Consider the following 254,563-nt stretch of genomic DNA (forward strand, 5'->3'; position numbering starts at 1 on the left):
GGTCGTAGTACATACTCCCATACTTATGGAGTTATGGCCGTATAGTACGTACTCCCAATGTTTCTGGTTGTAGTACATACCCCCATGCATCTGGTCATAGTACATACTCCCATGCATCTAGTCATAGTACATACTCACATGCATCTGGTCGTAGTACATACTCTCATGCATTTTGTTGTAATACATACTCTCATGCATCTAGTCGTAGTACACACTCCCAATGCATCTGGTCATCGTACATACTTCCATGCTTATGGAGTTATGGTTGTAGTACATACTCCCCATGCTTCTGGTCGTAGTACATACTCCCAATGCATCTGGTCGTATTACATACTCCCAATGTATTTGGTCGGTACATACTCCCATGCATCTGGTCATAGTACATACTCTCATGTATCTGGTCGTAGTACATACTCCCATGCATCTGGTCGCAGTATACACTCCCATGCATCTAGTCGTAGTACATACTCACATGCTTCAGGTCGTAGCACCTACTCTGCCATGCATAGATCATGAGAAATACAAACGAGCTGCTTGGAGTGGTGTCAAAAATAATGGGAAGACAATGTATAATAAGTCACCTTTGTGTAAACCAAAAAAAAACTAATTTAGGGGACAATTGTTATACCCATTTTTATACTATTTAATGAAAAAGTCTAATTGAATGCCACATGGCATAAATAATAAATTTTCACAATAAATACATTGTGGGACAGATCAAAAAAAACTCAAGACTCAACCAGTGAGGTGATCTCATCTAAATAAAGATTACAAGGTTCATGAAGTGAGGTATTTCAGTATTTTTGGGATGTTATTTCAATAAACATTTAACATCTCACAACAAAGATCTTGTAGCTGCTCGTAATACTGAGTTAGTGATAAATCACCTCGTACTATATAGCAATGATGAATCACCTCGTAATACATAACCAGTGATGAATCACCTCGTAATACACATGTAGCAATGTATTGCCTCGTATTACACAGCAACAGTGCACCTGCTCTCAAATAATATGATGTGACCAAGTCAAATACCACTTCAAAGACTACTTTTTTGTATTTTAAATATAAAGCAGTTATTTATACTTATCTACATATCATGTTAATTATATGTGAAACGTGAGCAGTAACCACCCATCAATTGTATAATTTTTCACTAAGATAAGATTGAGTAGCCACTATCTTATTCCTATAAATAGGGGTTCACTCAAAGAGTAAGGGTGGAAAAAATTCTGATTGAGAGAAATTTTGCCAAATTGTAAACACATCCAAAACTCAAAAATAATATAAATTCGTGGAGTAGGTAGAATTTATCGACAAAACTACGTAAAAATATATGGTGCTCATTTATTATTTTTGTCTCTTCTTTTCTTGATTTTATTCTTGAATTAATAATCTTCTTAGATTAAGTTGACGAAAAATCGTGTCAACAGTAATAATAAAAAATTAATAATTATTATTTATGTTGTAGTTTTGAATAATTAATATGAATTATTGGATTAAATTTCAGGCTATAAATTATTATCTTTATTAATAGGTAAAATATCCAATTTCTACTGTAATAGCACTCATAAATATATAATTTAAAAATACACATAACAAAACTAAAAGTTAAAAATATAACTAATTATACGTGGAAGCACGTAATAATAATTTAATATCTATTCTATATAAAGTGTGTCTATATAACTAAAATTCTTGGTTTATGAGAAATTTATGGGTGACTTTTTATTTTTATTTAATAAAATAATAAAATATTATTTATATATAATAAAATAATAATAAAACCAATCTCATTAATATTTGAAGGGATAATTGCGGCAAAAGTCCCCAAAAACTTGAGGTTAATGCCGATTAGTCCTCAACCTCAAAAATTGGCGGTGAAAATACCTAAGGTCCCAATTTTTGTTTGTCCGTTGGTCCCTTTTTCTAACAGATCCGTTAAATCAAAATAAATACCACGTGTCAATTTTTTATTAGTCCAAATAATAATTTTAATTAAAAATTTAAAAAACTAAAAAAAATTATTTTAAAATCATAAAATAACTTTTTTTTTCCTTTTCTCTTTTATTTTCTTTTTTCTCTTCGTCTTCTTCACACAATTCATACCCATGCCGATCCCCAGCCACCACCCCCATTCCCAGCCACGGTCACCAACTACCACCGTCGACATCAAAGACAATCAGAAAACAAAACAAACCCCTGTTTGCTACACTCACGAACCAAATCTCCAACAAAAACTTAAATCTATTTTTTTTTACTCAGACCACCACCATTGTTTTGATAAAATAATAAAGAAATATCAAATATATATATATATATATATATATATACACAGATGAGAATAAATGAGAGAGAACCAGTTGGATCTAATTAGAGCACCACCACCAGAGTTCTCCATTAAACTTGAACAGGTCGATCTTTGAAGCACAATGAGATTGAGGGCTTTGGTGCAATGTTGGTCGAGATTAGACATTAATTTCCAACTTTTTTTTTTTTGCTAAAATTGAAATTATATTTACATATATTCAGTTCAGATTCATGCAAGAAAAGAAATTAACTAATTCTTTTCTTTCTTTTATAAACAAAATTAGCTTACCTCACGAATGGTAGCCAAACGCTTAGTCTCTTCTTCAACTCGACCCAACTGAGCTTGTACTTTCTCTCTGACTGAGATATTTTTTTACTTTACAATAAATAAATTAGAAACCCTAATTTTTGAAAATGAATTTTCTTGGTGAATTTTGGTGGTGAGGGTCGTGGCTGAGATGGGCATGGGGTGAGGGTCATGGCTGGGATTGGGAATTGTGTGAAGAAAGAAGATGACGAAGAAAAAGAAAAGAGAAAAAAAAGTAATTTTATGATTTAAAATAATTTTTTTTTATTTTTTATATTATTTTAAAATTTTTTAATTAAAATTATTATTTGGACTAATAAAAAATTGACACGTGGCATTTATTTTGATTTAACGGATCTGTTAGAAAGAGGGACCAACGGACAAACAAAAATTGGGACCTTAGGTATTTTCACCGCCAATTTTTGAGGTTGAGGACTAATCGGCATCAACCTCAAGTTTTTGGGGACTTTTGCCGCAATTATCCCATATTTGAACTAATATTTAAGATTTTGATGTTTGTTTTCTTTAATCTTATATTTTTAACTGAATTTAAATGTCTCAAGTATATATATTATATAATGACATATATTTTACTCTCACTGATTAATCTTTTATTGTTCCCCATAAATATAATAGTGTGCATTCTTTTTTATTATTATTATAAATTGTTGTCGTTACATATTGAATTTGTATTTGACTTGACTAATCTCAGTGATAGTGTGGTAGTGGCTTTCTTGCAACAATGTACTTGAGGTCGATAGACGATCAATGTGTGAGTAAAGAGCGAGTACAAATAGTATAGGTATTCTTTCTTTTCTCTTTATCTCTTCATCTCCTATCTCTTTGAATTATATTTGTATTTATAATTTTTCTTAATTTATTGCAAATTTCAGTGATGATAACATTGGGTTCGAGATGATTGAGGTTGTATTTTGTTGAAAATACAATAAAGAATAAGAAAAATTGTTACAAATGTTATAAAGAAGACATTTATTTAGTGAATCAATTATAATTTGTGTGGAAATCTCAAATTTTAAGTTATATATATACTTTCTTTCCATGTATAGTTATTCTTCATTAATCTAATCTTTATATTTATAATGATTATATTTAGTACTATTCATGAAATCTCCATTCTCCCTAAGCAATACATAGTTGGTTTCTATAATTTTGTGCTAATTTTATTTTATATTTTTTATGTGCCAATTATAAAGTGGTAATATATTTATATATATATCTCATATTTTCTTAAGGTAGAGTTTATATTCAATTTCATATATTGGCTAATTGTTGGTACTATCTGGTTCTATTTTTTTGATAATTTTTTGTCTTATTAAACTAATTATTATACTTTAAGTTACTCATTGAGTAAGGTAAAATAATTACCTTAACCTCTGAAATTTATACTTAGTTATGAAGATTTTGAATACAAAGCTCAATACAATTTAAGTAAAATCTTATTTTCAAGTTTAGCAACAAAATTCAAAATGAAGAAAAAAAAGTTTTGAGCATGAATTTAGTGAAGCTATGAAAATTCAAAACATATACTGCTAAGATATTTTTTGAAACAATAATAATCAATTCTTATTTTTCAAATTAAAACAATAATTCAATTAAAAAATTATGATAATAAAAAATTAAATTAAATTTAAATGTAAACTATACTTAAGATATTTTTCAAAAAATATATAAATTTTATTTTTTCTCAAATTATCTTAAGAATTATTTTAGAATATGTATATATTTTCACATTATATATGTATGACTAAGTTTTTAAATTAATTAATATAGCATATTATTATTAATAAATTAACTACGTTAAATAATAGGTATGGTTATATATGTAGAATATTATTAAAACAATTATTCTATAGATTTTAAAATAAATATCAATAATAATTATTATAATCTATAAAATTGATTGTTATATCTATTTTCTACATAAAGTGTGCCTATATAACAGAATTCTTGGTTTATGAGAAATTCATGGATGACTTTTTATTTATATTAAAAATAAAATGGTTTATTAATAAAAATAATATAGTTTATGAGAAATTCATGGGTTACTTTATATAATGAAATAAATAAAATAAATCTCATTAAATCTAAAAAAATACAATTGGGTTTTTGTTTTATATATTATATACATATATTGCTAAATAATTTTTCTATTTGTTTTTTTGGCTCGATCAAGTTATAATTGTTTGCCTCCACATCTAGCGGTGCTTTTACTTTCTAATCATCTCTTGGTTTCGGGCAGAAAGTCATATTCATGTGTTATGTGTACGTTAAATTTTTGTTAATAGGCCATGGAAGAGAGTATAGTCTTACAAAACTTGAAATGTGAACCTGATTTGTCAGCATATACATAACCTCAGTTTTGGCTTCTTTAACCAGCTGCCACACACAAGTTACTTACTCTAAATTTATAACCATTTACAATTTTTTAACACTCAAAAAGTTACCAAGTTTGTTTTCTATAGCTCTACTTATTAGGTAGAAAAATATTTTCAGATTGACTCCTCTATTCCGTTTATTAAATGAATTGTTTTCAAGTTGACACATTAACTTAAAAATGACACAATAATGACCTACTACAAAGTATACACTTATATTCATTCTATTTATTGAGAATCAAAACTTCAATCTTCTCCACTAGATTAGCCAGACACACACAATATTTTTTGGACATAAACACAGGACACAATATTATAACTCAAACTCATAAACACTTAGTCGAAACTTGAATGAATAATGCCACTCTTTTAAGTTTTAAGACTGTATATGACTAGGCAATTTTGGTTATTGTATTATCATTGCTGCTACATAGTTGATCATTTTTAGATTTTTGATGTGAAATTTTGTATTGTGAGCTTTTTACAGTTTCTAATAGACTTCAATGAGTAATAGATTTATATAATTATACTTGGAATAAATTTTGATAATGTTGTTTGGTAGATTCCTATTTTGTTATTAGGTAACATAATATTATTATTCGTTAGGTCTGTCACAATTATTAGAATGAATCAATTTAAAATCCTTTCACTATATTGAAAAGTGAGATTGATTTTAATATGAGCTTAATTATATATTTTATTTTGTATATCTATTGTTTTATTTGAAAACAGGTGAATAAATGACTACACTATATACAACAATTAAGGACATCACTCCAACTACAGAAAGTTGGAAGAAGAAAATGAGAGTGTTAGAAAAATTTGAAAAGCGGACAAATAAGAGTTCACCACTCAAATATCAAATACTTAATGTTAGCAGACAAAAAAGTATACAATCAGTTAATTTACTGTTGAAATTGTCAATACTCTACTAATAAATGCTATATTTTCCGAATTTTTCCTGTACACCCGTTGCAACAAATTATTATTTCATAAATATATATTTTTTTCTTAAAAATGAACACAGGGTAATGATGTTGAACCTAATAACTAATAATACATATATATATTTTATTTTTAATTGTATCACTTTTTAATAATGTAGAAAAAAACTAACATAAAATTTAGTATACGTGCCTCGCACGTAACTTTTTGCTAGTATATATATATATATATATATATATAAACTCTAAGTAATGTTTATGTGTAGCTAAATCTAACTTGTTGTTTGTACAGTTTTGAGTTTGAAATATGAACTTAAAAAAAATGTCATGAATTGCCACTTAAAATAGTGTAATAATTGATTATACAATTAATTGTTTGTCTCGATCTCAAGCTAGGGTAATAATTGATGGTTTGGTGTAACATTAAACTGAATTGATTCGATTCTAAAGAAAAAAAAAAAAAAAAAAACCTAATTATACACATGGGATATTAATTAGGTTTGGTTTTGTGTAATGTAAAAACTAATTAAAATAAGAGAATTAATTGCTAAAAGGCATTAGTGGTGCCTAGCACTATTCTCAGTATCATACCGCTATTGATGTAATTAAGTATATATCGGGTCTCATATAATTTAAGAAAATAGTTCTTAAGAAATATCGCTAACCAATCGTGGAACGTCACCTATTAAAAATTGCCGTAAACTACTGGTTCTCAATCGCAATGCGCTCTTAAAATAATTTTTAATTTGGTGAGGAAAGAAAACATTTTTTTATTTTATTTTTTCATTTCATTACATTTTCACTTTCTTAAATTTTCTGATGAAACTTTGAGAGAAAGTAATCTACAGTGTTAAACTTTATTAGTAATAATTAGCTATCATTATAGGTATCTACATAAATAATCTTTATATAAAAATAAATTTCGGACTAAATTAATTGTATATTTTAATTTATATAACTAAATAGTGGGATTGAAAAAAGAAAAAGAAAATCTCAACACCCAAAAGTATCAATTTTAAAAGAAATGATATAGTAAGAATAAGAACTCCCTAATAACTTTTTCAAAAAATATTTATGTAAAGTTGTTTAAGACATTGATTTACTATCTCGAGATCTAAAAAGAAAAAAAAAATATTAATTTTTAAAAATTATCTTGTAAATAAGTAATCTCATGATACATAGTAGGTAAGGATGATGAAGGATATTATTATTATTATTATTATTATTATATAAAAGTATATTTTCTTAATATGGCTCAAACATAATTAAAAAGTGTATAACTAATTATAATTGTTTATCAAGTTTTTTGGCAACTAATAAAATAAGTAAAGTTTTGGAGCTAAAAAAATAAAACAAAAATATATATAGGTTATGATTTTTATGTAGTTGGTGTGTTAACAAGTCTTAATCCACGAATCACTTGACAAAGTTTATAAAGTTTTCTCTCTAAAATTTGGCAATGTATAAACTTAATACCCATGATCTTATTTATTGGTAGCCATGAAGAGTTTAGTTAGTCTAATTACTAATGGAAGAAAATACAATGAGAGATGACTATAGGCATTAAATGTTGTCATATGGTCTATTTGAGAGGGTAATGGTTGTTCGGGAGTTTAGTTGTTGTCTGGGAGGATGTTGTCGGGGAGGATAGTTGCTGCTCAGGAGGATAGTTGTTGTCCGGGAGGATAGTTGTTGTCCGGGAGGATAGTTGTTGTTTGGGAGCAAAGGGTGTCGAGTCGGGTCCTTGTTACACTTGGACCCTTATCAAAGCTTCGACCTAGGCTGACCCTAATTATGGCCCTCTTTTAGGGTGGCATGTGTGCTTGTTTGATAAAAATAGAGACAACAATAATTTAGAACACACTACTACAAAACAAGCTTTTAGATGCGCTTTTTTTAGCGTAATAATAATTAACCGACGCCATAGGATTGGAAATTTTTAGAAGAAAATTTTACGCCACTTATGGCGTCGGTTATTTCCAAATAACTGACGCCAAAAAGGGTTTATAACCCTAGTCCAGCCCTTCGTCTTCCTCATTCGATTAGCCAACCCAAAAACCCCCCTAAACCAGAGAAACCTCAAACTCTCTCCACCAACCACCACAGAAAACCACCCCCATTTCACCATTTTTTTACCATTTTAGCTCATTTTGTTTCTAAATCTTCTATTTTTCATACCTAAAACTATATACCTGAAAAGATCATATTTTTCCTCATTTTTTAGGGTAAACCGAAGGTAGAGGTAGTGGTTGTGGTGGTTATACTTCCGGCCACCGTTTTTAGTGGAGAAAACATTGTATCTCAACATTTATTAAGGTATAAATCTAATTTCTATATTATTAAATATGAGAGTATTTCTACAAATTTTAGTAATGTACATTGCTTTATTTTTTATTTTATAATTTTTTTAGAGTTTTTCTATATTATTAAATATGTATTGTGTTGTATTGAATATATATTGTGTCTATATATATTGTGAATGAGAAATGTGATATAGGAGAGTATTTTATATATTGTATATGTATATATTGAGTATTTTAAACTAATAGTTTTGTTAAATATTGTGAATGAGAATGAGATAGGAGAGTATTAAAATAAAAGTTTAGAACTCATGACCCAAACCACATTACAGCAACCTTCCTTGATTTTTATAAAAGGCTGCTTGGCTCAAAAGTGGACAATAGAAGGAAGGTTCATCCTGGGGTGCTTGCAAAAGGTTCCAAATTATCTGACGAGCAGAAAAACATGTTGCTTCAGGAATTCTCTAAAGAGGAAGTGAAGGCGGTCGTCTTTAGTATTCCTGGAAATAAATCTCCTGGACCGGATGGTTTCTCGAGCTTTTTTTATCAAGATAATTGGACTACATTGGAGAGGAGGTTTCTAATGCTGTTCTATCCTTCTTGAAGTCAGGTAATATTTTAAAAGAGATAAATTCTACAATTATTACCTTGATTCCCAAGATAAAATGCCCAAATACAGTTAAAGATTTTAGACCAATAGCTTGTTGTAATGTTATTTATAAAATTGCAACTAAGCTCTTGAGTACTAGAATTCGGAATATCTTACCTCAAATAATCTCTCCTTCTCAAGGGGGTTTTATTAAAGGAAGATATATTGGGCATAATATCATGATTTGTCAGGACTTTGTTAGACATTATGGAAGGAAGGAAAATAAACCAAGTTGTATGATAAAATTAGACCTCCAAAAGGCTTATGATACTGTTGAATGGGATTTTCTTGAAGAGATGCTTGTTGGACTTGATTTTCCCATGTCATTTGTTCAGCTCATTATGAATTGTGTTAGAACTCCTAAATTCTCTGTTATGTTCAATGGATCTTTGCATGGATTCTTTGAATCTAAGAGAGGACTTAGACAAGGGGATCCTATGTCACCTCTTTTGTTTGTTCTAGGTATGAAATATTTGTCTAGATTGATGAAGAAAATTGGGGAGAAGGCTGATTTTAAATTTCATAATGGCTGCTCAAATATCAAGCTTAATCACCTTGCTTTTGCGGACGATGTGCTCTTATTCTGTAATGGAGATATGAGGAGTATCACCTATATGCTACAGACCCTGAAGCTGTTTTCAAGAACTTCTGGTTTATGCCTGAATGCCTCCAAAACTGCTTGCTATTGTAGTAATATGTCTCAAAGAGAGGTCCAACAGCTGCTGGCTCTCTCTGGATTCCAACAATAGGTATTGCCTTTCACTTATTTGGGGATCCCAATCTCTTCTAAAAAGATATTTGGAAAGGACTGTGAATTCCTTGCTGAAAAGATGACAGCTAGAATTAAGAGTTGGAGTTCGAGAAATTTGTCTTTTGCAGGGAGAATATATAACTCTAATCAACTCGGTGCTCATTGCCATTCAAGCGTATTGGAGTCAAATGATGATTCTACCTAAGAAGATCCTGAAAAACATTGAGGCTATCTGTAGAGCATTTCTTTGGAAAGGTCAAGCTACTTTGTAAGGAGGTGGTGCAGTAGCTTGGGAAAATGTTTGTCTCTCAAAAAAGGATGGGGGCTTAGGTATTAAAAGACTTGAAGAGTGGAATAGGGCTGCTATGTGTAAGTATATTTGGGCTATTGCAAATCAGCAAGAAAGTTTGTGGTTGAGATGGGTGCATAGTGTATATATCAAAAGAGATTCTTGGTGGAGTTACAAAGCTTCTATCCATTCGAGCTGGTATTGGAGGAAGCTTGCAGCTGTTAAGGAACCTCTGAAAATCATCCAGAATCCGATTGAATTCCAAGAGAAAAAATATGTGATTGCTGAAGGTTATGACTTACTCAAGCCAAATCATGATAAAGTAGCTTGGAGCCGAGAGGTTTGGGCAAGACTAAACATCCCCAAACATAGTGTGATACTTTGGTTGGCCATGTTGAATAGATTAAAGACAAAGGAAAGGCTTGTCAAGTTTGGAATTCAAATTGAAAGTAGGTGTCGATTATGCAATGCTCATTCAGAGAACACACAACACCTATTTTTCAACTGCTCCTTTGCTGAAAAGTGCTTACAAGCAGCCAAAAATTGGCTGGTGTGGGGCACGGCTGCTAATGAGCTTCCCTTGATCTTGAGATGGATTAGGAAAGCTAAAATAAGTAAGTTTAGAAAGAATGTATTGGCAGCTGTAATTGTAGGTCTGGTGTACAGAATTTGGGAGGCTAGAAACAAGCTTGAATGGCAAAATGAGCAGCCGAAGAGTGATGGAGGTTGTTCGGTGGAGAATCAAAACTCGGGTGACTATGTTTTTGCCTAAAAAATTGAGTTGTAAAGATAGGGATTGGTTTTATGGATTGTAATAATGTAAATACAATATTTGCATAGATTAAAAATCATTGAGGCTCTTTTTTTGGAGTGCTCTTAGGTTGTAAAGTGGTTTGTGCAATATAACTTTCTGATTCATCAAAAAAAAAAGTTTAGAAATTAATTTCTAAAAAATTAATTTAGAAACAAAAGTTTAGAAACTAACTCTATTTTGTATCAATTTTTTTTCTATTTTCAATTTTATTCATGTGTTTTTATTTTTTTTTTTAGTAGCTAGTAAATAGTTAGTTACAACTACTTAACAAGTTGAGCATGGAGATGGGAGCCACTGGTCTGGTTGTGCTTGCCGGTGAGCTTGGTTTCAGGCTCCATTTGCACCATCAACGCCGGTGAGCTCGGGTCATTGGGCGATAGAGAGAGAGAGAGAGAGAGAGAGAGAGAGAGAGAGAGAGAGAGAGAGAGATGCAGCAGTAGATGGATAATAAAATACTAACTCTAAATTTGATGTACATCTAGTTATCCATCGACCGATAATAAAATATTATAACTTATTATTGAATTTGAATTTGATGAGGCAAAGAGATAAAGCAAAGAGATTGAGAGAGATGCGGTAGTAGAGAGATATTGAGAGAGAGAGAGAGAGAGAGAGAGAGAGAGAGAGAGAGAGAGGCATAAAATTAGGGTTAGAATGGAATTTGATTTAAAAAAAATATATATATATAACTAAATTTTAAATAATTCTCCAATAATATTTTAGGACCTCAAATAATTGTCCAATAGTCTCTATTAATTTTTCTCTTTTACAATAATTTTTTTAATTTCTAAAATTATTCTCTAATTTAAAATATATAAATTCCTAATTTCTCAATTTTATAAATTATCAAATTATAAATTTGTTAAGCAAAAAAAAAATTATTTTTAAATTTGAAATATTTTTTGGTATTTCATTTTATTAAATATAAATTTCTTCTTATGAAGAAAAAGAAAAGTACAATGGTTTTTCTTTTTTATTTTTTTTTAAATTTGAAACTTTTTTTAAGTATTTTCTTTTATTAAATTCAAATTTTTTTTATTAAGCAAAAAAAAAATTACAATTTTTTTTAATTACTTAAAGTAATTTTAGAATAATATTGATGTAATATAGATATTGTTGAGTGCTAAGGATAGATATAGTTAGCTAAAAAAAGAAATACAAAAAATGATTTATTTGAACTTGTGACTAAAAGCATAGATTGATAAGTCTTTACCAATATACTAAAACATAATCTGTATATAAATTAGCTATTATAATTTTATTTAAATATTAGAAAAAATATAAAAAGAAATTAGTATTGCACATTTTATTGTAGTAGAATTAACACTAAAGCAGAAAGTAAGCAAAATTAAATGTTTTTATTTTTTTATTAGCACTCAATTGTGAAAAAAAAAAAAAACCCCTCAAAGATAAAGAACAAAATTACTTAACCAAATTTTATCCTATTCAACCCACACTTTTATTTATGTAATTTACAATTTTTAAATATAAGGTAACAATGAACATGAAAATACAGAATCCCCAAATATATTTTTTCAACAAAATAGAGAGCATGATGAGTATATTCCCTATAAAACTTTCTCTTTTAAACACATGTATATTATTGCATATATTGTATTTTATTATTGCTTTTATAATTGCAAATATATATCCCAAAAATTTAAAAAGACATTAAGAAAGAATTTTCATTTTTTATTAAATATTTTTGGTGTGGAATTTTGACATTATATGTACAATATTGAAAATTCTTTTATATACATTATTCCTTGAATTAAGGGGAAAGAACAAAAAAAGAACAATAAAGATACATTTTTTTTATACGATTTCATTTTTGCTTATTCCCCCAATTATTTTCACAAATACAAATTTTTTGTGATCATCATCAAATTCTGAATTCAACCACATCACCATCTTTTAGCTTGGTATTAGGCAACACTAATTGGCCATTAACTAAAGCCAATTTTCCCTCGAGTCCGACTCGTCTAGCAGCATCGGCCGCGGTGCTACCGGTACTCAGTCTCATTATCTCGCCGTGGGGCCAACAAACAATCACCACCTCCCCAAGAACAACCGAGTCGTAAGACTTTCCTCTTGGCTTATCTTGTCCGAAACTTGCTTCGGTGTGTAGTTGCTCTTCCCACCGCAACATTGTCCTTAACAGACGTACCTATAAGAATTTAAGGCTAACATTGATGATTTCGAACACTAATCATGTAAAATTATCATGAACAAATTTTAATGCCAGTAATGATCAACAACTTGGTCTAGATTGGTAAATCTCATCGATTCTATTCCTGATTCATAACTAGAAAGTTTTTCTGGTTCTTTTCTAATAGACGCTCACACTTGATATTATAAGAAATGCCCAGAAAAAAATCATATTCGTTGTTAGACAAACCTTGTTATTTATGCTAGTCTCCATGGAGCTCCATGTCACAGCATTTAAACTCGGCCTCGATGTATAATAATCGAGCTGTTTACCATCGAAGACATCGGACACAACGGCCCGATGGTCAGACTCTTCATCATCCGTCAAATCAATGACCTGTAGAAAGGTCGGCAGCAAGCGCCCAAATTGATCTTGCTGCATGGGAAAGACAATATTTTGATCACTTTTCACCGACAAAAATTAATAGCTGTTTAGTTTTTTGAGAATATGACATGATAGAACATACCTTGTGGTACATACCGTCTCGAGAGAGTGTGTATTTTTCTAGGCAAGTACACCAATCACCGTGTCCTGGTTCACTCTAGGCAAGTACATTCAAATTTTCATATCTTGCTCAAATCAACCCCAAATTGATTCAAACTTTCCAGACCTGTTCTATACCTTCCCTAGAACATATCCAAGGCATCAAAACAACCCAGAAACCTCAAACACGAAAAATGCCATTGGAGCTCAAGCTTTGAGTTCCAAACTCAAACTTGAGCAAAACCACCTAATCATGCATTCCACTAGCTTAAATCCACACAAACAAGCATATCTAACCCTCTGAAAACAACTAAGAACATCCAACAACTTCACAGCAACAAATTAAACCATTTCTTTCAAAAATCATAACTTTTTGCATAAAAAACTCAAAGCTTCACACAAGCTAACTAACATGCTTCAAAACAGCTCAATTAACTTCAATTAAACATGCTTTAAACCTTAGAAATCAACAACAAAACACAGCAATAACAACAGCCACAAAAAGCATGCATTTACTCAACTTTTCACCATTTAAATCAAAAAAATAAAGGAAGAAAATTAAGAAACACCTACCACAATCAAGAGTTCACAAAACTATGATGAATCTAGCCTGAAAATTGAAGAAAATCCAGCCCTTGAATTACATGCACCCAACCGAAAAGAGAGGAGGAAAAGAGAGGGGTTTTGAAAGCTTTTCTCAAATTTTCTAAGTGTTGATTTTTTTTTGTGAAAATAAAATATAAATCACATAACATATATTAAATCCATTTCAGCCAAATAACAATTAAATAAATATTTATTTTCAAATAAACAAGTCACTAAAGGACAAAACACTAATGGGGCAAAAAGACCAATTTGTCCCTCCACCATAAAACCACATAAATCATACTAAAGGGGTATTTTTGGGAAATTCTAAATTCCCGGCCATTCCCGACATTCTCAATGTCTAATAAACCGTCCCAAACTAATAACATGCTAAGTTGTGATTTCTACTGAGCCAAACGCCGAGTTCCAAAATACCGGGCACCGGAAATGCAAAATATGAAAACTACTGAATAACATAACCATGCATTTCTGAATTCCATAAATAACAGTATAATAAATTATTTAAATAGCTATAAATAATTTCATAAATAATCATAATCAACTGCATATTATAGTTATTTAATACATTTTATAAAATTTTAAGAAATTCAAGAAATTTTAATGTATCGATCGAAAACAAGCTCAAACAGTAAATATATATTACATATTTCATAGTTTAATCTATATTATATTTTAATATATTATAAAATAATAAATAATATAACAATTTCATGTTTTACAATAAAAAAAAAATATTACATTGAACATGTACACAACGAAACCTAGTGACATGACAATAAGAAAGTTATTTATGACATATTATATCATGTTATCTTATTATCTCATAAATATTATGATATATTCTTATCTTAAATATTATTTAGGAATATTAATTGGAGTAATAATCAAGGTTGAAATACGTTCTTTTGATAAACTATTCTGAGAACCATGTCCATCTCCATTCTCATATATGAATAGTGCTGTTCTAGCCATATTTTTGCAAACTTCAACAAAATTTTCTGATAAACAACTCTCATCTTCATCTTTCTTATTCATATCCTTCCATGTTTCACTTATCAAGAACTTGATGTGTTCACGAGCTTCGTCTTCTGTAGCATTATTATCGTACATGTAACATTGAATCGATTTAGGAACGTCGCCTCTATTCAATTCATCCTGGTCAATTTAATTAAATCAAATTAATTGTTGAGGATAAATATTTTTTTAACTAAAGGTAAATAATTGTGATTAATTAAAAACATATCTTCAACTATATAGATATTTGTTACTAAAACTAAAAGTTTATGCTATCAAGAGTGCGACTAAAAGGTTATATCACTTACATCAAATGAAGTACATAAGTGTTTTTCTTTTATTTTACTTATATATATAGTAAATAAAAATATAAAAGCAAGTAAAAATAAAATGTTAGGAGTACTTTATGAAGATGTTCCTAAATCATCTTCAAGCCTTGTACTCACAAAAATGTTGTGAGTACGAATAAAACTACAACTGAAAAATTATGCTATCGCGAGTACGAATAAAATGTTAGAATACTTAATTACATCAGATGAGAATAGGTGCTTTTCCTTATTTTACATTAGAAAAAAAGCTCAGCTTACATTAGTTACTTTTCTACATGTAGAGAAGCATTATATTTATTTTCAATGCTTCTCTATAAAGTAAATATTAAATGAAAATTTGGATCGTCCCTTATCCAAAATGGTATAAAAAAACCCTAAGTTCAATTTTCATCAATTTCTTTTTCTTTTTAACATAATAACAAATCTGAAGTCAGTGTCTAGCACAATCAGATGAAAAACTTATAACTAGTCTGGTCATAACACCTAAGTTTATTTTTGATAAAAATTGAGTTGATCGAAGCTATTTAATAAAACAGAAGGTCTAATACGTAAAATTAATGTGATAATTAAGAGTACTTACCGAAGATGTTCCTAAATCATCTGCAAGCCTTGTAATCAAGCATGCTTGTTTAATTATGTTGGGATAATGATGTTGCAATTGCAAACTTTTCAAGTCTTGTTTTGTTATAGGATTTGTGAAACAAAAATAAGCATGCATAAGAATTACTGATGCTCCTATTGAAAGCCAACCCAACTCAGTGTATTCTTCCAATGTTGGTTGGTATCCACTATAATACCATTTTGCTTCTTGTAAATAACATTTACATAAATCTACCCACTACAAAATAAAATAAAAATTACATACAATTAAGTTAACAGTACATGTTATATAAATATATATTAATTAATTAACTGCGAAAAACACAACAAAAAAATATAACATTTTAGTCACAACATAAAAATTTTGTGACTAAATGTATCTTTTAAGCAACAAAAAGTTACTTGTAGCTAAACAATATAGTATTTAAATATAAGCTGCCACTAATTTAGTTAACACATGTAATATACATATATATAAATATATATATTAATTTAACTTGGAAAAAAATTATATGTGTATTAATTAAAGTATTGGGGAGCTTAATTTGCACCCGAAAAACTTATATAACACCCTATTTAATCATTTTTATTATATAGGAAAATATATATCTTTAATCATACTAATTTTTTTTTTCATATTCTTAAAAATTATTCCTATACAAAAAATAAATTATATTAATTTAAATATTATAACAAAAAATGAAATAAAAATGATATGAAATTTTATTAGAAAAAAATTATACATGATTTTTTTTTTAAAAAAAAACATGAAAATAAAATTAAAATAAGTATTGAGGTTAGCACAAAATAATGTGAGAACTTTTTTTTTAAAAAAAAAAATATTAAGAGTGATTTTTAAAAATTATTTTAAGCTTTTTTTTAATATTAAGGTTGTACTTATTATTTTGTGAGGTGCAAGTACTTTAAAACCTCTTTTTAACTTTTTGAAATATTTATATAAATTTCACAGAAATTGTTGTTCTTTTTTTAAACATTACCATTCAAATTTAAACATACTACACATTTTTTTTAATCTTTTATCTTACATTAAATACAACTATAATAACATAAAATATTTTCTTAACAATACGACTAAAATTTAAACTCATTTCACAAATTTAAAAAATATCTTTCTATTATCATTTATCACACAAAACATATTTTCTACTATATTTCTAAAAATATATTTTTTTTTATTTTTGATAAAATCATACCAAACATAACATTTATCCAGTTATCAAAATTCTATCATAGGGTTAAAAATATATTTCTATTATTGTTTTATTTTTAAATAATAAAATAAAAAAATGTTTATAGTTCTTAAATTAAAAAATTATAAAATTACATTTTGTGCTGTTAAACTAAAATTATAAATAATAATAAATTTTGAATATTATTATGTTTTCTTTCTATAATTAACACTTAAATTAAATATTTTTCAATAAAAAAATAAGTTTTGTTTATTGAATAATTTTAAAAAAATTAATTATACAACTAAAATAAAAATTAAAAAATATAACTAAATATAAATTCATTCACGTAATATTAACTTAGTATATATGGTACATACCGATTTCTTAAGGTATTCAATGTTGACAAAGTTTTGTTGTACTAATACATCAAACCCCATCTCATTTATGGTATTGTGTAAAACAAAGAAAGGCATCTTCATGTAATCTGGTAACTCATTGATTAATTTCACATCCCATCTACAAAATCAAATATAATTATTATAATTACATACAAAAATTAAATTAGTGTATGTCATTTGAGATGCTAGGAATTTGTATTTATGAACAAAAAGTTTATTATATATAGTATCCAACAATAACTTATAATCTAAATAGCCAGGATATAAGTATCCAATATAAATATATATATATATATATATATTAATTATTGCATATATTTAAAATAATTAGGGTCATAAATGAATAATATTTTTCAGTTTGTAGTTATATACTTATTTTTTTTGGGCATATTAATACAAGACTCATTTAGTAGGTCGTATAATGAAATAACAAATATCACTATGTTTGGATAAAATATTATATTGTATTAATTATTATGACTATAAATTTTATTACAATATGAATCGTAGTATTTAATTTACACATAGCAAACGATTCGTATTAGCCTAGATTATAATATTTATAAAAAGTCCGGGGTTGGGGATCCCAACCCCAGACGTGGCTCCGGTCCCAAATCTTTGACCCCAGACTCAAGACTCGGACCTGGCCCTAACCTCAAACCCTAGAGCCAAACCCAAATCCCAGAGTCGATCTGGACTAGAACCCTGGACGCGGAACCCGACTCTATCCCGGGGACCGGCCCCGGACCCGGACTCGGACCTTGACCACGGACCCGGACCCCGACTCAAACTCAAACTTAGACGGCCCCGGACCGGATTCGGCCCCAATCTTGGACTCCAGACTTGAACCCCCGACCTGAACCCTTAATCCCAGACCCTGGCCCCGAACAGGGTTAGGAGTTGGAGTCGAGTTTATGGCAAATATAATATAATTTACACAAGCTATTAATACAAGTTAAAGTTTGTATTAAATAATACAATATAATCCAACACAATACAAATACAACACGACGTACCAAACGAGTCCATAATATTTGATATAAACATAATATTTAAAAATATATATAATTATACTAACCTTTCAACAAAGACTAGTGAAAAGCTCTAATTCCTCCAAAGTTCCATATACATCATAAATATCATCAATTATTGTTATAAGCACAAATAATCTTGCATTTATTCTTCTAAAATAGCTGAATTCTCCCTCGAATTTTAGTCCAACATCCCATAAGAAAGCTTCCATCAATCTATCTCTAGCAAAATTCAATTTCCCACCAAGTTTACAATCCCTCCACCACCTAAAAATATACAAATATATTATTAGAAAAATAGAGCATATATAATTATTCAATAAATATACATAATCTATCTCTAGCAAACATTCATTGCATGTTACTAATACCTAATATATACAGTTATAATTATTACCTCGATAAATGTTGTAAATCTTCTTGGTGTGTTGATTGCACTATATTAAAATCTAATTTCGCAAACTCGAACAAAGTCGAATTCATGTCTTGTTTTTTCTCATATATTTCGTCAATGAACCACCTAGCTTTCGATCTTGTTATTCTCCAATGAAGCGGAAGCTCGAAAGCGTGATTAATTAATAGCAAATTACTATTAATATTATTATCATCTAATAATAATATTTTTTTCTCTTCCTCATTCTCCATTTTCTCCATGTATTTTTTAAGACATTTAGTTGAAAAAATTCTTGCTTCCTCCAAAATATTTTCATGTTTCATAGCATAGAATGAAGCTTCATATAAACACAATACTCCCATAATATCATCACTCAAGCATGTTTTAAATTTCCCTCTCTTATCCTTGAAAGCATTAAAAATTTCTGCAATAAAATTCATAAGATATATCAATCACTATTTATTGTACATCTACTAAAGAAACCATGCATAATGATTTATTTTTTTTTTTAAAAAAAGAAATAGTCAATAAAAAAGAAGAAGAGAGAAGAAAAATACTCGTCGTCGATTTTTATTTTAAGCACGTGCAAAATTTTAGCAGATATCTCGCCAGTTATTAAAAATGCTTGATAATAAGTTAGTACATGATTCAAATAATCACATTCATTTGTTTCTATCTTTTTTATATATGTAAAACCGACTGTTTGAACTATAATTTATTTCCACCTTGTTTATTTTTGAAAATTTTAGAATATATATAGGTGGCGTTTGGTAACACTTTTTTAATCAGTTTTCTGTTTTTAAAAGTAGAAAAGTGAAAATATTTTTCAAAAACATGTTCTATAAAACTGTTTTTACTTTTCAATTTTATAATTAGAAATTAAAATTTTAAAAACAAAAAGAATCACTTTCAATATTTTTTTAAACAGTTTTTTTTCTTAATCAATCTTTTAGATTAGGACCAGACCCGGACCCAAATCCCCTCCCTACGGCTCTGGCGCTAAACCCGACTTTTGACTTGAACCCGAATCCGACCCCGGACCTAGACCCGACTTAAATAAAATCAAAAAATAAAAATAAAAATAAACTTTACAGAACACACTTTTGTTTTCTGTTTTTAAAATTGAAAAACAATAGTGGTTACAGAACGCATTTTTGTTTTTCAAAAACAAATTTTTTAAAAACAAAAATTTTACTTTCATTTTGTGATTAAAAAATTAAAAAACAAAAGTGTTACCAAACGGCACCATAATGATGATATGCATACTACAAGTACAATTCATATCATCATATAAATAGATATTTTAATTAAAGATAAAAATGATATTTCTACTTAAAAGATTATTCTCATCATTAAATTATGCATGCGTACCTTGAGGTACTGTATAGCCATGTTGGCGTAGAAGCCTAAATTCGAGAGCAATGGCATATAAATTATTATAATTAGGGTTAGTAATAATAATATTATTGTTAATATAATTATCAGTGTATTTTTTCTTCAAAATAGTGTTTATTTCATTCTTAAAATGGTAAGATATTCCAAGCCTTTGCAATGTATCAATTAGCTCAAGTAGGGCTAAAGAGTTAATTTCCAGTCCAAGGACCATTCTTGTCACTTCTTTCTTCAACTTATTTAATTGCCTTGTATAGGATTCTCCCTGCATGCATAAAAATATGTGATTAATTCAAAAATACTCAAAAATAACAAAAAATTTACGTTTTTATGAAATTCTGATTTTTTTTTTTTTTTACATTTTATGGAATTTTTTTATAGACTGTTGTTTTTAGGTTGCTTTAAAAAAAATTGTTGTTTACACGTTATTTTCATAGGCAGTCACATGAAAACAACATTATTTTTCCTTTAAAAAATCACTAATCTGTAAAAATATAAAGAAAAAAAAAATCGTAATTTTTTTTTTTAAAAAAAATGTACAATTTTAAGGTAATTTGTGTAATTTTTCCTAAAAATATATATAAGTATTAATTAATAGTTCTATATGCAAAGAAAACTAGCCTAGCTTAATTTAATATAATGCATGGTATAAGAAAACTATTAGTATTCTATTTTAAAATTAGACCAAATAATAACATGTATAATCAAACCATCCATACAATTTTAATTAATGATCATATATATATATATATATATATCTTATAAGACTCAGATTAAATTTTAGGTGAGATATTTCTTATTTTTTATTTGTATATAGAGAAATTGTAATTTTTTTATATAACAATATACATTATAATTATATAAATAGTAAATATGTTGTTTGTTTTCGAGAAATACTCATGTTGGATTCACTCTAATAGGATTTCATGTTAGAAATTACTCTTTAAAGTGTAATATATTTTGTCGGCACATTTAATTACAAACATTGTATAAATATTTTGTTTTTATTATAAATTTTGTGTTTTTTTTTTTTTGTGGGATATATAATAATATTTTTTTTTTCAAATAAATTAAAATAAAAATATGTAAATTTTACTATTAGAGACGAAATATTTTTTACCAAAACATAAAATATAAAATAATATCTCGTTGCAAAAAAGATTGGATTTTACAAAAAAATAAATAAATAAAAAGTCATATGGTCATTTATTGGTCATGGAAAGTATTTTTGCGCGATGCTTTTAAACATGCATCATCAATGGCTATTCAAAGCATTTAGCAATCAAATTTCAGCGATCGCGCGAAAATACTTTAGACTCATTTCTGCAGTGTTCAAGTATTTAGCTGCAGATTCAGCCTCTTTCACATTGGCTCTGCAAAAAAGAATGTAGTAAGCACAAATCGGGTATTCTGTTTTCAGGAAGTTGTACTAATGATTCTCGACGTCAGATCATGGAGAAATTGGGAGTGGGGTTGGTGAAAGGTAATGAGAAACACCTGGGTAATCCTTTCCTCTTTTCCCGTAGTAAGAGAAAGGACTTTCAATTCCTCAAAACCAATCTCTATAATAGATTGGAGGGTTGGCGTATGAAAACTCTTTCCACCATTGGGAGAATGGTAACCATTAAATCGGTGGCTATGGCTATGCCGTTGTATACCATGAGCTCTTGTAAAATCCCTATTACTTCCTGTCAGGAATTGGATGCCATTGTTAGAAAATTTTGGTGGAAAGGTAATTTGGATAGCTCTCGGTTTCTTGCTACTAAAACCTGGGATGCGCTTTGTCAGCCTAAAGGATGTGGTGGCTTGGGTTTCAGAAGATTTAGTGACATGAATGTTGCTCTTTTGGCCAAATTGGCTTGGTTTTTCGCAAACAACTACAACAGACCTTGGGCTGTTTCTTTAAAAGCTAAATATTTTCCCTTGGACTCTTTTTGGAGCATTCAGGAACGCCCTTCAGACATCCCTGTTTGGAAAGGGATCTTGGAAGCTCGGAAGTTGATTTGTGAAGGAACTTGTACTATGCTTGCTAATGGTGAAGACACTAATATCTGGTGGCAACCTTGGATTCCGTGGCTAGATTACTCGGAATTCAGGGAAACCATGGAGATGGCTCGGGCCAAAGCTCCATCTTTATGTAGGGTGGCAGACCTTATGTTCAGAAGGAGCAGGACCTGGGACCGTGGCTTCCTGAACTTTGTTTTTGGAAGTGAGATGGGGGATCAGATTAGTTCTATTCAGATTAATGCCTATGCTGAGAAAGATTTGATCATTTGGAAGGACTCGGAAGTGGGTGCCTTTTCGGTTAAAGGGGCTTATTTAAGTAGCCAGAAGTCGAGACTTGCTGAGAAGCAGGATTTGTGGAATTGGATATGGAATTGTAAAATCCATCCGAGATAGAGTATGATGTTGTGGAGGGCTGTGGCCGGAGCTCTTCCCACATCTGATAAATATGGTAGGACTCATACTAATGATTGTCTTTTCTGTAGCTCTGATAATGAGAGTCCTTTGCATATATTTGTAAGGTGCCCGATGGCCAAAGCTTTATGGTTTGGGGAACCCTTCCCTCTCAGATCAGAATTGACCCCTGGTGCCACTCTTTCTGAAGTGATTTGTTCCTTATTGCACTTGTTAGAAGGGTCTTTGAAGCTGCCTTTTCTTATCTGGATGGCCTCCATCTTTGAATATATTTTGTTGTGGAGGAATAGAATTCGATATGGGCGGATAGTGACGATTTCAGTTGATGAGATGCTCAACAATGCCTTAAACCGTTTTGTGGAAATGAGTGATATTCACAAGCCATCTTCTGAACACATGCTTACTATCTCTAACAGCCTCCCAGTTCCGGGAGTTGTATCGAAGGTGATTTTGGCAGATGGTTCGTTTAAGGATGGGAACTTTGCAGCAACTATTGTGGCTATTGATGATGTCAACAAGCAGTGGCTTATTCGAACCATTGCTGGAAGATTGGATTGCCCGATAGCAGCAGAACTTAAAGCTGTTCATTTAGCTCTACTTTGGGCTAAGGAAAAACAATGGGAAGATATGTGCATCTTCTCTGATTCTCAGGTGGTGGTGAAGTCTTTACTGAAAGGAATTTCTCCAAGCTGGAAATGTTGGACTCTTTTCTCTAGTGTTCTAGAACTGAAAAATAGTTTAGTTAATTGCTCTTGTGCTTTTGTTTCCTGTGATGTTATTTCCTTTGTTGATTTGTTAGCTAAAGATGCTGAACCTTTGAATTGTCAAGGGGAGGGATTTCCCCTGTGGATCCCATGAACCTTTTTTCAGTTTAATGAAGGACTTTGGTTCTCTTTCAAAAAAAAAAAAAAAAAAAAAGTAGTTAGTTGCATGCGTGTTGTTCTATTTTATGCGAGTGTAAGTGACTATATTTTTGAATTTAATATATTTTTGATGTCTTTAGTTGTTTAAAATTTATTGAAAACATACCATAGAGCTATATAACCATCATGTACACTATCATATAAAAAAATTAAAATATAATTTCTCTAAATTGATCAAAACGCTCCTATATTTTAAAAAAAATATAGCTATATATATAACCATCATGTACACATAACCAAGATATAAACTAAAAAAATATATAACTAAATATAAGTGAAATACATGATATAGGGAGCACGTGTTATTAAGCAAACTAATATGTCATATATATGTACATGAAAGTATTACATAGATCATTACTATTAGGTATCAGTAATGCTAAGTACTTTAATTCTAGACGTGTTACCTTGCGATTGGCTAGCGATACTCACCTAAACGTTATTACATTAAACTATATGGGACTCGATACTTAGTTGAACCAATAGTAATATATTGACACGTAAGAGGGTGCTAGGTACCACTGATACCCTTTAGTCTTTCTCATATTACATGTGAATATAATGCGAAAACTTTCAAAATTCGTATTTTTTTAGGAAAAACCTTCTTTCTTATGTTTTTTTAATCGAGTTATTCGATCAAAACCCTAAACATGAATTTTTCACTAAACTTTTTCCCGATACTCTTTGCTCTAGGAAAAGTTGTTTTAATTCTGTACTATGTATAATAATAGTTAAAGATTATCATCATATGGGAAAAATTGTAGCATATATCTATTCTATATAAAGTGTGCCTATATAACTGAATTCTTGGTTTATGAGAAATTCATGGAATGACTTTTTATTTTTATTTAATAAAATAATAAAATATTATTTATATATAATAAAATAATAATAAAATAAATCTCATTAATATTTGAATTGATATTTTCTTTTTATAAAACACGAGGTAATCGATTCTTCTCTCCCATGCACTAAAATTCCTCTCTTAGTCCTCTGCTTTAGTAGCTCGTTCTTGGTATGTTTCAACTCAATTTTAAGATTTGAAGTGGTATTAGTAGCTTGACTATATTTTTATTTTTATTTAAAAGAAGTTGCATAACACAAGTTGCACATATTATATATTCGAGATGATATTGATCTTAAAACTGAATCATTGGTTATCTAATTTTCTTTTTTAGTAAACAATATAATTTCAAAATGAAAAATTATGAGTATTTATTGTTTATTATAGGAAAGGCTAAACGAAGTATTTAATGAGAAAAGTTATCATACATAAATATTTATATTAAATGAGAAAAGGAAGCATTTAAGTCTAGCATGGAGATTATGAAATTGCTTCAGATATATAGAATATTTCAGTACTTGTTTTACGACTTAATTTCATATCACAAGATCTACAATTATGCTCTTGGTTTGCAACTGCGGTTCCGTGAATTAATAATTGAAGATAAGAAGGTATTATGCCGATTTTTTAATCACTTTATATTCAACTTATAAAGAAATTGTGAAGTTTTTATTGAACGTTTTTGTAAAACTATCTGGTATTTCAAAAGTAGATTTAGAAGGAGTATCTTGAATCTCTGAGAGAGATTACCAATATTGTGGGTTCAAAATAAAAAATTGTCACTGCTAAAGGAAAGAAGCCTTACGAGGAGAAGTACTAAGCTAAGATAGCTATGGAGTTGCTTGAACGGTGCCTTTAGTTCAAACCGAAAGTTGAAAAGGTTGAGAAGGAAAACAAAAAGACTAAGAAAATCCCCTCTCTATCTCTCTATATAAATCTCTCTATATATATATGTGTATGATCATGGAACTTTAGTGTTTTAGTTTAATTGACATTTTACAGAAACAAAAGGATCTATTGAAGTCGAATAATGATTCTTCAATATTTTTAAAATTCTTATGCTTACCTCTTTGTGTTTCAATTATTTGCAATCTTTTATTTCTTTTAATCTCAATAAATACTTAATATTGAGATTAATATTTTGATTGTTTAGAAACTCTAAAAATTGGTGGATTATGATAAATGATTCAGTTTAATGTTTCAAGATTTGAGTCTTTTGAGAGAAATATTTATGTAGGTAATCTATGTGTGTTTTATAGGAATGGTTCTGGAACATTGACATTCCAATATGGCTATTGGGTTTTAATGAATAAAAAAACAATTGTGATCATTATTGTAGTCATTGACTCATTGTAAAAGAATACAACAGTTGTATTTATGTTTTATATATCTGTATAAATTCAATTTGATGATTTTTGTTGCTAAATGTAGAACAACTTTGTGAAAGTGTTTATTCTGTTGGTTAAAGATCAAGTAGCTTCGTATCTTCATTTTATTTTCTTGAAAAATCCTATATTTTGTGAAGTATTGATTATTGATTTCTTCACTTTGTGGCACCAATATCAATTAGAAGCAATGGTACCTACGAGTGAGATGTGTTAGTGGTCTCAATCAACAACGAAAAGTTTATTAGCTTGTTGTGATTAGATTTTAATTATAAGCTTAAGATTAAAAGGTTGTTTTATTATATCGTATTTATATATATAATATTTTTATTGTTTTTTTAATTACAATTATTTAATTCATGTTGTGTGAAAATGTTTTAAATTTCTTAAAAGTACGATATTTTTTAATTAATATTTTGAATATTAATTTTAAGTTTATTTTTGGATTAATTTGAGAACAATCTGCAATTAGATAATCAAGATTTCTTAAAACTAATATATTGCATTCAGTATACTTTTAATTTGTAATACCATTATTTACATTAATTAATGTGAAATGTATTATTTATTTATGGTATACATTAAAAATAATTTCAAACAATAACTAATAATATTTTTTCTTCAATTATTTATTATATTATTTGTAAATAAAGTAGGAAACACCTAACATAAAACGAAGTATACGTGCCTCGCACGTACCTTTCTTCTAGTATATATATATATATATATCACCGCTACAAAAAATTAAAAAATAAAAAATAAAAAACAATAAAAAACTGTGACTAATTTTTAGTTATAACAAAAATTATTTCTTATTAAAAAAATAATATTTAGTGTAATACTTTTAACTACAAATTTTTAGTGATAAGATAAAGAAATAATAAATTATATACAAAAAGAAATAAAATTCACCTTATATTGGATTGGAAGAGATTGAATAAAATCAAAAGACCAAATCGGAGGTCCATAGTTGGCTGATCTTCGATCACTATTATTAGTAATCGTAGAACTAGGGTTATCGACCACAGTACATTGTATGGGGTAGCAAGTACTTGATCTCGATCTCGATTTCAAGTTTGATTTTGGTTTTAGTTTTGGTTTTGGTTTTGAAATAGAAGTAATAGAAGTTTTTGGTGTAAAACGATTATTAATACTACTCCAAATAGGGAGGGATGATGATGGAGCAAATTGGTGAAAAGCCATGCACTGCATTTTTGATAATTAATTATATAATTAATTAATTCTAAACAAATAATTATATGTTGATGATGATGGTAAGTTAGGCAAAAACATTAATGAAAATATTAGTGTAAGTATGATAATATAATTAAGTTTATTAACATGTGTTTAGATTATTTAATATGGTTGTACGTACCTAAATAATTTTTTTTTGAGGAAGAGTACGTACCTAAATAATTAGGCATGAGTATTATTGAAAATATTATTATTATTATTATTATTATTATTATTATTATTATTATTATTATTATTATTACAGATTTCGATCTTATTTTACTTGTTTTGGTATTCATCATATTTAAAAGAATAATTCAATAAAAAAATTTCCGAACTTTGACAACCCAAACTATTCCGTTGTAATAAAATTTCTTTTGAAGTATAAAAATAATTACAAATTTACCTTTCGGTTGCATTTTGTTTATTTTTTGCTAACGATTTACTAATGTAAGACTCCTCAATAATTTATCTATTTTAATTCGAGAGTACACACAAAATTAATTGCATAGTTGAAAAATAATTTGCTAGCTTTAGGTTATAACTTTTTTTTTTTTATTTTTTAGTTAGTAAGAAAAGTTTCATTGATATCAAAACTATACAAAGCAAAGGAAATACATCCCACTTATTCTTTTTCTTCACCCAAATTTTAACGACGATGACGTGTCAAAAGTAGAAACACGTGGCACAAAAATATTGAGACTAAATTAATGAAGAATATGTAAATTAAGTCATGACTGTTGGGATGACTGTCGACCATGAAAGGTGTCATGACCGCTAGAGTGGAAGTCAGACGGCCACCCTTACCCCTAGGTTGAGTAAGGAGGGCTTCTCCAAGAAGGAAAAATGATGGACTAATACCTTCGTAAGCGGAATGAACGATCACCACACACCTACAGGAGTCAAGCGAGTCTAGGGAATATATACTACTACCCCTACCTCAACTGCAATGATCTATATGGGGTTTAGTCTAGGGGTACACCCCTTAACCCCTAAAGGATTAGTCTAGGGGTATACCCCTACCCCTACACACGCATGGTACAAGTCATGCATTTTACCATAGACATAATGATATTCTCAAAGGTATACGGGGACATCACACCATATATAACTACTATCAACGGACAAGGGGTCTTGGGAGATCACCCCAAGATGACGATTATCACCCCCTCAAGTTGGGTCTCGGAGGGTCACCAAACGATGACGACGGTCACCCCCTCGAGTTGGGTCTCAGGAGGTCACCCAACGATGACGACGGTCACCCCCTCAAGTTGGGTCTCGAGGGGTCACCCAACGATGACGACGGTCACCCCCCTCAAGTTAGGTCTCAAGGGGTCACCCAACGATGACGATTGTCACCCCCCTCAAGTTAGGTCTCGGGAGTATTGCCCCCAAGTATGGGCTTCATCCCTAAAGGTGGTTGACGACCATGTCACACCCATAAGAGACCCCGTCATCAGTAACTCTTTCAAATGTTCAAATCCCATGAAAGGCTCAAAGACAGTTGTCAACCCACAAAAATAGTGGGATATTATCACATAAAAATCAGACTTCAACTGCCTCCAAAAATCAAGGGGATCACAATTGAGGTGGCTGCGCGTTTGTCGCGTCTCTTGAAGCGAGAAGCACCGACCCCCTCCCCTATATAAAGGGTCATCCATAACTTGGGAGGAGGATCCGCAATTTTAAAGACTTAGAAAAATAAACACTTATCATTCTTTCCAATCAAGAGCCTGTTCTTGACTTTTGCAACTCAGATCAATAAAATACAAGGAGAGTAGGCTATTACCGAAATCCGGGTCAAACCTCTTTAAATTTTGGTGTCTTTTATTTCATTTATTGCAAGTTACGGCTTCATTAACTGCACTTATTACTGTGATTTTATTTTAAGTCTCATTTATTATGACTCCGCGTCAGTTGGCTAAAAATCCAGTCAACATTTTGGTACTTTCATTGAGAGCTTTAACTAAAATCTTGAAGTTTTTCACGAGAAAAAATAGTGTTAACCCGAAGATCTCAAGAACGACCTAATGAGGAGATGGATAATGTCCATTAAGTTCTGTCAACAAGCAATCTTGCCGGAAATAATGGAGAGCCACCCCGTTGATAATGGTAGGGCAACCACCATTCACGCCAATGCCCAGACTACTGTTGGCCATGGAACAACTGGCCAAATTGTTGCCACTGGGCATACCACTAACGCCACCGCCGCCGAAGGCGGCGCTACCAACGGTGCCACTGGAAGGGGTAGTGCTGGAAACTTTATCCCACCTAATAACGGCATAGGCCAAACTCAAACTAGTTGGGGCCCTAGCGTCTTTAGACCACAGAATGAACCCCATGTGGAGATCGAGGGGATTTACCCCGAGATGGATCAGTTACGAGATGCAATAAGCTTAATGCAAGGCCAGTTCCAGACTGTGCACCAAGAGCGAATTGAAGCTCGGGCGGCCTTGACCGAGAGCCTTGCTAACCAAAGGAGAGAATTCTAATCTTGGTTGGAAGATCATGCTCATGAGATGAGGAGACACCAAGACGACCAAGATCGTTGCACCCAAGAGGCTGCCGACTTAATACGAAGCTACTTTAACCAATATACTCAAGGGTTGAGTACTAACACCCACAATCAACATATACCTCACACTTGTCCACAGGAAGTACCCTGAGAAACCAGCGGGAGAGGGTGATCTATGGTCCTGAAGAGCGCCCAAGGAACCAAGAGAGGGCTAGGAGTCACCCCTCTAACAGGGTTCCTCGCAAAAATAATCGACCGCTCTCTGCCGATGAACAAGCTCTACCCAGTCATTATATGGGACGTGATGACTCCCACAATGTCCGTCTAAGGCAGAGTAGTGGAGGAAACTCTAGAAACAACAATGGTGATTGTGGCAGAAACGGTGGAAGAATACCCCAACGTAGGGAGTGGCAACCCCGTGACCAACGCGGCCAACCACGAGAGGGCGATGATCGCCCGAGAAACAGTAGGTCCAGGGGGAGAAGGGAAGACCCCGAAGTCAATAGTGACTACCGTCCAAACTACCCTAACGGTCACGGTGATGATGAAGTTGAAAGTCGGGCCAACAACCAACCAAATCCTGAGCTAAGGGTTATCAAGTCGGAGGGTCGTATGCCCCTAATAGGCAGTATTAACTTGAGAATCCGCCCCAAAGGGGTAGAGATGATGATCAAGTACCTATTGGAATTATTTTACCAGGATCTTAGATCTACTCACAAGTATGTTGTTTAACATCCTAAATATGAACTTCTAAAACGATTATAAATAAACACATATAAAGTATGAGAAACCTTACAGTGGTTGCAGCGGAATAATATGTCTCCTTCCACTCAGATCTCTAACCCTTGTATCCATTCTGTCGCAGAGTATCACCAAGATTTGAGCCCGAATGTCCTTCTGTTGAATCTGAATTCTTCACGATCTTCCACACTATGATTGAGGTACCACTTGATGTGTATGGGCACTACTCTTTCACTCAAGGGATTCAGTTCAATAATGAAGAGGAGAGAAAGATAGGTGGCGGCTGGGTTAGGTAGAAGGCACTCAGGTTTTTCTCTGAAGGAATTAGATGCATCATCTTTTCCTGAAGCCATCACTACCTATTTATAGTATGCCACCTAGAGTTAGGTTTGAATAATTTGGCATTAAAATAATGAAAATATTAAATGATAAATCCTACATAAGTGGTCGGCCAAGGCTATGGATATTGGGCCCCACTTTTGCAATTTGATGTTTTATCATTTCTACATCTCATTTTCTCAAAAACGTCAATTTTCAAATTCAACCATTTAAATGCCAATTTCAACTATTTAATAACTAAAATTAATTATTAAATAATATTGTCATTTAATATATTTATTAGTTAGACTAGCCAAAGTCTTTTAATTAACAAATATACCCTAGAAACTCTTTCTTTACAATTTTGCCCTTGCTTAGTGAAAAATTCACAAACTAGACATAGTCTAATTTTAGAATTATAATTGATTAATCAAAATCAATTAAGTGAGTCTTACAAATAGTATTGTCTCAACTAGTGTGGGGACCATGGGCCTATATATCCGAGCTTCCAATAAGCAGATCAAGAACTTACCAAGTAAATTCACTGACTTATTAATTCTTTATTGCATCCACGCATAGAACTCAGAATTGCACTCTCAGCTATATAGAACGCTCTATATGTTCCACCATATAGACACGCTATTAATTATCTATTGTTATAATCCTAATTTGATCAATGATCCTCTATATAGATGATCTACATTGTATAGGGATTAAATTACTGTAACACCCTTCAATGTATTTTATCCTTAAAACACTTAGCCCCGTATAAATGATATTTCAGCGAAGTGAAATGAATATTCAACCATTTATCTCTGTTTAGCCAAGCTCGAAGGAAATCATCATTTACTTTCTATTTGCCAGATAGAAGCTATAGATTCCATATCTATGTTTAGCGCTCCCACTCAATTGCACTACCATGTTCCCAAAATGTACGTATCACCCTGACCCAAAAGTAGGCTTAACTAACAAATTAAAGAACATGTGCAATACTCCTGAGATTGAACCTAATCATATCAGGATTAAGATCATTTGATCTAGGATCAACTAGGTAATATTGAATTGAATAGATATTACGGTAAGTTTAATATATCTAAATCAAAGTTCAATATCGGTCCCTTCCGATGCATACTCCATGCATCCAACCCAAGCTTTACTTTAACCAATGCTCTGGAAAGAACATAGCATTTATCCAAGATGCAAGTAAACTATGTTGTAGATTGTCATATCAGTAAAATCCTTATGTTCTGATAAATCTAGGAATATCTTTAATCACATAGTCTTGATTACTTTCCACTGTCCTGACGACACAATAAACAAGAATATAAATGTGAAAAGGGTTTGGATGAATTTATAAGTCAAATAAACAAGTAATTGATAACATGAACCAAATAACACACAAATGAATGAAAAATACTTATGTCTCTTTATTGATTTTGAATAATAGAGATTACATTGAAATTGAGTTTTATTTAGGGCATAAAACCCAACAATACCACCCCCGGTCGATGGAAGGGCTGAAGTGAAAATGTAGGAGGTAGGCAAGAACCGGGTCAGTTTTTAAACATGTAGGCCCCCAAGGGGGTAGAGACCTTCGGGATGCCCTCAAAAGAAATTTAGAAGAAGGATGATCAAGCAGATAACAGTGGTGATGGAGTGTTCATTGCAAAAGGAAAATTTCAGAAGAAAGATTACAAGGGGCACAAGAATTCTTACAACAATAGCAGAGACAAAAATGACAGGTTCAAACCTAAGTCTGCAGTAGGTAAACAATGCTATTATTGTAAGAAAGAAGGTCATTTTCGTGATGATTGTTTGGCACTTAAGGCTAAACTGAAAAGAGAAAAGAATCTTGGAAAGAATGGAGAAGCTAACATAGAAAATGGCTATGAATCAGCTGAGGTTCTAGTTGTGTCTAATAACACAACAGATGGGGCTTGGATCTTGGATTCAGGATGCTCTTTCCACATGACACCCAACAAAGAACTATTCAGTTCCTTTTCAGAAGATCATGGAGGTTCCGTTTTACTTGGTAATAACAGAGCTTGTGAAGTTAAGGGAATTGGCTCAGTAGAAATGCATATGCATGACGGTGTTTCCAGGGTTGTGCAACATGTGAGATATGTGCCAGATTTAAAGAGAAATCTGTTATCCATTGGAATGTTTGACAAGAATGGATATGCAGTCAAGATTGAAGATGGAATACTCAGAATTTTCAGAGGTTCAAAGGTTGTGATCAAAGGGCTTTTGAACAATGGACTCGATTACCTTGATGGTAAAACAGTTGTTGGAAATGCATCACCAGCTGTGAGTCACAATTCTGAGGTAGTTGTGGCACTTAAATTAGGACATGTTAGTCAAAGGGGTATGGATGAACTCAACAGACAAGGTATATTCTGTTGGAATTATTTTACCAGGATCTAGATTTACTACTAAGTATGTTTTATTAACATCCTAATATGAATTCTAAAACAATGAAAATAAACACATAAGAGTTTAAGAAAACTTTACATTGGGTGCAGCGGAATATAATGACTCCTTCTATTCAGATCTCTAGCCCCTGATTCCTTTACGTGTGCGAGCATTATCAAGATCCGAATGCGGATCTCTTTCTCTCCTTCTTTGATGTTGATTTTCCATAGTCTTACATACTATGATTGAGGTACCACTTGATGTGTGTGGGCACTACTCTATCACACAAGGGTTTCAAAATTTAGAGAGAAGAAAAGAGAGAGAGGCGCGTGTGGCTTTTCTGAAAGAAACCAATGTTCAAAGTTGTGTGTTTCCTGAAGTCAACACTTTCTATTTATAGAATACCCTCTAGGTTTATGTTAGAATTGAATGGCATTAAAATAATGGAAACTATAAATGGTAATTTCTAGTGCATGTGGCCGGCCATACAAAGGGAATTGGGCCTCACTTTGCAACTTTCCCATTTTGTTATTTTCCATTCCCATTTTCTCAAAAATGCCAATTTTTCAATTTAACCTTTTAAATGCCAATTTTAATTATTTAATAACTTGAAAAAAATTATTAAATAATATTGCCATTTAATATATTTATTAATTTAGACATGTAAAGTCTCTTAATTAATAAATAAACCTAGAATCTCTTTTTTTTTACCATTTCGCCATTGCTTAGTGAAAATTCATAAAGTAGACATAGTCTAACTTTAGAATTATAATTGATTAATTAAAATCAATTAACTGAGTCTTACAAGCAGTATGGTCTCAACTAGTATGGGGACCATGGATCTATATAACCGAGCTTCCAATAAGTCGAACTAAATTTACCAAGTAAATTCCCTAACTTATTAATTCCTTGTTGAATCCACACTTAGAACTTGGAATTGCACTCTCAGTCATATAGAACGCTCTATATGTTCCATGATATAGACACTTCATTAGTTATCCATTGTTATAACCCTAATGTGATCAATGACCCTCTAATAGATGATCTACATTGAAAAGGAACTAAGTTACCGTTACACCTTCAATGTGTTTTATCCTTAGCTCCGTATAAATGATATTTCAGCAAAGTGAAATGAGATCTCCACCATTTATCTCTGTTTAGCCAAGCTTGAAGGATATCATCGTTTCACTTCTAAATACCTATAGAAGTTATAGATTCCATATTTATGGTAGCGCTCCCACTCAATTATACTATCATGTTCCCAAAATGTACGTATCACCCTCACCCAAAAGTAGGCTTAACTAACAAATCAAAGAACATGTATAGTATTCTTGAGATCGAACCTAACCATATCAGGATTAAGGTCATTTGATCTAGGATCAACAGGTGATATTGAATTGAATAGATATTACGGTAAGTTTTAATATATCTAATCAAAGTTCAATATCGGTCCCTTCCGATGTATACTCCATACATCCGATACTGGTAAACTTTGCCAATGTCCTGGAAAGCACATAACACTTTTCCAAGGTGTAAGAATACCTATCGCTGATTATACCATGTCAGTCTAAATCCAGTGTTCTGACAAATCAGGGAATAAACTTTCGAACATATAATTAAGATTATATTCCACTGTGCTGACAACACTATAATCTTTAACAAATTCATATGTTCTGGACTTAAAAAGAATTCATATATTATATACATATAATCATGAAATAAATCATGTGAACCATGCAACATAAAATGTTATTTCTGATCTTTATTAATAAGTAAATCTGATTATATTGAAATGAGTTTTATTTATAGCACAAAACCCAACATATTCAAGGGTGGCTTGAAGTGCAAACTTGAATTTTGTGAAGAATGTGTTCTTTTGGTAAGAGTTGCAGGGTTAAGTTTGGAAAGGGGGAACATCACACAAGTAAGATTCTGGCCTATGTTCACTCAGATTTATGGGGTCCTTCTAAGGTGGAAACAATTGGTGGGGCTAGTTACTTCATAAGCATCATAGATGACTATAGTAGAAAAGTGTGGGTCTATCTACTCAAAAGCAAAGATCAAGCATTTGCAACCTTTGTCAATTGGATGACATTGCTTGAGAATCAAACTGGGAAGAAATTGAAGATGCTAAGAACAGATAATGGCCTGGAGTATTGCTCAAATCTGTTCAAAAATTTCTGTGCCAGAGTAGGTATAATGAGACACAAGTCAGTGATCAAAACACCACAACAAAATGGTTTGGCTGAGAGAATGAATAGGACACTACTTGAAAGAGTGAGATGTCTACTACTTGGTGCTGGTTTAGAGAGAAAATTTTGGGGTGAAGCCCTCAAAACTGTTTGTTATCTTGTTAACAGATGTCCATCTATTGCAAACAAGTTTAAAACTCCACAAGAAATGTGGCCAAGGCATGTTCCCAAACTTGATCATCTCGGAAGTGTTTGGGTGCACTTTGCCTATGCACACATAAAACAAGATAAGTTACGGCCAAGAGCACCTTTGAAGTGCATGTTTCTTGGTTACCCTGATGGAGTTAAAGGCTATAAACTTTGGTGTATGGAACCTGGTTTCAAGAAGTGCATCATAAGTAGATATGTTGTCTTCAAAGAGGATGAAATGGCAATGAAAACCAAAATTCCCAATGATATACAGCCTGCTATGCCAGTTCAAGGTCTACAACTTGAGGTCGACCAACCTGATACTCAAATTGCAGAAGAGAATTCTGAAATCAGTGCAGAAATTGACATAAATGAAGGTGCTACTGATTTAAGCACCTATCAACTTCCTAGAGACAGGGTGAGAAGAGAAACCAGACCACCAAGCAAGTTTGGATATGCTGATTTCATAGCATATGCATTGCTCACTGCAGAAGAGTTAGAATCTTCAGAACCTACTACCTATCTTGAAGCTACTACAGGCAGAAACAGGTTGAAATGGTTGAAAGCCATTGATGAAGAGATGACTTCACTTAAGAAGAATAAGACATGGATAGTGGTTAAGCAACCTAAAGGAAAGAAATTGGTAGGGTGCAAATGGATTTTTAAGGAGAAAGAAGGTATTCCTGGTGTTGAACCAGTCAAGTTCAAAGCAAGACTAGTTGCAAAAGGGTTCACTCAGCAAGAAGGAGTGGATTTCAATGAAATTTTTTCTCCTGTTGTTAAGCAAACCTCAATAAGGGTCATGATGGCAAAGGCTACTAGAGAAGAACTGCACATTGAGCAAATGGATGTAAGAACTGCCTTCTTACATGGGAGTCTTGATGAAGAAATATACATGCAGCTCCAAAATAGTTTCAACTCCTCTAGCTCAGCATTTTAAGCTGTCTAACACACAGTCACCAGTTACAGATGCAGAGAAAGAAAGAATGATTAAAATTCCATATGCTAGTTGTGTATGGAGTTTGATGTACTCAATGGTGTGTACAAGGCCTGATTTAGCTCATGCAATGAGCATGACAAGCAGGTTTGTTGCTAATCCAGGAAATGCTCATTGGACTGCTTTGAAGTGGGTAATGAGGTATATAAAAGGAACACTGAACACAGGGTTAACCTATGATGGCACTAGCAAATTCAAGGAATTGGTAACTGGCTGTGTTGACTCGGATTATGCAGGGTGTTTAGACACTAGAAAGTCATTAACAGGGTTTGTTTTCACTGTCCATGGGGGCTGTGTCATTTGGAAATCCAACCTACAAAAGGTTGTTGCACTATCTTCTACAGAAGCAGAATATATGGCTGCAACAGAGGCTATTAAAGAGGCAATTTGGCTCAAGGGATTGACAAGTGAACTTAACATTAATTCAGAGGATGTAACAGTGCACTGTGATAATCAAAATGCATTGCATCTCATGAAAAATCCCATGTTTCATGAGAGAACTAAACACACTGACATCAAGATGCATTTTATTAGAGATGTGATTCAATCAAAAATAGTCTTTGTAAGGAAGATTGACACTCATGAGAACCCTGCTGATGCTTTCACAAAGAGCTTGACTAGAGACAAGTTTAGACTTTGTCTTGACTTGCTCAACATCAACTCAAACTAGCGTCTCTCATTGAGATTCACATTCATTGGATATTAGATTCAGTTCTATTGGTTACTTTTATGGCTTGGATTACTATGTTGTTAAAGTGTCCTAAACCAGGCGGAAATTGTGAGGTTTAGAACACTTAAACAACCAATTTAACTGCCTTGACAGTTGGTAGTTATTTCGGTTAAGTAGTTACTAACCTACTGCTATATATAGATAGACATTCAACAACAGAAAAGAGAGAGAAATCAAGTTGGAGTGAGGATAATACAAAAAGATAAAAGAGAGCTATTGTGAGATGAATTCTCTTCAGTTTTGAGGGTGTTATTAGGCTGTTCTGGTTCAAGTTTTTCAACAGCTTTTGAGCTCTTTTCTTGTAACTGGTGTGCATCACCATTAGAGTACTTTGTGTCCTTGATTCTCTATTTGTGTAAGTTTTAATCTTTGCCATTTATCAATAAAGATATCACAACTAATAGAGTTGTTTCTACCCGGGGATTAGGTCCAAGTTTTATCCAAAACTTGTGACTGAACCTCGTTATTTTCTTGCTGTCTTTTTATTATTTTTTTTTTTGTTTGATGATTTTCTGGTTTAATGTTCTAAGCCTATTTCTTCTTGCATTGTGTTCTTGTTGGTGCTTGAGTGCACAACAATATCATATTCGTTGTTAGACAAACCTTGTTATTTATGCTAGTCTCCATGGAGCTCCATGTCACAGCATTTAAACTCGGCCTTGATGTATAATAATCGAGCTGTTTACCATCGAAAACATCGGACACAACAACCCAGTAGTCAGACTCTTCATCGTCTGTCAAATCAATGACCTGTAGAAAGGTCGGCAACAAGCGCCCAAATTGATCTTGTTGCATGGGAAAGACAATATTTTGATCACTTTTCACCGACAAAAATTAATAGTTGTTTTGTTTTTTGAGGAATATGACATGATAGAATATACCTTGTGGTACATACCGTCTCGAGAGAATGTGTATTTTTCTAGGCAAGTACACCAATCACCATGTCCTGGTTCACACCACCACTCATCAGTCACTGGAAGCGAAAAACATGCAAAGCTGCAATTAACGACGACTTTCAAATCGGGTAATAATTTAAAGTTATATCGAAATCAACCTTTTTATATAGCCTTGCATAAGCTTCCCACCGCCTCATTTGGGATGAAGATCTTCTATTAGCTACTGCTTCAAAAGCTGCTAGTCCAAAGCTCACGGCAACAAGCAATTCCTTACCTGTGTTTGTATTTGAACTTCCAAAGGTGACCTTTCATGACCTTGTACTGCAGTGTGCAGAGACTATAAACAGAAATTTATGTAATTATAAACCCAAAGCCATATAGTAAGAATAACAGGAGAAACCTTCTAATTTGTAGTGACTACTGATAATCGTTCCTAAGGAGAAATGCTAAAAGGCACCTATAGTATAAGGTGTCATATAATTTAATGCAATAACTTTTATGGAATATTATTACTAAACTAATCACAAGGCGCCGCACCTCAAGGTGGTACCAAGCGTACCTGCAATACTGTTACTAAATAGCAATGATAATCATTATCTTTATAATGTATAATTTACCTAGAGAGTAATTTGAGCTCCTCTTGATATGTTGATTGCACCATATTGAAATCCAATTTGGCAAACTCAAGTAAAGTTGGATTCATGTCTTGTTTTCTTTCATATATTTCTTCAATTAATAGACCATTTAGCTTCTTATCAAGGATTCTCCATTGAAGCTGTGGCATCTCCAAAGCATGATTCACTAATAATGATATTAATGTCATGTTATTATTATTACTATTACTACTTGACACATTAATCTGTATTTTTTGAGACATTTTGTTGTGAAAATTCTTGCTTCTTCCAAAATACTTTCACCCTTTTTTCCATGGAATGAAGCTTCATATAAGCCCAATGCTCCCATAATATCATTACTTATATTTGCCTCGATCTCTCCACTCTCATCATCCTTAAAATTATTGAAAATTTCTGCAATAATAACATAATAAAAATTATATATTTAATATATATGTATATTTTAAACAAATTTAACTATAAATATTAATTTTAAAAATATGAAACTATTAGATTTGGATCCAATCCAATTACGAATAATGAAAGAGAAATTTGAATTTTTATGCTTAATTTATCTATTTAATTAAACAAAATATCAAAAAATATCTCATTTTACACTACTTCAAAAATATATTTATATAAAAAAATATCTAAGTTAAACTAATTTTTTTTTTATCTTTCTTTTTTATCGAATAATTTTTTTCTAATTTTTTTTCAGCCGATGGAACAATCCCAGTTTATATAGTGAAAAAATGAGAAATTTTCTGGATAAACTAAGCATAAAAATTCAAATTTTCTTAATAATACTCATTCATGTGGGTAATACTCGTTAAAAGTGCACCTATATATAGATAAATATATATCAAAAGAGTAATTTGCGGTATAAATACATAAGTTTAGCGGTAATAATACTTAAGTTATATTTCTGGAACTCCGTAGGTACCTAACCGTTAAATATTAAGCTATTAAATCCACGTGTCATTTTCTTATTGGTATATTTGAACTAATTTTTTTAAATAATAAAAATTTAATGACTTGGACCAATCAGGGATTGCCACGTGGTAATTTACTTAACCAGATACCTACAGAAGTTTCAAAATTATAACTTAGGTATTATTACCGCCAAAAATTAAACTTAGATATTTATTTGCAACTGGATGTTAAACTTAAGTATTTATGCCACAAATTAGTCTATATCAAAATTACTAATTAATTAATTGTTTATATATATAAATTTAATATACATACTTGAGGTACTTCAAACCCATATTGGCGAAGAAACCTAAATTTGAGAGCAGTAGCATATAAATCATAATTAAGGTTAGGGTTGTTAGAATCTCCAAAAAAAAAAAAAAGATTAGGGTTGTTATTATTATTGGTGAATTTTTCTTTCAAAATAGAAATAATTTCATTCTCAAAACGATAAGATATTTCAAGTCTTTGTATTGTATCAATTAGCTCAAATTGAGCTAAAGAGTTTTCCTCTCCAATTAGCATCTTTTCCATGTCTTTCTCCAACTTATTTAATCGACTTGTATGAGGCTCTCTCTGCATAACCTCAATTTTTCAACAGTGATTTTCAATATTATCAAAATAAGAACTTTGGATTATTTAATCATATTGAAATTATTTAGAATTGAACACTCAATGTATCAATTCAATCTATTTAATAAATACAGAGTCTAAATTGTTATTTAACGAAATACGAATACTACCGGTCAAATGGCTCGTTTCTTTTTTTTTTAATGATATAATAATATAGTAAATAATTTTATTATTTATAGAATATTAAAAAATGATTGGTTGAAAATATACATAGTAAAATATATACATAAAAGAAAATTAATCACCTTACATTGTATGGGGTAACAAGTACTTGATTTTGATTTTGGTTTTGAATTATAAGATGTTTTTGGTGTAAAACGATTATTAATAATAGAGAGGGATGGTGGAGCAAATTGGTGAAAAACCATATACTACAATAAATGCCATTTTTACCAAAGCACATTTTTGTCTTTGGCAAAAGTTGGTATTGCGCTGGTAAAATAGAATTTACTTGAGATGTGTTGACTAAAGGGGTTGGAAAATCAATGTTGGTATTGGAACTTTTTCCAACATAAAATGAAAAGCGCTGACAAAAATGACTTTTCCTAGCGCGTAAATGCGCTGGTAAAAGTTAGATTTTAGCCACTGTAAATGTATGCTGGTAAAACTTTGACCTCTTTCTTCTTATTTGGTAAAAGTTACTTTTACCAGTGCAGTAGCGAACTATGCTGGTAAAAGTGATATTTCTTGTGCATGCACTGCATTTTTGCTATATATGAAAAAAAAAATATTAATATTTATTTTTTGTGATGAAAACTTCTGTACTTTACCTTGTATTTATATATGTACGATGATGGTGAGTTAGGCAAAAACATTAATGAAAATATAATTAGTGTAATTAAGATGAGTTTAGTAAGTCTTCCACTCATATAACTAACTTATTTTTGAATATATATTCATATATACTTACCATGTCTCATATTTTATAGATAGTAATAATATTCAGTTAGATACATTAATCAAATTTTCAAAACTTAATTAAACTAATTAAGGCGGCGTTTGGTAATAATTTTATTTTTTTAATTAGGATATTGACGGCAAAACCACCTGAATTTTATATTTTTAACACTTAACCACGAAATTGAAATTTTGACGGTAAAACATACTGAACCCAAGTTCCGTTTTGCTCTTCACACTTTCATCCAAAAATCTATGTTAAATACCACATTTAATTGCCCACGTGTACACAAATGTACATGTGGCGAATTTTTAGTGATACACGTAATATTAATTATTTAAATATTATAAAAAAAATAATTTAAAAATTATAAAAATAAAACAATAATAAAAAAAATATATATTTTATTTTATTTTATTTTTCTTCTTCTTCTTCTCACAATTATTTGGAATCCTAATCAGCATTTCCTCTCTCTCTCTACCCATCACTCCCTTCCTCTCTCTGCTCTCTTGCTCGACGACGTGGTAAGACCGAAAACTGGCAATTGCGAGCGGCGATGGTCCCAGGGGACCCTAAAACCCATCTCTTTGATTCCAAAATCCCAAGAACCCGACCCCCTCTCTCCTCCTTGCCATCTTTCCCTTTCTCCCTCTCTTCCATTTTCTAGGTGGAATGACAGCCAGACAGTCGTCCACAGTCATAGGTGGTCCAACAAGACCATGGGATCGTGTTCCCTAAGTCTCAAAACTAAAAAACCCTGATTCTTTTGTGCTTTGGTTGGTCATGAATCGAAGATGTGCGATTAGGTCACTGACGGATCTGTAGTTAGTTTTAGAGGATCTGCACCATTGGGTTCGTCATCAGGGGGTACGATTAGGTCACCAAGGGCGATCTTTAGGTTGGGTATTTGATTTTGATTTTGGATTTTCAAAGCATGTGGTATTTGATTTTGTTTTGACATCTTCTTTGTTTTCGTTCAATGGTGAGTGTAGTGGCGGTGGTAGCGGTAGTGATGGTTGTGGTGGTGTGGTGGTGGTTTTGGAGAAGATGAAGAAGGACAAGGAAGATAGGTTAGGGTTTCAAATAAAAAAAGAAAAAAAAAGAAAAAAAAAGAAAAAAAAGAAAAAATATATATTTTTATTATTATTTTATTTTTATAATTTTTAAATTATTTTTTATAATATTTAAATAATTAATATTACGTGGACCACTAAAAATTTATTGATAACTGTATGAAAATAGAGTTATTTAGCTTTTTTTGTCCATTAAATTAGTTTTGTTCTCAAGCATTTTTAGTTTATTTTAGTGACTTTTTAATTATTTTACTTAGTTTTGCATAAATATTAGTTATAGTATTTTTAGATTAATTATAGTTAATTTTTATAATATTTTTATCAATTTTATTTAGTATCCCATGTTAAAAGTATTATTCTTAATATTGCGTATTTTTATAGGAGCTTAAATATATAATTTGGACTTTATTATGTGCATATTGTCTCAAAAGTCATAGAGTAAAAAAAGTCCATGAACTATCAAAGTCCAAAAATCTTCTACACAATATTCATAAAGTGTGATTAATATTCTAATGGACTTGCATGAAAAAATAAAGAAAAAAAAATAGGCAGCTCATGATTGGAAGGACTATCATATATGTGCAAATATGTACCACGTGTGCATGCTATAGCATATATACATGTGCTTTTTTATAGGGAAATTTGATTTTATATACTTAAAAAACTAAAAAAATTTATTCTTAAACCAAAATCTTTTAAACTAGAAAAACTATGACTTTTTTTTCAAAACCCCAAAAATACCCCCCTCATAATTCAAACCCTTTCTCTCTCCTTCCCTCAAACTCTCTCTGCATCATCTCTCTCTCTCTCTCTATCTCGCATCCCACAACCGCCCACCCTCACCACCACCTCCGACCACCCGCACCAACACCCTCGACCCAGCCCCCCTCTCTCGGACCACCCAAACGTCGCACCCCCTCAGCCCCACTCTCTCTTCCTCTCTCTGAAAAAAAAAATCCACAGAGTTCGATGGTCGGACCCCACTCTCTCTTCCTCTCTCTGAAATCGAAAAGAAAAAAAATCCCCCAGGTCCGATGGTCGAACCATGGGGTCCGATGGGTACGATTGGTCGGACCCCATGGTCCGACCATCGAACTCTAGGGATTTTTTTTTCGATTTCACAGAGAGGAAGAGAGAGTGGGGCTGAGGGGGTGCGACGTTTGGGTGGTCCGAGAGAGGGGGGCTGGGTCGAGGGTGTTGGTGCGGGTGGTCGGAGGTGGTGGTGAGGGTCGGAGGTTGGAGGTGGTGGTGAGGGTGGGCGGTTGTGGGATACAAGAGAGAGAGAGAGAGAGAGAGAGAGAGAGAGAGAGAGAGAGAGAGAGAGAGAGAGAGAGAGAGAGATGATGATGCAGAGAGAGTTTGAGGGAAGGAGAGACAATGGGTTTGAATTATGAGGGGGGTATTTTTGGGGTTTTGAAAAAAATGTCATAGTTTTTTTAGTTTAAAAGGTTTTGGTTTAAGAATAAATTTTTTTAATTTTTTAAGTATATAAAATCAAATTTCCCTTTCTAAATTTAGGCGTGAAAAGAGAGAGCTTTATTTAAGTGTTATTTAGAGTTTTAGTTTTGTATTTTTATTTTGAGATTGGCAAAAATTAAGATGATCAAGAAGAAGAGGATTTTGGCAAAGAAAGTTTGGAGTATTGTGACAACTCCAATATGGGTTTTTCTTTTCATCCTTCTTTTATTTGAAATTTTGTAATTTTTGCACAATTAAGCATGAGCTAATTTTTCTTTTTGCTAGAATTATTTTGTTGGCTAAAAATTGTGATTTAATATTTTGTTGTTATGTTTAGTGAATTGATTTTGTTCATTCAAGAGTGTTTATTGTGTAATAGCTTCCTTTTGCTTGATCACCATTAGTAAGTTGCAAGCTAATCTTGATTTTGGAAAAAATAGGGTTAGTGGAATTGCTTGAATGATGTATGAATATCCTCTTGGAAAAGTGTAATTTGTAAATGGCATAGGAATATGTTATTTACCTTGTATGACTTGAAAGAATTGTGCTTAAATTGGTATTCTTAAAATTAATTGGGAATAGAAATATTTTAATTGATTAAAGAATCAAAAAATAAATACTTTGGAGAAAGGATTATGACATTTTAAATTCCTAGTTGACATCATCAATTTGTAACAATACTCATTTGCACCATTATATCAATATTGCATTTTTTAGGTCAATTTAATAGTTCTAGCTTGTTTTCTTCATAGTTTATGTTTGTTAATTTTTTTTTACATATTCTCATCACTTTATTTTATTTTATTTTATTTTTGTTGAAACCAATTTGTGAGTAATTAGTTTTATAAATCAATTTCCAATTTTCAATCCCTGTGGAAACGATACTCGATTTATCAATTTATTACTTGTTACGATTGCGTACACTTGCGTATACAAATTTTCACAACATTTGTTATGTGTACATTTGGGTACACGTGGGTAATCCAATGTGGCACTTAACAGGGATTTTTGATGGAAGTGTGAAGAGCAAAACATGACCCAGGTTCAGCAAGTTTTATCGTCAAAATTTTAATTTTTGTGGTTAAGTATTAAAAAATGTAAGTTCATGTGGTTTTTTTTGCCAATATCCCTTTTTAATTTTTAAATTACAAAAGTGAAAGTAGAATTTTTGTTTTATTTTTATTTTTGAAAACAAAAATATGTTCTGTAACTACTTTTGGTTTTTAATTTTAAAAATAAAAATGTGTTCTAGAAATTTTATCTTTCATATTTGCTTTTTGCTTTTATATAAGTCGGACTCGACCCCAACCAAGACCTAAACCTTGGACCGAGACCCAAAATCGGACCCCGAAGCCCAGACCACAGAACCTGGACCCCAGACCCTAGAGTAACCCTGAACCCCAACCTGGACCCCAGACTTGGACCCAAACTCGGACCCCGACATCGGATCTGGGGATGGGTTTAGGGTCCAGGTCTAAGGTCGGGGTTTAGGTCCACATTCTGAGGGGAACTGGGTTCGCATTCTGAGTCAGAGTCCAAGTCTAGGTCTAGCTTCGAGATCTGAGATCCGGGCCACGGTCTGGGGCCGATGACCAAGTCCGAGGTCTGAGTCTAGGGTCGGCATATGGGTCCATGTCCAGGTGCGGGTGGGGGTCTTGGTCCAAGGTCGGTGTCTGGGTTTGCATTCAAGGTCTATGTCTAGGTGCATGTGCGAGTCTGAGTTTGGGTATAGGTCAAGGTCTGGGTCTAGAGTCTCGGGCTGAGGTCGGGCCCACGGTCGGGGTCGAGGTCGGGCCCACGGCCGGGGCCGGGGCTGGGGAGGATCTGGATCAGGTCTGGGGTCGTGGTCTGGGGCCAACTCTGGGTCTAGGGTTCCAATCTTGGTTGGGGTTCGTCATCTGGCGTCCGGGTCTTAGTCAGGGTCCGGATCCAAAATATTAATGAAAGAAAATACATATAGACTATAAGTAAGAAAAAAAATCTATTTAAAAAATTTTGAAAGTGATTTTTTTTGTTTCGAAATTTCTATTGGTAAAGTATAAGAATAATATATGGAACAATTCTTATACTATACAAATTTAAAGATTGTAATTATCATAGTGGGAAATCTTAAATTTTTCATTATTAATATATTATTGATGGTTGTATTATATAAAGTATAATAGTGAACAATAAAACAACACATGCATTATTAGATAATATTCAAATGAATAGTTATGACTCTTTGTCAAAGAAAAATATATGGATAATAAATAGATGAAAATTTTGCAGTAAAAAAAAGACCTGAATGATGTCAATATCGTTGATCTCATCAAAATTTGACATTCCATGGCAACTTAATTTGGATAATTATTAGGTATTTCAGATGTACTAAATGATCAAATTGCTACTCTTATATTTTAAGATCAACAATTTTTTTTGATGAATCAGAAGTTCCATTACTCCAAAACAAACAAGTACATCCTAAGAGCACCAAAGACGCATCCATGTATACTACTGCACAGTATATATAACTGTGTATGTCTAAAATTGATTCACAACTTTCTCTTTACAAGTTTTCAATCCAACTTTTATCCTTTGCTGTAGCTTTTTTTGGACAGACCCGACTCACTCTATTCTTTACCAATAATTTGATCTGTTTCATCAAGATAGAAATAGTTTACTGGTTTCCATTCCACGTTCTTTCTTTTCGAGCAATCCATAAGATATAGACCAAAGCTGCTATTGTTGTACACAGCACTTGTTTTCCAGTTTTTGAGTGTCTCCCCTTCTCAATTTTCTTTGATATCTCCACCAAGGTTGTTGCTTTTATGTTCCAGCTGAGCCACTTCTTTATCTGTTCGAGCAGATCTTGTAAAAAAAACACGAAAAGAAAAGATGCTCGGCTGTTTCATCATCTTGCAAACAGAGAAGACAAGCTGCATTGTCAATAATATTGTGCCTGTACAACCTATCTTTGGTTTTTAATCTGTCCTAGATTACTAACCAAAGAATGAAGTTGTGTTTAGGAACATTTGTTCTGCACCAAACTAGGTTTCTCCAATTCTTCTTCTTTGAAACCGGTTGCAGCAGGTTGTATCCACCTGAAATTGAATATTTCTCGGCTGTGAAATTGTTTAGGCTCATGATACTTTTCACTTTACCCCTTGCTTCTACAATCTTTTTCCAATATCAGCTGCTAGTTGGGGGAGCTTTGTACTCCCACCAATCTCCTTGCTTGATATAAACATTGCGCACCATTTAATCCATAGATTATCTTTTTTAGTAGCAATTGACCATACATGCTTGAAAAGGGCTGCTTCATTCCATATGGCTGTGTTTTTGAATCCTAGTCCACCAACAGATTTGGACTTGCATAATGAATCCCAAGCTACATTTCCAGCTCTATCAGCCACTCCTTGGCTCCATAGGAAGTTCCTGCAGATTTTTTTCAATTTCAGCAATGATTCTTTAGGGAAGAATGAGAAGTTGACACCAATATGTGTGAATTGTGAGCAACACATGATTGATGAGAACCACTCTACCCGCAAAAGAAATATTCCTGGAACTCCACACTTTGATCTTTACTATCATTTTCTGCACTAAGCCATTACATTCTTCAGTTGAGATTCTCTTGGCACATATGGGTACCCCAAGGTATCTGAAAGGTACATTTTGCCTACTGAACCCAGACATATTCAACACCCTGTGAATTTCTTCTTCCTGCATGCCACAGCAATACACAACAGTTTTTTGAATGTTCAGGAAAAGCCCTAAAGTAAGTGAGAATGTCTTCAATCCTTGCAACATGAGGTATATACTTTTAAAGTCTCCATTGCACAACATTAGAACATCATCTGCAAAGCTGAGATGGTTTAGTTTGATGTCTTTGCACCTATCATGATAGCCAAATTCCTCTTTTCCTCCCACGCCTTTAGCATAATCCTGCTAAAATACTCCATTCCCAAGACAAATAAGAGGGGGGACATTGGATCCCCTTGCTTAAGCCCTCTTTTGGGTTCAAAGAATCCATGAAGAGAGCCACTAAAGAGCAAGGAGAACCTAAGATCAACAATTGCACTGTATAATTGTTGTTGAAATTGGTTAAATGCTTAAGGTTAATACAATAAGATAAGTAGAGAATAATCTATGAGATATGTATTGTTAGAATACTGTAAACTCTGAATATAGCCCTAATTAATTCAAGAGAATCAAACAATAAGATTAAGGAATAGCGGAAGCGTACCGGAGTCCATAGAATCGATCTTTGATTGGTATGATCTTCCAATTTTGCATCAAAACCTTTGAAACCTTATTTTCCTGATGATGGGGATTCAGGAACTCTGTAAAAATATGATACGATGCAAAATGGGGACCCATACCTGTTATATTACCAACAGACAAACCTGTTGGTAATATTTTTTGACTATTTCTATTTGGCCCCTCATCAATATAGAAATTGTCTAATTGGTATCCACATATTAAAATCATGATAATCATGCCCTTAAGTCATAAACTTTATTCCAAAATAGACCACATAAATTTGACTTATTTATTTGATGACCCAACACACATTTTATATATACAATTGTGACCCCAATAAATTCTTACATGTATAACCTAACGATACAAGTTAAAGACCAAAATACACTAAGAGAATGTGTACTTTAAGGAGCGGTCTCCTACCTGTTTTTGACCAAAATAATAGAAGAATGCTTGGAGCATAATTTGTGTTTAAGGAGCAGAATCATGTGAATCAAGTTCCACGTTAACTTGGGCGTAAGGCCTAGTTCCAATGTCAACCTGGGCGTTGGGTCGCTAGCTATTTCAACCCCCAGATTATCTTGTTTGCTCCTCGATATTACTTGATTGAAGAATAATCATACTATAAATATATATTATTTACTAGTTCTTGCATTATTAATATAATAATATAATCAAAGTAAATAATTAATTTATATCTAATATTTTTAAATACATTTAATATTATATTTTTGAAAAATAAAATTAATTAATTTAATATGATAGAATCATGAAATTTTTAAATTAATTAAAATCTTAAAATTTTTTTTTTTTTTGGAAATCAAAAATTTGTATTGCATCAAAACTTTTACAACTTGTTCAGCACTTAATAAAAGCCTGAAATTGTTCCTATGTAATATTTACAAATGTGCAAACCAATCTTTATCTGAATCTTTCATCTTCCTTGGTCGTATTGCTTCAATCCTCATCTTTACTTCCCTTTGGATTCGCATTGTTACTACTGATATTCTGCTTATTTTTTTGCACCACAGAACTTCATTTCTGCTTCTCCAAATATGGTAAATCACAGCAGCTATACCAGTAGCAAATACCTGCTGTTGCCTTTAGCAGCTGGGGAAAAGTGGTTGCTGCAGTCTTCCAACCAAGCCACCTTGTTGTTACTTCAAGGCATTTCTTGCTGAAGTAACAGCCAAAAAAAAGATGGCAATGATTCTCACTCTCATGTTCACATATCATACATTTGTTATCCATTACAATATTAAAGCGGATCAATCTATCCTTAGTTTGTAACCTGTTAAGGATAGCTAACCGAGCAAAGAAGCGATGCTTAGGGATGATGAATCTCCCCCAAACTTCTCCATGCCAACTCTGCTTCTCGAAACTAGGAGTTAAATATTGATAACCTTGCTGGATGGAATAGTCTCTCATACCAAACTATTGCAACCCGATTCTTCTTTTAAAAACTTGCACAATTTGCCTCCAATACCAACTGTTTTGATTGGAATTTGTATAGTCCCACCAATTGTTTCCTTTTATATAGACGCTATGTACCCATTTGACCCACAGATTATCTTGTTTTGATGCAACTGCCCAAACATATTTGCCTAGTGCCGCCTTGTTCCATAACATCACATTTCGAAATCCTAATCCTCCTTCTTTTCGAGTCTTACAGAGATCTTCCCAAGCTATATAACTCAGTCCATGATACTCAGATGTACCCTTCCATAAGAAGCCTCTGCAAACAGCAACAATTTCTTTCAATACTCCTTTCGGAAGTAGCATAATTTGCCTCCAATAAAATCTTAAATTAAATTTAAATAAAGAAAAAAAATAAAAGAAAAAAAATATTTTAAAAAAAAATGAAATCATGACATTTTAATTGTTTTAACATATTAATTATTGTAAAAACTATTATAAGTTGAATATGTTTGTAACTTTCTATAAGTATAATTATTGTTTTAAAAATAAAGTTAATTAAAATATGATTTTATGTAAATTCAAAATTAAAAAATATATAATTAAAATCTTAAATGGACATAAAATAAAAGTAATTGTTATACCTATTGTTTAAACTATTTAATGAAAAAATCGAATTGACACGTGGCATAAATAATAAATTTTCACAATAAATACATTGTGGGACAGGTCAAAAAAAACTCAGGACTCAACCTGTGAAGTGATCTCATCTAAATAAAGATCACAAGGTTCATGAAGTGGGGTATTTCAGCAGATGTTATTTCGATAAACATTCAACATCTTGCAACAAAGATCTTGTAGCTAGCTAGCTTCTTGTAATACTCAATCAGTGATGAATGTTAGGTTATTTTTAGTATTATTTTTAAGTTAATTTTTAGTGTGTTTTTAATTTAGTTCTACGCTTGTTTGGAGCAATTTTACGTTTTTTATCTTTTATTTTGCAGATTTAAAATAGAAGATTAGAAAATATCAAAGGAATAAGATGGAAAAAAATAAAAAGATCTCAGAAAAAGATAATCTATAAAATAGAGAAAATTGTGCAAAAAATAAAGTTAAAACTTCAAGCCTGATTATATTCTTATTATAATCTTGAATCATCTAATTATAAGCAATATCGAGAGAGTTATGACTAAAATACGATCAGTTGACGTAGCATAAAACTCACTGCCCAAATAAAGGGGGCGCTTTAGATTTTGGAAAAAAGTCAAAACATAAAAGTGCTAGATCTCTCTTTCATGTTTTCGGAACATCTTGAATCGTCCAATTCTAAGCAATATCGAGATATTTATGGCCAAAATACGATCAGTCGACGTAGCAAAAAACTCACTGCCCAAATAAACCAATGGAAATCATGGGCCGCGGCCCGCCCCTTCTAATCCTAAGAAAAATAGGTTTTTTTTAGCGTTTTTTATCTTTTTTTTACCATTTTTTGGCTATATAAGAAGTGGACTTCAATAGTTTTTAACAAGCAATCAAGGAGGACGAAAATTAGAGATAAAAATCAATCACAAAGGCTTTTTCAACGGTGTTTTCAGCATTCTTTTCTTCTCTATTCTCTTCTTTTTTAAAAAATTAATATGTGTGAATTTGCTACAATGAACATGAGTAGATAAACACTTAATTAGGGTTTAGATGGAGCTTGTTTGATATTATTTTATGGTTTTAATATGATTTATTTTCCCTCAGTTTCAATGTATTCTATTTCATCCGTACTTAATTACTTTTAATTGCCTGATCACCAATTAACTGTCTATGATTTTGATGTGAGATCTGAGAAGTGAGTGTCAATTATGCTATACTGAGGTAGAACTGAATTTCTATATAGGACGAGAGTACTTGTATGGTATAGATAGCTTATAGGATTTCTGTGTTTAATGCCTTTTGCATGTTTAATTTATCACGGGAGTAGAAAATTTGCATGTAATTGAGATTTATAAATCTGAGAAAACTATAAATTACCTTAGTAAACTTGTTATTGCATAAAAATTGGTAACAGGAAGATAATCATATTAGGCCATAATCAATAGATACAATTGAAATCGAAGCCCTAACTTTAATCATTATTAATTTCTCTTTTGAATTATTTGCTTTTTAATTTTACTGTCTCTTTAGTGCTCTTAAATTTAATTTTCTCTTAATTTTAAATTCACCAAATAGAAGTAAAGATTTAATTTTAAAGTACTTAACTACAATCCTTGTGGGATCGACCTCACTCCTGGTGAGTTTATTACTTGTTATGATACGTACACTTGCATGTGCAAATTACCACAATAATGAATCATCTCGTAATACACAGCAGTGATGAATCACCTCGTAATACATAGTCAGTGATGAATCACCTTGTAATAGACTCGTATTACACAGCAGCAGTGCACCTGCTCTCAAATAACATGATGTGACCAAGTCAAATACCACTTCAAAGACTACTTTTTTGTATTTTAAATATAAAGCAGTTATTTATACTTATCTAAATATCCTGTTAATTATATGTGAAACGTGAGCAGTAACCACCCATCAATTGTATAACTTTTCACTAAGATAAGATTGAGTAACCACCACCCTATTCCTATAAATGGGGATTCACTCAAAGGGAAAAGGAAGAGGCGATTCTGATTGGCAGAAACTTTGCCGAATTGTAAACACGTCCAAAACTCAAAAATAATATAGACTCGTGGAGTATGTATATTTTAACTACAAAACTATGTAAAATTATCTGGTGTTCATTTATTATTTTTGTCTCTTCTTTTCTTGAATTTATTCTTGAATCAATAATCTTCTTAGATTAAGTTGACGAAAAATTGTGTATTGAGAGAAGGAAATTTCAAGAGATTCAAGAGGAAGAGATTCAAATTCATCATCTTCACAATCTCAACTATTAAATTGGTTAAAATTGAGAGTCTAGTAGAATCTTCTTCTACTAATCATCGTCAAAGCATGTAGGAAGTAATTTTAAAATTCTTGCCTATTTTACAAAATATTATAATTATATATGTGAAGTATATATAAGTCTTTAGCCACCAAAAGGACATATACAGAATATATACATATATTCATATATATATACATATTCATATATATATACAGAATGAATACATATATTAATGTTTATGAGAGAAATGTTGAATGGTGACAACGTTCAAGATATTTAATTTGCATAAATAATAAAAAGTGCTTGGGTTGTTCACTTATTGACTACTCAAATGGTTGTCAAAGGATTTATATATATAATTCCCAAAGCCAAATTGGGACAAAGTGATGAGAGAAAATCTTGTTCGCTCATAGCTCTAAAATACAATATGCTCGTAGATAATTATGATCACAGATAAATCTGGTCGTAGATAATTGTCCTCATAGATAACTATGATCACAGAAAAATTTACTCATAGATAAGTCTGCTCGTAGATAACTGTGCTCGTAGATAACTATGATCACAGATAAATTTGCTCATAGATAAGTCTGCTCGTAGATAATTGTGCTCGTAGATAACTATGCTTGTAGATAACTATGATCACAGATAAGTTTACTCGTAGATAAATGTGCTCGTAGATAACTATGATCATAGATAAATTTTCTTGTAGATAACTGTACTCGTAGATAACTATGCTCGTAGATAACTATGATCACAGATAAATCTACTCATAGATCGTAGATAACTATGATCACAGATAAATCTGCTCGTAGATAATTGTGATCAGAAATAAATCTGCTCGTAGATAAATCTGCTCATAGATAAAGATGACTCAATCTGCTTAAAGATGACCTAATCTGTTTACCCATAGAAAAGATGGAGACACTTTATAGTGAACAACTCGCAATACTTAGCAAGTTGAACCTCAGCAGGTAGAATTTTTCTTTGCAAGGGAGCATGCCCAAATATCACTAATTAAAGTGGTTACAATTGAAGAAAAAAACCTTCTAATCTAGTCACAACCAGAAAAAGAAAATAACTTCGAATTTTATTGTATACATGGATTGAATTGAAAACTTCTAATCTGGTCGCAACTAGAAAAAGAAGATAACTTCGAATTTTATTAGACATGGATTGAAGAAAAAAACTTCTAAAATGGTCGCAACTAGAAAAAGAAGATAGCTTTGAATTTTATTATAGATATGGAAAAACTATATCATGATGAAATTTTTCACATAAAACTTTGAAAATATGTATAAACTAGTATCTAATCAACCTGATCCATAATAGGAAAGGTTAAACTAGTTACATATAAAAGAAAAAGTTACAAAATGTGAAAGTTAAACGAGCATATGTATTACAATTACTTATTAATTAAGTTTCAGTAATATTTTGAGCTCATTATGCTTAAAAGTTTAAAGAAGCAGATCTGGTCGTAGTACATACTCCCATACTTATGGAGTTATGGCCGTATAGTACGTACTCCCAATGTTTCTGGTTGTAGTACATACCCCCATGTATCTGGTCGTAGTACATACTCCCATGCATCTAGTCATAGTACATACTCACATGCATCTGGTCGTAGTACATACTCTCATGCATCTTGTTGTAGTACATACTCTCATGCATCTAGTCGTAGTACACACTCCCAATGCATCAGGTCATCGTACATACTTCCATGCTTATGGAGTTATGGTTGTAGTACATACTCCCCATGCTTCTGGTCGTAGTACATACTCCCAATGCATCTGGTCGTATTACATACTCCCAATGTATTTGGTCGGTACATACTCCCATGCATCTGGTCATAGTACATACTCTCATGTATCTGGTCGTAGTACATACTCCCATGCATCTTGTCGCAGTATACACTCCCATGCATCTAGTCGTAGTACATACTCACATGCTTCAGGTCGTAGCACTTACTCTGCCATGCATAGATCATGAGAAATACAAACGAGCTGCTTGGAGTGGTGTCAAAAATAATGGGAAGACAATGTATAATAAGTCAACTTTGTGTAAACCAAAAAAAAAAACTAACTTAGGGGACAATTGTTATACCCATTTTTTATACTATTTAATGAAAAAGTCTAATTGAATGCCACATGGCATAAATAATAAATTTTCACAATAAATACATTGTGGGACAGATCAAAAAAAACTCAAGACTCAACCAGTGAGGTGATCTCATCTAAATAAAGATTACAAGGTTCATGAAGTGAGGTATTTCAGTATTTTTGGGATGTTATTTCGATAAACATTTAACATCTCACAACAAAGATCTTGTAGCTGCTCGTAATACTGAGTTAGTGATAAATCACCTCGTACTATATAGCAATGATGAATCACCTCGTAATACATAACCAGTGATGAATCACCTCGTAATACACATGTAGCAATGTATTGCCTCGTATTATACACAGCAACAGTGCACCTGCTCTCAAATAATATGATGTGACCAAGTCAAATACCACTTCAAAGACTACTTTTTTGTATTTTAAATATAAAGCAGTTATTTATACTTATCTAAATATCATGTTAATTATATGTGAAACGTGAGCAGTAACCACCCATCAATTGTATAATTTTTCACTAAGATAAGATTGAGTAACCACTATCTTATTCCTATAAATAGGGGTTCACTCAAAGAGTAAAGGTGGAGAAAATTCTGATTGAGAGAAATTTTGCCAAATTGTAAACACATCCAAAACTCAAAAATAATATAAATTCGTGGAGTATGTAGAATTTATCTACAAAACTACGTAAAAATATATGGTGCTCATTTATTATTTTTGTCTCTTCTTTTCTTGATTTTATTCTTGAATTATAATCTTCTTAGATTAAGTTGACGAAAAATCGTGTCAACAGTAGTAATAAAAAATTAATAATTATTATTTATGTTGTAGTTTTGAATAATTAATATGAATTATTGGATTAAATTTCAGGCTATAAATTATTATCTTTATTAATAGGTAAAATATCCAATTTCTACTGTAATAGCACTCATAAATATATAATTTAAAAATACACATAACAAAACTAAAAGTTAAAAATATAACTAATTATACGGACAATAACTTAATATATATATATATATAAATATATAAACTCTAAGTAATGTTTATGTGTAGCTAAATCTAACTTGTTGTTTGTACAGTTTTGAGTTTGAAATATGAACTTAAAAAAAATGTCATGAATTGCCACTTAAAATAGTGTAATAATTGATTATACAATTAATTGTTTGTCTCGATCTCAAGCTAGGGTAATAATTAATGGTTTGGTGTAACATTAAACTGAATTGATTTGATTCTAAAGAAAAAAGAAAAATAATAGAAAACCTAATTATACACATGGGGATATTAATTAGGTTTGGTTTTGTGTAATGTAAAAACTAATTAAAATAAGAGAATTAATTGCTAAAAGGCATTAGTAGTGCCTAGCACTATTCTCGGTGCCATACCATTATTGATGTAATTAAGTATATATCGAGTCTCATATAATTTAAGAAAATAGTTCTTAAGAAATATCGCTAACCAATCGTGGAACGTCACCTATTAAAAATTGCCGTAAACTACTGGTTCTCAATCGCAATGCGCTCTTAAAATAATTTTTAATTTGGTGACTTAATTAATTAAGGGAAAGAAAACATTTTTTTATTTTATTTTTTCATTTCATTACATTTTCACTTTCTTAAATTTTCTGATGAAACTTTGAGAGAAAGTAATCTACAGTGTTAAACTTTATTAGTAATAATTAGCTATCATTATAGGTATCTACATAAATAATCTTTATATAAAAATAAATGTCGGACTAAATTAATTGTATATTTTAATTTATATAACTAAATAGTGGGATTGAAAAAAGAAAAAGAAAATCTCAACACCCAAAAGTATCAATTTTAAAAGAAATGATATAGTAAGAATAAGAACTCCCTAATAACTTTTTCAAAAAATATTTATGTAAAGTTGTTTAAGACATTGATTTACTATCTCGAGATCTAAAAAGAAAAAAGAAATATTAATTTTTAAAAATATTTTATCTTGTAAATAAGTAATCTCATGATACATAGTAGGTAAGGATGATGAAGGATATTATTATTATTATTATTATTATATAAAAGTATATTTTCTTAATATGGCTCAAACATAATTAAAAAGTGTATAACTAATTATAATTGTTTATCAAGTTTTTTGGCAACTAATAAAATAAGTAAAGTTTTGGAGCTAAAAAAATAAAACAAAAATATATATAGATTATGATTTTTATGTAGTTGGTGTGTTAACAAGTCTTAGTCCACGAATCACTTGTATTGACAAAGAAGATAAAGTTCTCTCTCTAAAATTTTGCAATGTATAGGCTTAATACCCATGATCTTATTTATTGGTAGCCATGAAGAGTTTAGTTAGTCTAATTACTAATGGAAAAAAATACAATGAGAGATGACTATAGGCATTAAATGTTGTCATATGGTCTATTTGAGAGGATAATGGTTGTTCGGGAGGATAGTTGTTGTGTGGGAGGATGTTGTCGGGGAGGATAGTTGCTGCTCAGGAAGATAATGGTCGTTCGGGAGGATAGTTGCTGTCCAAGAGGATAGTTGTTGTCCAAGAGGATAGTTGTTGTCCAAGAGGATAGTTGTTGTCCGGGAGGATAGTTGTTGTCTGGGAGCAAAGGGTGTCGAGTCGGGTCCTTGTTACACTTGGACCCTTGTCAAAGCTTCGACCTAGGCTGACCCTAATTATGGCCCTCTTTTAGGGTGGCATGTGTGCTTGTTTGATAAAAATAGAGACAACAATAATTTAGAACACACTACTACAAAACAAGATTTTAGAGGCGCTTTTTTTAGCGTAATAATAATTAACCGACGCCATAGGATTGGAAATTTTTAGAAGAAAATTTTACGCCACTTATGGCATCGGTTATTTCCAAATAACTGACGCCAAAAAGGGTTTATAACCCTAGCCCAGCCATTCGTCTTCCTCATTCGATCAGCCAACCCAAAAACCCCCCTAAACCAGAGAAACCTCAAACCCTCTCCACCAACCACCACAGAAAACCACCCCTATTTCACCATTTTTTTACCATTTTAGCTCATTTTGTTTCTAAATCTTCTATTTTTCATACCTAAAACTATATACCTGAAAAGATCATATTTTTCCTCATTTTTTAGGGTAAACCGAAGGTAGAGGTAGTGGTTGTGGTGGTTATACTTCCGGCCACCGTTTTTAGTGGAGAAAACATTGTATCTCAACATTTATTAAGGTATAAATCTAATTTCTACAAATTTTAGTAATGTACATTGCTTTATTTTTTATTTTATAAATTTTTTTAGAGTTTTTCTATATTATTAAATATGTATTGTGTTGTATTGAATATATATTGTGTCTATATATATTGTGAATGAGAAATGTGATATAGGAGAGTATTTTATATATTGTATATGTATATATTGAGTATTTTAAACTAATAGTTTTGTTAAATATTGTGAATGAGAATGAGATAGAAGAGTATTAAAATAAAAGTTTAGAACTCATGACCCAAACCACATTACAGCAACCTTCCTTGATTTTTATAAAAGGCTGCTTGGCTCAAAAGTGGACAATAGAAGGAAGGTTCATCCTGGGGTGCTTGCAAAAGGTTCCAAATTATCTGAGGAGCAGAAAAACATGTTGCTTCAGGAATTCTCTAAAGAGGAAGTGAAGGCGGTCGTCTTTAGTATTCCTGGAAATAAATCTCCTGGACCGGATGGTTTCTCGAGCTTTTTTTATCAAGATAATTGGGACTACATTGGAGAGGAGGTTTCTAATGCTGTTCTATCCTTCTTGAAGTCAGGTAATATTTTAAAAGAGATAAATTCTACAATTATTACCTTGATTCCCAAGATAAAATGCCCAAATACAGTTAAAGATTTTAGACCAATAGCTTGTTGTAATGTTATTTATAAAATTGCAACTAAGCTCTTGAGTACTAGAATTCGGAATATCTTACCTCAAATAATCTCTCCTTCTCAAGGGGGTTTTATTAAAGGAAGATATATTGGGCATAATATCATGATTTGTCAGGACTTGGTTAGACATTATGGAAGGAAGGCAAATAAACCAAGTTGTATGATAAAATTAGACCTCCAAAAGGCTTATGATACTGTTGAATGGGATTTTCTTGAAGAGATGCTTGTTGGACTTGATTTTCCCATGTCATTTGTTCAGCTCATTATGAATTGTGTTAGAACTCCTAAATTCTCTGTTATGTTCAATGGATCTTTGCATGGATTCTTTGAATCTAAGAGAGGACTTAGACAAGGGGATCCTATGTCACCTCTTTTGTTTGTTCTAGGTATGAAATATTTGTCTAGATTGATGAAGAAAATTGGGGAGAAGGCTGATTTTAAATTTCATAATGGCTGCTCAAATATCAAGCTTAATCACCTTGCTTTTGTGGACGATGTGCTCTTATTCTGTAATGGAGATATGAGGAGTATCACCTATATGCTACAGGCCCTGAAGCTGTTTTCAAGAACTTCTGGTTTATGCCTGAATGCCTCCAAAACTGCTTGTTATTGTAGTAATATGTCTCAAAGAGAGGTCCAACAGCTGCTGGCTCTCTCTGGATTCCAACAATAGGTATTGCCTTTCACTTATTTGGGGATCCCAATCTCTTCTAAAAAGATATTTGGAAAGGACTGTGAATTCCTTGCTGAAAAGATGACAGCTAGAATTAAGAGTTGGAGTTCGAGAAATTTGTCTTTTGCAGGGAGAATATATAACTCTAATCAACTCGGTGCTCATTGCCATTCAAGCGTATTGGAGTCAAATGATGATTCTACCTAAGAAGATCCTGAAAAACATTGAGGCTATCTGTAGAACATTTCTTTGGAAAGGCCAAGCTACTTTGTAAGGAGGTGGTGCAGTAGCTTGGGAAAATGTTTGTCTCTCAAAAAAGGATGGGGGCTTAGGTATTAAAAGACTTGAAGAGTGGAATAGGGCTGCTATGTGTAAGTATATTTGGGCTATTGCAAATCAGCAAGAAATTTTGTGGTTGAGATGGGTGCATAGTGTATATATCAAAAGAGATTCTTGGTGGATTTACAAAGCTTCTATCCATTCGAGCTGGTATTGGAGGAAGCTTGCAGCTGTTAAGGAACCTCTGAAAACCATCCAGAATCCGATTGAATTCCAAGAGAAAAAATATGTGATTGCTGAAGGTTATGACTTACTCAAGCCAAATCATGATAAAGTAGCTTGGAGCCGAGAGGTTTGGGCAAGACTAAACATCCCCAAACATAGTGTGATACTTTGGTTGGCCATGTTGAATAGATTAAAGACAAAGGAAAGGCTTGTCAAGTTTGGAATTCAAATTGAAAGTAGGTGCCGATTATGCAATGCTCATTCAGAGAACACACAACACCTATTTTTCAACTGCTCCTTTGCTGAAAAGTGCTTACAAGCAGCCAAAAATTGGCTGGTGTGGGGCACGGCTGCTAATGAGCTTCCCTTGATCTTGAGATGGATTAGGAAAGCTAAAATAAGTAAGTTTAGAAAGAATGTATTGGCAGCTGTAATTGTAGGTCAGGTGTACAGCATTTGGGAGGCTAGAAACAAGCTTGAATGGCAAAATGAGCAGCCGAAGAGTGATGGAGGTTGTTCGGTGGAGAATCAAAACTCGGGTGACTATGTTTTTGCCTAAGAAATTGAGTTGTAAAGATAGGGATTGGTTTTATGGATTGTAATAATGTAAATACAATATTTGCATAGATTAAAAATCATTGAGGCTCTTTTTTTGGAGTGCTCTTAGGTTGTAAAGTGGTTTGTGCAATATAACTTTCTGATTCATCAAAAAAAAAAAGTTTAGAAACAAAAGTTTAGAAACTAACTCTATTTTGTATCAATTTTTTTTTTATTTTCAATTTTATTCATGTGTTTTTATTTTATTTTTTTAGTAGCTAGTAAATAGTTAGTTACAACTACTTAACAAGTTGAGCATGGAGATGGGAGCCACTGGTCTGGTTGTGCTTGCCGGTGAGCTTGGTTTCAGGCTCCATTTGCACCATCAACGCCGGTGAGCTCGGGTCATTGGGCGATAGAGAGAGAGAGAGAGAGAGAGAGAGAGAGAGAGAGAGAGAGAGAGAGAGAGAGAGAGATGCAGCAGTAGATGGATAATAAAATACTAACTCTAAATTTGATGTACATCTAGTTATCCATCGACCGATAATAAAATATTATAACTTATTATTGAATTTGAATTTGATGAGACAAAGAGATAAAGCAAAGAGATTGAGAGAGATGCGGTAGTAGAGAGATATTGAGAGAGAGAGAGAGAGGCATAAAATTAGGGTTAGAATGGAATTTGATTTAAAAAAAAATATATATATAACTAAATTTTAAATAATTCTCCAATAATATTTTAGGACCTCAAATAATTGTCCAATAGTCTCTATTAATTTTTCTCTTTTACAATAATTTTTTTAATTTCTAAAATTATTCTCTAATTTAAAATATATAAATTCCTAATTTCTCAATTTTATAAATTATCAAATTATAAATTTGTTAAGCAAAAAAAATTTTTTTTTATTTTTAAATTTGAAATATTTTTTGGTATTTCATTTTATTAAATATAAATTTCTTCTTATGAAGAAAAAGAAAAGTACAATGGTTTTTCTTTTTTATTTTTTTTTAAATTTGAAACTTTTTTTAAGTATTTTCTTTTATTAAATTCAAATTTTTTTTATTAAGCAAAAAAAAATTACAATTTTTTTTAATTACTTAAAGTAATTTTAGAATAATATTGATGCAATATAGATATTGTTGAGTGCTAAGAATAGATATAGTTATCTAAAAAAAGAAATACAAAAAATGATTTATTTGAACTTGTGACTAAAAGCATAGATTGATAAGTCTTTACCAATATACTAAAACATAATCTGTATATAAATTAGCTATTATAATTTTATTTAAATATTAGAAGAAATATAAAAGAAAATTAGTATTGCACATTTTATTGTAGTAGAATTAACACTAAAGCAGAAAGTAAGCAAAATTAAATGTTTTTATTTTTTTATTAGCACTCAATTGTGAAAAAAAAAAAAAACCCCTCAAAGATAAAGAACAAAATTACTTAACCAAATTTTATCCTATTCAACCCACACTTTTATTTATGTAATTTACAATTTTTAAATATAAGGTAACAATGAACATGAAAATACAGAATCCCCAAATATATTTTTTCGAGAAAATAGAGAGCATGATGAGTATATTCCCTATAAAACTTTCTCTTTTAACACATGTATATTATTGCATATATTGTATTTTATTATTGCTTTTATAATTGCAAATATATATCCCAAAATTTAAAAAGACATTCACAAAGAATTTTCATTTTTCATTAAATATTTTTGGTGTGGAATTTTGACATTATATGTACAATATTGAAAATTCTTTTATATACATTATTCCTTGAATTAAGGGGAAAGAACAAAAAAAGAACAATAAAGATACATTTTTTTTATACAATTTCATTTTTGCTTATTCCCCCAATTATTTTCACAAATACAAATTTTTTGTGATCATCATCAAATTCTGAATTCAACCACATCACCATCTTTTAGCTTGGTATTAGGCAACACTAATTGGCCATTAACTAAAGCCAATTTTCCCTCGAGTCCGACTCGTCTAGCAGCATCGGCCGCTGTGCTACCGGTACTCAGTCTCATTATCTCGCCGTGGGGCCAACAAACAATCACCACCTCCCCAAGAACAACCGAGCCGTAAGACTTTCCTCTTGGCTTATCTTGTCCGAAACTTGCTTCGGTGTGTAGTTGCTCTTCCCACCGCAACATTGTCCTTAACAGACGTACCTATAAGAATTTAAGGCTAACATTGATGATTTCGAACACTAATCATGTAAAATTATCATGAACAAATTTTAATGCCAGTAATGATCAACAACTTGGTCTAGATTGGTAAATCTCATCGACTCTATTCCTGATTCATAACTAGAAAGTTTTTCTGGTTCTTTTCTAATAGACGCTCACACTTGATATTATAAGAAATGCCCAGAAAAAAATCATATTCGTTGTTAGACAAACCTTGTTATTTATGCTAGTCTCCATGGAGCTCCATGTCACAGCATTTAAACTCGGCCTCGATGTATAATAATCGAGCTGTTTACCATCGAAGACATCGGACACAACAGCCCAGTAGTCAGACTCTTCATCATCCGTCAAATCAATGACCTGTAGAAAGGTCGGCAGCAAGCGCCCAAATTGATCTTGCTGCATGGGAAAGACAATATTTTGATCACTTTTCACCGACAAAAATTAATAGCTGTTTAGTTTTTTGAGAATATGACATGATAGAACATACCTTGTGGTACATACCGTCTCGAGAGAGTGTGTATTTTTCTAGGCAAGTACACCAATCACCGTGTCCTGGTTCACTCTAGGCAAGTACATTCAAATTTTCATATCTTGCTCAAATCAACCCCAAATTGATTCAAACTTTCCAGACCTGTTCTATACCTTCCCTAGAACATATCCAAGGCATCAAAACAACCCAGAAACCTCAAACACGAAAAATGCCATTGGAGCTCAAGCTTTGAGTTCCAAACTCAAACTTGAGCAAAACCACCTAATCATGCATTCCACTAGCTTAAATCCACACAAACAAGCATATCTAACCCTCTGAAAACAACTAAGAACATCCAGCAACTTCACAGCAACAAATTAAACCATTTCTTTCAAAAATCATAACTTTTTGCATAGAAAACTCAAAGCTTCACACAAGCTAACTAACATGCTTCAAAACAGCTCAATTAACTTCAATTAAACATGCTTTAAACCTCAGAAATCAACAACAAAACACAGCAATAACAACAGCCACAAAAAGCATGCATTTACTCAACTTTTCACCATTTAAATCAAAAAAATAAAGGAAGAAAATTAAGAAACACCTACCACAATCAAGAGTTCACAAAACTATGATGAATCTAGCCTGAAAATTGAAGAAAATCCAGCCCTTGAATTACATGCACCCAGCCGAAAAGAGAGGAGGAAAAGAGAGGGGTTTTGAAAGCTTTTCTCAAATTTTCTAAGTGTTGATTTTTTTTTGTGAAAATAAAATATAAATCACATAACATATATTAAATCCATTTCAGCCAAATAACAATTAAATAAATATTTATTTTCAAATAAACAAGTCACTAAAGGACAAAACACTAATGGGGCAAAAAGACCAATTTGTCCCTCCACCATAAAACCACATAAATCATACTAAAGGGGTATTTTTGGGAAATTCTAAATTCCCGGCCATTCCCGACATTCTCAATGTCTAATAAACCGTCCCAAACTAATAACATGCTAAGTTGTGATTTCTACTGAGCCAAACGCCGAGTTCCAAAATACCGGGCACCGGAAATGCAAAATATGAAAACTACTGAATAACATAACCATGCATTTCTGAATTCCATAAATAACAGTATAATAAATTATTTAAATAGCTATAAATAATTTCATAAATAATCATAATCAACTGCTAATTTCCAAATTAACTAAGCGGGCTTTACATGTTACTTTTGTCATATTACATTATATAATATGTAATTTAATCACCATATATATAATATAAGATATTTCTACAATATATTCTTTTAAAAACTTTTTATCTATATAAGCGGGCATTTGAGAGAATTTTTTAGTCCAATTCTTTTTATGATTGTTTACATTATAGTTATTTAATACATTTTATAAAATTTTAAGAAATTCAAAAAATTTTAATGTATCGATCGAAAACAAGCTCAAACAGTAAATATATATTACATATTTCATAGTTTAATCTATATTATATTTTAATATATTATAAAATAATAAATAATATAACAATTTCATGTTTTACAATAAAAAAAAAATATTACATTGAACATGTACACAACGAAACCTAGTGACATGACAATAAGAAAGTTATTTATGACATATTATATCATGTTATCTTATTATCTCATAAATATTATGATATATTCTTATCTTAAATATTATTTAGGAATATTAATTGGAGTAATAATCAAGGTTGAAATACGTTCTTTTGATAAACTATTCTGAGAACCATGTCCATCTCCATTCTCATATATGAATAGTGCTGTTCTAGCCATATTTTTGCAAACTTCAACAAAATTTTCTGATAAACAACTCTCATCTTCATCTTTCTTATTCATATCCTTCCATGTTTCACTTATCAAGAACTTGATGTGTTCACGAGCTTCGTCTTCGGTAGCATTATTATCGTACATGTAACATTGAATCGATTTAGGAACGTCGCCTCTATTCAATTCATCCTGGTCAATTTAATTAAATCAAATTAATTGTTGAGGATAAATATTTTTTTAACTAAAGGTAAAAAATTGTGATTAATTAAAAACATATCTTCAACTAGATATTTGTTATTAAAACTAAAAGTTTATGCTATCAAGAGTGCGACTAAAAGGTTATATCACTTACATCAAATGAAGTACATAAGTGTTTTTCTTTTATTTTACTTATATATATAGTAAATAAAAATATAAAAGCAAGTAAAAATAAAATGTTAGGAGTACTTTATGAAGATGTTCCTAAATCATCTTCAAGCCTTGTACTCACAAAAATGTTGTGAGTACGAATAAAACTACAACTGAAAAATTATGCTATCGCGAGTACGAATAAAATGTTAGAATACTTAATTACATCAGATGAGAATAGGTGCTTTTCCTTATTTTACATTAGAAAAAAAGCTCAGCTTACATTAGTTACTTTTCTACATGTAGAGAAGCATTATATTTATTTTCAATGCTTCTCTATAAAGTAAATATTAAATGAAAATTTGGATCGTCCCTTATCCAAAATGGTATAAAAAAACCCTAAGTTCAATTTTCATCAATTTCTTTTTCTTTTTAACATAATAACAAATCTGAAGTCAGTGTCTAGCACAATCAGATGAAAAACTTATAACTAGTCTGGTCATAACACCTAAGTTTATTTTTGATAAAAATTGAGTTGATCGAAGCTATTTAATAAAACAGAAGGTCTAATACGTAAAATTAATGTGATAATTAAGAGTACTTACCGAAGATGTTCCTAAATCATCTGCAAGCCTTGTAATCAAGCATGCTTGTTTAATTATGTTGGGATAATGATGTTGCAATTGCAAACTTTTCAAGTCTTGTTTTGTTATAGGATTTGTGAAACAAAAATAAGCATGCATAAGAATTACTGATGCTCCTATTGAAAGCCAACCCAACTCAGTGTATTCTTCCAATGTTGGTTGGTATCCACTATAATACCATTTTGCTTCTTGTAAATAACATTTACATAAATCTACCCACTACAAAATAAAATAAAAATTACATACAATTAAGTTAACAGTACATGTTATATAAATATATATTAATTAATTAACTGCGAAAAACACAACAAAAAAATATAACATTTTAGTCACAACATAAAAATTTTGTGACTAAATGTATCTTTTAAGCAACAAAAAGTTACTTGTAGCTAAACAATATAGTATTTAAATATAAGTTGCCACTAATTTAGTTAACACATGTAATATACATATATATAAATATATATATTAATTTAACTTGGAAAAAAATTATATGTGTATTAATTAAAGTATTGGGGAGCTTAATTTGCACCCGAAAAACTTATATAACACCCTATTTAATCATTTTTATTATATAGGAAAATATATATCTTTAATCATACTAATTTTTTTTTTCATATTCTTAAAAATTATTCCTATACAAAAAATAAATTATATTAATTTAAATATTATAACAAAAAATGAAATAAAAATGATATGAAATTTTATTAGAAAAAAATTATACATGATTTTTTTTTAAAAAAAAAACATGAAAATAAAATTAAAATAAGTATTGAGGTTAGCACAAAATAATGTGAGAACTTTTTTTTTTAAAAAAAAAATATTAAGAGTGATTTTTAAAAATTATTTTAAGCTTTTTTTTAATATTAAGGTTGTACTTATTATTTTGTGGGGTGCAAGTACTTTAAAACATCTTTTTAACTTTTTGAAATATTTATATAAATTTCACAGAAATTGTTGTTCTTTTTTTAAACATTACCATTCAAATTTAAACATACTACACATTTTTTTTAATCTTTTATCTTACATTAAATACAACTATAATAACATAAAATATTTTCTTAACAATACGACTAAAATTTAAACTCATTTCACAAATTTAAAAAATATCTTTCTATTATCATTTATCACACAAAACATATTTTCTACTATATTTCTAAAAATATATATTTTTTTTTTTTATTTTTGATAAAATCATACCAAACATAACATTTATCCAGTTATCAAAATTCTATCATAGGGTTAAAAATATATTTCTATTATTGTTTTATTTTTAAATAATAAAATAAAAAAATGTTTATAGTTCTTAAATTAAAAAATTATAAAATTACATTTTGTGCTGTTAAACTAAAATTATAAATAATAATAAATTTTGAATATTATTATGTTTTCTTTCTATAATTAACACTTAAATTAAATATTTTTCAATAAAAAATAAGTTTTGTTTATTGAATAATTTTAAAAAAATTAATTATACAACTAAAATAAAAATTAAAAAATATAACTAAATATAAATTCATTCACGTAATATTAACTTAGTATATATGGTACATACCGATTTCTTAAGGTATTCAATGTTGACAAAGTTTTGTTCTACTAATACATCAAACCCCATCTCATTTATGGTATTGTGTAAAACAAAGAAAGGCATCTTCATGTAATCTGGTAACTCATTGATTAATTTCACATCCCATCTACAAAATCAAATATAATTATTATAATTACATACAAAAATTAAATTAGTGTATGTCATTTGAGATGCTAGGAATTTGTATTTATGAACAAAAAGTTTATTATATATAGTATCCAACAATAACTTATAATCTAAATAGCCAGGATATAAGTATCCAATATAAATATATATATATATATATATATTAATTATTGCATATATTTAAAATAATTAGGGTCATAAATGAATAATATTTTTCAGTTTGTAGTTATATACTTATTTTTTTTGGGCATATTAATACAAGACTCATTTAGTAGGTCGTATAATGAAATAACAAATATCACTATGTTTGGATAAAATATTATATTGTATTAATTATTATGACTATAAATTTTATTACAATATGAATCGTAGTATTTAATTTACACATAGCAAACGATTCGTATTAGCCTAGATTATAATATTTATAAAAAGTCCGGGGTTGGGGATCCCAACCCCAGACGTGGCTCCGGTCCCAAATCTTTGACCCCAGACTCAAGACTCGGACCTGGCCCTAACCTCAAACCCTAGAGCCAAACCCAAATCCCAGAGTCGATCTGGACTAGAACCCTGGACGCGGAACCCGACTCTATCCCAGGACTGGCCCTGGACCCGGACTCGGACCTTGACCACGGACCCAGACCCCGACTCAAACTCAAACTTAGACGGCCCAGACCCGGATTCGGCCCCAATCTTGGACTCCAGACTTGAACCCCCGACCTGAACCCTTAATCCCAGACCCTGGCCCCGAACAGGGTTAGGAGTTGGAGTCGAGTTTATGGCAAATATAATATAATTTACACAAGCTATTAATACAAGTTAAAGTTTGTATTAAATAATACAATATAATCCAACACAATACAAATACAACACGACGTACCAAACGAGTCCATAATATTTGATATAAACATAATATTTAAAAATATATATAATTATACTAACCTTTCAACAGCACTAGTGAAAAGCTCTAATTCCTCCAAAGTTCCATATACATCATAAATATCATCAATTATTGTTATAAGCACAAATAATCTTGCATTTATTCTTCTAAAATAGCTGAATTCTCCCTCGAATTTTAGTCCAACATCCCATAAGAAAGCTTCCATCAATCTATCTCTAGCAAAATTCAATTTCCCACCAAGTTTACAATCCCTCCACCACCTAAAAATATACAAATATATTATTAGAAAAATAGAGCATATATAATTATTCAATAAATATACATAATCTATCTCTAGCAAACATTCATTGCATGTTACTAATACCTAATATATACAGTTATAATTATTACCTCGATAAATGTTGTAAATCTTCTTGGTGTGTTGATTGCACTATATTAAAATCTAATTTCGCAAACTCGAACAAAGTCGAATTCATGTCTTGTTTTTTCTCATATATTTCGTCAATGAACCACCTAGCTTCCGATCTTGTTATTCTCCAATGAAGCGGAAGCTCGAAAGCGTGATTAATTAATAGCAAATTACTATTAATATTATTATCATCTAATAATAATATTTTTTTCTCTTCCTCATTCTCCATTTTCTCCATGTATTTTTTAAGACATTTAGTTGAAAAAATTCTTGCTTCCTCCAAAATATTTTCATGTTTCATAGCATAGAATGAAGCTTCATATAAACACAATACTCCCATAATATCATCACTCAAGCATGTTTTAAATTTCCCTCTCTTATCCTTGAAAGCATTAAAAATTTCTGCAATAAAATTCATAAGATATATCGATCACTATTTATCATACATCTACTAAAGAAACCATGCATAATGATTTATTATTTTTTTTAAAAAAAATAGTTAATAAAAAAGAAGAAGAGAGAAGAAAAATACTCGTCGTCGATTTTTATTTTAAGCACGTGCAAAATTTTAGCAGATATCTCGCCAGTTATTAAAAATGCTTGATAATAAGTTAGTACATGATTCAAATAATCACATTCATTTGTTTCTATCTTTTTTATATATGTAAAACCGACTGTTTGAACTATAATTTATTTCCACCTTGTTTATTTTTGAAAATTTTAGAATATATATAGGTGGCGTTTCAGTTTTCTGTTTTTAAAAGTAGAAAAGTGAAAATATTTTTCAAAAACATGTTCTATAAAACTGTTTTTACTTTTCAATTTTATAATTAGAAATTAAAATTTTAAAAACAAAAAGAATCACTTTCAATATTTTTTTAAACAGTTTTTTTTCTTAATCAATCTTTTAGATTAGGACCAGACCCGGACCCAAATCCCCTCCCTACGGCTCTGGCGCTAAACCCGACTTTTGACTTGAACCCGAATCCGACCCCGGACCTAGACCCGACTTAAATAAAATCAAAAAATAAAAATAAAAATAAACTTTACAGAACACACTTTTGTTTTCTGTTTTTAAAATTGAAAAACAATAGTGGTTACAGAACGCATTTTTGTTTTTCAAAAACAAATTTTTTAAAAACAAAAATTTTACTTTCATTTTGTGATTAAAAAATTAAAAAACAAAAGTGTTACCAAACGGCACCATAATGATGATATGCATACTACAAGTACAATTCATATCATCATATAAATAGATATTTTAATTAAAGATAAAAATGATATTTCTACTTAAAAGATTATTCTCATCATTGTACCTTGAGGTACTGTATAGCCATGTTGGCGTAGAAGCCTAAATTCGAGAGCAATGGCATATAAATTATTATAATTAGGGTTAGTAATAATAATATTATTGTTAATATAATTATCAGTGTATTTTTTCTTCAAAATAGTGTTTATTTCATTCTTAAAATGGTAAGATATTCCAAGCCTTTGCAATGTATCAATTAGCTCAAGTAGGGCTAAAGAGTTAATTTCCAGTCCAAGGAGCATTCTTGTCACTTCTTTCTTCAACTTATTTAATTGCCTTGTATAGGATTCTCCCTGCATGCATAAAAATATGTGATTAATTCAAAAATACTCAAAAATAACAAAAAATTTACGTTTTTATGAAATTCTGATTTTTTTTTTTTTTACATTTTATGGAATTTTTTTATAGACTGTTGTTTTTAGGTTGCTTTAAAAAGAATTGTTGTTTACACGTTATTTTCATAGGCAGTCACATGAAAACAACATTATTTTTCCTTTAAAAAATCACTAATCTGTAAAAATATAAAGAAAAAAAAATCGTAATTTTTTTTTTTAAAAAAAATGTACAATTTTAAGGTAATTTGTGTATTTTTTCCTAAAAATATATATAAGTATTAATTAATAGTTCTATATGCAAAGAAAACTAGCCTAGCTTAATTTAATATAATGCATGGTATAAGAAAACTATTAGTATTCTATTTTAAAATTAGACCAAATAATAACATGTATAATCAAACCATCCATACAATTTTAATTAATGATCATATATATATATATATATCTTATAAGACTCAGATTAAATTTTAGGTGAGATATTTCTTATTTTTTATTTGTATATAGAGAAATTGTAATTTTTTTATATAACAATATACATTATAATTATATAAATAGTAAATATGTTGTTTGTTTTCGAGAAATACTCATGTTGGATTCACTCTAATAGGATTTCATGTTAGAAATTACTCTTTAAAGTGTAATATATTTTGTCGGCACATTTAATTACAAACATTGTATAAATATTTTGTTTTTATTATAAATTTTGTGTTTTTTTTTTTTTTTTTTGTGGGATATATAATAATATTTTTTTTTCAAATAAATTAAAATAAAAATATGTAAATTTTACTATTAGAGACGAAATATTTTTTACCAAAACATAAAATATAAAATAATATCTCGTTGCAAAAAAGATTGGATTTTACAAAAAAAATAAATAAATAAAAAGTCATATGGTCATTTATTGGTCATGGAAAGTATTTTTGCGCGATGCTTTTAAACATGCATCATCAATGGCTATTCAAAGCATTTAGCAATCAAATTTCAGCGATCGCGCGAAAATACTTTAGACTCATTTCGCGGGTTCAAGTATTTAGGCTGCAGATTCAAGCCTCTTTCACATTGGCTCTGCAAAAAAGAATGTATTTAGCACAAATCGAATATTCTGTTTTCAAGAAATTGTGTAAATGATTCTCGAAGTCAGATTATGGAGAAATTGGTAGTGGGGTTGGTGAAAGGTAATGAGAAACATCTGGGAAATCCTTTCCTCTTTTCCCGTAGCAAGAAGAAGGACTTTCAATTCCTCAAAACCAATCTCTGTAATAGATTAGAGGGTTGGCGTATGAAAACTCTATCTACCATTGGGAGAATGGTGACTATTAAATCGGTGGATATTGTTGGATATTATTTTACCAGGATCTTAGATCTACTCACAAGTATGTTTATTAACATCCTAAATATGAACTTTCTAAAACGATAAATTAAACACATATAAAGTTTAAGAAACCTTACATTGGGTGCAGCGGAATTATAATGACTCCTTCCGTTCAGATCTCTAACCCTTGATTCCTTTCTGTAGCAGAGTATTATCAAGATCTGAACCTGGATCTTCTTCTCTGAATCCTTGATGCTGAATCTCCTTTGCTGTTGATCTTTCTTCACAATCTTCCTCACTATGATTGAGGTATTGCTTGATGTGTGTGGGCACTACTCTAATCACTAAGAGAGGTTCGAAATATTGAGGAAGAAAAGAGAGAGAGAGTGGCGGCTAGAGAAGAGAGTGGAGGCTCAGGTTTTTCGATCTCGTAAAGTGTAATTTTCCTGAAGCCTTCACTATCTATTTATAGCATTCCTTCTAGGGTTTGATTTGAATTATATGGCATTAAAATAATGAAAAAATCATTTAAAAAAGATAACATAAGTGGCCGGCCCTAGGCTAGGTGGACTGGGCCTTGATTTTTGCAATTTTGCAATTTTACCACTTTTGTATCTGATTTTCTGAAAAATGCCAATTTCCTAATTCAATCATTTAAATGCCAATTCTAACTATTTAATAACTATAAATAATTATTAAATAATATTGTCATTTATCATATTTATTAATTGCACCATACAAAGTATCACAATTAACAAATATGCCCCTGTTAACTCTTTCTTTACAATTTCGTCCTTACTTAGTGAAAATTTCACAAATAGACATAGTCTAATTTGTGAATTATAATTGATTAATCAAAACCAATTACATGAGTCTTACAAGCAATATTATCTCAACTAGTGGGGGGACCATGGGTCTATATAACTGAGCTTCCAATAAGTAGATCAAGAATTTAGCACTAAAACTTACTAACTTATTAATTCTTCGTTGAATCCACGCATAGAACTTAGAATTGCACTCTCAGTATATAGAATGCTCTATATGTTCCACCATATAGACACATCATTAGTTATCCATTGTTATAATCCTAATTTGATCAATGATCCTCTATATGAATGATCTACATAGTAAAGGGATTAAATTACCGTAACACCCTACCATGTATTTTATCCTTAAAACACTTGACCCCGTATAAATGATATTTCAACTTATGTGAAATGAGATCTCCACCATTTATTTTCGTTTGGCCAAGCTCGAAGGAAATCATCCTTTGCTTACTATTTGCCAGATAGAAGCTATAGATTCCATGTTTATGCTAGCGCTCCCACTCAATTGCACTACCGTGTTCCCAAAATGTACGTATCACCCTGACCTAAAAGTAGGCTTAACTAACAAATCAAAGAACACGAATAGCCTTTCAAGATTGAGCCTAATCATAACAGGATTAAGATCATTTGATCTAGGATCAACTTGGCGATATTGACTTGAATAGATTTTACGGTAACTTTAATTAAATCTAATTCAAAGTTCAATATCGGTCCCTTCCGGTGCATACTCCATGCATCCAACCTGAGCTTTACTTTAACCAATGTTCTGGAAAGAACATAGTATTTCTCCAAATACAAGTAAACTCTTGTTGTAGATTATCATATCAGTAAAACCCTGTGTCTGATAAATCTAGGAAACTTTATTCACATAGTCATGTTTACTTTCCAATGTGATGACAGCACAATAAACATGATCAAGTATGTGAAAAGGGTTTAAGATGAATTTATAAATCAATTAGACAAGCAATTGATAAAGTGAGCCAAAACATACACAAATGAATGAAAAAATACTTCTGTTTCTTTATTGATGTTGAACAAAATAGATTACATTGAAACGGAGTTTTATTTAGGGCATAAAACCTAACAAACTCCCACTTGCACTAATATAAAACTAATTAGTACATATCAATTAATCCTAAATTCTGACGGTGCTTTTCAAAGGCTGTCACGGCCAAGACTTTGGTAAATGGATCAGCTAGGTTGTCCTCTGTGTCAACTTTCTCAACTAGTACGTCCCCTCTTGCCACGTATTCTCTGATAATGTGATACTTCCTTTCAATGTGTTTGCTTCTCTTGTGGCTTCGAGGTTCTTTACTGTTTGCTATTGCTCCATTGTTATCACAGAGTAGTACCAGAGGCTTTTCCATTCCAGAACAACTCCTATGCCGGTGAAGAACTTTCTTAGCCGTACAAGTTCTTTTGCGGCTTCTGGCCGTCGCTATGTATTCAGCTTCCATAGTTGAGTCCGATATTGCGGTTTGTTTAGCACTTCTCCAAACCACTCGCTCCACCCCCAAGAGTAAACACCATCCCGTATGTTGATTTCCTGTCTTCAATACTTGCCTGGAAATCTGAATCAGTGTAGCCTATGGGATTTAAAGCACCACCCTTGTAGACTAACACAAGATTCCTTGTACTCTTTAAGTATTTCGTAATATACTTAATCGCATTCCAATGTTCTTGTCCCGGATTAGACCGATACCTCGCTCACGATTCCAACGGATAACGTATGTCGTGTCTAGTGCATAACATTGCATACATTAGACTTCCAACTGCAGAGGCATAGGGAATTTTCGCCATGTCCTCTATCTGCTTGAGGATCAGTCGGTGATCGTTCCTTAGATAGACGAATACCATATCTAGAAGGCATGTTTGCCCCATTGGTGTTGCTCATGGAGAATCTCTCTAAGACTTTGTCTATGTAGGTCGTTTGAGAGAGAGCAAGAGATCCGTTCTTCCGTTTCTTATAATCCGAATACCAAGAACATAGGCCGCTTCACCCAAATCTTTCATATCGAATTGAGTGTTGAGCCATTCCTTAATGTGAGTCATTTTCTTGACATTGTTTCCAATGATCAAAATGTCATCAACATAAAGGACCAGGAATACTACTATTTGGTCTTCCTTGAGTTGGTAAACACAAGGTTCATCTTCATTCGAAGAAAGCCGTAGGTTTTGATGATTTCATCAAACCTCTTGTTCCATGAGCGAGAAGCTTGCTTCGAGTCCATAGATAGACCTGTTTAACTTGCAAACTTTCTTTTCTTGCCCGGGAAGAACATAACCTTCGGTTGCTCCATATAGATGGTTTCTTCAAGTACCCCATTAAGGAAGGCGGTCTTGACATCCATTTGCCGCATTTCATAATCGAAAGCGGAAGCCTATGGAGAGAAGAATTCGGATGGATTTGAGCATGGCAACAGACTAAAAGTTTCCTCATAGTCCACGCCTTCTCTTTGGGTATAACCCTTGGCTACAAGTCTAGCTTTGAAAGTTTCGACTTCGCCTCCAGCCTCCTCTTTTCTTCTTGTAAACCCACTTGCATCCTATCGGATGATAGTCGTCGAGTGCGTCTACATATTCCCGCACTTTGTTCTTTTTCATGGAATCCATTTCGAATCCATTCCGCCGACCATCGTTTCCGTTGCGGACTAGCCATTGCCTCGTTTATAGGTTAATGGATCGTCATCAATACCGTCACCTACGACCATATTGATTTCACCATCCAAGCCATAACGAGCAGGTTTTGTTGAAACTCTCCCACTACGACGAGGTATGGTTGTCTTCTGAACGTAAACTTTAGTAGTAGATTTCTCGGCCTTGTTCAACCGAGGGAGTGGGATCGTCTTCTTCACGAGTGGAAGAGGACGGAACATTGGAAGGACTTATATCTGATAGCAATTCCTCTAGAACAACTTTACTTTTCGGTTTGTAGTCTTTAATATAGTTCTCTTCAAGGAAAGTAGCATTTGTAGAAACAAACACTTTATTATCCTTGTGACTATAAAATAGTCCACCCCTAGTCTCTTTAGAATTTCCAACAAACATGCATACTTCGTACGTGATTCAAGTTTGCCTTCTTTCTTTCTTAAGACATGAGCAGGGCACCCCCAAATTCTGTAATGGCGCAAACTAGGTGTTCGACCATTCCAAAGTTCGACGGGTGTCTTAGGGACCGCTTTAGATGGAACAACATTTAAAATGTCATTTGCCATCCGTATAGCATATCCCCGGTAGGACGTAGACGAGTTGAATAACTCAAAGATAGACCTAACCATTTCCAAAAGAGTGCGATTTCTTCTTTCGCAACTCCATTTTGTTGTGGAGTAGCCGGGGCGGTGTATTGGGATTCAATTCCAAGTTCAATTAAATGATCTTTGAACCGCATATCCATATATTCTCCACCCCTATCGGTTCGCAAGATCTTTAATGATTTACCTAATTGGTTTTGGGCCAAAGCATGAAATTCTTGAAACTTTTCAAACGTTTCGCATTTCTTTTGCATTAGGTAAAGAAAACTATATCTAGAGAAATCGTCAATGAAAGTGACAAAATACTCATAACCACCTCGGGCTTTGACATTCAAAGGTCCGCGTACATCGAATGCACTAACCCTAGAGGGATTTTGGCACGCTCTCCCTTTGCAGAAAGAACGTTTAGTCATTTTTCCTTCTAGGCAGACTCGCATACCGGGCAGCTCACCTAGGACGACATTTTTCAATGGACCGTCTTTGGTAAGCCTATTGAGTCTATCAAAGCCTATATGATCTAAACGTAAATGCCATAGATAAGTTTGATCATCATTATCAATCTCTTTTCTTTTTAGGTTTCTAGGTCTAGCTACACTGAAAAGTTCACTATTTAGTGAGATTTGAGTACTCGGTCTTAAAACATAAAGCCCTTGTTCCATTATAGCAACACATATTTGAAATCCATTACGAGAAATTGAACAATTTGTACTCGAAAAATTCAATATATAAGATTGTGTTTGCAAACATGAGACACTAATCAAGTTTCTACTAAAGTTTGGAATAAATAAAACATTTTCTAAAATTAAAAATCTTTGTTGAAACTTGATGCGGGCTTTTCCTCTAGCTTTGACCGATACTAATTCGCCATTGCCAACTTTAAGCTGTAACTCTCCTGGAAGTAGATTTTCCTGTGTTTCAAGCAACCGCATGAAGAACATACATGGTTAGTAGACCCGTAATCAACAATCCGGATGGATTTGTCGTTCTCTAAAACACATGATTCAAAGACAAAAGCATTACCTTCGTTTGAATTGTTTAGAAGCCTGGACATCGTTCTTCATGATGACCCTTTCCATTACAATTCGAACATAGAAGATTATGTCCGATAATTGTACTTGAAGAAGCGCTTTGCTAGATCCTTCATACCTAGTCCTTTTCCTTTGATTGTTGATTGCAAACCCGTGGGGACCCATTGCAATCAAGTTCCGTTCATGGGCTCGTAATTCCGTTTCGAGCTTGTCCATGTCGGAGGAGTTAGAATTGTTGATCATATAAGAGATAACAAATTCATTATACTCCTGAGGAAGACTATTAAGGATAAGTTGGACCCATTGTTCTCTTGATAAATCAATTCCCGGCAGATTTGCCTTTTGGAATTTCGTATTCATCATCAACAGTGCGAGTTAATGCAACTACCGTGATGCATTTTCACACTATAGAGTTCTTTTGCTAAGATAGTAACTAAGAGAGGATCGGGGTGTGGGTTATTCATAATGACACTACAACACATCAATAAAACAGAAGTAAGGTTTTGGCTCATAAATTCATACACAATTTAGAAAATAGCAAGTAATTACATATGTTATAGAAATACTAAATCTAACATAGTTTATTTTCCAAGGTATTTCAACAAACTGACACAGTGTCCCGTTTAGGCGAGAGTCAAAGCATCATTCATTGAATAGAGTTGTCAGCTCATCTAAAATGATAAACATTCTAGCAACCTTTTATTCGATCAAGATTTGAATTCAGCGTTGTCCCGTTTAGGCGAGAGTCAAGGCAATTCTATCTTATGAGCTTCCACCATTGTTTCATAACTTGCAAGTCAAGTATGGTCGCCACCATTAGGGTGATCTATACCATACAAAACACTTACAAACTACTTATCATGCGAGGTTAAACGGTGCGAAATTGCTAATGAACGTTCCTCCATTAGGGAGGATTACTCACTAAAACAAACACGGTGTAAAACCCACAATGGAGATCGAATGTCTCTTGATTAAAAGCTCATTATTTAAAAAAAATATATATATGTATTTTGTATAATCATAATATTCGATATTATAATAATGAAAAATTACAAATTAAAGTTGGTTTAATTAAAATCAACTTTAATTAATTTTCAATTATTATTTAAATTTGAAAAATAAATTCAAATAAATATCGAATAAGTTCCATAATATAATAATGAAAAATTAAAAATCAAAATTGATTTAAATAAAAAAATCAACTTTAATTAATTTTCAATTATTAATTAAATTCAAAAATTTGAATTTTAAATGGAACAAATTTGAAAATATCTTGTTTAAGTTGTTTTAGAAAGAATCTAAAAAATCAACTTAAATATCTTTCAAATCGTATTTAATTAAATTCAAAATTAAGTTGTAACCACTTAATTTTGTAGATATTTTAAGTTAAATATTCAAAAAAGATATTAACCTAAAAATATCTAAGATATTCCATTTTAAGTTAATATTTGAAAAATATCAACTTAAAAAAAATATCTAAAGAATCTTAATAACCAATTCCTAAAATTCCTCAACTTAATTTAAAATTTTGAATTCAAAAGATATTCAGATTTAAGTTGGTTAGTTATGTATAACTAAATATCAACTTAAATAGGAATATTTAATGAAAAATTTAAAATAAGTTCCAGAAAGAATCTAGATGGTTATAATTCTATATTTAATTAAATACAAGAAAATACATATAGTTTAGCTTAGAATATTAAATTCTTTAAACTATGATTTTCTAAATTAATTTCAAAATAAATGAAATTAATTATGTTGCTAATTCAATTTTAATTAGGTTAAACTAGTGTAATTAACCCTAGTACAGTCATTCAAATCAGGCAAATGGGCCTTCACAATTGGGGTAGTTTGTGTGAGGGGGTGCTGGGTTCAGTATGTCGTACCCACTTCTATGGCTCCCAACTCTCACACAAGGCCCAAAAGAGAGGAATTTAACCTTAATAAGAACAACTGTTATTAATTGAATAGGCCCAAAAGCTAAATGGGCCTAAATAAATCCTATCAATAATTATGATAATTTATTTTAGCAACATTAACCTATATGCATCTATAATAAAATTAAACACATAGGCTCACACAGGCACACTTTGGATGGGTCCTATCATGTTGCTAGGTCATACACAGATGAAAGAAGATTGTAAATTATACCTGTTACAAATTATTATCTTGACCAAGGGAGCCATCAGATCATTAGATCTGGCAAAAGGTAACCATGGCTATTTGCAATCAAGTAATAATAGGTTTTGAAAACTTACACATAAGTTAAAACACATACTCCTGCAACAGGGTTAGCTGGATAGTTGGAAGTAGGATTTATTTAATTTTTTTTTTTTAATAAATTTCGAATAAATAAATAATTAAATAGAAATTTAATATTCAAAAAAAAATAATTTCGGAATTAAAAAATAAATTTCGAAAATTTAAAAAAAATTTAAAAAATTAAACCTACTTTTTATCTTATATCTATTTAAAATTACATGATTATAAATATCTTATTTTAAATAAGGTCAAAATATCTTTTAAAATATTTATAAAATCTGACCTTAAATTTAAAAAAAATATAATCAAATTTAAAAATAAGATAGGTTTTTAAGCAAAAAGATAAATACTAATTCTATTCGAATTCAAATTACACTAATATCTTGAATTAATTTAAAAAATAAAATTAATTCAAAATGATAATTAGAATTGAATTAGGAATAGTATTAGTATATATACAAAACCATACAAAAATTTGGAAATTAATTCCATGAAAAGGTATGAAAAATTGAAGAAAAAGGGAAAAAACCGAAACTGTACGGACAGTTCTGCGATCGCAGAAAATATCAGCACAGCCCCGATTTTGTCAAATCTTCAAAAAATCATAACTAATTCAAATAAAATCCAAATTGAGTTCTGTAAAAGGCTAACTTGCTTAATTTTTTTCATACTATCCAATAAAAATAATTACAGAATCGAAATCACAATTATTTATCACGAAAATTTAACAAACATCAATCATTCATCAAATAACACTCAATACAACATGATACCATCCAAAGAACATACAAACAATCGTTTTAAAGTCCAAATTTCATGTAAGTAAATCAATTACCATGGCTCGAGGCCATTGTTGGATATTATTTTACCAGGATCTTAGATCTACTCACAAGTATGTTTATTAACATCCTAAATATGAACTTTCTAAAACGATAAATTAAACACATATAAAGTTTAAGAAACCTTACATTGGGTGCAGCGGAATTATAATGACTCCTTCCGTTCAGATCTCTAACCCTTGATTCCTTTCTGTAGCAGAGTATTATCAAGATCTGAACCTGGATCTTCTTCTCTGAATCCTTGATGCTGAATCTCCTTTGCTGTTGATCTTTCTTCACAATCTTCCTCACTATGATTGAGGTATTGCTTGATGTGTGTGGGCACTACTCTAATCACTAAGAGAGGTTCGAAATATTGAGGAAGAAAAGAGAGAGAGAGTGGCGGCTAGAGAAGAGAGTGGAGGCTCAGGTTTTTCTGATTCAGAAAGTGTAATTTTCCTGAAGCCTTCACTATCTATTTATAGCATTCCTTCTAGGGTTTGATTTGAATTATATGGCATTAAAATAATGAAAAAATCATTTAAAAAAAGATAACATAAGTGGCCGGCCCTAGGCTAGGTGGACTGGGCCTTGATTTTTGCAATTTTGCAATTTTACCACTTTTGTATCTGATTTTCTGAAAAATGCCAATTTCCTAATTCAATCATTTAAATGCCAATTCTAACTATTTAATAACTATAAATAATTATTAAATAATATTGTCATTTATCATATTTATTAATTGCACCATACAAAGTATCACAATTAACAAATATGCCCCTGTTAACTCTTTCTTTACAATTTCGTCCTTACTTAGTGAAAATTTCACAAATAGACATAGTCTAATTTGTGAATTATAATTGATTAATCAAAACCAATTACATGAGTCTTACAAGCAATATTATCTCAACTAGTGGGGGGACCATGGGTCTATATAACCGAGCTTCCAATAAGTAGATCAAGAATTTAGCACTAAAACTCACTAACTTATTAATTCTTCGTTGAATCCACGCATAGAACTTAGAATTGCACTCTCAGTATATAGAATGCTCTATATGTTCCACCATATAGACACATCATTAGTTATCCATTGTTATAATCCTAATTTGATCAATGATCCTCTATATGAATGATCTACATAGTAAAGGGATTAAATTACCGTAACACCCTACCATGTATTTTATCCTTAAAACACTTGACCCCGTATAAATGATATTTCAGCTTATGTGAAATGAGATCTCCACCATTTATTTTCGTTTGGCCAAGCTCGAAGGAAATCATCCTTTGCTTACTATTTGCCAGATAGAAGCTATAGATTCCATGTTTATGCTAGCGCTCCCACTCAATTGCACTACCGTGTTCCCAAAATGTACGTATCACCCTGACCTAAAAGTAGGCTTAACTAACAAATCAAAGAACACGAATAGCCTTTCAAGATTGAGCCTAATCATAACAGGATTAAGATCATTTGATCTAGGATCAACTTGGCGATATTGACTTGAATAGATTTTACGGTAACTTTAATTAAATCTAATTCAAAGTTCAATATCTATTCCTTCCGTGCATACTCCATGCATCCAACCTGAGCTTTACTTTAACCAATGTTCTGGAAAGAACATAGTATTTCTCCAAATACAAGTAAACTCTTGTTGTAGATTATCATATCAGTAAAACCCTGTGTCTGATAAATCTAGGAAACTTTATTCACATAGTCATGTTTACTTTCCAATGTGATGACAGCACAATAAACATGATCAAGTATGTGAAAAGGGTTTAAGATGAATTTATAAATCAATTAGACAAGCAATTGATAAAGTGAGCCAAAACATACACAAATGAATGAAAAAATACTTCTGTTTCTTTATTGATGTTGAACAAAATAGATTACATTGAAACGGAGTTTTATTTAGGGCATAAAACCTAACAGATATGGCTATGCCGTTGTATACCATGAGCTCTTGTAAAATCCCTACTACCTCCTGTCAGGAATTAGATGCCATTGTCAGAAAATTCTGGTGGAAAGGTAATTTGGATAGCTCTCGGTTTCTTGCTACTAAAGCCTGGGATGTGCTTTGTCAACCTAAAGGCTGTGGTGGCTTGGGTTTCAGAAGATTTAGTGATATGAATGTTGCTCTTTTGGCCAAGTTGGCTTGGTTTTTGGCAAATAACTACAACAGACCTTGGGCTGTATCTTTAAAAGCTAAATATTTCCCTTGGATTCTTTTTGGAGTATTCAGAAACGCCCTACCGACAACCCAATTTGGAAAGGGATCTTGGAAGCTCGGAAGTTGATTTGCGAAGGAGCTTGTACTATGCTTGCTAATGGCGAAGACACTAATATCTGGTGGCAACCTTGGATCCCGTGGCTTGATTACTCGGAATTCAGAGAAACCATGGAGCTAGCTCGAGCTAAAGCTCCATCTTTATGTTGTGTGGCAGATCTTATGTTTAGAAGAAGCAGGACCTGGAACCGTGGCTTCCTAAACTTTGTTTTTGGAAGTGATCAGATGGGGGATCGGATTAGCTCTATCTAGATTAATGCCTATGCTGAGAAAGATTTGATCATTTGGAAGGACTCGAAAGTAGGTGCCTTCTCGGTTAAAGGGGCTTATTTGAGTAGCCAGAAGTCGAGGCTTGTTGAGAAGCAGGATTTGTGGAATTGGATATGGAATTGTAAAATCCATCCAAGACAGAGTATGATGTTATGGAGGGCTGTGGTCGGAGCTCTTCCCACATCTGATAAATATGGTAGGATTTCTACTAATGACTATTTGTTCTGTTGCTCTGATAATGAGAGTCCTTTGCATATCTTCGTAAAATGCTCGATGGCTAAAGCTTTATGGTTTGGGGGACCCTTTCCTCTCAGAACAGAATCAATCCCTGGTGCCACTCTTTCTGAAGTGATTTGTTCCATCTTGCCTTTGTTAGAAGGGTCTTCGAAGCTGTCCTTCCTTATCTGGATGGCCTCTGTCTTTGAAACCATTTGGTTGTGGAGGAATAGAGCTCGATATGGGAGGATAGTGAATATTTTGGTTGATGAGATGCTCAATAATGCCTTAAACCGTTTTGTGGAAATGAGTGACACTCATAAGCCATCTTTTGAACAGATGCTTCCTGTCTCTAACGGCCTCCCGCTCCGGGTTTGTTTCGAAGGTGATTTTGGCCGATGAATCGTTTAAGGACGGGAACTTTGGAGGAGCTATTGTGGCTATTGATGACGCCAACAAGAAGTGGTTTATCCGGCACCATTGCCGGAAGATTGGATTGCCCGATAGCACTCGAACTTCAAGCTGTTCATTTAGCTCTGCTTTGGGCTAAGGAAAAACAGTGGGAAGATGTGTGCATCTTCTCTGATTCTCAGGTGGTGGTGAAGTCTTTGTTGAAAGGAATTTCTCCTAGCTAGAAATGTTGGACTCTTTTCTCTAGTGTTCTAGATCTTAAAAATAGTTTAGTTAATTGCTCTTGTGCTTTTGTTTCCCGTGATGTTATTTCCTTTGTTGATTTGTTAGCTAAGGAAGCTAGAAGTTCATCTGTAGAACTTTTGAATTGTCAAGGGGAGGGATTTCCCCCTGTGAATCCCATGAACCTTTTTTCGGTTTAATGAAGGACTTTGGTTCTCTTTCAAAAAAAAAAAAAAAAAAAAAAAAAGTAGTTAGTTGCATGCGTGTTGTTCTATTTTATGCGAGTGTAAGTGACTATATTTTTGAATTTTATATATTTTTGATGTCTTTAGTTGTTTAAAATTTATTGAAAACATACCATAGAGCTATATAACCATCATGTACACTATCATATAAAAAAATTAAAATATAATTTCTCTAAATTGATCAAAACGCTCCTATATTTTAAAAAAAATATAGCTATATATATAACCATCATGTACACATAACCAAGATATAAACTAAAAAAATATATAACTAAATATAAGTGAAATACATGATATAGGGAGCACGTGTTATTAAGCAAACTAATATGTCATATATATGTACATGAAAGTATTACATAGATCATTACTATTAGGTATCAGTAATGCTAAGTACTTTAATTCTAGACGTGTTACCTTGCGATTGGCTAGCGATACTCACCTAAACGTTATTACATTAAACTATATGGGACTCGATACTTAGTTGAACCAATAGTAATATATTGACACGTAAGAGGGTGCTAGGTACCACTGATACCCTTTAGTCTTTCTCATATTACATGTGAATATAATGCGAAAACTTTCAAAATTCGTATTTTTTTAGGAAAAACCTTCTTTCTTATGTTTTTTTAATCGAGTTATTCGATCAAAACCCTAAACATGAATTTTTCACTAAACTTTTTCCCGATACTCTTTGCTCTAGGAAAAGTTGTTTTAATTTTGTACTATGTATAATAATAGTTAAAGATTATCATCATATGGGAAAAATTGTAGCATATATCTATTCTATATAAAGTGTGCCTATATAACTGAATTCTTGGTTTATGAGAAATTCATGGAATGACTTTTTATTTTTATTTAATAAAATAATAAAATATTATTTATATATAATAAAATAATAATAAAATAAATCTCATTAATATTTGAATTGATATTTTCTTTTTATAAAACACGAGGTAATCGATTCTTCTCTCCCATGCACTAAAATTCCTCTCTTAGTCCTCTGCTTTAGTAGCTCGTTCTTGGTATGTTTCAACTCAATTTTAAGATTTGAAGTGGTATTAGTAGCTTGACTATATTTTTATTTTTATTTAAAAGAAGTTGCATAACACAAGTTGCACATATTATATATTCGAGATGATATTGATCTTAAAACTGAATCATTGGTTATCTAATTTTCTTTTTTAGTAAACAATATAATTTCAAAATGAAAAATTATGAGTATTTATTGTTTATTATAGGAAAGGCTAAACGAAGTATTTAATGAGAAAAGTTATCATACATAAATATTTATATTAAATGAGAAAAGGAAGCATTTAAGTCTAGCATGGAGATTATGAAATTGCTTCGTATATATAGAATATTTCAAGACTTGTTTTACGACTTAATTTCATATCACAAGATCTACAATTATGCTCTTGGTTTGCAACTGCGGTTCCGTGCATTAATAATTGAAGATAAGAAGGTATTATGCCAATTTTTTAATCACTTTATATTCAACTTATAAAGAAATTGTGAAGTTTTTATTGAACGTTTTTGTAAAACTATCTGGTATTTCAAAAGCAGATTTAGAAGGAGTATCTTGAATCTCTAAGAGAGATTACTAATATTGTGGGTTCAAAATAAAAAATTGTCACTGCTAAAGGAAAGAAGCCTTACGAGGAGAAGTACTAAGCTAAGATAGCTATGGAGTTGCTTGAACGGTGCCTTTAGTTCAAACCGAAAGTTGAAAAGGTTGAGAAGGAAAACAAAAAGACTAAGAAAATCCCCTCTCTATCTCTCTATATAAATATATATATCTATATATATATGTGTATGATCATGGAACATTAGTGTTTTAGTTTAATTGACATTTTACATTCACAAAAGAATCTATTCAAGTCGAATAATGATTCTTCAATATTTTTAAAATTCTTATGCTTACTTCTTTGTGTTTCAATTATTTGCAATCTTTTATTTCTTTTAATCTCAATAAATACTTAATATTGAGATTAATATTTTGATTGTTTAGAAACTCTAAAAATTGGTGGATTATGATAAATGATTCAATTTAATGCTTCAAGATTTGAGTCTTTTGAGAGAAATATTTATGTAAGTAATCTATGTGTGTTTTATAGGAATGGTTCTGGAACATTGACATTCCAATATGGCTATTGGGTTTTAATGAATAAAAAAACAATTGTGATCATTATTGTAGTCATTGACTCATTGTAAAAGAATACAACAGTTGTATTTATGTTTTATATATCTGTATAAATTCAATTTGATGATTTTTGTTGCTAAATGTAGAACAACTTTGTGAAAGTGTTTATTCTGTTGGTTAAAGATCAAGTAGCTTCGTATCTTCATTTTATTTTCTTGAAAAATCCTATATTTTGTGAAGTATTGATTATTGATTTCTTCACTTTGTGGCACCAATATCAATTAGAAGCAATGGTACCTACGAGTGAGATGTGTTAGTGGTCTCAATCAACAACGAAAAGTTTATTAGCTTGTTGTGATTAGATTTTAATTATAAGCTTAAGATTAAAAGGTTGTTTTATTATATCGTATTTATATATATAATATTTTTATTGTTTTTTTAATTACAATTATTTAATTCATGTTGTGTGAAAATGTTTTAAATTTCTTAAAAGTACGATATTTTTTAATTAATATTTTGAATATTAATTTTAAGTTTATTTTTGGATTAATTTGAGAACAATCTGCAATTAGATAATCAAGATTTCTTAAAACTAATATATTGCATTCAGTATACTTTTAATTTGTAATACCATTATTTACATTAATTAATGTGAAATGTATTATTTATTTATTGTATACATTAAAAATAATTTCAAACAATAACTAATAATATTTTTTCTTCAATTATTTATTATATTATTTGTAAATAAAGTAGGAAACACCTAACATAAAACGAAGTATACGTGCCTCGCACGTACCTTTCTTCTAGTATATATATATATATATCACCGCTACAAAAAATTAAAAAATAAAAAATAAAAAACAATAAAAAACTGTGACTAATTTTTAGTTATAACAAAAATTATTTCTTATTAAAAAAATAATATTTAGTGTAATACTTTTAACTACAAATTTTTAGTGATAAGATAAAGAAATAATAAATTATATACAAAAAGAAATAAAATTCACCTTATATTGGATTGGAAGAGATTGAATAAAATCAAAAGACCAAATCGGAGGTCCATAGTTGGCTGATCTTCGATCACTATTATTAGTAATCGTAGAACTAGGGTTATCGACCACAGTACATTGTATGGGGTAGCAAGTACTTGATCTCGATCTCGATTTCAAGTTTGATTTTGGTTTTGAAATAGAAGTAATAATAGAAGTTTTTGGTGTAAAACGATTATTAATTCTACTCCAAATAGGGAGGGATGATGATGGAGCAAATTGGTGAAAAGCCATGCACTGCATTTTTGATAATTATATAATTAATTAATTCTAAACAAATAATTATATGAATGTATTTCTTGTGATGAAGATCTGCATTGCCTTGCCTTGTATTTATATATGTTGATGATGATGGTAAGTTAGGCAAAAACATTAATGAAAATATTAGTGTAAGTATGATAATATAATTAAGTTTATTAACATGTGTTTAGATTATTTAATATGGTTGTACGTACCTAAATAATTTTTTTTTTTGAGGAAGAGTACGTACCTAAATAATTAGGCATGAGTATTATTGAAAATATTATTATTATTATTATTATTATTATTATTATTATTATTATTATTATTATTATTATTATTACAGATTTCGATCTTATTTTACTTGTTTTGGTATTCATCATATTTAAAAGAATAATTCAATAAAAAAATTTCCGAACTTTGACAACCCAAACTATTCCGTTGTAATAAAATTTCTTTTGAAGCATAAAAATAATTACAAATTTACCTTTCGGTTGCATTTTGTTTATTTTTTGCTAACGATTTACTAATGTAAGACTCCTCAATAATTTATCTATTTTAATTCGAGAGTACACACAAAATTAATTGCATAGTTGAAAAATAATTTGCTAGCTTTAGGTTAAAACATTTTTTTTTATTTTTTAGTTAGTAAGAAAAGTTTCATTGATATCAAAACTATACAAAGCAAAGGAAATACATCCCACTTATTCTTTTTCTTCACCCAAATTTTAACGACGATGACGTGTCAAAAGTAGAAACACGTGGCACAAAAATATTGAGACTAAATTAATGAAGAATATGTAAATTAAGTCATGACTGTTGGGATGACTGTCGACCATGAAAGGTGTCATGACCGCTAGAGTGGAAGTCAGACGGCCACCCTTACCCCTAGGTTGAGTAAGGAGGGCTTCTCCAAGAAGGAAAAATGATGGACTAATACCTTCGTAAGCGGAATGAACGATCACCACACACCTACAGGAGTCAAGCGAGTCTAGGGAATATATACTACTACCCCTACCTCAATCGCAATGATCTATATGGGGTTTAGTCTGTGGGTACACCCCTTAACCCCTAGAGGGTTAGTCTAGGGGTATACCCCTACCCCTACACACGCATGGTACAAGTCATGCATTTTACCATAGACATAATGATATTCTCAAAGGTATACGGGGACATCACACCATATATAACTACTATCAACGGACAAGGGGTCTTGGGAGATCACCCCAAGATGACGATTATCACCCCCTCAAGTTGGGTCTCGGGAGGTCACCCAACGATGACGACGGTCACCCCCTCGAGTTGGGTCTCGGGAGGTCACCCAACGATGACGCGGTCACCCCCTCAAGTTGGGTCTCGGGGGGTCACCCAACGATGACGGTTGTCACCCCCCTCAAGTTGGGTCTCGGGGAGTCACCCAACGATGACGATTGTCACCCCCCTCAAGTTAGGTCTTGGGGGTGTTGCCCCTAAGTATGAGCTTCATCCCCGAAGGTGGTTGACAACCATGTCACACCCATAAGATACCCTCGTCGTCAGTAACTCGTTCAAATATTCAAAACTCACGAAAGGCTCAAAGACAGTTGTCAACCCACAAAAATAGTGGGATATTATCACATAAAAATCAGACTTCAACTGCCTCCAAAAATCAAGGGGATCACAATTGAGGTGGCTGCGCGTTTGTCGCGTCTCTTGAAGCGAGAAGCACCGACCCCCTCCCCTATATAAAGGGTCATCCATAACTTGGGAGGAGGATCCGCAATTTTAAAGACTTAGAAAAATAAACACTTATCATTCTTTCCAATCAAGAGCCTGTTCTTGACTTTTGCAACTCAGATCAATAAAATACAAGGAGAGTAGGCTATTACCGAAATCCGGGTCAAACCTCTTTAAATTTTGGTGTCTTTTATTTCATTTATTGCAAGTTACGGCTTCATTAACTGCACTTATTACTGTGATTTTATTTTAAGTCTCATTTATTATGACTCCGCGTCAGTTGGCTAAAAATCCACTCAACATTTTGGTACTTTCATTGAGAGCTTTAACTAAAATCTTGAAGTTTTTCACGAGAAAAATAGTGTTAACCCGAAGATCTCAAGAACGACCTAATGAGGAGATGGATAATGTCCATTAAGTTCTGTCAACAAGCAATCTTGCCGGAAATAATGGAGAGCCACCCCGTTGATAATGGCAGGGCAACCACCATTCACGCCAATGCCCAGACTACTGTTGGCCATGGAACAACTGGCCAAATTGTTGCCACTGGGCATACCACTAACGCCACCGCCGCCGAAGGCGGCGCTACCAACGGTGCCACTGGAAGGGGTAGTGCTGGAAACTTTATCCCACCTAATAACGGCATAGGCCAAACTCAAACTAGTTGGGGCCCTAGCGTCTTTAGACCACAGAATGAACCCCATGTGGAGATCGAGGGGATTTACCCCGAGATGGATCAGTTACGAGATGCAATAAGCTTAATGCAAGGCCAGTTCCAGACTGTGCACCAAGAGCGAACTGAAGCTCGGGCGGCCTTGACCGAGAGCCTTGCTAACCAAAGGAGAGAATTCTAATCTTGGTTGGAAGATCATGCTCATGAGATGAGGAGACACCAAGACGACCAAGATCGTTGCACCCAAGAGGCTGCCGACTTAATACGAAGCTACTTTAACCAATATACTCAAGGGTTGAGTACTAACACCCACAATCAACATATACCTCACACTTGTCCACAGGAAGTACCCTGAGAAACCAGCGGGAGAGGGTGATCTATGGTCCTGAAGAGCGCCCAAGGAACCAAGAGAGGGCTAGGAGTCACCCCTCTAACAGGGTTCCTCGCAAAAATAATCGACCGCTCTCTGCCGATGAACAAGCTCTACCCAGTCATTATATGGGACGTGATGACTCCCACAATGTCCGTCTAAGGCAGAGTAGTGGAGGAAACTCTAGAAACAACAATGGTGATTGTGGCAGAAACGGTGGAAGAACACCCCAACGTAGGGAGTGGCAACCCCGTGACCAACGCGGCCAACCACGAGAGGGCGATGATCGCCCGAGAAACAGTAGGTCCAGGGGGAGAAGGGAAGACCCCGAAGTCAATAGTGACTACCGTCCAAACTACCCTAACGGTCACGGTGATGATGAAGTTGAAAGTCGGGCCAACAACCAACCAAATCCTGAGCTAAGGGTTATCAAGTCGGAGGGTCGTATGCCCCTAATAGGCAGTATTAACTTGAGAATCCGCCCCAAAGGAATAGAGATGATGATCAAGTACCTATTGGAATTATTTTACCAGGATCTTAGATCTACTCACAAGTATGTTGTTTAACATCCTAAATATGAACTTCTAAAACGATTATAAATAAACACATATAAAGTATGAGAAACCTTACAGTGGTTGCAGCGGAATAATATGTCTCCTTCCACTCAGATCTCTAACCCTTGTATCCATTCTGTCGCAGAGTATCACCAAGATTTGAGCCCGAATGTCCTTCTGTTGAATCTGAATTCTTCACGATCTTCCACACTATGATTGAGGTATCACTTGATGTGTATGGGCACTACTCTTTCACTCAAGGGATTCAATTCAATAATGAAGAGGAGAGAAAGATAGGTGGCGGCTGGGTTAGGTAGAAGGCACTCAGGTTTTTCTCTGAAGGAATTAGATGCATCATCTTTTCCTGAAGCCATCACTACCTATTTATAGTATGCCACCTAGAGTTAGGTTTGAATAATTTGGCATTAAAATAATGAAAATATTAAATGATAAATCCTACATAAGTGGTCGGCCAAGGCTATGGATATTGGGCCCCACTTTTGCAATTTGATGTTTTATCATTTCTACATCTCATTTTCTCAAAAACGTCAATTTTCAAATTCAACCATTTAAATGCCAATTTCAACTATTTAATAACTAAAATTAATTATTAAATAATATTGTCATTTAATATATTTATTAGTTAGACTAGCCAAAGTCTTTTAATTAACAAATATACCCTAGAAACTCTTTCTTTACAATTTTGCCCTTGCTTAGTGAAAAATTCACAAACTAGACATAGTCTAATTTTAGAATTATAATTGATTAATCAAAATCAATTAAGTGAGTCTTACAAATAGTATTGTCTCAACTAGTGTGGGGACCATGGGCCTATATATCCGAGCTTCCAATAAGCAGATCAAGAACTTACCAAGTAAATTCACTGACTTATTAATTCTTTATTGCATCCACGCATAGAACTCACTCTCAGCTATATAGAACGCTCTATATGTTCCACCATATAGACACGCTATTAATTATCTATTGTTATAATCCTAATTTGATCAATGATCCTCTATATAGATGATCTACATTGTATAGGGATTAAATTACTGTAACACCCTTCAATGTATTTTATCCTTAAAACACTTAGCCCCGTATAAATGATATTTCAGCGAAGTGAAATGAATATTCAACCATTTATCTCTGTTTAGCCAAGCTCGAAGGAAATCATCATTTACTTTCTATTTGCCAGATAGAAGCTATAGATTCCATATCTATGTTTAGCGCTCCCACTCAATTGCACTACCATGTTCCCAAAATGTACGTATCACCCTGACCCAAAAGTAGGCTTAACTAACAAATTAAATAACATGTGCAATACTCCTGAGATTGAACCTAATCATATCAGGATTAAGATCATTTGATCTAGGATCAACTAGGTAATATTGAATTGAATAGATATTACGGTAAGTTTAATATATCTAAATCAAAGTTCAATATCGGTCCCTTCCGATGCATACTCCATGCATCCAACCCAAGCTTTACTTTAACCAATGCTCTGGAAAGAACATAGCATTTATCCAAGATGCAAGTAAACTATGTTGTAGATTGTCATATCAGTAAAATCCTTATGTTCTGATAAATCTAGGAATATCTTTAATCACATAGTCTTGATTACTTTCCACTGTCCTGACGACACAATAAACAAGAATATAAATGTGAAAAGGGTTTGGATGAATTTATAAGTCAAATAAACAAGTAATTGATAACATGAACCAAATAACACACAAATGAATGAAAAATACTTCTGTCTCTTTATTGATTTTGAATAATAGAGATTACATTGAAATTGAGTTTTATTTAGGGCATAAAACCCAACAATACCACCCCCGGTCGATGGAAGGGCTGAAGTGAAAATGTAGGAGGTAGGCAAGAACCGGGTCAGTTTTTAAACATGTAGGCCCCCAAGGGGGTAGAGACCTTCGGGATGCCCTCAAAAGAAATTTAGAAGAAGGATGATCAAGCAGATAACAGTGGTGATGGAGTGTTCATTGCAAAAGGAAAATTTCAGAAGAAAGATTACAAGGGGCACAAGAATTCTTACAACAATAGCAGAGACAAAAATGACAGGTTCAAACCTAAGTCTGCAGTAGGTAAACAATGCTATTATTGTAAGAAAGAAGGTCATTTTCGTGATGATTGTTTGGCACTTAAGGCTAAACTGAAAAGAGAAAAGAATCTTGGAAAGAATGGAGAAGCTAACATAGAAAATGGCTATGAATCAGCTGAGGTTCTAGTTGTGTCTAATAACACAACAGATGGGGCTTGGATCTTGGATTCAGGATGCTCTTTCCACATGACACCCAACAAAGAACTATTCAGTTCCTTTTCAGAAGATCATGGAGGTTCCGTTTTACTTGGTAATAACAGAGCTTGTGAAGTTAAGGGAATTGGCTCAGTAGAAATGCATATGCATGACGGTGTTTCCAGGGTTGTGCAACATGTGAGATATGTGCCAGATTTAAAGAGAAATCTGTTATCCATTGGAATGTTTGACAAGAATGGATATGCAGTCAAGATTGAAGATGGAATACTCAGAATTTTCAGAGGTTCAAAGGTTGTGATCAAAGGGCTTTTGAACAATGGACTCGATTACCTTGATGGTAAAACAGTTGTTGGAAATGCATCACCAGCTGTGAGTCACAATTCTGAGGTAGTTGTGGCACTTAAATTAGGACATGTTAGTCAAAGGGGCATGGATGAACTCAACAGACAAGGTATATTCTGTTGGAATTATTTTACCAGGATCTAGATTTACTACTAAGTATGTTTTATTAACATCCTAATATGAATTCTAAAACAATGAAAATAAACACATAAGAGTTTAAGAAAACTTTACATTGGGTGCAGCGGAATATAATGACTCCTTCTATTCAGATCTCTAGCCCCTGATTCCTTTCTGTAGCAGAGCATTATCAAGATCTGAATCTGGATCTCTTTCTCTCCTTCTTTGATGTTGATTTTCCATAGTCTTACATACTATGATTGAGGTACCACTTGATGTGTGTGGGCACTACTCTATCACACAAGGGTTTCAAAATTTAGAGAGAAGAAAAGAGAGAGAGGCGCGTGTGGCTTTTCTGAAAGAAACCAATGTTCAAAGTTGTGTGTTTCCTGAAGTCAACACTTTCTATTTATAGAATACCCTCTAGGTTTATGTTAGAATTGAATGGCATTAAAATAATGGAAACTATAAATGGTAATTTCTAGTGCATGTGGCCGGCCATACAAAGGGAATTGGGCCTCACTTTGCAACTTTCCCATTTTGTTATTTTCCATTCCCATTTTCTCAAAAATGCCAATTTTTCAATTTAACCTTTTAAATGCCAATTTTAATTATTTAATAACTTGAAAAAAATTATTAAATAATATTGCCATTTAATATATTTATTAATTTAGACATGTAAAGTCTCTTAATTAATAAATAAACCTAGAATCTCTTTTTTTTTACCATTTCGCCATTGCTTAGTGAAAATTCATAAAGTAGACATAGTCTAACTTTAGAATTATAATTGATTAATTAAAATCAATTAATTGAGTCTTACAAGCAGTATGGTCTCAACTAGTATGGGGACCATGGATCTATATAACCGAGCTTCCAATAAGTCGAACTGAATTTACCAAGTAAATTCCCTAACTTATTAATTCCTTGTTGAATCCACACTTAGAACTTGGAATTGCACTCTCAGTCATATAGAACGCTCTATATGTTCCATGATATAGACACTTCATTAGTTATCCATTGTTATAACCCTAATGTGATCAATGACCCTCTAATAGATGATCTACATTGAAAAGGAACTAAGTTACCGTTACACCTTCAATGTGTTTTATCCTTAGCTCCATATAAATGATATTTCAGCAAAGTGAAATGAGATCTCCACCATTTATCTCTGTTTAGCCAAGCTTGAAGGATATCATCGTTTCACTTCTAAATACCTATAGAAGTTATAGATTCCATATTTATGGTAGCGCTCCCACTCAATTATACTATCATGTTCCCAAAATGTACGTATCACCCTCACCCAAAAGTAGGCTTAACTAACAAATCAAAGAACATGTATAGTATTCTTGAGATCGAACCTAACCATATCAGGATTAAGGTCATTTGATCTAGGATCAACAGGTGATATTGAATTGAATAGATATTACGGTAAGTTTTAATATATCTAATCAAAGTTCAATATCGGTCCCTTCCGATGTATACTCCATACATCCGATACTGGTAAACTTTGCCAATGTCCTGGAAAGCACATAACACTTTTCCAAGGTGTAAGAATACCTATCGCTGATTATACCATGTCGGATCTAAATCCGGTGTTCGACAAATCGTGAATAAACTTTCGAACATATAATTAAGATTATATTCCACTGTGCTGACAACACTATAATCTTTAACAAATTCATATGTTCTGGACTTAAAAAGAATTCATATATTATATACATATAATCATGAAATAAATCATGTGAACCATGCAACATAAAATGTTATTTCTGATCTTTATTAATAAGTAAATCTGATTATATTGAAATGAGTTTTATTTATAGCACAAAACCCAACATATTCAAGGGTGGCTTGAAGTGCAAACTTGAATTTTGTGAAGAATGTGTTCTTTTGGTAAGAGTTGCAGGGTTAAGTTTGGAAAGGGGGAACATCACACAAGTAAGATTCTGGCCTATGTTCACTCAGATTTATGGGGTCCTTCTAAGGTGGAAACAATTGGTGGGGCTAGTTACTTCATAAGCATCATAGATGACTATAGTAGAAAAGTGTGGGTCTATCTACTCAAAAGCAAAGATCAAGCATTTGCAACCTTTGTCAATTGGATGACATTGCTTGAGAATCAAACTGGGAAGAAATTGAAGATGCTAAGAACAGATAATGGCCTGGAGTATTGCTCAAATCAGTTCAAAAATTTCTGTGCCAGAGAAGGTATAATGAGACACAAGTCAGTGATCAAAACACCACAACAAAATGGTTTGGCTGAGAGAATGAATAGGACACTACTTGAAAGAGTGAGATGTCTACTACTTGGTGCTGGTTTAGAGAGAAAATTTTGGGGTGAAGCCCTCAAAACTGTTTGTTATCTTGTTAACAGATGTCCATCTATTGCAAACAAGTTTAAAACTCCACAAGAAATGTGGCCAAGGCATGTTCCCAAACTTGATCATCTCAGAGTGTTTGGGTGCACTGCCTATGCACACATAAAACAAGATAAGTTACAGCCAAGAGCACTGAAGTGCATGTTTCTTGGTTACCCTGATGGAGTTAAAGGCTATAAACTTTGGTGTATGGAACCTGGTTTCAAGAAGTGCATCATAAGTAGATATGTTGTCTTCAAAGAGGATGAAATGGCAATGAAAACCAAAATTCCCAATGATATACAGCCTGCTATGCCAGTTCAAGGTCTACAACTTGAGGTCGACCAACCTGATACTCAAATTGCAGAAGAGAATTCTGAAATCAGTGCAGAAATTGACATAAATGAAGGTGCTACTGATTTAAGCACCTATCAACTTCCTAGAGACAGGGTGAGAAGAGAAACCAGACCACCAAGCAAGTTTGGATATGCTGATTTCATAGCATATGCATTGCTCACTGCAGAAGAGTTAGAATCTTCAGAACCTACTACCTATCTTGAAGCTACTACAGGCAGAAACAGGTTGAAATGGTTGAAAGCCATTGATGAAGAGATGACTTCACTTAAGAAGAATAAGACATGGATAGTGGTTAAGCAACCTAAAGGAAAGAAATTGGTAGGGTGCAAATGGATTTTTAAGGAGAAAGAAGGTATTCCTGGTGTTGAACCAGTCAAGTTCAAAGCAAGACTAGTTGCAAAAGGGTTCACTCAGCAAGAAGGAGTGGATTTCAATGAAATTTTTTCTCCTGTTGTTAAGCAAACCTCAATAAGGGTCATGATGGCAAAGGCTACTAGAGAAGAACTGCACATTGAGCAAATGGATGTAAGAACTGCCTTCTTACATGGGAGTCTTGATGAAGAAATATACATGCAGCTCCAAAATAGTTTCAACTCCTCTAGCTCAGCATTTTAAGCTGTCTAACACACAGTCACCAGTTACAGATGCAGAGAAAGAAAGAATGATTAAAATTCCATATGCTAGTTGTGTATGGAGTTTGATGTACTCAATGGTGTGTACAAGGCCTGATTTAGCTCATGCAATGAGCATGACAAGCAGGTTTGTTGCTAATCCAGGAAATGCTCATTGGACTGCTTTGAAGTGGGTAATGAGGTATATAAAAGGAACACTGAACACAGGGTTAACCTATGATGGCACTAGCAAATTCAAGGAATTGGTAACTGGCTGTGTTGACTCGGATTATGCAGGGTGTTTAGACACTAGAAAGTCATTAACAGGGTTTGTTTTCACTGTCCATGGGGGCTGTGTCATTTGGAAATCCAACCTACAAAAGGTTGTTGCACTATCTTCTACAGAAGCAGAATATATGGCTGCAACAGAGGCTATTAAAGAGGCAATTTGGCTCAAGGGATTGACAAGTGAACTTAACATTAATTCAGAGGATGTAACAGTGCACTGTGATAATCAAAATGCATTGCATCTCATGAAAAATCCCATGTTTCATGAGAGAACTAAACACACTGACATCAAGATGCATTTTATTAGAGATGTGATTCAATCAAAAATAGTCTTTGTAAGGAAGATTGACACTCATGAGAACCCTTCTGATGCTTTCACAAAGAGCTTGACTAGAGACAAGTTTAGACTTTGTCTTGACTTGCTCAACATCAACTCAAACTAGCGTCTCTCATTGAGATTCACATTCATTGGATATTAGATTCAGTTCTATTGGTTACTTTTATGGCTTGGATTACTATGTTGTTAAAGTGTCCTAAACCAGGCGGAAATTGTGAGGTTTAGAACACTTAAACAACCAATTTAACTGCCTTGACAGTTGGTAGTTATTTCGGTTAAGTAGTTACTAACCTACTGCTATATATAGATAGACATTCAACAACAGAAAAGAGAGAGAAATCAAGTTGGAGTGAGGATAATACAAAAAGATAAAAGAGAGCTATTGTGAGATGAATTCTCTTCAGTTTTGAGGGTGTTATTAGGCTGTTCTGGTTCAAGTTTTTCAACAGCTTTTGAGCTCTTTTCTTGTAACTGGTGTGCATCACCATTAGAGTACTTTGTGTCCTTGATTCTCTATTTGTGTAAGTTTTAATCTTTGCCATTTATCAATAAAGATATCACAACTAATAGAGTTGTTTCTACCCGGGGATTAGGTCCAAGTTTTATCCAAAACTTGTGACTGAACCTCGTTATTTTCTTGCTGTCTTTTTATTATTTTTTTTTTTGTTTGATGATTTTCTGGTTTAATGTTCTAAGCCTATTTCTTCTTGCATTGTGTTCTTGTTGGTGCTTGAGTGCACAACAATATCATATTCGTTGTTAGACAAACCTTGTTATTTATGCTAGTCTCCATGGAGCTCCATGTCACAGCATTTAAACTCGGCCTTGATGTATAATAATCGAGCTGTTTACCATCGAAGACATCGGACACAACAACCCAGTAGTCAGACTCTTCATCGTCTGTCAAATCAATGACCTGTAGAAAGGTCGGCAACAAGCGCCCAAATTGATCTTGTTGCATGGGAAAGACAATATTTTGATCACTTTTCACCGACAAAAATTAATAGTTGTTTTGTTTTTTGAGGAATATGACATGATAGAATATACCTTGTGGTACATACCGTCTCGAGAGAGTGTGTATTTTTCTAGGCAAGTACACCAATCACCATGTCCTGGTTCACACCACCACTCATCGGTCACTGGAAGCGAAAAACATGCAAAGCTGCAATTAACGACGACTTTCAAATCGGGTAATAATTTAAAGTTATATCGAAATCAACCTTTTTATATAGCCTTGCATAAGCTTCCCACCGCCTCATTTGGGATGAAGATCTTCTATTAGCTACTGCTTCAAAAGCTGCTAGTCCAAAGCTCACGGCAACAAGCAACTCCTTACCTGTGTTTGTATTTGAACTTCCAAAGGTGACCTTTCATGACCTTGTACTGCAGTGTGCAGAGACTATAAACAGAAATTTATGTAATTATAAACCCAAAGCCATATAGTAAGAATAACAGGAAAAACCTTCTAATTTGTAGTGACTACTGATAATCGTTCCTAAGGAGAAATGCTAAAAGGCACCTATAGTATAAGGTGTCATATAATTTAATGCAATAACTTTTATGGAATATTATTACTAAACTAATCACAAGGCGCCGCACCTCAAGGTGGTACCAAGCGTACCTGCAATACTGTTACTAAATAGCAATGATAATCATTATCTTTATAATGTATAATTTACCTAGAGAGTAATTTGAGCTCCTCTTGATATGTTGATTGCACCATATTGAAATCCAATTTGGCAAACTCAAGTAAAGTTGGATTCATGTCTTGTTTTCTTTCATATATTTCTTCAATTAATAGACCATTTAGCTTCTTATCAAGGATTCTCCATTGAAGCTGTGGCATCTCCAAAGCATGATTCACTAATAATGATATTAATGTCATGTTATTATTATTACTATTACTACTTGACACATTAATCTGTATTTTTTGAGACATTTTGTTGTGAAAATTCTTGCTTCTTCCAAAATACTTTCACCCTTTTTCCCATGGAATGAAGCTTCATATAAGCCCAATGCTCCCATAATATCATTACTTATATTTGCCTCGATCTCTCCACTCTCATCATCCTTAAAATTATTGAAAATTTCTGCAATAATAACATAATAAAAATTATATATTTAATATATATGTATATTTTAAACAAATTTAACTATAAATATTAATTTTAAAAATATGAAACTATTAGATTTGGATCCAATTACGAATAATGAAAGAGAAATTTGAATTTTTATGCTTAATTTATCTATTTAATTAAACAAAATATCAAAAAATATCTCATTTTACACTACTTCAAAAATATATTTATATAAAAAAATATCTAAGTTAAACTAATTTTTTTTTTATCTTTCTTTTTTATCGAATAATTTTTTTCTAATTTTTTTTCAGCCGATGGAACAATCCCAGTTTATATAGTGAAAAAATGAGAAATTTTCTGGATAAACTAAGCATAAAAATTCAAATTTTCTTAATAATACTCATTCATGTGGGTAATACCCGTTAAAAGTGCACCTATATATAGATAAATATATATCAAAAGAGTAATTTGCGGCATAAATACATAAGTTTAGCGGTAATAATACCTAAGTTATATTTTTGGAACTCCGTAAGTACCTAACCGTTAAATATTAAGCTATTAAATTCACGTGTCATTTTTTTATTGGTATATTTGAACTAATTTTTTTAAATAATAAAAATTTAATGACTTTGACCAATCAGGGATTTCCACGTGGCAATTTACTTAACCAGATACCTACAGAAGTTTCAAAATTATAACTTAGGTATTATTACCGCCAAAAATTAAACTTAGATATTTATTTGCAACTGGATGTTAAACTTAAGTATTTATGCCACAAATTACTCTATATCAAAATTACTAATTAATTAATTGTTTATATATATAAATTTAATATACATACTTGAGGTACTTCAAACCCATATTGGCGAAGAAACCTAAATTTGAGAGCAGTAGCATATAAATCATAATTAAGGTTAGGGTTGTTAGAATCTCCAAAAAAAAAAAAAACTAAAAGGTTAGGGTTGTTATTATTATTGGTGAATTTTTCTTTCAAAATAGAAATAATTTCATTCTCAAAACGATAAGATATTTCAAGTCTTTGTATTGTATCAATTAGCTCAAATTGAGCTAAAGAGTTTTCCTCTCCAATTAGCATCTTTTCCATGTCTTTCTCCAACTTATTTAATCGACTTGTATGAGGCTCTCTCTGCATAACCTCAATTTTTCAACAGTGATTTTCAATATTATCAAAATAAGAACTTTGGATTATTTAATCATATTGAAAAATTATTTAGAATTGAACACTCAGTGTATCAATTCAATCTATTTAATAAATACAGAGTCTAAATTGTTATTTAACGAAATACCAATACTACCGGTCAAATGGCTCGTTTCTTTTTTTTTTAATGATATAATAATATAGTAAATAATTTTATTATTTATAGAATATTAAAAAATGATTGGTTGAAAATATACATAGTAAAATATATACATAAAAGAAAATTAATCACCTTACATTGTATGGGGTAACAAGTACTTGATTTTGATTTTGGTTTTGAATTATAAGATGTTTTTGGTGTAAAACGATTATTAATAATAGAGAGGGATGGTGGAGCAAATTGGTGAAAAACCATATACTACAATAAATGCCATTTTTACCAGCACATTTTTGTGCTGGCAAAAGTTGGTATTGCGCTGGTAAAATAGAATTTACTTGAGATGTGTTGACTAAAGGGGTTGGAAAATCAATGTTGGTATTCGAACTTTTTCCAACATAAAATGAAAAGCGCTGACAAAAATGACTTTTCCTAGCGCGTAAATGCGCTGGTAAAAGTTAGATTTTAGCCACTGTAAATGTATGCTGGTAAAACTTTGACCTCTTTGCTGCGCTGGTAAAAGTTACTTTTACCAGTGCAGTAGCGAACTATGCTGGTAAAAGTGATATTTCTTGTGCATGCACTGCATTTTTGCTATATATGAAAAAAAAAATATTAATATTTATTTTTTGTGATGAAAACTTCTGTACTTTACCTTGTATTTATATATGTACGATGATGGTGAGTTAGGCAAAAACATTAATGAAAATATAATTAGTGTAATTAAGATGAGTTTAGTAAGTCTTCCACTCATATAACTAACTTATTTTTGAATATATATTCATATATACTTACCATGTCTCATATTTTATAGATAGTAATAATATTCAGTTAGATACATTAATCAAATTTTCAAAACTTAATTAAACTAATTAAGGCGGCGTTTGGTAATAATTTTATTTTTTTAATTAGGATATTGACGGCAAAACCACCTGAATTTTATATTTTTAACACTTAACCACGAAATTGAAATTTTGACGGTAAAACATACTGAACCCAAGTTCCGTTTTGCTCTTCACACTTTCATCCAAAAATCTATGTTAAATACCACATTTAATTGCCCACGTGTACACAAATGTACATGTGGCGAATTTTTAGTGATACACGTAATATTAATTATTTAAATATTATAAAAAAAATAATTTAAAAATTATAAAAATAAAACAATAATAAAAAAAATATATATATTATTTTATTTTATTTTTCTTCTTCTTCTTCTCACAATTATTTGGAATCCTAATCAGCATTTCCTCTCTCTCTCTACCCATCACTCCCTTCCTCTCTCTGCTCTCTTGCTCGACGACGTGGTAAGACCGAAAACTGGCAATTGCGGGCGGCGATGGTCCTGTGGGACCACTAAACCCATCTCTTTGATTCCAAAATCCCAAGAACCCGACCCCCTCTCTCCTCCTTGCCATCTTTCCCTTTCTCCCTCTCTTCCATTTTCCAGGTGGAATGACAGCCAGACAGTCGTCCACAGTCATAGGTGGTCCAACAAGACCATGGGATCGTGTTCCCTAAGTCTCAAAACTAAAAAACCCTGATTCTTTTGTGCTTTGGTTGGTCATGAATCGAAGATGTGCGATTAGGTCACTGACGGATCTGTAGTTAGTTTTAGAGGATCTGCACCATTGGGTTCGTCATCAGGGGGTACGATTAGGTCACCAAGGGCGATCTTTAGGTTGGGTATTTGATTTTGATTTTGGATTTTCAAAGCATGTGGTATTTGATTTTGTTTTGACATCTTCTTTGTTTTCGTTCAATGGTGAGTGTAGTGGCGGTGGTAGCGGTAGTGATGGTTGTGGTGGTGTGGTGGTGGTTTTGGAGAAGATGAAGAAGGACAAGGAAGATAGGTTAGGGTTTCAAATAAAAAAAGAAAAAAGAAAAAAAAAAAGAAAAAATATATATTTTTATTATTATTTTATTTTTATAATTTTTAAATTATTTTTTATAATATTTAAATAATTAATATTACGTGGACCACTAAAAATTTATTGATAACTGTATGAAAATAGAGTTATTTAGCTTTTTTTGTCCATTAAATTAGTTTTGTTCTCAAGCATTTTTAGTTTATTTTAGTGACTTTTTAATTATTTTACTTAGTTTTGCATAAATATTAGTTATAGTATTTTTAGATTAATTATAGTTAATTTTTATAATATTTTTATCAATTTTATTTAGTATCCCATGTTAAAAGTATTATTCTTAATATTGCGTATTTTTATAGGAGCTTAAATATATAATTTGGACTTTATTATGTGCATATTGTCTCAAAAGTCATAGAGTAAAAAAAGTCCATGAACTATCAAAGTCCAAAAATCTTCTACACAATATTCATAAAGTGTGATTAATATTCTAATGGACTTGCATGAAAAAATAAAGAAAAAAAAATAGGCAGCTCATGATTGGAAGGACTATCATATATGTGCAAATATGTACCACGTGTGCATGCTATAGCATATATACATATGCTTTTTTATAGGGAAATTTGATTTTATATACTTAAAAAACTAAAAAAATTTATTCTTAAACCAAAATCTTTTAAACTAGAAAAACTATGACTTTTTTTTCAAAACCCCAAAAATACCCCCCTCATAATTCAAACCCTTTCTCTCTCCTTCCCTCAAACTCTCTCTGCATCATCTCTCTTTCTCTATCTCGCATCCCACAACCGCCCACCCTCACCACCACCTCCGACCACCCGCACCAACACCCTCGACCCAGCCCCCCTCTCTCGGACCACCCAAACGTCGCACCCCCTCAGCCCCACTCTCTCTTCCTCTCTCTGAAAAAAAAATCCACAGAGTTCGATGGTCGGACCCCACTCTCTCTTCCTCTCTCTGAAATCGAAAAGAAAAAAAAATCCCCCAGGTCCGATGGTCGAACCATGGGGTCCGATGGGTACGATTGGTCGGACCCCATGGTCCGACCATCGAACTCTAGGGATTTTTTTTTCGATTTCACAGAGAGGAAGAGAGAGTGGGGCTGAGGGGGTGCGACGTTTGGGTGGTCCGAGAGAGGGGGGCTGGGTCGAGGGTGTTGGTGCGGGTGGTCGGAGGTGGTGGTGAGGGTCGGAGGTTGGAGGTGGTGGTGAGGGTGGGCGGTTGTGGGATACAAGAGAGAGAGAGAGAGAGAGAGAGAGAGAGAGAGAGAGAGAGAGAGAGAGAGAGAGAGATGATGATGCAGAGAGAGTTTGAGGGAAGGAGAGACAATGGGTTTGAATTATGAGGGGGGTATTTTTGGGGTTTTGAAAAAAATGTCATAGTTTTTTTAGTTTAAAAGGTTTTGGTTTAAGAATAAATTTTTTTAATTTTTTAAGTATATAAAATCAAATTTCCCTTTCTAAATTTAGGCGTGAAAAGAGAGAGCTTTATTTAAGTGTTATTTAGAGTTTTAGTTTTGTATTTTTATTTTGAGATTGGCAAAAATTAAGATGATCAAGAAGAAGAGGATTTTGGCAAAGAAAGTTTGGAGTATTGTGACAACTCCAATATGGGTTTTTCTTTTCATCCTTCTTTTATTTGAAATTTTGTAATTTTTGCACAATTAAGCATGAGCTAATTTTTCTTTTTGCTAGAATTATTTTGTTGGCTAAAAATTGTGATTTAATATTTTGTTGTTATGTTTAGTGAATTGATTTTGTTCATTCAAGAGTGTTTATTGTGTAATAGCTTCCTTTTGCTTGATCACCATTAGTAAGTTGCAAGCTAATCTTGATTTTGGAAAAAATAGGGTTAGTGGAATTGCTTGAATGATGTATGAATATCCTCTTGGAAAAGTGTAATTTGTAAATGGCATAGGAATATGTTATTTACCTTGTATGACTTGAAAGAATTGTGCTTAAATTGGTATTCTTAAAATTAATTGGGAATAGAAATATTTTAATTGATTAAAGAATCAAAAAATAAATACTTTGGAGAAAGGATTATGACATTTTAAATTCCTAGTTGACATCATCAATTTGTAACAATACTCATTTGCACCATTATATCAATATTGCATTTTTTAGGTCAATTTAATAGTTCTAGCTTGTTTTCTTCATAGTTTATGTTTGTTAATTTTTTTTTACATATTCTCATCACTTTATTTTATTTTATTTTATTTTTGTTGAAACCAATTTGTGAGTAATTAGTTTTATAAATCAATTTCCAATTTTCAATCCCTGTGGAAACGATACTCGATTTATCAATTTATTACTTGTTACGATTGCGTACACTTGCGTATACAAATTTTCACAACATTTGTTATGTGTACATTTGGGTACACGTGGGTAATCCAATGTGGCACTTAACAGGGATTTTTGATGGAAGTGTGAAGAGCAAAACATGACCCAGGTTCAGCAAGTTTTATCGTCAAAATTTTAATTTTTGTGGTTAAGTATTAAAAAATGTAAGTTCATGTGGTTTTTTTTGCCAATATCCCTTTTTAATTTTTAAATTACAAAAGTGAAAGTAGAATTTTTGTTTTATTTTTATTTTTGAAAACAAAAATATGTTCTGTAACTACTTTTGGTTTTTAATTTTAAAAATAAAAATGTGTTCTAGAAATTTTATCTTTCATATTTGCTTTTTGCTTTTATATAAGTCGGACTCGACCCCAACCAAGACCTAAACCTTGGACCGAGACCCAAAATCGGACCCCGAAGCCCAGACCACAGAACCTGGACCCCAGACCCTAGAGTAACCCTGAACCCCAACCTGGACCCCAGACTTGGACCCAAACTCGGACCCCGACATCGGATCTGGGGATGGGTTTAGGGTCCAGGTCTAAGGTCGGGGTTTAGGTCCACATTCTGAGGGGAACTGGGTTCGCATTCTGAGTCAGAGTCCAAGTCTAGGTCTAGCTTCGAGATCTGAGATCCGGGCCACGGTCTGGGGCCGATGACCAAGTCTGAGGTCTGAGTCTAGGGTCGGCATATGGGTCCATGTCCAGGTGCGGGTGGGGGTCTAGGTCCAAGGTCGGTGTCTGGGTTTGCATTCAAGGTCTATGTCTAGGTGCATGTGCGAGTCTGAGTTTGGGTATAGGTCAAGGTCTGGGTCTAGAGTCTCGGGCCGAGGTCGGGCCCACGGCCGGGGCCGGGGCTGGGGAGGATCTGGATCAGGTCTGGGGTCGTGGTCTGGGGCCAACTCTGGGTCTAGGGTTCCAATCTTGGTTGGGGTTCGTCATCTGGCGTCCGGGTCTTAGTCAGGGTCCGGATCCAAAATATTAATGAAAGAAAATACGTATAGACTATAAGTAAGAAAAAAAATCTATTTAAAAAATTTTGAAAGTGATTTTTTTTGTTTCGAAATTTCTATTGGTAAAGTATAAGAATAATATATGGAACAATTCTTATACTATACAAATTTAAAGATTGTAATTATCATAGTGGGAAATCTTAAATTTTTCATTATTAATATATTATTGATGGTTGTATTATATAAAGTATAATAGTGAACAATAAAACAACACATGCATTATTAGATAATATTCAAATGAATAGTTATGACTCTTTGTCAAAGAAAAATATATGGATAATAAATAGATGAAAATTTTGCAGTAAAAAAAAGACCTGAATGATGTCAATATCGTTGATCTCATCAAAATTTGACATTCCATGGCAACTTAATTTGGATAATTATTAGGTATTTCAGATGTACTAAATGATCAAATTGCTACTCTTATATTTTAAGATCAACAATTTTTTTTGATGAATCAGAAGTTCCATTACTCCAAAACAAACAAGTACATCCTAAGAGCACCAAAGACGCATCCATGTATACTACTGCACAGTATATATAACTGTGTATGTCTAAAATTGATTCACAACTTTCTCTTTACAAGTTTTCAATCCAACTTTTATCCTTTGCTGTAGCTTTTTTTGGACAGACCCGACTCACTCTATTCTTTACCAATAATTTGATCTGTTTCATCAAGATAGAAATAGTTTACTGGTTTCCATTCCACGTTCTTTCTTTTCGAGCAATCCATAAGATATAGACCAAAGCTGCTATTGTTGTACACAGCACTTGTTTTCCAGTTTTTGAGTGTCTCCCCTTCTCAATTTTCTTTGATATCTCCACCAAGGTTGTTGCTTTTATGTTCCAGCTGAGCCACTTCTTCATCTGTTCGAGCAGATCTTGTAAAAAAAACACGAAAAGAAAAGATGCTCGGCTGTTTCATCATCTTGCAAACAGAGAAGACAAGCTGCATTGTCAATAATATTGTGCCTGTACAACCTATCTTTGGTTTTTAATCTGTCCTAGATTGCTAACCAAAGAATGAAGTTGTGTTTAGGAACATTTGTTCTGCACCAAACTAGGTTTCTCCAATTCTTCTTCTTTGAAACCGGTTGCAACAGGTTGTATCCACCTGAAATTGAATATTTCTCGGCTGTGAAATTGTTTAGGCTCATGATACTTTTCACTTTACCCCTTGCTTCTACAATCTTTTTCCAATATCAGCTGCTAGTTGGGGGAGCTTTGTACTCCCACCAATCTCCTTGCTTGATATAAACATTGCGCACCATTTAATCCATAGATTATCTTTTTTAGTAGCAATTGACCATACATGCTTGAAAAGGGCTGCTTCATTCCATATGGCTGTGTTTTTGAATCCTAGTCCACCAACAGATTTGGACTTGCATAATGAATCCCAAGCTACATTTCCAGCTCTATCAGCCACTCCTTGGCTCCATAGGAAGTTCCTGCAGATTTTTTTCAATTTCAGCAATGATTCTTTTGGGAAGAATGAGAAGTTGACACCAATATGTGTGAATTGTGAGCAACACATGATTGATGAGAACCACTCTACCCGCAAAAGAAATATTCCTGGAACTCCACACTTTGATCTTTACTATCATTTTCTGCACTAAGCCATTACATTCTTCAGTTGAGATTCTCTTGGCACATATGGGTACCCCAAGGTATCTGAAAGGTACATTTTGCCTACTGAACCCAGACATATTCAACACCCTGTGAATTTCTTCTTCCTGCATGCCACAGCAATACACAGCAGTTTTTTGAATGTTCAGGAAAAGCCCTAAAGTAAGTGAGAATGTCTTCAATCCTTGCAACATGAGGTATATACTTTTAAAGTCTCCATTGCACAACATTAGAACATCATCTGCAAAGCTGAGATGGTTTAGTTTGATGTCTTTGCACCTATCATGATAGCCAAATTCCTCTTTTCCTCCCACGCCTTTAGCATAATCCTGCTAAAATACTCCATTCCCAAGACAAATAAGAGGGGGGACATTGGATCCCCTTGCTTAAGCCCTCTTTTGGGTTCAAAGAATCCATGAAGAGAGCCACTAAAGAGCAAGGAGAACCTAAGATCAACAATTGCACTGTATAATTGTTGTTGAAATTGGTTAAATGCTTAAGGTTAATACAATAAGATAAGTAGAGAATAATCTATGAGATATGTATAACCTAACGATACAAGTTAAAGACCAAAATACACTAAGAGAATGTGTACTTTAAGGAGCGGTCTCCTACCTGTTTTTGACCAAAATAATAGAAGAATGCTTGGAGCATAATTTGTGTTTAAGGAGCAGAATCATGTGAATCAAGTTCCACGTTAACTTGGGCGTAAGGCCTAGTTCCAATGTCAACCTGGGCGTTGGGTCGCTAGCTATTTCAACCCCCAGATTATCTTGTTTGCTCCTCGATATTACTTGATTGAAGAATAATCATACTATAAATATATATTATTTACTAGTTCTTGCATTATTAATATAAATAATATAATCAAAGTAAATAATTAATTTAATATGACAGAATCATGAAATTCTTAAATTAATTAAAATCTTAAATATTTTTTTTTTTTTTGGAAATCAAAAATTTGTATTGCATCAAAACTTTTACAACTTGTTCAGCACTTAATAAAAGCCTGAAATTGTTCCTATGTAATATTTACAAATGTGCAAACCAATCTTTATCTGAATCTTTCATCTTCCTTGGTCGTATTGCTTCAATCCTCATCTTTACTTCCCTTTGGATTCGCATTGTTACTACTGATATTCTGCTTATTTTTTTGCACCACAGAACTTCATTTCTGCTTCTCCAAACATGGTAAATCACAGCAGCTATACCAGTAGCAATTACCTGCTGTTGCCTTTAGCAGCTGGGGAAAAGTGGTTGCTGCAGTCTTCCAACCAAGCCACCTTGTTGTTACTTCAAGGCATTTCTTGCTGAAGTAACAGCCAAAAAAAAAGATGGCAATGATTCTCACTCTCTTGTTCACATATCATACATTTGTTATCCATTACAATATTAAAGCGGATCAATCTATCCTTAGTTTGTAACCTGTTAAGGATAGCTAACCGAGCAAAGAAGCGATGCTTAGGGATGATGAATCTCCCCCAAACTTCTCCATGCCAACTCTGCTTCTCGAAACTAGGAGTTAAATATTGATAACCTTACTGGATGGAATAGTCTCTCATACCAAACTATTGTAACTCGATTCTTCTTTTAAAAACTTGCACAATTTGCCTCCAATACCAACTGTTTTGATTGGAATTTGTATAGTCCCACCAATTGTTTCCTTTTATATAGACGCTATATGTACCCATTTGACCCACAGATTATCTTGTTTTGATGCAACTGCCCAAACAGTGCCGCCTTGTTCCATAACATCACATTTCGAAATCCTAATCCTCCTTCTTTTCGAGTCTTACAGAGATCTTCCCAAGCTATATAACTCAGTCCATGATACTCAGATGTACCCTTCCATAAGAAGCCTCTGCAAACAGCAACAATTTCTTTCAATACTCCTTTCGGAAGTAGCATAATTTGCCCCCAATAAAATCTTAAATTAAATTTAAATAAAGAAAGAAAATAAAAGAAAAAAAATATTTTAAAAAAAATGAAATCATGACATTTTAATTGTTTTAACATATTAATTATTGTAAAAACTATTATAAGTTGAATATATTGTAATTTTCTATAAGCATAATTATTGTTTTAAAAATAGACATGGTCTAAAGTTGTTGTTTGTTTTGTTTTGATCGCTTGGATAAGAAGAGTTGTTCTGTGTTTTATTCTGTACGTGATGGCTTCGTCAAGCAGAGGTGTGGAGGAGTTGGAGGTACGGTGGGATGACTTGCAGATTGATGAGGAAGAAGAAAGAGGAATACTGTTCGATAACATTGCAGATTTGGAGGATGAGGTTGATGCTAGATGGTGTCTAGTGGGGAGATTACTCACAGATCGTGCATCGGATTTTGATACTGTTCGGAATGTGATGGCTTCACTTTGGCGTCCAGTAAAAGGCATGTTTGTTAAAGAATTAGAATTTAATCGTTTCTTGTTTCAATTTTTCCATGAACTTGACATTAATAGGGTGCTCGAAGGTACACCATGGACTTTTAATAAAATACCTCTGATTATTCAGAGGTTGAAAATAGGGGAAAATCCTAGAATGGTACCTCTAAACACTATGGAAATATGGGTACAAGTGTATGATCTCAGGGTGGGGTTTCAGTCAGACAGGGTGCTTAGGGCCTGTGGTGCTTATATTGGGAAGTTTATTTCATCATGCCCCAAGAATTACACAGGTATTTGGAGGGAGTACTTGAGAGTTCGGGTATTGATAAATATCGAGAAGCCATTGAAAAGACGAATGAAGATCTACTATACCAAAGAAGACTACTTCTGGGCCAATTTCAAATATGAAAGTGTTGGGAATTATTTTACCAGGATCTTAGATCTACTCACAAGTATGTTTATTAACATCCTAAATATGAACTTTCTAAAACGATAAAATAAACACATATAAAGTTAAGAAAACCTTACATTGATGCAGCGGAATAAATGTCTCCTTCCACTCAGATCTCTAACCCTTGATTCCTTTCTGTAGCAGAGTATAATCAAGATCTGAGCCCGAATCTCCTTCTTCTTCAAGCTTTGATCCTTCACAGTCTTCCAATCTATGATTGAGTTACTGCTTACTGTGTGTGGGCACTTACTCTTTCACTAGGGTCACGAAAAAGATGAAGGAAAAGAGGGAGAGAGGTTTCGGCCAAGGTAGAGAGTGAGGGAAGGCTCAAGCTTTTTCGAAGAGAGAAATTTCTGTCAGAAAGCTAATGAAAGCATGTGTTGTGAATGAGCCATCACTTTCTATTTATAGGCAACTTACTAGGTTTAGGTTAGGATTTATTTGGCATTAAAATAATGAAAATATTAATTTGAAAAATCATATTAAGTGGCCGGCCATAGGTGTTGTCATGGGCCCCACTTAATTTTGCAATTTTATCAAATTTTATCTCTATTTTCTCAAAAATGCCAATTTTCCAATTCTAACCTTTTAAATGCCAAAACTAATTATTTAATAATTAAAATACATTATTAAATAATATTGTCATTTAATTTAATTATTAATTAGACATATAAAGTCTATTAATAAATAAATAAACCTAGAAAACTCTTTTCCTTACAATTTCACCCCTGAATAGTGAAAATTCATAAAATCAGACATAGTCTAACTTTAGAATTATAATTGATCAATCACGAATCAATTAATGAGTCTTATAAGCAGAATGTTCTCAACTAGAATGGGGACCATGGATCTATATGCTGAGCTTCCAATAAGTGAACCAAATTTACCAAGTAAATTCCTACTTATTAATTCTTCGTTGAATCCACTCTTAGAACTTAGAATTGCACTCTCGTACTTATATAGAGCATATTGTATGTTTCACGATACCAATATACTATCTCATTTAACCATTGTTATAATCTTATTGTGATTTAAAGATCCTCTATATAGATGATTTACATCGAGATGGGATTTCTTTACCGTTCTCACCCCTCAATGTATTTTGCCCCTTAAAACACTTAGCTACTCGTAAATGGTGTTTAATGATCTAATAATTAGTCAGTTAAACAAGAGCTCATCCATTTACTTCTATTTGCTAAGCTCGAAGGGAATCATCACTTAACTTCTATACACCAGTAGAAGCTATAGATTCCATATTTATGTTCAACACTCCCACTCAATCATACTATCATGTTCCCAAAACATACGTATCACCCTGACCCAAAAGTAGGCTTAACTAATACATCAAAGAACATGAATAGCACTCCTGAGATGAGCCCAAGCATATCGTGATTTAGATTCTTTTCAATCTTAAGATCAACTACCGATATTGACTTGGAAAGATATGTATAACGGTAAGTTTGTAATATCTTAACTTAGTTGCAATATCGGTCCGCTCCAATGTATACTCCATACATTCGAAACTAGTATACTTTACTAATGTCCCGGAAAGAACATAACACTTACTCCAAGTGTAAGTACACATCATCGCCGATTATCACATTAGTGTAAATCCAATAACACCGATGAAACAGGGACCAAAACTTTTGATTCATATGATCACAATCACATTCCACAGTGTTGACGATACTGCAATTGTGAATAAACATATGATCTGGATTTAACTGATTTTGTGTGTATGAATGTAATAAACATATTAAACATATTAAACCATTAGCATGTAAAATTCATGCAAACATCAATCACTTCAAATTTCTTATATTGATAACTAATCAGATTGTAAAGAGTTTTATTTAGGGCATAAAACCTAACAAACTCCCACTTGCACTAATATAAAACAAACTGTGCAAATAGGTCAATCTGATGTCTTGATCTTTAGATCAAGTGTAGTATATTTGAATCCACCCAAACTTCTGGAACTAGTTCATAAACACTCTTATGAAACATCCTTTACTATATGCTTTACTCATCAAGGGATACTGAAATCTTTACTGTTTTAAAAGTACATCTGAATTAACAGAGGACATATCTCTCATATTTTAAAATATGTAATTGAGATAATACAGTGTAGACTTTTCTTCAGTGATATAACTTTCTGGTATTTTCGAATAGACCAAGTTATAGTTCTTCTCTGGTAGAGCTTGAATTATTATACAATAATTCCTCCACCCCCAAAGTAAGCACCATCTTAAGAATTTCGAAATTAGATGGTGTGATACAAAGACAACTGATACACAGTTCCTTAATATCTGACATATAGATCACTTTCATAAATCCTTCTTGAATATCTTCTAATGTTCCCTATTTGATTACATCTCAGATAGCTCCCACTCAATAACAGATGTCTGGTTAAATAATACTTTTAACCTCTGATTGTTTAGAGAGTTACCTAGTTGTGACTTTTGTATTAGTCTGAAACTTTAAGTCAAGACTAAGTCATCAACATAGCAGACTAGTATTTGAAGTGAAAAAATACATGCCAGAGATTAAGTAATCAAAATTAAGATACCATCAAATTTTATGAGGATTAAGAATTCTATGTTCAAGTCATTTGAATGGACTGAACTAGAGTTCTTTATCTTATTCTCATAATTCTGATAAGCTATACCTATCCATGTGAATGGTTAGATTTGCTTTTCAGTAGTGTTCTTAAGTACCTATCACAATTATCAACCTAATGAAGATGGGTATAGAACTTTAAAATTCTCCCACTCAATTAAGGTAGTGTGAAACTTTAACAAAGAACTTTCAAAGGTATCAAACTCTTACTTACAACAGTAAAAACGAAATGGAACATACAATCAAGATCAAGAATTTATATTGACAATAGCTGACTCATTATATTACTTCTATGTTTAAACAAGATATGTGTTTCGTAGGGAATTGTGGAATAGACTCCACCCCTAAGTATATAGAGATTATGATCCACCCCTAAAGGTTGTAAAGATCATGATTCTCTAAGTGTGATAGAGTTTATGTGGAGTTGAATACTATCCAGAGTTCATTAGATATAAAAGATCGTTGAACTGCATAGTTTTCTTAACTTTTCTCCACCCCTATCAGATCATAAGATCCTTTTATTAAACAAATTCTTAATAATTGTATTAGAATGAACAATTATTGATAAACATAGAAATAATTTCTAGTGTTTATATAATATAACTCTATGAAGAGTTGTAAATATTATAGAATTTGCATCAATAATAAAAACACTTACACATACAAACATATAAATATAATGTGGTAATAATTGATGAAGATAGAATTAAATGAAGCTCAATCTCATAAATTGCAATAGGGAATTTCGAATAAAACTTTATTAATAATAAAAAAAATATTGCAACAATATGAGAGAAACAGGGATAAATATCCCTAACTAAAATTTGAAATCCAAATTGTCTTTAAACTAAAACAATTAATTCAAAAAATAAATTGAAGAGCTTCATCTTCATCTGGACGATTTCACCCTTGGTCCAGCTTGCTGATCCAACTCAATTGAGTTCAAGTAGCTTGGCCTATAAGAAGAAGAAAACAAATAAACAAAGTTAGTCCAGAATTATAAATCCAATTGGATAATAATTCACTAAAACTCTTAAAGTTTATGAAAGGAAATACCTTGTTTCTTTGCAAGAAGTTTAGGACATTGGGGTTTCCAATGGCCTTTTTCATTGCAGTGGAAACACTTTCCTTTAAGTGTAGCATCACCAGAAGGAGCAGTCTTTTTCATGACTTTTGTTCGCTTCTTGGTGTTCTTCCACTTCTTCTTCGATTTGGGCTTTGAAGCAGAGGCGACATTTGCTTCAGGTTTCATCGTCCCATTACCATTACCAGGATGAGGTTTACTCCCTTTCTTCTTGGGTCCTCCAATCAAATTTTCATAAGTTTGAAGGTCATTGACTAATTCATGAAAGTCAATTTCCTTCTTATTCATGACATAATTTGATGTGTATGGTAGAAATGCTGGAGTCAGGCTATTCAAGATAAGACTAACTTGAGTAGCACTGTCCATTTCAGCACCATGATCCTGGGCTTCTTGGAAATAACTGGACATGAGGAGAACATGATCGCGCACGTTTTGATGAGGTTCCATCCGTGCGTTAATGTACTTCTTAGTCGCGTCAAAGCGTGACTGAAGTGATGCCTTACCGAATAGCTCATTTAACTTCGTCATAACTTCAGCAACCTTCTCAGTTTTAGAAAACCGAGTTTTGAGGGTGTCAACCATGCTAGAAAGCATAAAGTATAGAGCTTTGTCATTTGCCTTCTGCCAACGCTCATACTTTTCTTTCACAGCTTTGGATGCATTATCCCCAGGCACTTCAGGTGACGGCTCAGTTAAAACAAACAAGGCACTTTCTCCTATGAGAGCAATATTAATGTTCTCATTCCATTTATTAAAGTTAGATCCATTCAGCTTATTTTCAGTCAACAGTGATAACATGGGATTCATTTTGACAAACAGGATACTACAAAATAATAGAAATCAACAAATAGAAATTAATAATGGTTTAACACACAAAATCAATTCAGAAATTATAAGCACATAGCAAGTAGGAATGATATGAGAAAATACTTAAAAATTCAATCCTAAATAATTTCCAAGGTTTTCAACAAACTGATATCAGTGTCCCGTTTAGGCGAGAGTCAAGGCTACCATCCATTGAATAGAGTTGTCAGCTCATCTAAAATGTTAAACATTCTAGCAACCTTTTATTCGATCAAGATCAGAATCCAGCGTTGTCCCGTTTAGGCGAGAGTCAAGGCTATTCTATCTCATGAGCTTCTACCATTGTTTCGCAATTTGCAAGTCAAATATGGTCGCCACCATTAGGGTGATCTATACCATATAAAACACTTGCAAACCACTTATCATGCGAGATTAAACGGTGCGAAATTGCTAATGAACGTTCCTCCATTAGGGAGGATTACTCACTAAAACAAACGCGGTGTAAAACCCACAATGGAGATCGAATATCTTAATAATAATAAAGCTCATTGTTTAAAATGTATTTTCTTATTATTCTAATAAATAAATCTCATTAAATTCTATTTAAGAATTAAAATTCAAAAATAAGAATTTAATATAATATTTATAAAATTATACTAGATGGTGATTGAAATAAAATTAATTATTTCCATCTTAGTAATAATCTTAAATATAAATATTAAGGAAATTAATTTAAGATGAATTAAATAAATAATTAGCAACTTAAAAATTTCCTTCGAGAATATATTTATTGGGTTTGAAAATTAAGTATAAAAAAAATACAATTTTCGAAAAATAATAAAAATAGAAAAGAAATACTTCAAGCAAAAATATCATCTATCTAGATATTCTTTTGACTAGTTAATTCAATTTCTAATAATATATATATTCTAAATTCACTTATTTTAAATTAATCTATTAAATGAAAAAATCATTGACTTGAGTTGGTCCAAGAATTAATTAAAAAAATAATTAATTTACAACTCAATCTATTTTTCAAAAAATCGAAAATATTGCATAATGCAATTTTCGAAATTGATTAATAAAATAAAGAAAAATATATATTTTGAAAATTATTTAAATTTAAGTTGAAAAATTAAATTTCAACCTAAAAATAATTTTCGATTTAATTAAGTGTCATGAAAAATCAATAAATATTTAAGTATCATGATGAAAATCAACTTAGATATTTAGATTTTTCAACTTAATTAATTGTATTAAATTCAAGAAATAAATAATTAAGTGTAGAGAAGCCTTAATTATTAATTTCTATTTAATACTAGGAAAAATATACTTAATAAAATTGTACCAAAATTAATTATTTAAATAATTAATTTCACAAAAGTATAATATTTTCCTATATAAGTATTAGAAATAATAAGTAGTCTAGAAATTACTATCTAGAAAATATCTTATTTGACTAAGTATCTTTTCAAAATTTGAAAAATATCTAATTTAAGTTATATAGAAAAAATCTAAAACTTAAATAATTTCAAATCTAGATTTAATTAAATATCACAAATTAAGTTGTAACCACTTAATTTGAAGATATCTTTTAAAGTTAATATTTGAAAAGATATTAACAAAAAAAATATCTAAGATATTCCATTTCAAGTTAATATTTGAAAAGATATTAACTTAAAAAAAATATCTTAAGAATCTTTAATAACTAATGCCTAAGATTCCTCAACTTGATTTAAAATTTAAATCAAATATTCAAATTTAAGTTAGTTAAGAAAAATCAGTTGATACAACTAATTTATAACTTAAATAGGAATATTTAATTAAATAAGCCCCAGAAAGAATCTTAGTTAGTTAAAATTCTATATTTAATTAAATACAAGAAAAATACAAATAGTTTATCTAGAAATAATATCTAAACTAAAAGTGTTTTTCTTAAAATTAACTTTAAAATATTAAAATGAAAATAAATTTTCATATATTTTAAAAGTTAATTATGTTGCTAATTCAATTTTATTAGGTCAAACTATTATAATTAACCTAGTACAATTATTCAAATCAGGCAAATGGGCCTTCACAATTGGGGTAGTTCATGTGAGGGGGTGCTGGGTTCAGTATGTCGTACCCACTTCTATGGCTCCCAACTCTCACACAAGGCCCAAAAGAGAGGAATTTAACCTTAAAATGAATAACTGTTATTAATTGAATAGGTCCAATAACTAAATGGACCTAAATAAAATCTATCATGGTGTGACATTTTATTTAGCAACAACCTATATGCATCTATATAATAAAATAAACATATAGGCTCACACAGGCACACTTTGGATGGATCCTATCATGTTGCTAGGTCATACACAGATGAAAGAAGATTGTAAAATTTACCTGTTACAAATTATTTACTTGACCAAGGGAGCCATCAGATCATTAGATCTGGCAAAAAGTAACCATGGCTATTTGCAATCAAGTAATAATAGGTTTTTAAAACTTACATACAAGCTAAAAACACATACTCCTGCAACAAGGTTAGCTGGATAGTTGGAAGTAGGATTTATTTAATTTTAAATAAATAATTTCGAAAAATAAATAATTAAATAAAATATTTTAATTAATTTCGAAAAAAAATAAAAAAAATTAATTAATTTCGAAAAAAATAAAAAAAATATTTAAAATTTCGAAAAAAAAAATTTAAAATTAAACCTACTATTTGAAAAATTAGGTTTCAACCAACCTAAATATCATTTCAAAATTTGCTAACTACTTTTAAAATTAAATGTTATTTTAAAATTAAAAATTAAATAAAAATTAGAAAAGATAAATAAAATATCTTTTCAGATTTTTAAATTTAATTTAAATAAATAAAATAACAAAATTTAAAAGTTAGCAAAATATCTTATATCTATTTAAAATTACATGATTATAAATATCTTATTTTAAATTTAAATAAGGTCAAAATATCTAAAAAGATTTAAAAAATCTTAATAGATAAGATATTTTTAAAATATCTTAAAAGATAAGATATTTTTAAATATCTTAAAAGATATTATAAATATCTTTAAAAGATATTATAAATATCTTAAAAGATAAGATATTTTTAAATATCTTAAAAGATATTATAAATATCTTAAAAGATATTTTAAATATCAAAAAATATCTGACCTTAAATTTAAAAAAAATATAATCAAATTTAAAAATAAGATAGATTTTTAAGCAAAAAGATAAATACTAGTTCTATTCAAATTCAAATTTCACTAATATCTTGAATTAAATTAAAAAAAAATTAAATTAATTCAAAATGATAATTAGAATTGAATTAGGAATAGTAATAGTATATATATAAAACCATACAAAAAATTGGAAGTTAATTCCATGAAAAGGTATGAAAAATTGAAGAAAATTGAAAAATTCGAAACTGTACGGACAGCTCTGCGATCGTGTGAAACTATCAAGACAGATTTTGTCAAATCTTCCAAAAATCATAACTAATTCAAATAAAATCCAAATTGAGTTCTGTAAAAGGCTAACTTGCTTAATTTTTTCCATACTATCCAATAAAAATAATTCCAGAACCGAAATAACAATTATTTTTCACGAAAATTTCATAATCATCAATCAATCATCAAATAACACTCAATACAACATAATACCATCCAAAGAACATACAAACAATCGTTTTAAAGTCCAAATTACATGCAAGTAAATCAATTACCATGGCTCTGAGGCCAGTTGTTGGGAATTATTTTACCAGGATCTTAGATCTACTCACAAGTATGTTTATTAACATCCTAAATATGAACTTTCTAAAACGATAAAATAAACACATATAAAGTTAAGAAAACCTTACATTGATGCAGCGGAATAAATGTCTCCTTCCACTCGGATCTCTAACCCTTGATTCCTTTACGTAGCGAGTATAATCAAGATCCGAGCCCGAATCTCCTTCTTCTTCAAGCTTTGATCCTTCACGGTCTTCCAATCTATGATTGAGTTATCGCTTCTTGTGTGTGGGCACTTACTCTTTCACTAGGGTCACGAAAAAGATGAAGGAAAAGAGGGAGAGAGGTTTCGGCCAAGGTAGAGAGTGAGGGAAGGCTCAGTTTTTCTGAAGAGAGAAATTTCTGTCAGAAAGCTAATGAAAGCATGTGTTGTGAATGAGCCATCACTTTCTATTTATAGGCAACTTACTAGGTTTAGGTTAGGATTTATTTGGCATTAAAATAATGAAAATATTAATTTGAAAAATCATATTAAGTGGCCGGCCATAGGTGTTGTCATGGGCCCCACTTAATTTTGCAATTTTATCAAATTTTATCTCTATTTTCTCAAAAATGCCAATTTTCCAATTCTAACCTTTTAAATGCCAAAACTAATTATTTAATAATTAAAATACATTATTAAATAATATTGTCATTTAATTTAATTATTAATTAGACATATAAAGTCTATTAATAAATAAATAAACCTAGAAAACTCTTTTCCTTACAATTTCACCCCTGAATAGTGAAAATTCATAAAATCAGACATAGTCTAACTTTAGAATTATAATTGATCAATCACGAATCAATTAATGAGTCTTATAAGCAGAATGTTCTCAACTAGAATGGGGACCATGGATCTATATGCTGAGCTTCCAATAAGTGAACCAAATTTACCAAGTAAATTCCTACTTATTAATTCTTCGTTGAATCCACTCTTAGAACTTAGAATTGCACTCTCAGACTTATATAGAGCATATTGTATGTTTCACGATACCAATATACTATCTCATTTAACCATTGTTATAATCTTATTGTGATTTAAAGATCCTCTATATAGATGATTTACATCGAGATGGGATTTCTTTACCGTTCTCACCCCTCAATGTATTTTGCCCCTTAAAACACTTAGCTACCTGTAAATGGTGTTTAATGATCTAATAATTAGTCAGTTAAACAAGAGCTCATCCATTTACTTCTATTTGCTAAGCTCGAAGGGAATCATCACTTAACTTCTATACACCAGTAGAAGCTATAGATTCCATATTTATGTTCAGCACTCCCACTCAATCATACTATCATGTTCCCAAAATATACGTATCACCCTGACCCAAAAGTAGGCTTAACTAATAAATCAAAGAACATGAATAGCACTCCTGAGTTGAGCCCAAGCATATCAGGATTTAGATTCTTTTCAATCTTAAGATCAACTACTGATATTGACTTGGAAAGATATGTATAACGGTAAGTTTGTAATATCTTAACTTAGTTGCAATATCGGTCCAGTCCAATGTATACTCCATACATTCGAAACTAGTATACTTTACTAATGTCCTGGAAAGAACATAACACTTACTCCAAGTGTAAGTACACATCATCGCTGATTATCACATTAGTGTAAATCCAATAACACTGATGAAACAGGGACCAAAACTTTTGATTCATATGATCACAATCACATTCCACTGTGTTGACGATACTGCAATTGTGAATAAACATATGATCTGGATTTAACTGATTTTGTGTGTATGAATGTAATAAACATATTAAACATATTAAACCATTAGCATGTAAAATTCATGCAAACATCAATCACTTCAAATTTCTTATATTGATAACTAATCAGATTGTAAAGAGTTTTATTTAGGGCATAAAACCTAACAGAAAGAGTGCCCACTTTTTGCTTTATTTGTGGTGTACTCGGACATGGTGAACGGTTTTGTCCCCGGCTATTTGATGAACCAGTTGAGAAGGTTGTGAAGCCCTATGGTCTATTCATGAAAGCTCCAGATCGACGTTCCCAGAAGCAGATAGGTGCGAGATGGCTCCGAGACAATATGGCCCGTCCGTTGCAATCGGCTGGTGGCAGCAGTTCATCGACGACAGCGAGCAGTTCCAGGGCAGAAAAATCTCCGAAAAATCAGGGTGAGGATATGGCGGATATGGAAGTTTATGTGAGTAATAATGAGGAGAGTATAGGCGTGGATCATGGGATCATGGGAGGGGATCACGGTGGAAAAGAAATCTCCACAAATTCAGGGATATTGATGAATGAGGGAGCGGGAAAGGAAAGTGGCTTTGATAAAGGAGGGTTCATTTTTACGGATCCAAAAAGAAGGAGAGTTGATGAGTTTTCTGAAGTGGGCCTTGAACACACTCAAGCTATTGGGCCGGCCCAATGTTTGGTTGATAAAAGAAGTGGTGATGTGGGTAGGGCCAATTTAATTGCAACAGAAATTAGTATGGGCCAACATATTGATGAAGGAGAGATTGGGATGGGGGATAAGTACGGTCCAGCAGCTATAAGAGAGGAAGCTGATATTTTTCAAAAAAACGAGTTAAAGGCGGGTACCAAAAATGGGACCCGCCAAGGATTATGAGTTTTTTAAGTTGGAATTGCCGGGGGCTTGGGAACCCTCGGATGGTTCAATTCTTGAAGGAAATTGTATTCCAAAAGAAGCCCAATGTGATCTTTTTGTGTGAAACTATTAGTAAGAAGGAAAAAGTTGAGTTCGTAAAAAGTAGTTTGGGTTATGAAGCTTGTTTTGTTGTTGATGCTGTCGGACATAGTGGAGGCTTGGCAATGATATGGAAGCTCCAACATGAAGGTAGACTCCTCAGTTATAGCACTAATCATATTGATATGGTTTTTCATTTGGATGGATATCCGGAATTTCGTTTTACCGGTTTCTATGGAGAGCCACAAAGAAGCCTAAGGCCGAATACTTGGGGAAGAATACGGCAACTTTCCAAGGAATCTACGTTGCCTTGGTGTCTCATGGGGGATCTTAATAATGTCTTGTCTCATGGTGATAAACGTGGGGGGCGTCCTTATCCACGGTGGCTTGTAGATGGTTTTCAAGAAGTTGTAGACGAGTGTGAGCTTCTGGATATGGATCTTGTCGGGCATCCTTTTACTTGGGAGAAGGGGAAAGGGACTCCAAATTGGATTGAAGTTAGGCTTGATCGTGCTCTAATCACTAGTGCTTGGAACACTCTTTTTTCGGCTGCTAAGCTTTTTAACATGGAAGTCTCAGCTTCAGATCACTCTCCGCTTTGGCTTGACCTTGCATTTCGAAAACCGGAGGTGTTCCTTAAAAGATTTCGGTTTGAGAATGCGTGGAGTAGGGAGCCTATGTGTAGGCAAATTGTTCATGATAGTTGGGGAATGTTTAATAATGATCCTTTGCACCAGAAAATAAAGTGTTGTAGCACTTCCCTTGCTGAATGGGGAAAAGATATAACCGGAAATTTCAAGGATCGTATTGCTCGATGTAACAAGGAGCTGAAAAAATTGAAAGGGCGGCGAGATGATACTTCGATACAGAAATATAAGGATACTCATGCACAGCTTTTTGAGATTCTTACACAGAAAGAGGTCTTTTGGAGACAACGATCAAAGCAACTTTGGTTACAAGCAGGGGACAAGAACACGAAATATTTTCATGCTTGTGCTAATACGAGAAAGAAAAATAACCAGATTGTTTCTCTCAAGAATGACAATGGTGTGTGGGTGGATTGGGATAGTGGATTGGCTACGGTAATGATTGACTATTATACAGTCCTTTTTACTGCTTCGGATATAAGCTGGGAACGAGTCACTAACTGTGTCCAAGGAAGAGTAACTACTGAGATGAATCATGATCTTATGGCTCCAATTGAAAGTGAAGAAGTGAAGAGAGCTTTGTTCCAGATGCACCCAGATAAATCTCCTGGTCCTGACGGTTTTAATCCGGGGTTCTATCAGAAGTTTTGGGACATAGTCGGTTCGGATATAGTGAAGCTGGTGCAAAACTTTTTTATGTTTGGTGAGTTTCCGACTAATCTTTATGATACCCATATTGTTCTTATTCCCAAAAAGTCTAAGCCTGAGTCTATGAATGATCTTCGGCCCATTGCTCTTTGTAATGTGATTTACAAAATAGTCTCAAAGGTGTTAGGCAATCGGTTGAAAGGTGTCCTTCATCATGTCATTTCCGAAACTCAAAGTGCTTTCATTCCTGGAAGGCTTATCACTGATAATATCTTAATTTCCTTTGAGATTATGCATTATCTGAAACGCAAGAGCTCAGGCAAGGAGGGAGTTATGGCTATCAAACTTGACATGAGCAAGGCATACGATAGGGTTGAATGGGGTTTTCTTCAGGCAATTATGAAGAAGATGGGGTTTAGTGAACAATGGATTCATTTGATTATGTGCTGTGTCCGTTCGGTATCCTACAATATCCTTTCGGGAGGAAAGGAATTGGGTCCTATTGTGCCTACACGAGGTCTAAGACAGGGTGATCCTCTATCGCCTTATCTTTTTCTCTTGTGTGCGGAGGGGTTGTCGGCACTCATTTCAGACTTTGAGAGGCGAGGAAAGCTTAGGGGTTGTAAAGTAGCTCGTGGAGCTCCTGTTATTACCCACATGTTTTTTGCTGATGATAGTTATCTGTATTGCCGGGCTACTGAGGAGGAAGCAGTTAACGTGATGGAGCTCCTACATTGTTTTCAGTTGGCCTCTGGACAACAGGTAAATTTGAATAAGTCATCTGTTTTCTTTAGTGCCAATACTGGGATGGATGTTCGTGCAAGAATTTGTTTAGTATTGAAGGTTCAAGAGGCAGGAGAAACAAGTACTTATTTGGGTCTTCCAAACATCTTGGGTAGAAATAAAAATGCTTTACTGGGGTTCTTAAAAGAGAAGATGAGGAAGAAGATTCAGAGTTGGGAAGGAAAGTTTTTGTCTAAAGCAGGCAAAGAGCTGATGATAAAAACTGTTGCTCAATCCTTGCCTAGTTATGCCATGAATGTCTTTTTGCTTCCTTTGAAGACTGTTAATGAAATGGAGCAATTGATGTGCAAATACTGGTGGAAATCCTCTTCAAAGAATAATAAAGGGATTCATTGGAAGAGTTGGGATAAGCTGACGGTTCACAAATCAAAAGGGGGAATGGGATTTAGAGATCTTCATGATTTTAATCTTTCCCTTTTGAGTAAGCAAGGGTGGCGTTTGCTTTGTAGGCCTCATACACTTGTTGGTCGTTTGTTTCAGGCACGATATTATGCGGGGAAGAATTTTTTGTGTGCAGAGTTGGGTAGTAATCCCAGTTTTGTTTGGCGTAGTATCTTTGAAACAATAGACATGGTTAAAATGGGGGCTCGCAGGCGGGTTGGAAATGGGTCTGAAATCAATATTGTTTTAGATCCTTGGCTTCCATGTGATGAAAATCCGAGAATCAGTTCGAGTCATCCTGCTCTTTTAAATCATAATGTTGATGCTCTCATGGTTACTGGATGTTTAACCTGGGATGTGGACTTGGTGCGTGATCTGTTTAATACAAGGGATGCTCAACTCATTTTGAGTATTCCCTTAAATTCAAGTCGTATTGATGATGTTTGGTTCTGGTCTTTTGAGAGCTCAGGGAATTTTTCAGTAAAAAGTATGTATCGACATTTGCAACAAAGAAAGGAAGATGATTTGCAGCTGGTGGGGTCTGATTTCTGGGGTAAGTTATGGCGACTTAAAGTTCCTCCTAAGGTGAAAGATTTATTGTGGAGAGCGGCTTCAAACTGTTTACCAACCAAATTCATGCTTCGGTATAGACATGTCAACATTGATACAATATGTCCTGTGTGTTCATCCAATAATGAAACAATATTGCATCGACTGGTGAATTGTTCCTTTGCTCGGGCTTGTTGGATCAATGCGGGAATAGAAGTTGATTTGGAATATGTTGGTACTTTCACAAGTTGGATAGAGGCTTGCTTTCAAAATTTTGAGGGGGATCAAAGGAAGCTCATTGCCATGACTTGTTGGGCTATTTGGAAGGTTAGAAATGATTGTGTTTGGAAGGATAAAAGTGCTAGTGTGGCGACTGTCACTGTCTTGGCTTCAAGTATGTTGGAACAGTGGAGTAAAGCGCAAGACAAGGAGTACGTTCCTACTGCTGCTTTTTTGACATCGGCCGATGGTGCTCTTTCTTGGCAAAAACCAGCAACAGGAGAGATCAAAATTAATACCGATGCGGCTCTTTTCTCTGACCCAAACAGGTATAGTTTTGCCTGTGTTGCTAGGGATGCTACGGGGCATGTATTGGAAGCAATTTCTAGCTGTAAAATAGGGACTGTAACTCCAGAACTAGCTGAGGCTATGGGTGTGAGGGAGGCATTGAGTTGGTTCAAAAAGAAAGGTTGGAATCGGGTTACCATTGAGTCTGATTGTCTTACGGTGATTCAAGCTTTGCGTAGTCCACTTCCTATGTTTTCATACTTTGGGGGTGTAATCTCTGATTGTAAGACATTGCTGGAAGGTGTTAGTGATGTGTCTATTTTATTTGTTAAACGATCTGCTAACGGTGTTGCTCATGCTGTTGCTCGAGCTTCATCTTTTGTCGCTGATCGTGTTTTTAGGAGTAATGATTTTACTCCTGATGTTCGTGATGTAATCATGAAAGAAGTTTATTAATAAAGCTTCCTTTATTTTCAAAAAAAAAAATATATGATTTTATGTAAATTCAAAATTAAAAAATATATAATTAAAATTTTAAATGGACATAAAATAAAAAGTAATTGTTATACCTATTGTTTAGACTATTTAATGAAAAAATTGAATTGACACGTGGCATAAATAATAAATTCTCACAATAAATACATTGTGGGACAGGTCAAAAAAAACTCAGGACTCAACCTGTGAGGTGATCTCATCTAAATAAAGATCACAAGGTTCATGAAGTGGGGTATCTCAGCATTGTCGGGATGTTATTTCGATAAACATTCAACATCTCGCAACAAAGATCTTGTAGCTAGCTTCTTGTAATATACTCAATCAGTGATGAATGTTAGGTTATTTTTAGTATTATTTTTAAGTTAATTTTTAGTGTGTTTTTAATTTAGTTCTACTCTTGTTTGGAGCAATTTTACGTTTTTTATCTTTTATTTTGCAGATTTAAAATAGAAGAAGATTAGAAAATATCAAAGGAATAAGATGGAAAAAGATAAAAAGATCTCAGAAAAAGATAATCTATAAAATAGAAAAAATTGTGCAAAAAATAAAGTTGAAACTTCAAACCTGAATGTGACTATATTCTGATTATATTTTGGAAAAAGTCAAAACATAAAAATTCTATATCTCTCTTTTATGTTTCTAGAACATCTTGAATCGTCTAATTCTAAGCAATATCGAGAGAGTTATGGCTAAAATACGATCAGTCAACGTAGCAGAAAACTCACTGTCCAAATAAAGGGGGCGCTTTAGATTTTGGAAAAAGTCAAAACATAAAAGTTCTAGATCTCTCTTTCATGTTTTCGGAACATCTTGAATCGTCCAATTCTAAGCAATATCGAGAGATTTATGGCCAAAATACGATCAGTCGACGTAGCAGAAAACTCACTGCCCAAATAAAGGGGGCGCGCCTATGGAAATCATGGGCCGCGGCCCACCCCTTCTAATCCTAAGCAAAATAGTTTTTTTAGCGTTTTTTATCTTTTTTTTTACCATTTTTTGGCTATATAAGAAGTGGACTTCAATAGTTTTTAACAAGCAATCAAGGAGGACGAAAATTAGAGATAAAAATCAATCGCAAAGGCTTTTTCAACGGTGTTTTCAGCATTCTTTTCTTCTCTATTCTCTTCTTTTTTAAAAAATTAATATGTGTGAATTTGCTACAATGAATATGAGTAGATAAACACTTAATTAGGATTTAGATGGAGATTGTTTGATATTGTTTTATGGTTTTAATATGATTTATTTTCCATCAGTTTCAATGTATTCTATTTCATTCGTACTTAATTACTTTTAATTGTCTGATCACCAATTCACTGTCTATGATTTTGATGTGAGATCTGAGAAGTGAGTGTCAATTATGCTATACTGAAGTAAAACTGAATTTCTATATAGGACGAGAGTACTTGTATGGTATAGATAGCTTATAGGGTTTCTGTGTTTAATGCCTGTTGCATGTTTAATTTATCACGGGAGTAGAAAATTTGCATGTAATTGAGATTTATAAATCTGAGAAGACTATAAATTACCTTAGTAAACTTGTAATTGCATAAAAATTGGTAACAGGAAGATAATCATATTAGGCCATAATCAATAGATACAATTGAAATCGAAGCCCTTACTTTAATCATTATTAATTTCTCTTTTGAATTATTTGCTTTTTAATTTCACGGTCTCTTTAGTGTTCTTAAATTTAATTTTCTCTTAATTTTAAATTCACCAAATAGAAGTAAAGATTTAATTTTAAAGTACTTAACTACAATCCTTATGGGATCGACCTCACTCCTGGTGAGTCGCTTACTTGTTACGATACGTACACTTGCGTGTGCAAATTACCACAATAATGAATCATCTCGTAATACACATCAGTGATGAATCACCTAATAATAATACATAGCCAGTGATGAATCACCTTGTAATACATATGCAGCAATGTATTGCCTCGTATTACACAGCAGTAGTGCACCTGCTCTCAAATAACATGATGTGACCAAGTCAAATACCACTTCAAAGACTACTTTTTTGTATTTTAAATATAAAGCAGTTATTTATACTAGCTAGTTGTAACGCCCCGATTTCCCGAGACGTCACACTAGCTAGTCCGTTTAAAACCATTTAAGATAAAGACAATAAAAGACTTCTTTAATGAAAAATAACTAAGCATGAGATCTCATTATTTTTAAAACAAAACATTTATTTATTCATAACCTTAAAATATAAAGCTTTACAAAAATTATTTAAATCATAATCTTTAATGAAATATTTTTAAACCAAAAGTACATCGTGACAATCCCCTAACATATAATCCATGCCTCAAGCTCGCCATCCTCACTGTTTAGTTTTGTCATTACCTGCACACAGAGTACCCGTGAGCTAACGCCCAGTAAGAAGAGCTATGTAGGACATAACTTCCCCAACTAGATCACATAGTCATAAACATAAAAATATCACAACATTAAATCAATTCATACGTACCATGCTGGCATACATATATCAACATATCATATCACATATTATTCTCACATACAACATAACATCATATCACAGTGTAATCTTAACGCATGCTATACTCACACACATAACACATAGTATCTTATCGCACATTGTCCTCACATACGATAATCTACTCCCACTCATGTTGATCAGACATGAAGTGTAACTTGCCCTGCCTTGTGCTGTTCTCACACTCGGCATCCAATAGGGCAATCCCTTATCACAAGTTGTACTCACCCATGATAAGATAACCTGCAAGTAAACTCATACAAGCAGTCAAAATATATCCTGCAGTGCTATGCTCACACCAGCAGCAGAAAACCTATCCTATAAGTGCTATTCTCACACAAACAGTCAGAAGCCTTATCACTATCACATACTAACAATACTAACATACACAACAATTCATAGTACAAAATCTCATAAACACATGAACATCAAACCCACAATAAAGTCGTATGTTTTCAACATACACCCTGTGCACAGATGTCCACTCTTCTTACCTCAGTTGTTGAGAACACATTTTTGCTACTTCAAGCACCTCAATGAATTTTCTCGTTGAGAATAAGATCCTAAACATTCATTAACACAACAATACACTCAAAATACATTCAAGGATGAATCTTTGTACTCATACATAAACTTACGTAAAAATACGTAACACATAAATTAATTTTACTTGCATGACAGACCAAACACAATCATTTACCACTATAAGTCACACCAACACATTGCATGTACCCATATGAATATTTTTAACGTAAAACATGAACTCATACAAATACTTTTTACGTGAAATTTTACTAAAATACTATTTATTAACAAAATATACAATTATGTAATTATTTATCAAAATCAGAAGCTAGCATATTTCTTAACCATTTATACAGATCATAAAACATATTCAATCTGCTTAGAAATATGTGTGGAATACTATTCATGATTATGTATAAATTTATTGTTAAAAATAAATAAAATCCTAAATAATTAACCAAAAATAGAAAAACATCTCAACATAGTCTCAAATTAATTCCAGACACTAATTATATCTTAGCATTATATTGAAGGTTACCCAAACAATAAACACAACTTTTTTCACTATTTATTCCATTTAAAATCCAATTAAATAGTTAATTAGTCACAAATAATTATAATAAATACCTACATCAACCAATAAATTATAAAACCCTTTTTATTTATAGTTAGTAAATAGCATTACAAAAATACATTTAACTATTTTTCATAATTATTTTAAGTATTAACTAAATAAATTCATGAAAAATACAAAAAATGATTGAAAACCAAATCTAACCAATCTAACTCAGTTTATAGTCTGTACTAAGCCCTAAATAATTAACTTTCAATTTTCTAAATAGTCTAGGTATTTTTCATAATTAAATTTATAAATAACACAAATAATTCATGAAAAATACAAAATTGACTAAAATTCAAATCTATCAATTTTGTAACAGTTTATAATCCATAACCAATCATAGAAAATAAACTTAGATTTTTCTGAACAACAAACTTGAACATGAATAATGATGGATTTCGAAACCTACAATCTTAGCGTGTTTGGTCACGACCATTAGCTTCCTTAGATCGTGCAGAAGCTATTTAAAGTGATCAAACAAACCCAGAAACTCTCTAAGAGTTTCAAAATAAAAATCTCTCTTTCTCTCTCTAAGTTTCACATGAGACTATCGGTCCCTCTCTCTCTGCACACAGCCTCCTCTCTTCAACTTCTTTATGCGTTTTTAAACCCTAAAAATATCTCATAAGCACCCTATATATACTCCCAAACTCTAATCTTAACCCTAGATCAACAACTTAAAAAAATAATAATAATAATAATCTAAATAATATGCTACAATATATTTACTCATATTAATATTATTAATATACCTATAATACTATTCACTTATAATTAAATATTAAATTATCTCCAATAATTTAATTATTTATCTAACATTATACACACTCTCAAAATAAAATAAAAAAAAATTATTGTCACTAAACAAAAATCTCGTACTCCACTAAACTCATAAATATTTAAAATGATAAATTATCTCCATTAGGCAACAAAATAAACTCAGTATTAAAAAAATAATTACCCTTCAAGAAAAGCGGATATTACAGCAGTAACCACCCATCAATTGTATAACTTTTCACTAAGATAAGATTGAGTAACCACCACCCTATTCCTATAAATAGGGATTCACTCAAAGGGAAAAGGAGGAGGCAATTCTGATTGACAGAAACTTTGCCAAATTGTAAACACATCCAAAACTCAAAAATAATATAGACTCGTGGAGTATGTATATCTTAACTACAAAACTACGTAAAAATATCTAGTGTTCATTTGTTATTTTAGTCTCTTCTTTTCTTGAATTTATTCTTGAATCAATAATCTTCTTAGATTAAGTTGACGAAAAATTGCGTCAACAGTTTGGTGTTTTCATTGAGAGAACGAAATTTCAAGAGATTCAAGAGGAAGAGATTCAGATTCGTCATCTTCACAATCTCAACTATGAAATTGGTTAAAATTGAGAGTCTAGTAGAATCTTCTTCTACTAATCATCGTCAAAGCATGCAGGAAGTAATTTTAAAATTCTTGCCTATTTTACATAATATTATAATTATATATGTGAAGTATATATAAGTCTTTTAGCCACCAAAAGGACATATACAGAATATATACATATATTCATATATATATGAGAGAAAGACTATATATACATATATTCATATATATATACATATTCATATATATACAGAATGAATACATATATTAATGTTTATGAGAGAAATGTTGAATGGTGACAACGTTCAAGATATTTTATTTGCATAAATAATAAAAAGTGCTTGGGTTGTTCACTTATTGACTACTCAAGTGGTTGTCAAAGGATTTATATATATAATTCCCAAAGTGATGAGAGAAAATCTTGTTCGCTCATAGCTCTAAAATACAATATGCTCGTAGATAACTATGATCACAGATAAATCTGCTCGTAGATAATTGTGCTCATAGATAACTATGATCACAGATAAATTTACTCATAGATAAGTCTGCTCGTAGATAACTGTGCTCGTAGATAACTATGATCATAGATAAATCTGCTCGTAGATAAGTTTGCTCATAGATAATTGTGCTCGTAGATAACTATGCTTGTAGATAACTATGATCACAGATAAGTTTACTCGTAGATAACTGTGCTCGTGGATAAATGTGCTCGTAGATAATTATGCTCGTAGATAACTATGATCATAAATAAATTTTCTTGTAGATAACTATGCTCGTAGATAACTATGATCACAGATAAATCTACTCATAGATAATTGTGCTCGTAGATAACTATGATCACAGATAAATCTGCTCGTAGATTATTGTGATCAGAGATAAATCTACTCGTAGATAACTGTGCTTGTAGATAAATCTGCTCATAGATAAAGATGACTCAATCTGCTTGAAGATGACCTAATTTGTTTACTCATAGAAAAGATGGAGACACTTTATAGTGAACAACTCACAAAGTTGAACCTCAGCAGGTAGAATTTTTCTTCGCAAGGGGGCATGCCCAAATATCACTAATTAAAGTGGTTGCAATTGAAGAAGTAAACCTTCTAATCTAGTCACAACCAGAAAAAGAAAATAACTTCGAATTTTATTATATACATGGATTGAATTGAAAACTTCTAATCTGGTCGCAACCAGAAAAAGAAGATAACTTCGAATTTTATTAAACATGGATTGAAGAAAAAAAACTTCTAAAATGGTCGCAACTAGAAAAAGAAGATAACTTTGAATTTTATTATAGATATGGAAAAATTATATCATGATGAAATTTTTCACATAAAACTTTGAAAATATGTATAAACTAATATCTAATCAACCTGATCTAGAACAGAAAAGGTTAAACTAGTTACATATAAAAGAAAAATTTACAAAATGTGAAAGTTAAACGAGCATATGTATTACAATTACTTATTAATTAATTTTCAGTAATACTTTGAGCTCATTATGCTTAAAAGTTTAAAGAAGCATATCTAGTCGTAGTACATACTCCCATACTTATAGAGTTATAGTCGTATAGTACGTACTCCCAATGCTTCTGGTTGTAGTACATACCCACATGCATTTGGTCGTAGTACATACTCCCATACATCTGGTCATAGTACATACTCTCATGCATCTGGTCGTAGTACATACTCTCATGCATCTTGTTGTAGTACATACTCTCATGCATCTAGTCGTAGTACACACTCCCAATGCATCTGGTCATCGTACATACTTCCATGCTTATGGAGTTATGGTTGTAGTACATACTCCCCATGCTTTTGGTCATAGTACATACTCCCAATGCATCTGGTCGTATTACATACTCCCAATGTATTTGGTCGTAGTACATACTCCCATGCATCTGGTCATAGTACATACTCTCATGTATCTGGTCATAGTACACACTCACATGCATCTGGTCGCAGTACACTCTCCCATGCATCTAGTCGTAGTACATACTTACATGCTTCAGGTCGTAGCACCTACTCTGCCATGCATAGATCATGAGAAATACAAACGAGCTGCTTGGAGTGGTGTCAAAAATAATGGGAAGACAATGTATAATAAGTCAGCTTTGTGTAAAACCAAAAAAAAACTAACTTAGGGGACAATTGTTCTACCCATTTTTTATACTATTTAATGAAAAAGTCTAATTGAATGCCACGTGGCATAAATAATAAATTTTCACAATAAATACATTGTGGGACAGGTCAAAAAAAACTCAAGACTCAACCAGTGAGGTGATCTCATCTAAATAAAGATTACAAGGTTCATGAAGTGAGGTATTTCAGTATTTTTAGGATGTTATTTCGATAAACATTTAACATCTCGCAACAAAGATCTTGTAGCTGCTCGTAATACTGAGTTAGTGATGAATCACCTCGTAATACATAGCAATGATGAATCACCTCGTAATACATAACCAGTGATGAATCACCTCGTAATACACATGTAGCAATGTATTGCCTCGTATTACACAGCAACAGTGCACCTACTCTCAAATAATATGATGTGACCAAGTCAACTACCACTTCAAAGACTCCTTTTTTGTATTTTAAATATAAAGCAGTTATTTAAACTTATCTAAATATCCTGTTAATTATATGTGAGACGTGAGCAGTAACCACCCATCAATTGTATAATTTTTCACTAAGATAAGATTGAGTAACCACTATCTTATTCCTATAAATAGGGGTTCATTCAAAGGGTAAAGGTGGAGAAAATTATGATTGAGAGAAATTTTGCCAAATTGTAAACACATCTAAAACTCAAAAATAATATAAACTCGTGGAGTATGTAGAATTTAACTACAAAACTATGTAAAAATATATGGTGCTCATTTATTATTTTTGTCTCTTCTTTTCCTGATTTTATTCTTGAATTAATAATCTTCTTAGATTAAGTTGACGAAAAATCGTGTCAACAGTAGTAATAAAAAATTAATAATTATTATTTACGTTGTAGTTTTGAATAATTAATATGAATTATTGGATTAAATTTCAGGCTATAAATTATTATCCTTATTGATAGGTAAAATATCTAATTTCTACTGTAATAGCACTCATAAATATATAATTTAAAAATACACATAACAAAACTAAAAATTAAAAATATAACTAATTATACAAAACTCTAAGTAATGTTTATGTGTAGCTAAATCTAACTTGTTGTTTGTACAGTTTTGAGTTTGAAATATGAACTTAAAAAAAATGTCATGAATTGCCACTTAAAATAGTGTAATAATTGATTATACAATTAATTGTTTGTCTCGATCTCAAGCTAGGGTAATAATTGATGGTTTGGTGTAACATTAAACTGAATTGATTCGATTCTAAAGAAAAAAAAAAAAAAAACCTAATTATACACATGGGATATTAATTAGGTTTGGTTTTGTGTAATGTAAAAACTAATTAAAATAAGAGAATTAATTGCTAAAAGGCATTAGTGGTGCCTAGCACTATTCTCAGTGTCATACCGCTATTGATGTAATTAAGTATATATCGGGTCTCATATAATTTAAAAAAATAGTTCTTAAGAAATATCGCTAACCAATCGTGGAACGTCACCTATTAAAAATTGCCGTAAACTACTGGTTCTCAATCGCAATGCGCTCTTAAAATAATTTTTAATTTGGTGACTTAATTAATTAAGGGAAAGAAAACATTTTTTTATTTTATTTTTTCATTTCATTACATTTTCACTTTCTTAAATTTTCTGATGAAACTTTGAGAGAAAGTAATCTACAGTGTTAAACTTTATTAGTAATAATTAGCTATCATTATAGGTATCTACATAAATAATCTTTATATAAAAATAAATGTCGGACTAAATTAATTGTATATTTTAATTTATATAACTAAATAGTGGGATTGAAAAAAGAAAAAGAAAATCTCAACACCCAAAAGTATCAATTTTAAAAGAAATGATATAGTAAGAATAAGAACTCCCTAATAACTTTTTCAAAAAATATTTATGTAAAGTTGTTTAAGACATTGATTTACTATCTCGAGATCTAAAAAGAAAAAAAATATTAATTTTTAAAAATATTTTATCTTGTAAATAAGTAATCTCATGATACATAGTAGATAAGGATGATGAAGGATATTATTATTATTATTATTATTATTATTATTATTATTATTATTATTATATAAAAGTATATTTTTTTAATATGGCTCAAACATAATTAAAAAGTGTATAACTAATTATAATTGTTTATCAAGTTTTTTGGCAACTAAGAAAATAAGTAAAGTTTTGGAGCTAAAAAAATAAAACAAAAATATATATAGATTATGATTTTTATGTAGTTGGTGTGTTAACAAGTCTTAATCCACGAATCACTTGACAAAGTTTATAAAGTTTTCTCTCTAAAATTTGGCAATGTATACACTTAATACCCATGATCTTATTTATTGGTAGCCATGAAGAGTTTAGTTAGTCTAATTACTAATGGAAGAAAATACAATGAGAGATGACTATAGGCATTAAATGTTGTCATATGGTCTATTTGAGAGGGTAATGGTTGTTCGGGAGTTTAGTTGTTGTCTGGGAGGATGTTGTCGGGGAGGATAGTTGCTGCTCAGGAAGATAATGGTCGTTTGGGAGGATAGTTGTTGTCCGGGAGGATAGTTGTTGTTTGGGAGCAAAGGGTGTCGAGTCGGGTCCTTGTTACACTTGGACCCTTATCAAAGCTTCGACCTAGGCTGACCCTAATTATGGCCCTCTTTTAGGGTGGCATGTGTGCTTGTTTGATAAAAATAGAGACAACAATAATTTAGAACACACTACTACAAAACAAAATTTTAGAGGCGCTTTTTTTAGCGTAATAATAATTAACCGACGCTATAGGATTGGAAATTTTTAGAAGAAAATTTTACGCCACTTATGGCGTCGGTTATTTCCAAATAACTGACGCCAAAAAGGGTTTATAACCCTAGCCCAGCCATTCGTCTTCCTCATTCGATCAGCCAACCCAAAAACCCCCCTAAACCAGAGAAACCTCAAACCCTCTCCACCAACCACCACAGAAAACCACTCCCATTTCACCTTTTTTTACCATTTTAGCTCATTTTGTTTCTAAATCTTCTATTTTTCATACCTAAAACTATATACCTGAAAAGATCATATTTTTCCTCATTTTTTAGGGTAAACCGAAGGTAGAGGTAGTGGTTGTGGTGGTTATACTTCCGGCCACCGTTTTTAGTGGAGAAAACATTGTATCTCAACATTTATTAAGGTATAAATCTAATTTCTACAAATTTTAGTAATGTACATTGCTTTATTTTTTATTTTATAAATTTTTTTAGAGTTTTTCTATATTATTAAATATGTATTGTGTTGTATTGAATATATATTGTGTCTATATATATTGTGAATGAGAAATGTGATATAGGAGAGTATTTTATATATTGTATATGTATATATTGAGTATTTTAAACTAATAGTTTTGTTAAATATTGTGAATGAGAATGAGATAGGAGAGTATTAAAATAAAAGTTTAGAACTCATGACCCAAACCACATTACAGCAACCTTCCTTGATTTTTATAAAAGGCTGCTTGGCTCAAAAGTGGACAATAGAAGGAAGGTTCATCCTGGGGTGCTTGCAAAAGGTTCCAAATTATCTGAGGAGCAGAAAAACATGTTGCTTCAGGAATTCTCTAAAGAGGAAGTGAAGGCGGTCATCTTTAGTATTCCTGGAAATAAATCTCCTGGACCGGATGGTTTCTCGAGCTTTTTTTATCAAGATAATTGGGACTACATTGGAGAGGAGGTTTCTAATGCTGTTCTATCCTTCTTGAAGTCAGGTAATATTTTAAAAGAGATAAATTCTACAATTATTACCTTGATTCCCAAGATAAAATGCCCAAATACAGTTAAAGATTTTAGACCAATAGCTTGTTGTAATGTTATTTATAAAATTGCAACTAAGCTCTTGAGTACTAGAATTCGGAATATCTTACCTCAAATAATCTCTCCTTCTCAAGGGGGTTTTATTAAAGGAAGATATATTGGGCATAATATCATGATTTGTCAGGACTTGGTTAGACATTATGGAAGGAAGGAAAATAAACCAAGTTGTATGATAAAATTAGACCTCCAAAAGGCTTATGATACTGTTGAATGGGATTTTCTTGAAGAGATGCTTGTTGGACTTGATTTTCCCATGTCATTTGTTCAGCTCATTATGAATTGTGTTAGAACTCCTAAATTCTCTGTTATGTTCAATGGATCTTTGCATGGATTCTTTGAATCTAAGAGAGGACTTAGACAAGGGGATCCTATGTCACCTCTTTTGTTTGTTCTAGGTATGAAATATTTGTCTAGATTGATGAAGAAAATTGGGGAGAAGGCTGATTTTAAATTTCATAATGGCTGCTCAAATATCAAGCTTAATCACCTTGCTTTTGCGGACGATGTGCTCTTATTCTGTAATGGAGATATGAGGAGTATCACCTATATGCTACTGGCCCTGAAGCTGTTTTCAAGAACTTCTGGTTTATGCCTGAATGCCTCCAAAACTGCTTGCTATTGTAGTAATATGTCTCAAAGAGAGGTCCAACAGCTGCTGGCTCTCTCTGGATTCCAACAATAGGTATTGCCTTTCACTTATTTGGGGATCCCAATCTCTTCTAAAAAGATATATGGAAAGGACTGTGAATTCCTTGCTGAAAAGATGACAGCTAGAATTAAGAGTTGGAGTTCGAGAAATTTGTCTTTTGCAGGGAGAATATATAACTCTAATCAACTCGGTGCTCATTGACATTCAAGCGTATTGGAGTCAAATGATGATTCTACCTAAGAAGATCCTGAAAAACATTGAGGCTATCTGTAGAGCATTTCTTTGGAAAGGCCAAGCTACTTTGTAAGGAGGTGGTGCAGTAACTTGGGAAAATGTTTGTCTCTCAAAAAAGGATGGGGGCTTAGGTATTAAAAGACTTGAAGAGTGGAATAGGGCTGCTATGTGTAAGTATATTTGGGCTATTGCAAATCAGCAAGAAAGTTTGTGGTTGAGATGGGTGCATAGTGTATATATCAAAAGAGATTCTTGGTGGAGTTACAAAGCTTCTATCCATTCGAGCTGGTATTGGAGGAAGCTTGCAGCTGTTAAGGAACCTCTGAAAACCATCCAGAATCCGATTGAATTCCAAGAGAAAAAATATGTGATTGCTGAAGGTTATGACTTACTCAAGCCAAATCATGATAAAGTAGCTTGGAGCCGAGAGGTTTGGGCAAGACTAAACATCCCCAAACATAGTGTGATACTTTGGTTGGCCATGTTGAATAGATTAAAGACAAAGGAAAGGCTTGTCAAGTTTGGAATTCAAATTGAAAGTAGGTGTCGATTATGCAATGCTCATTCAGAGAACACACAACACCTATTTTTCAACTGCTCCTTTGCTGAAAAGTGCTTACAAGCAGCCAAAAATTGGCTGGTGTGGGGCACGGCTGCTAATGAGCTTCCCTTGATCTTGAGATGGATTAGGAAAGCTAAAATAAGTAAGTTTAGAAAGAATGTATTGGCAGCTGTAATTGTAGGTCTGGTGTACAGCATTTGGGAGGCTAGAAACAAGCTTGAATGGCAAAATGAGCAGCCGAAGAGTGATGGAGGTTGTTCGGTGGAGAATCAAAACTCGGGTGACTATGTTTTTGCCTAAGAAATTGAGTTGTATAGATAGGGATTGGTTTTATGGATTGTAATAATGTAAATACAATATTTGCATAGATTAAAAATCATTGAGGCTCTTTTTTTGGAGTGCTCTTAGGTTGTAAAGTGGTTTGTGCAATATAACTTTCTGATTCATCAAAAAAAAAAGTTTAGAAATTAATTTCTAAAAAATTAATTTAGAAACAAAAGTTTAGAAACTAACTCTATTTTGTATCAATTTTTTTTCTATTTTCAATTTTATTCATGTGTTTTTATTTTATTTTTTTTTAGTAGCTAGTAAATAGTTAGTTACAACTACTTAACAAGTTGAGCATGGAGATGGGAGCCACTGGTCTGGTTGTGCTTGCCGGTGAGCTTGGTTTCAGGCTCCATTTGCACCATCAACGCCGGTGAGCTCGGGTCATTGGGCGATAGAGAGAGAGAGAGAGAGAGAGAGAGAGAGAGAGAGAGAGAGAGAGAGAGAGATGCAGCAGTAGATGGATAATGAAATACTAACTCTAAATTTGATGTACATCTAGTTATCCATCGACCGATAATAAAATATTATAACTTATTATTGAATTTGAATTTGATGAGGCAAAGAGATAAAGCAAAGAGATTGAGAGAGAGATGCGGTAGTAGAGAGATATTGAGAGAGAGAGGCATAAAATTAGGGTTAGAATGGAATTTGATTTAAAAAAAATATATATAACTAAATTTTAAATAATTCTCCAATAATATTTTAGGACCTCAAATAATTGTCCAATAGTCTCTATTAATTTTTCTCTTTTACAATAATTTTTTTAATTTCTAAAATTATTCTCTAATTTAAAATATATAAATTCCTAATTTCTCAATTTTATAAATTATCAAATTATAAATTTGTTAAGCAAAAAAAAAATTATTTTTAAATTTGAAATATTTTTTGGTATTTCATTTTATTAAATATAAATTTCTTCTTATGAAGAAAAAGAAAAGTACAATGGTTTTTCTTTTTTATTTTTTTTTAAATTTGAAACTTTTTTTAAGTATTTTCTTTTATTAAATTCAAATTTTTTTTATTAAGCAAAAAAAAATTACAATTTTTTTTAATTACTTAAAGTAATTTTAGAATAATATTGATGTAATATAGATATTGTTGAGTGCTAAGGATAGATATAGTTAGCTAAAAAAAGAAATACAAAAAATGATTTATTTGAACTTGTGACTAAAAGCATAGATTGATAAGTCTTTACCAATATACTAAAACATAATCTGTATATAAATTAGCTATTATAATTTTATTTAAATATTAGAAAAAATATAAAAAGAAATTAGTATTGCACATTTTATTGTAGTAGAATTAACACTAAAGCAGAAAGTAAGCAAAATTAAATGTTTTTATTTTTTTATTAGCACTCAATTGTGAAAAAAAAAAAAAACCCCTCAAAGATAAAGAACAAAATTACTTAACCAAATTTTATCCTATTCAACCCACACTTTTATTTATGTAATTTACAATTTTTAAATATAAGGTAACAATGAACATGAAAATACAGAATCCCCAAATATATTTTTTCAACAAAATAGAGAGCATGATGAGTATATTCCCTATAAAACTTTCTCTTTTAAACACATGTATATTATTGCATATATTGTATTTTATTATTGCTTTTATAATTGCAAATATATATCCCAAAATTTAAAAAGACATTAAGAAAGAATTTTCATTTTTTATTAAATATTTTTGGTGTGGAATTTTGACATTATATGTACAATATTGAAAATTCTTTTATATACATTATTCCTTGAATTAAGGGGAAAGAACAAAAAAAGAACAATAAAGATACATTTTTTTTATACAATTTCATTTTTGCTTATTCCCCCAATTATTTTCACAAATACAAATTTTTTGTGATCATCATCAAATTCTGAATTCAACCACATCACCATCTTTTAGCTTAGTATTAGGCAACACTAATTGGCCATTAACTAAAGCCAATTTTCCCTCGAGTCCGACTCGCCTAGCAGCATCGGCCGCGGTGCTACCAGTACTCAGTCTCATTATCTCGCCGTGGGGCCAACAAACAATCACCACCTCCCCAAGAACAACCGAGCCGTAAGACTTTCCTCTTGGCTTATCTTGTCCGAAACTTGCTTCGGTGTGTAGTTGCTCTTCCCACCGCAACATTGTCCTTAACAGACGTACCTATAAGAATTTAAGGCTAACATTGATGATTTCGAACACTAATCATGTAAAATTATCATGAACAAATTTTAATGCCAGTAATGATCAACAACTTGGTCTAGATTGGTAAATCTCATCGGTTCTATTCCCGATTCATAACTAAAAAGTTTTTCTGGTCCTTTTCTAATCGGCGCTCACACTTGATATTATAAGAAATGCCCAGAAAAAAATCATATTCGTTGTTAGACAAACCTTGTTATTTATGCTAGTCTCCATGGAGCTCCATGTCACAGCATTTAAACTCGGCCTCGATGTATAATAATCGAGCTGTTTACCATCGAAGACATCGGACACAACAGCCCAGTAGTCAGACTCTTCATCGTCCGTCAAATCAATGACCTGTAAAAAGGTCGGCAGCAAGCGTCCAAATTGATCTTGCTGCACGGGAAAGACAATATTTTGATCACTTTTCACCGACAAAAATTAATAGCTGTTTCGTTTTCTGAGAATATGACATGATAGAACATACCTTGTGGTACATACCGTCTCGAGAGAGAGTGTATTTTTCTAGGCAAGTACACCAATCACCGTGTCCTGGTTCACACCACCACTCATCGGTCACCTGGACACCAAGAACATGCAAAGTTGCAATTAACAACGACTTTCAAATCAGGTAATAATTTAAGGTTATATCGAAATCAACCTTTTTATATAGCCTTGCATAAGCTTCCCACCGCCTCATTTGGGATGAAGATCTTCTATCAGCTACTGCTTCAGAAGCTGCTAGTCCAAAGCTCACGGCAACAAGCAACTCCTTTCCACCCTTTTCTACTCTGCATGATCATTTGAAAAGACGCGCTACTGTTAAATGACATGTAACCGAAAACTGTATTCAGTTAGATATACGATGAAGTATCGTACCTAATAATGACAGCAGCAAGAAGATGGCTTCCTTCAACTCTAAGTACCGGATGCCCAGATTTCAGCAAACTGTACTTCTGTAACAAATTGCCTTCTATGGAATTCTGATCCTCTGAATCACTGGAGAAATACGGAGCAGCCTCCACTTCGGATTCATCTGTGATTGGTGTGGAAGATAACTGGTTACCAGTTTCTTTATAAAGCCAATGAGCAGCTAGTCCATGTTCGGCATATTCGTGCATTCTCTGTTAAGATTTGTTACTGACAATCGATAAATTAAAAGATACACCCTGAGTTTTTAATTGTTTGGTGAAGTTTGGAACTTACCTGTGTTCGTATTTGAACTTCCAAAGGTGATCTTTCGGGGCCTTGTACTGCAGTGTGCAGAGACTATAAACAGAAATTTATGTAATTATAAACCCAAAGGTATAGTAAGAATAACCGGAGAAACCTTCTAATTCGTAGTGAAAGATCTAACCTGATAGCCACTAGGCTTTGGATTGACAATGTAATCATCAAATTCGCCGTCGATGGGGGTCCAAAGTCTGCATAATAAGCCAAATATTCCATTATCATGAATTATACAGTTATGATGTCTTTATGCCATATATAACCAAGAATGGGAACAAAACGAAAGGTTCATTTTGGAGTACTTGTGTACAATGTTGAGAAGGCTATAACAGCATTGAACAGCAGGCCCGTGAAGAGTTCCATTCTTGTCTCCAACAACTACCCTTAAAGCACAGGCGTCGTACACTTGGTCAATGTCGATATCCTTTCTTTTCATCTACAGAAACATAGATAACAATGTCAAAATCTCTACAGGAATGAAGTTCTGTACAAGGATCCTTTAAACAATGTTTAAAAGACGAAGATAAAATGATATGAGCAAAGTCAAGTATCAATAGAAGCATTAAATTAACAAATAGTAAATGTCAGACTTTTTTTCGATTGAAAGAACAGAATGCCTTTCAAACATCACTCCACTATATTAATTACCTTGCTGTAGATGCTATACAAACTCTTTAAACGGCTAGACAAAGTTACTTCCATTCCTGGGACATAGCTGCAAGGGAAAAAGAAAATAAAGCCGAATGATTATGATTTTCATTGTTATCAGCAAAATCAGAATGGTAGACAATTCTTGTATATTATTAAGTATTAAGTATGTAATTAAAGAAACTACAAGAAAAACAGTGAAAAGTGAAACTGGAACATACGAAGTTGAAATAATCAACTCCCGTTCAAGTGCTTCCTCACAAACTACCAGAGATTGTAAAGCAACTGCAGCATCTCGCACAACCTTCGGGCTTGTTGTCTCCAGATCTTTTCCTAGAGTACTAAGAAATCTAGACCGCTTTTTTCTGTCTAGCAAGACATCAAACGGCAATACAGCTTCCAAAAGATCCTAAAATTGAAAAGAAGAAACCACAATAGATTTTACAGCCATCCCATGTTTCCCAAAGCGGTTTTGCCTTGGTAATTTGCAAAGTGTAATGGCAAAAAAAACTTTACTTTCATGCTCGTAATGTCTTCATCAACTGCCATAGTCCCCTCACAATCACATTCAGAGATTTTCTTGTCCAAGGGTTGCAAGCTGGCTCTTGCACATAATCTTTTTGTGTTTCCCGCTTTACTACTAGGACTCCACAAAGAAGCTAGATCGGCTCTCAATTTCTGAAAGATTTGAGGCTGCATAGACATACAACTAAAACATGAATTGCAAATTCTTTACATAATAAAAGTGCATGAAACTTGGAGCTAAAGCAAATAGATATAAGAGACCTCAAGTACAGCAAAGCACAAATCTTCCAACTCAGCTTTCAATGCCCACAAACCCAATCTGGAAGCAAGTGAACACCAAACGGCGAGGGTCTCCTTTGCAACAGCTTGAGCCTTTTGCGGTGGCAGAGCATAACTGTAAACAAGTGTCATATAGTGTGACCAATTGCTACTATTTATACACAACTGTAGAAGAGTCTCATATAGTGTCAGAATCAGTACATTGTTCTCATATTGTGAAGACGGTCAGCGAGCTTGATAAGAACCACACGTGGATCATCAACCATTCCCAATAGCATGACCCGTAAATTGTCTGCCTGAAATGCAAACAAAGCAAGTGTAAGCTAAGGAAAAACTGAACACCTAAGCTCTAATTCTCATATGGTCATGTTTCAGAACGAGCTAATAACATCAGCCAGTACAAATACATATCCTCAATACAGTAAATGCCCATTCACCGTATCTTTAAATGAAAGTTAATAACTTTATACATGCACACACATAGTAACATCTCACTGATTATTATTAACCGAGTGCATATCGTTGAGGAATTGAAAATTGCCTGGTAAGTACTTGTGATTATAACAGCTCACCTATTAAACTACGAGGACATTAGGATTAGAAGATTATGTCTTATATCCAATGAGATTTTAGATTTATAATGAATAGATCAATAACTACTTATCACCATTAATCATGGCTACTTACTATCAAAGCATAAAGAATACATTGCATACCTCTTCTTGCCCAAGGGTACCAGTGTTCACATTTATTCTCCGGTGTCTCCGCAAGAGCTGCATAGCAGATTAATAGTCATTTCATGTCATCAACTTAGTTTGGCTAACTATAAATAAGATCAAATCGTTCAGTTTCTCTCCAGTATAGCTAGAGTATGCAATGCCACAATTGTACGAATCAACAAAATCTAACCTTATTAACATAGAAATAGACATTTCTTTTAACTGCCTAGAAGAAGAAACAAAAAAACTCTACCAACTTTTCATAATTGGTATTTTCTATGACTTTTGAGTTTACAATATGAAGTTATAGATATTCTCACAAACTATTAGTGTTGGGAAAAAAAAGATAAGATGGCTGACTTTTTTATTAGATAAGCAATTGAAAGACCAATTACAACTACATTTATTTCTCTCACAGGCTATTAGTTATACCTGATTAATATAACTCAGCCTTGAAACACCAGCAACCAACCTAGCTACATCCTCACCAAAATCCTCTTCTATGTTTTGCAAACTTTTACATGTGTCATCAACAACATCATGAAGAATTCCAGCCACAACAGTTTCAACAGCCTGCAACAGATTTTGGGTTAATGTGAAGGGATAGTAGTTTTATTCAATAAAACCACTTCTTGTTGTATCAATACACAAAGTTGAATGAAGTAAAACAAGAAATGGAAAGGGTTTTCCTCCCTAAATCATAATAATATGTTAGGCCTTAATATTAGTCTCACTAGTATAACTCATTAGAATTATGGAGGCTTTCAGTGTTAGTAAATTTGTGTGTTCTAATTTGGTTGGCTAGTTAGGATTATTTGTTAGTCTTGCCTATAAATACTGAGAGTTAGTCTTGTGAGAGGGAGTGAATTTTTGGTGTGAAATATTTAGAGATAATATTACTCAGGGAGTTTACCCAGCTTCTCGAATAACTTGAGATTTTGCATTTTTTCTTGCTCTTATCAATAAACTACCTTTCATAGTTCTTTCAAGAATTGAATTGTGCACAAGTGTGTACCAAATATATCATTATGGTGGCTTGCTTTATCAACTATTTTATGGGAGCGCTATGGCTGGAAAGGAATATGAGAATCATCGAAGGACAGTGCAGGTGGAAAATCTTTGGGATAAGATGAGATTTTGGGTAGCCCTTTGGCTCCATAAGATCTGATAATTCTGTTTAGCAACTAAAATATTGATTAGCTACTTCTACTAATTACATTAACAGTAACCACGGCTTTCCTCTGCCACATATTTGAAAAGTCACATTGAACATTTTACCTTAGTCTCTTTTCAAAGGAAATAAGAATAACAATACATCACTTTGCTCATTGATAAACTAAAATTAAGAGTAATGAGAATGAGAAAACTAGGTACCCTTTTGCCGGTGGCAGGGACCAACATAGCCAAGATTCTTCCAGTATGAATGCAATGAGTCAAATATGGGTCTCCAGTTTTGCGCAATTGGCCATGGTGAGCTAATTTAGCAAAGGCAATAGCTTTCTGCACCTGCCTTCACAAATGGACAAATTCCAGAGGCATCAGATGACTAAAATTAAGCAGTCGAAAATAGGATTCAAACATTCAGTCGGTCTCACACATGGTTGTTTTATTTTACAAGCTTGCAACAGACTATTTTAAAATTTATTTTCGACACGGTAAAGTATTTGAGAATTTACCAAAAGCCGGCAGCATGCTTATTAATTTACAACTACAATATACAATGTCATACATAAAAAAAAATGGGATATAATTTCTTAAATGCAGAAAATAGAAAACACTCCTACCGAAGGAGCAAAAGTACATACTTCCTTCACCTAAACTAAAACTAGATTTAGCAGCTCTTTCCAAAAAGCGTGAACGTAAATAAAAAACATCTCCGAGATAAGCTTCGAGGCTCGGTGGTTTTAAAAATTTGATTTTCAATATCATAATATATAGTGTAACTATCCCAAACTAAAAAAATGTACCCGCTCTTAAATCTCATTGGTTAATGATACACATAAGTTTGATGGTATTGAGCTATGCAGCTCTTTTATGCATATCATTATTATTATCATTTGCTCCCTATATTTATGAATATATATAAACTAATTAAGCAGAGAACATAATCATAAAGACGACTAATGATTGAATTGAGTGAAATAAGGGCATCCTATAGAAATCCTAAACAATTTACTGCATCAAAAATAAAGTTCAAAATAATCAATTGCTCACTTATCATAATTGCTCACAAGTTTCTAAAACTCGAACAGAATCCTTACTATAACTCTAATATATTGGTTTGCAATTTCTCTATATACCCAAAAAACAATGCCCATAAGCAAAATAATGCACTCACCTAAGAATTTTATATACAAATTAATTAAGCAGAGAAAATAATCAAAAAGACAATGAATAATTGAATTGGGTGAAATACCATTGGATCGCTAAAGATATGATAACCAGTTACATCAACACCTTCCAATATGTAAGAACCTAACAAAAAAATCAATAAACAAAAATTTAGAAACACAACAAAACCTAACAAAACCACATCACAACGTATGGATTAGTCATACTACCAGGTTGTTCATCGAGTTTGGGCCACAAAAAATCGACCTTAGTAGAAAGACAAGCACCGGAAGCAATCGCAACGGCGGTAACAGCGACATGAGTGATTGTAGAGGTAACGGCGCCGTGAAGAGAAGTCGATCCAGCGGCGATGACGTTAGCGGAGGTGAAGACCGAGTTAAGAGAAGAAGAGACGGTGAATTTGGGAGGAGAGAGTAGGTAACGGAGGTTGGATGTAGTAGTAGTAGTAGTTCGGCGATTGAATCGGTGAGCCAACATTGGGTGGTAGTTGGATTTGGTTGGGGTTTGGCTTGAGACCATCGTCTTCTCCGGCGTCGGTCTCTGCCTCTTCCCTCTGATTCTCTCTCTAAAAATTTTGTTTCTCTCTCTAGAAAATTTTCAGGTGGTTGTGGTGGTTATCTTTTTCGGTTTAAATGGTAAATTTAATTAATTAAATAATAGTAATAATTTGTGGTTTGGAATAATTGGAAATATAAAAAATAAATAAATAAATAAAAGAGGAAAAAGAGAAAATGCTCTCATTGAGAGTTGAACTCAAGACCTCCCGCTTACTAAACGGGTGCTCTAACCAACTGAGCTATGAGAGCTTTTTGTTTTGGGAATACATTATAATTTTCTTATTGTTTTTGAATATAATAAGATTAAGGCTAATTAGAATTTTTGCCCCTGAACTTTTAAGGTCGTTAAAATTTTTTTGAATTATTGAGATTGTTGAATTTAAAGACTTTTGTTTAACTTTAGTAAGGAAAATCTAATATGAATTAAAGTTTGGGAGGTATGATTTAGTACATGTTAAAGTTTGAGGGGTATGATTTCGTAGATATTAAAGTTTGAGGAGCATAATTTAGTACATGGAAAATTAATGGATTAGTAAAGTTTAATGAAATTGGATAAATGTCTTTAAATCCAACAATCTTAATAGTTTATGAGGAATTTTCAAGGGCTGAAAAGTTCAGGAAACATGATTTGTACATATTAAATTTCAGAAGAGAAAAAATTATAATTAGAAAGTTCCCTTCATTGCAATCTCTTATTTTCATGATTTCATTGTAGATGTCTCTAGCCTTTTGTTCTTTTTCTCTAATGTATATGTTACTCATGTCAAATGTACGACTAACAAGGCTGCTCGCGGGTTGGTTAAATTTGCATTAAAAGTGGATAATGCTTGTTTTTAGTTGAAGAATATCCCTCCACTTATTTATTCTATCCTTTCTAAATTATATTCACGGAAATTAATTGGTAATTAATTATTATTATTGCTGTTTTGCAAATTCTTCTCTTCTCTTTTTGATAGAAGCTAATTTGTGACTCAAAAGAGACAAGAGGTAAGAGTATTTGTTAATTAATGGGTTTACTTAAAATTAATGATTAATTACTATTTAATGAATATTATTAGTGTATGATATACTAAAGTATGAGAGAGAAAGAGATCAAAATCTACTACTCCATCATCAATCCCATGTATATATTTATGTATAGGAATATATGCATATATGAGGGTTGAGCATCATATAAGCATACATAAATCCTAGTATTTGTAGGTTTATATTTTTTTTATCAAAGACATCCTGCAAATCTTCGAAAACGAAAAAATATACATCGGAGAAAGTTTTCTTTCAACTTCGAGTGCCACCATGTAAGGCGAAGGAAAAAAAACCGAAAAAGCCACCTAGTGAACGGTCATTAGCCTCTAAATCAAATCTAAGAAAAAATTTGGTCAAGACTTCTCAGCGTGCAAAAGGTTGATTCTTTCAGCTTTTTAACAATTGAAAATTGCCCCCTTTGCTCAAGACTAACCTACAAAAACAAAAAGGGAAATGGTCGAACGTTCGTGAGTAATGTTTCGTTATTTGTCATAAGAAAAAATCTAGTTCGGGTTTTTTGAACCTTGAAATTAGAATGATGAAGTGCCGACTGAAGAGTATCCGGCAGCTCTCATCTCTTTGAGTGTCCCGGCCAACCAATCCAAGCCCTCATAAAGTCCATCTCCACGGAGTGCACATGTCCCTTGAATGTGCCATTTTCTGTTTTTGAGATCGAAGAGGCCAAGTCCTTCGCATACTTCCATTGGTGACATTGCTCCTTTCTTTGTTATGGAAAGAGAAAAACCGAAATTAGACGAAAATTAAGAGTGTTTTTCTCGAATAAACGAATTACTAGTGCGACATACCATGTCTTGTTTGTTGGCAAACACCAAGATGACACTGTTGAGCATAAATGGATCGCTGATGATGGCCTGAAACAGAGAAAAGAAAACTAATTAAGTTAGAAACAAACAGCTAAGGGCATATTTTGAATTATGATTCGTTCATGAATCCCAAAACCTGAAATTCTGCCTTTGCTTTTGTGATTCTCTCTCGATCCAAGGAATCAACAACATATATCTGCAAATCGAGCAAAGAAAGAATAACACTCTCATAAACAAGCCATCAAGCGAGAATACCAAAAACACTAGCAGGAATATTACCAAGCCGTCTGTGTTATTGAAGTAATGCCTCCATAGCGGCCTTAGCTTCTCTTGACCGCCAACATCCCAAACAGTGAATATTACGTTCTTATACTGTACTTTCTCCACATTGAAACCTGCAGGAGACCGAAATATGTTTACAGAAAAGTTCATAAAGAACAGTAGTGTACAGTAATCTTCGAATAGGTATAAATAGCAAAGGAAATGATATCCAAATGTAAGTACGAACGGGAACTTTCCCTTAACAGAAAAAGAGAAAAGAAAAGTCTTAAAAGAGAATCGTGATGCTATGAAAGAACCCAAAATCTCAACAGTCAAAAAGAGTAAAAATGAGTAATGGCACGAATCTTTTTGTACCATCCCGCAGAAAAGGAAGGAAATAAAAACGAGTGAAATCAATGTTCGGTGGTGGAAAGAAAACGGCATAAAGAGTAAAATCTTAAATATGAAATACAACCACACATCAAACCAAGAGGGGCGGATCAAATGGTTAGACATGTCATTTGCTCCCACAAAGTCCGAGGTTCGAGTCTGTTCTGATTAACTATAATTGAGAATGGGCTCAAAATCCCAACAGTCAAAAGAGATAAAAATGAGTAATGACACAAATCTTTTTGAACTTTCCAACAGAAAAGGAAGGAAAAAAAACGAGTGAAATCAGTGTTCAGTGGAATGAAAACAACACAATACGTTAAAATCTTAAATATAAGATACAACCACACATATCAAACCAAAAGGGGTGGCTCAAATGGTAAAACATGTCGTTCCCTCCCACAAAGACCGAGGATCAAGTCCGTTCTCAATAATTTATAACATACTCGAAATCCCAACAGTCAAAAGAAGTAAAAATGAGTAACGGCACAAATCTTAGTGTACCATCCAACATAAAAGGAAGGGAAAAAAACAAGTGAAAACGACATACACTATAAGATCTTAAATATAAAAAATATAACCACACATATCAAACCAAAAGGGGTAGCTAAAATGGTTAGACATGCGATTCGCTCCCACAAAGTCAGAGGTTGGAGTCCGTTATGAATAACTATAACTGCTACAATTTCCTGGTCCACAGAGCCTAGTTCATAAACACAAGATACAACCACACATTTCCAACTTTATCAACTAAAAATTGACATACCAATTGTGGGAACAGTTGACAAAACTTCTCCAATGTGCAGCTTATACAAAATGGTAGTCTTACCAGCTGCATCCAGGCCTAACATTACAACCTAATTCAACACAACAAACATGAAACATTATAAGCAAAGCAAACTAATCAAACACTAAGAGTAAAAACAATACTAGCTTACTCAAAGGTAATAATACATCACAATGCTCATCATTATTACAACCTAATCCAACATAACAAACATGAAACATAAGCAAAAGCAAACCAATCAAACACTAAGAGTAAGAACAATACTAGCCCATTCAAAGGTAATGCATGGCGATATTCATCATAATTATAATATTATCCCTGTAAATTTTAGAAAAATATCAAATAGTTTACAGGGTCAAAAACAAGTTTGAAATAAACTATTTGAAAATTTAAAGTTTTGATATTATAATTACAATAATATCTAAAGCTTAAAGCCAAAAAAATCATCATTAAGTATGAGGTTTGAAATGAGCAACGTACTCAAAAGTCAAAATCATTCAATGTCATTTGAAATCTACAACAATTAATTCAATTCAAATTCAATCGAACAATCAATATACCCATGTGACTGACATGTCCATATATATATACAGAACGAAAACAACAGCTATAAGAAGTCTGAACATAAATCATCACTCATAATATTTCTACAAAAAAATCCATAGCAAATACATCGAATTCCCCTCATCAATTCAATTACAAGTTATAACTAATTCAAAAAAAAAAACAAAGGAAGAACAAGAGAAAGAGAATAAATATACATACTCGCATCTCGGTATTACCAAAGAAAGCATCGAAAAGCTTGCGAAAAGCTTGACCCATAGTAATTGAGGTTTCGCTGTTGTTGAAAAACTTATGTGTTTTCTTTTTTTCAAGTAGAGCTCATCGACTATCAGTGGAGCTTCCGATTCCGATTGAGATTTGAGATTGAAGGTTAGATTAGGTCAGATTGATTCGATCTTTGAAAGAAGAAAATGAAAAAGTGTTTAGCGTTTGATTTTCTTTCTTTCTTTCTTTCTTTCCAAACACTTTTTAGGAAAATCAAAAGAAGGAAAAAAATACAGAGAATAGTCTTCTTTTTTTATTTTTTTTTTTTATTTTTATTTTCTATTATTTTTATAAGGGTAAAAAGAGTAATTTAACATATAAATAATTAAGTTTAATTATTAGTTGTAAATAAATATCTAACGTGATTATTAAATGTTAAGTAAATTGCTACGTAACAATTCGTGATTGGTTCAAGTCATTAAATTTATTTTAAAAAAAAAAATTAATTTAAATATACCAATAATAAAATGACACGTGAAAAATGACTTAATATAACTTAGAGTTCCAAAAATATAACTTAAGTATTATTACCGAGTTAAACTTAGGTATTTATACCGCAAATTACTTGAGTGAAAATTACAGATTAAACCCTCATAAGAAAAGGTTCTTACGCATACTCACCCATCCGACTTGCATGTGTTAAGCATGACACCAACGTTCATCTTGAGCCAAGATCGAACACTCTATAAGATTCATATGCCCTGTTTGGCTAAGTTTTTACTTTTGCTTATAGTTAGAAGTATAAGATAAGAATAAGTTTTATCTTATTTTTAACGTTTGGATAACTATTATAAGAAGATTTTTTTTTAATAAAAATTACTATTTTTTAAAGTGTTTGGATATTATTAAAAAGAAAAAAAAAATGTGAGTTAATTAAAAATTATATTAATTATTTTAATTTTTAAAATAGTTTCTCAAAAATTAATAGGTAATTTTTATCCAAATACCTATAGAAATTTCTTTTTAATTCTAAAAGTTAAAAAGAAGTTTATGGAAGCTAAGCCAAATATAGTTATATTACGTATAGCTTCCTTGTTCGTAGACAAAGTGGATTCAGAATTGTCTTTCATTCCAAGACATAACTTGTATCCTTGCGTTTCATATTCGTTAGAGTTCGCTCCCTTTGTTTTGTAAAATAATAATTTAGATTTTATATTTTTTAAAATGGTATAAAATATACCTTAATTTTAAAAGGGATAATTTCAAAAAAAAAAAAAATACAAAAAATTACAAAATTACAGTCTGTACGGAGTTTTCAATATTTTTACGGTTTATTAAATTTTATTTACATAAATACGGTCTTTTGGTGTATTTTAAATTTTAATGTTGTACTCTTGTTAATTTGTTATTATTTTTTTGTTGATTGTATATTATTTTTTTATGTTATTTTGTTGTTGTTTTGATATTATTTTCTTGTTACTTTTATGTGGTTATTTTGTTATTTTCTTGTATTTTTGTTATTTTCATCAAGAAATTGGTTTTTTCATCAAGAAATCAGTTTTTTCATTAAGAAATTAGTTTTGTGATTTTTCCAGCAACAATGCCAATTCTGACGACTTTTTCGGGGCCAGCAACTATTCCGGCGACTTTTCTGACACTGGAAGCTACTTCAACGACTTTTCCAGCGCAAGCAGCAAATTTTGGCGACTTTTTCGGCACCGTTGATAAAACTTCCTAAAAACAAATAAAAACATTACATATAGGCTTTGAAAACCTAATTTATATATATGACATATCAAATACCATCAAATACTTAAAAACAAAAAATAATCTTATAAATTGGTCAAACTTAAAACTACACTAAACAAATTTTAAAATCTGATTGTAATTTCCTATAATAATAATAAGATGAAGAAGAAGAAGAAGAAGTATGAAGAAAGCCCAATAACTTGTAAAAGTGAGTCCAGTCCAAACCAAATATGGGCCTTTTAAAATTAACATCGGTTTGTCAAGAAAGGAGTATTTTCAAAAATAACATATTTATGGGAATTTTCAATTTTACTTGTTTTATGGCAAAAGTTTGTAAAACTATGAATTTAAAAAAAAATGTTATTTGTGGGAATTTTTTTTAAAACAAAATGGAAAAAACAGTATTAGTTACCTTAGGATACATACCCTATATTTTTTTTCCCATCTTTTTTTAACTTTTTTTTTCTTGTAAAAAAAGTCATATTTTTGCGGACGTTCTATAAAAACTCAGTGTAATTTCTATTAAATATATTTATTTTTCTCTAATTTAAATAATTATACTTTATTTTATAGATTATTAGATGGTTTAAAAGTAATTAACCCTTGATTTTTTCAATAAATGTTATAATATAAATTTTATTTAAGAGCTTATTCTGTAAATATAAAATTAAATTAATTAATTATAATTATAAATTAAAATTTAGAAGAGAGTAGTACCTCTCACATAACAAATAGAGTACTACTAGTACTACTATTAAGTATTATGGTATCTACGCAATTATGAGGTGATGTCTTTTGAATGGTTTGATATTTTTTATAATTATTATTAAAATAAAATAAATAATACTCAATAATAAATTATATTAATAGTAATATGACACTTTATAGCTAACATTAATTTTAACGTTAGTTACCATTTAATTAGGTTTGGTAGCCACCAATCAATTACATGTCAATTACTAATTTTATTTGTCTAAACAAAAAATATATATACTAAATTACAAAAAATTGGATTTTTTTTTTTTTTTTACTTTTTGTGCGGATATAAATCTTGTTTGCGTCAATAACTAGATTTGGTGCATAACTTTTTTCTTTTCATATAATAGAGATGAAAATAAGTAATGAAAAGCTAAAATATAATTCATTTAGCGGAACATGTGCTTTAATGGTATGACAAAAGGATTTTCGAAAAAAGCAAAAGCACATGGTAAAAAATGTAGTGGCTTGGGCACCAAAAAAAAACATATTGTCCCATAAATTAGTTGGGGTGTGTTCGTGTCTCATTGTGGTTGGAATTCGTTGTTCGAGATTATTGTCGGGGGAGTGCCTATGATTTGTAGGCTATTTTTTGGTGGGGATATTTGTAGCAAAACCTTCTTAACATTTACAATTGTTACACATATGACCTTAATAAAAAAAATGACAACAAAAATATCTTATCTTACGATTTTGTTGCAGTGGTGTATTTTTTGGTCATCAAGTATCAACTCAGAAACACGTAAACTAAAAAAATATGTCACCGCGTATTTCCGAACTGACACTTAATGGGCTTAATTAACAAAAAAATTGTATGATTACAACAAAATCGTAAAATAAGTAGTTTTGCTGCTACTTTTTTTATTAGAGTTATATGTGTAATAATTATAAATGTTAAAAGAGTTTAAGCGCAAATATCTATTTTTTAGTGACTATAGGCTGAATAGTGAATAGGAGGATGATAAAGGATGTGTGGGAATTTGGGATAAAAAATGAGGTTGGAGTACTCACAAAATAAGGAATGGAATGTTGTTTGGATGTGGTCTTCAGTCAAGAAAGAAAATGTGAGAAAATATCCAAGTAGTGAAAGTGTTTGCAACAAAGAATTTTAAGGAGTTTCTCCACTTGATAAATAGCCATAGTTCTGCGTAGTGCAACACAATTAAGGTTAATAGAATTTTGGAAAATTATACAATGTACAATTTAAAAAGGGTGTACGGATGTATTTCTATTTATTTTTTGTATTCGAAATAATTTTTTTGGTCAATTTTTTTTGTTATTATTATGTATATTATAATTATTTAAGATATTCTACAAAATTTTGAAAAATCAGAAAAATATAACATGCCGAAAATAAGATCCAAACACTGTGTTGCACGTGTGATGACTATTTTATTTTATATGCGTGTGAAATAGAAATAGATTGTTTGAACACTTTTTTCTATATTGTAAATTATTTTAATTTTTTCAAAAATTTATAAAATATCTTAAATAATTATAACGTACACGAGTATGAAAAAAATATATTAAAAAATTATTTTAGATGCTAAAATAGGCAAAAGGTGTATCAATACATCTTTTTTAAGGGGTGCATCGTATAAACATCCTAAAACTTATTTTGCATTATAAAAGTAATTTTTGAAGAAAAAAAAATTAAAAAGAAATTGTTAAAAAACATTATTGAATGTTGGTACCTAACACCATTCTGCTATTAGTATAATTAAGTATCGGGTCTCATATAACTTAAGAAAATAGAAAAAATATTGATAACTAATCATAAGGCGCCACTTATAGAAAGTATTGAACACCACTAGTACCCAATAACAATACTTGTTAAAAAATGAGTCAGTTCACTATCCAACGCCCAACCACCATTACTATTTATATATTGTGAGGAATGGAGGATGGGAAGTAATCACGTGCGGTGATCATCATAGTTGAAACATTAATAATCCAATGATGAAAGTTTGGTAAAGGAACAAAGTCATCTTCATTCTTCACCACACAAATCAAACATACATAATAAATACATTTAATGTTGGTAAGTATAGCCAAGTATTTCCCCACCCACCTACAAAAAATATGTAATTATCCATGTTAATTAACTTATACCAAAAATGATATAACATATTTAAGTGATGTCGGGTATCATTAGTGTGGTATTTTTCACTATAAAAAATCTTACTTTTAGTCCTAACTAAAAGTTTATTAAAAAAAAATTATGACTAAATAACAAAGTTTCTGATATTAGCACTAAAAGATCCGTGACTAAAAATATTAATTAACAAAATACAATTTACTCTGATTAAATATGTTTTTAGTCACAATATTAATTGTAACTAAAATTAAATTAATGACAATTTGTATCTAAATATTATGTTTTACTTATAAATAACTTTTTGCTATAGCTAAAAGTCAAATTTAATCACAAAAAATTTATATTTTTGACTAAAATATTATTACTAAAAATAGTTCTTTTTAGTGCTTGAAATAAAAATGTCCATAAATATTGCTAACCCCCATTCCTAGCTACCAAGAGGATTACTATAATCTTAGTACTACACTTATTATATAAATATACATATATATTGTGCTATATATATCTACAAAACTACATTATTTTGATACAATATAAGTTAGTAGATACAACAATGGTTGCAGCAATAGAGTCTCATGTGGGTGTAGTAGCATTCCCCTTCGGCACACACGCTGCACCGCTCCTCGCCATTATCCGTCGCTTGGCTGCAGCCTCGGCCCCTAACACTATTTTCTCTTTTTTCAACACTTCTCAATCTAATCACACTATTTTCACTACCACAAACACCACTACTAATGGTAGTGGCGGTGATTGTGGTAGCGAATTGAATATCAAGCCATATGAGGTATGGCATGGTGTCCCTGAGGGACACATCTTCACTAGAGGGCATCAGGAGCCCATTGAGCTCTTCATGAAAGCTGCGCCTCAGAGCTTGAGGCGCAGCATTGATAAGGCCGTGGCCGAGATTGGGAAGGAGGTGACTTGTTTGGTCACTGATGCTTTCTTTTGGTTTGGTGGTGATTTGGCTCATGAGATGGGTGTGTCTTGGGTGCCATTTTGGACTGCTGGGCCTTGTGCACTCTCTGCTCATCTTTACACTGATCTTATTAGGCATCAAGGTTTGTATCTATATACATATATATATATAATACATGTGCTATTTGATTTATATTTTGTTACTCTTCTATTTTTTCTTTTGTTATGTACTTAGATATATTATATTGTTGTATTATTATTAGTGTGATTTAATATTAAATTTTACATATTTTAGAATTATTTTTTCTTACATTTTAATTTTATATACTTAACTTTTTAATTTTTTTTTTTGGCAAAATTTCAATAAGTTTACTCTTGCAAATTTGAGGGATAAGTTAAATATTATCGTTAAGTACCAACTGGATGACTACTATATTGATTTCAAGATTTTCTATCACATATACACATGTGTACACAATAGTCATCCAGTTGGTATTTAACAGTAATTTAACTGGCATCTCAAATTTACAAAAAAAAAGTATACTTAAGCGGGTTTTTTCACAAAAACAAAAATAAAAGAGTTAAGTGTCCAAAATTAAACGTAAGAAAATTTCACCGCTAATTACTCTTTTAATTAAGGGTAATGTTAAACACACATTCAAATTACTGATGTGTATTTAATTTTTGCCTTATATATTTTTTTAGTGATATCCTATTACTTTTAATTAGCTGGTTAAAATTGTACATTATTGTGTGTAAGAAAATTGTACATAATTTGAGTATGTATGAATCATTAACCATATTGGTAAGGTGTTACCTCATGTTGATGTCTAACTACAAAAATTTGTAGAAAACTAAAATATGTATATATTATATGTGATGATCATGATGATGTTTTCTTTGGTTTGTAGTTGGTAATGGAAACAAAAGCCTTAGTTTCATACAAGGAATGTCAAAGATACAAATCCAAGATTTGCCTGAAGGAGTAGTGTTTGGAGATTTGGAATCCCACTTCTCAACTATGCTACATCAAATGGGGTTGATGTTACCAAGAGCAACCGCAATTTTCATAAACTCCTTTGAAGAGTTAGACAAGACCTTTACTAATGACTTGAAGTCCAAATTCAAAAAGTTCCTCAATGTTGGGCCATTCAACTTAGTGTCCCCGACGCCCCAACCTGCTCAAGATGAGAGTGGTTGTCTATCGTGGCTTGACAAGCAAGAAGTTGCGTCGGTTGTGTACATTAGTTTTGGGTCAGTGGCGGTGCCACCGAAAGAAGAACTTGTGGCTATAGCTGAAGCCTTGGAAAGTAGTGGTGTTCCATTCATATGGTCACTTAAGGACAATGCAAAAGCAAATTTACCAAAAGGGTTTTTGGAGAAAGCGAAAACACAAGGAAAAGTTGTTGCTTGGGCACCACAAAAGAACATATTGTCCCATAAATCAGTTGGGGTGTTCGTGTCTCATTGTGGTTGGAACTCGTTGTTGGAGAGTATCGTTGGTGGAGTGCCTATGATTTGTAGGCCTTTTTTCGGTGACCAAAGGTTGAATGGGAGGATGGTAGAGGATGTGTGGGAATTTGGGATCAAAATTGAGGGTGGAGTGTTCACAAAACAAGGAATGAAAGTTTGTTTGGATGTGGTCTTATGTCAAGAAAAAGGTAAGAAAATGAGAGAGAATATACAAGTACTAAAAGAGGTTGCAATAGAAGCTGTTGGCATAGGAGGAAGTAGTACAAAGAACTTCAAAGAGCTACTCCACTTGATAAATAGCCATAGTGTTGCTTAGTTAGTGCAATCAATGTTAAATAGAATTTATTTTGGATAATGAGAAAGAATGTTAAATGTTTTTATGCATTGATATCTTAAAACTTTCTAAGGAGTGTCACTTTACAATCTGCCCTTAAATAAACATATCATTATTGTGGCCGAGGGACCAAGATCCATTTTTTCATTTTTATTTTGGTCAAATTCAATTATTTAATTTGATCCATGTGATAGCTACGTGATAAAGTTAAAGATAAATAATCATACGACTTTTTAGAACTTACAATCATCACTCATCACCCTATCACTTTCATTATAATTTAAATTAAGTTATTATAACAATTTTAATATTTTAGATCTTGTATTTTGCATAATTTACTAGTTGGACTTTCTGTTTAGTAAAATAATAAATTAAACTATGTATTTTTTAAAATGGTATCTAGAGCTCAATTTTCGATAATTTTTGTTTAATATAACGATATTGTAAATAATTTCTAGTACAAATAGATACAGAAAATGTACAAAGATTTATTATAAAAACTCTAAAACGGGTTATTATTAATTTTTATTTTAACAAAAATCAATTCAGGGTAAGGTGTCACATTTACACCCGAAAACACACCCACTCAGCAAACCTACTCGATCCGAAACCCAAAAAAATGGGTTTAAAAAATTACAAGTCGAGTTCGGGTTACACCCAATTATTCCCTAGGTCGGGTTCGAATTTCACTAGTTTAACATCGAAAAAATTAGATTACACACGAATCTGCCCAAAACACGAATGTATATTATTATTTTTTTTATATACATTTTCTATTCAGCCTTAAAAACATAAACTTAACACACACACAAAAACACTAATTCTAAACAATGATTTATCATTTTTATTTTCTTGTTCTTCTTTTATTTTCTTTCTTTTCATTTTCTTTTTTGTTTTTCCATTTAATGAAAAAATTTATAAAAAATAATATTTTTTTAGAAAAAAAAAAAAAAGACCAGCCCAACTCAAAACTCGGTCAAAACCCACACAGACCCGGTCCAATCCGCACCCAAAACCCAAAAATTCGGTCATACAAATGGGCATGTTCGATTTACTAATTCTATGCACTTGAATTCAAAAACTTAAAATTCGTCAAAATCCACTTGATGTGCACTCCTCATTCAGAGTACTATTATTTTGTATCATTATAAAAATTACAAGGTCTAATTCATTATTTAACAAAACAAAAAATCTAATTGGTAACTTTTACAAAATAGAGTATCCAAATTTTATGTGGGAATTCGGGATGGTATGATTTGTTGTGGTGCCCAAGCCACTACCTTTCCATGTATTCAGATGATAGAGGCCAATTTGTATTCATAGCCTATGGTTTGTAGGCCATTTTTTGGTGACCATATGATTAATGGATGGATGATAGAGGATGTGTGAGAATTCGGGATCAAAATTGAGGATGGAGTATTCACAAAACAAGGAATGGAAAGTTGTTTGGATGTGGTCTTACATCAAGAAAAAGGAAAGAAAATGAGAGAGAATGTACAAGTACTATGAGAGGTTGCAACAAAAGTTGTTGGCATAGATAGAAGTAAGCAGTACAAAGAACTTCAAGGAGTAATAAGTATAGTGTTGCTCAGTTAGTGCAATCAAATGTTACTAAAATTTATATTGCATAATAATAATGTCTAAAATGTATTACTATATCTAGTATCTACTCCTATAAATGACACTAATCTAAGCAAAGTACCAAAATTTGGCTTGTTATAGGGTAAAGTTGTTTAATGCATTCACATGCACTTGACATACATTTTGCAATAAGTAACAAATATCACTTTTTCAAATTACACTATTCACCACTTAAATTATTTCAAAACTTTTATCACCTTTCATTTATTTATTTAATAATGTTTATATAGTTTTAGAATGAAAATTAATATGCAGCACGTTGGCTCAATTTTTGGGTGCAAATAGAAACATGATCTTACTAACTGCATTTGCTTTGATCTTTCTGTTCTTCAAAGGATCCCAAAAGCCTGATCAATTTTTGGCCAATCATTCGACCAAAAATTTCCACCAAGAACCCCAAATTCAGTATCCAAACACCAAACCATGTTAACCAAAGAGAGAAAAAATTATATATATTTAACTAAAATCGTTGATAAGTAAACAAAAAAATTAAAATTCCTTAAGAGACAAAAATATAGAAAGAAAAACACAACCCACCAACCACCACACCAACACCACCACCACCACCACCCTATGAATAATAAATAACAAGAAAAAAAAAGGTAAAAAATCTGCACAAACTAGGCCAAAGTTAGTATACATATTACTTACTACTACTACTACTACTACCCCCTAAAGACGAATCAAAATACTAACAGTCTGCATCGTACTTGTACTTTTCCCACCCTATATCATTTAAAACCGTACAATGACTTTCTCTCTTTCTTTCTCACTCTCTCCATATATATTTTTGTTTCCTAAAATCAGCAACTAAATACTCTACACCCAACACACCATCATCCAATTCCAATTCCGATTCAGCCATGGTGCGTCAAGGGGTGTGTGCCCCGTTTTTTCACTAGAGAAAAAAAAATTCCGGAAGAAGAACTAAGTTCTAACCACCACCGGAAACTAACAAGGGAGAAAAAAATTTGCCATTTGTTGGTTCTTCATATCCAAAAGATTTTTGGGAGAATGAAATATGAATCTAAGGCTCACCACCACCTTACCACAGCAACAACTCTGCCTCATTACACAAATTAGGCTCCTCCATTAAAAACTAGCTAGGCTACCGACCAACTATGAGTCCAACATCTCGTCTTGGATCTCGTTGGGGGCGATAAGGCCTGGAATAGAGAGCATTCTTTGCCGCTCTCTTTCTCTCTGAGCGGCTGCCTCCTCGGCGTAAAGATCTTTGTTGTCCTGTTAAGAAGGTTAAGCACAATCAGATTTGTAGCAATGGCACACGGCACACTTTACTGTACTCTGTAATTTAGTTTACCTGGGCAGAAAACTCTTTAGATTGTACGAGAAAGTCTCGAATATGGTCCTTAAATTTGGAGATATCATTTCTTGATTCAAACAATTCATTCACAAATTGTGTGACCTGCAATAAAAAAAATACAAAACCAGTCATAAGCAACTCATTTGTTTTCTCTCTTTTCGGTTTGGGAGTGGGGAATCATACCTCAGCTGTAGTCATGTTGGGGAATGAAGTACTCAAGAGTTTGATGGTGTATTCACGAATGAAGAATCCATTATTAGGATATGTAAAGGATGCGGTAGCAACATCCCACAAAGGCTCGCTTAACAAGCCAGTTTCCACCTGAAAGGATATGAAGTTTCAGTGTAAGTTGAATTTGTAATAAAAACTCCTGCACTTGACGAAAAAAACAGGGCATATAAAGATGTAGTATTAGTACCAGGCAAAACAACTGCTGAAGCACCAAAACATGCAACTTGAAACCAGGCTTGTGAAATGTGTCTGTCAAGACTGCAAATATTTCTTGCTCGATGGTCAAGAAGTATGTCCGGAAGAATTGATTGCAGAACTCCGAAACCTGTAAATATGTCCCCCCGAAAAAATTGCACTTAAGATTCCTTATGCGACAAAATCATGAAGAAAAGCAATAAATCAATTTAAAGAAAATGCACCTGAAAGTTCTTTAGCATCTCTAGTAAAAGGTTTAGCCCAGTTTCTGCAATATTCCTTTCTGTGTGTCTAAATGCCCATATAATTGAATCCATGACAAGCTTTAGTTGCTGAAAATTGCACCATAAAAAACACCAACCCAAAAGAAGAAGAAAAAAATCACTGGGTCAGATCAAATGATTAAAAAACAAAATCAAAATTTTCTACTATAATCTGGCCAAAAAAGTTTGTGTGCAGACCTGGCTAGACAAATGAATCAATGCTGCAAAACAATGGGTTGCAATTGCACGAAGTAATGAGAAGAACTTAAGACGATGCTCAGGATAATCTTCGAAATTTTTAGTAATCATCTGCAGGGAGCAACATCTCAGGCATGTTAGCAGTCAGCCAATTAGCAAATAATTTTTGCTGCAAATTATTAGCAGTCAGTCAGAACAGCCAATCCTTACCTCCAAAGTGCACTGGAAAACAGCTTCAAAAATGCGAGGCACATCTTCTGTCATTGCGCTTTTGTATCTAGAGAACAAGACAAACATAAAAAAGGATCCTTAAGTGCAATAAAATCAAACTTGAACACATAAGAACAACAATATATTACATCTTCTTTGAGTGAAAACAGCCTATCATGTGCAGAATCAGTAGTAAGTTTGTAATTTTAGATAGACAAAGAAAGAAATGGGGGAAGGTAGCATACTTGTTTATTATTGTAGCAAACAGGGACAACACTTCAGATTCCCTAGCATCAGGCAGATTTCTGGCATAATCACCAAGAACAGGATCCATCATCGGAGGCACAAATTGTTTTCCTATTTGAGGTTGATCTTCTGCTTTGTCCAAGAAAGTTTCAATTAACTTAAGAGTCTCCCTCTTCACAGACCTGCTTACAGTAAAAGAATGATTAACAAGCTAACGTAGAAACTTATAACTAAAAGAAAAAAGAAAAAACTAGAAATTAATAAGACCTTAAAAGTTTCACATAGGAAGTTTTAGAAGCATAGGGGCCCCCTTCTGCAATGCTGTTAGATATGAGCTCACTGTACATCCTGTTGAGTCGGGAAAAGTAGTTACGTTTTAGAAAAGAAACAATCTGTTGCTAGTTAATAATTAATATTAGGAAATTCTATTTATGAAGATATACCTGTAGACATTAAGCATGTCCAAAAAGATCAAGGTAATTTGAGATAAGAAATATGTTCCAAGAGAGCTAGCCACACTTGTATTTGTCTGCAAATTTCAACATTTTCGAGTAGTCATTAAATACTAATCATTGCAACTAGGTATCCCTTATTTAAAAATGTGCAAATTCATTGAACCAAGAAAGGCCAATGGTTGTTCTAATTTCAAGATACACACAAATTAACAACAAACTACTTCTCTAATAGTCATAGCAGTTGCTCTGTGAACAAACACAGCATCCAGCAGAAACATTTGACGTACTACAATAAAAAATTCTGCTATTCACTTCAAAAGAGAGGGAACAAAAAATGATGCTCCCTGAAAATTATACAAAGAGCAACATTGAATTAAATATATGGAGAAAAGAAGATTGGAGGAAAACCATACCTGCAATATATTCAACACCGTCCTTATCACATCTTGATCCTTCAGGAAATCAACGCTTAAGCGTGCCTGCCCTATAATTTCAGCCCATTTCTGAATAACAAAGTAATAGCATAAAAAATTAAGTATCTAACAAAAACACAAATGGAAGTAATTCAAGTAAATAAGTCAAGAGAAATCAATAAAATTTAAATTACCTGATTAGGGAGCTCCATCAATCTCTGTAGATACTCGTCCCTTTTCTGAGGATCAGATTCAGCATGAATCATATGACCAACCTGAAACAAACCACAGTAAACTTAGAATATGTGTCTGACTGTTCTATGTAAAATAAAGAAAATAGCTCGACTGGAAAATCTTACCGATTCATAGAATGAATGAATCTGATGAGGCTCAAGATCTGCAACAGTGGTTGGAAGGACAGTCAAAAGTTCACTTATAAATGGTTCATTTTCTCCAACCTGGAAATAAAAAGAGCAAATAAGAGTTAACAAAACAATCCACTCTAGTTTCCCTTTTAGCTTTTGTTCATATTACATTTTAGCTTAGTTCTGTAAATATAACTGAACCCAACATAAAAGACCGAAAACTGCCCACAGCTGAATAAAAATAAAAAAATCAGTATCTCAAAGTAAATGTTACCTGAACAATAACAAATTTACGCTTGCATTTCTGAACAATCTTTAAGAATGTGTCGCAGGCCATATCCTGAAATGTGGGAACACAAAGTTTTAGCAACACTTCCATAGCCAAGCAATCCAATTTTAATAGGCAAAACTTCCTACTAGCTTTTACTTATAAAAGCTGACCAAGAAAATAAGAGCAGAACATGTACCTGAACACCAGGATGTGTCTCATGCATGAACTCAAATAATTTGTTGACAACAGTTTTTAGGAACTTCCAGTGAGCTCTTAGAAACCTTGGGTACTGTCCAACAACATACCTGCAGAAAGAGGTAAGAAAGATTATGTACATGATTTCAGAAAAAACTACTGGCCGTACATCTGGCACAAAGTTTCTCATGGTATTCCAAGTAAATCAATTAACATGGTGACGTTAAAGTTCATAGTTTTTACAAATGACTAAAGAAGCAGGATGATGGAATGATGTGGTAAGGCCTGACAAACTAAATGCATTCCACTTCAAGACAGATACTCGAACATTCACTCTTGAACACTTACATAATGTTACTTGCAATAACAGCTTTGTTATCCTTCCCTTTTGTGATTTCACATAAATTCAGCAAATCACGAATGACCATAACCAAAAACCTGTTCTCCTGCAAAAAGTAAACCAACATAAAAATATGAAGGACATACCTGGACCTCTGGCAAATACATAATCAAGGAACAGGCAAGGGCAATTATAGCATTTTAAAAATAATTATATAAACTCCTATTCAAACCCGCATATTTTCCTACACGGAAAACGCGTAAAAGTGATATCTCAGTTCTTGATGCTCTACATCAAGACCCCATGATCACAAGACAAACATGCACCTTCTCAACAGAAAAAAGAGAAAAGGACAGAATCATGCACATGCGCCCTCAAAGATCTATAAAGATATGTAATGTAACTATCATTCACAGGGAAATGAAGTACAAGCTTAGCCAACTATCTTTGATCGGAATTAAAATATAAACTATTACCACAAATAAGGTAGGGTATAGACAATATCTAGAGAAGTGAATGATGATTTTCTAGCTTTTTCCTTATTCTCTTTCTTCCTTTTGTGGCATTTGAGTTTCTAGTTGAATCAGAAGTTATAAACAGTGATCACAAATAGAAAATGAATAGAAATAACATGTATAAGGCAAGTTAAGGAAAAGTACCTGTTCCTCCATCATCGAACCAGAGATAGACCCTATTGCCCAACACAATGTGTTTAAGTTGTTCCAATTCCAATCCTCTCCAGTTAATTGTTTGCTTAGCTTCTTTAGCATCTGCATCGTACAAAAAAGGATAGACAGCGTAAGATAGAGTTTATGAACATAATATTTAACAAAAGCAAATGACACTGTTTCTCTGGAAGTGTCTGACAATACGAAAACTACATACTCTGTTAAAATTATACATGCAAAATATAATTTTAAATTGAACCGACTATAAAGACATCCCTCACTCATATTGTCCCACAAACTATTCACTATCATTGACACCCATGTTCCAGCCACATGAATAGAAAAAATCCACTAAAAATAGGTTGCATTTCTTCAGAGAATGTGTGTGTGCTAGTGCAGGGGGTTTAGAACATATGGAATAATAAATCCATACCAGCTTCTCAGTGTCCTCATGATCAAGATGTGACAAATATATCAAAGTCTCCCTCATGATCTGCAACAATAATTAACCAAAGTCAGAACACTGTGACAGATAGTTGCCATAATAATTAGAAGGTAGATGCCAAAAACACATTAAAATATGCAAAAGTGGCAGAAAAATAAATACAGAAATAAAACATAAAAATCAAGAAAGTAAAAAAAAAATATGAATTCAAATACCAGGTAATTTTTCTTAGATGAACCATGACTTGCAACAAGTTATGTAAGGCTTGCTTCTAATGAAAATTACTATCAAAGCATAGATTACTGACCTTGTACTGCACAAGAACATCATTGTCCTTCATGGTTTCACGAACAATATTGCCATTTTCGTCTTCTACTATGAGAACTTCTTCTGGCTTAGCCATACGAGAAATCATAAGCAATCTTAACTTTGACATTGGCTCAGCATATAATTGCCGTCGCTGCATCAGTTGTGATCCAAGGCCATCAACCATGCCAGGTAGCAAAGGCATCTGCTTATTCAATTTAAAATAAGGTAAAACAAGCGTGCTCCAATACAAATCTTCTAAAAAAAGATATGCCATATTAATGAAAAAGAATCATGCAAACAAAGAGGAGATTGAAAGTTATTGTCCTAGTAACCAAAGGTTTGACATAGTATAATAATCATAAACTAGAATAATTAACATAGATCAGATCACAAAATAATTGGTGGTCATATAACTAAAGAGTTTATATATTACTATCTCCAACCATTTAGTCTAAAAAAGAAGAGAAAAATACAGCTAAGGCAAACACACACAAAAAAAAAAGCCTACTGCTCCAAAAAGGTTCGAAACACAATTTTCATGGAAAACACAGATTGAAAAGGAAATTGTATCGTGGAAAACACAAAGAAATAAAAAAATCAAATAAATTTGAATCCAACATACCAAAGAAAAACAGTAAACTGCAAGAATAGAAAGATAATCTGTGCGGCCATATGAAGAAAAAGAAATTCACACCAAAAACTATCAAATGTAATCTGAATGTGACATTCACAGTACCTGCAACCCCATCATGTTTGCTGTCACGGCAGGATTATCCAAATTGTGGTGTGCCTCAAATAGTTCCAACACAAATGAATTCCAAAAGTCTAAGCAAACCTGTTTCAATCATAAGATGATTAAAATAAATTTTGGCAAATTTCACTGTATGTTTGAGTTTAGACTATATTGGTACCTTGAAAACTTCTGTGTCATCCACATATGAAATTTTGGTAAGGTATTCAACACCCATGAGCAAAGCAGCTATGTTCTCTCCAGGAGTTTCCAGCACACGGATGTGAGACTGCACACAAGGATATAATGAAGTGAATATAGCAATCTATTTGAGCAGTAACTTCAGATCTTTGAGGTTTGAAAAGAATTAATGTGAATGCGTGCTATCTAATTAAATCCATTAAGAATTGTCCTAATGACACATTAAGCTGTTTAAAGTAAGCCTAAAACGTCTTAACTATTAAGACCAGGAAAGTATAAAAGGGAAAGAGAAACTTGCCTTAAAAAATGAAGTGAAAAACAAAGCCAAATTCTGAATAAAAGCCTGTTGAAGAATAGTAACAGTTAAAAAAATTGCCAATAAGTAACAATTACTGTACAAACACATGAAAATTAAAAAATTGAGTTTTGAAGCCTCAAAAAAAAAAAAACTTACCTGTTCTTCACTGGAACCAATTGCATAAGCCTCAGGAATGTTTGTATTAAGAGGAATAATGTTCTAAGCCAGAGGAGGAAAAAAAATATTAATAGAAACACAAGCGAAGACATACAATTAAATAAAAGAAAAAATTGTAGAATGGTGTAATGAGTAATAAGCCAGCCAAATAGAGTACTACAATAAGCATTTTATTTTGGACCAACCTGTAACAGTTTCATGAATATAGTGTACATCTTAACGTACTGGGCATTGTAGAAATCTCCAAAATTAAGTGCTGCAACCTAAACACCAGTACAGTGAACTGTGAGAACCAGGCACAATTTTGAAGCAAGTCTTAAATGAATCAGAATACAAACAAACCTCTGTCAAACACTGAAGAGTGAGATTCCGATACGATGTCATGGGGAAAAAATTCAGCAGTGTTTCTAGCTGTTATGTAAACAAACACAGTCAGAATTTTGCTCAATTGTACTTACTCTTGTAAGGATGTTAAGTATTAAATTCAAAAGCAGCAAAACAGCCATGTATCAAACAGAGCACATACCAATGGAGACTCAAATATATATCCCAGGGGAATCCATGAGAGAAATGCATGCAATGTGGACAGTGTTGCACGTATAAGCTCAGTTCTTTGAGAAGCTGACAGTACATATAAGCATAGCTCATGAATGAGCTGAAATTCACTGCAACAACCAGTCACATTGTATGAGAGATTGGAAAAATACATAAACATATCACTAACGTAGCATGTGACATGCCAATTAGAAAATAAAACCCAAGCATAAGATGACTATGAACTTGGCAGTACAGTTATACTTATATCAGTAGTCCAACAGTCGGACATTGTGCCAAAATGTGTATAGTAGTGATTAAAAATAACTGAAAAAGTCAAAAATTGCATAATAACTTCTCATCGAACCACAACTAAAAGAACTGTTCTTTTTTTTTTAGAAATATATAAATACGCAAATATGTCCACTGTAAAAAAATGAGCAATCATGAAACAAGAACATTACAGCAAAAGACATGAACTGCAACACAAAATGAAATAAATACATAAACTATTTACCTGTTCAATGATTGTTTAAGCTCCTTTATCTTACTTTGAGTCATCTCTCCCCTTGAGAAATCAAACACCTCTTCACTTAGAAGCTAACAAAAGAACATATTCAAGTATCAGTGCCAACTAATTCTCAATACCATACGCGCGCGAGAGAGAGAGAGAGAGAGAGAGAGAGAGAGAGAGAGAGAGAGAGAAACCTTCAATATAGCCATGCAATTCTCACAAATTGTTTCGCTAGTTTTAGCAGCTGAAACAAGATCAGGAATAAAACTTTGCCATCTTGCTGGCCAATCATGCTTCAAAATCTGAATATTAAACATAAAGGAAGCACATTGATATGACATGAAATTTGACAATTAAAATCATTAGATAGCAGCAAGCGATTTGACAATATTTACCAGATTAGGATTGGATATAAATCTTCTAGAAAGACGAAAAAAGGAAAGACCAGAAAAATCACCCATAAACACAAAGCCTTGCTGTCAATAGCATTTGGCTTGCACTAAGAAGCTCAAAAGAAGAAGACTTGCCTGAACCAATATGATATTCAACTTGTTGACATACAGCCTCTCTAATCGAAAAGAAGTCTCATTGCTTGAAAGCTATGCAACAAAAATCAAAGGTCAAAACAACGTAATACAAGCATAGCTAGCTGAAAGACATAGCCAACAATTTTAACATCCCATTTATTAAAGTCCACCATAAAAACTGCACCTGTACAATAACATCCGATATATAATTTTTCATTCCATCACGTTGCTCAACCGGCAATGCATTCCATCTATACTTGATAACACCTTCTAACACCTGCATGGAGACAGGAAGATACCAATTATGCAACCACTCAGGACAATCAAATTTTACATCAGCCACTTCCCAATGAATTATTAGGGATGTCCTGTACATATAGCTGATATTAAAAGTTTTATATATAAAACAAAAAGCAACCAACCTGCAAGGCAAAGAACTTGGTATTCAGGTTCTTTGCATTTTGTAGAATGTGCACGACTTGGAGCCACATATCAGGATTATTTTGCAACTCTCGCAATATCTGATCTGCAGCAGTCCTCTGTTTACCCAAAAAAAAAAACAAAATAAGTTCGAGGAATAAGTATACATGGGCTGGACTCTTAGCATATGCATATGGCATATGGCATAAGTAACACATGCTATATCATGCAAAAGAATATTCATCGATATTCATCACTTTAAAGCACATAAATTTCAAATTCCCTATAATAATTAAAAAAAATAAGTGTTGGAGAAATGAAAACGGCAATGTACTTCTACCAATACACTTACGAACGTTGAAAGTACTATTCATAGAATTCATAGATAATCAGAAAAACCCAAATGTTTACACACCAACCCTTCGTCAAAATTCTCAAAAAGCATGAAAGAGTCAGGTTACTCATAGTCACAGCTTAAATTAAACGCCATTGATCGTCAAACACCTCACCAAAAACATAACAAGAAACCAGTAAACCCTACCGTATCCAAAACAAACGTATCTAACAACACAAAGAACCAACCGAAAGTCACTAAACCCTAAATCACCATCATGCATCCCAAACAAGCGAAACACATCAACGTTAAACCCTAGCCACAAACACGAACAAACCAATCGCAATGACACACAACAACAACACTAAACCCATCGATTACACAAAGTGTAGCACAGTTAAGAGTCCGTCCGAAGAGTTGAATTTCATCGCCAAATTCAAAAATCAAGAAAGAAGTATAATAAATTGGTTACCTCTTCTTTAGATCCGGTACCATAAAAGGCTTGAACGGTAGCATCAAGTACAGCAACGTCAATGGGTTGACTCAAATCCCTAAGCTTCTCGGCCGCCATGTTGGAGAGAGCTAGGGAGTGAAATGATAATAATAATAAACCCTAGAAATGGAGCAAACGTCGTAAAATCACAGTAGAACGGAGAAGGAGGAGAAAGAAGGAGCGAGTAAACCCTAGGAGAGAGAGAGAAGAAGAAGAGAGAAGAGAATGGTTATTTATAAGAGGGAAAATTTTGTAAAGACTGCTTAAAAAGAAAGCAGAGTTTAATATATTTATATAACAAAGAAAAGAAGGAAAGAAAGAAGAGTGTGAACTGAGTAGTGAGTGAGAGAGAGAGAAACTATATATGGATTTGTTTTGTTTGGCTCTTTATACTTCTCTACTCTCTCAATTTTTTTTTTTAAAAAAAAAAATTAAAATGGTTATAATAATAAATTATTGGAAAATTCAACTCTTTTCAGGTGTATTGATGTACTCTTATCTAATTGGGTATTTAAAAAAATATATTTCAAAAATTTTTTGTGGTTGTATAAGCTAGGTCGTGTGGGAGAAAATAGTACACAAGACACGGTGTATACTCTTTTACCTTTAAGTCAGGAGTTTGATACTTGTTTAATTCTCTATATATGGCTTTGTTTTGTTTGGCTCTTTATACTTCTCTTCTCTCTCAATTTTTTTTTAAAAAAAAATAAAATTAAAATGGTTATAATAATAAATTATTGGAAAATTCAACTCTTTTCAGGTGTATCGATGTACTCTTATCTAATTGGGTATTTAAAAAAAAATATTTCAAATTTTTTTTTGTGGTTGTATAAGCTAGGTCGTGTGGGAGAAAATAGTACACAAGACACGGTGTATACTCTTTTACCTTTAAGTCAGGAGTTTGATACTTGTTTAATTCTTTTAATTTTATAGAGAATAAATTAAAAAAAAAATAGTGTAGTTGGGGTGAATCAAACGAGGGTGAGTAACGACAAGGATAATTAACTCAAGCAATTCTGTTGTCACCACTAGGGTAGTACATAAATTTTTGTAAACCGTCTAATTTGAACAACTCGTCCAAACCAAATCGAGATAACCAGACGAAAAATACAAACTGAAAAACTCGACGAAAATATAATCAGCTCAATCTTTATATTGGGCGAGTTGAAAATAATATCAACCCGCCCAATCAACCCGAACTTATACTATGATATTATATTGGTATTATTAAATTTTTTGTATTAAAAAAAGAAATGATTTATCTTTTCGGGGCCTGAGTTGGATGGGGCTCTAGGCGCGTGCTTACACTGCCTACCTTTAAAACCGGCTCTACGTATATATTACAGTTATTTATGACATTTTACAAAATTTTGAGAAATTTAGAAAAATTTAAAACTGGCCCTACGTATATATTACAGTTATAATTTGATTTTATCAAATATAAATTAACTATATAAATAATGAAAAAAATAATAATGCTTTTGATTAAAATACTACTATAAAAATTAGCAAAAAAATTAGGGAGAGTCCCTATCCATTCTATTATAGAAAGACATTCTTTGTGTAATTAGTTAGAGCTAATTTTTTCAAGTGTCTCGATATTTTAGCTAAAGAGTATGTTTAGAGATTGTGGTTACAAAATGCTCTTAGAAAATGTCTTAAGTTTGAATCTTCATGCCTTAATATTAGATAAAAAAACAAATCTCAAAAACATATTAAGATTGTTAGTCTATATTTGGATGTTGGATTTTAGTGAGAAAAATAAAGTAGAGAAAATGTAAGAAAAAAAAGTGTGCACAACTTGATATGGAAAATTTGATTGTATTGAGTGTTTTTGTATACAATTTTTCTTTCCATACCTAATGTGAGAATTTAATGTTTTTTATTTTCTACTTTTTTTTTCGTTATATTTTTCATACTTTTTTATTTTTTTACTATTAAAATCTAACTTTCAAACATAACCTTAGATTTTAAGAATTTTTGTTCACTTTTATTAATAGACGTCTGACGTTGATGAAAGTTTAAGGAGTACAATTTATAGTACATATTAAAATTTGTAGAGCTTGATATAGTAGATATCGAAATTCTAGAGGCATGATTTGGTAAACGTGCAATCGTCTCATTAGTAAATTTGAACAAAATTGAACAAAAATTTTTGAATCCAACAATCTCAATAGTTCAAAAAAAAAAAAATTAAACAATCTAAAAAGTTTGGGATGTGATTTGTTACATGTCAAAATTTGAGAAGTAAAAATCCTAATTAGCTTTTTAATTTATACTTTCACTATTAATTAGTATTTCTTTTTTAATACTTTCATAAAATTGCAGATTTTTTTAATTTGTTTTTTATATAAAAAAAATAATGTAGTGTTAATGACAAAATTCAAAATAGAATGTTTCACACATGCAATTATTATTTGTTTTTCTTATTAATTAATGGTAATAATGTAAATTATATTTTTAGTAAGTTTTTCTAAGAAAAATTCAGATTATGTTTGGAATTTAAATGTTGGTAGGAAAAAAAAGTAATTGTGAAAGAAAAAAAAATCTTCCCTAAAAAAAATATATGTTTTATATTTTGTATGAAAAATTTTGTCCAATGATATTTTTTTATACAATGTTTCTTTCTATAGTAAACACTAGAAATTAATGTTTTTCATTTTTTTCTATATAAACCCTTTTTTTTCAACAAAATCTAATAAAATATTTACTATAACTAATTAATTATAATATATATCCTCATACAAAAAATAAGAGATTTTTTCATTTTTACACTTCAAAACAGATTTTTTTTTTCTTTCATTTTTATGGAATTCTACATAGAAACTCATATTACAACTAGCGTTGCAATCTAAATTGCAACAAAAAATCGTATAGAAACCTGTTGCTCCTAAATTCGCCCAATATACGTGGACCAGTCAAGAGGGAACACGTGGATCAGATAACTTGGAAAGATTTGCTGTCTTTTTATGCCACCAGGAAGCGCTATTAACATGGGTCCCGGAGGAGACACCCGGAGTATAAGCTACTCCCGGAAGCTAGTATAGCGTGAAGGCTCTCCGGGATGTGTCAGGTCTCTCCCGAGAAATCAAGTCGCATTTAATGCTGCATGGGAGGAAGCGTGTTGGGACTGTAACACGCAATAAAGTCTGACGGCACAACCCCCAAAAACGGCCAGCTACAGTAATGATCATTTAAGTCTAGCGACGGCTACTCTGCGAAGAGTCACGTCAATCATAAGACAAAAAGGACATTCTCCATAAAAGCCCTACAGCACCTAGGGATTTGACCATGCATCACCCATGGTATATTCATCGGAAATGCCCAACTTTATGGATACTTACAGGTACATGTGTAAGAACAATTCTAGGGATTACCCCACCAAAACACTATAAATACCCCCTCAAAGCTCATTTAATGGGGTCGGAGAATCTTGGTTGCTAAAGAGCAAGAAGAGAAAAAACTCACCAAGAACATTCTTTGTATTAAAGAGAGAAACATTCTCCCAAGTGTAGAATCTGTATTAAAGATATCCATTAATAGCAGTGGCTCGTGGACTAAGGCTCATTAACGCCCCAACCACGTAAAAAGTCTTCATCTCGCTTTCTTACAGCTCATTATTATAATCATATTTTACTAGTTGCCGAAAACCTCGGTCAACATTTTGGTGCTTTCATTGAGAGCTGAGGAAAGCTGCTTCACAACAAGCATTTAACTTCACGATAATGGTGGAGACAAGAGCTACACGTCACCCTCGCCCTCTAGAAGACGCTCAAGATCCCAATGAAGAGGATGTAGCCTCAAGGGCAGCAGAGGAGTCCGAGGAAGAAGTTCCAGATGAAAACCACGAGGAGCACCTCGACGAGTACGCTTACGATGATGGAAGCTACCAAGACCTGGTGCTCCTCAGACAAAAAGCTATCGATCACGAAGCTGAGATCGAAGCTCAGAAAGTGCAAAATCAAAAGATGCATGAGGTGATGCTAGCCATGCAGAAAGCCATGGAGGCAGCTGGCATTCACGTGCATCCCAAGGCAATGGCCGCTGGACTCGACGAGGAGCCAGCTACGTCTTCGCCTAATTCCCAGCAGCAAAGGCCTAGGGAACCTAGCCCTATAAGGCACCCTGCTGAGGAAAACCAAACAAAAAACCCTACTTCTGCCCCTGGTCGAAAGAAAAAGGCGCAGGATCCGCGTAAGGTCCGCTCAGATTTCCCTAAAGGGAAAGGTCCGCAGAGGGGCAAGCCCCAAAGAGGGAGTCTTGGCCCTCAGGATCGAGGGGACCGGAAAAGCGTTTCCGTGCACCAGGGACCAGGGGGTAGAGGAAGAGGAGGACAGAGATGTCCACCCATTGATCTGAGAAATCAAATCAATGGGAATCAAGGTGACCTCCGGGATCACCTGGATCAAAAAAGATACAGACCCGAAGTCTCCTCGGGTACTGTAAACGAAGGGATTATGGCAGAGCTTGCCATCCTTCGAAAAGATATTGCCCGAGTCTCCCGGAGGCAGAAGGGAGATGACTCCGACTCGGACAGTGAGGACCGGGAGCCTTGTGCCAAGCATATCCTGGAGGCGGAGCTCCCTAAAAACTTCAAGATGCCCGAAATGGCGGCATATACTGGGAACTCCGACCCCAGTGATCACTTGTCACGATTCAACCGAGTCATGACAGTCATGCGGGTCAGCAATGACGCCAAATGCCTATGCTTCCCCCTCACTAGCGGTTCGGCGGAGGAATGGTTCAAGAAACCGGAACCGGGGATCGGTGGGATGTTGGAACAAACTCCAAACCAACTTCCGGAGACAATTTGTCGCCGCCAGGAAGGTCAACTTGGAGGTTAGTGCCTTGACCAACATCAAGCAACTACCCACCGAAACCTTGAAGAATTACATCAAGAGGTTCCGAGAGGAAGCCTCGAAGACCAAGAAGGTCGACGACGGACAACAGCTTGCGCTTCTCCAAGCAGGAATCCGCACTGGAACTCCCTTCTGGAACGAATTACAGCAAGAAGGCGCTGCTAGCCTTCAGGACTTCCAGAAGCGAGTCCAAAAATATATTAACCTCGAAGAAGCCCGAGATCGTGGCTTACGGAGGCTATTATCCCACGGGATAGCGGGATACATGCCGTGAGTTTCGCCCTCGGGTACTGTCCCGACCGCGACCCCTCCGATAAGTGGCATACAGTTTTCTGCTACTCCCGGATACAGCCAGGGCCAAGCTTTGCCCCCGGCATCTTCCCATTACGGCAACCCGTCCGGGGTGAACGGACGGACTCCTTCACAGGCTGCCCCAACCGCTAGCTTAACAGGCCCTACCCAAGGGTCTAGAAGCAAGAGGTCTTCCAAGGGCAGCACCCGAACGGGAGAGAAGCGCCAAAAGAAGGGGTACACACCCCAATACACCCAGTACACAGAGCTCACGGACTCTCAGGAGCGTGTCTATTTTGCCACAAGGCAGAATACGCATTACCGGAGACCCCAGCCATTGTACAGGGACAGCTCCCGGAGAGATCCGAGTAAAAGGTGCGAATATCACAACGACATTGGCCACAGCACCAACGAGTGTAAAAATCTCAAAGATGAGATTGAGAATCTGATCCGTTTGGGCCACCTCTATGAGTGGATCAAAAATAGGTTACCCCACCTTAACCGGGGCAGGTGGCAGGGGGCATGCCTTCGGGAACACCAGGGGGTACAGCAGGAGCATTGCCTCCAGCTGCTCCCGCAGGTGACGCCCAGCATATACCCGGACTACCGCCCCGGCCTAATGGACGGGTAGCCATGATCTCCGGAGGTCCCCATATCGGAGGAAACACTCGAAAGGAGCGGAAGAGATATGCCGAGGCCGCAAGGCACAGTGAGGTGTGGGAGGTCACTCAACTCCCAGCTCAAAGGCCTCGGCTAATGGACCAGCCCATAACGTTCACGGAAGAAGACGCCAAGACGGTGCGTTTTCCTCATCACGACCCGCTGGTCATAGAGACCCCCATTGCAAATAAAGTAGTGGCTAGGGTCCTGATTGATAATGGAAGTTCCGTGAACTTGCTCTTCAAATAGGCCTTCACTGCGATAGGGTTGACCGACCGGGACCTCTCTCCTAGCGGATCGCAGCTCACGGGGTTTAACGGGACAACTCTAATCCCGATGGGAAAAGTCAGGCTCCCAGTTACCCTGTGCCCGGATACTCCCCAGAGCACGTTCAAGTATTGCACCTTCGTGGTAGTAGACTGTCCAACAGCCTACAACGCAATCTTAGGCCGACCGGCCCTCGTCGACTTTGGTGCAGTAACTTCTATCCGACACCTATGCCTAAAATTTCCTACCCAGGAAGCCGGAGTCGGAACGGTGAGGGGAAATCAAGGAGAGGTCAGGCAATGTTACAACGTTGCCACCCACTTGCCAGTGCTCATGGTCCGGGGGCCCCCTGAAGTAGAGAGGGCTGAAGAAGATGAGTTGGATCCTCGTATAGGATCCGAAAGGGTCGTAGAACCAATGGAGGACGTCGAAGAGATACCAGTGTGCGACGACGACTCCACCAAAGTACTCCGGATTTAAACTGCTATCTTTCATGGATGCCTATGCTGGGTACAATCAAATAAAAATGCATACGGCAGACCAGGAGTGCACTAGCTTCAGGACCGATAAGGGGGTATACTGTTACCTAGTCATGCCTTTCGGACTGAAAAACGCCGGAGCAACCTATCAAAGAATGGTTAATCGGATGTTTAAAAGCCTCCTAGGACGAAACATGGAAGTATATGTAGACGACATGCTCGTCAAATCCAAAGCATGCAATAGCCATGCAAACGACTTAGAAGAATGTTTCGAAGTCGTCCGGAGATACGGCATGAAGCTCAATCCGAAAAAATGTACCTTCGGGGTCAAGTCGGGAAAATTCCTGGGCTTCATAGTCAGCCAAAGGGGGATCGAGGCGAACCCGGAGAAAATCCAAGCTCTCCTGGACATGCCATCCCCCAAGAAACATAAGGACGTGCAAAGTTTGACCGGAAAGGTAGCCGCACTGAGCCGTTTTATCTCACGATCCACGGACAAGTGCATACCCTTCTTCAATATACTGAAGAAGTGCCAAAAGTTCGAATGGACGGATGAATGCGAGGAGGCATTCAAAAGGTTAAAAGACCATATGGCCAAACCTCCTATCCTATCAAAGCCCGTCCTTGGAGAAGACTTGTTCCTTTACTTGGCCGTCTCCGAGCATGCGGTCAGTGCTGCATTGGTCCGGGAGGAAGAAAAGATTCAGCACCCCGTGTACTATGTTAGTAAACGCATGATAGGGGCCGAGACAAGGTATCCGGTCATTGAAAAGCTAGTATTCTGCCTCCTGATGGCATCACGGAAGTTGAGACCATACTTCCAAGCCCATCCGATCAGAATCTTGACCAATCATCCACTCCGGCAAGTTCTCCAAAAACCCGAAGCATCCGGAAGACTCCTCAAGTGGGCAATGGAGCTGAGTCAGTTCGACTTACATTACGTGCCCCGGATTTCCATAAAAGGCCAAGCCTTGGCGGACTTCATCACCGAATGTAATGAAGCCGAGGCAACAGCCAATACTCCGGAGCCACCCATCCCCACCTGGAGAGTATTTGTGGATGGAGCTTCAAATGAAACGGTTCAGGAGCCGGAGTGGCTATGATATCACCTACTGGGTTGCGGCTCCAGGCAGCACTCCGATTCAACTTCACAGCTTCGAATAATGAAGCCGAATATGAGGCCCTGATAGCAGGGCTAAAATTGGCTAAAGCTGTAGGAGCCAAGAGGGTGGAAGTCTACAGCGATTCTCAGCTGGTCGTAAACCAAGTTTCCGGAGAATACCAAACTCGCGGCGAAAGGATGGCCGCGTACGTAACAATAGTTCGAGAACTGCTCCACGAGTTCGCGGACTATAAAATAGAAAGGATCCCCCGAGAAAAGAACGCTCACGCGGACTGTCTGGCTAAGTTAGCCTCGGACAGCGAAATCGAAGAGCTGGGGGTAGTACCAGTGGAACGTTTGGCAGAGCCAAGCATCAAAATAAAAGAGACCACACAAACGGTTGGGCAAGAACCCGGTGGATGGTCCCCATCATAAAATACATAACTACGGGTGAGTTGCCCCGAGAGAGGGCAACGTCTCGAAAGATTCAGTATCAAGCTCATCGTTATGTAATGATGGATCAATTTCTCTACCGAAGAGGACTCGGCATGCCTTATTTAAGGTGTGTATCGGACCACGAAGCTAGACAAATCATGCTGGAGGTCCATGAAGGGTTCTGTGGAGATCATACGGGAGGACCCAGCCTCTCAAAGAAAATATTGAGGCAGGGATACTTCTGGCCAACAATGAAAAAAGATTGTATAGACTATGTCCAAAAGTGTGACTCGTGCCAAAGGTACGCGAACATACCGAGAGCTCCTCCAAATGAGATCACTGCGATGACCACCCACAGCCCTTCGCGGTACGGGGCATAGATCTCATCGGGTCTCTACCTACGGGAAAAGGAGGAGTAAAGTATGCAATAGTAGCAGTGGACTACTTCACCAAGTGGACAGAGGCTGAGCCTATGAAGACAATAACCGCTAAGAAGGCGTTGGACTTTGTTATCAAAAACATAGTGTGTCGATACGGCTTACCTCACAAAATAGTCTCGGACAATGGAAAGCAATTTGATTGCGAGGAATTCTTGACACGCAACCAACACGGAGTAGTGAAAAGCTTCTCCGCGGTAGCCCGGCCTCAAACAAACGGCCAGGCGGAGGCAGTCAATAAAATCCTAAAGGTCACCTTGAAAAAGAAGCTGCTGGCTTGTAAAAATAACTGGCCTGAAGAATTGCCAAGGGTATTGTGGGCCTACCGGACGACCCCCAGAACCACAACCGGTCACTCGCCGTTCTCAATGGCATACGGTTGTGAAGCAATGGTCCCGGTGGAAACATTATTCCCATCCCACAGGAGAACGACCTACGATCGGCCACTAATCGAGGCCCCGCTCCGAAGCTGCGGATCAAGTCGAAGAACTCCGGGATGAGTCCCAGATACGGATGGCCGCTTATCAAAAGAAGGTGACCAAGTATTTTAACTCCAAGGTTAAAAACAGAAAATTCGCTATTGGGGATATGGTCCTAAGAAGGGTCTTCCCAGCCACCCAAGAACCCGGAGTGGGGGTACTTGGACCAAATTGGGAAGGACCATATGAAATCGAGGACAAAATCGGTTCTGGCACTTACAAACTAAAAAGAATGGACGGAACTACTGTCCCAAGAGCCTGGAATGCCGATCACCTCAGAAAATATTACCAGTAGCGAATTAAACTTAGCTTTTGTTCAAAGGGTTTGTACCGTCCAAATGTATGCCTCCTCTATATTAAATAAAACTGAGTGCCTTAAAAACAAAGTTTCTATGCCACTCAGGGGGGTACTAGGGTATACCGCACGGACAAGCAAAAAGCAAGCTAAGTAAAAAATCCTGACCCAAAGGGCAGGTCAAGCTAAGTAAAATATCCTGACCCAAAGGGCAGGTCAAGCTAAGTAAAATATCCTGACCCAAAGGGCAGGTCAAGCTAAGTAAAATATCCTGACCCAAAGGGCAGGTCAAAAAAAATATACGCGCAAAATAAAGGGCGTAAGTATGAAAACCCTGAGCCAAAGGACAGGTTGAAATATATAAAGTGTGAAAAAAGATCGCACATATATATAAATAAAAAAAAAATATAAAATATCCTAGCCCGAAGGGTAGGTCATACACATATAAATGGCCCGGGGACAGGCCTTAAATTGTCTCCCCTTCAAATAAAAGCTGCCGCCTGTATGTAAATTGTTCTAAGGCAGCAACAAGTATGTACAAAGAAAAAAAAAGGAGTTATAAAGAGAACGGGTACAATCTGGGTCAATAATATGGCAGCTCAGTCCGCCCGCGGCGGAAGACGAGGTCCGATCCGTGCCTCAAGCTCAGCATCAAGCCTCTTCTTCTTTTCCCGAAATTTGGCAATCATGTCCTCGGGTTTGGGATAAAAAGAAAGCTTGATACTCTGATCGTTGGTGGCCCAAGCCATGTAGACACCATCATCAAAGCGCTTCGGGCACCGGGCACAGGAGACGGGAGAAAGGAGCTCGGCCCTCTTGGCCTTCCCCGATGGGCGGTCTTTGTAGTCCCGAAGCTCCTTCAACTCCGCAGCCAGAGCGGCCTTGGATTCGATATCCGACTGGTGAATCTCCTCTAGAGACTTCACCTGGGCGGCCATTTCATCCAAAGCCTCCCTGGCCTCCCGAAGATCCCGCCTGGCCTTCTCGGCAGCCTCGGTTTGAGCCCTTAGTTCCTCCTGATGATGGGCCTCCATCCTGCCTCTCCGCTGGGCCTCGGCCTGGATCATGTCCTCCGCCTGAGCCTCCCTCCGGATGGCCTCCTCCTCCCTGGCCTTGGCTTTCTCTTCCTTGGCCTTGGCCGCTGCTTCCTGGCGCTCGGCAGCCTCTTGATAGATCTGCCTCTCCGCTGTAAGGTCTTGGAGGACCTTCTTGACGTCGTTCATGTCCCCAAAATCGGACAGAGCGAAGCCATGGTTTATAATGTTCTTGGAGAGGCGACCAGCCTCAGCTGCAAGCTGAACCATAACGGGGTATAAGGAAAAATTTCTCAAAGGAAGAAAACAAAATACAAACACCAAAAAGGAAACGCAAGAAATTGCAAAGTACTTACCACTGTGAGGGAATGGCTGAGGTCCTGAACCTGGAAGATGGAGTTCAGGGAAGCGCAAGTGGCAAACCGCTTGGGCGCACAACGTGTAAGCTGAGAAGCGAACTCACCGGTCATTTCCGCGGCAAAGGGAGCCAAAGTGGGCCCTAGGAGGGGACGGAACCAGTCTGCTAAAGGATCCAGGTTGAGGTTCCACGGATCATGATAGTCCGGATGGCTGATGCTCGCCTCAACCTCCGCTCGCAGAATCCTCCTAAGGGCCTCCACCTCGGCATATCCCCGGGAGTACTCGTCCATAGCGTAGTTGTGTTTGGCTATGCGAAGCTCCTGCCTTGCCTCATCCCCCGGAATCGGGGTAAGCTCAATGTGAGGAGGAGCAGGATTTTCCTCCATCGGAGAAACCCCGCCGTCTAGGCCATGAGCGGGAGTGTCGGCCCTCCGAGGCCTCTTCGGCTCATCCTGGGCAATCATCTTGCCCTTACGCTTGCGAATCAGAGCCACTTCAGGCTCCTCCTCGTCCTCCTCTGCTACCACTGGAAGGGCTTGAGGCTCTCCAGCACCCTCGGCGGCTTCCTCCGAGAAGTCCCACCCTTTCCCCTGGCCTTCTCCCGGAAGCACCTCCTCGTCATCCACTAAGTCAATGGTTTCGGGAGGGGCGCCGGAAGAAACCTTCAAGGAAGGGACCGAGGGAGAGGGAGTGAAAGCCGGAGGAGCCACCGGAGTATGGACCCCGGCAAGCTGTTCCAGGATGGCATCCATGGAGGTACCTGTGCCAATAAAATAAGCAAGTGTTAGAAGTTCGTAAGAAACTGCTTACGAAAGGTGCAGCAAATAAACTACTCCTACCCGGACTCCCTAATTCGGCCCTAGCAAAGTCCCGAACTTTAATGCTGGCAGCATCATCTCCAAGATAACTGTCCGAGGGCCGAAACCAGCTGGACGCTATGTAAGCCGACGGACCTAAGGGAATAGGTTCCGGAGGGCCGGGACCCATCCGGGACCGACCTAGGTAATCTCCTAAGTTTGTAAAATAAAATTCCTTCAAATGATCCCCCCACCGGGTCGACGGCATCTTAAACCTACGGAGACGCTCGTCGAACCCTATGGGCCTACGACTGGTATATTCATCAACGGAAGGGACATAGTGAATTATCAAGGGAGACTTACCACCAGCACCGGAAGTGCTAGCACCGGGAGCACCCGAGTTTGGTTCGGGGGTGAAGGCCGAGGCCGAAGTACGGTTCTCAGAAGAACCTTCAAGACGAAGGGGCCCCCCGGCGGAAGGACCCCCAATCTCTTCTTGAAGAATCTTGTCAAAAAATTTTGCTTCGGACTTCCCGCCAATGGCTTGGCTCCTTCGCACCACCGGGCTCCCCACGCGAAGCCCTCTCCCAGAGGCAGCCTGGGCCTTAGAATACGCCTTCTCCTGGGCCTTCCGGTAGAGATAATCTTGGTACTTCTTCTCTGCCGTAGCAATGAGCTCATCCCGGAAGGCCTTCTCCGCAACCGGCGCCCTCACGTTAGGGCAGATAACCTTGGAGAGGTTGGAGTCATCCACGGATTGGTGAGAAAGGATAAGTTTAGCCTTTCTGCAATTCTCCGTGGTGACCAGGCCCCCGACATCAAGATCAGCATGGTCGTAGGAGGCGAAGGCTTGGGCCCTTCGAAGGAAAGCCTGAGTGGGGAGCGTCCGCTGGTAAGGTGGGATCCGCACCCACTCCGTGAGAAGCTCCGGATGGTCCACGGCCCTAAACCCGGAGGAGAAGAAAAATCGGTGGCGGTACTCCTTAACATGAGTCTGCCTATTATACGGAACCACCCCTTCGTTAGCAGGGTGGATCCGGAACCCATAAAAACCATCCTTAAGTTTGTCCCCTTTCTTGGGGACGGATACAAGTTCATAAAAATATAAAATCTCCGCCGGGCTGGGAGACCCCCAGCCGCGCGCGGTGTAAAAAATAAATAAGCCTGAGAGCAGGCGGTAAGCTTGAGGAATAAGTTGGTATGGCGCAAGGCCGACAAATACAAGAAAATTAACAAAATAATCCTGGAGCGGGAGCATTGCACCGGCCATCAGATGGGTCTGACTCCAAGCCCCGAAGCCATCATAGTTGAGGTTGGGCGTCTCCGAGTCACGAGGAGGCCGGTGGAAGGTCCCTGAGGTAGAGGGTTTGATTCCAGCCACGTTAATGATGTTCTCCAGCTGGTGAGGGCAGGTCAGGGTCGATCGAAGCTCGGCCGCTTCCCAACCAGTGGCGCGGGACTTGTACCCTTCCTGGGCAACAGGTCCCAGAGAAACCTCCTCCAGGGTGGCAATGTTTTTCTCTTTCTTCTTCGAAGACTTCGAGCCAGAAGCAGACATGTTATGCTCTGAGAAAAACAAAAAGAAATAAAAAAAAACCCAGCAGTTAGGCCCCATACCAAACCCTAAATCAGAAAAAAAGGGAGTGGGGGTCCCCTAACCGCTGGAAAGAGGCCCCCTCCGGACACGTGTCACCTGGGAAACTCAAAAGAGAATCCCTGAACAAGTGTCGGGTGCAGTAAAATCGCAGTAAAAGTGGTTTTGCAAAAAGGAAAAGAAAAGAGAAAAATCTTCCTATGCCCTAAACAATTGCTAAACGAAGGATACATGACCTTCTTCAAACAAAACCATACGCCTACGACAGAGGCATGACAATGGCGACTCTACAACTAATACAGTAAAACGTAAAGCAGAACTCGAAGAACTCAAACACTCACACTCCAGAAATCCCTAAGTGCGAACCCAGAAAACAAACAAAATAAATGTAAGCATGTTATTATCTAAAGATGCAAAAAACTTACAGTTGATTGTTGAACTGGGGGTACTGAGTATGGTTGAGCGGGAGTTGAGAAGCACTGGCAAAACCGAACACTGGAAAATTACAGGAAGTGTTTAAGTGTTAAGGCGGTTTGTGCTACTTTGAGGAATTTTCTCTCTGAGAAATTCAAGCAAAAATGGTAAGGAATGGAAAGTAACCGAAATGAAGGAAAGGTGGTGGCTTTTATAGGCAAAAGTGCATGAGGAACAGGCGTCTTCACCTACCAATCGTACGGCAGGGGAAACGCACGATTCGAATTCCCAAAAGATCAACGGGCTAGATCAATCTACCATTAAGGCGGTGCAAACGTTCGAGTATCCGTCTAACACCATCAATGCGCCGCATCAATCATGGGGCGTGAAACGAATCGACCTCTGCAAAAGTGAATCACTGCATTTAATGCCATTATTAGACACACCTTCACGCGCCCCCAAGTCGTATCATAAGACCGAGGAGGCGGCTGGAAACATTCCTGCGAACAAGCATATTGTCGCATTAAATAACATCATTTAATGTGCCCCCACGCGCTCGAGGCTCGAGCTAGGGAAACGAGGGGCCAACTGGAGACACTTGAACAAGCCTTGGTTTATTTTTACTAAGTAAACAAGGCTTGGGGGGTAAATGTTGCTCCTAAATTCGCCCAATATACGTGGACCAGTCAAGAGGGAACACGTGGATCAGATAACTTGGAAAGATTTGCTGTCTTTTTATGCCACCAGGAAGCGCTATTAACATGGGTCCCGGAGGAGACACCCGGAGTATAAGCTACTCCCGGAAGCTAGTATAGCGTGAAGGCTCTCCGGGATGTGTCAGGTCTCTCCCGAGAAATCAAGTCGCATTTAATGCTGCATGGGAGGAAGCGTGTTGGGACTGTAACACGCAATAAAGTCTGACGGCACAACCCCCAAACAGCAGCGCTACAGTAATGATCATTTAAGTCTAGCGACGGCTACTCTGCGAAGAGTCACGTCAATCATAAGACAAAAAGGACATTCTCCATAAAAGCCCTACAGCACCTAGGGATTTGACCATGCATCACCCATGGTATATTCATCGGAAATGCCCAACTTTATGGATACTTACAGGTACATGTGTAAGAACAATTCTAGGGATTACCCCACCAAAACACTATAAATACCCCCTCAAAGCTCATTTAATGGGGTCGGAGAATCTTGGTTGCTAAAGAGCAAGAAGAGAAAAAACTCACCAAGAACATTCTTTGTATTAAAGAGAGAAACATTCTCCCAAGTGTAGAATCTGTATTAAAGATATCCATTAATAGCAGTGGCTCGTGGACTAAGGCTCATTAACGCCCCAACCACGTAAAAAGTCTTCATCTCGCTTTCTTACAGCTCATTATTATAATCATATTTTACTAGTTGCCGAAAACCTCGGTCAACAAAACCCTTATTGCAACTAGCGCTGCAACCACTTTAGAAACTCAAACCGTAAATTTAAAAAAACAGTGGAGTAATTTCCCAAAAAATAATTATAGTTTTTTCAAAATTTCAAACCACAATTAACAAAAGTGATGCATCACAACACTTAGCTTGTTGTAGATGGTGTTATTTGTGTAATGAGAATCCTTGAAGTGATTATCGATGACTCAATTAAAGAAAGCTAAAGTATAAGATCTCTATAGCTAACACGTGGTTCTCGAAATTGTTAATTAAGGCCCTAGAGAAAACAATTATTTTGTGCCATTTTATAAGAGTAAATGACATTTTTAAAAATTATTAAAAAATATGTATATTTATTAAAAGTTTTTTTTTATTTGGACCCCTAAGATAAATGGGTTTTAAAAGTGGGAGAAGTTGAAAATGCCTATTTTTTTATACATTAACCAAATTTACATCCATATAAAATGTAATTCAAATATGCTTTTTTATGAGTATTATACATAAATTATCCTTATAATCTCACATAATTAAGACATAATTTTAAAAATAATAGATTTGTGTTCATTGTAGATGGATGCGTAGGTTAAAGTTTGAGTAAAATTTTGATTAGAAAAGAATAAAAATTATTTTGAAGTGATATGGGTAAAATTAGTAGAATGATTAAAATAAAAGATAAATATAATAAATTTTATAAAATATAGTAAAAATTAAAAGATATATATAATGTAATTTCCTCAAGTGTGACCTGAAGTGGAAAGAAATTTACACTTTTTCTATTTAGTAAAAAATAAAGAGTAATTTGCGGCAAAACCCCCTCAACTATCAATTTACTTGCAAAAAACCATCCAACCTCATATTTTGGTGGGAAAACCCTCCAAAGTACTGTTTCGTTTACATTTTTAAGGTATCGTCTATTCAGCCTCGTTAAGTCCTAATTTTGCCCACGTGGCAATGACAGGTCAATAAAAAATTATCCTATGTGGCCATATTTTACAAAATAAAAATTAAAATAAAAACAAAAAATTTAAGAGTAATTTGCGGCAAAACTCCCTCAACTATCAATTTACTTGCAAAAAACCATCCAACCTTAAAGTTTTTTGGATGGTTTTTTGCAAGTAAATTGATAGTTGGGGGAGTTTTGCCGCAAATTACTCTAAAAGTTTTATTTTTATTTTGTAAAATATGGCCACATAGGATAATTTTTTAGTGACTTGTCATTGCCACGTGGGCAAAATTAGGAGCTGGACAGACGGCACCTTAAAATGTAAACGGAACAGTACTTTGGGGGGTTTTCCCACCAAAATATAAGGTTGGATGGTTTTTTGCAAGTAAAATGATAGTTGAGGGGGTTTTGCCGCAAATTACTCAAAAATAAAATAATAATAAATATGTATATAAATAAAATAAAAATAATAATAATATTTAGGGACACTTTCTCAAAAATCAAAATAACACAATGAGGAAGACCGAGGAGCGCATTTGACGGAAAGAGTCAACGTTTGAAAATGGGAGCTAATTAATATAATTATTTAATGAAATTGTTTTTTTTTAAAAAAAAAAAAATTAAAAGAAAAAATATGAATAATTTTTTTTTTTTTTTTTCTTGATGTTGTATATTTTGTGTCATTTATTGTAATTAATTATTAGAAACATTTTTTTTTTAAATTTTTGAATATGTAATCTTATTTATTAATTTTAAATGAGTGAATAGAATGGGTAATTAAATAGGGGTTAAAATTTAGGGGTGTTCACTAAGTATCCGATCTAATCTAATCCGTACGATCTAATTCAATCCAATCTGTAAAATGTAGATATTCGCACTTGTGCGGATTGGATTAGATTGAAAAATTTAAAATCCATACTTGTACGGATTGGATGTTGTTTGACCTCAAAAAGTAACCCATCCAATCCAATCCGTACTTAATTATGTATATTTTTAAAAAATTATAATATATAATATATATTAATTTTCTAGTAATATTAAAAAAAGGACACAAACTTCTAATTTCTTAATCTTTTTTAGTAATATATTAAGGTAGTATATTTTATTTGTTTTATAATCAAAAATATCAAAAATATTATTTTTATTCACATAGACACGTACACGTAAATTTAAACTAGCTGATTGTTACGTGCCAAGCCACGTAGTGTTAGTTTTATTTAATATTTTAGTTTTTTATTTTTAATTAATAATTAAAATAGTATAATTATTTGAACAATTTGTTTTATAAAAATAAAATATGTGTCAATATATTTAGTAAGTAAAACATAGTTGTGTTATAATAATGTATGTTATTAATAGTAAAATGTACATTAAACTTCTAATTGAAAAAAGTTATATTATCTCATCATTTCATATCTAATAATAGCTACACAACTATATATTTATAGACTTTCACATTCTTTGCAAATTACTAATAAGCACCAATAATATTTTCATATTCTAATATTTTTCAACCTTCTCCTCTTGGTGGTAAAATTAAAAATAAAACTAAAAATAAACACAAACATATAAGGTAAATACTCATATACAGTCTCACATTTATATTATATTTTCTAGACATTTTATCTATATTTTTCTTTTTTAAAAGATAAATAAAAAAAATTATTAATATTCTCCCAAGATAGGTTTGTTGGAGAGATGGGGGTAAGATGATTTTTTTAATTTAAAAATAGATTATTAATATTTAAAAGATTGTTTAATTTTTTGGGTTTAATTATTGGGTTTATTTATTAATGGGAGATCAAACGTAATCGTTAAATTTAACAGAATATTCTTTTTAATTATATTCTGTTAAATCAAGAAATGCCGTTAGATAGACACTTTTAATATATAAAGATATATATACTAACTTATTTATTTTAGTAATGAATACATATATATTTTAGTGTAAATTTAAAGATGAGTACATATACATTGACATATATGTATATTGGTTTGATTTATATATAAATAGATATAGAAATAAATTATTATTGGAGATTAAGAAACAATATTCTTCTTTTAATTTTTTTTCTATGAAATATTAAATAATGTATCATTAAAAAAAATAACCGATCTAAAATAACCGATCCAATATGCACTATTGCAGATTATATTGGATTGGATTTAAGCTGTTATGCAGATTGGATTGGATTCAAAATATAAAATCCGCACTTAGTGCGGATTGAATGTTGTTTGACCAAAAAAGTGCGGATTTGATCGAATGAACACCCCTAGGTTAAATAAAGTATTTGACAGTTAAATATTTTTAACTATCCTTTCACTTGTACTTAATTCCTCCAAACTTAAATTTTGGCCGTAAAACCTTTCAAATTATTTTAAGGCGTCATCCGGTTAATTGCTATTATAGACTGCTTATGTGTATACTTTTGTGCGTGTGACAAGTTTATATTAATACACTTAATATTATTATTTCAAAATTTATTTTAAAATTAATAAAATTATAAAAATAAAAATATTTAAAAAAATAAAAAATATTGTAAACTTTTTATAATTTTGAAAGAGTCATGTAGATACATAACACCTTAAATTTGTTAACAGTTCAGTAATTTAGAAGGTTTTACCATTAAAATTTTAATGATTAAGTACAATTTAAATGATAATTGAGAGAGTTTTTAAGAGCTCTAATTAATTTATTTATTATAATAAAGTCAATATTTAGGGTATACTATCAAATATTTTATGAATTCTTTTAGAACTTATGAGTATGACAATGTCTCCTGATTTTAATCGATGTGATTAACAAAACAATGTTCTTAAATAACATGATACTTCCACATATTGTACAAAGTTTATAACCGACTAGCTCAAGTGACTATAGGTAGGTATGTGTATGTTGGAGGTCCTGGATTCGAGTCCCAAATAAAATATGATTGTAATATATAAACGCTTAAATAAAAAAAAAATAATATGTGATCAAACCATCCAAAATCTGTAAGTAAAACTAAATACGTTCTTGAGAAATTTTTTAAAAGAATCATATTGAAAATATGTGAGAGCTTTATATCGTAATGTCAAATAATTTTTAGATGGAACTTTATAGATCTTATCATACATCTTACAACATTTTACTTTTTAAATCACACTTTCATTTTAACACACATAACTTTCAAAACTTTATTTTAAAATAAAAAAAACCCCAATGTTAGATGAAATAAAAATCATAAAAAAATATAGATATGTTATCTCAACATATCTTGCAAATCTCCTACTTCCTCCTGCATCAATCTAACTATGAATATTCGCTTATCAGTTAACAATTAAATACCTACTGAAGTTTTAAAAATATAACTTAATATTTATTTACAATCGAGAATTAACTTTAAATTGTTAGGATGCTTTTTTTTTTAAAAAAAAAAAACATTTTTTTTGAACAATAAACTAAACTTCATTGAAAAAAAAAATAAGAGTGAAATACACCAAAAACAAAGGACGAGAAATCCATTTAAAATAGTTTACGGTTGATCCTGAGTGCATACACGGCTAATTCATGTGAATATGAATTAAAGACGCCTCATGAAAATTGAAAAGTAAACTAGTACAAAAAATACTATTTTGGACCATGTGTTTCGCAAAAGTTATCAATTGGACCTTTTGTTTTGTTAAATGACAAAATGGATCCTGTATTTTCTAAAATGGTACAAATATGACCCTGAATTAATTTTTTGTCAAAATAAAATTTAATTATAATCCGATCTAAAAGTGTTATGATAAAATTGTTTACATTTTCTGTATCTGTTCGTATTAAGAATTGTTTTCAAGTTGATTATATTAAAAAAAAAAGTTGTCAAAAATTAAACTTAGGGTCCTATTTTTACTATTTTGGAAAATACAAGATTCATTTTATCATTTAACAAAATACAGGATCAATCGGTAACTTTCGCAAAACACAGTCCAAAATAGTATTTATAAAGAACGGAAAGAAAACATTTATTTTAACCACATATTTTTCCTATAATTTAAAAATATCATTTTCAAACAATAAATTAATTAAAATATCCATAAAAATTTACAGAGAGCAAAGCTTCTTTCTTCCATGGAAAACTAAAATAAAGCTTTCAACTTCAAACTCAACAATGGAGTCTCTCACTCTCAGCTCCTCCTTCCTCTACAACAATCTCTTCACACCATCACCAATCTCATCCAAACCCAAACCCAAACCCAAAACCCCAATCCCAATCCACTCCTCCATCACACCAGACCCATGGACACTCAGCTCAGGCGACCCAACCAGACCCAAACCCAAATCCAAAAACCCCAAAAACCCACTTTCAGACGACAACGCTCGCCGCATAATCAAAGCCAAAGCTAGGTACTTGAGTCACCTAAGGAAGAACCAGGGCCCTCAAGCTCAAACACCCAAGTGGATTAAGAGAACCCCTGAACAGATGGTTCAGTACTTGGAAGATGATAGAAATGGTGGGCTTTATGGGAAACATGTTGTGGCTGCCATTAAAAAGGTTAGGTCTTTATCTCAGAAGGTTGAAGGTGAGTATGATATGAGATTGGTTATGGGTTCTTTTGTTGGGAAGCTTAGCTTTAGAGAGATGTGTATTGTGTTGAAGGAGCAAAAGGGTTGGAAGCAAGTTAGGGATTTTTTCAATTGGATGAAATTGCAGGTTTGTTTTTTGTTTTTGTTTGTAGAAATTACTCTATTTTTTTTTTTAATTTTTTAATTGATTTAATTTCACGAAATATAGTATTTATCCAATTAGCAAAATCTTATGAGTAATGTGAGATAGAACACATTTAAATTTATAGCAAATATAGTAATTATCTAATTACCAAAATATTATAATGAGATTACACCAAACTCAACATTTACCACTAGTTACCAAAATCGGGTTAAGGATTAGTAGCTGCTAAATGTAATATAAACTCACAAATCGTACTTATATTTAGCTAAGGACTTTTTCAATTGGATGAAATTGCAGGTTTGGTTTTTTGCTTTTATTTGTAGAAATTACTTCATTTTTTTGGTTTTTTTGAGATAGATTTAATTATGCTAAACATAGTATTTATTTAATTATTAAAACAGTATGAATATGAGTAATGTGAGACCAAACACAAAAGCAATTTTTCTTTAAAGATGTAGGGTGTGTTTGTAAGTGACCTATAATTAGACTCTATTTTAAAATACTATGTGTTTGGATAATTACAGTGTAATTACACTAAATTCTCATTGTTGGAGGTCATGAGAATTGAAGTATAATTGAGACCCCTTAATTACCTCTAATTATATGGTTACTGTACAATTACTTGGCTGAACAAACACGTCTAACCTTGTATTTACTCTGAATTATACTCAATTCTAATTACATAGTGGTTTTCCAAACACGCCCTTAATTATACTAAACACAATATTTATCTAATTACCAAAACCGAACAAGTCAAACTCACACGAGTTACAAACACAGTTTATCTAATTACTAAAACCTCACAAATTATACCAAATACAATATTTACATAATTACTAAATCATGGAGTTAAAGTTTGGTAGTTGTAGTGGGATAAACCACACAAATCACACTTACACGAGCAATGTAAGACAAAACACAAATACAGAAACACGCCATTTACCCTATTACTCTATTATCTTGAGTGGTTGGTTTTGTTTATTATGCTTTTGGTGATTTTCCAAATCAATGGAGATTAATGCTGTTTAGTGATAGATTTGTGCTTGAACAGTTAAGCTACCGGCCAAGTGTTATTGTGTACACCATTGTTTTGAGGATATATGGGCAAGTTGGTAAGATAAAGATGGCTGAAGATACTTTCTTGGAGATGCTTGAAGCTGGATGTGAGCCAGATGAAGTTGCTTGTGGTACCATGTTATGTACATATGCTAGATGGGGTCGTCATAAGGCTATGCTTTCGTTTTACTCTGCTATTCGCGAACGGGGAATTGTAATGTCTGTTGCAGTTTACAATTTCATGTTGTCCTCGTTGCAGAAGAAGTCACTACATCGAAATGTCATTGAAGTTTGGGAGCAAATGATGGAACAAGGAGTGGTTCCTAATAGTTTTAGTCATACTGTAGTTATCGGTTCACTTGTTAAAGAGGGTTGTTTAGAGGAAGCTCTTACGAATTTTCATGAGATGAGGAGTGTTGGGCTTGTTCCCGAGGAGGTTTCGTATAGCCAGCTAATAAGTTTGTGTACTAAACGTGGTAAGTGGGGTGAAGCGCTTAGAATATACGATGACATGAAGGATCAGAGATTAGTACCGAGTCGCTATACATGTGCTTCTCTATTAACACTGTATTACAAGAATGAAGATTATTCTAAAGCCTTGTCTCTCTTCTCGGAGATGGAACGAAATAAAATTGCAGCAGATGAAGTTATTTATGGTTTACTCATTAGGATATATGGAAAGCTTCGTCTGTATGAAGATGCTCGTAGAGCGTTTGAAGAGACTAAACAGCTCGGTTTACTTAGTGATGAGAAAACATATTTAGCAATGGCGCAAGTTCATCTTGGTTCAGGGGATTTTGGGAAAGCTTTAGAAGTTATTGAACTAATGAAGTCTAGAAACATTTGGTTATCAAGATTTGCTTATATTGTTTTGTTGCAGTGTTATGTTATGAAGAAAGATTTAACTTCTGCTGAAGTAGCATTTCAGGCTCTTTCGAAGACCGGACACCCTGATGCTGGTTCTTGCAATGATATGCTCAATTTGTATTCGGGATTAAATTTGATGGAAAAGGCAAAGAGTTTCATTGCCCAGATGAGGGAAGATAAAGTACACTTCGACGAGCAGCTTTGCAAGACAGTTATCAAAATTTATTGCAAGGAGGGAATGATTACAGATGTTAGACAGTTGATAGAAGAGATGGGTATGAATGAAGTATTGAAGAATAATAAATTTATCCAAACAGTTACCTCTGTATGCAAACATAAGGGAGATGAACAACTTGATGGAAAATTATTGGCGTTTGACCAACCCGACACGGTGGCTCTCGGTCTTGTGATTGATATGTATATGGCAGATGGGAATGTTAAGGATACAAAAAATGTTTTGGCAGGGTTGGTTGAGAATCCCGATGGTGTATCGATTGCTAATCAGCTTGTTGGTAACTTCATTAGAGAAGGCAAGAAGAACATGCTTTTCTTCGAGCTTTTATCGTGTTGAAATTTGTTGTTGTTTACTGATATTTGATTTACTGCAGGTGATGCATTTAAAGCTAGAGCACTCATTTATCAATTTAACGAGCTAGGCTGCAGACCGGAAGATGCCACAGTTTGTTCGTTGATTAGTTTGTATGCAAAGCAACACAAGTTGAAACAGGCCGAAGAAGTCTTTCACGCGTTTGCTGATTCACCTGCAACGAAAAATTCATTATGCAAGTCTATGCTTGATGCATATGTCAAATGTGGTAAAGCAGAGAAGGCATTCTCACTTTACAAACAAGCTATTACCGAGACAGGGAATTGTCTTGACGCGGTTTCTATCAGCATTCTCGTGAATTCTTTATCGAGCAATGGTATGGCCAATAGGGAAATTCCTAAGCTGAATCAAAGTATTGTTGTTGTTGAGAATTATATTTGAAAACCGTGCTCACGAAAATGAATCTATTTGCAGGCAATCATCAAGAAGCTGAGATTGTCATCCGCCAAAGTCTTGAAGGACACAAGGAGCTTGATACCGTGGCATTCAATACCTTCATCAAGGCTATGTTGGATGCAGGTTGACATGGGCTATTTCGATTTACATATTCAAGAATTTTGCTTATCGAAGAAGTCTTAAATAATTCTATTTTGTATTACAGGTAGATTGCATTTCGCGTCCTGTATTCATGAGCACATGCTTTCGAGCGGGGTTTCTCCATCAATTCAGACATTCAACACAATGATCAGGTACACCTTAAAAAGCTAGACTTCCTTGCTTTTCTTTACGTTCTTTCAAGTTATGTTAAATATTGCATTTTGTTGGTGCAGTGTGTATGGACGAGGGCGAAAGCTGGAAAGAGCTACCGAGATGTTCAATACCGCCCGCAGGATGGGTCTGTCTTTGGATGAGAAGGCATATATGAACATGATTAGCTGTTATGGGAAAGCTGGTACCACTCTACCCAACATCATTAGGAAAATATCTTATCTTTATAAATATTTTCTTTGTGCTAGCAATAAACAAATTCATTGAAAATAGAAATAATAGTTATAAGAATTCCTTATAAAAGAAGGAATCCCATCTAGCTAACAGTACAAGTTCTTTATCTACCTAAGGAGTATGTCGAGCTAGTTCATGTACAACCATAAATAATGGTCGACTAATAAATATGGATTAGGGACACTCCTGAAAAATTGGACATCAAACTTGCTAAACTTGTTAGATTACTTGATTACCGTTCTTTCGATATTTTTTTGCAGGTAAAAGGCGTGAAGCGTCCTTACTCTTCGGTGAAATGCTAGAAAAAGGAATTAAACCCGGACTGGTATGCACATACAACTGACAAATAATATAAAATTTATCCAAATGAAATGTTGTTATTGCTTAATGAAATCCCCTTAACATTTCTTGAAATGCAGATCAGCTACAATATTATGATGAATGTGTTTGCGACCGGAGGACTTCATCAAGAAGCAGAGCAGCTTTTCAAAGCCATGGAAAGAGATGATTGCTCACCTGACTCCTTCACATACCTGTCCTTAGTTCGAGCATACACCGAGTCCTTGCAGTACTCGGACGCTGAAGAAACAATCAATTCTATGCAGAAAATCGGTATTGTTGCTTCCTGTTCACATTTTAACCTCTTACTTTCTGCTTTTGCAAAAGAGGGTCTCATGGTGGAAGCAGAAAGGATCTATCGAAAACTGCTTGGAGTTGGTTTGAACCCCGATTTGGCATGCTATCGGAGCATGATGAGAGGGTATATGGACTATGGACATGTGACAGTAGGCATCAAATTTTTCGAACATATAAGCGAGAATGTGAATGCAGACAGGTTCATTTTGAGTGCAGCTGTGCATTTTTACAGGTCGGCTGGAAACGAAATAAAAGCTGCAAGTGTTTTGGATTCGATGAGGCATTTGGGTGTTGGATTTCTAGAAAATCTGGAAATCGGTTCGAAGCTAAAATCTTCTTGATTATGTCAGAATGAACTCTATGGAAGTGATGAGCCTCCTTTGTAGCATTTGTACAAATGACAGCATTATTGAATGATTCATTGGGTTGTAAAATGATGGTCTGTCTGTAGTGTATAGTTCATAGATATATGAATGTGAATGTTAGGTGATTATTTTCAAAGGCCATTTAAAGGCTTTAAAAGACAAGACTGATGTACATTCTTCTTGTATTTTTGTTGTAACTTGTAACCTTTCAAGGCAAAAGAAAGAAAGAAAAAATCTGAAATAATATTAAGGCTAATTAGAATTTTTGTTCCTTAAATTTAATATGTTCCAAATCATGTTCTTTGTTCTTTGAACTTTTTCAGGTCGTTAAAAATTCTCTTTGAACTATTGAAATTGTTGGATTGAAAGATTTCTATCTAATGTTATTCAATTTTACTAACACAACAAATGAACATGTACTAAATCATGCATTTCGAATTTTGATACACTATCTACTAAATCATGCTCCTCAAACATTTGAATATACTAAATCGTAATTCTTGAATTTTTATCCACATTAGAATTCTATTAGTAAAATTGAAAAAAATCCTTAAATCAGCCTAAAAAATTCAAAGAACATGATTTAGTACATGATTTGATCTATTTAAGCTTCCTTGTGCAGCTCTTTCTATACATTGCATCTTGTAATGTAATCATATAAATAAGACGAAAAAGTATGGAAAAATTTAAGTAAATTTGTATGCAATTTTTTCTTTCAACATTGAATTTAATGAAACATGATATGGGAATTGCCAAAAATCCCCCAAGTCTTTGGGGGCAAATAATAATAATATGATAAGAGATAACATAATGCCCAAAAAGCCAAAAGGAAAAATGTGGCTTTCTCAAATGTGTAACTCACTTAGTACTAAAGCTTATTTCCAGCTACTTTCTAAGAGAGAGGATGAAACTTGGTCAAACTCTTTCATACATTTTAATCACTTTTTATCATTGCCTGCCAATTTTATTCTCTGTTGATGTTCAGCAACTTTGTAATCAACCACCTCTCGGAAAAGGCTCGAGTCAAGCACACAATTTTCGCTGCCATAAACAGCGGCTTGAACACTCGCCATTAGTTTTGCTATTTCTCTCCCAGAAAAGCCTTCGGTCTTCGATGCTGCTTCTCTCAATATGTCATCTGTCAACCCCTTTATCTCTATCTGTTGCGGTTGACTCTTGAATAAGCTACTGAACAAACCGGGTTTTGTCGAGCCAGCTTGTGCTATATATTTGTCAAGATACAACTTTAGTAGCTTAAAACGTTCCTCTTCTCCGGGCAATGGGAATTCCAGTACTTCATCGATACGATCGGCTACAGCTGAATCAAGATCACCGGGACGATTTGTTGCCAAGGCAAGGACAATGTCTTTCGACTGATCACCAGTGCGGAAAAGGAGGGCGTTGAGAGCACTTCTTTGCGCTTCACTCATATAGGTTTTGTTCCGCCTGCAAATTTGTTCAACAAAATCAGATTACAGTTCATAATAACATTAGCGAAATTTAAGGTAACGAGAATAACTTACTCGCATAAAAATGCATCAGCTTCATCGATGAAAAGCAACAAACCCTTCCGAGATTTCTTGGCCCAGTCAAACAGCTGGTGTATCTTGGTAACAGCCTGTGAACCGAGAGGAGCAACATCACCTCCCGTCATCAATGCATAGTCCAATCCCTGAAAACATAGAAAATTCAAAATCAGAACATAACTTGTAGAGATTATAGAGATAACAAACTTTGACAGTAAGATTATTGAGATAGGATCTCATACAGATTTCTGAGCCAGCTCCCTGGCAGCCATAGTCTTTCCAGTACCCGGAGGACCATAGAAGAGCATGTTTCGAAAGGGTGCCTGATGGGACTTTGTATTGGCAGTTGCACCAGCCAACTGTTCTATCCTTTTCTGAAGAGAAGGGTGCAAAATAACATCGCCGAACCCATTTCCCTTATTAGAAGACGCTTTATCTGAACCACGAAGGGTGCTCATCGTACGTGAAAACAATCCCGACCAAGGATATTTCCCTCTGGATGATTCCCTTATCAAAGATGGTTGTCCTAATATTCTATCGACATAACTCCATATCACTTTCGCACCTTCTCTGCAATTACGAATGTTAAAAAGTGAATACCGATTTCCTATACAAATTCTAGGATTATGCTATCAACCTCATTACCTCGTCGTGTAAATCCCGGCTGCTAAAGCAGTCACACCCCCAACAGCAACTACTAGTTTATCTTGATCTGTCAGAATAGCTTTCAAACCACCTGCAACAAATATTGGATTCTATTTAAAACTACATGTCAACCCCTTAGTTATACAAAAGCAACATAGTAAGACAATATTCTAACATTCTAAACCTGACCATGATTGAAAAAGTTGTTTTACACATTAGTTGAAGAAGATACAATGACAATGGAATTGAAGGTAAGTTAATCCTCAAAGATCAACTAGTTATTAAAGCTTTTATGAAATTCAATATTTTGAAAAGTTGATATGAAATTTACTACATACAGCTAGCTATTTGATTACATACCACCGATATGTTCGAAAGTGGTATTGATGGCAGCAACCCATTTCTCTCTTTCAGCATTTGCACGGTTTACTAGCATTCGTCTATTCACGTCTTCAGCTAACTTTGCTTCATGAGCTCTTCCTTCTGCTTCGGCAATAGATCTCACTCTGATTGTTTCCCGTTCTATCTCAGCCTTCTCCCTCTCTGTTTGCCTACGTTGTGCTTGGATTTGTTCTTCTGTTGCTCGTCGAGCTTGCTCCTGTCGGATTGAAGATTCTTCTTGCAACTTCACAAGCTCTTGATTCCTTGATCTTTGTAGTTCATTCTCGGCCTGCAAAAGGCAAAAACAAAAATGAAATCTTTTCCATAAATTAATAAAATAAAATCAAAATCAAAACCACAAAAAAAGTCAGATGCTGCTTGAATACCTGCATCCTCTTCCTCGCTAACTCATCTTCATAACGAGCCATTTGAGACTTCGTTTGTGCTTGATGTTGAGCTAGCTTTTTCTGCTCATCATATATGACTCTTTGTCTCTCCTGAATGGCAATGAAGTAGAGTGAGAAAAAGAAAAAAAAAACTAATGATACATCAATTATTATTCCAAGTTTCATTCCCCACAAAACGAATAGAAAGACTATCGAAATTCAAGAAGAACAAAATCTTACAGTTTCTGACTGAGCTTGCATTGCCTTGAATTCTGCAGCCTTAGCAGCCAACTCAGCCTGCCTGGTCTCTTCTTGCTTCTTTATAACCTCAAACACCTTAAAACCATACAAAGGTCCATCAGTTAAAGTGATTTTTCAGAATTCAAAAGTTGGCAAATCAAATGGAAAGCCTATTAGATTCAAAATAATTTCAAAAAGACAAATAGAAGAACTACCACAACTAAATTATTTGAGAAATACTAAGAGGCACTAATAGTGCCTACCACTGTTTAAGGTATCATATCGCTATTAATAGAATTAAGTAGCGGGCCTCACATGATTTAATTTAATAATTATTATAGAATATCGTTAACTATTCACAAAGTGCCACCTCATGGTGGTGCCGCACTGGTGCTATTACTCAATTTATTTAAACTAAGTAGCCACTCGAATGACTTAAATTAAGAGCACTATTATTTGGTACCTAATACGAGGTGGTGTCTTACAAATAGTTTGCAGTATTCGATCATAATTATTATTAAACTAAAATACATTGACCCCAATAGCTAAATATTACCAGTAACAATACAACACCTCACATATATGTGAGGCACTCTTGGTACACAAAAAAGCTATTCTCTGCAAATGACAAAATATAATGAATAAATGTTGATAAAGTAAGCAAACAATGAACTTGTAATAAGAAAATGTATCCCATTCATTGCTAGCACTAATTCCTATTTTAGTAAAACTTCAACTTGTTCTACCAACCTAAGGTGTTTCAATCATTGCACCTCAAAAACAATCTTTATTCTACAAAATTAAGTACAAAAAATCAGATAAAGTAAGCAAGCAATTATCTTGTAATAAGAAAATAAACATTGCTATTAGGCACCGGTAGTACTAGCCAACAAATAATTAGCGATATACAGTCAAAGTTATTAAATTAAATTACTTGGGACTCGATACTTAATTCTACCAATTACATAAGCACACATGTGGCTTTTAGCATTACTAAAAATATGTAAGTCAATGCTACACTAATTCCTAATATTAACATTAACAAAACTTCAGCTTGTTCTAACAACCAAAATTGTTTCAATCATTGCACCTGAAAATTAATTTTTATTATACATAATTAAGTTAAAAAAAAAAAAATAGAGAAATGAAAAAAAGACAAACCTTTTTGGCCTGAGAAGAGCTAGTAATATCTTTCAAAGCCTTAGCACCACGTTCCAAAGCCTCAGGATCAAACCCAGCTGAAGTAGTTCTAGGATTATCATTCCGAACCTTAGGAGGAGGAGGAGGCTCAGCATTGTCACCACCAACCTTAGATTGATCGGAGGAGGAAGAAGAAGCGGCGGCGGCTGCAGCAACAGCTTGAGAAACACCGGAAGAAGCAGAGGAGGAAGGAGAGAAGGTGAATGGAGAATCGGCATGAGCAGGTTGAGAAGGAGATAATGAAGCGGAGGCAGTAGCCATGGCTGTAATGAGTCCAATTGCATAACTTTTGGCCATTTTTTGATTAAATTGATAGAAAACCCTTGACCATAGAAGAATAAAGTAAGGAACTTTGATTGGAAGAGAAGAAAAATCTGAGCTTTTTGGTTCAGAAGATGAAGAAGAAGAAGAAGAAGCAGAGAGAGAAGGCGGTAGTAGAGTCTGGGGTTTTTGTAGGGTTTGTGTTCAACTAAAGAGTCTAGAGATATTTTCATAATTACATAAAAAAAAGATAAAACTTTGCAAAAGTACCCATTTTTTTGTATTAATCAAAAATACTTCTTTTTTTTATAACTATTAATCAAAAATACATTCATATTATATTTTATTAAAATATACCTTTATTCCTTACTTATAATTTACATTAACCTAAAGGGTATAATAGGAACATATCTATAAAAGTGAGTGTATTTTAAAAAATATAAAAATATAGATAAAAATTAAAACAAGTAAAATAAAATAAGTATACAATGTAATTTTTTTAATTTGTTAATATAATAACCAATTTTATATTGAGTAATTTAGGCATAATTACTGGCGTTTGGTAACACCTTTTTAATCAGCTTTCTATTTTTAAAATTAGAAAAATAATAATATTTTTTAACAACATGTTCAATAAAATTGTTTTTATTTTTCAATATTTTAATTGAGAATCAAATTTTTTTTAAAAAAATCACTTTTAATATTTTTTCAAACAGTTTTTTTTTTCTTAATCAATATTTTATACTCCGATCAGATGCAGACCCAAATCCCCCCTACGGTGCCCCTATCGCTGAACTTGGCTTCTGACCCGAACTCGAATCCGACTCACGACCTAGACCAGACTTAAATAAAATAAAAAAATTAAAATGAACTTTACAGAACAGATGTTTGTTTTCCGTTTTTAAAATTTAAAAATAAAAGTAACTACAAAATTCATTTTTGTTTTTCAAAAACAAAAATTTTACTTTTATTTTGTGATTAAAAATTAGAAAATAAAAGTGTTACCAAACGACACTTTAAGTTCAGCTCCTGATTGTAAAATGAATAGTTAAGTTTAATCTTTTGCGGTAATAATATTTAAGTTATATTTTTACAATATAGGTATATGGCTATTAAATATCAAGTAATAATTCATGTATCGTTTTTTTATTGGTGTATTTAAACTAATTTTTTTTTAAAAAATATTATAAATTTAATAACTTAAATCAATTAAAAATTATAACGTGATAATTTATTTGGTTACATTTTTACGGAACCTCATAAAAACATGCCAACATAATACAAAGATAAAACAATATTAAACCAATATCAATAAACAAGGTTGTCCATATTTTGTAAACAAAAAAATATCTGTAAAAAAGTTGAAAAAATCTGTAAATCCGTATTTTTGTAATTTTTCTTATCATATTTTGGTATTTATGAAAAGTATTGTGTAAAAATGCTTCTACTATCGCTTTCCCGGGTTTTATTTGGGCCTTGACCTTAATTGGGCTATGGGCTTTCAACCTTAGACCAGGCCCAGTCGGCCCAATTAGCTGGTCATCTCAATTTCATTGTTCTTCGATTAGCAGAGAATCAAAAATCCCTTTTCCTTCTCTCTCATCGTCGTCTTCTTCTCTTCAAGTTGAGTTTTTTCGTTCCTTTTCGATTTCTTTTTCGTATGAATTTTCATTATTTTCTGAGATAATTGAATTCTTTTACTAATAAATTTGATTTAGGTAGAAATTAAATTTGGTTGGAACTTAACGATGCCCTAATTTCAATTTCAGGGCATTTGTATCTTCATAACAATGGCGTCGAGTTTGATGAAAACCCTAATTGAATCATCCAAATTGGGAGTCAGAAATCTCTGTCTTGTTCCTAATCAAGTCAGTAACCACACTGCCAAGTGGATGCAGGTAAATAAAAATTTAATCTTTAAAAATTTCCATTTTCAATTTGGAATAGCTTTGAGGAAGTTAATGTAATACATTTCAATGGTGAATTTGATTGTGAAATGAAATAAGTTTGCTTAAAGTTGAAAATTATTTGTTTGGTTATTTGGATCAATTTTAAGACCAATTTGTGCTCATAAAAAAGTAGGCAATGGGCATCATTTGATTCAAATACAAATAGTGATGATAATAGAATAGTACAATTCATTCATTTCGGTATCATTTGATTTTGATTTTGAGTTTAAGATATAATGGAATAAGACATAAGGAATTAAGCTTCCCATTGTTTGATTAATAGGATACTAGCAAGAAATCTCCCATGGAGTTGATCAATGATGTTCCACCCATCAAAGTTGAAGGCAGGATTGTTGCTTGTGAAGGAGGTTAGTTTTTCTTATGCTCTCATATTCTTAGTTCTTTTTTGTTTCTCTTGCTTATGTATGGTATGATGAAGAATAACTGTGAAAAATAGCTCAAATGGTCGGTCATGTGATTTGAACCCACGAAACTGAGGTTTAGATTCTCGTAATAGGCAAGGAACCTAGTCCTTTAAGAAAATGCACGATGAACCTAATAGGAGCAGCTCAAACTATCGAAGTATTGAGGTTCGAGTCCAGAAAAGTACCTACAAAGCAATTGTTGTCGGACATGTAATTTGCTCCCATGAGAACTGAGGTCTAGATCCTCGTAATCCTTGTAATAGGCGGGGGAACCTAGTCTTTTTAACAAAATGTAAGTTGAACTCAATAGGGGCAGCTCAAACAATCGAAGGATTGAGTGTTTTTAAGTCCAAATAAGTACATAAATAGCACTTGTTGTCGGGCATGTGATTTGCTCCCATGAGCACTGAGGTCTAGATCCTTGTAACCCTCCTAAAAGACGAGGAACCTAGTCTTTTTAAGAAAATGTACATTGAATTTGAACCCAATAGGAGCAGCTGAAAATATCGATGGATTGAGGTTCGAGTCCAGAAAAGTACATACATGGCAATTGTTGTGTCGGGCATGTGATGTGCTCTTGATCCTCATAATAGGCAGAAAACATAGTCTTTTAAGAAAATGTACGTTGAACCCAATAGGGGCAGCTCAAACTATCGACAGATTTGAGGTTCGAGTCCAGAAAAGTACATTACATAGCAATTGTTACAATTTCTTGGTCTCCAAATCTTGTTAGTTTAGATGGTTTGTTCTTTAACAAAACAAAGAAAAAGATATGGTGAAGAAGCTAATGCCTTTTGGGCCATAACGTTTTTTTGGTGTGCAGACAACAACCCGGCACTTGGGCACCCAATTGAATACATATGCCTCGATCGGAAAGAGCCAGCCGTCTGCAAGTATTGTGGTCTTCGCTACTTTCAGGATCATCACCACTAAGAATGTGAAAGTGAGGTGTCACTTTTTCCATAGCTAATGATGGCTGCAAAATATTGATATCCATTCTTGTATGTTTGGTGAAACTTTATAAGGCAAAAGAAACCAAGCTGAATGATAAATACTTCCTTTGGTCTTTTTTTCTTTTTTAGCATAATAAGGAATTGTTCAAGCTTGCTTGTATTATTATTCTTTCTATACATTTTCTATTTGATTATCTAATCTAAAATTGCTTTCTTGTGAAATGTTTTGATGAGTTATTTGGTGGTGAGATTAACACTTTATAAATTATAATAAAAATAGTGTTTACATAACAACTTTCAATTTATTGCCAATTTTCTTGTATGTGAGAATAATCAAAAGTAGACATCATATGTCATAATGTTTGCTAGCAAATTGAATTTATTTTATTTAAACATATTAAAATAGACATTTATTACTTTCTTTGTTGTTTTTGCATTGGCTTGTAATATTAAAATTGTATTATTAGTTCTTCAACAAATTCTTTTCTCCTTTCTTGTTCGATCAAAAATCACCATGTTTTCTTCGTTTTGTCAAACGATTCGCTAATCGTGTTGTTTCAAAAATCGTGTTATCTAAAATTAGTGAATGATTTGGTTGAATTGAAGTTGCATATTTCCATTAAAAAAAATCAGTATATTAGGCTTATAAGCTACAAAGTGTTGATAAAGGGATAAGGGTAAAATAGTAAATATATTTTATGGTGAATAAACACTCTATAGTTTACACTTTCATATAGAATCATAGGAACTTGCTATGATTTCTAACTTCATAAGAATGCAAACCTTGCTCATTCTTTCTATCAATATAGACAAATAATTTTTGATGAAATAAGTAAATTATATGAAATTCTTCATATACACAATTACATATACATCCTAAGGGCAACTCTAATGGAGGCACTTTATTTTTTAAGTTACCTATATTTATTATTTTAATTCATGTTCTTTTAAATTTTTTTAAAAATATATAAAAAAATTCCGTAAAAATGTTTAAAAAGTGTGATTTGCATGTGTTTGAGCTCATAATAGATCATTGTAACAATTGGGCTTGGTTCTTATTTGGGCCTTAGTTCGAAAAGCCCATAGGCCCAATGGGTGTAGGCAGTGGCCGTGGCAGCCCCTTAGCCCTAAATTGAATCGTTCTTCGTTCTTGCCCTTTTTCTCATCATCGTCTTCTTCTTCTTCTTCTTCTTCTTCTTCTCTCAATACTCTCTGAGATTGTGTCGTTTCCTCTTCTCTCCGCCGTTCCCTAACGTCTCTTCCAGTTGAGTTTTCATTTCTATTTAATTTTTTTTAATGATTTTCATGTATTGTTGTGCTAAGTTTAGGGTTTATTTTTTATTTTTATTTTTTTATAAAAGAACAATTTTTTTTGGCTGTTAATTCAATTGGGTTGGATCTAGACGATGCTTTGGTTGCAATTTCTTTGTAAATTCCTTATTTTGATTTTGATTTTGGTTTTAGGGGAAAGATGTTTAGAATTGCAGCGAAGAAGTTCTCTTCTCTTTCAATCGCTCCATGGAGGACGAACCAGGCGGCGGCGGCCACTGCCTCTTCAATAGTCCCTCGTTATCTCAACTCCGATAACGATTCTTCTTCTCAGCTCAGATCTTTCCCTTTCACTACCGACTTTCATATTCCCACCAGAGGTTTGCTTTCTTCTTTTCTAGGGTTTTTCTTTTTCTTCAGTATCATGCTGAAATTAGATCTAGTGTTTGGGTATTATATAAATTTGTATATTGAAAATACTTGCTTTCATCCAGGTATTGTGGATTTCAATTATGTTTATGTATGTATAAATTGTTAGGATGCATATCAATTTAGAACGTTTGCCATGGTTCATATAAACACGAGCAATCACTCTTTTGCAGCACTTTTTACTGTTACTTTCCATGAAAACTTACATGTATCTCAGTGAATTTTGTCAAACTAGAAATGTTAAATACTAAAATTTGCTAAATAGTCTCACTTAATTTATTCTATGTGATCATGATGGTCGTTTTGCAACCATTGTTATGGTTGTTTATGATCGCAGAGTGTAATTGTTTGTCTCATTTTCTCCCTTTACGTTGATGAAATTTCCATTAAGATTGCTAGAGATGCTTCTAAATGCCATTTGTGTTTAGTTTATTTCATATAAGTTTGCTTTGACTTTTCATTGATCTCTTATGCAAATTATTAGCCTTTTCCGGTTTAAGTCTTACTTTTGCAAGTGATTTTTGGAAACTAAACTTTGATCCATATAAACACGAGCAATCACTATTTTGTAACACTTACATGTATCTAATCTATTACTTTCATGAAGTTCTTGTCTTGTTCTCTCTTTTTTGAACTATTTAATTTAGATAAAGAGACCCTTTTGCATTGACTTTTCATTCCTGTCTTATGAAAATTATTAACCTTTGAAGGCTTACTTTTGCAAGTTGAATTCTGAATATCTGGCACATCTCATGATTATTTCTTTTCTTTTTGAGGTTGAGAACTTCATCATATTTATATGCTGCATTTGGTTTTTCGGTGCTTCTTTAAAACACCTTAATCTTACTACTGGTTAGGAGATACCGAAACTCTCAATTCTCAATTAGCCATCAGTTATTTCATGAAGCTCTAAGATAGACATCTAGTTAGGGTATATACCTATGTAAAAATCAAATAAGAAGTTTTTAAAAAAATATTTTAAAACACGCTTGCAGTGGTATGATATGCTTATTACTGAACTTGTTTGTTCCCAATCTTGAATCTCTTTTTCTTCTTATTACTTTATATCTCAGTTGTTGCATTGGTTGTTTATTAAACATAATTTTCTTTTTCTTCGATGATAGTGAAAGCTGCATCATAAAGATTGATTGATCAAGATTGCATTTTTTTCTAAGTTCGCAATGACTTTTCATTGATTCCTAATACAACTTATTAGCCTTTTGATTGTAAGTTTTATGATTGGAAGTCGTTTTCTGAAATTAACATATTCTCCAGTTCAACTCATTTCAAGTTTTATGATTGAAAGTTTTTTAAGATGATGCAAAGTGTAGAAAACTCGATGATTTGCCCATATTAATGGCTTCTGTTGTTATTTCATTTCTGTTGTAATTTGATTGGCTGCTTCAGGTTTTGCTTCTGATTCACTTACCCCATCAATGGAACACGATAGCTTAATCTCGGACATTCCAGCAACTGTGGCAGCGGTTAAGAACCCAACCTCGAAAATCGTATACGATGAGTACAACCACGAGAGATACCCACCTGGGGATCCCAGCAAGCGTGCATTCGCCTATTTCGTCCTCACAGGCGGAAGGTTTGTATACGCTTCTCTGATTCGCCTCCTTGTCCTTAAGTTTGTGCTGAGTATGTCCGCCAGTAAGGATGTGCTTGCTCTAGCCTCACTCGAGGTCGATCTCTCAAGCATCGAACCCGGAACCACCGTCACCGTTAAGTGGAGAGGAAAGCCAGTCTTCATCAGGCGCCGAACTGAAGACGACATCAAGCTGGCAAACACCGTTGACCTCGGCTCTCTCCGTGACCCTCAACAAGATGCCGAGAGAGTCAAAAACCCCGAGTGGCTTATAGTTGTGGGGGTCTGCACGCATTTGGGTTGCATTCCTTTGCCAAACGCAGGTGACTTCGGTGGATGGTTTTGTCCATGCCACGGCTCCCACTACGACATTTCTGGAAGAATCCGTAAAGGACCAGCACCATACAATTTGGAGGTACCCACATATTCGTTCTTGGAGGAGAACAAACTAATGATTGGTTAAGCAAGCGGACTCGATTTGTAGAGGGGTCCTTGTTTATTTTGGGATTCAGAATTTTTTGTTCTGTTTTAAAGTTCATAAAGATAACGTCGAAGATTTGTGAAAAAAAAAACGTCTTTTTTCAAGTTTGAATTGATAATGTAACTTTATGTCGATGGGATTCTAAATAAGTTGCCTAGCTTTTGCTGAGCAAGAAAAATATGTTGAATTTTTGCTTATTCATTATTCTCTTTAAAATTAAACACCTTTGTCAATGTCATTCTCCTAGCCTAGTGAATCATTGGTATTATTATTATTAACCCTTTTGTTATATATATTTCTTTCAAATAAATTATTTGAGATAATGAAGTCTTTACTTGGTTATGATTGTGTTTGTATTAAGAGTGATTGGAAGTAACTGTGTAGTTACACATAAATTCATAATATTTTGTATAATTTTTTTTTAGAAATTATAGTAATTGGAATTTCTTAATTATCTTTAATTATGTAATTATATTGATCATTTAAACATATTAAATCGTTTAATTATTTTTAATTACACACAAATTGTGTTTAGAAGTAACTATAGATATAAGGTGGTAATTAGAAATTACATATGGTTTTTTAATATTTTGTTTGATAAAATAGTTAGTAATTATACAAAAAAAATCATAATTTTTTTTAGTAATTACATAGTATAATTACACTCAATTTTTAGAGGTTTCAAATCACGTATTTATTTGTAATAACACATAAATTCAATTACACGGTGCTCTAAATGAATAAGATTGAAGAGGTTTGAATTTGATTCAAAATTGAATAATACAATCAAGTTCTTAATAGTAGTTTACTCATATGCTATGTACTCTAGTTTTGAAAGTATATATACAATATCCCAAAATTTAAGCCTCATTCTCATTCTCTAATATATTTTTGTGTTTGTGAAAATGATCATCTTTCAAAAATGCCTTTGACATACACCATACCCTTCTCACTAAGCTTAAGCTCTCTTCTCAACTGGTCAACTTGTTGATCGTCCCCTTGAACGATGACCTCCGACAACTCCCCATCTTCTCCGACTATCATTTTCACCTTGATCTGTTCCGTCCTCGTAGCTCTTTTCCAATAGTATGCTCCTCTGCGAGTTTTCGGTTTCCAAATGGACATTAGTTAGTAACACTCATGAAAATAAATACACAATACAAAAACTACGTGATAGTAACTACTTACGCTAATGGACTTAAGATGGTGAGCCAAAACCAATTGTTGCCCACATCTGGATATGTTATGGTAAGAACAAGTGCAACACTAGCCAAGCTTATGCAAGTACAAAATGTGAGTAAAGCTGCTTGGCCTCTACTTGGTGTCATTACACCCTCAAACCTGAAATTTCATTATATAATATATCCATAAAATCATAAAATAAGGTCCAAAATTCTTCTATATATATGATTTTACAAACTATTTAATTATACTTTCTTCAAACTATAAGTTTAGCCAAACAAAGCCGCATATGTAAGTTATCACCAATTACACTTTAACTAGATAAAACAAATGCCCAAGTATACTATTTTCAAAGAAAAGATAATTCCAATTACACAAAATTAAGATACATGCTAAAATTTCGAAAATTGGTAAGGGTGACAAGTACTATAAGAGTTTATGTAACGTTATTCGTACATTTTAATATCAGTTTTCACACATTTTTATATAGAAAACTCTTAACTAATTATAAGATGTCTTATTGGTATAGTATTAGACATCTTAAAATATCAAATAACAATTTTTTAAATTCATGTGTTCAAACAAATAATGTAATTTATAAACAATCATATTATTTGCTTTAATATTTAAGTTAATCAATTTTTGTAAAACTCCTCATATAGTTTTGATGCCTATAAAAAAGTTTAGGTATTTATCTAAAAGTATAGATAGAAGTTTCACTACTAATATAAAGAGTAACTAAAACATAACTAAACTTCGTAACAAATAACAATAGTGGTGAAATGATAGTTGAGAGAATTTTAAGCATTTATCCAATTATCAAAACTCGAGAATTGAGAGACTTACGTAATGGTTTCTCCTCTATCGGTAACAGCAAAATTATTACGAGTAAAGAATGAAAGAATCTCCCCAGCCACTTGGTTAGGTGCCTTCTTTGCTTCATCTCCTTCTCCTATAAATGTCTTCTTAACTATCTGTTAATGTAAAATTACAACCAATCATTTTCACAAACACAAAGAAATAAAAACCAAAAAAATAATTTGTGACATAAATCTCTAACTTCAATTTCTGGCTACAGATAAATATTTAAATTTAATTAACCGTTAAGTATCAAGTCAATAATAACATGACAGTCCTTTAATTGATGCAAAAATATAACTTAGACCATCTTTAATGGAAAATGTAAAATTTGTACTAAATCCGACAAAAAAAAAAAGAGTATGTGATATATTTAGCCCACTATTTATAATTATAAACTAATGTAAATATGTAAAAAAAGTATTATTATTATTGATATTATTTAATATTTTATTAAAAATATATAAATATCATTATTTTTTATTTTTTTATTGTTTAAATAACAGTAATATAGTAAATAAAATTATGTAAAAGTTTATAAATCAAAATAATTAGCGGCACCATAATAAATAAAAAAGGTAAAATTTATTATAAGTCAAATATAAAATTATGTTATATCTTGTGCCAAATTTAACATAATTTTTAACATGTGTCAAAATTGATATTTTTTAGAACACGATTGGAGTAGTATTTTTATAATGTAACACTGTAATTCGAGGTGATTGAGAGTTTCCAATTAGACTTTCTAATTCTCATACAAATTTTCCATTTTAAATATTGACTACTAAAAATATTATTTTTTTCGTGTAATTATTAACTATTTTGCCAAATAATATTGTAGGAATTCTTAGGTATTTAATGCCTCATATTCAAACACACTTTATTTTTTAAAATATTGTGTAATTACTTAGTCTTTCAAAGAACTAAAATATAACAACACACCATTTTTTTTAAAGTATTCCATTAAAGGATGCTCTTACATATTATTAGATTCAAAACCTAAATTTCAGTATTTATTTATATATAACTGAGAATATAGACAAAGTATTTATGCAGCAAATTAGTGAATTAAAACTCAAAACCAGAGAAAAATGTGTTACCTTTGATTTGACAGAGCGTTTAATGAGTGACCATAATCCTGGAACAGAGATAACAAAGAGACCCAATGAAGTATAATAACTGGCCAATGAGTAACCAACAACACTTTCAGAAACCAAAAACAGTGAAGAAGAAGAAGAAGAATGTTGTTGAAGGTCGAGATTTGCAGTAATGGAGAGAGTTTCTTGAAGAGAAGAACGGAGGATGAGTTTGGTGGGGTTTGACCTTGTTGTAATGGGAAGCCATGGATGTGTTCTCCGGCGGTTGTGGTGGTCGGAGAAGGAGGTGGGGAGAGTGAGAAGTTGGGTGTGTGGATAGGTTTTTGAGAAGAGTTGAGTTGAAGCTTCCATTATTATTTTTAGTCCCACATCGATGGAGTGAGAGAGATGAGATTTATAAGAGATAAGATTTTCAGAGAGAGTCACATTTGTGTGATTGTTCTATTTTATCCCAAAGCTTATAAATAGCCACGTAGTCTTATTCTTTTTCATTTTTATTATTTCTACAATTGCCCCTTTTATTTATAGATTTGAAATTTGATCCTTAACAAACAAAAATTTGAAATTTAATCCTTAAATTTTTGAATAATTTGCAACATAAATGTTTTTTTTTTTAATATTAGCAGGGCTGAACAATTGGACTTGAAATTTGAAAAATTCGCAAAAGAACGAGTTTCAAAGATTAGAGACTGGGTTTAAGTTACACCCGATTTACCATCGGGGCGGGTTCGGGTTTCATTAATCTAAAACCCAAATAAATTGGGTTGAACCCGAACCCACCTGAAATCTGTATCTATATATTTATACATTTTTTAAAAACATAAACTGGAAAAAAAAACTTAATTCTAAACAATGATATATCATTTTTCTTTTCTTCTTCTTTTATTTTCTTTCTTTTCATTTTTTTTTTTGTTTTTTTATGAAAAAATGTAAAAAAAAACTGATATTTTTTTTAAAAAAAGTCAGCCCAAACCCGATCAAAACCCACCTGAACCTGGTTCAACCCAATCCCAACCCACCTGCACCTAAAACTCGAAAACTTGATCACACAAACAGAGAGTTTGAATTACTAATTCTATACACCCGAACCCAAAAAGCCAAACTTGAAAACCCAAAACCCAATAAAACCCACCTGATGTGTACTCCTAATATTGGAGGAGGGAAAATTCGAACTTGGGACCTCTTCTTGTGAGTTGAAGTGTGGAACTACTAGACTATATGTATATGACCACTGCAGCATAAATACTTAAGTTTAACTCTTGGTTGCAAATAAATACATAAGTTTAATTTTTGACAATAATAATACCTAAGTTATAATTCTGGAACTTATGTAGGTACCTAACTGTTAAGTATCAAGTAAATTCTACGTAGCAATTCTTGATTGGTCTAGGCCATTAAATTTTTTATTTGAGAATGAATTTAAATATACCAATAAAAAAATGTGGATAATAACTTCACTTAACGACTAGATACCTACAGAAATTTTAGAAATATAATTTATTAAACTTAAGCATTTATCTACAACTTAAAGTAACATAGATATTTACATTGTAAATTACTCTAAATTATTTATATTAGATCTCAATTAAAAAATTAATTAATTTTAATTAAATTACTAAAATAAACCATTCACAATTCGATTTAAAGAGAAAAAAATATAAATAAAAAAATACTAAAAAATATCCATAGTGTCTATTTAACACTTTTGTTGAGTGTAATACATTATTGATGAAATTTAATTTCAAATTTCAACTATTTTATTTTAATAAATATTATAAAAAAATGTATTAATTAATTAATTATAGGACATCACCTCTTAATAGTAAATTAAAAAGCAATACTCTAATAAATAAGATTGCATTAATGACACCATTAATAATAATATATGTAACAAATATCATAATTGGCTAATTAATTAATTCACAACAACACCCCAAATTATACTTTCTTATTAATTAAGATAAAAAAGACCCATCAAACCAATTAATAAATAATAATAATAATAAATACATTTAGTTAATTAATTATTATTAAGAAGATGTAATTAAAGTGGAAGCTAGGGCAAGCTTGGCTACAAGATCTTTTCTTAAAATCTTTCCTGAAGGAGATTTTGGAATGGAATGAACAAAGTAAACCTTGTGTAATTTCTTGTAGAACACCACCTGTTAAATTAATATAACAATTTGTATTATTAATTCCTTATTAACAATAACAAATAATTAATAAAATAATTATTATAAATTGTATTTAGATATATAAAATAGGATAATTTTACAATATATCCCTAAAAAAGTTTATCGATACACTCCTATCTATTTCAGCGTTTAAGAGAATTTTTTAGTTTAATTTTTCTTTTCATCAATAACTTTAGAAAAAAATACTATTTTAAAAATTATAGAATCTCATTTTTTATTTAACAAAATAAAAAATTATATCAATAATTTTATATATGGAACTGATTTTTCATGTATGCATAAAATAATAATAATAATTTCTTGTAGAACACCACTTGTTAATATAATTATAATATTCATGTAATTTTTTTGTTAATTATTTAAACTTAATAAATAAATATTAATAATTAATAATTAATAATTGTATCTAAATAAATATAAATTACCTGCTTTGCTATGAATTCTTTTACTGCATCTTCACTTAGATCAAAATCTTTATTATTAGATTTAACCACAAATGCAACTGGTACTTCTCCTGCCACCTCATCTTTTTGCCTATTTTTCATTTAAAAAAAACATATATATACAAATAAATAAATAATAAAATCAAATTTGGTAAAATAAATAATTTATTTGAGAGAAAAGATTAGTCGATACTGCTTTGTAGCAATATCGACCAATCATATTATATCATGTTGCTGACTCATGATATATAATTTTTAGTTGGGATGTGTATTTGATAAAATATACATCTTTATAATTAAATTACAATAAATTTTAAAAAATATGAGATTATACTTACGGAACTACTGCGGCATCTGCAATAGAAGGGTGGCTAATAAGTAAGGCTTCAAGTTCTGCGGGTGGTACCTGAAATTATTATTATCGTAATAAATGTGTTAAAATCTATACTAAGACGTGCTAAGTCTGTGTTTAGGATCCACCTTCCTCCATAGTCCCACTTTTTCTTTTATTTTGAAAAATATCATATTTTTTTTAAATAAAGGTCTAATAATTTTTTTTATCCTCCAACCCACTAAATTTTAGGATCGACCAACAAACAATACCTGAAAACCCTTGAACTTGATAATCTCTTTAACTCTATCAACAATGAAGATCTCATCATCGTCATCAACATATCCAATGTCACCAGTGTGAAGCCAGCCATCGACATCGATGGTGTTAGTAGTAGCATCAGAATTGTCCAAATAACCCTTCATGATCTGGTGACCCCGAATGCAAATTTCACCAGGCTGATTGTAGGAGAGAGAGGCACCAGTTTCAGGGTCAATGACCTTGAGTTGTGCATTTCTCACGACGGTGCCACATGACCCGGATTTGGTAGGAAATGGTTGTTTTGCAAAGGCCAAACACATTGATAATACTGGTCCAGCTTCAGTCATTCCATATCCCTACCAACACAATTAATAATTATTTATAAAATATTTTGTTTTTTCAAAAAAAAAAAAAGAACAAATAAATAAATCTATTTTATAAGAGTTTTGTTTACAACTTGTGAGTACAAGTTGGCTTTAATTTTAATTGTACTTGTGATATGTCAACATAAATCATTAATGCACCATACCATTCATTTTCAATGATATTTTTGTTTATTTAATTCTTACAATTTTTACCAAATTTGAGCCTAGAGCAACTCAAACTTAAGGACTCAAAAACAAATATTTTGTTAAGACGGACCAAATGGTTTATGCTTACGACCCACTCAGCTCAAAACTCTAAAAATAATTTTTTTTTAAAAAAAATATATTATTGATAATTTTTAATAATATTATACATCTATATTCATTATTTTATACCTTTCTTTTAGCAAATGATAGAAAGATAATTGTCATTTAGAAAAAATAAAAAGAGAATCCTTTTGCAATGAGTAGAGTATTACAATTTTCATTTCTTATAAAAACATAATAATCTACTTTAAAATTTGTTAGTCACATATTTCATCCCTTCGTAACCGTCCACTAGTGATTTAGACGCAAATCTCACTTTTTTTTTAATAATAATAATTAACTCAAATTATACTAAATTATAATAGTAACTAAAAAACAGCCATAACATTAACTTAATATTTATTTTTAGGAAATTCTATAATGCACTCCCTTAAAAAGAATACATCGATACATTTTTTATCTTTTTTAGCATCTGAAATAATTTCTTAATCAATTTTTTTTTCATGGTCATGTAAATTATAGTTATTTAAAGCATCCTGCAAAATTTTAAGAAATTTGGAAAAATTTAACACGCCGAAAATTGCGTTCAAGCAGTATGTTACACGTGTGACTATTTTAATTTATAAGCGTGTAAAATAGAATGTTTGAACATCATTTTCTATATTGTAAATTATTTCGAATTTCTCAAAATTTTGTAGGATATCTTAAATAGCTATAACGTACACGAATATGAAAAAAATTAGACTAAAAATTTTTTTTGGATGCCGAAATAAGTAGAGAGTGCATCACTACACCCCTTTTAAGGAAGTGCATGGTAGAATCACCTATATTTTTTTTATAAAAACAAACATTAATAATAATTAAACATGCAAATTTTACGAAAAAAATAAATAAATAAAAATTAAAGAAAAATTTATTTTTTAAATATAAATAATAATTAACACAAATTATATTAAATAATAATAATTAGAAAGAAAAATTATTAAATTTCATATAATAATATTTTAAAGAGTATATTACTAACAAGGTAAATATTAAGTTTAATTCTCAAATAAATATTTAATTTTAATTTTTAATATTAACAATAAGTAACTTATAATTCTTTTTTTTCTTAAGTAGTGAGCTAAATCATTATTTGTCATTTTTTATTAGTATTTTTAAATATATTTTTTTTTTATTTTTAAATAACTTGAACTAATAAATTTTAAAAGTGTAATTTGTGACATATAAATATCTAAGTTTAACACTCGGTTATAAATAAATACTTAAGTTTAATTTTTTACGGTAATAATACCTAAGTTATATTTATGTAACTTTGTAGGTACCTAACCATTAAATGTTAAGTCATTATTCACGTGTACTTTCAATTAAAGATTGTCATGTGATAATTTACTTAATACTTAATAGTCATGTACTTACAAAAATTTGAGTTAAATTTTTAGGTATTATTATCGTCAAAAATTAAACAAATATTTATGCCGTAAATTAATCATTTAAAAAAAATATAATTTAACCATTATTATTATTATCAAAAATCAAAATTAAAATTAGTATTTACCTATTATTTTATTTTTAAATAAATTCAAATAATAGCAATGTCCAAACCTGTCCAATAACCGCCTGAGGAACTCGTCGCCGGAGAGCATCTTCAAGCTCCATACCCAACGGCGCCGCCCCGGAAAGAACCATTCTAATCGAGCTCAAATCAAACTCACTCACCACTGGATTCTTAGCCAAACCCAAAACCAACGGCGGAACCACCGGAGCAACCGTCACACGGTGCTTCTGAATCAACTCAAGTAAAGTTCCGATCTCGAATTTCGGCACGAGCAAAACCGAAGCTCCAACTCTCAAAGCACAGAGCAAAACACTGTTGAGTGAATAAATGTGAAACAGAGGAAGAACACAGAGCACAACATCGTCTGATCTCAAATACATGTTAGGATTATCGCCGTCGACTTGTTGAGCTACGCTTGTTATTAAATTCTTGTGGGTTAGCACCACCCCTTTTGGAAGCCCCGTCGTGCCGGAGGAGAATGGAATCGCAATTGGGTCATTTGGGTCGATCGAGATTTCTTCTGTTTCGTCTTCTCCGGTGAGAATAGAGAAAGGTAAGCAATTTGCCGGCGAAGGGTTTTCGTCTCCGTCGACGGTGACGACGGTGAAATCTCGGCCGATGACTTTTTCTGGGAATTCAATGAGCTTTGATACGAATTGGGTTTGGGTTATTACAAGCTTTGCTTTGGAGATTTGAAGTTGTTTGAAAATCTCCGGCGATGTGTAAAATGGGTTTGCGGTCGTTATGGCTGCTCCGATCATGGAAGCTCCGAAGAAAGAGAAGATGAATTCTGGGCAGTTGGGGAGGAGAATCATGATGACGTCATTCTTGTTTATGTTTAGTTTACTTAAACCTTTGGCTATTTTTTTGGCAATGTGGTGAGTTTGGGAATAGGAGTAGGTTGTTTGGGTGGTTGTTCCGGTGATTAGACATGGCCGGTTTGATTTTTCCGGTAGGTTTTGGAAGATGTAGGAGTGGAGTGGGATGTTGTTTGAGATGGGTATTTCTGGTAATTTTGATTTAAAGATGTGTTCTTGGTTATGATCATTGTGATCAATGGTTGAGATTTCTTGTTTGTTTTGGGTTTTTAGTGGTGGAGCAATGGAGATCATGATTGATGATGATGATGATGATTATGGGGATTTTTTTGTGTTTCTAGTAATGAGTTAATGGAAATGATGAGAGAGAGTTTAGAGTGAGAATGTATAAATAGGAATAGAGAGTAAGAGAGAGAGAGAGGAGAAGAAGGAAAGAGAGGTAGGTAGGAAGAATGGTGTGTAAAGAGTGGATGTGTATGCATAGCTATTATGTGAGGTAGATGAGATTTATGAGCTTGGTCTAACTAGGAGACTTTATTTACTAGGTAACTATAGCATAGAAGAAGAAAAGGTGTAAGTGTATTGTTATTGGTGTATGTTAATATAGAGTTTTATATATTTTAATATAATAAAAGCATTGCTATTAGGCATCAGTGGTGTTTAGTACATTCTCGATATGTCACGTTGTGATTGGCTAGCGATACTCCCTAAAAGCTATTATATTAAATTATATGAGACTCAATACTTAGTTAGACCAATAGTGATATTGATATATAGAAGAGTGTTAAACACTACTGATGTCGCATTTCTCATATAATAAATTGCTAAGTGAGACATATTTGTCCTATGTTGAGGCTTATGAGACTGTTAAGCTTTGTTGTAGGTCTTATGATAGTGAGCAATATTATTTGGTATTTTATAGTGTTCAACATTGTACTAATGTGATACATCGATTTTCTATATTGTTTATTAAATTTGTATGGGGTTTGATATGAGAATGCACCAATAATGATATCACTTCTTGTGTGGTGATTGACAATTTAAAATACCCCTTATATTGATATTTGGAGAAATGCTAAAATGTACCACATAACATATATAATAATTTTTATAAAGTATTAATAATTAGTAGCTAATACTACTAATATTTAATAACAATACTTTTATATTAAAAGTATACTGATGATAATTTTTGCTAAGTAGTCCTAAAGGTCTACAAATAATTCATAGAATTTATTCTATATTAAAGATATATCTATATATATACATGTTATCTCAACAATCCTATATGTGACAATTGACATTTTTTTTAAGGTTGTGATCTAGGTTAGCTAGTTGAGTTAGTTAGGTGTGGAATGCAACGAACAAACATCATATATGTAAATATGAAATCTTCTTAATTTTACCTTTATATATATATATATAACAATATGTATAACTATGTACTATAGTACTCTATAGTGTATTGTTGTATACCTAAATATCCTAGGTGAGAGTACATGTTTGTTCTTAATCCACCTACTCTTTTTGTCACATGTTAACCCACGTATAACCCTTTCCTACCACTCATATCTTTCTTTACAAAAATATTTCTTGAATAAAAATATAATAAATTATATTATTTTAATTATTTTATAGTTTTTTTATAACTGTATTATAGTTATCATAAGGTTATTTTTTAATTTGTTTATAATTATCGTGAGATTGAGTTTTTTATTTTTTTGTTGTTTTCTTACAAAATGTATTTTTATAAATAAAAATTTTAGATCGTAAAATTATAAATAAAATCTTAAAAAAAATATTTTTAAAAATTATCCTATATAATGTATAGGGACAATTACATAAGGTATTATTTTTTGTAAAAAAATTACTTTTTTACGTTTAATGAATTTTTTTTACATTTTTACAGTTTTTCGTAAAAATAACAAAAAAAAAATACATAAAAGTAATATGAAAATAACATCAAAATAACAACAAAAAATAATATATAGATAACAAAAAATCAACAACAAATTAACATGAATACAATATAAAAAGACCGTATTTTCTGTAAATAAAATAAAAAAAATTCGTAAAAATATGTAAAATTCTATGAAACTGTATTTTTGTAATTTTTTTGTTATTTTTACGTATTTATGAAATTATCCCTAATATATATCATTATCACCCATTATAAAGACCTACTATATTATTACTTCTTAAAATTATGATATCAACTTGATCGACCAAATAATACTCCAATATTAATTAATCACCATGCACACCTTTATAAAAACTCTAGTCCCCAATTAAATTTTTCCTTCATGAAGTAATTATACATATAGGTGGTTGCTATTAAATCCACGTCATCACTCTACGATAATGCATGGAATTTAATGGAATAATTTTTATAAATATATGCCTTTTAGTAATAGAATATTATAGAAAAGGTATTGTTATATTATTTAATAATATAATATAGATTAAAATGTGGTAATATATAAGTGTATAGTAAATAAATATGTAACCTATGAATTTAACCTACACTTTTATAACCTACATCATGTTGTAACTTGGAGAGGAGTTACTGTTGACCGAGATTTTCGGCAACTATTAAAATATGATTGTAATGAAGAGCTGTAAGAAAGTGAGATGAAGATTTTTTACGTGGTTGGGGCGTTAATGAGCCTTAGTCCACGAGTCTCTGTTATTGATGGATGTATTTAATACAGATTCTACACTTGAGAGAATGTCTTTCTCTTAAATACAGAGAATGTTCTTGGTGAGTATTTTCTCTTCTTGCTCTTTTGCAAACCAAGATTCTCGACCTCATTAAATGAGTTTTGAGGGGGTATTTATAGTGTTTTGGTGGGGTAATCCCTAGAATTGTTCTTACACATGTATCTGTAAGTATCCATAAAGTTGGGCATTTCCAATGAATATACCATGGGTGATGCATGGTCAAATCCCTAGGTGCTGTAGGGCTTTTATGAAGAATGTCCTTTTTGCCTTGTGATTGACGTGACTCTTCGCAGAGTAGCCATCGCTAGACTTAAATGATCATTACTGTAGCGCTGCTGTTTGGGGGTTGTGCCGTCAGACTTTATTGCGTGTTACAGTCCCAACACGCTTCCTCCCATGCAGCATTAAATGCGACTTGATTGCTCGGGAGAGACCTGACATATCCCGGAGAGCCTTCACGCTATACTAGCTTCCTGGAGTACCTTGTACTCCGGGTGCCTCCTCCGGGACCCATGCTAACAGCGCTTCCTTGTGGCGCACAAAGACTTAGCAAATGTTTACAAGTTATCTGATCCACGTGTCCTCTCTCGACTGGTCCACGTATTTTGGGCGAATTCTGGAGCAACAGTTACAATTTGTTATTGCTTGTAACTCATGTGTTGATCACACATTATTAGTGTAATAGAAAGGTTGTTACACAATTTGATGATAGGATTCAAATGGTATAAAATATAGTTATTACAACCTATATTAATACTCATTTATATGAGAGAAATGAGGTGTTATTTGAATATTCTAAGTGATCACTTATACATTATAAAGGAGGTCTTTGGTGCTCATTTTGAGAGTAAGAAAAAAGAAATATTCTATCAAAAAAGCACTTTGCTAGAAAACTCTAAAAGGCTTGATAATTCTTAAAGCTATTTCCTAGAGAGTTTTCTTAGTGCTTACTGCTTAGAGATAAGGGAAATAAGCTTTTGGACAAATGTGTAATACATTGTTCAAGTTATGATCCCCACTATTCTACACTCAAGGTAGTGAGTGAGTGATCTTTTTCTTCTTCATATTATATATTTGTTATATAATATTGTATAATCTATCTTCATTTCTACCTTTCATATATATAAATTTATATAATATATATATAGTGTATATATGTGTATTGTAACATATATTTAATTAATCTCTTATTTTTATTTTTGTATTATTTTACAATAGAGTTGCAATATATCTTAATTTTCTTCCATTTTAATAAAATCTCTAGTAGGTATATATAATAGAGGGTACATATTAATAATATATTAATTATTAATTTATAGTATTAGCTATGAATGGATAGTATTTGAAAATTTGAAAATTTTATGTTTAATTAATTTATTTAATTAGAAAATTTCTTATTTTTTATATTATATGAGGTGGGATATTGATGAAAAAAACTTAAAAAAAAAAGTTTTTCAGTTAATAAAAAAATGATAAGAAAAAAGTTGACCAGTTTCACTTTAATAATTTAATTAAGTAGCTAAATTAATTATGGTAGCGTTTGGTAGCACTTTTTTAATTAGTTTTCTATTTTTAAAATTAAAAAGTGAAAATATTTTTCAAAAACATGTTCTATAAAACTATTTTCTTTTTTCAATTTTTTAATTGAGAATTAAAATTTCAAAAACAGAAAAAGGTTACTTTTAATATTTTTTTAAACAGTTTTTTTTCTTATTTAATATTTTGGACTCCGACCAGACCCGGACACAAATCCCCTCCACAGCCTTGGTGCTGAACTCGACCTCTCAACCGAACCTGATTCCGACCTTAGACCTAGACCCGACTTAAATAAAATCAAAACATAAAAATGAAAATAAACTTTACAGAACACACTTTTGTTTTCTGTTTTTAAAATTTAAAAATAAAAGTAGTTACAGAACGCATTTTTGTTTTTCAAAAACAAAAATTTTACTTTCATTTTGTTATTAAAAAAATTAGAAAATAAAAGTGTTACCAAACGGCACCTATAAAAAATAAAATTTTTCTTTTATTATTCAACATTAGATTAAAATCTAATGATTTAATATTTTTTAAATTAATATTTATAGTTAAGTTTGTTTAGTAACCATCAATGGGTAATACACATAGAAGTGTTCCATATATATTTTTATTTTACTAAATAAAAAGGAATCATGTGATGCAGATCATATCCCTAATAATTTCGGAAACTACTAAAGAAACAACTTAGACCAATACAGTGGCCAGACCCTCCTATTCAGAGATAATATGACCTACTTAATAAGGCACACAAACGCGGGGTAAGTTGAAAAATGCCTCTTTTATTCATTAATTAATTAAATTTATCTTTAATTTTATATTTATTTGAAATATACCTCTTTTTATATGTATTGTACCCAAAATACCTTTACATAAGAGAATCACATGGAGAGTATCTTGAAGTGACAGGGGCAAAATTGGTACAATGTTTAAAAAAAGAGGTAAAAATGATAGATTTTAAAAAAGAAGATAAAAATAAAAGAGGACAATATAAAAAGGGTATAGAGTGTAATTTTAAGGCCCAAAATAAGTATTGTGATATGGTGACTTGAACTTTCAACCAAATAAAGGACTTAATTAACGTTAACACATTTAAGCAACTACACCACACAACTTGGGTATTTGTAAGAATAATATTGGTATAAGTAAATAAGGCATAAATAAATACAATTAATGAGACAATTAATTGAGGTTGTTTAGTTAGAAAAAAGTTGAATATTTGAATTGAAACACGTGAGGAGAGGTAGATGCATGCACGTGACCACTCAACTTTCCAACTCTAAAAAAAACTCCAAAACTTCTCTTTATATTATATTATATTATTCTTTCAAAAAAAATATTATATTATATTATATTATATTATATATGTATAATGTATGATACGTGTATATAACAAATTAATCATTAATTATTTCTTTAGATTTGTTTTTTCACGATACGTAAATACTTACTTGATATATGCATATATCATCCCACCAACACCAATTACATTAATGCCCCAACTCAAAATTCATAGAACTAATAAAACACACCTATCACTACCCAAAAAAAATTATGGCTAATTAGCAATTTTTTCCCCCGATCTTTGACATGTACTAAATCATGTCCCTTGGCCGTTAAAAATTCCCCTTAAACTATTAAAATTGTTAAATTTAAAGACTTTTGTGTAATTTTAGTAAAAAAAATCTAACATGGATGAAAGTTCAGGGGGCATGATTTAATACATATAAAAGTTTGAGGGGCATGATTTGGTAGATATCAAAGTCTGGGGAGCATGATTTAGTACCTGAAACAGTAAAATTGAATGAAATTAGACAAAAGTCCTTAAATTTAACAATCTGAATAGTTCAGGGGGAATTTTTAACAGCAAAAAAAATTCAGGGGCATAATTTATTACATGTCAAAGTTTAAGGGAAAAAATTACTATTTAGCCAAAAATTATTTTTAGTGATAATTTTTTATTCATAATATAAATATTTAGTGACTTTTAGTCACAACAAAAAGTTACTTGCAATTAAAATATATTACTTATATACAAGTGAAGTTGTCACTAATTAAGTTTTAATCACAACGAATATTGTGAGTAAAATCACATTTAGTCACAACAAATTTTGATTTTTGTAATTAATTTCTTCAGTCACAGATTTTTTAGTCACAATATCAAAATAATAATTTATAATTAGTTATAATTTTTTTACTTTTAGTTACAAATTTTGTTATGACTAAAAATAAAATTTTGATAATATATATACTACATATTATGTTACATAAAATAAAATTCAAATTTAAATTTTTTAGATTTTTGAATAATTAATTAATATATGTTTCAATTACTTTCAAAAAAATTAATTAATATATATTAGATCATCTCGTAATTAATTATTATGTTAAACTATATTTAATAAATAATTTTATGATATATACATGTTAAAATATCAACAATTAGTTCGGTATATTTATCACTTATTTAAGTATAGTTTTTTTTATGAAAAATATTTTATTATTCTAATTCCCTAATTATAATACTCTATATAAACATTCATTCCTAAGACCTCAAAAGTTTTCATCTAAAATTTTCATAAAGAAAAAAAAAGAGTGAGTGAGGTTGAGGTTTTCTCGTGGCTAGGTTTTCAATCTTTTTATTTTCTCTTATGGTGGCGTTGAGCTTCTGTAATGTGCAACCTCTTAGCAGTGTCAACAAAACTCACATAATTTGTGAAGAATTACAACAATTACAACCATGCTCGGCTAACATATTCTCCTTTTTTATTCGAAAGCAACCTATCAACTCTACATGTTGTGAGTCTATTCTCAGCATCGCCAATAAATGCTCGGGTGATCTAATGCCTATTTGGTTTCTCAAAAGCCAAAAATATTGTTCTATTGCAAATACTATTGAATCGACACCACCAGTTTCTTCATTGACCCCGAAGCAAAAGTCAACACCATTGAACGCTACATCTCCTATTGTTGATGGTTTCAAAAATAACTGTGTACGTGAATTACATCGTCTAACACCTTGTATCGGTGATATAAAGGCACACATGAGGACAAATAGTCCAATCAATTCTACATGTTGCGTCTCAATTCTCGACGTGGGCAACCAATGTCATTGGGATTCATGGCCAAAATGGTTTGCACGAAGCAAAAACTTCTGCAAAACCCACTAGGAATAAGACATCTCTATCAATTTGAGCTGGTTTAGTTTAGTTTTTTTTTCTTAATTCTTTTTCTTTAAAGTTTCCTTAATTTTATTTTAGTGATTTTATTTATTTTAATGTTAGGTGTTTTGTGTTTTTCTCTATTTAGAGCTTAATCTATGAATTGTTCTAGTTATTGAATATAATTGATAATTGATTTTTATTTTAGAGTTGCATGTGTTTTGCTAATTCAATGATTAAGGGCTCGTTTGGAACGCCGTATTAGGTCGTATTGTATTGTATTATATTGAATTGTATTATATATCATATTTTTATATAATACTATGTTAAACTTTAATTTATATTAAAATATTATATATTTAGGTGTCCATAAAAGTTAATACCACATATAGTTTTACATAAAAATATTGCATAAAATACAATTCAATATAGTACAATACAATACGATACGAGCTAATACGGCGTTTCAAACGAGCCCTAATTTTATTAATTAATCCGTCAAAAAAAAGGATTAGTCCTCATATTATAATTTCAAATCCTAACTTAAAAGAAAGTATATTTATATGTAATTAATATAATTTTTTATTTTTTATTTTTGAATGGACTTGACTAATAATATCGATGTCAAATATAAAAAGTTTCAACTAAAAAATCTTTATTCAATCTATATGCCATTAGAAAAAGTGTATATATTTGCTCAATTTAGGTTATGAATATGATTTTAGAAATTTGAAAATTAAAAATAATTCTATCGAGCAAAACCATAATTATGCAAGGTCCACAAACTAACATAACATGTTTTTTTTTGGTAACATTATTTCAATATTTATAAATAATAATAATTTAAATAGTAAACAAATAAGTTTTTGAAATTTTAAATTTAAATTTGAATAAATATTTTTTAAAAACAAATATCCAAAATAAATATTTAAATTTAATTTTTTACGGTAACAATTTATTTATCAAAATTACACTTACTTATAGTTTCACAAATATAACTTAGGAAAATTCTACGAGCACCCCCTTAAAATGAATATATTGATGCACCCCTATCTATTTTAGCATCCGAAATAATTTTTTAGTCAAATTTTTTCTCATGGTCATGTACGTTATAGTTATTTAAGACATCCTGCAAAATTTTAAGAAATTTGGAAAAGTTTAACATGCCGAAAATTATGTTCAAACAGTGTGTTGCACGCGTGACTATTTTATTTTATACGCGTATAAAATAAACTGTTTGAACATTGTTTTCTATATTGTAAATTATTCTGAATTTTTCAAAATTTTGTAGGATATCTTAAATAGCTATAACGTACATGAATATGAAAAAATTAGACTAAAAAATTTTTCTGTATGCCGAAACAAGTTAAAGGTACATCAGTACATCCCTTTTAAGGGGGTGCATTGTAGAATCACCTTATAACTTATCTATTATTACAATTAAATATTTATCTATAATAAAAAATTAATCCCACAAATTACTCAAATGTTAACCACATAAACTTTCACTGTGATTTTCAACATCTGGTTCTTAATTTTTGGGTCGTTGACAAAAAATTTCATTAACACAATTTGCATATTACAATTAAATATATATATATATTTTTTTAGATAACAATTAAATATATATATATAAAAAAAGTTATTTATCTAAAAAAAAATATTAACTTTAATAATAATAATATTTAAATCAGACCTAACTCGCTCCGACTCAAAATGTTTAATAAGTTGGGTCGGGTTAAAAAGTTAAGTTGGCCAACCCGACCCATTTATATCCCTAAATTTTAAATTTGATAAACTTCCAATTTTTATTATTATTTTTTTTTAAAAAAAAAAAAATTAATGAATTTAATAGCTTTTATAGATCCCATCCCACTAAGGAGATGAATGTCGTTTCTGAAAACAAATCGTCGTTTTAATATTATTGTCGTTTTCCCATTATCGATTACACCGAAACTAATAACAGAACGGCTGTAGACGAACCCAACTCCTTAAACCCTTTTTCACAAAACCAAACATTTCTTCTTCTTCTTCTGCAAAACCCTAATTCTCAAATCCATGGCAATGGCGACTCTACCACTCAAGAAGAGCTATCGCTGTGTACCATCTCTACAACAGTTCTACACCGGTGGACCTTTAGTAGTCTCATCCGACGGCTCATTCATCGTCTGTGTCTGCGGCGATTCCATCAAAATCGTCGAATCTTCCAACGCCGCTATTCGCGCAACCATCGATGGAGACTCAGAAACCTTCACGGCTTTAGCTCTTTCCCCCGATGATAAGCTTCTATTCTCGTCCGGACACAGTCGTATGATTAGAGTTTGGGACCTTTCAACCTTGAAATGCGTTCGGTCATGGAAGGTAGTATTTTTGATTGAATTGAATTGAATGATTTTTTTTGGGTGAATTTATGAAAAAACTGATCTTTTTGTTGTTTTAGGGACATGATGGTCCTGTGATGGGTATGGCTTGTCATCCTTCGGGGGGTTTGCTTGCGACTGCTGGAGCTGATAGGAAAGTTCTTGTTTGGGATGTTGATGGTGGTTTCTGTACTCATTACTTTAAGGGTCATAAGGGGGTTGTTTCGAGTATTCTTTTTCATCCTGATTCGACCAAATCACTTGTAAGTTGTTCAATCTCAGAAACAGTGTTGTTATGAGTTGCTTAATTATTTTAGATGATTGTAATGGAGGAAATGGTATGACAATACAATTTACTTTCAATCATATATATATATATATATATATATATATGTTAGACTATGAAAATTCAACAGGGACTTATTAGTCATAGAACTTCGGTTCATCGGGAGATTGGCACTGTCTCGAAGAGTGCATTTGGACTTCGGTTCATCGGGAGATTAGCACTGTCTCGAAGAGTGCATTTGGACTTCGGTTCATCGGGAGATTGGCACTATCTCGAAGAGTGCATTTGGAGATTAGTCCTGTTTCGAAGAGAACCCATTATCTATCATTATTGTTTTCACTGAGAGTTGAACTCAATGAAAGCACTCTTTGAGATTTTGTCAATCTCCCAATGAACGGAAGTTCCATTTTCTCATTCTATATCTATTAATTTCTATCCAATTACATATTTATAGGCTTTCTCACTACATGCAAATGACTAATAAGTCCCTATAATATTTTCAGTCTAACAATAATATTTTCAGTCTAACAATATATGTATGTATGATATGCACTTATTAGCTTTTAAGGAAATGAAGCATTTTGAATCCCTCATTCTTGCTGAATGGTGTTCTTATTTTCCATGCATAACTAGCAATGTAAATTAGTAAAATTACAAAATAACCACACTCAATCTACTCTATACGATTGTGACGGTTGCACTGTGTAAATCTATGGTCGCTTGTGGGACCATACATAGTTATTGTGCTAAAAAAAATTTTGTGAAATTATTTTGCTAATAAAAGTTTTCATAAAGACTACTTTTACAAAACACTAGTTGTTCTTATTTTTGATGCATGCTTGATTTAATTGACCATTTTCTCATTTACAAATCATAGCTATTTTCCGCAAGTGATGATACAACTGTAAAAGTTTGGGATCTTTTGACTAAGAAGTGTGTTGCAACACTTGGGGGACATAATTCAACTGTTACTTCAATAGCTATATCTGAAGATGGTGGGATGTTGCTTAGTGCTGGAAGAGATAAGGTTATGACTATTTCATTGCTCATGCAGAGACCTTCTGGTTTTTATAGTTTGAAGATTCTAGCTGATGTTTTACTTGATTTCAGGTTGTGATGTTATGGGATCTTCTAGACTACAGTTGCAAAAAGACGGTATTGACATACGAAGCTGTTGAAGCTGTGTGTGTCATTCATTCTTCAACTCCTTTCGTGCCGTGTTTGGAACAGAGTGGAAAGAAAAGTGGGTCACAAGGAATTTATTTTGTAACTGTCGGTGAGCGTGGGATTGTACGAATATGGAATTCTGAAAGGTAAGCCATGGGGGTGTTTTCCATGTGACATTTTATTTTTGTAAGATTTTGTTCACTTTGAGTTATATTTGATGAGTTTGTTTTTGTCAAATGTATTTATTTTGACAGAGCAGCCTGTCTGTTTGAACAACAGTCTTCAGATGTTACGGTTAGTTCAGATGAGGATGGCAGCAAAAGGGGTTTCGCTACTGCTGTTATGCTTCCCTTGGATCAAGGATTGCTTTGTGTGACTGTTGATCAACAACTTCTTGTGTATTCCCCTGTGAAACAACCTGAAGGGATCTTTGATATAGTCATGAGCAAAAGACTTGTAGGATACAATGAGGAAATTGTTGATATGAAGTTCTTAGGCAATGAAGAGAAATATCTTGCTGTTGCTTCAAATACCGAACAGGTCATTTGCTTGAAATTATTATATCCTTATTTTCATGAAGGGTCTGTGATTCTAGCTCTTTCATCAAACATCACATATATTCTAAGGTCTTAGCTCTGATCACGCTATACAATTTGTAAATTTGCAGGTACGAGTGTACGACCTTGCATCAATGTCGTGTCACTATGTATTGGCGGGTCATACTGAAACTATTTTAAGTTTGGACACATGTGTGTCGAGTTCTGGACAAACACTTATTGTAACTGGCAGTAAGGACAAAAGTGTAAGCTTCAATTTCTCGTCAATTTTCTTCAGTCGATTGATTTTTCTAGTGCATTCCGTATACTTGTAATTTTTCAAATTTCTGACTTGATTATATGTATAGGTTAGATTGTGGGACTCGGAAACTGGACGTTGCCTTGGCGACTGTGTAGGTCATATGGGTGCTGTTGGAGCCGTCGCCTTTTCTAAGAAAGGGAAATCCTTCTTTGTTAGCGGTAGCAGGTGAGAATGCAAAAACTCTCTATTGTGATGGTGTGATCTCAAACCTTGTTAAAATCTGTTGCCAGGTTCCCCACAATATTTGGGACCAGGAAACTATAGCAATTGCGATGTAGGTACCTAGGAAACCATATGCCTGACCATTTGAGCTACTCTTGAGTCTCTGTATTTGTTTATTTAGTTGAGTGAAAAATGAATTCCGTTTAGCTTAATTTGGTGTTTCTACTTGGTCTTTATATCCGACGATTCGTTTGTTAATATTGACGTTTTCCATTTTGCTTCTGTATACGAATATTTTGGAAACATACTGATAGGCTCGGCTGCTGTTATATGATATAAGGCTCTGCTTTTCTTTTCATAATTTGTTCGGTTTGATTTGTGTTCAGTGATCGTACCCTCAAGGTGTGGAACTTCGATGGTCTTTCAGATGATGTGGAACAACCTGTGGATTTGCAAGCCAAAGCTGTTGTGGCAGCACACGATAAGGATATCAATTCTTTGGCTATTGCACCAAATGATAGTCTTGTTTGTAGTGGTTCCCAGGTTAGCAAGTGTTTATCTTAATCTTTCATGGTCTTATCCTCTTTGAAGCACATAAATTTTCTCATTAATTTATTCATATGTCCTTTCTTGGGTAATCAGGACCGCACTGCTCGTTTATGGAAGCTGCCAGATCTTGTACCTGGAGCTGTACTTAAAGGGCATAAAAGGGGGATTTGGTCAGTTGAGTTTTCTCCAGTTGATCAATGTGTCATAACATCATCAGGAGACAAGACAATAAAGCTATGGGATATAACTGATGGTTCATGCTTGAAAACATTCGAGGGTCATACCTCAAGTGTGTTAAGAGCATCATTTATTACTCGCGGGACTCAATTTGTCTCTTCTGGTAATGAGGCTAATGCTTGATTGACCTTATACTTTTCTCTTCCACCTTGCTTGATGTCATTTTTGATCGAGTTGATGATGGTTTCAGGTGCCGATGGTTTAGTAAAGCTATGGACAGTCAAAACCAATGAATGTATTGCTACATATGATCATCATGAGGATAAGGTACTTGCTCAAAATAGATAAAAGATGTTGTAGGCTTGTATAGTTGAATTGACTAGAATCTATTTCGTTGAAAGTGTACAAAATATCATAATTAAGAAAAAGGGTGCTAGCTTGGTGAACATTTTCTCTCTTTTCTATCAAGACAGAGTTAGAACAATGTTTTTGAGTAACTTCTCCGAGATCTTTATTGAACTCGCTTCTACTACAACCTTCCAAGCTTTCTTACTAACATTAGTTTAAGTTCTTTTTTTCCTTCTAGTGTTAGTAAACCATATAGGTGGCCTAACAGTTGGTGGGGGCGTTTGACAGTTAAATTCAATTCATGTAATCAATGCATTTAGATATGATTTCTAATGAAGAAGAAAGACTTTATGCTGAATCCTTTTCCAAAATATATATTTGGATGATTTAAATTTTAAGGAGTACTAAATTGTCCTGCAGGTTTGGGCTTTGGCGGTAGGGAAGAAGACAGAAATGTTAGCCACAGGTGGCGGTGATGCTGTTGTCAATCTATGGCACGATTCTACTGCTTCTGATAAAGAGGAAGCTTTCCAGAGAGAGGTTAGAGTTCGTAATTTATACACAAGTTTTTTGGGTGTGTGCTTATGAAGGAAGCACTTCCCACATGATAAATATACTATGTTGGTAATGTTGATGCAGGAAGAAGGTGTTCTAAAGGGTCAAGAACTTCAGAATGCTATAGTGGATGCTGATTATACAAAAGCAATACAAATTGCTTTCGAGCTACGTAGGCCTCACAAGCTTTTCGAGCTGTTTGCTGAACTTTGCAGGTTTGCGATTGTCTTAAACCTTTTCTTCCTATTTACACGTGTTGGCGTATTTCTCAATCGAGTACTTTGCAGGAAGAGAGAAGCTGAAAACCAGATACAGAAAGCCCTTCAGGCTCTTAACAAGGAAGAATTCCGGTTACTTCTGGAGTATGTTCGAGAATGGAATACTAAACCGAAACTCTGTCATGTTGCACAATTTGTGCTTTTCAGAGTTTTCAACAACGTGCCCCCAACCGAGATTATTGAGGTTGCTTCTTTGACTGGACTTTGAGTATTAATTCTAAATATATATCGTGAATTGCTCTGACATTTTTATAAATACCATGAAATATTCCAGATTAAAGGTATTTCGGAACTCCTTGAAGGGCTCCTACCATATTCTCAGAGGCATTTTAGCCGGGTAGACAGGCTTGTGAGAAGCACATATTTGTTAGACTACACTCTTACAGGAATGTCAGTCATTGAACCGAAAACTGATGCAAGGGAATCGAAAGCTCATTCAGAAAATGCAGACAAGGAACAACAACAGGCAGATGAAGAAGGGTTGAACCCGAAGGCATCCTTGAAGAAGCGAAAATCAGACAAGCATAAAGAGAGGAAGAAGCAAAAGAAAGTTAAAGACGTAGCTTACACTCGCGTTGCTGCTGTATCATAAGAGTGTCATGACCTACATTACTGCCTGATGATATCCGAGCAACTTATATTTCATCGATAACAGATTTTGCAACCCCTTGTCATCGATGATGATGATGAAGTACACTTCAGTCGATTGTAGAAAAACGAATCTTTATTTGTTTTAGCTTTCCCTCTCCATTTGATTCTTACCATAAATGAAATTTTGTATACTAAATTATACAATTGAACACTTTTTTAAGTAATTTCTTAGTTGAATCAGGTGTTTTCCATTTTTGTTATGAATTTTTGCAAAGCTATTAATATTCAGAGGCATCAACTCTAAAATCTTCCATCTTGAGACTTATATTTATACCAAATAAATACAATATATGGCATACAAGTTACAAAGCCAATTGCTTTTTGTTTTGTTTGATTGAGCTTGTTAATAATAGATAGAGAGTCCAAGAACACTCCTTTGGAGATTGAATTAATAATAAATTGCTCTTTTTGGAAGCTAAAGAACAATACATAGAGAAGAAATCCAAAGTGACAACAACATATATGTAACTGAAAATATTGAAATCGTAGAAGACCCTGATTTCGGTGGACTTACACTAGGGCCAGCGGCCGGTGTCATATTAAGGCCACTAGCTCCCGTCGCTAAAGAAAAAGGTGATGACGACGACGATGATGATGGTGGTGATGGTGATGGTGGTGTTATTGCTGGAGGCGATGAATTTGGGCTACTAAAACAAATAGATGAAGGAGAAGCAATTTCGGTGGTAGAGTTACTCATAGGCATAGCCAGAGACAGAACGCCATCTATGCCATGACATCGAACGGAGGAGCTTGCAGTGCATATATTTGGACTAATGAGTTTCACATTGTTGAGAAAGAAACTCCACCTACCATTATTGGAAATCTTAAGCATGTAATCCCGCTTTGAGCTCGGAATTGATGAGCCTGTTGGTATATGGTGCAAGTAGTCGAAAAGCATGGTAGAAGGAATTGAGTGGCGAAGCAAGAAGTCGGAGATGGCATGTGGCTCTAGGGCAATTTTCGATAGCATCCGATCGTTGGGCATCAAGAAGGTGATATTACCTTGAAGCCTTCGATCCAATTTAGCCATGTTGAGGAGCAAAACAAAAGTGAAGTAATTTGCTCTCTGCATCTCCGAAGCAGCAATAACGAGGTCTTCGTTTTGGATTCCCGGGGGAATGTCCACCGAAGAAACTAGGGATAGCAATGCCATCAGAACCAACAAGCGCAAATTGGTCGCCATCAAAGCTTAAGATTTCTTATTGGTTTTTACCAATAAATTCAACTCATGGTAAAGCCTTATTATGGGCTGGTTTCTTTTCTTAATTTTTTGGCTAAAAAGTGGATTAAGTTGGACATGCAAGAATGATGCCTCAACAACTCACTTTCATAACCTTTGCATGCATTCTTATTGTTCTTTATTATGGTAGCATTTACGTGTAAATTAATTGAAATAAATCAAGAATTTTTATTATTGTTATTATTGTCTAATTTAGGTACCCCAATTTCATGTCTAACCAATAAATAAATATCAAAAAGTAATTTAGTAGTTTTAAACAACTATTTAATCAATTACACATGAACAATCTTAATGAGGTTTTGAACAATTACAAGGGAAATTTCAAACTAAAAATCAATCCAAGATTGGCCAAAATTTAACTATTGAGAAGAGATTATCATGAACTGGTTTATAGAAAGATTTTCCTAAATATGAAAAACAAAATAATGAACACACTTGACATATATAGATTTGTGTTACTATGATATGTTATACATGGAGACAAGTGAAAGTTGATTACAAAATGGGAGTCGGAATCGTTTCGTTGGCACGCCTGCAGTCGCATGAGCAGATGCTTCGGGACTCCTTGACCAGACGTTGTGATCTTCGAGTATGAAGCTTGATATTCACCAACTTACCAGCCATCTGTTCATTCATTCAGTAAATCATAGTGTTTCCAAGAGTGAATACGAATACAATCAGTTCCGAAATTAACACGAAGAAAAACGTACCATTCTCCACACCAAGTCTTCGGGGCCTAAGGGTTGAGCTGGGTTGGAGTATACGAAATGCCTCGAGTACTGAAATGAAACAAAATTGTTATAACAAAGTTAACTCTAAACAATTTTGAAACATAGCCGGACCAATGAACGAAGAATGGAGGGAAACACAAACCTTGGCGAGATTCCGTCTCATTTCACTAATTTGAGAACGAGTAATACTTTTGAGAAAATTTAAAAGCCAACCGGGTTGTACAGCATCACCGGAAGAAACAAATACTGCTATCTGCATTAAGTTTAGAAGACCGGAGTTGACATTTGCAAATATAAAAGAAGGTCGAAAGAGATGATGTGTAATTGTAGTTGCTCAACCGAAAATGCAAGGCCGTAAGGACAGACTATCTAATTACATGATTATCAAATGATTAGCTGGAATTTTAAATTCTCTAACACCGAAAAATTCCCCATTACACCGGGATTTAGAATCAATTGAGTGAAGGGTAAAAGCTCATTGTAATTGATGCATACCGATTTCTCTATAACTATACTAAAACTAAAAACAGATGCTCAAATTAAGAGAAGCTTTTCCCAACTAACAGAAGCCCTTAAGCATGTAACATCATACTCAATTAACATCATTAATATAAACCCCTCACTTAATATGGCTATCAATTATAAGAGAGAAAATACAAGAATTATTTAACATTACCTTTCTATAGTCTAGTATTCCTTCGAAAGGAAGCTCGAGTTCATCACTGACTATAACTGGTATGCAACCACTGACAATAGCATCAAACAGTCTAGCAGATGATGGAGTGTCCCCAGCTGGGCTTAAACAGAATATAGATCTGATGACAGAGAAAGAAATTTAATGATTATGACAAAGTAACAAATCATATTATAGAACATGACTGAAAATCAAGATGACTTTACTTGCGCATTCCGTTCTGAGCAGCTAGTTTTCCTCCCTCTCCAGCTGTTCCCTCCTCTATAACTACACCCTCGGCACCACTAAGTTCTGATACAAGTTTTGCTCGTATTTTACCACCCTGAAAACAAAAAGTTAGAATGTAACTATGAAAAATGAATAAAATGAACTAAAATAAGAACAAGGAATGAATAAGGAGCTATCGAAACTGAAACAACAATTCCACCCGTATGAATAGAGTAAATCAAAATCCCATGTGCAAGAAAATTTCTCATAAAATAAAAACAGTCTTACAGCATTTCTCTTAAGTCTCCCGCGGAAGAAAATAAGGGTGGTTCTTTTCAGTTCAGTTGCAGCTAAACATTTAGCATCGCATAATTCAACATTAGGAACATAAGGAAGAATTAGATCTTTCTCCAGGAAAACTTGTCCTGGTTTGTACCTAAACACAGTTGAGTAAAAAAATTATTAAAGTGCAAGTTCTACAATGAGTAAAGATCACAAAAAGCATAGCAGGGAGTTGTGTAGTAACCAGTTCCCAGTAGAGTCCATATCAGGTAGCAGCCAAATTGCCTTCTTGACAAATCTGCGAACAGACTTGAATGACCATGGATGATGAACTGGAAGTATGTGATCTCTTCCTTCAGATCGTTTCCATGCAGGTTGGTCTGTTATCCATTTCAAAGCTTCCTACATCCAGAGTAATACTTCATTAACAAGTCAACAACAGACTGATTATCATCCATTTGATAATTTTTGTAAAAGAAATATCATGTAGTTCCGTAAAGATGACACAAAAGTTCAACTTTTCTTCTATACAGAACAAGTTCCATGTATTGAAGAAGAAGTTCAGGTATTGTACTACTGTTTAACCATGTCATCAAGCTCTTATCAATCAATTAATAAGATGGACATGAAACTTCCTATATATAGAGAAATCGTTAATTAAAATCTCAAGAACTGGCTGGCATCATTCATTCAATGATTTTTGTTGAAAAAACATCATGCAGTTCAGTAAGATGACAACGAATGAGCAGCTTTTCTTCTATAGACAACAAGTTTTATGAATAGAAGAAGATATTAAGGTATTGCAGTACAGTAGAGCATGGCATTAAGCTCATAGCTATCCAATAATAAGATGGACACCAAAACTTCCTATATATAGGGAAATGGTTCAATAACAACTCAAGAACTGGCTGACATCATTCATTCCATAATTTTAGTTACAACATCATGCAGTTCAGAAAGATGACACAAATGCTCAACTTTACTTCTATAGGGAACAAGTTTCATGAACTGAAGAAGAAATTCAGGTATTGCAGTAATGTCTAAGCATATTATAAGCTCTTATCAATCAATTAATAAGATGGACACTTAAACTTCCTTTATTTAGGAGAATGCTTCATTAAAAACTCAAGAACAGACTGACATCATTCATTCCATGGTTTCAGTTAAAACATCATACATTTCAATATGATGACACAAATGCTCAACTTTACTTCTTTAGAGAACAAGTTTCATGAATTGAATAAGAAATTAAGGTATTATACTAATGTCTCAGCATGGCATTATCTATATCCATTAATAATGATAATAATAATAATAATAAAAAGATGGAAGTGCACTCACACCCTGTAAAGAGCTTTGCATTGTTGTTTCTCCATTAAGAAGAAACTAATGGTGGTGAAGAAAGGTATGTAGAACAAATCAGCTTCTTCCTGCTTATCAACTCTCACAACAGTTTTCAAAAGCCTCTCTGATTCAGGGGCAATCAAATCAGCCCAAAGCCAGTAATCAATCGAATGCTGCATAAATAAAAATCCAATATTTAAAGTCCAAACACACGAAAAAAAAAAAGCAACAACCTTTATAATTTTCTTCTTCATCAATCCTAATTTCCTCAAAACCCTAATCAACAAATTGAACAAACCTGTTCGATAAGGCGGTGGACAGGGCTGCCATTGGAGGTGAGATTAGAGGTATCCTTATAACTTTTCGCGAAAAGCGATAACAGATCGTACGTAAACTTAGTAGGCATGTCGTAAACGTAAACCTTGATCGGAAAAGCGACTGGGTAATGGGGATCTCCGTACAACCGTTGTGTCTGGGAATTGAACATGAGTTTGTCCAGCTCCTCTTCCTTCTTCTCCGATCCGGTGACGCCATTGTTATAAGGAGTGGGATGAGTGAGGAGAAATTGATCGAGAGAAGCGACAAATGAGGTTTGGGGGTTTGAAGAGGGATTAGGGATGGGGAATTGGTAAGGGTTTGGGGATGAGAAGTGGTAGAAGAAGAGAAAGGAAAATGCTAAGAGAGGAAGGGTTAAGAGAAGGAGAAATGGAGATTTGGATCTCTGGTTTTGTTTACCTAAAAGAGCCATTTTTACAGTTCTTCACTACTCAGAAGAAGGAAGAAGAAGAAGAGGAAGACGATGCTAACGGAGCGGGTCTCCGACCCGAACCTGAACCCGATTGATTGTGTCTAGTTTTACGTGGGCCAACTGGATAAGGCCCGTGAAAAAGAGAAAGCCCAGTAGATGTTAGTTAAAGGCCCGAAAGTGGGAGTAATTGGGGATAAGTTGAAAAATGCCTCTTTTATTAATCAATTAACCAAATTTACCTTTAATTTTATATTTATTTGAAACATACCTCTTTTTATATGTATTGTACCCAAAATACCCTGACATAAGAGAGTCATATGGAGAGTATCTTGAAGTGACAGGGGCGAAATTGGTACAATGTTTAAAAAAAGAGGTAAAAATGATAGACTTTAAAAAAAAAAGGTAAAAATGAAAGAGGACAATATAAAAAAGGTATAGAATGTAATTTCCTCGAGTAATTAAATAAAGGGAAATTTAGATAAAGTAGTATTTTTTTGGAAGCTTTTATGTTCAACAATTTTTTTTTATCTCTGGGTTTCTCTTTTTTTTTTTTGTTGAAAAAAAAAATGCTTGAGCAAGACAGGCAAATTTCATAGAAAACTGACCAGTTGAATCAATATACCAAATCCATTTATCACTGCCTTGTCCCCCGACCTACCTCCTTTAAGGATATTATTGGTGGTTACTTGGTCAAACAGGGAGTTGAGTTTGGAAACATCCCAATTCTCATCACCAGTGAGTAAATTCGCCATTTTATTCCAACCCTTAGGACGACCATTTTTTGGATTGAGATAGAAATTCTGCCCATGAATCACCCACAAGTCCTCCCAGATATTGGTATCTTTCCCATTCGCAATGAACTTGCATGCTCCTTTCTTAATTAAGTCTTTGGATTTAACTATATTCTTCTAAAGTCAGGAGTCAGAGTTCTTGTAAGAGCATTTTAAAAAGGGTCTACCCTTAAGGTACTTCGCATTTAGCACTTTGCAGCACAACGAATCAACTTTGGTAAGGAGAGCCCAGTCCAATTTAGCCAGAAAAACTTGATTTATTTTTGAGGTCTTCCAGAAACTAAGACCACCTCTAGATTTCGAGAGGCATAGTTTTTCCCAAGCCTTAAGATACAAGCCACAATTTCCTTTTTCACAGTCCCACTAAAAATCTCTAACCATGCCATCAATCTTAGACGCAAGCTTCTTGGACAACTTCGTCGTTTGCATAGTATACACAGGTAACAAAAGGCACATAGATTTTATCAAAGTAGCACGATCCACTTTCAAAAGCGATTTTAACTTCCACCCATGCAACTTCGAGACCAAGTTATACATGATAAAATGGATAAAATTGAAGTCAACATCTTTCTTCCAACAACGGAAAAGCAGAAGACCCAGGTAGTTAATGTTTCCCACAGTTGCGTTGAGCCCTAAGGTCTGAATGATATTACGCTTCATCCCATCACTAGTGTTCTTGTTGAAGAAGATGGATGTTTTTACTTTATTAATGCGATGTCCCGACCAGTTACAGAATTTTTCCAGGCATTGCCAAAAACTCGTGGCTTCCTCTACGGTGGCTCTACCCACTAAAATAAGGTCATCAGCAAAGAACAGATGAGACACTCTAGGGCCATTATGGCTCAACTTATCACTTTAATTCTTTTCCTGTCAAGGGCATTTTCTAAGAGCCAAGAGAAGATTTCAGCAACCCATATAAAAAGGTATGGGGAGAGGGAATTCGCTTGTCTGATACCGCACTCTGGGTTAAGTCTATCCACCTTACCACTATTAAGGCAAATATTGAATGTAGTTGTTGAAATGCACTAACGGACCCACCCACAGAACTTATCTGGAGCCTTTAAGCTGCATAGCACGTGATCTATAAGTTGCCAGCTCAATTTGTCATAGGCTTTAACCAGGTCAATTTTTATTGCAAATAAGAAGCCCTCTTTCCTTTTTTACACTTGAAAGAGTGAACGATTTCTTGTACCAGCACATTGTTAACCTAGATGTTCCTACCCGTGACAAAAGCTGCCTAGGTTGGACAAATAAGTCTCAAGAGGACAAGTGTAATATGCTTGCAATTATCTTTGAAATGATCTTGTACACCATATTACAAAGCGAGATAGGTTTGAACTGCGACATTTTTTTTGGGTTTAACACCTTGGGAATTAAGACTATATTAGCTTCATTAAACCCCTTATGCATAACCCCAGTTGTAAAGAAGTCCACAACAACCTTACAGAAGTTCTTTCCCACCGAACCCCAGTAGTGTTTGTAAAAATAACACTTTATTTTATAACTAAATTTTAAAAAAAAAATTATATAAAACACTAATTTTGTAAATTTTTTACATTTTTAACATTAAAACAACAACAAAATAACATAAAAAAATAATATACAAATAACAACAAAATCAACTACAAAGCACGAGTGTTTACAGCGTGCTTTGTCCTCAATCGGACACTTCCTGGGAAAACTTCCCAAGAGGTCATCCATCCTAAAATTACCCTAGATCAAGCACGCTTAACCGTGGAGTTCTTTCGTGATGAGCTACCGAAAAATAAGATGGACCTTGTTGATATAGGTAGTACCAATCAATCCATTTAAGTCCTCTTCAACTATGTAGTCCCTTACCTACACAGTCTCAAAATCATCCCACTTGATCTTTCCCAAGCGGTGTGGGATTGCACAGCTTACCCGGTATTTTCCCTTACGGATCACGGGACTACTGACTGTTACATTTTTACAGTGTTCTATAACAACAACACGAAAACAACAAGAAATAACATCCAAATAACATCAAAACAATATAAAAAAATAATATACAAATAACAAAATAACAAAAGTACAACATAAAAATATATCAAAAAATTCTCTAGAAGTAAATCCGGCTCCAATAATTGGAGTACAAAATAACACCAATGCGATGCCACCTCTAAAAAAATCGAGTCATTTCGTAATAGAACCCTTGAAGCATGTCCAAGATAAGGGGAAAGTCATAGTGGGTGACCCCCAAAAGAAAACAAATCTGTCGAGGACAACTCACAAAAACTCCTCCCGTTCCAAAGCGTATGGTGAATCTTACTAGGTCTTCCTAGGAAAGGACGGGTAGACCAAGACTTAGGGTGAGCTCACCCGAAGAATCCACAAGGGAGGCCCCGTAGGGCAATAGGCCGCGAGTCCAAGCTCGAAGACTTAACGCCCAGGGAAGGAAACATTACCCTAATGCATCTTTTTAAATATATCATCACTATTTAATTTTCATAATATAGACATTATCTAGACTCAAAATCATAATTACAATTGTAAAACTTATTATTTGTTCATGTTATTTACAATTAAGATTGATTCTTGTTATTTGTTGCTTTATGGTTTATACAATTGGAGTTATTGCTTTTGCACTTTAATTTTTTTTCATTATTATTATTCAATTTTTTACTTATATATACCAAAAGAAGTGTTTAAAATTAGTTACCCTTTACATTTGTTAATGCTACTTTGAAAGTAATTATTACTTTTTAATCTTTGTTTACCTAAAATTTAATTAAGCCCTAACTAGGCTAGATAGTCCTCAACTTTAAGAAACAATAATATTTGTAGCCTAATATTATAACTTTAATGAGAAATTTTTACATATTATTTTTGCTCCTATTTTTAACTCAAGTATTTGCTTAAAGGTCTTTATCATGAATACAGAAAAGTATAACAGAACAATAAATAATTATTAAAAAAATTGGTCAATTAAAAACCCCTATTGGTGGCCAACATTATGTCCAAACTCATTTTACTTTTTTCTTTCTTAATAATAATAATAATAATATTTATTATTATTATTATTATTTATTATTATTATTATTGTTGATCAATATAATCTTTATATATACATATTTTTATTATCTATTAATTTAATTATTTAATATTTGGAAAGAGAGGGAGAGAGATAAATAATGTTGATTAATTTGAACTAATTAACATTTTATCAAAATAATTACATTTTTATTAATGTGAATAATTTACATATCAAATATGAAATGTTATAAGTTAAAATTAATATAGGATATTATTGTAGTTAATTAATAATGATACATTAATTCCATTTGAGGAAATGAAGCAACATTTAGAGACAAAGTCATTGAGAAGAAAATTATAAAAATAATTTCACAATCTGTTTATTGTTTTTAAACTATTTCAGTTTTTACAAATCAACTCCATCTTAGGCAAATCTCCAAAATATCATTATTAATTTGGAGTGACCAACTAACTTAACTTCTTACACAGTCAAAAAAAGTTCAATAATTATAATTAATTATTATATATGACATTAATTATTATTTTACTAATTTTAATTATTATCACTAATCAAAATTAGCAAATATCATTAATATTTATTATTTATAGATTATTTTTTTACTAAAAATTTGTTGTATTAATAAATTTGTAAATCTTCTAACACCACTAAAAAATGGGATTTCAAAAATAATTGGGTATACAACACACCCAATGGCATACCCAATGAAAATTAGGCCCTTATTTATGCTTATTTTTTTCTTTTCTTAATATATAAAAAATATTAAAATAAAAATTAATTTTGTAGAAGAAAATAGGTTTCCGCCCATTTTAAATAAATATATATAGTTATTTATATATTGTATTGTTTCAATGTTTATTCTGCTCTTCCTTGAATAAAATTCTGAATCTGTCAGTGTACACACCCGATAATTATTAATATACCTTACATTTTAAAATATCCGACGGTTATTATTCAAAAAAAAAAATATACATCCGACGGTTCTAAATGCCATTTTTATATGGTGGCTTCCAGAGCTTTAAATGGTGGTTCTAAATTGTCGGAGATCTTCCAATTAGAATACACATTGTTTCAATTTTTTTAGCTGTTTTAAAATGATGACTATTCTCAACGATTCTTTAAAATCAATGGGTATTCTCAAATATAAGCATCTATTTTAAACGCTAAAAAAATATTCTGGCCGACGAGAATAGTACTTTTTGTAGTAGTGTAACAAAATAACATGAAGATTAGTCGAGACAAAACCTCCCACTGAACTGATGATCTGAAAAAGAACAAGCAGCACAAGTTAAAAAATTAACTAATTTGTTCGCAGATCATTTAACAAAGACAATAGAAAATACTGTTTAAAAAAAAATATATGTTTACAATCAGAAATTATTATCAACTCAAATGGTGAATTTATTTAGAGTGTAAGATACATTGTATGAACAACTATTTGACAATTAATTTCAGAATGATTATGATGTTTAATTAAGTCATCATTAATTAATATTTACTATATAATATATATAGATTAATAATTATATGTTAAATATATAATAACTTGTGGAGGAGGATATGATGAGGTAAGGTTAGGAAGAGACTCTACTCTGTCGTTTGACTATATATACTTAAAATTAAATTAATTAATTTTTAATTAAGCTTTTAATTAATTATTTTTTATATATATATTTGATATACATGTCATTCCCTGCGAATTAATAACTCATGTGTATATATTAGCTAGTAAAATCACTATTTAATTTCTATATTATATTATATACGAGTAATAATTATTATCATTATTTTTTTTTCTATATATTATATGAGTAATATATATATATAGGAAAATTCTACAATGCACCCCCTTAAAATGGATATATTGATGCACCCCTATCTGTTTTAGCATCTGAAATAATTTTTTAGTCAAATTTTTTCTCATGGTCATGTACGTTATAGTTATTTAAGACATCCTGCAAAATTTTAAGAAATTTGGAAAAGTTTAACATGTCGAAAATTATGTTCAAACAGTGTATTGCACGCGTGACTATTTTATTTTATACGCGTGTAAAATAGACTGTTTGAACATTGTTTTCTATATTGTAAATTATTCCGAATTTTTCAAAATTTTGTAGGATATCTTAAATAGCTATAACGTACATGAATATGAAAAAAAATTAGAGTAAAAAATTTTTCTGGATGCCGAAACAAATTAAGGGTGCACCAATACACCCCTTTTAAGGAGGTGCATTGTAGAATCACCCTATATATATATATTTATTCTTCACTATCACTATCGTAAAAATCGAAAGTAAATATATATAAAATAATATTTGTTTATATATATATTATAATTAATAATTAATACCATATTAGATGTTGTTTTGTATCATGAACTATAATTAATGATATATTCAGAATATCACTTATACTTGGGCAAAATATCAAATTATATAAATTCTATAATGCACACTGATGTACTTTTATTTATGGTATATTTAGATATTAGAATTTTTTAGTTAATTATTTAAGATTATCTTCAAAATTTTGAGATCTTAGGACAAACTTAACACCCTAAAAATAAGGTTTAAACAGTTTTGTTACATGTGTGACTTTTGTATGTTATATATGTGTGAAATAGATTGTTTAATATTTTTTATATTGTAAATTATTCTAAATTTTTTTAAATTTTATTAGATGTCTTAAATAATTATAACGTACACAATTATATAAAAAAAAATATACTAAAAAAATTTTCTAAATGACAAAACGCATCAAAAATGCATGCACCTTTTTTATAAGTGTAATAAAAGTACCCATATATATATATATACTAGGTGAATGTACGTGCCGAGCCACGTATTGCTAGTTTCATTTAAGATTTTGGTCTTTTTAGGATTTTGAATATTATTTAATAATGTATTAAAAATAATATTAGTGTAATTATAAAATTGTAAATTAATTTATTATTGAAGTAGTAGATTATTTTATTTAGTTCTTTTTTTAACATAGCATTATAATGTGAGTTTATATCTATAAATATTCTGTTAAGTGTTAATATTATATGAACATCTCCATTTATAAAGCTAAAAAGTGGATAATGACAGAAGTAGTATATCTGCAATCACACAAAGATAGAAGTGGTATTTCTGCTTCCTATGGGAGATCAAACCTAATCGTTAAATTTAATAGAATATTCTTTTATTTTTAAGTATATTTTGTTAAACCAAGAAATGCCGTTAGATAGACACTTTTAATATATAAAGATATATATAAACATTCATTCATATTTTCTTGCATGCATGCAAAACTAAAATAAATTATCAACTATATATATATTTATATATATGAAAAACATGCTTATAATTATTAATTACATATATATATATAATATTATTGATCTGAACATAACATACATATACTATATAATAGAGTGATTATTATTTTAAATATCAATTATTAGTTGTGTTAATAATAATAAAGTTTGTTTGGTAAAAGAAGATGAACTGTGCAATATATTATATATATATGGACTGTACTCACTCACCCAAGATTAGTTGGATTCTTAAAATCTCATCTAAAAGATTACATTAATTATATAATATTCTTATATATAAAAATATATATTTATATATATTTATATATATGACGTTTTTGGAAAGATTGACCCAAGGCCCTTCTTATAATTAATTCATTCAATAAATATATATATATATTGAATTATTAATTAAGACAGAAAACATGCATGTTTATATAAATAATTCATATATCGTTAGTTATTAATTATTTTAAAAGAATACCATATATATAAATACAGGGTATACCACTATATACTATATGTGTAGTGATTATTTATTTCTACATTTACTTTGGGTCTTTTTTGAATATGAAAATATTCTAGTAATTTTTTTTTTATATATATATATACATATTTATTTACAGAAGAGATTTTATGAATTTTTAGAAACTATTTTAAATAATTTGGATCTTATATTTTTTAAAATGATATAAAATAATACACTGAACTCAATTTTTGATAATTTTTTAAATATAACCAACGTGAAGATAATTTTCTTAGTACGAACAAATATAGAAAATATACTTAGTGTTGTTGTAACAACTCTAGATCGGATTAATTATAAATAATTTTATTTTGACAAAAAATTAGTTCAGATACTATTTTGTACCGTTTTAGAAAATATATGGTCTAATTTGTTATTTAACAAAGCAGATGATTCAATCGATAATTTTTGCATCTAAAATATTATTTACCCATTAAAATTTATTCACCCTCAATACTATTGAGATTATTGGATTCAAGGACTTCCGTCCAACTTTACTAATTGAAGTTTGACGTGATTGAAAGTTCATGGGACACTATTTGGTACATGTTAAAGTTCTTGTAGTACGATTTAGTACATCTCAAAATTTAAGAAGTATGATTTTGTAAAAGGACAATTATCACGTTAGTAAAATCATCCAAAAATTCTTGTATTTAACAATCTCAATAGCTGAGGAAAAAAATTTAACGACCTGAAAAATTAAGGTCCTAATAATTAGCCTATATCATATAATGTAAAATTTATGTCATATTCGTATGTTGTGTCGAAACCCATTTTGTCGTCACTCTCTATATGTAAATATAAAGTATTGTTATTAGACATCAGTGGTACCTAATACCATCTAAACATATCGCCTTATAATTGGCTAACGATACTCTCTAAAAATTTATAATGTACTCACTTAATAAAAATACTAAACACACCACAATTAGCTTAAATATATATTAGCTATAGGAGTCAAAGTATACTTGTTAAAAATTCCAATTAGATAGATAGGTATATAGGCATATATAGAATAGAGTAGTACTTGTTGAATACGGAAGTATTATTCGATATCATTATATATATAACTCTACCTGATACCTTTGAATATATATATATATAACACTCATCATCATCATCAAATTATTATTAATTAAGTACTTTAATTATATATGTTTAAACAAAAACAAAATTCATTTCTGTGTTCTAATTAATTAATTACATATATATCTTGTTCTAGAGAAGAGAGTATATATACTATAGTGTAGTGGGTGGGGTTAGGGGTGGGCATCCGATCCAATTCAATTAGAACTCAAAATTTAATCCAATCCAATCTAATTACTAATTGGATTGGATCGGTTTTTTAATTGGATATCCAATTACACACCTAAATTTTAATTTTAACTTAAAAATATAAAGAAAAATACGTAAAAAAACTAAGTATCACTTTTTATTTAAATTTGATACTTCATAAATATACTATTCTTACAAGTGTATTGTAGCTAAAAGTTTTAAATAATTAAAACAACAACATTTCTAAGTAATAAAATAGAACAAAATATCATAAAAATAAATACACTAAACAATTAAGTGTTACAAATTCAACATACAAAAAAAATCTAATAAAAATATAATAAATTATTATATTTTTCAATATTTTTTATTATATAAATAATTTTTTAATATATATAAATATAATTGGATTGGATCGGTTTTTAATTGGATTTTGAGATTGACATCCAATAACCTATCCAATCCAATTAGAATCCAACTTTTAGCATCTAATCCAATCCAATTGTAATTGGATATCTAACTTTTTGTAATTAGATTGGATTGGATCGGTTCGGTTCAATTGGATTGGATTGGATCGGTTCGGTTCAATTGGATTGGATTGGATGATGCCCACCCATAAATGGAGCCTATATATATATTAATTAATATGTATAAAGACTCAATAGTATTGCGTGTGTTGATCTTAAACCTATCATCTATACGTACAAGCATTACTTCATCTATCTATATACATACATACATACATATACTTATATTATAGAGAGGGTCCACCTTCAAAATATATTGTTCTAATAAGAACACTGTTATAAGACTAGTACTCACATCTCTATAATATATCATACACTCTAATTAATTAATCTGTGAATATTTATTATTTAAAATACGATATTGAATTTATTTAAATAAAAATCTAATGTGATATTTCATTTTTTATTTTAGCCCCCAAAAAATATGAGTTCTAGACACGGGCTTAGCTCGCCTATGCTTAAGCCAGACCCTGACTACAAGGCACCCCACTAAAATAGTTACACTTGCAATTCTTAGCTGTTTCAGCATCTAATTTCTTAGTCCAATTTTTTTCATAATGGTATACGTAATAATAATTTAATACATTTTACAAAATTTTGAGAAATTTAAAATAATTTACAATGTAAAATTTAATGTTCAAACTGTTTATTTTACACGCGTATAAAATAAAAAAAAAAATTGTCACGTGTGATCCTTAGCTATTTTCGACTTATTAAATTTTTTCGAATTTCTCAAAATTTTACAAAATATCTTAAATAATTATAACGTATACTACGATCATAAAATTATTCTTAAGTAAATTTTTTTTTCTAAATACCCAAATAGGTGCAGTAGAATTTTCCAATACTATATATATATATATTAATATATTATATACTATATACGTAGTTGTCATAAACAAAGACTTCCTTGGAATTTTACGCATTATTAGTTAGACACACACATATTTTCCAACATTACCAAACACAACTCTACTCTCTCTCTCTATAAATATATATATATATATATATTTATATAACTATACCTATATACACATATTGTTATTGTTGTTGACATGTGTTTCCAAAGCTTGATCAATCTCTCTCTAAGCATCTTCATTTAACAAGATTCATTTTTTACTCATAATTCCCACCATAATATATATATAACAATAATCTCGATCTTTTCTTGTAGAGTTTGTTGTTAAATAACTAATTATATATAGATATATTATATTATTATATTATGGGAAGATCACCAAGTTGTGATGAGAATGGATTGAAGAAAGGGCCATGGACACCAGAAGAAGATGAGAAGCTTGTGGATTACATAACAAGAAATGGGCATGGAAGTTGGAGAGCTCTTCCTAAGCTTGCAGGGTTGAATAGGTGTGGCAAGAGTTGCAGGCTTAGGTGGACCAATTATCTTAGGCCGGATATCAAGAGAGGCAAGTTTTCTGAGGATGAAGAGAAGCTCATCATCAATCTCCATGCTGTTCTTGGCAACAAGTAAGTTCATGCATATTTTATGATCTAGCATTCTTAGAAATTTGACGAGCATAAATACCCTCTTTCAACTTCTATTCTGATTGATTGAATAATGCCCTCTTTATTAGGAGTATTTTAGTAAGAGGTTCTATAGAAACTAGACAATCTTATTTGGTCAAATATATCTAGCGATAAATTCTTATGTTCCTTTCATTTACAGTATTACAGAATCAGAATGATCAGGATCGTAACCTAATTAATTGTGAATAGTTTGTTGTTCTTTTCTCTTATACTCACAAGTTGTCCCTGATAGCTTCTACTAGTTGGTCAAAGAGCATTGTTTTCAGGAACAACCATTTTTTATTAGGAACGACAAAGAAAGCTTTCAGGGACGACTGTTGTCATTCCTGATGATCATCATTTTTCTTGTAGTGATCAGAATCGTAACCTATTTTATTACTTGTGTGTTTGTTTTGATTAAACAATAGGTGGTCTACTATAGCGGGACATCTTCCGGGAAGAACAGATAACGAAATAAAGAATTTATGGAACACACATTTGAAGAAGAAGCTTTTACAAATGGGAATTGATCCAGTTACACATAGACCTAGAACAGATATTCATCTCAATCTTCTCTCAAATCTCCCACAACTCATTGTTGCAGCCAACTTTGCCTCAAATTTCCTCAACAACAACAACAATACTACTAATCAATCATTATCCAAACTCCAACTTCTTCAAAATATCTTCCAAGTTCTAGGCCCCACTTCTAACCCTAACCCTAACCCTAACCCTAATATGGATCAAGCAATGCTTAACAATCTCTTGGGATCATCACTATCATCACTAAATCATTATATGATTAACAATACTCATCAAGATCATCAACCCTTTATGGTTGATGAGTATTTAAGATCATTGGAGCATGGAATAAGAGTAGATAATTACAACAACAACATTAATCATATTGTTAATTATGATCATGATCATCATAATCATAATCATTTTGTTACTAACAATATTACTACTTTTCCAACTCATCATAATCAAGAGTCTATTGTGAACATTAATATAGATGATCCTAATATGAATATGATCATAGATAATAACAATAATAATGATGATGAGCTTCCTAAGTTAGCTGATGATCATGATCATGATAAGATTAATAATAATAATAAAAAACAAAAGATTAATAATTTATCATCAATGACATCATCATCTATTAATAATGAAGCTTGGGGAGATCTTATTACAAATAATCAAGATCAAAATAATCATGAACAAGCAGCTGATCATGATTCTTGCTATTGGAAAGATATTATGGAGTAAGTTTAATTAATTAATTAATTATTAATTATATATATTATTCATAATTATTTGTTTTTATTATTAATTAATTAATTATAATAATTAAATTTGGGTGCAGGTTAGCATCTTCACAGACATTGGTCAACCTCGTTGACTAAATTTGAAGCTTCATATTTCATCATGATTAGTTCTCTGGGTCATATATATATATATATAAATATTTATATATAAGGGTTTGTTCATAAAGAGATACATCATGTGCATATATAGAGACCAAGTATTTTAATTATTAGAAGTTTTTGATGAATTAATATTATACATAGTGAATTTTAATTCATTTGTAATTCCATACATATATATTTGTTGCTGTAAGAATTAATTAATGTATATTATTTTCTTCATTATTGTTATACACAAACATATACAACTTCATATAATTAATATTATTGATGATTTTCTATTTATTTAAAGTAGTTAAATGTTCTTACTTTCTATATATATAAATATATTTAAAAATTATAATATTATATAATCTGTAGACATGCATGATCATGAGTTATAACATAGATTGATCCTTAATTATTAAAAAAAATATTTAATTATTATTATTATTATAATTAATTAGCTAGTGTATCTAGAAACTTATAGGTAGACTAATGACCCATTAATATTATATATTTTATGGTTTAACTAAACTTAATGACCATTAGTGTAACTTATCATGATTTTGATGTTTCATTATATATTATTAATTAAACAATCAATAATTAGTTAATATTATTTGCCACGTGTAAACTGCCCAAGTAACAAATCACATAATTATGGAAGGAGTTAGTTGTAGAGTGTTTAGAAAGAAAATTAAAAGGATTATTAATTAATTACTATTATTTTGTATTAATTATTTTTTTTTTTTGGTAAAATGATATTTTTTACGAATAATTATTGAAATTAAAGTACAAAATAACTTAAAATTAAGAGACAATTCTACTAATTAATTGAGTATAATCATGTTTTGTTGGATAAGGATAAAAAAAAATCAAATCAAACAAATATTTTATATATCAAGTGTGTGATTTTGTAAAAGTCAAAAGGTTTTGTTACCTATTAGGTGAGAATATATAGTGTTACTTGTAACTTAAGCCATAGATGCAAAATTAAAACAAGTAATATTTTACAGCCCAAACCTAATTATTATGATTAACACTCTTTTTTCTTCTCATGTAGTTATTGATCAATAATATAGTCATATAATATATATATATATATAGGGGGATCTTAAAATTTAGTGAGTTATGAGAAAAAAAATTATTTTTGGGTCCTTGTTTAGAAAAAATATGGTATTCTTAAAAATTAATAAAAAAATAAATTTTGAGCTCCTAAAATAAATAGACCTAAGTACACGCCTATCCCGCTTATACCCAGTACCAAGCTAATATAGTAGTCATCTCATGAAGTTGATAGTGTTGAAAATGATGCCATGGGATATGGACTTAATTGGTATATATAAAGTAATGCACTTATATATAATGATCAATTTTTTTCTCATGTTATAGCTCATCTTCTTCTAGTAACAATGTATAAATATATATATATATATGTGTGTTGAGTGTATATATCTCAATATATATGACAAAATCTCCAAATTACAAGCTATAACATGCTTGTCTAAATCTAAACAAAGACTAATAATGATAATAATGAGTAGGTATTATATTCACCTCCATCAACTAACCTACCTAATTTCACAAATATAACATAAAAATCAATGAGTTTTATAATTTTTTTATTAGCATAAATATCTCCTTCCTTTTATGTAATTTTACATTTTAGTCCTTGAAATATTTTTTTTTTGGTAATTTTTATTATTTATTTTTCTTCTTATTTTTAATTGTAATTAGTATTATAATATTTATAAGTTTTGTAACACTTAAAAGAGTTTTGTAATTGTCAAAGAAAAACATTAATTAAGAACAAATCCTAAGTTACTTTGGATATTTATATCCATTATATATATGATACTTTGAATATTTTACTAATTATATAATATTATATAATGAAAGTATATTCATTATAACAATCAACAATATCAACTAACCTACCTAATTTCTCAAGAATAAATTAATATATATGGATAAATAGTTTTTTCCATCCTAGATAATGACACTTATATACTTTTGTCTTCTAAATGTTTTTCAAATGATTAAAATATAAAATTAAAACAATGAATCATATCTAAACAAATTAATCATAGGGTGTTCTGGTATATGAGCTCTTCTACATATAAAATTAATTTAAGAAAAATTATATATATTTATATTAAATGGTAATTATATCATTTAAATTAAATTGGGCCATTGGGCTAAGCACTAAGTGGGCCTTAAGTATGGGCCTACCTTAGCTTAGTGATGCTAAAACTTTGAGCCCAAACAACTGTGGGTGTTGTTGTTCAAAATAGCTTATAAAGTTGAGAATATACACACAAACTCATTAGGAAAAAAAAAATTACAACAAAGAGGAATGTATGGCTAACTGCTAAGTTGTGTTCATGAAATATCTAATCCACTCTAATTAGCAAAATGTAAATATCTGTACTAAGAATGCATTTTTTCTCTAGGAAGACGGAGTCCTGTGGGGACCCACCTTTAATAGAGCAGGGATTTCCCGTCTAAATGGAAAACAAGGTAGGGATGAAGATTATTTTTTGTCCTCGAATGTTAAATGGGGCGGAGACGAAGATGACACTTTCTGCCCGGACGAGGACTCGTTTAATATTTTATTTTATATTTATAATAATATTTTATATTTTATAAATTATGTTTGTATTTTTTTAGTATATTAGTATTTTTTTTATGAATTTTAAGTTGTGTTTTGGATAATAATTAGTTTTTTGAATAATAATTAATGTGTAATATTTTAATTTTTATATAGTTTAATATTTTTATATATTTAAATTTTTATTATAGACTTTATTTTTTTTAGGGGATTCCTCGCTCCATCCGCGATGAGGAATAAGCATGGATAGAGATTAAAATTCTTAACGATGATGGGGATGGGAGGAGCACTCCCCGCCAATTCCTTACCTCGTGTGCATCCCTAATTCGTACTTGTACGAATTGGATTGGATTGAAAAATCTAAAATTCGCACTTGTGCAAATTGGATGTTGATTGACATGTAAAAGAAACCGATCAAATCCAACCCACACATATTTATATATATTTTAAAAAAATTATATGTACAATTAATATTTTAATAATACATATGATACAAATATATTTCAAAATTTAATAGATCAAATGTATATTTTATTTTTATTTATAATGAAAATATAATCTAAAATAAAATTAATTTTTTTTTTTTATAAATGTAATTTATTTTCTTCTTTGAATTTGTTATTTTTTGTTTTATTTATTTTAATCTTTTGTAGAGAAATAAAATAACAATATGTGAAAGAAATACTTTTTTATAATAAATATTAAATTGAGTATCCATTTCCGATTGAGATGGAAAATCTTGTATTTAAATATTAAGTATAATTATATATGAAAGATAATATATTTTTATAACATGTTAAAATCTTAATACAATAACAAATATATCAATAAATAACAGGTAAAAATATTAAATTGAGGTACCCATTTTATGACAACTATCAGCAATTTACCCATTATTTTTGTTCATTTAGTGGCCCAACATAATGAAGGTAGTTAATCAATATAGATTGATCTAAAATCTGATTCATTTATAAGAAATTTCTAGTTAACCTTCTTGAAAAATATCTTTTTTAACATCAAGTATGTTAGTACTACATAAATACCAATTAAAAGTAACCAATTTAATCTGGACTCTTGCGGATTGAATTTGAGTTATTATGCGAATTGGATTGAATTCAAATTATAAAATCTACACTTAGTGGAGATCGAATGCACTATTTAAGTAAAATAATACCGATTAGATTGGATGAACACTCCTAGACCAAAATTAATACGAAAATACAGTTAGTCACTCATCCAACAAATTTAACTAGCGCATATAACCTCCTTCAATGATGTATAACTGCAATTTTCAGGTGGTTAGTTTCCTCTTTGTCCCATAAAAGTAGCAACTATGTGGATAGAAGTTGGCAACTCAACTTGAAAGTTTGAAAGAGAGAAGGGGAAAGAATGTGTACAAATGTGGAATTCATTATATGGAAGATAAGGGTAATAATACACTAGCCGACCTTGAGATTTGGTAGGCCTTAGAAAAAAAATTGGTCATTATTAATAGAGGAATTTTTATTGGGATAATTTTACAAATACACAAAAACAATAAAAAAATTATAAAAATACGGTTTCACAGAATTTTAAATATTTTACGATATTTTTAATTTTATTTACAGAAAATACAGTCTTTTTATGTTGTACTCTTGTTAATTTGTTGTTGATTTTTTGTTTTATGTATGTTATTTTTTGTTGTTATTTTCATGTTACTTTTATGTAGTTTTCTTGTTGATTTCATGCTGTTTCTATAAAAAACAGTAAAAATGTAAAAAAAAAATTCTTAATTAAAATTGTAATTTTTTTTAAAAAAATTGTGCCTTATATAATTATCCAATTTTTATTTTTATGGTTTTTAAAGTATAAGTTTGTAAAAATATATTTCTTTTTTCAAAAAAAAAAAAATTATGGGAAAAATTTAGAAAAAAGTTTAAAAATATAGAAAAATAGCATAAGTTACTTGGTTACCCCTCTATTTACCATAAGGGTACAGTACATGGTTACTCTTACCTGATTTTCCTATATTTTTCTTTAATTTTTCCATAAAATAAGCTTTTTGAAAAAAAAACCATATTTTTGCACAAAAATATAAAAACCATAAATTTTATAATTTCATCTTATTAATAAAATATGTGGTATTTTTAAAATTATTGAAAAAAATATGTGTATTTTTGAAAGATGGTTTTCTTAAGTCTATGAACTGGTGAACCCTAAACGCAGACTTAACCCGTCTTAGCTCCATATATAAAAAAGAGTAATTTACGGGATACATATCTAAGTTTAACTCATAGTTGTAAATAAATACCCAAGTTTAATTTTTAGCAGTAATAATACTTAAGTTATATTTTTAGAACTTTCGTAAGTACATGCCTGTTAAGTATCTACATGTCATTTTCTTATTAGTATATATAAATTAATTTTTAAATAAAAATAAAAATTTAATAACCTGAACCAAATAGAGATTGTCACGTGGTTGTTGACGTAATACTTAACAACCAAATATCTACATAAATTTAAAAAAATATAATTTCTATAGAATATTATTACCGTAAAAAATTAAATTTAAAACTTCTATAGAAAATCCGACAATAAATTGACTTATAACAATATATCCATTAGCTATATCTCTCTATGAAAAATATAAATATTGTGAATAGAATTTCTTAAAGTAAAAGACAAAATTATGAGGTCCACTATAATGGAGTATGGACCAATGGACCTGATTCTATATGGGCCCATCTTCATATACAGATCTTTCTTTTTTGTATTATTGGTACCTAATTGGTAGGTAGCTAATATTTAAAGATGCTTATTTAATTTTGAGAAAATGAGATCTAAAGATTAAAACATTCCATTTTCAAGTACAAATAAACACTCCTTTTCAAAAAAAAAATAAAAAAGAGTACAAATAAACACTCATAAATACCTTTCATTTGGATTTGAACTCAAATATGCATAACTTATATTTTAAGTACACATTTTATTGTTTATAATAATAATAAGATAATTATTATGGATATATGCAAATTGTTTTGTAATATAAATATTTACGATAATTTTTATACTTTGGGAAAGAAATTTATAATAAAAAAAATTTAAAGAACAAAACTCTATAAGAGCTCGTTTGATACGCTGTATTGTATTGTGTTGGATTGTGTTGTATTGTATGGATTGTATTAGTATTACTTAATACAATACAATGTTTGGTATTGACTTGTATTAATTGATCGTGTAAAGTTATAATATATTTTCAATACACTTGACCCCAACACCAACTACGTGTCAGGGTCCCAGGTCCTAGGTCCGGGTTCGGGTCAGTGTCGAGGTTCGGGTTCGGGTTCGGGTCTGGGTTTGGGTTGGGGTCGGGGTCGGGGTCTGGGTATCCTAAATCCTTTATAAATATTATAATACAAGCTAATACATATCATTTGTTATGTATTAAATAATACAACATACATTGTATTAAAAATTATTATCGTAATAATTAATACAATACATTATTTTATCCAAATATAGTATTATTTATTATTTAATACAATACGACCCTTATACGGCGTACCAAATAAGCCCTAAGTGTCATAATTCCAAAAAAAAAAAAACAAATTACATTTACTCTTATTTTAATAATGATTATTATAAAATATCAATGATGTCTATTACTATTACTAGACACCATAAGTTTAGCATTTCTCTTTAATAATTAATATATAGTTGCATTGCTATTAGTTACACTAAAGTATTTAACACCATATTTATTATGAATAATTATTAATTGAAAAATGCTAAGAAGCATATAATATTATTATTAGTGTAATTTAGTATCAAATCTCTCATATTTTAATTAAATAAATAATATAAAAACACAATAATCACTTACAATATGCCACATCATGATATA

The 254,563-nt window shown here is 32.5% G+C and overlaps 19 protein-coding genes and 1 non-coding gene across 27 annotated transcripts; 8 read left to right on the forward strand and 12 right to left on the reverse strand.

Annotated features, from left to right (window-relative positions):
• Positions 1–10,022: 10,022 nt before the first annotated feature.
• Positions 10,023–10,718, forward strand: LOC133038083 (uncharacterized). The gene has a single exon (XM_061116130.1). It carries the CDS (start codon positions 10,023–10,025, stop codon positions 10,716–10,718), a length of 696 nt encoding a protein of 231 aa, XP_060972113.1.
• A 1,713-nt stretch (positions 10,719–12,431) lies between these two features.
• LOC115716068 (uncharacterized) lies at positions 12,432–38,116 on the reverse strand. 2 transcript variants are annotated; one of them, XM_061115247.1, is made up of 4 exons: positions 14,026–14,148; positions 13,436–13,510; positions 13,159–13,344; positions 12,432–12,927 (listed from the first exon to the last, which is right to left on the reverse strand). In XM_061115247.1, exons 2-4 carry the CDS (start codon positions 13,445–13,447, stop codon positions 12,643–12,645), a joined length of 483 nt encoding a protein of 160 aa, XP_060971230.1. In that variant the 5' UTR covers positions 13,448–13,510; positions 14,026–14,148; the 3' UTR covers positions 12,432–12,642. The 2 variants fall into 2 exon arrangements, with proteins under 2 accessions (XP_060971230.1, XP_060971231.1); XM_061115248.1 differs by lacking the exons at positions 13,159–13,344; positions 13,436–13,510; positions 14,026–14,148 and adding an exon at positions 37,910–38,116.
• On the reverse strand, positions 14,752–27,253 carry LOC115716063 (myrcene synthase, chloroplastic). Its single transcript, XM_030644766.2, is given in 8 exon segments — positions 14,752–15,213; positions 15,982–16,239; positions 17,572–17,710; positions 18,671–18,681; positions 18,683–18,890; positions 19,021–19,441; positions 20,389–20,674; positions 26,892–27,253. Coding segments are annotated over 8 exon segments (1,923 nt in total). The 5' UTR covers positions 27,192–27,253; the 3' UTR covers positions 14,752–14,913.
• A 21,347-nt stretch (positions 38,117–59,463) lies between the features above and the next one.
• LOC133038084 (uncharacterized) lies at positions 59,464–60,159 on the forward strand. The gene has a single exon (XM_061116131.1). It carries the CDS (start codon positions 59,464–59,466, stop codon positions 60,157–60,159), a length of 696 nt encoding a protein of 231 aa, XP_060972114.1.
• Positions 60,160–61,835: 1,676 nt separating this feature from the next.
• LOC115716364 (uncharacterized) lies at positions 61,836–146,180 on the reverse strand. Of its 3 annotated transcripts, none has more exons than XM_061115249.1 (18): positions 145,765–146,179; positions 145,620–145,678; positions 144,578–144,709; positions 143,636–143,776; positions 143,201–143,257; positions 142,686–142,780; positions 142,467–142,599; positions 142,197–142,373; positions 141,902–142,089; positions 141,681–141,747; positions 141,335–141,468; positions 141,160–141,226; positions 141,009–141,071; positions 140,682–140,926; positions 140,464–140,593; positions 140,290–140,382; positions 62,558–62,743; positions 61,836–62,326 (listed from the first exon to the last, which is right to left on the reverse strand). In XM_061115249.1, the coding sequence occupies exons 1-18, from the start codon at positions 146,072–146,074 to the stop codon at positions 62,042–62,044; spliced, it is 2,562 nt and encodes an 853-aa protein (XP_060971232.1). In that variant the 5' UTR covers positions 146,075–146,179; the 3' UTR covers positions 61,836–62,041. The 3 variants fall into 3 exon arrangements, with proteins under 3 accessions (XP_060971232.1, XP_030501003.2, XP_030501004.2); XM_030645143.2 differs by lacking the exons at positions 61,836–62,326; positions 62,558–62,743 and adding exons at positions 139,286–139,781; positions 140,013–140,198 and having other exon boundaries at positions 145,765–146,180; XM_030645144.2 differs by lacking the exons at positions 61,836–62,326; positions 62,558–62,743 and adding exons at positions 139,286–139,781; positions 140,013–140,198 and having other exon boundaries at positions 144,578–144,713; positions 145,765–145,847.
• LOC133029092 (myrcene synthase, chloroplastic-like) lies at positions 64,336–86,904 on the reverse strand. Of its 2 annotated transcripts, XM_061115250.1 has the most exons (7): positions 86,560–86,904; positions 69,938–70,223; positions 68,603–69,023; positions 68,254–68,472; positions 67,156–67,294; positions 65,562–65,819; positions 64,336–64,797 (listed from the first exon to the last, which is right to left on the reverse strand). In XM_061115250.1, exons 1-7 carry the CDS (start codon positions 86,842–86,844, stop codon positions 64,498–64,500), a joined length of 1,908 nt encoding a protein of 635 aa, XP_060971233.1. In that variant the 5' UTR covers positions 86,845–86,904; the 3' UTR covers positions 64,336–64,497. The 2 variants fall into 2 exon arrangements, with proteins under 2 accessions (XP_060971233.1, XP_060971234.1); XM_061115251.1 differs by lacking the exon at positions 65,562–65,819 and having other exon boundaries at positions 86,560–86,902.
• A 107-nt stretch (positions 146,181–146,287) lies between the features above and the next one.
• Positions 146,288–146,361, reverse strand: TRNAT-AGU (transfer RNA threonine (anticodon AGU)). The gene has a single exon. It is a non-coding gene; the product is annotated as a tRNA-Thr (tRNA).
• Positions 146,362–147,212: 851 nt separating this feature from the next.
• On the reverse strand, positions 147,213–150,504 carry LOC115716327 (uncharacterized). The gene is made up of 7 exons (XM_030645094.2): positions 150,166–150,504; positions 149,380–149,470; positions 148,242–148,357; positions 148,099–148,158; positions 147,945–148,010; positions 147,662–147,860; positions 147,213–147,571 (listed from the first exon to the last, which is right to left on the reverse strand). The coding sequence occupies exons 1-6, from the start codon at positions 150,220–150,222 to the stop codon at positions 147,669–147,671; spliced, it is 582 nt and encodes a 193-aa protein (XP_030500954.1). The 5' UTR covers positions 150,223–150,504; the 3' UTR covers positions 147,213–147,571; positions 147,662–147,668.
• A 2,431-nt stretch (positions 150,505–152,935) lies between these two features.
• On the forward strand, positions 152,936–157,618 carry LOC115716326 (anthocyanidin 3-O-glucosyltransferase 7). Its single transcript, XM_030645093.2, has 2 exons — positions 152,936–155,829; positions 156,598–157,618. Exons 1-2 carry the CDS (start codon positions 155,325–155,327, stop codon positions 157,473–157,475), a joined length of 1,383 nt encoding a protein of 460 aa, XP_030500953.2. The 5' UTR covers positions 152,936–155,324; the 3' UTR covers positions 157,476–157,618.
• A 1,942-nt stretch (positions 157,619–159,560) lies between these two features.
• Positions 159,561–169,801, reverse strand: LOC115717214 (protein EXPORTIN 1A). The gene is made up of 32 exons (XM_030646176.2): positions 169,470–169,801; positions 168,666–168,782; positions 168,428–168,520; positions 168,244–168,315; positions 167,911–168,018; positions 167,720–167,802; positions 167,195–167,333; positions 167,011–167,079; positions 166,854–166,931; positions 166,648–166,710; positions 166,492–166,536; positions 166,174–166,281; positions 165,999–166,097; positions 165,261–165,464; positions 164,942–165,001; positions 164,500–164,610; positions 163,849–163,946; positions 163,502–163,610; positions 163,309–163,374; positions 163,029–163,127; positions 162,864–162,944; positions 162,670–162,759; positions 162,245–162,330; positions 162,069–162,149; positions 161,801–161,983; positions 161,556–161,622; positions 161,346–161,456; positions 161,109–161,216; positions 160,877–161,014; positions 160,642–160,779; positions 160,456–160,560; positions 159,561–160,376 (listed from the first exon to the last, which is right to left on the reverse strand). Exons 1-32 carry the CDS (start codon positions 169,566–169,568, stop codon positions 160,254–160,256), a joined length of 3,231 nt encoding a protein of 1,076 aa, XP_030502036.2. The 5' UTR covers positions 169,569–169,801; the 3' UTR covers positions 159,561–160,253.
• Positions 169,802–189,396: 19,595 nt separating this feature from the next.
• On the forward strand, positions 189,397–194,811 carry LOC115716445 (pentatricopeptide repeat-containing protein At5g27270). 4 transcript variants are annotated; one of them, XM_030645240.2, is made up of 8 exons: positions 189,397–190,043; positions 191,113–192,514; positions 192,593–192,907; positions 193,006–193,110; positions 193,193–193,280; positions 193,362–193,483; positions 193,794–193,858; positions 193,953–194,811. In XM_030645240.2, the coding sequence occupies exons 1-8, from the start codon at positions 189,501–189,503 to the stop codon at positions 194,508–194,510; spliced, it is 3,198 nt and encodes a 1,065-aa protein (XP_030501100.2). In that variant the 5' UTR covers positions 189,397–189,500; the 3' UTR covers positions 194,511–194,811. The 4 variants fall into 4 exon arrangements, with proteins under 4 accessions (XP_030501100.2, XP_030501101.2, XP_060971236.1 ...); XM_030645241.2 differs by having other exon boundaries at positions 189,904–190,043; positions 191,097–192,514; XM_061115253.1 differs by lacking the exon at positions 189,397–190,043 and adding an exon at positions 190,101–190,358.
• A 418-nt stretch (positions 194,812–195,229) lies between these two features.
• LOC115716765 (uncharacterized) lies at positions 195,230–199,388 on the reverse strand. Its single transcript, XM_030645663.2, has 8 exons — positions 198,874–199,388; positions 197,713–197,808; positions 197,473–197,583; positions 197,066–197,375; positions 196,706–196,796; positions 196,303–196,630; positions 196,058–196,206; positions 195,230–195,980 (listed from the first exon to the last, which is right to left on the reverse strand). The coding sequence occupies exons 1-8, from the start codon at positions 199,207–199,209 to the stop codon at positions 195,473–195,475; spliced, it is 1,929 nt and encodes a 642-aa protein (XP_030501523.2). The 5' UTR covers positions 199,210–199,388; the 3' UTR covers positions 195,230–195,472.
• A 1,262-nt stretch (positions 199,389–200,650) lies between these two features.
• LOC115717706 (NADH dehydrogenase [ubiquinone] iron-sulfur protein 6, mitochondrial) lies at positions 200,651–202,722 on the forward strand. Its single transcript, XM_030646686.2, has 4 exons — positions 200,651–200,796; positions 200,943–201,071; positions 201,406–201,490; positions 202,371–202,722. The coding sequence occupies exons 2-4, from the start codon at positions 200,964–200,966 to the stop codon at positions 202,478–202,480; spliced, it is 303 nt and encodes a 100-aa protein (XP_030502546.1). The 5' UTR covers positions 200,651–200,796; positions 200,943–200,963; the 3' UTR covers positions 202,481–202,722.
• An 867-nt stretch (positions 202,723–203,589) lies between these two features.
• On the forward strand, positions 203,590–206,508 carry LOC115716222 (cytochrome b-c1 complex subunit Rieske-4, mitochondrial). The gene is made up of 3 exons (XM_030644973.2): positions 203,590–203,764; positions 203,965–204,149; positions 205,606–206,508. Exons 2-3 carry the CDS (start codon positions 203,972–203,974, stop codon positions 206,250–206,252), a joined length of 825 nt encoding a protein of 274 aa, XP_030500833.2. The 5' UTR covers positions 203,590–203,764; positions 203,965–203,971; the 3' UTR covers positions 206,253–206,508.
• Positions 206,509–207,011: 503 nt separating this feature from the next.
• On the reverse strand, positions 207,012–209,859 carry LOC115717453 (protein COFACTOR ASSEMBLY OF COMPLEX C SUBUNIT B CCB1, chloroplastic). Its single transcript, XM_030646440.2, has 4 exons — positions 209,411–209,859; positions 208,299–208,426; positions 207,459–207,611; positions 207,012–207,366 (listed from the first exon to the last, which is right to left on the reverse strand). The coding sequence occupies exons 1-4, from the start codon at positions 209,756–209,758 to the stop codon at positions 207,180–207,182; spliced, it is 816 nt and encodes a 271-aa protein (XP_030502300.2). The 5' UTR covers positions 209,759–209,859; the 3' UTR covers positions 207,012–207,179.
• A 1,463-nt stretch (positions 209,860–211,322) lies between these two features.
• On the reverse strand, positions 211,323–216,129 carry LOC115717276 (4-coumarate--CoA ligase 2). Its single transcript, XM_030646244.2, has 5 exons — positions 214,875–216,129; positions 212,649–212,993; positions 212,384–212,451; positions 212,028–212,136; positions 211,323–211,569 (listed from the first exon to the last, which is right to left on the reverse strand). The coding sequence occupies exons 1-5, from the start codon at positions 215,937–215,939 to the stop codon at positions 211,438–211,440; spliced, it is 1,719 nt and encodes a 572-aa protein (XP_030502104.2). The 5' UTR covers positions 215,940–216,129; the 3' UTR covers positions 211,323–211,437.
• An 8,928-nt stretch (positions 216,130–225,057) lies between these two features.
• On the forward strand, positions 225,058–231,671 carry LOC115716650 (protein TORMOZ EMBRYO DEFECTIVE). Its single transcript, XM_030645497.2, has 14 exons — positions 225,058–225,424; positions 225,504–225,686; positions 226,587–226,736; positions 226,820–227,022; positions 227,131–227,416; positions 227,544–227,678; positions 227,781–227,899; positions 228,283–228,439; positions 228,539–228,785; positions 228,873–228,949; positions 229,391–229,510; positions 229,610–229,740; positions 229,813–229,987; positions 230,078–231,671. The coding sequence occupies exons 1-14, from the start codon at positions 225,122–225,124 to the stop codon at positions 230,393–230,395; spliced, it is 2,604 nt and encodes an 867-aa protein (XP_030501357.1). The 5' UTR covers positions 225,058–225,121; the 3' UTR covers positions 230,396–231,671.
• LOC115717456 (FAS1 domain-containing protein SELMODRAFT_448915-like) lies at positions 230,691–231,637 on the reverse strand. Its single transcript, XM_030646442.2, has one exon. The coding sequence runs from the start codon at positions 231,635–231,637 to the stop codon at positions 230,870–230,872; it is 768 nt and encodes a 255-aa protein (XP_030502302.1). The 3' UTR covers positions 230,691–230,869.
• A 228-nt stretch (positions 231,672–231,899) lies between the features above and the next one.
• Positions 231,900–235,890, reverse strand: LOC115717170 (probable arabinosyltransferase ARAD1). Its single transcript, XM_030646122.2, has 9 exons — positions 235,251–235,890; positions 234,952–235,125; positions 233,853–234,010; positions 233,615–233,762; positions 233,326–233,441; positions 233,102–233,240; positions 232,568–232,678; positions 232,405–232,473; positions 231,900–232,318 (listed from the first exon to the last, which is right to left on the reverse strand). Exons 1-9 carry the CDS (start codon positions 235,698–235,700, stop codon positions 232,190–232,192), a joined length of 1,494 nt encoding a protein of 497 aa, XP_030501982.2. The 5' UTR covers positions 235,701–235,890; the 3' UTR covers positions 231,900–232,189.
• A 10,272-nt stretch (positions 235,891–246,162) lies between these two features.
• LOC115715904 (transcription factor MYB53) lies at positions 246,163–248,320 on the forward strand. Its single transcript, XM_030644580.2, has 3 exons — positions 246,163–246,618; positions 247,086–247,925; positions 248,027–248,320. The coding sequence occupies exons 1-3, from the start codon at positions 246,356–246,358 to the stop codon at positions 248,064–248,066; spliced, it is 1,143 nt and encodes a 380-aa protein (XP_030500440.2). The 5' UTR covers positions 246,163–246,355; the 3' UTR covers positions 248,067–248,320.
• Positions 248,321–254,563: the final 6,243 nt, after the last annotated feature.

This window comes from Cannabis sativa, chromosome 5, assembly GCF_029168945.1.
Source record: "Cannabis sativa cultivar Pink pepper isolate KNU-18-1 chromosome 5, ASM2916894v1, whole genome shotgun sequence".
NCBI classification, from domain to species: domain Eukaryota; kingdom Viridiplantae; phylum Streptophyta; class Magnoliopsida; order Rosales; family Cannabaceae; genus Cannabis; species Cannabis sativa.

Coding starts and splice junctions, on each gene's coding strand:
- LOC133038083 (XM_061116130.1), top strand. CDS start 10,023: ATGTGTAAGTATATTTGGGCTATTGCAAATCAGCAAGAAAGTTTGTGG.
- LOC115716068 (XM_061115247.1), bottom strand. Junction 12,928..13,158: donor AGACTAGCATAAATAACAAG/GTTTGTCTAACA, acceptor AAATTCTTATAG/GTACGTCTGTTAAGGACAAT.
- LOC133038084 (XM_061116131.1), top strand. CDS start 59,464: ATGTGTAAGTATATTTGGGCTATTGCAAATCAGCAAGAAATTTTGTGG.
- LOC133029092 (XM_061115250.1), bottom strand. CDS start 86,844: ATGCAGTGCATGGCTTTTCACCAATTTGCTCCATCATCATCCCTCCCT. Junction 69,024..69,937: donor TGGCTATACAGTACCTCAAG/GTACAATGATGA, acceptor ATTTTATTGCAG/AAATTTTTAATGCTTTCAAG. Junction 65,820..67,155: donor TTGAATACCTTAAGAAATCG/GTATGTACCATA, acceptor TTTATTTTGTAG/TGGGTAGATTTATGTAAATG.
- LOC115716364 (XM_061115249.1), bottom strand. CDS start 146,074: ATGGTCTCAAGCCAAACCCCAACCAAATCCAACTACCACCCAATGTTG. Junction 141,072..141,159: donor CAAAGCCTAGTGGCTATCAG/GTTAGATCTTTC, acceptor TTCTGTTTATAG/TCTCTGCACACTGCAGTACA. Junction 62,744..140,289: donor GAGACGGTATGTACCACAAG/GTATGTTCTATC, acceptor TTTCCCATGCAG/CAAGATCAATTTGGGCGCTT.
- LOC115716327 (XM_030645094.2), bottom strand. CDS start 150,222: ATGGGTCAAGCTTTTCGCAAGCTTTTCGATGCTTTCTTTGGTAATACC. Junction 148,358..149,379: donor GTCAACTGTTCCCACAATTG/GTATGTCAATTT, acceptor GGTCTCCTGCAG/GTTTCAATGTGGAGAAAGTA. Junction 148,011..148,098: donor AAGCAAAGGCAGAATTTCAG/GTTTTGGGATTC, acceptor TCTCTGTTTCAG/GCCATCATCAGCGATCCATT.
- LOC115716326 (XM_030645093.2), top strand. CDS start 155,325: ATGGTTGCAGCAATAGAGTCTCATGTGGGTGTAGTAGCATTCCCCTTC. Junction 155,830..156,597: donor TGATCTTATTAGGCATCAAG/GTTTGTATCTAT, acceptor TTTGGTTTGTAG/TTGGTAATGGAAACAAAAGC.
- LOC115717214 (XM_030646176.2), bottom strand. CDS start 169,568: ATGGCGGCCGAGAAGCTTAGGGATTTGAGTCAACCCATTGACGTTGCT. Junction 168,019..168,243: donor TGAATATCATATTGGTTCAG/GCAAGTCTTCTT, acceptor TTTAATATTCAG/ATTTTGAAGCATGATTGGCC. Junction 166,282..166,491: donor TTTTCACTTCATTTTTTAAG/GCAAGTTTCTCT, acceptor CCTTGTGTGCAG/TCTCACATCCGTGTGCTGGA.
- LOC115716445 (XM_030645240.2), top strand. CDS start 189,501: ATGGAGTCTCTCACTCTCAGCTCCTCCTTCCTCTACAACAATCTCTTC. Junction 192,515..192,592: donor TGGTAACTTCATTAGAGAAG/GCAAGAAGAACA, acceptor GATTTACTGCAG/GTGATGCATTTAAAGCTAGA. Junction 193,484..193,793: donor TAGCTGTTATGGGAAAGCTG/GTACCACTCTAC, acceptor ATTTTTTTGCAG/GTAAAAGGCGTGAAGCGTCC.
- LOC115716765 (XM_030645663.2), bottom strand. CDS start 199,209: ATGGCCAAAAGTTATGCAATTGGACTCATTACAGCCATGGCTACTGCC. Junction 197,809..198,873: donor GCTCTTCTCAGGCCAAAAAG/GTTTGTCTTTTT, acceptor TATGGTTTTAAG/GTGTTTGAGGTTATAAAGAA. Junction 197,376..197,472: donor TAGCGAGGAAGAGGATGCAG/GTATTCAAGCAG, acceptor TGCCTTTTGCAG/GCCGAGAATGAACTACAAAG.
- LOC115717706 (XM_030646686.2), top strand. CDS start 200,964: ATGGCGTCGAGTTTGATGAAAACCCTAATTGAATCATCCAAATTGGGA. Junction 201,072..201,405: donor ACACTGCCAAGTGGATGCAG/GTAAATAAAAAT, acceptor TTTGATTAATAG/GATACTAGCAAGAAATCTCC. Junction 201,491..202,370: donor GATTGTTGCTTGTGAAGGAG/GTTAGTTTTTCT, acceptor TTTGGTGTGCAG/ACAACAACCCGGCACTTGGG.
- LOC115716222 (XM_030644973.2), top strand. CDS start 203,972: ATGTTTAGAATTGCAGCGAAGAAGTTCTCTTCTCTTTCAATCGCTCCA. Junction 204,150..205,605: donor CTTTCATATTCCCACCAGAG/GTTTGCTTTCTT, acceptor TGGCTGCTTCAG/GTTTTGCTTCTGATTCACTT.
- LOC115717453 (XM_030646440.2), bottom strand. CDS start 209,758: ATGGAAGCTTCAACTCAACTCTTCTCAAAAACCTATCCACACACCCAA. Junction 208,427..209,410: donor AACGCTCTGTCAAATCAAAG/GTAACACATTTT, acceptor TTACATTAACAG/ATAGTTAAGAAGACATTTAT. Junction 207,367..207,458: donor ACCATCTTAAGTCCATTAGC/GTAAGTAGTTAC, acceptor GAAAACTCGCAG/AGGAGCATACTATTGGAAAA.
- LOC115717276 (XM_030646244.2), bottom strand. CDS start 215,939: ATGATCTCCATTGCTCCACCACTAAAAACCCAAAACAAACAAGAAATC. Junction 212,994..214,874: donor CTCAGGCGGTTATTGGACAG/GTTTGGACATTG, acceptor TTGTGTTGGTAG/GGATATGGAATGACTGAAGC. Junction 212,137..212,383: donor GCAGATGCCGCAGTAGTTCC/GTAAGTATAATC, acceptor AATGAAAAATAG/GCAAAAAGATGAGGTGGCAG.
- LOC115716650 (XM_030645497.2), top strand. CDS start 225,122: ATGGCAATGGCGACTCTACCACTCAAGAAGAGCTATCGCTGTGTACCA. Junction 225,425..225,503: donor AATGCGTTCGGTCATGGAAG/GTAGTATTTTTG, acceptor TTGTTGTTTTAG/GGACATGATGGTCCTGTGAT. Junction 229,511..229,609: donor AGGAAGCTTTCCAGAGAGAG/GTTAGAGTTCGT, acceptor ATGTTGATGCAG/GAAGAAGGTGTTCTAAAGGG.
- LOC115717456 (XM_030646442.2), bottom strand. CDS start 231,637: ATGGCGACCAATTTGCGCTTGTTGGTTCTGATGGCATTGCTATCCCTA.
- LOC115717170 (XM_030646122.2), bottom strand. CDS start 235,700: ATGGCTCTTTTAGGTAAACAAAACCAGAGATCCAAATCTCCATTTCTC. Junction 235,126..235,250: donor TCCACCGCCTTATCGAACAG/GTTTGTTCAATT, acceptor TTATTTATGCAG/CATTCGATTGATTACTGGCT. Junction 233,241..233,325: donor GCTCAGAACGGAATGCGCAA/GTAAAGTCATCT, acceptor CTCTGTCATCAG/ATCTATATTCTGTTTAAGCC.
- LOC115715904 (XM_030644580.2), top strand. CDS start 246,356: ATGGGAAGATCACCAAGTTGTGATGAGAATGGATTGAAGAAAGGGCCA. Junction 246,619..247,085: donor CATGCTGTTCTTGGCAACAA/GTAAGTTCATGC, acceptor ATTAAACAATAG/GTGGTCTACTATAGCGGGAC. Junction 247,926..248,026: donor TATTGGAAAGATATTATGGA/GTAAGTTTAATT, acceptor ATTTGGGTGCAG/GTTAGCATCTTCACAGACAT.